General features: G+C 34.8%; 8 protein-coding genes, 1 long non-coding RNA gene and 1 pseudogene across 17 annotated transcripts; 6 read left to right on the top strand and 4 right to left on the bottom strand.

The window, feature by feature from the left end:
- Nucleotides 1-7388: 7388 nt before the first annotated feature.
- On the top strand, nucleotides 7389-35113 carry LOC149412154 (spliceosome-associated protein CWC27 homolog). Of its 2 annotated transcripts, XM_089646216.1 has the most exons (10): nucleotides 7389-7499; nucleotides 7671-7779; nucleotides 8959-9059; nucleotides 10703-10853; nucleotides 12761-12950; nucleotides 13680-13810; nucleotides 16731-16968; nucleotides 20647-20835; nucleotides 30776-30928; nucleotides 34873-35113. In XM_089646216.1, exons 1-10 carry the CDS (start codon nucleotides 7458-7460, stop codon nucleotides 35036-35038), a joined length of 1470 nt encoding a protein of 489 aa, XP_089502342.1. In that variant the 5' UTR covers nucleotides 7389-7457; the 3' UTR covers nucleotides 35039-35113. The 2 variants fall into 2 exon arrangements, with proteins under 2 accessions (XP_089502342.1, XP_089502341.1); XM_089646215.1 differs by lacking the exons at nucleotides 30776-30928; nucleotides 34873-35113 and adding an exon at nucleotides 21856-25419.
- A 23265-nt stretch (nucleotides 35114-58378) lies between these two features.
- Nucleotides 58379-152812, bottom strand: LOC149412152 (uncharacterized). Of its 6 annotated transcripts, none has more exons than XM_089646456.1 (15): nucleotides 152571-152812; nucleotides 140460-140955; nucleotides 91588-91753; nucleotides 89248-89335; nucleotides 79756-79937; nucleotides 71591-71763; nucleotides 71104-71228; nucleotides 70817-70982; nucleotides 69894-70072; nucleotides 66478-66660; nucleotides 65042-65195; nucleotides 64836-64960; nucleotides 62647-62873; nucleotides 61405-61585; nucleotides 58379-60238 (listed from the first exon to the last, which is right to left on the bottom strand). In XM_089646456.1, exons 2-15 carry the CDS (start codon nucleotides 140551-140553, stop codon nucleotides 60092-60094), a joined length of 2190 nt encoding a protein of 729 aa, XP_089502582.1. In that variant the 5' UTR covers nucleotides 140554-140955; nucleotides 152571-152812; the 3' UTR covers nucleotides 58379-60091. The 6 variants fall into 6 exon arrangements, with proteins under 6 accessions (XP_089502582.1, XP_089502581.1, XP_089502580.1 ...); XM_089646455.1 differs by lacking the exon at nucleotides 152571-152812 and adding an exon at nucleotides 145504-145878; XM_089646454.1 differs by lacking the exon at nucleotides 152571-152812 and adding an exon at nucleotides 145513-145878.
- On the top strand, nucleotides 114257-115116 carry LOC149412153 (proteasome subunit beta type-1 pseudogene; annotated as a pseudogene).
- Nucleotides 152813-157561: 4749 nt separating the features above from the next.
- LOC149412151 (uncharacterized) lies at nucleotides 157562-172901 on the top strand. 2 transcript variants are annotated; one of them, XM_089646373.1, is made up of 4 exons: nucleotides 157562-157595; nucleotides 170679-170878; nucleotides 171635-171792; nucleotides 171882-172901. In XM_089646373.1, the coding sequence occupies exons 2-4, from the start codon at nucleotides 170720-170722 to the stop codon at nucleotides 172615-172617; spliced, it is 1053 nt and encodes a 350-aa protein (XP_089502499.1). In that variant the 5' UTR covers nucleotides 157562-157595; nucleotides 170679-170719; the 3' UTR covers nucleotides 172618-172901. The 2 variants fall into 2 exon arrangements, with proteins under 2 accessions (XP_089502499.1, XP_089502498.1); XM_089646372.1 differs by lacking the exon at nucleotides 157562-157595 and adding an exon at nucleotides 160347-160485 and having other exon boundaries at nucleotides 171882-172898.
- A 2488-nt stretch (nucleotides 172902-175389) lies between these two features.
- Nucleotides 175390-188731, bottom strand: LOC149412150 (putative methyltransferase-like protein 25). Its single transcript, XM_089646317.1, has 10 exons — nucleotides 188413-188731; nucleotides 185587-185816; nucleotides 185019-185055; nucleotides 184445-184717; nucleotides 182280-182464; nucleotides 179864-180052; nucleotides 178794-179139; nucleotides 177814-178008; nucleotides 176690-176799; nucleotides 175390-176504 (listed from the first exon to the last, which is right to left on the bottom strand). Exons 1-10 carry the CDS (start codon nucleotides 188582-188584, stop codon nucleotides 176106-176108), a joined length of 2136 nt encoding a protein of 711 aa, XP_089502443.1. The 5' UTR covers nucleotides 188585-188731; the 3' UTR covers nucleotides 175390-176105.
- Nucleotides 188732-192582: 3851 nt separating this feature from the next.
- LOC149412149 (E3 ubiquitin-protein ligase UHRF1-like) lies at nucleotides 192583-228444 on the bottom strand. 2 transcript variants are annotated; one of them, XM_089646367.1, is made up of 17 exons: nucleotides 228188-228444; nucleotides 225467-225626; nucleotides 223297-223990; nucleotides 219043-219186; nucleotides 218432-218631; nucleotides 216291-216473; nucleotides 212780-212880; nucleotides 211574-211775; nucleotides 208850-208938; nucleotides 206735-206819; nucleotides 205006-205132; nucleotides 204449-204598; nucleotides 203239-203377; nucleotides 201030-201360; nucleotides 198853-199055; nucleotides 197657-197755; nucleotides 192583-196984 (listed from the first exon to the last, which is right to left on the bottom strand). In XM_089646367.1, the coding sequence occupies exons 1-17, from the start codon at nucleotides 228335-228337 to the stop codon at nucleotides 196835-196837; spliced, it is 3207 nt and encodes a 1068-aa protein (XP_089502493.1). In that variant the 5' UTR covers nucleotides 228338-228444; the 3' UTR covers nucleotides 192583-196834. The 2 variants fall into 2 exon arrangements, with proteins under 2 accessions (XP_089502493.1, XP_089502494.1); XM_089646368.1 differs by lacking the exon at nucleotides 216291-216473.
- Nucleotides 228445-229924: 1480 nt separating this feature from the next.
- Nucleotides 229925-240369, top strand: LOC149412148 (WD repeat-containing protein 48 homolog). The gene is made up of 3 exons (XM_089646460.1): nucleotides 229925-231772; nucleotides 235025-235318; nucleotides 239873-240369. Exons 1-3 carry the CDS (start codon nucleotides 230075-230077, stop codon nucleotides 239963-239965), a joined length of 2085 nt encoding a protein of 694 aa, XP_089502586.1. The 5' UTR covers nucleotides 229925-230074; the 3' UTR covers nucleotides 239966-240369.
- A 21785-nt stretch (nucleotides 240370-262154) lies between these two features.
- Nucleotides 262155-264972, top strand: LOC149412147 (beta-1,3-galactosyltransferase 5-like). The gene is made up of 2 exons (XM_089646530.1): nucleotides 262155-262278; nucleotides 263739-264972. The coding sequence occupies exon 2, from the start codon at nucleotides 263763-263765 to the stop codon at nucleotides 264969-264971; it is 1209 nt and encodes a 402-aa protein (XP_089502656.1). The 5' UTR covers nucleotides 262155-262278; nucleotides 263739-263762; the 3' UTR covers nucleotide 264972.
- An 11142-nt stretch (nucleotides 264973-276114) lies between these two features.
- Nucleotides 276115-283486, bottom strand: LOC149412146 (beta-1,3-galactosyltransferase 5-like). The gene is made up of 4 exons (XM_089646316.1): nucleotides 283369-283486; nucleotides 281968-282145; nucleotides 278824-278989; nucleotides 276115-276132 (listed from the first exon to the last, which is right to left on the bottom strand). The coding sequence occupies exons 1-4, from the start codon at nucleotides 283484-283486 to the stop codon at nucleotides 276115-276117; spliced, it is 480 nt and encodes a 159-aa protein (XP_089502442.1).
- Nucleotides 283487-283625: 139 nt separating this feature from the next.
- LOC149412145 (uncharacterized) lies at nucleotides 283626-287521 on the top strand. Its single transcript, XR_016304726.1, has 3 exons — nucleotides 283626-283706; nucleotides 284368-284547; nucleotides 286823-287521. It is a non-coding gene; the product is annotated as an uncharacterized LOC149412145 (long non-coding RNA).
- The last annotated feature ends 837 nt before the right edge of the window (nucleotides 287522-288358 follow it).

Raw genomic sequence — 288358 nt, 5'->3', positions numbered from 1 at the left:
TTCGTCGTGGGGAGAAATTAAACTTTGTTCCGTCGGAGTGAAAAAATCAATTATTTGTAAGCTATAGTTGTCAAGGGTATAATAAAATTTAAAAAAAAACTCTCGTGGTAGTGGGATTACAAAAAAAAATTTAAAATAATCAATAGCCCTGTTTAGCTCAACAAAATGTCGTTTTCAGGGGGAAGAGAACGAATAGTTTCTACAAAAATTCATTTGTCGCGTCCGACGGGGCAAATTACAAATTGTTTTTTTTTTTACTCGCTGCAGGTCAAAAAACATAAAAAAAAATATTTATTTAACTAGTTGCATTATCCGATAAATTTAGAAACGAAGAACCGTTTATTGGATAACCAACGCCTTTGCCATAGGTCGCCCCCAAGTGGTTTGTTACGTTTGATGACTTAGTAAGGATGCCTGGATTTATGCGTGAGGTTTCTCTAGGTGTTGGCGGCGGATGCGTTTGCCCACTTACTACGTTGCGTTCCGGATCGGGAGGGACTTGTTGAGGGAGACCATTTGACCTCTCCGGCAGGACTCTCTCGACCCATCGACTTGCACCGTAGTAGTAGTAGGGATGGATTCATACATCCGTTACTCCTGGACAAACACATATTATACCTTTTACCTTTCCTGGACTACCTCTCCCATCTTTCCTTAAAAATACCATTCACACAGCATCCCCAAAGATGTCACAGGCCCGGAGGAAATTATTTTATTTAGGGCCTCCTGTGTGGAACTAGTGTAAAAAAAATATCGAAACCCATTCACCGCAACTTTCCGTCGAGGAGAGGAAAATAACAAAAAATCATTGGTTTTACGGTAGTGGATTTTAACTAAACCCTAAAGAACAGTCCCTTTCCCGTCAGCTTTCAAAAAGATAAATTAATTTTCCACGGCAGTTGACATTTTAGCTAGAAAAATCATTGGTTTTACGGTAGTGGATTTTTACTAAACCCTAATGAAAAGTCCCTTTCCCGTCGGGTTTCAATAAAATAAATTCAGTTTCCACGGCAGTTGACATTTTAGCTGGAAAAATCATTGGTTTTACGGTAGTGTATTTTAACTAAACCCTAAAAGGCAGTCCCTTTCTCGTCGGATTTCAAATAGAAAAATTCATTTTCCACGGCAGTTGACATTTTAGCTGGAAAAATCATTGGTTTTACGGTAGTGTATTTTAACTAAACCCTAAAAGGCAGTCCCTTTCTCGTCGGATTTCAAAAAGAAAAATTCATTTTCCACGGCAGTTGACATTTTAGCCAGAAAAAGTTCCCGGTAACTTTCCACCTAAAAAAAGTTCTTAAATCCGATAATAACTTAAAAATGAGATCCCAAGAATTAAAATATTTTTCCTGTGTTTTATGCATTTACGATAATTATTTTATTTACTTGAATATATTCCTTCATTGTGTCGTCTTGAAATAAGAATAAAAAATGTATTACTTTGTAAATCGTCAGTAATACAATAATATTACAGCTAAATCATTTTAAAGAGACGCTTGCTTGTATAGTGGTGTACTGGTTGGAATTTTTTTTAAATTTAATATTAATTTTGTTTTTGCTAGAAAGCTCACAAATAAAACAAACGAAAACACAATAAAAGTCCGTGTTTGTTTTTACTGTGTTTTTCCCCCGTAGGGGAGACTTCCAAACAAGGAAACAAATTACACGAATACACGAAAACATTCAAATGTCTTCTCCTTAAAATGATTTGCCTGTACCTATGCTATGTTTTATCTACTATTAAAAACAGGAATAACTATACTTAATAAGTATTTAGGTACTTTAAAAACAGTCAAATCAATTCGATGTGAGCTTTTGGTACGACTCAGCAATCTCTTTTCAAAGAGTGATAATAATGGATTATATATATATATATGTTTTTTTTGTTAAAGTTAATGGTACTTGTGTGTTATATCTCCAGAAGGGCCACAGTTGTCGCAAGCTATAAGGATCAATTCATCTGTGAATTTATGAATAGGTGTCGGTAAGTACTTCGTGTGTAGCGAATTAAAACATCCAATTGCGGTTGTCGCTACAACAATATCGATTGGAAAACATAGCGATAGACTGGCTGCCAGCATTGGCGATGGTTGCAGTTTATCTATGGTTTCAGTTCACGACGGGGAGACGAATCAACATGGCGATGCTAGTAGATTACGTAACGAGCATTCATAATTAGTGATAACATCGTACTTGGTTTTATCATTAATTATTTTTTTTACTTTATCATTATGTTTAAATGATATGGCGCCCTGTAGAATAAATAGCTATTATTTGTGTATTTGATTTCAATCTGGCCGTATTGTTGCTTTTACAATTAAGTGCGTAAATTAACTGACAATCAAATTTTAATAAACAAATAGCGTCAATAATTGAATTCTACATTTAGAGTAAACTAGCTTTTGGGTTTGTTTAACATCGATTTTTCTTAATAAAGTTTGTCTTCCGAAGTAAACTAATTTATTATTACCTGTAGATTGATGGAACATTTTGACACTAATCGAGTTTTTCCCGGTACACGCTTTTACGCTAATACCGAGAAAATCTATCAATAAAATTTAATACACATTAAAAAATATTTCTAGTGTATTTATAAAAAAATTTAGTCAACTGTTCAAAATTGTCATATCTAAGCTGTCTCTGCCAAGCTTGTTACACACTATGAATATAATATGTGGTCGTGACCTATCTCACGTTATCACTCGCTACACTATAGATGGAGTCGTCATCGTCGAGTTATATAATATTAAATTTGTGACGGTTGCGTGGGTTTGTATGGCCACGCCCACAAATATGTAAATATGTTATCCCTCGTGTGTAACAAGCTTTAATGAAAAGTAGTTTTTCTCAACTATTCCTTAGTTTTTCATGAATAAACTAACTGAAATTTTGCGGTATGGGCGTGAAACTTAATATTAAACACGGAGTAAAAGTGAATTTCCACGTTTTCCAGAAACCGCACAGCTCGCGACAACTATAAACTATCTCTTCTCTGTGCATATAACACACAAGGACTAAATTAATAAATAATGTAAACTATTAATAAATGTAAATTATACAATTCAATACCGATAAAATGTATACAACTTTAAATTCCTACTTTTTTTAATAATATGTAGGATTCCGCAAAGACTTTGAAAAATATACGAAACTGTATACGAAATTTTAGAAAAGCTATTGGCTGTATACTTTTTTATTCCGTACTATTTAGTTTTGTAATTATTTAACTGGAATTCTTTGTCACTTATTTAAGTAGGTAGTAAAATAATCAATTCAGAAAAGATTTTTTGATATATCTATTTTTTAAACCAGCGGAATTCCGTAGTTATATTTTCATAAAATTATTTTTTATTCATATTTATTATTTTAAACATTGTTTATTTTTGGTAGGCTTGTTTCACCCTGCCCAGCTACGGGCATCTTCAGACTGGTACATTTTAAACAACACCTGATAAAGGTATAAATAACATTGACTTTAAAACGTAGATACAAAAATGAGTTTTGCTGATTTTTTAAAAATATTTTCATTTATTTGAAATCTTGTTAAAAACGGGATTGCAGGCCGTTTCCTGATAAACTTTTTGCAAGTTCATGCATTTGCCTCGATAATATCATGGGGTTTCTGCCAAAAGTTGGTAGCTACATTTTAAAAGTTAACGACGATTTTAATGTTTATATATTATAATCTATGTCTGAAATAAGTTTGGGTTTCCGCTTATGTCGTTAATTAGGTTTAAAGTTAGTAACTTCATTTTTTTATAGTTAATGGACAAGAAAAATATTCTAAAAGCACTTACAAAAAAGAGCATGTTTGTTTAAAAAACAATACTCCTTTTTACAAATTAACATTAACATTATTTCCCAAAACCCTGACTCAATATACAAAATAAAATTAGTTAAAATTGAGTTTACTACAATACATGTTTTTGTAAGTTATCAACTTTTGACAGTAAGTATCTTTTTTTATCTTACTAAAAACTTATCAGTAAACCTACCGATTCATTCGTTAAGGGCCTGCAATCCCGTTTTTAACCAGATTACGAATAATTTGAAGAGTTTCTTAATAAGTTAGCAATATTTTTTATCAGCAAGTTTTCTTCGTGTATCAGTGTTTTTTACCCTTGACTAGGTCCGATGTTTTAAAATTTATTAATTTAGCTTAAAAATTAACCTTTTTGAAGATAGCATGTGAAAAAATAAACCAACGTTTAAAAGGTATAAGTAACAAATACATTATTTTTGTTAATATTTAACGAAATATTACGCAAATATGTTAGATATTTTTTATTTTTTCAAATTTGATGTTTCGATAAAATATTTATTATGATTTCAATCTGATGTGTATGTAGATTATATTACTTACTTATATAATCAATAATAAATTTATAGATACCTACAAATTGTGTTAATAATGCAAAAACAATGTCTCTATATACTAAACAAATAAATTGATACAATTTCTCATTAGGTACCTTATATAATGTAATAATATTATAATGTAAAGCAATTTATGTGTACGTAATAATAAAAGAATGATGTTCAATTCTGTTTTATTTAGTTCCTGGAAACTAAAGTGACCATAGACACATGGACAGTAGATAGACCTATTCCCAATCTTAGAAACTCAGCGAGGACTATGGACAGAACCTTGGAGTAATACATTTCCTCAAAGACACTGTCATCTCAGGAGACACGTACATAGGGAATACTTAAAAACTGAATTCCTAAATGTGCAAAATAATTTTACTCTAATATTAAAACAAACACACTTACCACCCTCTAAAATTTATGAAAATGATGCTAAGAAAACGTAGAACTTCATTAATAACATACTGATAGACCAATCGAAAACTTAAATAAATGTTGAAACATGTTAATAATCAATAAGGAAATTATCTAAAATGAAGTTGACATCTGCAAACATTTCAACAACTACTTTTGTATCGATAGCATTGATTTACTATATCTTCAGCCCACCAAGGAGCTCACAACAAATTGAATTGTTAAGTCTCATAAAACCAAATGCAAGTGCTGGCTACGACATACTGAATCTAAATACAAGTACTGGCTACGATATACTAAATCCAAATACAAGTGCTGGCTACGACACACTAAATCCAAATACAAGTGCTGGCTATGACATACTAAATCCAAATACAAGTGCTGGCTACGACATACTAAATCCAAATACAAGTGCTGGCTATGACATACTAAATCCAAATACAAGTGCTGGCTACGACATAGGTACTAAAATTCAACCGAACTATTGGCTCCTTCAATATTATAATGAATTAACCATTGTAGGGAAACTTTTCAAGCTTTCTTTAAAATTTCGAAGGCAATACCAATTTGCGAATCTGGATCTAAAGGGGATAGGTACCTCAAATTACTGGCCCATCTCAATTTTACCAATTTTATTAAATAAGTTTGATTTTTTTTATTTGTGAAAGTCTGAACAAGTTTCTATTTAAAAAAATCACTTCTATATAATAAACAAAACGACTTCGTAAAATAATCGAATACCCTTTCGGCAACGAATGGCCAGATAAATAAACTAAGAACTAGCATAGACAATGGAAATTATTCTATAGCAATCCTCTTAGACCTCCGAAAAGCATTCGAGAATGTGAGTCTTGAGATAAAAAAATAGAAAAATAGGTGTAACTGGTCCTTCTCTAACTCATTAAATCATATCTTAACAATAGAATGCAATATGTCAGCTCAGAGGCGTATTTGCAGTCTTGGCCGCCCTAGGCCCCAGACCATGTAGCCGCCCCTTTCTCAGTACCCATCATATTGACCAGGAGTATCCAAACTTTTCAGTAAGTTCCTAGGGTCAAAACCGTTTTAATTTTCCTGCCATTCGTACGTATATCGCTATTTCGTACGTAGAATATTTAGGTACTTAGGAAATAATTTATTGTTATCATCTGTGACTTTTTTGTCACGATTGGCCGCCCCTAATATCTGGCCGCCCTAGGCCCGGGCCTATATAGGCCTAAGGGCAAATCCGCCTCTGTGTCAGCTTATATAACAAAAAACAGTCAACATAACAACATAAACTATGAAGTTCCTAAAGGATCCATACCATGGCCACTCTTATTTCAACTATTATATATAAATTTTATTTGCCAATCAAACCTAAATGGCGAAATCATCATATATGCAGACTGTACTGCTTTAGTTCACTTTAGCAAAAACTTCGAAAACTTACTAGAAGAATAACAACTGGATCTCAACATATTAAACCAGAGCTGGTTTATTAAATTCACAATTAATATTTTATTAAACTAGTTGCACGATCTTAAGCTCACCAAAAGAAAAATTTCGTATAAATTGAAGGAAAAACCTACAAAGTTCCGATATTGAAAAATACCTGGGACTTCATATCGATAAAAACTCGCCCCTTTACTAATAAGCTTGATTTAAATTTGACACAGCTGTTAAGCAACAAGTAGTGTTTATTAAACGTTTATTATTAACGCCCTTCACATTTAAGCATCACATATAAAATTAAAAAATATATCTCACTAGGTACCTAATTGGTGTATTTCGTAGAGTAGCTCATCGTCTACCAGCAAAATTAAATAGGGGATTATACTTTAATTTAATCCAATCTCATCTAAAATATCTAATAGAAATGTGAGGAAACGCACAAATCACGTATCTAAACGACGACACACAATACAGAATAAAGTTATTTTAATTATATCCAGAAACAGAAAACTATTCGAATATTACATATCTATAAAATTCAAAACATATTTATACAGACGAACATATAAGTATAATATATTGTTACTTGGGTAGTAATCAATAAAATATTCATGTGTACTCAAGTTAAAAGTGATAGAATTATATAGATATTGAATCAAGACCACACAGACAAAAACTTTGTCGAATAATTGTTACTAGTGACATCCAGCGACTGTTGGTAAAAGCTATTCTCTTGACACAATCGTATTCGGAAGTGGTGAGAAACTTTGGGCAACAAAAAATATTTTAAAGGTACAAATGGCAGTACAGTACCATAAATAATATTCATTTATATAAACGATAATTTTGTATCCAAAATATCTACGATATACCCAAAATGTGACAACGCCATGACAGCAAACAACTGTGTAGGTCTGTAAAATATTCTCGTGGGCTTGCAATCGATTGAATTATATGTTCATTCGATTGAGTTTTTAGTACTTACTTATTTCGAAAATTTTCAATAAATTAATCGTTTCTGTCGCATAAAATTATTTTATCCTATTTAGCCGAGGCCGTTAGATATTCCTTATAGCTGCAAACATATCTCGGTCCTCCTCGAGCGATTCAAAAGTTTCGCTCGTTTCTGAACACCACTTCGATATCTATGGCATCAATTGTGATTTTGTCTATGGCTATCCGTTCCAAATGTTTTGTGTTGTGTATCTGTCAAATAATGAAATAAATGGTAATTTGTAATAATGAGTAACATTTATATCCAAGAGCCACCGGCTTTAGGCAAGGTAATTCTTTACTTATTATTGGCATAAATCATTAATAATATTATTTAAATTTTAACCCTTTCCATACAAATTTTATGTCAAAAACCAATGACTAACCAAACTTTTTGTAATATCTGAAATAAATTCTTGCCTTCGAATTAATCTACATTTTATTTATTTTTAAATTCACAGGTCCTGCTGAAAACAACAGTGGGAGATATTGACTTGGAACTATGGACGAAAGAGGCCCCAAAAGCCTGCAGAAACTTCATACAACTTTGTATGGAGGGATATTACAATGGTAATTGTGTATTTTAAAAATGATTGGTAAACTTTTGGGATCGCTGGCCACGCTTAATACGAATATTTTTTACAAAAAACCTTAAGGTTCACCTTTAACTATTTGCATACGGGGCGATAATAATACTGTATTCAAAATTATAATTACGTAAAATGAAAATTTGCTTTCGTCGTATGGGATGATAGCCAATTACAATAATATTAATAATAAGTAATTGTAAAATTTTTCTGGAGGTGGAAAATATCCTATAATGTACCAGAATACGTTAGAAAGGAATTAACAGAGAAGGAGTGGATCGAGGTTGGAAAGAAAAAATTAATTTGACATCATTCTCGTGTAGTTCCTTGGATAATATGAATACATAAATGTTAAGAAGAAAAATATTACTATCTTCGTCACTAGAGTCACTTGACATCGCATTAATTCCGCGACTGCACTTGAAAAAATGATCAAGTTCTAATAATTCGGGTAGCGCCATGTACGGAAACCAGTTTTAAAGAGTAGCATTTCAATAGGCTTATTGTGGTTGCGTCACAGTCACGTAGCTTGTAAATATATATGTGTACGAAGAACCTATCACATTTCTTATACAAATACAACAACAAAAACTGTCTTACAACACTATATATTGTCGGTCGCTTGTTGATATTAGTATCATCATTTTTGTGGCTTTTTGTAGATCATCAATAACAGTTTGAGTACAGCCATCCCAAATGATAATGCCGCACGCTAACACATTTCGGCCGGGTATTTTTTGAACTGGCGCTACCCTGACTCCGGGCGAAAATAAAGGTCCTGCGCAAATTTCTTTGATTTGTTTTAAATTGCTATATCTTCGAAAATAATATACTATCCTTTTGTTAAAATACCGATGTAAACGAAAGGAACGTAAATAAAAATAAAAACAGACTTGCATTACGATTCGATAATTATGTACATTTAGTTGGGACCTTTATAAAGAGTTTGGTATATAATATTAATATAAAAACATTGAATAATTCCGTCTTTTCTGCCATTGAAATGAGGCCGGCGCAAAAGGTAGAACTACCCTTCCCCGCCTTAAGCGTCAATCGACCGAACGGGTAGAACTACCTTTCCTGGCCGAATTGTGCTAATAGGGATTGTCGGTTGGGACAAATCGTTTGAAATTAAATACCTACGTTATGTTTTGGTTTTCAGGGACCATTTTCCACCGAGTAGTTCCCGATTTCATAGTTCAAGGAGGAGATCCCAACGGAGACGGAACCGGAGGTGAATCGGTGTATGGAGCTACGTTTAAGGTAATTAATTTTGAAAACATTTAAGTATCTACTGCAATTCAATTCCTCTTACAAACATTTTCACGCATACATACATATGTACAGTGGTGTATTAAAACTCAAAGAGGTTCATTAACACTCCACACGTTTTTTCATTAAGATTCCACACGCAAAAAAAAATTATAAAACAAATGCAGCATCTAATTCGCCAATTAACCGAGCTGTTCATACTCTAAATGATATTTGTCCAAACTCAACATTGACATTTTTCAGATTCATTGCCCAAATTCAAATGTGGCATCATGTCAATAAAATAAACTGTTCAATGCACATACACACACACATATGTACTCCCACATACATTACACACACACATACATACATACTACACACATCACCTGGTAATTAAGGAATAAACATAACACTTACTAGACTGTACCTGACGGATTGTCGCATGCACACAGTCTTTAAAACTGGGGTAGTTACACGCCATAAATGACTCTGTGATATGTAAAATAATGACTTTCGTCCTGAAAGGACGTTTCAGTTACATATACGACTTTTGTGAAAAATGCCAAAATATGAAAGCTCGCCTTTAAAAAGGCAGTTAAATTTGTTTAGTGAGGGTCGCTGCAAGCCTCATGGTTCCCGCTGGCGAGTCAGTTCAGTCGGTCAGGTAGGGTAGCCAATAAAATTCTCAGAACTCGGCGGAAAGGGGCTGCAGCAGGGAGCTGGTGCCGAGATAGGTCCGAGGCGCAGGGAAACCCAGCGGAAGCCCCTTTGTGTTAAAATTGTGACTCTACCAAGCTACATAAAAAAATGTCAGCTAAGGTTCAGCGGCCCATTTCTGGCTTCTCATTGGTCGGATCTCCCTTACCGTCGTAACGTATGGACTTGCCTCGGTCTCACTTTGTACCCACCTCCTGCTGACCATTTATTTAATGTTTTCAGTAATGTGTCAATCTTATATCTAGGCACATAATGCAAGGTTCCGCGAATGTAGACAATCCCAAATAGTTTATTAATTTCACATCCGCATATTCACATAATATACAAAAACAATAAATTCATTCTTAAAATATAACAGACTTAGCGTCCGATATACAGACACTACAAGGAAACATCAGACCGGTCGGTGGCCAAGTTGACATCGCGCTTGGGTCTTACTACACAAAGCGTATCCACCTTTCAAAAACAGTCTCCAGTTTTCAGAAATATTTAATTTATTTGGATTTTATTGCAAAGTGGGAATACACACAAATTCTCCGACCTTCTGACAGCGTCCTTCAAAAATATAGCGGTCAATATGCGAGAGGTCTGAGGATTAATTAATTAACCTTTTAAATATCTACGTAAGCTACATTTGTGTGAAATTAGAGAGAAGTCCTTTTCCATAGCAAGACAGTTCTTCGGCAATCCGTAACAAGTATTGAAAAGGTTATATGTATACTGCTTATAAAAATTGTAGACATCACTTACATAGCATGATTTCCCTTGAGATTGTCTCCTAAAGAGATATTATTTTATGTGTTTGAAACCACTCAAGAAAATTGATTTATCCACTTTATTTTTATTAAATATATCAAACAAATCAAATCCAATCACTTTTGGTCCGAAAATTTGGTCGCCAAGAAATATAATGGCATTATTATTTGGTTTTCTAGGATGAGTTCCACTCTCGTCTTCGCTTCAACAGGCGAGGTCTCGTTGCCATGGCAAACGCCGGCAAAGACGATAATGGCTCCCAGTTCTTCTTCACTCTCAACGCCACACCAGAACTTCAAAATAAGCACACTATCTTCGCTAAAGTCACAGGTTTGGATATTTAACTTTTATGGATTAAATTTCATAGATTTTTCTTGCTGGATAACAACTTTCTAACAAGTTTTTTCCCAAAAACGAGCTGTTATTTTTAGTAAAAATAAGGGAGAGACAAAATGTACTGTTTTCACTCATATAAGTAGCATCAAACTTTGTTATACTGTCTGGAGCACAGACATATGAATATTAATAGACGAGAAGTTAAGGACGAGGGGTTAAAACAAGAGTTGCGGGACGCAGAGAGGAAAGCTGACTGTGATTCGTCAATAAATCAATCTGACAGTAAATAGGCATCTCGCATTTTAATATCACCATTAAGTTCTTAAAAGTAAAATCTCCTTTTGAATGAATAGACATTTTTACATGCGAGCGCAAATTACTCGCCACGTTATGAACAAATTTGCGAAGTCCAAATTCGGCAAAATAAATTTCTTCTATTTTCAGAGTCGAATATTTCGTTTATGTATTTAGTTAAGACACTTTTATAAATGTTCATAATTTACTTTCCAGCAACCAACCAGCTTTGTGTTTCGCGTCCAGACGTATCTCGATGTGATAGTATATGTTTCTACAACTGATCCATATTATACGATGTGAATATGCTTAAAATAAAGTAAAATAATACTTATATATGGAATGTAATACGACAATTGGGTTTATTCTCTTTTTCACATCTATTTTTACAAGTTTTCATAGCACAAGTCACCATTTTTTTTTTCGTAAAATGAACCGATGATGCCTCGACCATAGTTCGCACAAGAATGATGACGTCACGTTTTCTAAATTCACGGGAGGCCATACGCGAGCACAGCCGGCTCCAATGGAACCGGTATGGGGAGTGGGGAATAATACGCTTTTAATCACTTAGGGCAGGTCTACTAATATTCATATGTCTATGGTCTGGAGCCAGTGAAGCTATGGCATCCTCAATCGGAGTATGTTGTGAAGCTGAAGGGCGTGGGGAAGGGAATGAAATAGGTAGAGGAAGGTGGGGAATAACCTGCTATTCAGATCTGGTCACCAACCATGGCTAACACCATTTCAAGCAGCATTTCGATTCTCAATTGTGGTCTGTCACCAGAGTATTAGAACTATATTCCAGAATGCCGCAGACAAGTCGGCCGGCATAGTCCAGTGGTAACGCATTGGACTGCCATTCCGAAGGTCGCGGGTTCGAACCCGGCGTGCGCAAATAAATATTATTTGATTAATTTGTGTTATTTCACAATTAATTAATTAAAATAATATATAGTATGTTTGCGGCACGTTCCAGAGTGGAAGATACTACCAGTATCGCCCTGGTGTAAGACCACCATTCAGAATTGAAATGTTGCTCCAAATGGCTTTAGCCGTGTTTAGTGACTAGATCTGAATAGCCAGGTACTTCCCCACCTTCCTCTTTCCCTTCCCCACTTACCTTCAGCCTCACAACATCCCCCAATTGGGGATGCCATAGTCTCACTGGCTCCAGATGGGAGCAGTTGGGACTCTTGTGAGGTATTCGCTATAAAAAAAAAAAAAAAGTGCTTTATATTGATTGTTATCTGTATTACAATTCTGTTGGTAAGTGCTCTATTAATTTCTGATCTTCGATTGGTAAATTTATTATGTTTGTCAGTCTCGTTTCTTCTTTATTATGTCCTACTAAATATCTTTGTTCATTTATCTGTTAGCATTTTTATTTTATTTATTTATAGAGCGGAGACGGTTTACATATACTTCCCGTGAGCACTTAGCCATTGTGTTATCTCCCATTTTACCTCATTCCTTTAACAGTCACTCGGTCCCTTTTATAAAGTTCACCAGGGTTGTCATTGGATATGTGGCTATATCTTCTGGTTCCACAATGTGTGTTTCCAGATCTCGTTAAATGTAATTATTTTGTTTTCTTCATTTTTCAGGTGAAACGGTGTTCAACATGATGAAGCTATCAGAAGTATTGACCGACCAAGATGATAGACCTCTGTACCCGACGACGATAGTTGAAACGCAAGTGTTGGTCGACCCTTTCGGTGATATTGTTCCCAGGTGCAAACCTGTATCAGAAAAGACAGAGGAAAAGAAAAAGAAGAAAGATAGAACTGGCGTGAAGTAAGTAACATTTTTTATTATGCTGCTATTTTTTTTTTCTTAATATTAACCTCTAAAACCTCTGACATTTTACAAAGTACTTCTCATAAGTGAACAGATTAAGAAGTATCTGATTGCAAATTGTGAGGAATATATTTTTGCTTTACATTCGATTCCAGGTAAATTTGCTGTTTTTGAACTATTTCAAAACTAAATACTTGTGGCAGCAATGTGTGTGTGTGTGTATTTGTAATTTACGGTGGCTGTCCGAACCGTAAATTGTGTTCAGGAGATGGGAGATTAAAATGAGTGTCTGCAATATTAATTAAATTTATTCGTAAGGATGAATTTACAATTTTACAGAACGCGGAGACGGTGGAAGACAAAGTAGTGGAGAGTGGCGGTCAGATCGAACGTTGAAGAAGGAATTTAGATTTCTGTTCTCGTGCTCGCTTGCGTATAGCGGCGGATTAATTCGAGTTAGTGTTGCCACATGTGGGAGGAAATAAAGTAGACCCACATACTGTTTTTAAAGCAGACTGCGCCGCAAACCGTTACTTTACTTCAGCAAACTTTACTTTTCTGTGCCGGATCTGGTTAAACTGGTCTGATTATTTCAATATAACCGTCCTGGTGCCAAAAAGATGCCTCCAGCTCATAGAAATGATACCCAGATTAGAGTTAGGTCTTGTCCGTCTCTTTTGAAGTCAGTGGTGGCAATCTATTCTTGAATTTTTTTTTGATCACTAGGAATTTTGGACTCCTTTCATTCGGCGAAGAGGCAGAGGAAGAAGAAGATGAATCGACGGAGTTTCGAGGAAAACCAAAATCTACTCATGATCTCTTGGACGATCCTAAACTCAGCCGGCTTACTGCAAAAGGTACGTTCACCACTCAAATATCTGTAGATATCGTCGACTTACTGCCAGAAGTCATTAACTAACAAAATGTATACATATATACAAAATATACGCAAGCTACAACATAACTACTTTTGTATGTGTATTTAACTTTTGTGTTTTATTTACAATAATAGAAAAAAAAACTTCACATAGAGACTTTTTGCAAACATTATAAAGAGTGGTAATATTATTTGTCTCGCAAGAAGTCACCAAAATGGTTTGGTGATTTTCAGGTATAATTTTTATGCACCTTTTATGTACATTTCAGCCCGTTGTCGCACTTTCAAATGTCATTAAAATATATCAGTGATTTTGTAATAACAGTTATTGTTATTATATGCACTTATGTTACTATTAACACACTTTGATCGGGTTATTTTTTCGCCGGCTGACCGCTGAAAACGGGCGAAAATAAAGGTCCCGTGCGAATTTGTTTAATTTGTTTTAAATCGGATATCTTCGATCGCTATATCTTCGTAAATAATGGAAATATTTCAATAAAATTTTCTACATACTAACTCAGCATACCCAAGCTATATAATTTGTAGCTGAAAACCAAGTATTATTTCTAATGCAACATAATAAATCGAAAACAAAGTCATTGTTGAGTCATTGTCATTAGTGTTCAATTTTTTAAGTATAAACTAGGTTTCAATTTTATAAAATTACAAATTATTATATTTTCACCAAGCCCAAATCATTATAAAAACAAAAACAATTGCCACTTCTCAAGTATCGTCAGAGTAACACATTATTACTCATTGAAATACCACGTGTGCAATTGCCTCTCGCACGATACAGCGGACCAAAACCATCGGAACGTGCTAATAATATTGGTTATTTTTTTAAATGAAATTTAGAATAATCACTTAGCGTAGAATGCTTCTCGTATTGCTCACATAATATTGTTTATTTTTTTCACCATAAACTATTAGGTTTAAGTTTTTAATCACCTTTATATAATCAGTTACAGTTTACGTCTAAAAATTGTTCATCTAATATTTCCTTGTTCTTCCTCCATATAACTTTCTTCAGAATCACTGAACTGTAATGGCATCACTGACATTCTTTTCCTACAAGGAATTTCTTCACTTCCACTAGATTCTTCTCTTTCACTATGGAATTCAGGCAAATAATTACTAGAACAGGCAGATAAATTATCTGCGACGATTTCGTTATCACTTTCGTAATTTTCAGAATCCATTTTGAAAGGTTTGAAAAAGCAAATATAAATATTATCTCCTCGGAACACAACCGTAGGACAATTTGCTTTTTAAAAACTGGCACGCACTTGTAAATATTTATTATGGTCCGCCTAACTGTGTTTGCCGATACCTGCTGTTTTTAAATGCTCGACACTCTCCTCTCGCTCGCACCTAGAAGTTGAGTGGGTGCGGAACAGAGATAGAAAGATTTGTTTCGGGTTTCATGGTCATAAAAACCCTGGTTCCAGGAATTGAATTATTAGAATAACAGAATATGTTATCTAAATTACTTATTTCGTTGATCTTCAAACGCAATACCTATCAAGTGTCAGGTGTTCAATAATAATAGCCATTTTAGTTGAAATATCGATGTACACAAAAGACTCCAAGATAAATACAAAAAAAAGACTTGCATTGCAATTTGATAATTATGTACATATAGTTGGGACCTTTATAAAGAGATTGGTATATAATGTTCAGATAAAAACATCAGATAATTTCTTCTTTTCTGCCATTGAAATGAGGCGGGCGCAGAAGGTAGAACTACCCTTCCCGACGTTAAGCATCAATCGACCGAACGGGTAGAACTACTCTTCCCGATTAAAGTGTGTTAAGATGCTCAATTAACTATAAACAATTTAACATAATGACTTATTTTCTGTATAAATCATGACAAAATTCAGTACATTGTGACTTCTATCTCAGTTTTAACAAAAATTTCTTTTAATGACTTCTGGCAGTAAACCGACTACATATATACAGGGTTTTCCAATAAGAGGTGTTATTTTGATATTCAATCGTAAAAGATCAATGGTTTCGTTGCTTGTGTGGCACGTAACGCCGTCTTGTTGAAAGTAAACGTTGTCCAGATCAATACCATCCAATTCCGGCCATAAAAAATCATTAATCATCTCTCGATAGCGCAATCCATTCACCGTAACTGTTGCTCCAGCCTCATTTTCGAAAAAGTAAGGTCCAATGACTCTGCCGGACCATAAACAACCGCACCAAACAGTTACGCGTTGAGGATAGAGAGGCTTTTCAACAATAACTCTTGGGTTTTCCGAGCCCCAGATGCGACAATTTTGCTTGTTAACGAAGCCACCGAGGTGGAAATCGGCTTCATCACTCAAGATGATTTGCATTTGATTCACTCAAGTGAATTTTAATAATTTCAATGCATTGTTGAATCGTGTATCGTTCCATTTTTATTAATGACGTAGTTTCTACTTGTCAAATGTCAAAAAATGACAGCTTCAAAAGTAACATCTACCGAAATAGCGGGCTATTCAAAATAACACCTCCTATTGGAAAACCCTGTAGTTATTATCATTGCAACCACTTTTCAAACTGATTCCCGGATAATACGGAAATTCAAAACCTTTTAAGCCCTAAAACTTCTTATGTGGAAACCTTATTACAGAGTTTCACTGTACAATCTTTTTAAGCTTCTCCTTACCGTGCAAAAAAAATCTTATTTTTATATTCCCATGATGTAACGCAGAAGTTTTGGATCTTCTCTCGCATTTCGATGTAGAAATAATGTTCTGAAGTTTTTACAGATGTAAAATTAAGTGTTTGGGGTTACCTGAAATATTAAATAATGTATTTAATTGAATATTTAAAGAGCACGGTAGACAATGGTTACATGATGGATTTTGGAAGATTAATAATTTCTTGAATTATATTATCAGATATCAACCCCGAAGAATCAGCTTCTTCTTCAAAGGACGAACCCCCATCAGAGAGTACCAAAGCCGCAGTCAGCAGTATCAGAGATAAACTTCAGGCCAAGAAGTCTAGTAAAAAGGATACCAAACCAAGCAGTAGTAAAGAAAATGGAGTTCTAGAGAATGATGGCGCCAAGAGCGAAGAAGAAATAGAGGAATACTATCTGGGCAAAGATAGAATAGAAGCGAGAAAGAAACAAGCGTAAGTTATTTTATTAACCACTTGTGTGCCAACTAATCCACCGTGGATTTCCTAATCACCGCACTTGCCTCGATTTTATGGTATTTTGAACCTTAAAATATGTTCCTAGCGTACTGAAGTACTTATGCTTGGCAAGGCAATAATGTATCTTAATACATATCATTCTAGTTTTTCTTTTCGTCACTTGCTAATACAGGGTTTTCCAATAAGAGGTGTTATTTTGATATTCAAAGAAAAATGCTATTTTTTAATATAAATGATCGAATGTTTATTTCATTATAAAGAGGAAGGTATGCCGTTAATAGTGAAAAATAACATCAGTCAAATGACCACCACGACCACGCCTACAGGACCATATCCTTTTCATGAATTTTCCATACCCAAATCGCAAAGTGGCTGACTTGTGTCCTCGATAGCCTCACGAATTCCATCTCTGAGGTCTTGAATCGACGCTGGGCTGTTGGCGTAGACCTTCTCTTTCACGTGGCCCCAAAGGAAGAAGTCGCAAGGTGTTAAATCACAAGATCTCGGTGGCCAATAGTGATCACCTCTTCGAGAGATAACACGGTCCGGACATTTTTCCCGTAAAAGATCAATGGTTTCTTTGCTTGTGTGGCACGTAGCGCCGTCTTGTTGAAAGTAAACGTTGTCCAGATCAATACCATCCAATTCCGGCCATAAAATGTTTTTTTGAATTAAATCCACATAACACCTCTTGTTGGAAAACCCTATGGCTAGCGCCACACTTGACGGAAATTCCGTCGCGGATCTTCCGCTGGAGTCAATCCGTTACCATACGTTGCAGCCACACTGAATATTCAGTGGCGGATTATCAGTCGACTGCCAACGCTTATACAGCGTGGTCGTAATGGATCCGATAGAAGTGATAGCTATTTATGAGGCATTAGAAGAAGAAAGAAAAAGAAAGCGTAAATACTGGGTTCATCCCATAAATACTCTTCGACTAGAAATTGGGCAATTTCATACCTTGTATATGCAACTAAGACATTATCCAGATAAAGCATTCGATAATTATCGAATGTCCATACAATCATTTGATGTATTGCTGAATTTAACGAAGGACTATATTACCAAGCAAAATACAAAACTTAGAACGGCTATATCTCTCCCAAAGTCAAACTCTATTTTGCACTTCGATAATAAATCTTTCAGTGTCGAACATCCTGTGCGTTCGTCGTCGCCGCGTGTTATCCGCCGAATGTGGCGCGATGCATACAAATACTTGGAATGCGACTTTGCCGATCTTCCGCCGACGGAAGATCGGTGCGCGGAGGACGGAACAGACGCGAGTGTCGGCGGTCCGCCACGGAGCGACCGATCGTCCACGACGGAACGACCGATCTTCCGCGTAGTGTGCCCGCTATTTGTAATTTATATGCAATTACATGTATTGGCGTTCCGTCGCGGAAGTTACGCGACGGAATTTCCGTCAAGTGTGGCGCTAGCCTATATGTTTATTTTATCTCTGAAAAAGCACTTCACAAAATTTCAAGTCAAATGTCATAATTTAGATTGTCAAAAGTCATGGTACTGAATTTATTTACAGGAAATCCTCTTTAGACTTATGTTTGTTGTGAAGAACGCTTATTCAGGTGGAAAATATAATAAAACTCAAGAATATTTTCGTATTTATTTATTTTAAAAAGATACACTATATTATATGGAAGGAAGCTTTTGACTGTCCAACTAGGAAGGTTTCCCATTTTAGGACAGTGAAATTAACAGGTTTCAAATCATACATGTACACAATTACATAACAGTAACATTACATAATACATAATAGTAACACAATTACATAATATTAACACTGTCTTGTTGAATTATATGACAAGCAAATTGAGTAGGTAATACACTAATGGCGAATATAAGAAAAATAAAAAATTAGGTAAAAAATTTCAAATTTGAGAGAAGATAAGTTTGTAAAAGCGAAGATACAACTAGGCATTAAATATTTGATAAATAGGTGATAAATAATTATCAGATTACATTTTTTAGTAATATTTCGGAATCAATCCTGCCTAGATCTAATAACCATTATGTTATTTTTGGACCGAAGGATGACAATTCACACAGTTTCAGCTGTGAAGGGATTTTGTTATATATTTTAGGACCGAGATATGAGAATAGTTTTTGATAAGCCGCACTGTTGCTTGTTGGAACGGAAACGTCATTTCTTCCCTTACTTCCGGTTTGATGTTTGTGTTTGGCTGTTTTCATTTTGTTTTTATTTTTATGAACATAGATTACCATTTTTTTTATATAACACTGTCGGACATCTAGTACATTAAATTCCTCGAAGAGAGCGTCGCGCGAATATCTGAAAATGTTTCATCATAATAACACGTAAAATAGATTTCTGTGTCTTCAATAACAGGTTTAATGTTGTTCTTCCTGTACCTCCCCACCCAATGCAATCGTAGGTTATGATTGAGTTACACAGCCCGTAGTATATGTTTAAGTCTTGTTTTTTTTAAATTTCCCTCAATGAAATAAATATATGTGTGTCTTCATTATATTATATACTTTTTTATAACACTAGAGAGATTGAATTTCTTTGAATATAAGTAGCTATCCTGAGGAAACTACATTGGATAGATATATACAATTCTTATAAATATATAAACACGGTTCCATGATAACTCCTCAAAATGACAATTCAACACACCTTTAAAAGGTTATATAAAGTCATTAAAAGTGATGAAACAAAACTAGGTTAACCTCTCAGACAAAGACTTTTATCTACTATGCGTTCCTTTGAGAACTGTCAAAACGTGATAATTTTTGTGTTATTTACGAGTTTTGCTAAAAGCTTCATAACTCACGTTTTGGGAAACGTAGCCTCATTCTAAAAAATGTTTTGGAAAGATTATGAAATCCACTATCACATTGTGTTGTAATACGTAAATATTTGCGTTTCTAAATATACATTTTATGAAAACGTCAAAAATATTTAAAAATCGCTTACAATTATTTCAAAGCTTTGAAAAATGTACTTTTTTCTGAGTATCATAAAGAAATAACACTTTATATATTGAAGAAATATAATTAAAAACTATTAGTCACCTCAAAATATTAACCGTTCAAACTAAAATATTTTTAATAAATTATTTAGAAACGCAATAAATTATCAACGAACAAGATGACAGATTCAATCGGCTTAGATAATGCAACTCTACGTTCCATAGATATTCTTGAATACAGACGCGTAGCGTTATTCATTATCGATACTCTGTTTTTTAAATCATGTCAATCCGTATACTAGTGATGGAAATAAATCGATTTTTGTAAAATCTCGCGCGTTTACGTGAAAAGACGTTCTAATGTCTTGACCGCTATTATCATATTTACGTCTTTTGACGTTCTAATGTTCTGAGTGGTTAAATATTTATATATGTAACCTATTTAACCTAGTTTTTGTTTCATCACTTCTAACTTTATAACACTTTTTATAGGTGTGTTGAATAGTCATTTTGAGGAGTTATCATGGAACCGTGTTTATATATTTATAAGAATTGTATATATCTATCCAATGTAGTGGATAGATGGAGTTACCCAGTCACCTCCCATTGGTAGTGTATGGCGAGCGATATCCTGAAATAGATGATCATTGATCTTTGTACCACTGAAAGTTTATCTACATTTTGTCTCATTTTTCAGTGAAAGCATCCGTCAAGAGATAAGAGATTTGAAGCGAGAGATGTCGGGCAAGAAGAAGGAGGTCGTGGCAGATGAAGTTGAAGAACCTAAGAAGGAAGAGCCGGAGAATAATATGGTGAAGGATTATGAAGAAGAACAGGAAAAGTACAGGAAGAAGAAGGAGCAACTGCCAGGGAAAGGACAGTCAAGGTACGAGAAATAATACTTAACCCCTTATTATTATTGTGACGCAGCAATTCTTACTTTGATGAGTGCCATTATTGTCCTAACCTTGAGAGCTCCATTGTAACCTCTCTTTTTTATACATGCATCATTTATGAAATAGAATGTTAGGTTACAATGGAGCTATCATCGTATTCCTTTATCCAATATTGGATTTTTGATGATTCCTTATATTTGAGTTACGTGTACAAACTATTGGGTGGAAAAAATATGGTTCCATGCCAACTCAACACAGTGACTATTCAACACACTTTTAAAAAGTGATATAAAGTAATTAAAAACGATGAAAAAATTATTTTTTTTAACCTAACCTAACCTATTTAACCCAGTTAATAAAGTTTTTGTTTCTTTACTTTCTATGACTTTATATAGCTTTTTAAAGATGTGATGAAATATCATTTTGATGATTTATCCGGTCACCAAAAAATATATATCTTAGTTGCGCTTGCAAAAACGGTTATGTGCCAGAATTCAGCAAAAAGTTTTTTTACACCAATTTTTTTTTTTATTAAATAATGCTATCTTGACTATGTGCATAAGTTTAACCGTTATCGCACAAAACTCATTCAAACATTACTTTTTTGCCGCATCCGAATACAAAATTGGGAAGTTTTTTTGCTTCCCCTGTAAAATTTGGCAAAACTCACATGGCCGGTCTTGCAAGCGCGATGAAGAAATACATTTATATACGATAATATTTTTTCTGCAAGAGTAATAAATATTATTTTAGTGCATCTTGTGCATGTAAAAACACCCATACCTTTGTGGAAATAAAAGAGTTCCCAAAATGACAATAATTCGTCATGCTCCAGAAAAATAGCCAAATATTGAGGAAAAGTGACAAAAAGTGATCTTGATGAGTGTGACTATAAAACACAAATGCAAAAAAATCCACACAATATAAGATAATGAGACACAAAAGAATGATGTAAGAAAGCGAATGTAAAGTCAACACATCCAAAGCTAAGAAATCGCTCTCTTTTGCAGAGGACCTCACGGGACATCAGAGGAGAAAGGGCAGAAACCTTGGGGGAAAAATCTCTACGAAAACACCGGACATTATAAAGACAACTACACAGACGTAAAATTCCTGGAGCAAATGAGAAAAAACGTACATCCCCAGAATGTGACCTTCTTTGAAAGTTTCCTCGGTTCCTGCCGCGTCACACAGAAACTTTCAACCTGCGTTCTCTTCTGTGTACTATTCACGTATCTCTACAACGAATGGCTGTCTACTAAAATTGTGTTTGGTTCATCATGCGCAATCACTGCAACCGGATATATAATTTATTTAATAGCTCGATACGTGAACACTAGAAAAGTGGTATCAAACATTGAAAGCACGGTTGAAATCGCAACGGAATACAATTTACAGAGTGAAAAAGGATCGGGTGAAAAATACTCTTATATAAGCAGTGAAGAAGCATATGTCAATTCATTTCTAGAAAATTCTATCGAGAGTTATTTGCGGCGACAAGCGAAAAAAGATATAAAATCTAATTTAAAAAATAGTGAATTCGTGAAGAAGAAATTATTAACGTTTTCTGAGCAACAAGACTCGATAAGTTGCCATATTTTTAGCCATTTAAAGACAGTGTTAATATTCTTAGTGTTTGGTCTCATAGTGTCGCCTATTTTACACACGTTAACTGACACAGTTAGTACTGACACGATTTTTGCCACGACAGCCATCATGATGATTGTTCATTTGATATTTTCAGACTACGGCATTTCCGTAGCAGTCGTTTCAAATTCGCTTTCGATAAATGCGGCCATATTTGGTTCAATTTGTTTAGCATCAAGATTAGGCACTTCGTTTCACGCGTTTGTTTTAATAACACTAGCCGTTCAGTGCTTTGTTTTGTTTCCTATTTTGATAAACATGGTTTTAAATTCACGCTGTGCTATTTTTGTATTCACTTCGACGACTGTTTGCGCGTTTATTTCATTGTGGTTTGTCTCAAAGACTATGTTTTGTATTTTTCTCGTCTCTGTGGTGTTTTTGAATGTTTACTGTCCGGTTTTATTTGTACGCTGGCAGAAATATAAGGAAAATATCTATGGACCTTGGGACGAAGCCGTTGTCCATGATTCAGACGATATTGAAGACTGCGTTGGGATTTCGAAGAAGTCAAAATGACCTTATTTTTTATTTTTATCACATTCCGATTATTACTTAGACAAATAATTAATAATATACATAAATTATTTTTTTGTGTGATTAGTTTCAACTGCCCTAACTCACTGGCGAATTTGTGAAATGTTGTGAGACCGAAGAAAGTCAGCAAGGAGAACTGGAAGGTTCGAAAGTACGCACATCCTAAGCAATTTCTTCGTTATTTGCTAACATTAAATATTTTTAACTACATTTAATTAGTAATATTTTAACAAAATGCCATGTCATACAGGGTTTGACTGAGCAAATGCGACTAGGCTCATGTCTAAGATTTATATAATATTTTAAATAAATGTAATTTCATTGTGATCTCTAATAGATACATATTATGTATTTTACTTTCATTCCAAGCATATATAATATACCATGGAATAAAGAAAAACACAAAATACATTTGAATGGAAACAAATGTTCCATTTAGCCCAACAGCCCAGCGCTCCGTCTTACTTACAATCGCCTGACATCATAGATCTCTTTTCCATTCGAATATCGTGAACACAGTTTTGAATTGCAAATTTTAGCCTCATTTAGGAAAATATTTGGATCACGATATTCGCCCACAAGGCACTTCTTGCATTATTCTTTATTCTATGATGTGTTATTTATTTATAGAGCGGAGACGGTGAGCACTTAGGTCATAGGCCCATTGTGCTATATCCCATTTTACCTCATTCCTTTAACAGTCACCCATGTGTATTCCCAGGTCTCATCTCTCCTCTCCAATCCCCCTTGGTTCCCTAAAGGTCCCACGAGGGAAGAGGATCTCATCTCTCCTCTCCACTCCTCCTTGGTTCCCCGAAGGTCTCATGGGGGGAGAGTCCACTCCCCGTTGGTTCCCTGACGGCCCCACGGGGGAAGAGGCCTGCCTCTCTCCTCTCCACCATCCTTGGTTCCCTAAAGGCCCCACTATGGAAGAGGATTTTGTCTCTCCTCTCCACTCCTGCTTGGTTCCCCAAAGGCCTCACGATGGAAGAGAGTCTAAGATGTGTACATACTATGTATTTTATATAATAATGCCAAAATATTAACCTTATTACCTTTGTTGTCAGTGTTTTAATCCCAACAATAAATAATTTACATGTTGAGATGCTAGTATTTATGACTATGTATTTATTTTATCAATTGTGTTCAAGCAAACCTAGGTTTTAAAATTCACCTAACCTTAAGCTAAGTACCCACCTTTATTCATGCTCGACAGTTTTGCTCGACTTTGAACCATGCTCGTCATTGCGTCCACACATTCGAGCAGCTCGACACAAGACGCAATAGATATACCACTAATCGTGAATTTTTGTCAAACATTAAGCAAGAATCTTTTTCGCCTCGAGCCGTTTGCTCCATATCGAACTAAAAAGCATCAAGCGAGAAGGTACACACATCTTTAAACAGGTAAAGTTTAAAGCTGTGTGTAGTGCCATTTAGTGCATTAGTGCATTCCCCTTTTAGTGCCATTATTTTTCTACTCATGTATTGTTATGATGCAGGGCTAGACTCCTTTTGTTTTAATATTTTATTCATTAATTTGTTCTGCATCATCACATTTATCCTCGGTCGGTCTTTGGGGTAAGTCAAAATTATATAATTCTGTTAATCTGTTGAGCTAGGGCTCATCAGCATAATTTTAAATTTTGCGACCAGTTTTTAGCTATCTGTATCTAAACTACGGGTGCCGAACATCGCGTTTTCTAATGCCGAACACAGCTTTTCTTGATGGGAGAAGCGACGGAACGTCCCGCACACCCATTCGGCGGCTGACGTAACTCCGTAGAAGCGTGATCCGTCTTCTGGAAAGGTGGATATACTCCTCCTGGCCACATCCATAAACTCCAGCTATCTATAAGCGCGTAGCCGTTCCTGGGGATGCTGCAACCCATACATAGGGCTCTTTCTCGGCCCGTCGAACACGTGCGATGTCGGGATTCAAACTCCAAAAAATCAAAAAGAACGAAGTTCCCGCTTGACAGCCATGCATGGCACAAAATATAAATCGCGTATGATCCAATCCTACGCAGGATTGACCGTTACTTTACGGATTCCCGTTCAATCGTATAACGGCGGTCGCGTGGTCCGTCCGTAACAACTTCCGTCCAGCGAAATCACTATTACCCACTTCGGGAATGGTTATTTTTCGGTCACAAAAACGTTTACCGCCGTGCCCGTAAGCAAAATCGCACTCATCGGCGACACAAAAAAGGGAATTACATTCCATACAATTAATTATTCAAAAACGAAAAGCACTGCGACCATCGTCTGTACAGTCCACGAACCCACACGTTGACTGTCCAGCCAAGAAGTGATTTTCTGTTTCCGCCCGGTTCAGATGTTAAATTTTAAATTATGATTCGAAATTTTACCAAAACCAATACCAGCGACAATCGCCCAGTTCCTAACTAGGTTAGAGAATCGGCGAGGATAAATGTGATGATGCAGAACAAATTAATGAATAAAATATTAAAACAAAAGGAGTCTAGCCCTGCATCATAACATTATACTTAGAAATGCCAAAGGAATCTTTTGTTTTTGATGTCATTTACCCTTGTCTCGAAAAAAAACTGTATCTTTTCCAAAAAAATTTTTCAATTTTAATAATTTTTTCGGCATTTTCTTAATAAAAACTTGTACAAGGATAATAAAATACAAAGAAAATTATGGAAATATATATTGTTAACAAAAACTGGAATATAAAAGTTAGCATATGTGCTTTCCCGCACAGTCTCCATGGAACCGCTTCCTACAGCAGGCACAAATCAAGTTGCTCCTCTTCACAGCGCTGTAATCATTCATGATTTACGAAATATAAATAATGTTATATTTCGTAAATCTCTTAAAGAAGGTGTTTTTCCTGATCTTTGGAAAACAGCACGTATCACTCCTATCTTCAAATCTGGGAATAAAAGTGACATCTCTAATTATCGCCCAATAAGTATACTCTCATGTTTTGGGAAAATTTTCGAATCCTTAATCTATAAAAGCATTTTTACACATTTTAAACATATTTTAAGTTCTGTTCAGCATGGATTCGTATGCAAAAGATCCACTACCACAAACTTAATCGAATATGTAGATTTTTTATGTACCAATTTTGACAAAAGAACACAAGTAGATGCAGTCTATACTGATTTCCGAAAGGCTTTCGATAAAGTCAGTCATCCTCTTCTGATCCAAAAACTAAAAAGAACAGGTTTCCATGGCAACCTCCTGAGATGGATCATATCTTATATCTCTAACAGGAGTCAATATGTACAAGTTAATAGTTATGAGTCCTCTCCCAAACTTGTCACATCTGGTGTCCCTCAAGGATCCCATTTAGGACCACTACTCTTTATTATATTCATAAATGATCTAACGGCAAAACTTTTTTGTAAATGTTTACTATATGCGGATGACTTAAAAATTTTTCAACCCGTGAATTCACAAGAAGACTGCAAAACTTTGCAAAAAGACCTCCTCACATTGTCTCAATGGTGTATAGATAATAACATGGAATTAAATATTAGCAAATGTAATATCATCTCGTTCACGAGAAATGTCCGTAAAATTGATTTCCCTTACACGATCTGTGATGAAATCCTAAAACGAGTAGACTCCATTAGAGATCTGGGAATCTTACTTGACTCGAAGCTAACCTTCAGAAACCATTACCAAAACATTGTCAATCAGGCTAATAAAATGCTCGGTTTCATCACCAGAGTCACTAAATCATTTAAGAACACCAGTAGCTTCAGAATCTTGTACTACTCATATGTAAGAAGCATCTTAGAGTACGGCTCTGTGATTTGGTCACCACATTATGCAATTCATAGCAGGAAAGTGGAGTCCGTTCAAAAAAAATACCTCAGAATACTAGCTTACAAATCTGGAGTACATCGGAATCTCAGTAACTATGCTGAAAGACTTACTCACTTTAAAGAAGTCTCACTCGCCAAAAGAAGAAACATATCAGATATAATCTCTCTGTTTAAAATCATTAACAATGTATATGATTCATCTTTAATTAATCAAATTAACCTTAATATAAGACCGAAATCCACAAGAAACCCTGTAACCTTTTGGATAGATACTTGTCGTAGTAATACAAGTTTTTTCAAACCAACATCGAGAATGACTCGATTGTATAATAGATACTGCAATCTTCTAGATTTAGATATATTTTCAAACTCAATTAATACTTTCAGAAAGAACTTACACATACTTATATCTGATGATCTCCTCACTTAGAGCCATATTATTATTGCATTTTCTTTACCAATCACCTACTTATGCATTAGCTCCACTATATATGATTCGTGCGTGCATATGTGTATATATGTTTGCATACAATATGCGTACAGTGTACACACTTATGAGTGTGTTTGTATTTAAATGTGTATGTACGCATCTATGTATGTGTGTATATATGTATGTATGTGTATTTATATGTGTATTTAGATGTATGCATGTATGCGTATACATATATATGTATATATGTATAATATATTAATAAGTATGTAAGTTTCTTCCTAATAATTGATTTCGATCCTCCTTGTTTTTATATACACTCTTGTAATTAAATTTATTATTACTGTAACTAACCAATTATTATTACACAAATAATATTGAGATGAATGTTGTGCTCACCTATAATTAGAAACATCATTATAACCATGTATAAATGTAAATTACTGTTAAAATTATGTGATGTATTCTGTTGGCGAGCCAATAAATAAATAAATAAATCCTTGCTGTTGCACCGGTGTTACCGCACCACAATGTCACTCCCACTCTCACTTTCTTCACAACTTGAAGAACATTTATTTTCACTCGATTTTCATATTTCGACATTTTGGGTTAAAAATTGTCCTTTTCTAAATCCTTTTTATATTGTAATTACTAATAATATTATTCACATAGCACTCTCTTTAGGGTGAATTGCCTAATACAAAAAAAATAATAATATTATAATTTGAACTTAATGTAACACGTAGAAAGATAAAAAATTAGCGATGCGTGTGAGCAACCTCCCTTACTGCGCGCTAAACAGCAACTAATTTCGTGAGCGCTATAGCGCTCGTGGCAAATTTTATTAGTACGCGCGCGATGGCGCTCGTCGGCAAAATACTCTTGTGCTGTGAACTCTTTATTTACATGGAAAAATGACCTTTTTTTTTGCGTGATTTTATTTGGGTTATTATGCCGTGTAGTGTTTGCTTCTTCTTTAGCCAACGTTTCGGACAGCATTACAGTATCCATCATCAGGGCAGATGTAAAGCTGTCCATAACGTTGGCTAAAGAAGGAGGAAACGCAACACGGCATATTAACCCAAAAATAATCACAATAATACTTTTGCCCGTTAAAATCTAAAATCGTTTTTTTTTTTGTATCTTTGTCTGTAGTATTTTATACGTTAACAAAATGATGCATGAATCAGTTTTTTTTTATTATTTTTAAAGTGAAATAATGTACACAGTTCCCAGAATGGGCATTCAAATGTAAAAACTTTGGGGCTCCTAGCGCACCTTTGGATATAAATGTATTTATTTACGGTACGTAAAAGCACCTCTTTTTCAAATCTAAAATACATTATCTTGTTTTAATAATAAACTGTCCAATTTTCATCATATTGTTTTCATATTTATGCTTTAAAATTGAATGAGATTCCGTCTCTCCAAATAGTACATAAAACATAAAAATTGTCACAAAATCAAAAGCATTTTATGTTGGAAATGGGAAGGTTTTACTTCACTTAAAAATGCATACTTCTTCTAATCTATTTGAATTTCACTTTCGTTTTCTGTAATGAATAAATGCAAAACTTGTAAGTTAAAATTAACCCACTTCCATTTCGGATTTATCAACATCTCTGAAATCATATTACATTAAAGCAGTTAATATACAAAATAAATTTCAATCCTACTCAATCGTCATTTGGTAAGTTTGGTAGGCTTGTCGACTCCAGTTCCTGGGTAGGAAGGTTCATAAGTTTTAAGGCATTTTAAAAGAGATGTATTATAGTAAAAAAAAACTTTACTCATTGATTTTTTATTTCTATGAAAATGATATAAAAACTGAAATTGAAAGAATTCTAAATGTAAGGTTTGCTGAACATATTTATACATAATATATGGTGGACAACACCAAGACCGGCACTGAGTCAAACATCAGCTCCTTGGTTCCTTGGCCACTTGCATAGGGCTGACCCTCGACAACACTACATATAAGTTAAACTTACCAGAGTATAGCTCAGCAAAAGTTACAGGCCTTACTAATAAACGTGTTTTAAATTTTACAAAACTAAAATACAACCATTCAAGTAAGGTAAACGGTTGTTTATCAGTTGTGTAAAATTTAAAACAAGTTTATTTTAGTAAGCTGGTTGCGTGCTGCTACATTAAACATGTTGTTTAAAGTATGTACACCACACTTTATACTTTAAAAATGTCTTTTTATAAAAAAAAAGGGTATACATATATCCAGAATTACTGAATACGGTTAATATGCACAAATTATTTAAAAACACTTCGCATCATTTTAACAATCGTGAAAAACTACTGTCTCAGTCACTGGAAATGGAAAAAATTAGTTATTTCGTCAAAATTAAATTTGTTCTTCAGTTATATAGGTCGACCGGTTTCAGTTGCACTCAACCTTTTTCAGGACAATGGAAATACAAACTTTATCAGTTTATTTATTCATTGTCCTGAAGAAGGTTGAGTGCAACTGAAATCGGTCGACCTATATAACTCAAATAAAGTGGTTTAGAACTAAGTTTAAAAAAAACAAATTTATATAATGTCAAGCCACAAAGTTTCGATAATTTGTTCTTCATTTGGCAGCCATTGATGTTGATAGTTTTTTCTTATTTTATTTAATCCAAACTAAGAACCTAAAACCTATTTTCATGTCAAAACAGCCTGAACAAAGACATAAAATAATCCTTATTTTGAACAAAATTGCTAATAAAATACATTATTTTACATTTCCGGTTACTGAAATAATTGTTTCCCGTTGTTATCAAACAGATTTAACGTGTTCAGCATTTTTAATTTAACGTGTTCAGCATTATAAAACTGTACTCAAAAAATGTACTACTCAATAAAGAAAAATATGAGTACCTTGCTGAACAACACACCTACACTACAAGGACGAAATCCTCAAATCTACTAAACATTAGAAAATTAAATACATCTTTCGGCCAGAAAAACCACTATTTCCATGCTATAAAATTATATAATGCCCTTCCTATTGAAATTAAAAACACCATGGATATAGAAAAGTTTAAAAAAGACATCAAATTATGGCTAACTAAACATGAAGATGAGGAAATCATTAAATATATGAAGATTGTGGGAACCAACAAATTAGAAGATGAGGAAATCATGATCAACACAAATACAACAACCTACAATCCGCCTCGGAACAGGAATACCTAGTGAGGAGGACTGAGAACAAACTACATCACTTTATATCTTTATTTTACTTAATATTGTATCTTTTTTACTTTACTTTATATTGCCGTTAAATAAAAAATCAATAAAAAAAGATTAAGAGTGTTTTTAAAATGAAATGAGCATATTAACCATTTCCAGTAAATCTGCCAGAAACTGCACTTCAAAGTATGGTATACATAAATAATGAAAGGCATTTGAAAGCAAAGTTGTTAGGAGACATATTGTGTTGTAAAAAAGACAATTGCAGCCTCAAATTAGTTTCACCGGTGCTGGCTTTTAATTAATTTCTTCTTTATATTCTAGGGAAGCATTCACGTTGGCACTGTTGAGTAAATTCAAGGAGAAGCTATCTTCAGCCAAGACGAAGCACAATGAACCTGAGGAAAGTGAAGTTTCCACAACAACGAAAAAGGTTGTTCCGGTCGATGATATCGCTGTACTTAATAGTGATGAATGGTAACATTATTATTTATTTATGAGTATTATGCTAATATAAATGAATTTTCCACTTTTTCCAAACATGACATCATTTTTAACCTCTCAGACATAGAATTTTATTTATTATGTGTCCCTTTGAGAACTGTCAGAACGTGATAATTTTTGTGTTATTTACGAGTTTTGGGAAACGTAGCCTCATTCTAAAAAATGTTTTGGAAAGATTATGAAATTCACTATCGCATTGTGTTGTTATACGTAAATATTTGCGTTTCTAAATATACATTTTATGAAAACGTCAAAAATATGTAAAAATCGCTAGTAATATAAAGAAATAACACTTTATATATTGAAGAAATATATTTAAAAACTATTAGTCACCTCAAAATATTAACCGTCCAAACTAAAATATTTTTAATAAATTATTTAGTAACGCAACAAATTATTAACGAACATCTTGACAGTTTCAATCGGCTTAGATAATGCACCTCTACGTTCCATAGATGTTCTTGAATACAGACGCGTAGCGTTATTCATTATCGATACTCTGTTTTTTAAATCATGGGAATCTGTATGCTAGTGATGGAAATAAATCAATTTTTGTAAAATCTCGCGCGTTTATGTGAAAAGACGTTCTAATGTCTTGACCGCTATTATCATATTTACGTCTTTTGACGTTTTAATGTTCTGATTGGTTAACATCCAAATTGTTAGACCAGTCCATCAAGGAAAGGGGAACAAACCACTTGCGCGGAGCATCACTTGGGAGGGGGCGTGACCGTCTCCCTTCGTGTGATTTGTCAATTAATGCATCTGACAGCAAACAGGCAACTCGCATTGTTATATCACTATTTTTTCCTCGAGAATAAAATCTGCATAAGAATTACTAGTTATTTTTAAAATGGCGTACAAATTGCTGGCTGCGGAAAAACTTGCGAATCCCAAATCGGGTGAACAAAAGTTCATGCTTGTTTCCAAAATCGAATATGTATTTTGTTACACTATTTAGTTAGACATTTGTTATATTTTACTTACCTCATTCATTTTTGCATCCCTATGCAACATGATTTGTAAATGGTTCGGTTAAAAACGAATAGTCAGACCCTGTGCAGAAAAGTCCCACATTGGACTGTTCTGCAAACCGTTGCCTTACTTTAGTAAACTATGCTTTTCTGTGGGGGGGGGTGCGCGGACACCTGGCGGACATCGAGCAAGTGGCGTAGATTTGATTAATTAAATTTTGCACACTTGACCTGCAAACCAAGAGGAAGGTCACTGTCTTTACTAGATTTCGAAAAACTCTGCGTAAGGCCTGGGCAATGCCGGGTACTTCAGCTCGTCTGTCTGTCTGTTTATATAAAGGAGAGTGTCTGTGGCAGGCGGTGTGGATTTTATTTTTATACATATCTACAATTTTATTTCGAAATTGATGAAATTTACTTTATCTTCACCACAATAGTAAGGTCACTGTCTAAATGAGATTTCGAAAACCACCCCAATCCTCTTTTCCCATCTAAGCAGAATTTTATACTTTGCTATGTTATAAAGTTAAGAGATAGAGGGCCTCACAATAGGGCGCCAGTTGCTATGTTATAAAAGGCCCCATCATGGGTGACAGTTGCTATGTTATAACATGGGGGCCCTCAAGGGAAGGCACGTGCCTACTGGTATCGAACCAGGGGCACTTGTGTAGCTCGGTAACGGAGGCGATGAGATCCTTGTCTGCAGGGAGTGGGGGACTTCTTTGTTCTCCTCGAGCTCTCCAAGGTCAGTACAGATAAGGTTTCATATATCACAAGTCAGGGGTGCGGTAAAAAAAGGGGTTATTTAGATAGTTTACAACTGGGTGTACATCCTAGCCATAAAAACGGTATCAATCTCTCTCTTTCTCTCAACTGTGTGTATGGAACTACTGAAACTACTGAATTTACGAAGTGAACACAAAATAAGGGGGTTTTAGGTTGAAGATGGCTTACGAAATCGTCAAGTCATGATGCAGGCAGAGGCGCTTGCTGTCCACAGCCGGGAGTTGAGTCGGTACACACGCGGATTCATCACTACGTTGACTCTCAGGACCCGATTACGGTGGTCCTGGTCCATGGTCTGAGGAGACACCGGAAATATTATCGTTTCCAAACAATAGATATACGACGCGGATTTGACCGCGTTGTTTGTGGTTTCGGCGCGAATGCCACATGTTTGCTAGCGCGGTGTCTGGTTTCAACTGACGAAGCGGCCGCCTGCTTCCCAGTGTATAGGTATGCGGGGAACTTGTGAAGCTTTTAATATTTAGGGTGGCTTGAATTTGTATTGCGTTGATGTCTATTATAGTGAACCGTGTTTCGTAACAACTTCTCGATAAAATTTTGCATACTTCACATTCAAAATGAGAGGAAAACTAGTGTGTACAGTGTACATCAGTGATGGTTCTTCCCTTAGGTCAATTGGTGTTCGACCCCCAAAATTATAAGACAACAATGATAATAAATTGTGTGCATCAAAACAACTGGTCTTATTCTTAAATTATTTGAAATCTACCGCGAAACAGCAGAGCTGCGAGCGGCGGCGCCGAGTGACGAGCAGTGACATCTGTTGTCTCTAATAGAAGCTTTCATTCACAAGCCGAAGTAAAAATTAGGTATCGAAGAAAGCTTATGGACGCTTAGGTCATGACTGTGAGGGAGACAGCACGATAAATATTATATGTTTTGTCGTGGGTGGAACATTGGTTGTTTTCATATGCTTCGCACCCAGTATCTTTGGAAACTGCGGACGGGCATTTTAAACTCTTATTTTATTTACTTTAACGTTGTGCACAGCTATATTAAAATGTAATCTCTTATAAGTACGTGGATTGTGTAGTTATTTCCAATTAACTACAGGGTTTTCCAATAAGAGGTGTTATTTTGAATAGCCCGCTATTTCGGTAGATGTTACTTTTGAAGCTGCCATTTTATGACATTTGACAAGTAGAAACTACGCCATTAATAAAAATGGAACGATACACGCTTCAACAACGCATTGAAATTATTAAAATTCACTTGAGTGAATCAAATGCAAATCATCTTGAGTGATGAGGCCCATTTCCACCTCGGTGGCTTCGTAACAAGCAAAATTGTCGCATCTGGGGCTCGGAAAACCCAAGAGTTATTGTTGAAAAGCCTCTCTATCCTCAACTTGTGACTGTTTGGTGCGGTTTATGGTCCGGCGGAGTCATTGGACTTTACTTTTTCGAAAATGAGGCTGGAGCAACAGTTACGGTGAATGGATCGCTATCGAGAGATGATTAATGATTTTTTATGGCCGGAATTGGATGGTATTGATCTGGACAACGTTTACTTTCAACAAGACGGCGCTACGTGCCACACAAGCAACGAAACCATTGATCTTTTACGATTGAATATCAAAATAACACCTCTTATTGGAAAACCCTGTATTTTAACATAATATGTATTTAGAGTCGCGGACTTACAAATTGATATAGATAATAATGTATGGGCATTTTTTCACAATATCAAATAAAGATTAGTCACGCATTTTTTTCAAGTGACCTACCACGACTAGATCCCTATAGTCGCCTCTGATGTACATACATATGATTTCAAAAACACTGTGTAAAGACCGGGAATGCCGGGGACTTCAGCTGTTATTATAATTTAACTTATTGTGAAATATTAGATGTGAATTCATCAGCAGAATGCTGCCTGCTCATTATTAATAATTTATTATAAACCTAATCTATATTATCTTTTCGGCAATATGCATATAATTAAGTCGTGCAGGCATTACTTTAATTATTATTCGATAGACGGACAGACGGACGAACGGACTGTTCAATAACTATAAACTTGCCTTTGTCATTTTTAAATCTCTTTACTGCTGTACATATATTATTGGTCTTCAAGATAATTGACTCCCTTACTTTAAGTATTTCTAAACAAATCTATAATCAATGTTTTTTACAGGCTTGCCCACGAGCTGCATTTTGAAAACAAAGGTGCAGTTTTAGCCAAGGACGCGTCTACCAAAGGAGATGATTGGTTTGACATATATGACCCGAGAAACCCCATCAATAAACGCAAGCGGGAACAGAGTCAAGCCGTTTTAACCAGTAAAACACAAAAGAAATAACCACTTACATGTTATTACACATCTGATAATAATGAATTTTGTGGTTTTTTTATGCAATAAATGTTTTGAAGTATTTATCAATGTTTTATTTGAATTTTTACTTTGTTTCACAAGTTATCGAAGTCAACTTGTCAGAGACTAAAAAATTAACACTTGCTAAGAAACAAGACTGCTGTGGTTCTGAAGAGACAGTTTTAAGTAAAACTGCAAAGACACATCTGCCTTGTTTGTCAGAAGTTTCGTCGGCCACCACAACTACAGGCTGATCCTTTAGTTTTTGTTTCACTTCATCTTTCTCCGAAACACCGCACTGTGGTACGTACTTACGTCTCAAATTATCTCCAGAAGGCAGGTTACCCGAGCCAGGCACATATTTTTCCATGTAACTGCGAACAGCTGGATGATCTAGTTTATTCAACGGAATGTTTGCTTTCAAACACATTTTTACAGTGCCAAGCACAAATTCCTCTTTTTCCGTTTTGGCACGCTTTTGCACTTCAAAAGCACCAACTATTGTGGATTGCCTTTTTATTCCAGAGGACCCTGGTTGAGGATCAGGATCAGATTTCTTTCTAAAATGAGTAACAGAAGTCGTATGCTTCTTCAAAGTATCTAACTTCTCTCCTTCCAAACGCACGTTGCAGTATTTGCACGTTACAATGTAAGTATCGCTTAAATACAAGCCATCCTCTTTGAACTTTTTTACTCGTTCAGATAATTCTACTTTCGGGCGGCCCATATTGACGTTAGCAACACAACTATACCATACGCGCATGAGCGAGTGACTGCTTGAAAGACAAGAGATGGACGGACGCCAACATACACTACTTCTTAGCTAAGCAGCAAACCTGAACTCGAATTTTAAGTCGCAATTGCTCGCGCCTACCAAAACACGATCCTGCAATCTACACTACTTCTTAGCTAAGCCACAAACCAGAACTCGAATTTTCAGGCGCAACTGCTCGCGCCTAACAAAACACGATCCTGCAATCTACACTACTTCTTAGCTAAGCAACAAACCAGAACTCGAATTTTAAGTCGCAATTGCTCGCGCCTGCCAAAACACGATCCTGCAATCTACACTACTTCTTAGCTAAGCCACAAACCAGAACTCGAATTTTCAGGCGCAACTGCTCGCGCCTAACAAAACACGATCCTGCAATCTACACTACTTCTTAGCTAAGCAACAAACCAGAACTCGAATTTTAAGTCGCAATTGCTCGCGCCTGCCAAAACACGATCCTGCAATCTACACTACTTCTTAGCTAAGCCACAAACCAGAACTCGAATTTTCAGGCGCAACTGCTCGCGCCTAACAAAACACGATCCTGCAATCTACACTACTTCTTAGCTAAGCAACAAACCAGAACTCGAATTTTAAGTCGCAATTGCTCGCGCCTGCCAAAACACGATCCTGCAATCTACACTACTTCTTAGCTAAGCCACAAACCAGAACTCGAATTTTCAGGCGCAACTGCTCGCGCCTAACAAAACACGATCCTGCAATCTACACTACTTCTTAGCTAAGCAACAAACCAGAACTCGAATTTTAAGTCGCAATTGCTCGCGCCTGCCAAAACACGATCCTGCAATCTACACTACTTCTTAGCTAAGCCACAAACCAGAACTCGAATTTTCAGGCGCAACTGCTCGCGCCTAACAAAACACGATCCTGCAATCTACACTACTTCTTAGCTAAGCAACAAACCAGAACTCGAATTTTAAGTCGCAATTGCTCGCGCCTGCCAAAACACGATCCTGCAATCTACACTACTTCTTAGCTAAGCCACAAACCAGAACTCGAATTTTCAGGCGCAACTGCTCGCGCCTAACAAAACACGATCCTGCAATCTACACTACTTCTTAGCTAAGCAACAAACCAGAACTCGAATTTTAAGTCGCAATTGCTCGCGCCTGCCAAAACACGATCCTGCAATCTACACTACTTCTTAGCTAAGCCACAAACCAGAACTCGAATTTTCAGGCGCAACTGCTCGCGCCTAACAAAACACGATCCTGCAATCTACACTACTTCTTAGCTAAGCAACAAACCAGAACTCGAATTTTAAGTCGCAATTGCTCGCGCCTGCCAAAACACGATCCTGCAATCTACACTACTTCTTAGCTAAGCCACAAACCAGAACTCGAATTTTCAGGCGCAACTGCTCGCGCCTAACAAAACACGATCCTGCAATCTACACTACTTCTTAGCTAAGCAACAAACCAGAACTCGAATTTTAAGTCGCAATTGCTCGCGCCTGCCAAAACACGATCCTGCAATCTACACTACTTCTTAGCTAAGCCACAAACCAGAACTCGAATTTTCAGGCGCAACTGCTCGCGCCTAACAAAACACGATCCTGCAATCTACACTACTTCTTAGCTAAGCAACAAACCAGAACTCGAATTTTAAGTCGCAATTGCTCGCGCCTGCCAAAACACGATCCTGCAATCTACACTACTTCTTAGCTAAGCCACAAACCAGAACTCGAATTTTCAGGCGCAACTGCTCGCGCCTAACAAAACACGATCCTGCAATCTACACTACTTCTTAGCTAAGCAACAAACCAGAACTCGAATTTTAAGTCGCAATTGCTCGCGCCTGCCAAAACACGATCCTGCAATCTACACTACTTCTTAGCTAAGCCACAAACCAGAACTCGAATTTTCAGGCGCAATTGCTCGCGCCTAACAAAACACGATCCTGCAATCTACACTACTTCTTAGCTAAGCAACAAACCAGAACTCGAATTTTAAGTCGCAATTGCTCGCGCCTGCCAAAACACGATCCTGCAATCTACACTACTTCTTAGCTAAGCCACAAACCAGAACTCGAATTTTCAGGCGCAACTGCTCGCGCCTAACAAAACACGATCCTGCAATCTACACTACTTCTTAGCTAAGCAACAAACCAGAACTCGAATTTTAAGTCGCAATTGCTCGCGCCTGCCAAAACACGATCCTGCAATCTACACTACTTCTTAGCTAAGCCACAAACCAGAACTCGAATTTTCAGGCGCAATTGCTCGCGCCTAACAAAACACGATCCTGCAATCTACACTACTTCTTAGCTAAGCAACAAACCAGAACTCGAATTTTAAGTCGCAATTGCTCGCGCCTGCCAAAACACGATCCTGCAATCTACACTACTTCTTAGCTAAGCCACAAACCAGAACTCGAATTTTCAGGCGCAACTGCTCGCGCCTAACAAAACACGATCCTGCAATCTACACTACTTCTTAGCTAAGCAACAAACCAGAACTCGAATTTTAAGTCGCAATTGCTCGCGCCTGCCAAAACACGATCCTGCAATCTACACTACTTCTTAGCTAAGCCACAAACCAGAACTCGAATTTTCAGGCGCAATTGCTCGCGCCTAACAAAACACGATCCTGCAATCTACACTACTTCTTAGCTAAGCAACAAACCAGAACTCGAATTTTAAGTCGCAATTGCTCGCGCCTGCCAAAACACGATCCTGCAATCTACACTACTTCTAAGCTAAGCCACAAACCAGAACTCGAATTTTCAGGCGCAACTGCTCGCGCCTAACAAAACACGATCCTGCAATCTACACTACTTCTTAGCTAAGCAACAAACCAGAACTCGAATTTTAAGTCGCAATTGCTCGCGCCTGCCAAAACACGATCCTGCAATCTACACTACTTCTTAGCTAAGCCACAAACCAGAACTCGAATTTTCAGGCGCAATTGCTCGCGCCTAACAAAACACGATCCTGCAATCTACACTACTTCTTAGCTAAGCAACAAACCAGAACTCGAATTTTCAGGCGCAATTGCTCGCGCCTGCCAAAACACGATCCTGCAATCTACACTACTTCTTAGCTAAGCCACAAACCAGAACTCGAATTTTCAGGCGCAACTGCTCGCGCCTAACAAAACACGATCCTGCAATCTACACTACTTCTTAGCTAAGCAACAAACCAGAACTCGAATTTTAAGTCGCAATTGCTCGCGCCTGCCAAAACACGATCCTGCAATCTACACTACTTCTTAGCTAAGCCACAAACCAGAACTCGAATTTTCAGGCGCAATTGCTCGCGCCTAACAAAACACGATCCTGCAATCTACACTACTTCTTAGCTAAGCAACAAACCAGAACTCGAATTTTCAGGCGCAATTGCTCGCGCCTGCCAAAACACGATCCTGCAATCTACACTACTTCTTAGCTAAGCCACAAACCAGAACTCGAATTTTCAGGCGCAATTGCTCGCGCCTAACAAAACACGATCCTGCAATCTACACTACTTCTTAGCTAAGCAACAAACCAGAACTCGAATTTTCAGGCGCAATTGCTCGCGCCTGCCAAAACACGATCCTGAAATCTACACTACTTCTTAGCTAAGCCACAAACCAGAACTCGAATTTTCAGGCGCAATTGCTCGCGCCTGCCAAAACACGATCCTGCAATCTACACTACTTCTTAGCTAAGCCACAAACCAGAACTCGAATTTTCAGGCGCAATTGCTCGCGCCTAACAAAACACGATCCTGCAATCTACACTACTTCTTAGCTAAGCAACAAACCAGAACTCGAATTTTCAGGCGCAATTGCTCGCGCCCGCCAAAACACGATCCTGAAATCTACACTACTTCTTAGCTAAGCCACAAACCAGAACTCGAATTTTCAGGCGCAATTGCTCGCGCCTGCCAAAACACGATCCTGCAATCTACACTACTTCTTAGCTAAGCCACAAACCAGAACTCGAATTTTCAGGCGCAATTGCTCCCGCCTGCCAAAACACGAACCTTCAATCTACACTACTTCTTAGTTAAGCCACAAACCAGAACTCGAATTTTCAGGCGCAATTGCTCGCGCCTGCCAAAACATGATCCTGCAATCTACACTAGAGGTGGGTGAGTCCTGCATTTTTCCGGAGGCATCCGAGGACTGCTTCCTTTTAAAAGAACTCGAGTTCTTGGAGTGGGTCCCGGGTCCGAGTTCTTGGGTGCGGACTGGGTACTGGGCGACTACCGGGACGCACGGGTCCGGCCAAGGACTCGGCACTCGGACTCAGATAGAACCCGCGAAAGAACTCGGACCCGTAGCAGGACAAGGACCCGCACAAGAACTCGGACCCACACGAGAACACGGAGTCAATCCCGTCACCCATCGCACCCGAGTCGCGAGTTGTGCAGTTTACATTTTGGCGAAGTTCAACGAAATCCATTCGTGTCTTGTCGTGTTCCAGCTGATTGGGCTACGGCTAATGCGAGGCCGTAACGGATGTAGTATTAGGTTCCAAGTTCCAGATGATAATTTTAGCACACGCGTAAGCAGTAATAAATCAAATGTAGTAACATAAATTTCGGTTGTCGTTGAGAATTTGTCGTTTTCATAATCTCTGTCCATCGATATAGATAAAGGTACTTGGTCGAAGCCTCTATCAAATGAAACTCAGTAAAGGCGAGATGTTTTAAAAACAAAGTCAGGAAGTAGTTAGGTACAGCATTGAACTATTAAAATTTTAACAATTAACAACATGTTTTAATATCTATTTATTCCAGTCCATTTTTTTTTACTTTTACAATACATACACACTTTGTTCAATATATTATTGTAGGATTTGTGTATATTATATACTTGATTTGTATTTTTTTCCTTTTGGTTTCACAAATATATACATATATATGTCTCAGGATCATTAAAAATAAACATTTGCCAGAAATTTGCCTTTCAAATGAACACTATTACGACATAGCTAAAAAATTTTAACAAAAGATAGCCATTTTAAATAAACAATTATTGAATAAAATAATCTTGGTACCTAATTTATCGCTTGTCTGAATCTTTCCAATACCAGTTGACAATCAGTTCCAATTTTTAAAATCAAAGCAAATCCATATTCTAGAGTTCATTGAACCAGAGTTACGGATACACAGACAGACACCACTGAAATTTGTATTTTTAATAACACAAAAAATAAAAATAGTGAACGATAATTAAAATAAAACTTTAAAATAATGTCAGTCGATATTATTATTTAACTAATTAGCTCATCGGTTTAGAAAAGCAACTCATAACCCCAAATAACTCCAATAAGTACAAGATATTAAACAATAAACAAAACATCCACTTACTGTAAAGCAGGTAAACAGAAGATGTCTTCACCACCAGAACTTACCACTCACTGCAGGACTCGCGAGGCCGGTGGTGGAGGGAGGCATTCGGGTTCGAGACCCCGAGTCCGAGTTTTCTGGGAGTTGTTGATTAGAGGCATTCGGGTCCGAGTCCAAGTCCTTAGAGGCATTCTCGGGTCCGGGTTCTCTGGGAGTCGTTGATTGGAGGCATTCGGGTCCGAGTCCCAGAACGAGTTCTCTGGGAGTGGTTGATTACGAAAAGGAGTGGGAGTAGGACCCGCTTCCCGCAAAGGACTCGGGCTCAAGGACTCAATCCGGCTGAACCTACACATCGCTAATCTACACTACTTCTTAGCTAAGCCACAAACCAGAACTCGAATTTTCAGGCGCAATTGCTCGCGCCTGCCAAAACACGATCCTGCAATCTACACTACTTCTTAGCTAAGCCACAAACCAGAACTCGAATTTTCAGGCGCAACTGCTCGCGCCTAACAAAACACGATCCTGCAATCTATACTACTTCTTAGCTAAGCAACAAACCAGAACTCGAATTTTAAGTCGCAATTGCTCGCGCCTGCCAAAACACGATCTTGCAATCTACACTACTTTTTAGCTAAGCCACAAACCAGAACTCGAATTTTCAGGCGCAATTGCTCGCGCCTAACAAAACACGATCCTGCAATCTACACTACTTCTTAGCTAAGCAACAAACCACAACTAGAATTTTCAGGCGCAACTGCTCGCGCCTAACAAAACACGATCCTGCAATCTACACTACTTCTTAGCTAAGCAACAAACCAGAACTCGAATTTTCAGGCGCAATTGCTCGCGCCTGCCAAAACACGATCCTGCAATCCACACTACTTCTTAGCTAAGCCACAAACCAGAACTCGAATTTTCAGGCGCAATTGCTCGCGCCTGCCATAACACGATCCTGCAATCTACACTACTTCTTAGCTAAGACACAAAACCAGAACTCGAATTTTCAGGCGCAATTGCTCGCGCCTGCCAAAACACGATCCTGCAATCTACACTACTTCTTAGCTAAGCCACAAACCAGAACTCGAATTTTCAGGCGCAATTGCTCGCGCCTGCCAAAACACGATCCTGCAATCTACACTACTTCTTAGCTAAGCCACAAACCAGAACTCGAATTTTCAGGCGCAATTGTTCGCGCCTGCCAAAACACGATCCTGCAATCTACACTACTTCTTAGCTAAGCCACAAACCAGAACTCGAATTTTAAGTCGCAATTGCTCGCGCCTGCCAAAACACGATCCTGCAATCTACACTACTTCTTAGCTAAGCCACAAACCAGAACTCGAATTTTCAGGCGCAATTGCTCGCGCCTAACAAAACACGATCCTGCAATCTACACTACTTCTTAGCTAAGCAACAAACCAGAACTCGAATTTTAAGTCGCAATTGCTCGCGCCTGCCAAAACACGATCCTGCAATCTACACTACTTCTTAGCTAAGCCACAAACCAGAACTCGAATTTTCAGGCGCAACTGCTCGCGCCTAACAAAACACGATCCTGCAATCTACACTACTTCTTAGCTAAGCAACAAACCAGAACTCGAATTTTAAGTCGCAATTGCTCGCGCCTGCCAAAACACGATCCTGCAATCTACACTACTTCTTAGCTAAGCCACAAACCAGAACTCGAATTTTCAGGCGCAATTGCTCGCGCCTAACAAAACACGATCCTGCAATCTACACTACTTCTTAGCTAAGCAACAAACCAGAACTCGAATTTTAAGTCGCAATTGCTCGCGCCTGCCAAAACACGATCCTGCAATCTACACTACTTCTAAGCTAAGCCACAAACCAGAACTCGAATTTTCAGGCGCAACTGCTCGCGCCTAACAAAACACGATCCTGCAATCTACACTACTTCTTAGCTAAGCAACAAACCAGAACTCGAATTTTAAGTCGCAATTGCTCGCGCCTGCCAAAACACGATCCTGCAATCTACACTACTTCTTAGCTAAGCCACAAACCAGAACTCGAATTTTCAGGCGCAATTGCTCGCGCCTAACAAAACACGATCCTGCAATCTACACTACTTCTTAGCTAAGCAACAAACCAGAACTCGAATTTTCAGGCGCAATTGCTCGCGCCTGCCAAAACACGATCCTGCAATCTACACTACTTCTTAGCTAAGCCACAAACCAGAACTCGAATTTTCAGGCGCAACTGCTCGCGCCTAACAAAACACGATCCTGCAATCTACACTACTTCTTAGCTAAGCAACAAACCAGAACTCGAATTTTAAGTCGCAATTGCTCGCGCCTGCCAAAACACGATCCTGCAATCTACACTACTTCTTAGCTAAGCCACAAACCAGAACTCGAATTTTCAGGCGCAATTGCTCGCGCCTAACAAAACACGATCCTGCAATCTACACTACTTCTTAGCTAAGCAACAAACCAGAACTCGAATTTTCAGGCGCAATTGCTCGCGCCTGCCAAAACACGATCCTGCAATCTACACTACTTCTTAGCTAAGCCACAAACCAGAACTCGAATTTTCAGGCGCAATTGCTCGCGCCTAACAAAACATGATCCTGCAATCTACACTACTTCTTAGCTAAGCAACAAACCAGAACTCGAATTTTCAGGCGCAATTGCTCGCGCCTGCCAAAACACGATCCTGAAATCTACACTACTTCTTAGCTAAGCCACAAACCAGAACTCGAATTTTCAGGCGCAATTGCTCGCGCCTGCCAAAACACGATCCTGCAATCTACACTACTTCTTAGCTAAGCCACAAACCAGAACTCGAATTTTCAGGCGCAATTGCTCGCGCCTGCCAAAACACGATCCTGCAATCTACACTACTTCTTAGCTAAGCCACAAACCAGAACTCGAATTTTCAGGCGCAATTGCTCGCGCCTAACAAAACACGATCCTGCAATCTACACTACTTCTTAGCTAAGCAACAAACCAGAACTCGAATTTTCAGGCGCAATTGCTCGCGCCTGCCAAAACACGATCCTGCAATCTACACTACTTCTTAGCTAAGCCACAAACCAGAACTCGAATTTTCAGGCGCAATTGCTCGCGCCTAACAAAACACGATCCTGCAATCTACACTACTTCTTAGCTAAGCAACAAACCAGAACTCGAATTTTCAGGCGCAATTGCTCGCGCCTGCCAAAACACGATCCTGAAATCTACACTACTTCTTAGCTAAGCCACAAACCAGAACTCGAATTTTCAGGCGCAATTGCTCGCGCCTGCCAAAACACGATCCTGCAATCTACACTACTTCTTAGCTAAGCCACAAACCAGAACTCGAATTTTCAGGCGCAATTGTTCGCGCCTGCCAAAACACGATCCTGCAATCTACACTACTTCTTAGCTAAGCCACAAACCAGAACTCGAATTTTAAGTCGCAATTGCTCGCGCCTGCCAAAACACGATCCTGCAATCTACACTACTTCTTAGCTAAGCCACAAACCAGAACTCGAATTTTCAGGCGCAATTGCTCGCGCCTAACAAAACACGATCCTGCAATCTACACTACTTCTTAGCTAAGCAACAAACCAGAACTCGAATTTTAAGTCGCAATTGCTCGCGCCTGCCAAAACACGATCCTGCAATCTACACTACTTCTTAGCTAAGCCACAAACCAGAACTCGAATTTTCAGGCGCAACTGCTCGCGCCTAACAAAACACGATCCTGCAATCTACACTACTTCTTAGCTAAGCAACAAACCAGAACTCGAATTTTAAGTCGCAATTGCTCGCGCCTGCCAAAACACGATCCTGCAATCTACACTACTTCTTAGCTAAGCCACAAACCAGAACTCGAATTTTCAGGCGCAATTGCTCGCGCCTAACAAAACACGATCCTGCAATCTACACTACTTCTTAGCTAAGCAACAAACCAGAACTCGAATTTTAAGTCGCAATTGCTCGCGCCTGCCAAAACACGATCCTGCAATCTACACTACTTCTAAGCTAAGCCACAAACCAGAACTCGAATTTTCAGGCGCAACTGCTCGCGCCTAACAAAACACGATCCTGCAATCTACACTACTTCTTAGCTAAGCAACAAACCAGAACTCGAATTTTAAGTCGCAATTGCTCGCGCCTGCCAAAACACGATCCTGCAATCTACACTACTTCTTAGCTAAGCCACAAACCAGAACTCGAATTTTCAGGCGCAATTGCTCGCGCCTAACAAAACACGATCCTGCAATCTACACTACTTCTTAGCTAAGCAACAAACCAGAACTCGAATTTTCAGGCGCAATTGCTCGCGCCTGCCAAAACACGATCCTGCAATCTACACTACTTCTTAGCTAAGCCACAAACCAGAACTCGAATTTTCAGGCGCAACTGCTCGCGCCTAACAAAACACGATCCTGCAATCTACACTACTTCTTAGCTAAGCAACAAACCAGAACTCGAATTTTAAGTCGCAATTGCTCGCGCCTGCCAAAACACGATCCTGCAATCTACACTACTTCTTAGCTAAGCCACAAACCAGAACTCGAATTTTCAGGCGCAATTGCTCGCGCCTAACAAAACACGATCCTGCAATCTACACTACTTCTTAGCTAAGCAACAAACCAGAACTCGAATTTTCAGGCGCAATTGCTCGCGCCTGCCAAAACACGATCCTGCAATCTACACTACTTCTTAGCTAAGCCACAAACCAGAACTCGAATTTTCAGGCGCAATTGCTCGCGCCTAACAAAACATGATCCTGCAATCTACACTACTTCTTAGCTAAGCAACAAACCAGAACTCGAATTTTCAGGCGCAATTGCTCGCGCCTGCCAAAACACGATCCTGAAATCTACACTACTTCTTAGCTAAGCCACAAACCAGAACTCGAATTTTCAGGCGCAATTGCTCGCGCCTGCCAAAACACGATCCTGCAATCTACACTACTTCTTAGCTAAGCCACAAACCAGAACTCGAATTTTCAGGCGCAATTGCTCGCGCCTGCCAAAACACGATCCTGCAATCTACACTACTTCTTAGCTAAGCCACAAACCAGAACTCGAATTTTCAGGCGCAATTGCTCGCGCCTAACAAAACACGATCCTGCAATCTACACTACTTCTTAGCTAAGCAACAAACCAGAACTCGAATTTTCAGGCGCAATTGCTCGCGCCTGCCAAAACACGATCCTGCAATCTACACTACTTCTTAGCTAAGCCACAAACCAGAACTCGAATTTTCAGGCGCAATTGCTCGCGCCTAACAAAACACGATCCTGCAATCTACACTACTTCTTAGCTAAGCAACAAACCAGAACTCGAATTTTCAGGCGCAATTGCTCGCGCCTGCCAAAACACGATCCTGAAATCTACACTACTTCTTAGCTAAGCCACAAACCAGAACTCGAATTTTCAGGCGCAATTGCTCGCGCCTGCCAAAACACGATCCTGCAATCTACACTACTTCTTAGCTAAGCCACAAACCAGAACTCGAATTTTCAGGCGCAATTGCTCCCGCCTGCCAAAACACGAACCTTCAATCTACACTACTTCTTAGTTAAGCCACAAACCAGAACTCGAATTTTCAGGCGCAATTGCTCGCGCCTGCCAAAACATGATCCTGCAATCTACACTAGAGGTGGGTGAGTCCTGCATTTTTCCGGAGGCATCCGAGGACTGCTTCCTTTTAAAAGAACTCGAGTTCTTGGAGTGGGTCCCGGGTCCGAGTTCTTGGGTGCGGACTGGGTACTGGGCGACTACCGGGACGCACGGGTCCGGCCAAGGACTCGGCACTCGGACTCAGATAGAACCCGCGAAAGAACTCGGACCCGTAGCAGGACAAGGACCCGCACAAGAACTCGGACCCACACGAGAACACGGAGTCAATCCCGTCACCCATCGCACCCGAGTCGCGAGTTGTGCAGTTTACATTTTGGCGAAGTTCAACGAAATCCATTCGTGTCTTGTCGTGTTCCAGCTGATTGGGCTACGGCTAATGCGAGGCCGTAACGGATGTAGTATTAGGTTCCAAGTTCCAGATGATAATTTTAGCACACGCGTAAGCAGTAATAAATCAAATGTAGTAACATAAATTTCGGTTGTCGTTGAGAATTTGTCGTTTTCATAATCTCTGTCCATCGATATAGATAAAGGTACTTGGTCGAAGCCTCTATCAAATGAAACTCAGTAAAGGCGAGATGTTTTAAAAACAAAGTCAGGAAGTAGTTAGGTACAGCATTGAACTATTAAAATTTTAACAATTAACAACATGTTTTAATATCTATTTATTCCAGTCCATTTTTTTTTACTTTTACAATACATACACACTTTGTTCAATATATTATTGTAGGATTTGTGTATATTATATACTTGATTTGTATTTTTTTCCTTTTGGTTTCACAAATATATACATATATATGTCTCAGGATCATTAAAAATAAACATTTGCCAGAAATTTGCCTTTCAAATGAACACTATTACGACATAGCTAAAAAATTTTAACAAAAGATAGCCATTTTAAATAAACAATTATTGAATAAAATAATCTTGGTACCTAATTTATCGCTTGTCTGAATCTTTCCAATACCAGTTGACAATCAGTTCCAATTTTTAAAATCAAAGCAAATCCATATTCTAGAGTTCATTGAACCAGAGTTACGGATACACAGACAGACACCACTGAAATTTGTATTTTTAATAACACAAAAAATAAAAATAGTGAACGATAATTAAAATAAAACTTTAAAATAATGTCAGTCGATATTATTATTTAACTAATTAGCTCATCGGTTTAGAAAAGCAACTCATAACCCCAAATAACTCCAATAAGTACTAGATATTAAACAATAAACAAAACATCCACTTACTGTAAAGCAGGTAAACAGAAGATGTCTTCACCACCAGAACTTACCACTCACTGCAGGACTCGCGAGGCCGGTGGTGGAGGGAGGCATTCGGGTTCGAGACCCCGAGTCCGAGTTTTCTGGGAGTTGTTGATTAGAGGCATTCGGGTCCGAGTCCAAGTCCTTAGAGGCATTCTCGGGTCCGGGTTCTCTGGGAGTCGTTGATTGGAGGCATTCGGGTCCGAGTCCCAGAACGAGTTCTCTGGGAGTGGTTGATTACGAAAAGGAGTGGGAGTAGGACCCGCTTCCCGCAAAGGACTCGGGCTCAAGGACTCAATCCGGCTGAACCTACACATCGCTAATCTACACTACTTCTTAGCTAAGCCACAAACCAGAACTCGAATTTTCAGGCGCAATTGCTCGCGCCTGCCAAAACACGATCCTGCAATCTACACTACTTCTTAGCTAAGCCACAAACCAGAACTCGAATTTTCAGGCGCAACTGCTCGCGCCTAACAAAACACGATCCTGCAATCTATACTACTTCTTAGCTAAGCAACAAACCAGAACTCGAATTTTAAGTCGCAATTGCTCGCGCCTGCCAAAACACGATCTTGCAATCTACACTACTTTTTAGCTAAGCCACAAACCAGAACTCGAATTTTCAGGCGCAATTGCTCGCGCCTAACAAAACACGATCCTGCAATCTACACTACTTCTTAGCTAAGCAACAAACCACAACTAGAATTTTCAGGCGCAACTGCTCGCGCCTAACAAAACACGATCCTGCAATCTACACTACTTCTTAGCTAAGCAACAAACCAGAACTCGAATTTTCAGGCGCAATTGCTCGCGCCTGCCAAAACACGATCCTGCAATCCACACTACTTCTTAGCTAAGCCACAAACCAGAACTCGAATTTTCAGGCGCAATTGCTCGCGCCTGCCATAACACGATCCTGCAATCTACACTACTTCTTAGCTAAGACACAAAACCAGAACTCGAATTTTCAGGCGCAATTGCTCGCGCCTGCCAAAACACGATCCTGAAATCTACACTACTTCTTAGCTAAGCCACAAACCAGAACTCGAATTTTCAGGCGCAATTGCTCGCGCCTGCCAAAACACGATCCTGCAATCTACACTACTTCTTAGCTAAGCCACAAACCAGAACTCGAATTTTCAGGCGCAATTGCTCGCGCCTGCCAAAACACGATCCTGCAATCTACACTACTTCTTAGCTAAGCCACAAACCAGAACTCGAATTTTCAGGCGCAACTGCTCGCGCCTAACAAAACACGATCCTGCAATCTATACTACTTCTTAGCTAAGCAACAAACCAGAACTCGAATTTTAAGTCGCAATTGCTCGCGCCTGCCAAAACACGATCTTGCAATCTACACTACTTTTTAGCTAAGCCACAAACCAGAACTCGAATTTTCAGGCGCAATTGCTCGCGCCTGCCAAAACACGATCCTGCAATCTACACTACTTCTTAGCTAAGCCACAAACCAGAACTCGAATTTTCAGGCGCAATTGCTCGCGCCTGCCATAACACGATCCTGCAATCTACACTACTTCTTAGCTAAGACACAAAACCAGAACTCGAATTTTCAGGCGCAATTGCTCGCGCCTGCCAAAACACGATCCTGCAATCTACACTACTTCTTAGCTAAGCCACAAACCAGAACTCGAATTTTCAGGCGCAATTGCTCGCGCCTGCCAAAACACGATCCTGCAATCTACACTACTTCTTAGCTAAGCCACAAACCAGAACTCGAATTTTCAGGCGCAATTGTTCGCGCCTGCCAAAACACGATCCTGCAATCTACACTACTTCTTAGCTAAGCCACAAACCAGAACTCGAATTTTAAGTCGCAATTGCTCGCGCCTGCCAAAACACGATCTTGCAATCTACACTACTTCTTAGCTAAGCCACAAACCAGAACTCGAATTTTCAGGCGCAATTGCTCGCGCCTGCCAAAACACGATCCTGCAATCTACACTACTTCTTAGCTAAGCCAAAAACCAGAACTCGAATTTTCAGGCGCAATTGCTCGCGCCTGCCAAAACACGATCCTGCAATCTACACTACTTCTTAGCTTAGCCACAAACCAGAACTCGAATTTTCAGGCGCAATTGCTCGCGCCTGCCAAAACACGATCCTGCAATCTACACTACTTCTTAGCTAAGCCACAAACCAGAACTCGAATTTTCAGGCGCAACTGCTCGCGCCTAACAAAACACGATCCTGCAATCTACACTACTTCTTAGCTAAGCAACAAATCGCTCCTCATCTACGCAACAACTCGTGCCGTCTCTGTCTGTTTTTAACAGAGTTGTAATAATTGTTAGCGCGTCTGATCAACATTTGAAAGCACGTAACGTAAAAAGGTGAGAAAGTATTTTAATTTTCAAATTTCGCTTTTATCGCAAATAATGCAGATTTCGCTTTTATCGCATCTATTTTGTAAAAACAAAATTTACGTACCCCAAATTATATCTCATCAACAAGCCAAATAACTGATTTAAAAATCATTTCTTACGAATCATGACCCCCTACAACAGGTGTGGCCATTTAGATGTACGTAGTATCACCCGCGAGCAGCATGCGATCGGGTTCCTTCCAAAGGCGTCAGCAGATGAATCCGAAAGTGGAATATTATCGTTATGTTCTGAACACAAAACTGGTTTTAACTTAAAGCTACTCGTTACGCAAGTTCCCAACTTTGATTAAAACTAGACCCAGTGCACGAAAATAGCAATTTTTGCAGCGTATAATCTGCATCTAGAATTTTGTAACTGCACGTCAAATAATACAATGGTTTCCTTTGAATTATGTCTGCAGATAGATCCACAACTCTTATTTATTTTAAAATCATTTTTTAACTTTTTTGTAGTCAGCGAGCCACACAGAAAGTGCCAGGTTCCCCAACCCCATACCAACCCTGATGTAAAGGATAATAACCAACCTATAAACATCTATATCTCAAAACTTGTTTTTGTCAGTTTCATGTTAATATGGTAACAACTAGGTTTCCCAGATGGTCCAGAAGGGCCCCCCTTTTATTTGTTGTGGTAAAATTTATCGAAAATCAAAGGGTCCTTTGATAATAATAAAACCTTTTGATTTTGGCCAAAACAAACAGAGAAAATTACGGAAAACATCTCATGGTGAACACAATGAAACACACTTTGTTAAGCATAAAATCAACATATTTGGCACTAGATGCTACTGCTTCAAATAATCGCTTATTGCCTGAAATTGTTTCTGTAAATTCAGTGCAACTGACATTTAAATTAAAGAAAACACCTAATTCGCTTTTTACGGTATTCCCACCTAGTAGATTTCTTTCATCAGTCCACACATTACCCATTACATTAAAAACTCTTTCTACGAAGGCATTAGAGACGGAAACACTGCACACATATTGTACCATTTTCAACAGATTTGAGCAAGCCTTGCTACTACCCGCCAGAATCGCTCACGGCAGAATTGCTCTGTGAATTATCTCGTGAGTGAGGTATATATGCCGTGTATTTAAAAAAAACGGACATTCTATTGTCCGGTTTGTTCAAATTTTTTTAGACCGGACAGTCGTTCAAAAAACCGTACCGTCCGGTCCAAAACCGGACATCTGGTAACCCTATATACCACCCGAGTAGCTTTCCGATGTTCAATGTCAAATTTTATTTACAAGATACCTAACCGCAAAATAATAATTTTTATTGTTTAGCCTTTTTAGCTTTACGTAAAATAATAAAACTCAGGAATATTTTCGTATTTCTTTATTAAATTATTAATTTGGGAGGCGGGTATAGGTACAACCGCCCGGGAACCATTTATTGGATAACTCACACCTCTGCAATATGTTACCCCAAGTGGTTCGCTACGTTTGGTGGCTTAGCAGGGCTGCCCGGGTTAATGGATTGAGGTTTATCTGGGTTTTAGCGGCGGATGGGTCTGCCCACCAACTGCATGTCAGGCCAGACCTTTTGACCTCTCCAACAGGTATCTCTCGAGGGATGGATTCATACGTCTGTCACTCCTGGACTCACTGACCCCCATATTCCTACCCACAGGATCGGCCTCGAGCGAAACGTCGCGCGTCGCCTGGCGTTAGTATAATTTTGACACCCCTTGTCAAAACCAGTAAACGTCTGGGTAGGTGATCACTGTAATCAATAATATTCGGTTGATTTGAATTTTTGTGTAGCGCCGTTTTTTGTGAAAAAAAATCTCAAGGGTGGCGCGTTAGGACTGTTAGGTGTTAGGTATTATCAGCCCGAAGCGGGCTGCTCCAATTGCGCCCGCATAGGGCCGGCCCTGGCTACACGACCTTCGTACCTTTTTTCTTCTCAGGACTTTCCATCCTTCCTTTCTCAAAAAGACCCTCCACACAGCATATTCAAAGATGGCATAGGCCCTTAGGGGAATTATGTTTCTCAAGGCCTCCTCTGTGTGAATTCCAAATAACGTTCGAGAGAAAAAAACATCTCTTTCAATACGTGTACCTATAATCCCTCACATCGACCCTAACTGTCCAATACCTACTAATTTTCTATGTTTTTAGTTGGAAAAAAGACCTTTATGGCGATGCCATACGTAGTGATGCAAAATCATGTGTTTTTGGTTTGAAAATTTGGTCGCCTAGAAATGTTCCAGATGCTTTAATTAAATACTGCGAGTAGAATACATCTTGGCCTTTGAAAAAATCGAGTATTTTTTAGATAAGTTTTTTTATAAGCCCAGAAAAAAATAATGTAAAGGCCTATGAACCTACTGCTTTAAAGTTCAAAATCTCCTACTTACGAACCCATTTTTGGTTATGATTTTATTGTATAATGTGGCAAATTAAGTTATTTATAAAATAATCGAAAAAAAATTAAATATTTACGCCTGAACATCCACAAAAAAAAATAAAAGGCACTTTTTGGCCACGTTTTTTCTAGCATAAATCAAAACAGGCGGATGGTGTTAAGCGGGAATTTATACCTTATCGCCATCTACGAAAGTGTTGTTATTGATAGCGGCTCATTTTAAAATATTACACGACGTAGTGCATCGCCTTAAGTAAGTCGAGTACGTCCCGAACACCCTGTATAATTTAGATATTTATCATTAACAAAAATTACGCACTTTAAAAACCAGCTTTAAAATGAAAATGAAGGGAGAGAAATGTAGATTTTCTTTACAAAAGCGTTTATGAAAATATTACCAACAAAGAGAACACTTGAGAATACCAACTTTAATGAAAGTGCCATGTTCTACTGAGATTATTAATAAAAGTACCCAGAATAAATAAAAATCCTTCACTTCGTAGCAAACACATTCTATGGATTGATTTCCCTCCCGAGCATATATAAAGCAGATACAATATTCTGCTTTGACTGGGAGGGGGCTGCGAGAAGACGTTAAAGTTAGGGGTTGGGGGAGGATGTGGGGGTGTTAAGCCAACAGGCTGGTGTTATCAGCTAGCGCCACTCGTGTTGTATTACCTAACTACCTTAACACATTGGAGCCTTGTAGGTAGCTACAATATATTTTTCACAAAAAAATATCAATCTCGAAATAAATGGTTTTTGTTCATCAATGACTATACAAATTATTAAAATAAACACTATTCAATTACCTCCGCTCACCCAAATCATATCTCTCATATTCTTCTTTATTTTATGGTACAGTGTTGATTGAAAAATGGAAAAATTCTAATAAGAATGGATATTTTTTTTGTTTCTAAATTATTATAAGTAATAAAATTAGTCGCCTGAAATATCCATACAAATTAATAATTATCTCCCGAGTAAAAATATATGCCGCCGATGGGAATTGAACCCGCACCTTATGCTGTCCGGTCAGGTTCTCTGGACCACTGAGCTACGTCGGCTTATTCACAACACGCCAAATAATTCAATATGTACTAGTACTTACTAACAACACTTACTGCTTATCATATTTTTTCACTTGTAAACAACCAACTTTATTTTTGTAGAAAAGTCTTTGTTAGTGCTAAATTTTCCCACTAGATGGCGTCGAGACATATTATATCTACATTTGTTGGTGAAATATTTTGACTTGTAAAATATTATTATTTTTTAATGATAAACTAATGTTTAATTAGTAGAACTAATTATTGCTTATAATAATTTGTTATCCTTTGTGCTATGCATAAAAAACCTTGTCTTATAAACATTAGTTTATCGTTAAAAATTAACCGTTGTTTCTGTTGCTTCTCCAACTCCTAAACAAGCTTACGCGTACCTCCCTCGAACTCGTGCTGTGTGTTACCGCTAACTGCAAAGTTGGCGCAGTTATTCAGTTTTTGACCCACAAAAGGTGTTAAATCGATTGAAATTCATCGTCAATTAAAGGAAGAGTATGAATGTTTAAAAAACATGTGGTGTAGGGAGTTTGTAACTGGTCGTATTGAAATTCACGATGAAGAAAAAATCGGGAGACTATCATTTTCCGACGGGTCAGTTGCGAAGGTTGAGAAAACCATGCGTACAGATCGGCGGACCACTCTGGTTGAAAATCCAAAGTTCCTCCTGAGTTTTCTCTTGACAGCGTTCCTAAGATTTTGATGGAAAAGTTGCAATATTGTAAGGTTTGTGTAAGATTGGTCATTCGAATGCTTCAGTAACGACGGCAAGGTTAAATATAAGGTTCAACGCTTCCTCAATATCATAGCGGCGAGCTGGTATGACATGAGTTTACAAAAATTGCCAAAGCGCTTACAAAAATACTTCGAACGAAATGGCGATTATGTAAAAGAACAGATAAATGCTTTAAAAGATGTAAAACTTATTAAAAAATAAATGTTTCTTTGTATTTACAATCAAATTGAAGAATTTTACTTTTGGGATTCCCCTCGAATATAAAAAGACCATGTAAAACAGAATTTTTTACTCTTAACTCAAAATAAGTCTTAGGGTGGCTTGTTCGGAGAATTTGAACAATTCTTCAAATTTCAAAGTTAATTTTCAAGTTCTATTATTATTTCAGTTGTGTCAAGTAACTAGCCGATAATGATATAATAACAGAACTTGAATAAGACATTCACAGAACTCGCAAATGAACGTTGAAGTTTGATGAATTGTTCAAATTCTATGAAACAACCCATCCTTAGTCTTTATATTAGAGGGAATCCTCACTATCATTAATGTTAACGAATGTACTAATAATACGTAGTATATTTTTGCTTTATTTCGATAAATTAAATCGGTTTATTTTATTAATCTCGGTCTGAAAGAGTTCATTCCCCATGACAAACAATTTTACAAATACGCCCTGCTAGCTGCTAGCTAAATAGGCACTTACGCGAAACCCACAGCCAAACCCACCAGTTATATATCTTGTATGAGAGAATTTGCTGATATTTGGTTATGTAAATTATGAATTGTTTGAAAATCGATATTATTATTAGGTATGTATAATAAAATAATTGGCGAGCAAACCATGTTTTTTTCCAGTGAAATTCGTTCGTTTTTATGGATTACTTATAATCAAAAAGTATCGAAATATCATTCGCTAATATCTCTCGATTGGCAATCTTAGTATGATTAATATGTGTATTTCTCGATTAAATCAATAAAAATAATATATGATATGTTTGCAGCACGTTCCAGAGTGGAAGATTCTCTCAGTATCGCTCTGGTAAGACCACCAATGAGTATTGAAAAGTTCCTTGAAATGGCTTTAGTCGTGTTTGGTTTCCAGATCTGAATAGTCACGTACTTCCCCGTCTCCTTCCCCTCCCCACCCCCTTCCGCCTGACAACATACCCCAATTGGGGATGCTATAGTTTCATTGGCTCCAGACGGTTGAGAGCAGTTGACTCTTGTACGGTATTCACAAAAAAATATTTCGAAATCGAATGATCCGATTACCACGATTTTTCGATTATCATGGTGTTTCGCTTATCGCAATGTTTCGATTTTCAAGAATATTATCAATTTTTTTCGATTATCGTGATGTTTCGATAGAGAGATTTCGATTTTCAAGATTATTATCACATTTTTTCGATTATCGTGATGTTTTGTTGGAGAGTTTACTATCGTAACCTTGCGATTATCATAATTATTAGATTATCATGATGTTTAAAGTATCGTGAATTTTAGTTTAGGATGATTTTTCGATTATCATGATGTTTCGATTATCGTGATATTTCGTTTTTCGTAGCGTTTCGATTATCATGATGTTTCGATTATCGTGATATTTCGTTTTTCGTAGCGTTTCGATTATCATGATGTTTCGATTATCATGATATTTCGATTATCATGATGTTTCGATTACCATGATATTTCGATTATCATGATTTTTCGTTTATTTATCAAGACATTTCGATTTTCACGACGTTTAAATTAATCCCATCGCCAGCTTAAGTCTCACAAAAATTTCCGTGAGCCCCATTCCATTGAAATTAAAAAGTTTTAATAACCACGACCAATCGTCCAGGAGATTAATTTTTAATTAGTAGGAAATTAAGTAAGGGTTGATGTTTTTTTTCGCTGACAAAATCATCCCTTAAATCCTTTAAAGAACCGAAACATCGTGATAGCGATAGTCTCGGGAATCCTACATTTATTTTAACACAATATTAATCAAATTGTTAAGTTAATAGTTTTATATTCATTTCAACAAAAAATAAAATTCTTCTAATAAATTATACATACATTTCTGTGGAAATGTTTATTGGTGTGTAGGGGAGAGTGTCAATGAAACGGACATTTTCTTTATTAACTCGTATTTTATTTATTATTAGCGACAGATTAATTTATAGTATACCATTAGAAAGAGCATTATATCTGTTATAATTGTATTATAACAATAATTACAATAAATTATTTATACTTTTTACAGTGTTTTTGTATTTATTTTTGTCCGATTCATGACGCATGTGTATTTAAAATGTGCGTTTTGAAAAGGACACACATCAATAAAATAAAATACTTTTTGTTTTAAAACCACGAGTTTTTGATAAAATTTAAAACCGACCGGTTTCGATTTACTCAAGCATCTTCAGGGTACAAATTATTACTATACAAGAAGTACAAAGAGTGAGCTTATATATTTAAAAAAATTGAGGGAGACAATATGATATAAATATAACAAACACAGAGAAATCATACAATACATTTACACAAGTACAAAAGACATGGGAAAAACCGAAAGATAATTATGTAGACTAATGGATTATAATAATATGTATGGAGAAACAAAGCATCAACTGACATGGTGATAAGAAGAACTTGGACATTTAAAAAAAAGTATTCTATTTTATTAAATATGTCAAACCACAAAGTGATTGCTTTCTACAATAAAATAATAATAGGTTGGAGGGAAACCATTTGATTTGATTATTTGAAATCAAAACGCTTTATTTTGGTATCGGGTTTAAAATATGAAATCTGTAATGTGGTTTTCTAGGACAGTGAAATAATTTACAAACTTTTTTTTGAAAGAATAAATAATGATTAGTTACAATTGGCACACTGAAACTAATCAACGGTACTGGTATAGAAGTTCCAGAAAGATGCCGTACGTGACGTCATAATTCTAGTATCTACCGTATGACACCCTCGTATGTCGTATGGTAGATAACAAACGTCCGTTTCAATACACGTCCATTTCAATATACGTCCGTTTCATTGACACTCTTCCCTACCTACATCTTTTTTTTAAAATATGAACTACAATATAACAAGCAGAGATGTTTTTTTTTAATATTAATTTAATATTAACTTATTTTTTAATCTTCTATCTATTTCTACTCTTCCTTTCAATTTCTTTTCTTTTTTTATATATGTTGGATTCTCTGGCGCATTAATTTCACCAAATTAAAAGTAAGAGTAAAAGTAGATTTCACGGAATGGTTGAAAAGCTTACATGCTATTATTTTTTTTATATTTATATATACATATACTTTTTTCTATTTGCATATTTTTTAATTCCCTATTTGTATTTTTTGGCTTATTTTTATTATCTATTTTCTTCTAATCTCCTTTCTTTCTTTTATCTATTTTTGATTCTCTAGCTTATTAATTTCATCTAAATAAAAAGTAAAATTTCAATTTGATAAACTCACATGTCAATAATTTTTTACTATATTGCTATTTTTGAATTATCATATTTGAATATTCTTTTAGTCTATTCTCTACGTTTACATTATTTAAAATATATAGTTAGCAACTTCTTGTATCAACCAAGAAAACTTTTCAAATTTTTGTATAATGTGCAATAACTAAGTAAAAGTCAATACAATAGACTAAACAAGAATCGCATTTAATAAATCTGCCTATTTCTGACTGTCCTAAAACAGGGAATCTCCTAGTTAGACAGCTAAAGATCACTGGAATATGTCATGTTTTAAAAAAAAATAATTAAAAAATTACAATTTATTTGTTTTTAAATAGATTTTTGCAATAAGTAATAATTAATGCACATCTTGGAAGCGGAAATTAACCTACTTCCCGACATCTGATCGAGCTGAAATTCGGCAGAGAGACTCGTTGTCGATGACAATGAACATTCTAATTGATGGCAATCACGCACACAGGCGGACGTATACGCATTTCTCTAGAAATAGAAATAGACGTCAGTCCTACCCAATCGGCATTTGGCGAGGTTCGTCGAGTTGTCGACTCCAATTCCTGGGTAAGAAGGATCAATCGTCAGTCAAACCATTTTTTTTTAAGTTTTAAGAAAAATTTATTTAAAAAAACGTTTTTTACAAGTTAATTTTTTTAACAAATTTTCATAAAAAGTTACCAATTTTCTTAATAATAGATATTATGTACAAATTCATAAAATTATTTAACACTATAAATATTAAGAATTCTACATAATCACACTATAACTAATAACATCCATCTATTAAAAAAAATATATTGTTTTATTTACATTCATAGCTACATAGTAGATACATTTTTAATCACTCATAAAATAATAAATGGATACATAATGATAAATTAAGGTTTCCAGATTGTGCATCGGTAATCGAAAATCACACATAAAAAATGTATTAAACCCCTAGCCAATCAAGCTGTAATTTCATTATATTTTCAGACCAGCTGAAATATATATTTTAAATTTTAAACAATTCTCCATAGACAAATATTTTGAGGTAGTCTTAAATAATGTAATATCTATAATATTTTTTGAAAAATAACCTGCCATTTTCTTTTAGCGCACAATTATTTTTTCTTAAAATTAATTAATTAATGTTATACCTAATATTTACACTGGCTTCAATTAATGAAAATTAAATTTGTTTTTTTTTTCACTAAAGCTCGCAAACCGAACATTAGAGGAAGTTTCTTGGTCAACGCAACTATTTTTAGCCTACTTTTTCGTTTCTATCTCTAGATAATTAAAATGCTTTGAAGTTTCATTTGAAAATAACCACTAAATACTTTCAATAATAATTACCTACTATTGAATATCATTTACATTTTTAGGAATGAGATTAATTTTACATTTATTATTATTTATTTTTTTCAACTGTCGAAAAGAAAGTGACCTTACTGGAGTACCCCGTTCCAAGGTCACGTTGTACATGGTTATTTGTGTGGATTTTTGGTAAAGTTTTTTCAAAATATAACAAGGCAAAAGGGTTGATATTTAAACGGGGTTAAATATTACGAAGGTAAAATATTGATATTTCTTACAAAATTATTAAAAACACATCAAATGTTAAATGATACCTAACTGATAACAAAGTCCGGGCGAAGCCGGGTACGAAATCAAACTCACAACCAAATTTTGTATTTTTTCATTACGTAGCACAAACCGTATTAATATTAGAATATTACATAATAACAACTTGGTCAACAAAGCACCTGCGAAACATGATCAATTACAGGTATGAATGCTAATCTTTGAACAGATTTTCTTTGATAATTCACATTTATGTAGATAGCCTTTTAATTCAGTTTTATAATATAAAATTTTCTATCTAAATAGTCGCAGCTGTGTCAAATGATATAAAGGCCATACTTTCATCAAAGCTCGAAGCCACAATTTCACCAACAGCCACGTTTTCATCAAAATCATGTTTCCGTCAAAAGCCAAATTGCCTATCTATGATAAGTCACATTTCATCAGATCGGTGTAACTAGAAGAATTAAGATGGAATGACGTTTGTCTAAAAGTTAATGGAAAGCCATTATGACAATGAGCAATGGTACAGCAATGACGCAAACTATGTAAATAGCGGTTCTAGGTTCACATTCTGAGATCACCACGAATTCTTCATTCCAGAGGGAGTCGTTGTCACGTAACGGGACCTCAAACACAACCTAAAAATATAAAACAAGTCAATATTTGAAGCATTTAAGTTTTAGGTATGCACATTGCTAGTCAATCCAAGGGAGCCTGCTGTGCCTCAATACAAAGGACTATCCCATCAAAACCGTAATTTCAACAATACAATTTATCCAAACAAGAAATTTCCTAACTTATTCGAAGAGAATTGGACATGGTTTCGTTCCTTCTCACCTTTATAAAATTCTTGACTCCCAAGATTATACATTCTATTCTGCGGTCTAGAAGCGGGAACTTTAGATAATTTATTTTTTGGTTGTCAATCTTTAACACTACTCCAAATGTGTGAAGATTTTTCAAAAAATCATAACCTTGTATATAATACATTCATATCAATCGTTATGGTTTTCAAATGTAAAAAAGATTGGCTAGACGGAAGGAAAATGGATGTTAGTCATAGCGTCAAATACCTGGGACATATTATCACAGACGACCTGAAAGACATCGAGGATATGGAAAGGCAAAGAAGAGTGATATCCGTTAGAGCAGGTATGCTGTCAAGGCGTTTTTACTTTTGCAGTACAATCGTGAAAAAAATATTATTCAACGCATTCTGCACTTCGCTGTTCACGTCAGAACTGTGGGTGGATTTCACTGCAGTTGCTTATGCCATTGGGATGCAGTCTTATCGCAAATGCTTAACGCAAACCATTCCGCCTACCGAGATACTGCAGCGCTACGCAGACTACGCCAATTAAATAACACAATCATCACTGACATGGTTCCTGGGTGGAGTCTCCCCTCATGGCCTTCTGGAGATGGAAGATGTCTAAATACCCTCCATAAACGGCCGCTTACACTCATTTAAAAAATCTTTTTTCTCCTTTTGACTCCAATCTTTCATAATTTTGAAATTTACCCATTCAAACTAAATTGATATATAAATTCACCTTCCCTCTCTCCATAATTTGAAATCATGTCCTTGAACATCCTTGAAGGGTGAAAGCCAGAAACCTCACTCCACTCACTAACCTAAGATCTCTAAAACGTTCTATATAGAAACATAAGGAAGCTTAATTCTTTAAATGCAAAAATGTGTTGAATATCGAGTGACGACAAAATCAAAACCAATGAAGAATTTGTAACGAGGACGGGAGGAGAAGAAATATATTTAATGTTATTGAAGTTTTCGTATAAGTACCTTTTCACCGCTGAAGAAGGCCAATGGCATGGCGCACTTATCTGTTGAATTCTTACATTCCATTAGAGTTCCATTGAGATTATACTTGGTCTTCATCATGTCAAACTTCACTCGGATATAGTTGGTCTGCACCTCGTTCTCACTATTGAAGACGAAGAAGTAGTAGCCGTTTGTTGGGACCCTGAGGACAAGATGATAGAATGGTCATTGGTAAAGTGGAAGCCAGAAGACGCAGAGGAAGATCAACAATGCGTTGATGTGATCAAATATAACCTATTATAAGTTTCAATATAGTTTCACATTATTTAATAATTTACAGCTTGTAACGCACAGTAAATTTATTACGAATTTAATTAATACTCTTTACACCAAAATAGCTATATTAAGTCAGAGAATGAAAGCAATTCGAAATGATCGACAAATTGGTAACATTCATCAGGAAAACAGTAGATAATATACAAAAGATTTGCGCTATTAAGGAGTGCGAAGGACGAAAATTATAAATGAAGCCGAAGTGACTACTTATGCTAGAACACCAGGCTTCATCTTGTGGATATAGGGTAATTGTAACTGACGCAAAGGGAGGTTCTACTAAATAAACCTATCACCCTTCTGGCATACTCTTTCAGAAGGAGTATTTACACTTTGCAATAGTACCTAAATAATGGAATAATTATGAACATGTCATATAATTTTTAAATATTAAAATTTTTAATGTAAACATAAAAAGTTTTAAAAATGGCTAACCCTACGTTTTTTATAAACGTATTATAAACATTACCCACACCTTATTAATAAAAAAAATCACGAAATTTCATTAATTTTTTTCAACTTGTTTTCGAATCTTTGGTTTCACACAGGTGTACATTTTATCTCTACTGTAGTTAACTTCTAGATTTGAATATAAAGCATGGTGTTTTCTCTTTCTAATACCGTTTAGATCATATTTCTAACCACGACAGTAGAAAGACACAACAATTTTGGTAAGACCATATGAGCTGTTCCCAAAAGCAAATAAATTAGCACGAGGAGTTAAAAGATTTTTATAAATAAGTATTATTTAAAATTAAAACACTTTAGGTCCTTGAAGAAGAAGACAATACTATCAAATCTAACCGAAATATGAAACAGAACGGTAAAAATTAGGAATCGAACCGAGGATCTCTTGTACAGGAAATTTAGGTCGTTTCCTAATCTTCTCGATTAGGAAACGACCAAACAAAAATTTAATTGTCTTCTAACCTGTAAGTGACAGTATTAGCCCTTGAAGCCTCAGCATGATCGTCTATTCCAAAAGCTTCGCAGGATTTGTGTGGCGTCAGGGGAAGGTTGAGTATCAGTCCTTCGCACTCCAGAAGAGCCTCCTCACTCGAAGAGAAGGACGACCAGAACTCAGAGTGGGACATGTCGTTGGGGGTGGTTTCGTTTAGCCGGACGTGGTGATCTGCAATTCCGTCGGGCTCGAAACCCTGAAAAAGAGAACAAATGATTTTAGAAGTCCTTTTTTAACTCGACTGTTTTGAATTTTATCTGTCTGTAAATTTTTTGTGCGTTCTGTTTCTGTTTTCATCTGATGCATACACTTTATTATTCAAATAAGATTAACTTTGACTATGGTTCAGTGTGTTGACAAATGTTACTAAAAATGTTAAATGAAATACACGATTTATAATTAAGTAGGTACGTACTTACAAATCTTATGATTTAATAGAAAATTTATGGTTATGATTTATTAAATAAGAGAAAATTAGAAATATATATTTTTTGGAAACGGAGTCTACTGTTCATAGAACTACCAGTTATTAGGTATGATTGTCTAACCAACAGTATCAAGGCGCACACTACTTGTATTCTCTGCTACATGGGTTAACCATTCACAAAAAAAAATTTCATAACCACTCTTTCTAATTTCATAACTTTGGGCTTTTGCATTTAGACATTCACCAACAAATGTTTCTGCTTACAAAACATTGCACGTAAATTTGATGATTGTTAACAGAACTATGTACATTTTACATCTACCTTCAACATTAGGTTCCTGCATTTCCCCACCCAACCTATTACACATTTACCTGTCCCTGTAAGACAACGTGGAGTACCTACATACCTACGTCAGTGACCTTGTAACAATTGTATCAGTTCTTTAAGAAGCTGTTAACATCCTAAGTGTTCCCCAATAATATTGATCCTATTACGGAAGCTTTGGCAGCACTGACCACTATTTTATAAGCAATAATTATTAGCCTGAAACACTCATCCACATTGAAAAATCTCCTGATAAAAGATACATGATGCCAACGGGACTTGAACCCGTGTCTTTTCGATTTCCGGTCGACAGCTCTGACCACTGAGCTATGGCGGCTTATCTCTTATCCGCGAAATAATTCAATATATACTAGTGTTTCATTCTACTGCTTGTTACATTTTTTCACCTGAAAACAACCAACTTTATTTTATATGAGAAAGGCATTGTAAGTGCTAACTCTCTCACTAGATGGCGTCGAGACAAATTGTCTACATTTTTCGGTGAAGATACTAGAACTTGTCAAATATTAATTTTTTTTTTTTGATTTCTCCTGATAAAAGATACCGAAAAAAAAGATACGGAAATCGAAAGGACACGAGTTCAAGTCCCGTTGGCGTCATGCATCTTTTATCAGGAGATTTTTCAATGTGGATGAGTGTTTCAGGCTAATAATTATTGCTTATAAAATAATTGTTACCCTTTGTGCTATGCATAAAAAATCTTGTCTTAATCATTAGTTTACCAAAAAAATAATAGCACTGACCACAATTCGCAACAAAACGTTTACTAAAAGACCAGGGGTAAGTCAAATCTGGGAGACAGGAACCATGTATTGGATAAACAAAACCTCTTCCATAGGTCACCCCCAGTGGTTCGCTACGTTTGGGGACTAGGGGTGCTCGGGTTATCGGGTGAGATGTGTTCAGGATGCGCCTGACCACCACTTGCGTTGCGTGCCAGATCGAGAGAGGCTGGTTGAGGAGGCTTTTCGTCCTCTCCAACTGGTCTCTCTTGACCCATCGCCAACTCCTGGACACACTGATCCAGAGATTCTTACCCTTACCTTTCCCCTTACCAGAACTTCATCTCCTTCCTTTCCTTAAAAAATCACATCATTCGCAAAAATTACATACGTCCTGAAAGAATTTATTTTCTTCGGGGCCTCCTGTGTGTGGTTCATTTAAAAAAAAATTGTTCACCAGCTATTCCAATGACTGTGTCAAATATTGTTTACAGTCCACTTTACGAATAGAACCATAATTTTGATTTGCGGACAATATTTGCCCCTACATTATGTGTGGTCCTTCGAGCCGGATTCAAACCAGTGACATATATATTACCATAGAAATCTTAAATTGGGAAAACAGTTATTTATAAATTTTAAATATTTTTTTTCTTGGCGAACCTCTTCAACAGCTGCATTTCCTTTCTCGTCATGTTCATTAAGTTCCTGCCTCAAAGTCTGCTCAATCAGTAACTCTCTTTTCCTTTTCTTAACTGGTTCATCTTTCAGCTTTCTGGCTTTTCGTTCTGTAAAAAATAAATTCAGTTAAAATAACAAAATAATGTGTAAATAAAAAAATAATTCCAATTGTTTTGTATAACACAAACCTTTTCTGATCTTCTTTTGCTCCTCCATGATTTCCTGTATTAGTACTCGAAGAGTTTCTATTTTCTTGTCAGCCACATCTTCTTCGGATAACATTTCGGGTTCTTCATTCAAACTGATATCTTCACTTAAATTTACATGACTGTTTGTTGAATTCTGTCAGTGAAAATAAATAAAAAGAGATTTAAAACCCATATATTATTATATTCTGTGTGGTATTTTGAAATCTGTTTACCACACATTAAATTTAAATGTTTTATTAATTGTTTAATAATGACATGACTGCTATTTATTTAAATGCATTTTATTGTTTAGGTCTTGTGAAAATACTAATAAGTGGAGTATATAGTGGAGAAGAGGAAAAGTATTTTTACTTTGTAAATTAATAGTTTATATATTTGTTAGTTTAATGTAACATTAATAGAAAATCTATTATCACAAATACCTTCTCAATAAATCGGTTTAACCGGAAATAAATCATTTTAGACATCTTAAAAATTGAAAATGAAATAAAATCATATAAATAAACCGTCTTAACTTGGCCTAACCACAGTTTGAAAATGGCATTGAACGCCGAAACAGCTGTCACAATAATAAAAACTAAAAATGTTTCGTTTTTTTTAAAGATAGACAAACATTCTCGGGTTACGAATAACCAGGCAATATTTTAAAATCTCCTACACCTCCACAGTAAGCGGAAAATGTTGCTTGTGTTGTGATGGAGGACTTAGCCAGCCGAGGAATTGAAAGCACTACGCCTGGGTGGGACACAATCGCGTTGTCAACTCAGCCACCAACGGGTCTTCTTAAAAAATACTTGCAGAACTTAATAATAACATTTTTAAATTAGATTTACGTTAATTTTTTTATAAAAATTAAATGGAGTTCAGCGAATTTAACACAAAAACAATTAATAAGTTATTATTATACAAAATTGTGAACTGTGTTATTAATTCACCATATACGTTTGATTGAATCATTTATTCAGTATTACTAACACACTACGAGATGTAGACATTTTCATGAAATCAAACCGGCTGTCTACAAAGAATACGAGTATCTCCAAAATTCCCAAAGGGGTCTATAATTAACTTCATTGGTCTCTTTAACATTGTTACATGTGTTGACGTGTTCCTATTTAGTAAAATATCACTAGCTAGTTTATGATTCAGTGTCAAGTAAATTTAATATTGTTAACTTTGTTAACGTATTCTTATATCGTAAAATATAACTTGCTATTTTATGATTCAGTCTGTCAAGTGCATTTAACATTGTTACCTATGTTGACGTGTTCCTATTTGGTAAAATATCACTTGCTAGTTTATGATTCAGTGTCAAGTACATTTAATATTCTTAACTTTGTTAACGTATTCTCATATCGTAAAATATAACTTGCTAGTTTATGATTCAGTCTGTCAAGTGCATTTAATATTGTTACCTGTGTTGACGTGTTCCTATTTGGTAAAATATCACTTGCTAGTTTATGATTCAGTCTGTCAAGTACATTTTTTCCTCTCTCTCCGAGGCTATTCAGTTTGTTGAAGATGTCCTCAAATACTTCGCTGGACGATTGCTGGACCGCGTTTATTTCCACCACGTCTTCGTCAAACTCTCTTCTCAACTGAAAAAAAATCATTCTGAAAATTTAAAAGTGCTGCATGATTGGGAATATAAATGTTCTTCTAATCTCGCCGGTTTTTAAATAAATATATTTCGATTGTTTCCTTGGGTATTTTTGATACCAAGCAGGAAGACCAGTTGCACAGAGCACGGAACTACGGAACTTGAATTTGGGGAATGTTCCGAGGATGCAAAAAGCGAAGTAAGAGACAGAGAAGGAGAAATATCGGTGGGGAGTACAAAACTTTTTCAAATATTTAGTCCCTAACTTGACTTAACCCATTATAAGCAACATTACGATACTGAATAGAGTTATATTTTAGCGCGATGCTGAAAGAATCTACATTTCTAGATAGAGGCGCAAAACTTCGTACCTAACTCTAGAGTAAATATACAAAGGAATATAGACAAAGGTTTTTTACAGGTAAGGTTACTAAACACAATTGAAGTTATTTCAAGCAAGCTTTTGGTTCTGAATTGTATCTTTTATAATTTTTTTATCAACGTTCACATTCGAGCTAAAATAACCATGGTTAAATTAATTCTCCATGTTTGAAAATTTATAAACCCGCCAAAACGATCGCAATCTGAGCGGTAAGAAGAGGGAGGATGCGTGACGTCATCCGTACCCTGAACGTCCTGTGGTTATTGCATTTTGTATCAAGATTTTTTTCTTTAGTAAGGAGTTCCAATACATTTTTTTAACAATGTTTAACGTTTAACTAAATTAAGGCTATTTTTTAAATGTAAAAAATTCATACGAAAATCAATTTTAAACGTTATAATTTGTTATTCTCGCAAAAACTTCGTAGCGAAAGCAAGAACACTGAATTCTATTCGGTATTATCGATGTACGTGCGTAGTTTACGCCACGATATTACGGCGCACAGTGGGCTGAAAATCGCCTTCCATAGACATAGAGATTTGAATTTTCAAGGGTCTTTTTTGGCTAGAAATGGATTCTGTTGATTCATACGAAAATCAATTTTAAACGTTATAATTTGTTATTCTCGCAAAAACTTCGTAGCGAAAGCAAGAACACTAAATTCTATTCGGTATTATCGATGTACGTGCGTAGTTTACGCCACGATATTACGGCGCACAGTGGGCTGAAAATCGCCTTCCATAGACATAGAGATTTGAATTTTCAAGGGTCTTTTTTGGCTAGAAATGGATTCTGCTGATCATTTTTATGCTAAAAAATTTCGTATGAAGCAATTGCGTGTACAAATGAAGGAGTTTCGTTTATAGTGTCAATTAAATATTGTAAACTAGACAAAGCATACTCATATGTAAAGCATTTAAGAATTAAAATGAATCATCAACATAAAAAAAAGTATTTTCAACTTTGAGGATTTTAAAAAAAATCGCATGTTGCGCCACAATACGAAATATGTCAAAAAAATACAAATAAATAGTAGTATATCTGTGTGTAAGGATATAATGGCTAACCTTATGATTCCAGAGATAGCCTCATTTTTAATGTCAGTTCTATACATTTTTTTCTTAAAAAAATGATAACTCGTTCATTTGTACACGCAATTGCTTCATACGAAATTTTATAGCATAGTAATGATCAGCAAAATCTATTTCTAGCCAAAAAAAATACCCTTGAAAATTCAAGTCTCTATGTCTATGAAAGGCGATTTTCAGCCTACTGTGCGGCGGGTTCTCGCCACCGGGTTATTTTCGGTATGATTTTAGTCGCGGTCGCGCTAGTTGTTTGAGTTGCATTTTAATATGGAATGGCTTCAATTTTACAAAACCTCCTAAATTGTCAGGAAATACTGCGATTTAAGTTTAAAAAATCGATAAAACTAAAAAAAAACACCAAAAATCATCTCAAAAACTCAATCAATCAATCAACATACCTAACCACACAATACAAAACTGTATAGCCTCTCCCTCTTATTATCAAAGTACGGATGTAACAGAAAAGATGTTTAATTATTACGTTGTACAAACTTAACACGGAGTACATTCGACATCAGATTTCGTTCGACAAATCACAGAGCGTTTAACACAGTAAAGCTTTTAAATCATTTTTAAACAAAAATTTATTAATTCTGAGAGTAAAAATACAGACTGGATAAGTGTGTATACGTCCGCTTTTGTATAAGTGATTGCCACCAAAAGTTGATAGAATGCATCGTCACCGAGTTTCAGTTTGATCGGATGTCGGAAAGTGGGTTAGATTTGCATTCTTATAGTGATTTGTTTTTGGGGTGTTATGCCGTGTTGCGCTACCTCCTTCTTTAGCCAACGTTTCGAACAGCATTGCAGTGCCCATCATCAGGGTAGATGTGTAATCTGATTACACATGATGAAGAAGGAGGTAGCGCAACACGGCATAATAACCCAAAAATAAAACACTTTAATACTTTTGGCCGTGAAAATCTCAAATCATACTAGATTTGCATTCACTCATTCTCGAAAAAAAAAATACAAATCTTCAACTTGTTCTTCATTGTTATTATTTAAATTTAAATACGAATCTTTTGCGCGGTTTTATTTCGATTACTGTATAATAATGACTAGCCATTTAATAAATAAAAATTCCAAATTTTAAAATTTAAAATTCATATATCATACGGCCATCGATGTATTATACTAGTCTATGCATACGGCATATATTCTGGTCTAGTAATGTGTAATTTCTATCACCTAAAAAATTCTAAAAATATAGTACTATAGGTTTCATTTGTCTTCTACTGATTTATAAATGTGGAAATTCTAACTATACAATTGTAAATGTTCTCCAAAATGCCCTGGAAAGAATCTCAGACTTCTGATGTCTCGAAAGAAACCATTCATCTGTTGTGAATGCAATTACTAATATTAATCAAATTGACCCTGGTAATAAATTACATCTTTGCGATTCTTTCAAGGATAAAGAAACCATCCTGTCACTTCGAGTGCAATCAACAATGTTCTCAAAATTTGTTTTGACAGCATCGCCATTCCATTGTAAGAATATTATGTACTAAATACACAATTTGGCTGTCCTGAAACGGGAATCCTTCCCAGTTGGACATACAAAGGTTAATTTTGTTTTGTATTGTTTGTAATTTATATATATATAAATATCGATACAACAATATGTTCATTCTTTTAATTGACATCATCATTAATCAATTGAGACTTTACGTTAACTTAAATTGACCATGAACTAATAAGCACTTATTCTAATCAATATAATACCAATCCAATTAAAAATTGAAATCTCTATCTTACTTTATCAACTGAATCATCTGTGGCATTTAGTTGAATTTTGTCCTGAGTTCCAGAAACGTGTGTCTTTTTATCAATTTTCATAACGCTATCAGTTACTTTGACATTTTTCTTCAGTTGTGTAAGTGTGTCAGATTTATTTTGAGCCATTTTTTCTTCAATCGGAGTATTTTCTTCGAGATCTGCAAAAAAATCATCAAACCTTGAATTTCACATATTACTAACTCATATGCGAACAAATAAACATATGCTGATTACATCAAGATCTCTCGTGATTAGGTACAAAAAAAATTATTATTTAAATGATTAGTCAAGTTGAGTTGATTGATTGCCAAATTGGTGCAATACAAACTTGAGCTTAACAACAATATATCTGGTTTTATCAAGTTGTAAAATAATATGTAGACATATTGTAATTAATTTATCAATTAATGACAAAACATAGACAAAATAGTCACACTTTTAAAAATTCCACATCGATTCATATGCCATTTCGAGCGAGTTAGTAAGAAGTTTTAGCACTGGTACCTAGTTAGGTAAGTATTGTGTAAAAAATAATAATAAAGATTCATTCGCTACACCAAACTGTCAAAGTTAAAGAAATCCCTTTTTTCAGGAATTTAAAATTTCGAATTTCAGGAAATTTTCAGGCGACCAGAAATTGCATAAAAAGTAACATTGGCCAAATCCCATCTCAATATCAATAAAATCATGCAATTTTTGCAAACCCTAAATATGTTTTTTTATTTTTTTTTTATAATATTCATAACATTTTATGCTTTTGATTGTCCAACTAGGAAGGTTACCCTTTTTAGGACATTCAATATCTAATAATTTAATATTTGGTATTTAGAAGAAATCATAATAAACATTACCAAACAAACAAACTTTTGGCATAGACAATATACATATACAGTATTTCTAACCTTTAAAAGATAAAAAGGCTCCTTCTTCCTCATTGATGTTGGTATCCCTGTAACGGTGTACCAATTGTGGCACTGGAACAATGTAGCTTGGTCTTCCGTGGGGAACTTTCGCCTTCTTCTTCGTATCCTGCTTGAATCTCAACTGCCCAAGAATTTTCTTTAGAATCTATTGAACCAAACGTAACGTTACAAATACTTTTCTTTTTCATCATCTGTATGCAATATTATGTTTTCTGACTGATTGGTTAATGACATGGTGAATATAAATAGGTGATGGTGATTATTACCTGAGAGTCAGGGGTATCTTTCTCGTCACTGCGGCCCGTGTGAACTTCTTCAGTTCTGTTCAACTGTTCCGCTGGTGGTCGTGGTTCGTGAAATTGAACCCCGACAAGATGACGCGTCATATCCTCTGAAATAAAGTTAAAAATAATTAATAACCCTTTAACAAAAAAAATTCTAATGTTAAAAATTAACCGACTTCTACAAAGTCATTAAAATAGGTGAATTCAAGATAGTTGCCTCAGGATTATACCTTGGAACACCGGGTAAACGGATAACTCTTCGTAATAAATATTACATGAAAACGGAAAAGAAGTGGTTCTGGGATTGAACCTTGGGGCACGCCAAAAAAATGAAAACGCAGGGAAATAAATCTTTTGTGCGTTACTGTTGCAATCATTAATATGGGATTCTTTTTTTTATTATTTTAAAGCACTATCTTCTGTGAGAGTTATTAATGTTATATCTTCAATCAGTTTATTAAGTTCTCACCTGGTCTATTCGTAGGATTTTCTGGAAATAGCCTCTGTATTGTTGCGTTGTCCAGTTTCCCCCCGTTGGCTCTCAAAATCTCATCGAGTTCTTCTGAGGAGTCGTCGCCGATGTAGGCACACTCCTGCAGGTGCTTGTGGCCTCTAATCATAATTAGAGAAGCCCCTGGCCATCTGAAATGAAGACAATCCTTAGTCGGAATTTGAATAGAGGTTTGCTTAGCTAAGGACGGGTTGTTTCGGAGAATTTGAACAATCCATCAAATTTCAACGTTCATTTCCGGGTTCTGTGAAAGTTCTATTCAAGTTGTGTTATTATATCATTATAGGCTAGTTGCTTGACAGAACTGAAATAAAAACAGAACTTGAAAAAATCTTTCACAGAGCTTGAAAATGAACGTTGAAATTTGATGAATTCTTCAAATTCTCCGAAACAACCCGTCCTTAATCTTTTAATATAATACTGTCTGCAGTCACCAATGTTATCGTTTATATTAAATACTTTAGGGAAACGGATGCGCAGCTTTTTCATACAAATTTTAAATTCAAATTTAAATTTTGTATGAAAAAGCTGCGCATATATATATATGGTTTATATATATATATGGTTTGATCAAATATATTGCAAATATCCAGTACGGATGAACTACTTTATTTATTTATGTTTTAAATTATAAAATGCAGGCCATTAAAGAATTCAATGTTTCATCATTTTAGAGGCAACTTTGGCAATTATTTCCTAGTTAGTGATAATTATTTGAAAAATATTTTTTTTCTATATTTAATATAGTTGTACTCCGCCACGCATTGCTGTGGTTCAGTCTGTCTGTGCAGATAAATAACAATAACAAGTGTTGCTTTCACGTTCAATAGATGACATAATTTATTGAGATATTAAAAAAGATTTACAAATGCATATTCATGGGCGTTTATTTTAAAATACTGATTACCGATTTACATTGGAATAAAAAAAAAATCTTTTATAAATTTAAATTTCTACCCATATGATGTATACGTTTACGATGCATTATTTTTTTTCATTATATTAATACAGTAAATAAGGTAAGATTATTTTTTTATAATTTACAGTTAAATCACAAAAAAAATCCAACGTTACCTCTAGATGAAACAAAATTGAATTCTTTAATGGTCACTATATCACAACTTAAAAGACATATAAATAAATTAGCACATACCGGTACTGGATTTTTGCTGTAACTTTGGATTAAAAAAAATATTATTCATTTTCGTTGGGTATTTTGACATCAAAATCCAAATTTAAGTTTTGTATGAAAAAGGCCGCGCAGCCGTTCCTCTTAAGCGTAAAATAAAATATTTGGAAAACGAATTATTCTAAAACAATTTTAGTTTTCATATTTATTTTAAGGTTGAATGGTTCCTTATTTTTTTATGTGAACACCGAACCCAATTCCCCAAGTCTGGAGCCAGTGAGACTATGGCATCCCATATTGTAGTGTGTTGTGAGGCTAGGAGGGTAGTGGACGTGGGGAAGTAGATGGGAGAGAGGAAGGTGGAGGAGTTCCTGGCTAGTCAGGTCTGGTCAATAAACACGGCCAAAGCCATTTCAAGCAGCGTTTTAATTCTGAATGGTGTTCTTACAATATACACTATATTAAGATAAAATAATAATAAATAAATAAATAAGGCTATACTGAGAATATCTTCCACTCTGGAACGTGCCGTATAAATTATTTATATTATTTTAAATCAATAAATTGTGAAATAACACAAATTAATCAAATAAAATTTTCTTGCGCACGCCAGAATTTAAACCCGTGACCGTAATTTTTAATTCAGAAATGAAAATATTGTGTCCTTTTTGGCCACAGAAAATGCATTCTCTAGAAAATACACAAAATAAACATTCCATCCTTCTGTTTGTCACTATTACAGTTTACGGAGAGAACGCCTTCTGAATTGTAACATTTGCACCAGATAACCATATTTTTAGCTCTTTATCTAAAAATCTTCTTGAAATTTGGCGTGATGACTTCTTCACTTCCAAACCATTGCATTTATTCAATTCAGATTCGAAAAATTGCCCAAACGTAAAAAAATTAAGAGAATGTATTAAAATAATGTAAATTGAAATAATATTCAATGGCAATGCGCAAATATAGAAAAATCACAAAGCATAAAATATATCGGGGTAGTAATTGATGAAAATCTTCGACGGGACCTACATATCAAAGGTATCACGGAAAAACTTATATATTTATTTAAAAATCTACGTAAAATGGTAAATAAAAAGGACATGAAAAAAAATTACGCTATTATATCATTCTCGTATTGAATGTGGAATTATAGGATGGGGGTCTGCTGTATCTAAGTATTTCGATGTACCAAATGTACAACAAATATATGCTAAAAGGGTACTATTCAAAAATACTCAATCCTCTACAATACTGCGTATTTATCACAAGAGGTCAAATCATAATAAGATGAAAAATATTCCAGGTCATAAAACCACGCTCAGACAAAGAAATTACATTTATTTTCCGACGAAACTCCACAACATCCTCCCCCTGATATAAAGCGAATAGAAATTTTGAATTATTACAAATCAAGAATATAAATCTGGCTAAAAGAGATTAATGAAAAAAACATCAAAATACATAGAAAACTAATAAAACAGAAATTAATAACTTTAGTCCGCCTCGGCACATGTCACCCTAGTGAGGAGGTCAATATTCTCTATCATATTTTATATATACAATGTTTAAATAATCGTTATAATTAAAAAAAAATATGTATATATATATATATATATATATATATATATATTTTACTTTCAAATATGAATGTATGACGTGTTTTGTTGAATAACAAAACAGCTAGGTAATAAATCATTAATTTAGAAATTTGACAAATACTCAAAGATTTTAAATTAATTTATTTAACTGTCAATCAATCAATTCATAAAACTTTCGACTTAACAAGATGACACAAATCCTGTTATTTGTAGATTAAATAGAAACATTGGGGGCAATAAATTCATAATAATTTAAAGTTTTATCTTAAAGCGACGTTTGCTTAATCTTTTTAAGAGATAAGAAATAATCCTTTATTTATGTAATTTCTTGCTAGCAGTCCAAAACGGAGTGCTGGTACCTAACCTGATATACGGCAGTGAGGTATGGAACTGACAGAGGAAGGATTAAAGTAGAGTAAATGCTGTAGAAATGAAATCCCTTGGGTTTATGTGTGGTAAAACCATGTGTGAGAAATGAAATGATCCACCAAGAATGCTATTCTTACATTAGTTACACGTTTTTACCTGTCACAGGTGACATCTACATAGTGTCAACGTTATGTCGAAATTTCAAAGCAATCGTTGAAGAACTTTCGGAGATTTAAGATTTTGAACAAACGAACATTTTTATTTATTTAGATATATTAGTTAAATACCGAATAGAAATCATCGAAATGTGCTACTGGAGAAAAATGCCCAGGATGCCGTCTATCACAAGCCAAAAGGTGTACATTCTTAGTGTGCATTATATCTTTCACTATTTTGATTCATCTTTATAACAAATTGGTGTACATTATGAATACCACAAGATATGCTTTAGATAAATTGAAGGTTTTCCTATCGCTTTGCTTAATTAGAATACAAATAAATATATGAATTACTCAATAAAAAATATAAATGAAACAACTTAAAAATTTTTTTTTTCAATAGAACGTAAGTAAGAACGCATAAAGGAAACAACTTTTTTTAAAATACAGTATTATAGCTATGATTATCTGTGACAGTTTTACTTGATTAACTTTTTTGCTTTCTTATAAAATTATTTACAAAATAAATTAAAACCAGTTTTGTGCTTGAAATAGAACGTTTCTAGACTCCGTTTGTCAAGCGATTTTAATGCCTATTACCTACGATATAACGTATACTAAAAAAATACATATTTTTAGCTTGTAGCTTCCTCTTAAAAATTGCTTGGCAAATGGATTCTAAAAACGCACGATTTCAAAGGCAAAAAGGGTTTTTATTTATTTTGTGCAAAAATTTATGAGAAAGAAAGAAATTTAATTAAAGGAGACTCTCACAGATGGTTTTAGCCATGTTATAGAATTAATATTTGTTTATCCTTAAGGCGAATCTTAATGCTAAATCACTATTTTGATTAATCCTTATAACGAATTGGTGTACATTATGAACACCAAAAAATAGCCTTTAGATAAATTGAAGTTTTTCCTATCGTTTTACTTGAGTAGAATACAAGTAAAAAATAAATTACTATAAATTAATAAATATAAATGAAACAACTTTAAAATACAGTTTTATAGCTAAGATTATTTGTGACAGTTTCACTTGATTAACTTTTTTGCTTTCTTATAAAATTATTTACAAAATAAATAAAAACCAGTTTTGTGCTTGAAATCGAACGTTTCTAGACTTCATTTGTTAAGTAATTTTAATGCCTATTACCTACAATATAAGGTACACCAAGAATATACACATTTTTGGCTTGTAGCTTCCTCTTCACTAGTTATCTATTTAGTATTTACATAGAAAAAATAACAATGTTTTCACGACAGTGTTTTCGTTAATACTTCTTTCATCTGTTTTATTTTAGGTGAATACCGCACAAGAGTCCCAACTGCTCTCAACCGTCTTGAACCAGTGGGACTACGTCGTCCCCAATAGATTATTGGGAAGATGGAGATGAGGATCGGAAATTACCCGGCTAATCAGATCTAGTTACAAACATAGCTAAAGCCTTTTCAAGTAATGTTTCGTATCTGAATTCACCAGGGCGCTACTGAAAGTATCTGCCACTCTTCTTGACTATAATAGGTCATTTTAAATCAATTCTAAGGATAGTCGAAATTCTGCTGACCATGTCTAGTTTTTGGCGACTTTTGTCCAGATGGTTTTTCTGAAACCGGTTAGTCGTTAAAAAATGTTATCAAGACCTACCCAGATCACATATTATAATAATGAAGGTAATCTCAACGCAAGTGAAGCGAGATGAAAGAAAGTAGAATGATTGCTGTAAAAATGAGATCCCTGAGGCGTATGTACGTAAATCATGTGTGAGAAATTAAATGATCCGCCAAGAATGCAAGGCTTACATAAGCGTAATAAGGAGTGTAAGGAGAATATATGATGACGCAAGCGTGAATTGTAGAAGAATTCGGGGACGTCCGAGGAAGATGTGGCACGATCAAGCGAATCAGAACAATAAAAGAGTATGTATGGGACGATGTATGAATGTGAATGAGGCAAAGAGTGTGTGCTAATACCGAGTCGTTTGGCGGTCCGTCCTCTCTGATGGTGAGTTTACTATAATTTAAATTCAATTCTGTTTATTCATTTCAAAAACATTGTTGATTTCAATGCGTTTTTAAAATATTTTTGTAATAAGAATCCTTAGATTAATATTAACAGTGTGTATATCAATTATACCAGTGATAATAGAGCTTGCCTTTAAAGGAAACTTCATTGATGCTAAAAATGTCGATATCCGAATTGATTCTGTTCAACAGCAAGATTGCTCTCCCCACAGGCATGACCATTGGCAAGTTAGTTCTGCAGGCTGGGAGATAGAATAGTTTATGTTGTCGGTGACGTAGATAACCATCGGGAAAATAGAAATGAATGCTCTCCATGATGACAGAGTTTTCAAACCATCCACGAATCAGTCTAAAGAAATGTGTAGCAATGCGCACATCTCTCCTGACCCGTAGATAGTTCATTCCGAGCATACCCAAAAGAAAGTCAGTGGGATAGAGCCACGGGTAGAAGCCATACTCCCTCATGTAGAGAAATTTCAAGAATTTCTTCTGAACTCTCTCCAACATGAGAGAATACTTTACCTGGTGTGGACTCCAAATCACCGACCCACTTTCAAGTTTACTCCTTACTAAGGAACTAAATAAAACTATAATATCATATAATTACGTCACTTTTGTGGTTTATGAGTCAGATAATTACAGCAAATATCTTATAATATATAAATATGTATCATTCTGACAGACTATTATTGTGTTCTAGATTGAGATAATGATAAACACGTGTTTTAAGTGTAAGCGTGCAAACAAGTAGTTAGATACTTGATTATGTCAAAAGCCTTCCTGAAGAAAACTTCAGGTGAACAAGAGTAACTGTGTGTATTATAAGGCTGATATTTTTTTATAATATCAAAGAAGATATGTGTTAACTGCTCAGTCCTCTAGCATATTCTGTCAGAAGGTCAAGGAAATAGAATAATAAATAATTAAGGTAGTAACTATCTTTGAAAGGTAATTAAATAGGCTTTCAAATTTGATTTAAATATATTTTTTTAAATATCTTAACTTTGAAGGAAACATGCTTTCTTTTTTAAATGGCTTACTTCATGGTCGGAACCTTTGGTTTCATAGACAAAGGCTTACATTTTAATTCTTCCGTTATTAACTTCTAGATTTGAATATAAAGTTTTTTCTTTCTAGCACCGCTTAGATCATATTTCTCACTCTAACAGAGTGGCACAACGATTTCTGTGAGACCATATGAACTGTTCCCAAAAGTGAACAAATTATCCTTGAGGAGCATGTATGGGTTATACATAGGTATTTTACACTAGGCTTTTTTCATAACGATCCTAACGTGGAAACTGTTTCGGGACCAAGTGGACAATATCGTTTTACGTAATCATTAGTTGATCCCGACGTTACTCGGCTTTTCTCTACTTTCAATAAATATAATATCCATGTATTATATATATATAAACCTTCCGGAAGAAATTCTCTAAATGATAATAATATAATATAAGTGAAAATCCTATCAAACTCCGTTGCATAGTTAATAAGAACTAATCGCAAAAAACAGACAGACGCGGATGTATTGTCACGTTTACGAATCCACTAATTATCAGGAAACGGGATGTTCCCGCACGTTCCAGACTATTCCCGAACATTCCACACAAGCTCGTGGGATTGCACCACCCTCAAACAACCAACAAGAAAAAAAACCCAGATTGTTCCGGGATGTTTTGGAATGTTGTGGAAAGCTCTCGAATATTCTCGAATGTTCTGGACTGTTCTAGAATTTCTAGAGGGTGAAACTTCCAGCCCTTATATCTTAAAAAGCACGTCCTTTAGGTAAAAACGGGAACCTTCTTAATGGATGGGGGATAGAGGGCTACCACACCATATAACTCGCTTGATCGTATCGGGACTGGTTTCTGAATTTTAGCGCCACGAACAAGGTACACTTTCTTCTATAATATGTATTGATTACTGGCATTAAAAAAAAATAATAATATTTCGGGAAGGTGCTAAATAGCTTAAAAAAATAACAACACCTTGAAAATAACCTTAGATCACATAAAAACATGTCATTATTTGCCTTTACCGTTATTTTGTAGATTCTATTGAAATAACCAAAACAACAAAGGAAAAAAATACGTCTAGACGCTTTCATAGATAAGAATGCAAAAATAACTGCACACATTTTATAAACGTATTCAAAATGCACGAAAAACATGCGTGACATTATTTATCGCTTTTGCGTTTATTTTGCGGAATTCATCATTAAATTGAAGGTTTAGCGTTAACTATTTTTACTATCTAACATTGCTAATAAACATACCTTTCTTATATGTCTTTTCTGCGCCCTTGAGGTGTTTTTTCTGAATACGGCGCCATATAAATTATATTGCAGAAAAGCGATTTTTGCTAAGTAATTTTGGTCTGGTGATCTTCATGTCTTACACTTTTATTACGTTTGTTATGGCTAAAAATTTACATTTTCGAACTGTTCTCATTAGATTCCGCGCCGGAAGTGGACAGCTCCAATTGCGCCTGCACAGGGCATGCCGTGCTTCCGAGACAACTTAATACATATAAAATAATAAGGAAAGTAAAAAAGATCTGTGTGGTTTGTATGCAAGTTATTTGCGATGAATATTCAGTATCAAAGACAACATGAAGGGTAACAAGGATTTTTTTCGTAGTTCTGCAGGTCCTGTACACCTGAAGAGTACACCCAGCTTCTGTGAGGCTAACTTCGATGGTTCCTGAGCTGATCACTACACCAAGCATATCAGGCATGATTGGGTCTTTGAAATATTAAATTCTTCCGCTGGACAAGTTTTAATTTATTTGTGGTATTTGCTAGTTAGTTGAGATGTTGTTAGAAAGTTGAAGTATTACCTGACGCAAGTGGAGACCGTGACAGAAGACCCCTGCAGCAGGTAGAAGCCCCAGTATTCCTTCATATCGTCCTCCAGGCTCAGCTCGCGGGTCATGGACACCGGCACCAGTTCCGTGGCCAGTTCAGGCTGTGAAGCCATCAGGAATGCGTTAAAGGTGGCGTTGGAGTGAAGGAGTTGTCTCTGAAACAAAAAAACCATTGTTTTTTTATATTATTTTGACAGAAATTACTGTGATTGATGTTGGTTGTTGCCCCCATGACTACACATTGACAATGTGCGTTTAAGTGCGATATTGCTTTTTGACGTCTGCGAAAGTAGTGTTTAAAATGTGCGAATGCTGTGAATTACTTTCCATAGCTCTGGAAAACCGCGATTTAAGTAAAACAAATCTTTTTTCGCGATTTCGAAAGGGTTTGCTAAATAGAGCAATTTAACGAACGATTGTAAATCACACAGCAAAAGGATCATTCTGATGCTTCTACAGCGCTTGTGGAAACAGGACAATTCAACATACCTTTAAAAAGTCGTGAAAATTGATGAAACCAAAAACTAATTTAATAAGTTACGTAGGTTAGGTTTATAGGTTAGTTTATGTGATCGCTTTTAAAGACTTTATATCACATTTTTAAAGGTGTATTTATTTTTCGAAGAACATTTCTTGTGAAAGCTTATCACTTTGTGATGTCATTATTTATTATGTTAAAACACAAATAAATTTGTTTACATCACTTTAATATTTATAACCTTTACAGGAATATACTTGCTCCTGATGAGGTGAACTTTGTTCATGAAACATGTAGAGGTTATATATATTAAAGTGACGTAAACAAAGTTATTTGTGTTTTATTATGATAAGGTGTATTGAATTGGTAGTGTGTTGAGTAATCATGGAACCATCTAGAAAATATTAACAGGAAAGGCTTTTAATATGTAATGACTCTGAAGGTTTTGCCATTGTGTTTGCATACAATGAAATGAATACCTACCAAGCTAACCGAGTGCCTACGTCAATAAGTAACGTGCAACTTAAAAGAGAATAACAAAGTATCCGGGGAATTTAGACTATCAATTAATAAGGTGATAATTTTTAATATAACGACTAATCCCACAATAATCCTTCTGTCACTTAAACAACTAATTAATCTTTTGCTGTCAGTGAAAAAAATAATTAATCATCTATAGATCTATAGCGATAAACAAAGTAAAAATGTAAGTACCTTTGATGTGTGTTGTTGACCTTAGATCATTATTTATGTATTAATTTATTTCTTTACGCCATTTTGAAATTTTCATAAAACGTTACAGAGTGCAATCAAATTAACATAATATTAAAATCTATATTGGCAGTTACAATAGAATATATTTAAAAGGATAGGCACAAAATGAATCAACGTAATACAAGTACAACAAATACACAAATATACACAAGTACAACAAATACAAAGAAGAAAGAAAAAAGGTATAGATACCTACCTAGAGTAAATAGCAAAAATTAACATTAAAAGAAAATAAAAGGTATAATATATGGTAAATATTTAAGTACAAAGTCACATTACGGATTATATATAATAATGTTATCAAAACAAAATGTATAAAAATCTGATTACAATTTTGGTATGGAATAAATGAAAATATTAACAGAACTGAATTTATTTCCAAGCCTATTTAGCCTTTGTAATGAGAAATGAATAAAATTGTTGGTTTTAAAAGCGTAAACAAAGAACAACCCAGGAAGATACATTGTTTCGATATATAAATACTATATTATATTCGTAATATTTGTGAACTATTTGAAATTATGATAGACGGATTGTTTTTCAACCGAAAAGATCAAAGATCGGTCACATTTGTAAGCGTTCAGACTGGTTCGTACTAGATCGTACAGTCTATAACTCGAAGATGTATATTTTTTATTTATTGTTGAAGAAAAATCTTTTGTAACATAATTTCATTCAATTTTAGTACGGCATTAAAACAATATTTAGGTACAGATAAATCATTTTAACGTTTTCCTCTATCGTTTTAGGGTCATATATGACAGAGCGTCCATCTCTAAATACGGGATTTTCCAATAAGAGGTGTTATTTTGAATAGCCCGCTATTTTGGTAGATGTTACTTTTGACGCTGTCATATTTTGACATTTAACAAGAAGAAACTACGCCATTAATACAAATGGAACGATACACGCTTCAACAACTCATTGAAATTATTAAAATTCACTTGAGTGAATCAAATGCAAATCATCTTGAATGATGAGGCCCATTTCCACCTCGATGGCTTCGTCAACAAGCAAAATTGTCGCATCTGGGGCTCGGAAAACCCAGGAGTTATTGTTGAAAAGCCTCTTTATCTTCAACGTGTGACTGTTTTGTGTAGTTTATGGTCCGACGGAGTCATTGAACCTTACTTTTTCGAAAATGAGGCTGGAGCAACAGTTACGGTGAATGGATTGCGCTATCGAGAGATGATTAATGATTTTTTATGGCCAAAATTGGATGGTATCGATCTAACAACATACTTTCAACAAGACAGCGCTACGTGCCACACAAGCAACGAAACTATTGATCTTTTACGATTGAATATCAAAATAACACCTCTTATTTGAAAACCCTATAGTATTAAATACAGAAGCTATCCACGTGTGCACTTATTACTTAAGCTTATGCTTAAACTAAGCAACTGATTTTGATAGTGTTTTCACTATCATTTAAAGAATTTCTTCCGAAAGGTTTATATATATAAAACATGCATATTATATTTATAGAAAGTAGTAAAAAGTCTAGCAACGCCGGGTACACGTCAGTTAGCATTTTATAAAATATTTAAATCTTTTTTTCTATCATTCGGAAATACGTTTTTTTAACGTTAGAAAGATAAATAATAATTCTTTCTAGTCTGCCTCAAGTATGTATACTACAACCATAGACATATGAATATTAGTAGACCTGCCCTAAGTGATTAAAAGCGTATTATCCCCACTCCCCATACCGGTTCCATTGGAGCCGGCTGGGCTCGCGTATGGCCTCAAGTGAAACTTGAAAACGTGACGTCATCATTCTTGTGCGAACTATGGTCGAGGCATCATCGGTTCATTTTACGAAATAACACGGCAAAATGTTGACTTGTACTATGAAAACTTGTAAAAATATATGTGAAAAAGAGAATAAACCCAATTGTCGTATTACATTCCATATATAAGCATTATATTACTTTATTTTAAGCATATTCACATCGTATAATATGAATCAGTTGTTACTATCACATCGAGAAACGTCTGGACGCGAAACACAAAGCTGGTTGGTTGCTGGGAAGTAAATTATGAACATTTATAAAAGTGTCTTAACTAAATACTTAAAAGAAATATTCGACTCTGAAAATAAAACCGAATTTTTTTGCCGAATTTGGACTTCGAAAATTTGTTCATAACGTGGCGAGTAATTTGCGCTCCCATGTAAAAATGTCTATTCATTCAAAAGCAGATTTTACTTTTAAGAAGTAAATGGTGATATTATAATGCGAGATGCCTATTTACTGTCAGATTGATTTATTGACGAATCACAGTCAGCTTCACTCCCTTCGTTCTTCAACAGTTGATTTTACCCCTCGCCATTATCTTCTCGTCTATTAATTCCTATGTCTGTGGGAAATACGTATTTTTCTAACGTTGGAAAGATAAATAAAAATTCTTTCCAGTCTGCCTCAAGTATGTATACAGAATGTCATTAAAAAAATCCTAAACATAACCACAACGAATAATTCATATTTCGCGCCGCTAACGTAACAATCGGTTTAACTTTAAAAATTATTTTTTTAATTATATGAACGAGATAAAAATGAAGTAACAGTTTTCTTAAAAATTCCCCAAACAAAATGAATGTGCTTTCGAAATATCAAGATATCTCAATTTTTCTACGGTTGGAGTAAAAAATTAAATAAAAATGTGGTTAGCGTTATTGACAACATTTTTCACGTTTGATATTATATTTGTATTATTTGGAAATAATAATATTTATTTTAAATGCATGAACCGGAAAGATAAATTTATTTAATTTGTAAAACAGTATTTTTTTACGGATAATTTAAAAATAGCGCATTTGAAATACACAGAAAACATTGCAAATGAACAAAAGTGTTGGAAGTATTGAAGGGTTAAAAAAACTATTGCTTGTGTAACGGTAAACTGGATAGATAAAAAAATATTTTATTGTAACAATTATTTTTGTTTTTGTTGGGTTTCTGAAGAATGAATCAAAAAACATTAGTTCTAAAAACTTTATCGAAGTTTTCGTTACTATCGGTATACACAGATATACTCAAACTGTGTTCACTTTAAAATGATTTGTCAGAAACAACTAGGTACGGAATATTAATTTTGCGTACTTTTGTGAAAAATATAACATTATTTTCTAAGATTATTTGGAAGTGAAATTGATGTATCAACACTGTGAAAACGGAAATCACTCAGATCATAGATCACAGGAAGACCCGAACTTTTAAAAGTGTCCTAAGTTAATTGAAAACTAATTTAGGACAACTACATTAATACATTTATGTAGATAAGTAATACAAAACCTAGAAATCATTTTGGAAATAATATCGAAAATCGAACTTTGATTTTTGTGATACTCAGCGTAGAAAGTGCTGCAATTTCGTTAAATATCACTTAGTAGTTACAATTTGAGATAGTACGATGAAAGCAAACGCTTCTTATTTGTATTTGATAATAAAACAATGATTATTACATTGTATGAACCACAAATTAATAATGATGATATCTTAGAGCCGAGCAATGTCACTTTCGGATTAGTTCTTGTTTGAAGGAGCTTGTTATAATGACATGACTTATCTTAACAGAATAAAAATTGCACCTATTATTTTTTGATACTTGGTTAAGGCGATGCACTACGTCGTGTAATATTTTAAATTGAGCCTCTACCAATACCAGCCCTTACGTAGATGGCGATAAGGTTTAAATTCCCGCTTAACACCATCCGCCTGTTTTGATTTATGCAAGAAAAAAACATGGCCAAAAAGTTCCTTTTATTTTATTTTGTGGATGTTCAGGCATAAATATTAAAAAAAATTTCGATCATTTTATATATAACTTAATTTTCCACATTATAAAATAAAATCATAACCGAAAATGGATTCGTAAGTAGGAGATTTTGAACTTTAAAGCAGTTTTCATAGGCATTATACATTATTTTTTTCTGGGCTTATAAAAAGACTTATCTAAAAAATACTCGATTTTATCAAAGGCCAAAATGTATTCTACTCGCACTATTTCATTCAAGCATCTGAAACATTTCTAGGCGACCAAATTTTCAAACCAAAAACAAATGATTTTGCATTTCTACGTATGGCATCGCCTTAATTTTAAAGTCAACATTATTTGATATGCCCTGTGGCCTGTGAGTAGGCTACACATGTAGAAAGAACATAATAATAAAGATTCTGTGGGTGGGCTAGACATCTAGAAAGAACTTCATAACAGGATATGTTAACTGTTTTTTTTTTTATTTTATAAAAAAATTATGAACAAAAAATTGCGGTAGTTAAGGTATTTTTTTTACATGAACGAATACATTTTTTTAAACGATTTAAAATGTGCCATTTTCGTTTTGCCACCAAAAAGACATGTTCGTTTTTATTCAAGAATTCGGCGGCGACAGGTGAAAATAACTGTTGGTGACTGCCGTCTTATCGGACATTTGAGGTTTCTATGTCATATGACGTTGTACCCAGTTAGAACCGTTTCGGAATGTGTGGTTTTATATAGTTTTTAAAATCAACAATTATGAATGAAAATATTAAAATAACATATTTTTAATGCGATGATCATAATCAGAAAAATATACTTTAAACCTTGCACGAATTTTTACCGGAATTCAAAGTTTGTGAAATAGATTTCAATGGATTCTACCCAAAAGCAGAAAGGGGAAGAGTTGTATGGAATGTGTGGAAAATAATTTTAACAAGGGGTCTATCACAGTGAAATCAATAACTTTACAATGTCGGATCGTTAGGCGTAACTACCTACGATTTTATACTGATCCATAAAGCCCCATGTCAATACGAGAGTCGGTAGACAGAAGCTCCTGCTTTTAGCGAGGCCTGCAAGGTGTCAGATAAGCTTTCAATAAGCACAACTTTTTGGATAATGTCGTTCGTTATGCATAATACCTGGCAAATCAATTAATGGAGGTGAACCAACTAAGTTTTAGAGTTAAAAGAAATCGTATACGCGATCCATGGATGATCAATTAATTCCGTTCTAACTTGGAGGAAAAAACGCTATTGGTCACAAACTATTTAACTCCCTTTTTAGTGTCAAAAAGTACACGAGGAATTCCAATGCATATTAATGTTATTATTTCAATTCGACATTGTCAATTTATTAGTATTTTTAACTTTAAAGTAGTCGTCTGACGTTAATTCACACACACGTGCGCCATCATTGCCAGCGTACGTCGATTTGCTTTACCAATATTAGTCTTCGTATCAATAGCGCGCCTTGTCTCGGTAAATCGGTGTAAAATCGTCGGTAGTTCCGTCCTATCTATCGGATATTCTAAAGATGTTGATATACAGGGTGTATCGGCAAGTACCCGACAAACTTTAACCAGCTATTCCTCAGCACATTTGGAGTAAAAAATGTTATGGGCGCTTTGCTGTCCGGTTCCATTAAAAACAAAAAATAAATTAAAAATCCACACTCCGTCACTGTCATATGCATTGTTTCTCGCGTTCAACAGCTGTTATTAGCAATTGAGTCAAAAAGTGTCCCCGCTCTTTCACACACACTAAATAATAATAGTTAAAAATGAGACGAATAGTTCTGTGCCATTTCGTTGTGATTGTAAAAGCGCGCCAACGTAGGTACGTACGTACATTATTCAACGAAACTTGAACAAAATATTGCCAGATGGGTTTTCAAACTTTGACAAAGGATAAAACATTGGTGACATGTGGTGAAAATATGAATAGTAAATTTTTTATTAAAAATAAATGTTACCGGACAGCAAAGTGCCCTTTGTGTAAGTGTACATTTTTTACTTCAAATCTGCTAAGGAATAGCTGGTTAAAGTTTGTCGGGTACGTGCCGATACACCCTGTATACTGGCAAAGCTGGAGTTACGTAAAAACATTAATAAATTGCAAATGCTGAATTGAAATACTAAAATAAATACGCATTGGCATTCCGAATTTCCGGCATTAAAAAGGAAGTTAATTAGTTAGTGGGATCTTTATTCACAATTTGTTAGGTGAATAAATTCCATTTCTTCAAGCCTGAACAAATGTAGGGTCATTGGCCTGAACGGATTAAACTCGCCGCGTATACGATTTTTTACAATGTGTGAAATTTTTGCGAAATTAAATATTCTCCACGTCATTCCGTTCATTAATAAAAGAACGACATTATTGACAAACTTGCTTACATCAAGAATCAACCGAAATTCAACTGACAGCCAAGGAGCCGCGCTAGATTTGGTGGGATTTTTTTGTCTATCGTGTTCGCGAATATTGCTAACTAACCATAGGTCTTGGATTCAGGCAATATCGTATTGACGTAGGGCTTCATCTACCGTCCATGCTGGACCTCCAGGACGGGAAGGGCTGAGGACTAGAAGCGATGGCGAGGGACCGAAGAATTGAGAACATTTTCGAAGCAGGCCAAATTACCACCCAGCTATATAGCATCATGATGATGAGGCTATACAAAGCTACTTAATAATTTAAGGCCATAGATAAAGGTACCTTTAAAATACTAACCATTTTAGACAGATATTAACATAAACATTTAATTTAAGGAGGTCGCGAGCAATGCAAAGACAGAACTCGTAGGAAAACTGTAAAATTACTACCTATTCCTTTACTAACTTCAGTGTAGTATGCCATGGTACATTCACACCTATCCTATCTCTGTTGTATCTGGGGCTTTCCTCAAAGAAACTGGTAGCTGACCCGCAGGTGGTCCAAAACCGAGCTCTCATAAATTTTCTTTGTCTTCCATGGGACACATATGTATGTCAAGGACATTTATTCCGTTTCAATCACAATCCTTCCCAAACAAGAAATTACGAGCACCATCCTACAAATTAGCCAACAAACAACCCACACCAACATCAAGTCACTTTACAATCCAGAAATCCACAGCCACAATACTCGTAATAACCATAATAACAATAAAATCCGCTTTTCTCCAACCCATACTGCAAAATATGGGATGAAATCTCTTAACTATATTGTCTACACACTCTATAACTCTCTTCCAGATATGTATAAAAACAGCCAAAATATTTAAAAAATCAAAGTAATACTTTAAAAGAATACCTTTTTAAGTACATTCAAAACGAAATTACGTAATTTTCATGTCGTTTTTTTTTTATTTTGTCTTGTTTCTTTTTGCTCTACTTTTCTGTTTTTTAATCAAGCATAATTTATTTTTACCACTGTCTTAGTGGATACCTTTGTGTAAATTCCTACATTGGCTTTGTGCTTATGTTTAAGGTATATCCTTGTCTATTTCTTTTTTTGGTTTTTCTTGTTTGTTGTACTTAACCTCCTTTTTCTTATTTTTGAACTGTTTTTTTATGTGAGCTTTTAATTTTGATATTAAAATACCAATGTAAAATTGTACCTATTTACTCCTACATTTGTTTTGACAGTTCCTCCGGTCCTGAAATAAGTTCTGTAACTCATCAGGATTGCTATATCAAGAAAAAATATTTTTTTTAAATGAAATAAAAATAACGCAGAAACAAACCTACTGATAATAAATTATGTTTTATGTTGGGAAAAGACGTCAAGGAGAAGAGAAAGCATTTGCAAACAAAATACAGCAATCAAAGAACAATAAAATTTATGGAATTAATTTAATCATGTGTGTATATCAATATTGTCATTTCTGACACTAAATCGACACTTTTGATTTACAGCCTATCACAATTTTATCTTTGTTAAGTCTTAGATAACCTTTTGCAATTAATTGAAAATAACATATCAGAATCAATATTCAATCCAATCAAACCGTTGAATTAATTAACAATAAAAACGTAGGTCTTTTAAACAATAAAATTTACACTCAAGAGATATAAACAGTTAAATCTCATCATTTAAATTAATTTTAAGTATTTAATCATCAATAATCAATCAAAGAGAAGTTCCGCATAGAAGGGCTGAATGTGTCATATTATGGCTGTGGCGAAATCAAAGGGGTCACGCCTGATTTCAAATAGCCGTCAATCAATTTTCAGTCGCCTGCAAATGAACCTTTGAACTTAAAATTTACTGTTTTACTTACCGGGTTCTTCTTATTGTGCACTTAAAAAATAGCGCATTCTTTCCCATAAGAACTGCAAAATTTGATTTTGAACATAGCAGAGTTTTTTTACATTTTTACAATATGGCACCGTCTTTCAGTGTCTTCTGTATTAGAAAATGTAATATTTTTAGAGTTAGGTAATCGAAAATTTCATAGATACTTACTTGACACCATGTTGTGGATACTTTTCTATCAATGAGCCTCATATCGCTCATGCCAACTGGATATAGTTGTCCCGAGAATACATAATATCTGAAACAACAAAACGTTGTTAGAAATATCCGAAAATTACGCTTAATAATCTAACTTTAGTAAAGAAAAACAAAACTACATATTATAAAATTTATAAATTATCACAATTTCTATTGTCCGATTTTGGTAATTATTGTTGATACATAAATTTCGTCCGGCGCTGTACATTTTATTACTTCCCAGGCTCCAACTTTTTTTAATATTTACAAACATATTCAGAGAAACATACATATTGTTTACAAAGAGATACAGAATAACATACTTATTATTTACAAACAGATTCTGAGAAGCACGCTTGTTATTTACAAACACATTCAGAGAAACATATTATTATTTACAAACAGATTCAGAGAAACATACTTGTTATTTACAAACAGATTCAGAGAAACATACTTTTTTTATTTACAAACAGATTCAGAGAAACATACTTATTATTTACAAACAGATTCAGTGAAACATACTTATTATTTACAAACAGATTCAGTGAAACATACTTATTATTTACAAACAGATTCAGTGAAACATACTTATTATTTACAAACAGATTCAGAGAAACTACTTATTATTTACAAAAAGATTCAGAGAAACATACTTATTATTTAAAAACAGATGCAGAAAAACACACGTATTATTTACAAACAGATACAAAAAAACATCTTTACCTGACTGTTAAATTCAGATATTCACACTTTTATTAAAAAGCTTACGACTTAGCACTATAGTAAAAAGACTGGACATTGATTTTGAGTTTGCAGTTTTACCCTCCACTATTATTAAAATTACATTTATTAGAAGATTAGTGGCAACAGTATAGTTGATATTTATTTTAAAGACTAGAGAATTAAGGACTCTTTAGGACTGGAGAATTTTTATGAAATAACCATATAAAGCTTGCAAATTCTTAGTTTAGATTTTTTGCATATTTAGTTATTAACAATATCGCAGACTGTGAAAGTGAAGGGTTTCTGACTTTATGTATATGACTATCTATTATTAATTTAATATTTTCGGTATAAACCGATTTGCTTTAAAAATCAATGTGTGAGGCAACTGTTTTTCGCCCTTTAGTGATGGCAGGTTTGTCTTAATTGTTTTATAAAAACTCGAATATTTCGAAGTTTTGGATTATTAACTGGGAATCAAACTAAGTTGAGACCGTTATCTTTCTGTGTGTTGTTTTGTTTCATGTTTCGCTTAGATTTATTAGTATTATATTCTTCTTCAATAATTAAAAACTTTTTAATAAATCCCTGAATTAGTTAAAGGATATATAACTTTAGGTTTCTTGGAAATACTGGGTAGATTAGAATAGACAACTTTTTTGATAATTTATTTGGATTAAATTTTATAATTATTATTATATATAATAAATAAATAATCGTTGATAGCATTTTTTTGATAAATGTTTCTTTTTTATGTTCAACAATATAAATACTTTTGAAGGCATTATTAAACAATTTGATAATGCCTTCGAAACAGCTGTCACGCGTAATAATAATTGCACAGCAAAACTTGTTTATAAATAAACTTTTTTATTTTAAAATAAAACAATAACTTTTATTAAATTGGTGTTTACCAAGTGATTGTTTTATTTAAAATATAATGTCACATCACAAATAATCTGCTTTTATGAACAGATAAACATAATTATACTGTTTTTAGCTTATAAATTGAATAGTTAATTTATTTACATATAAAATAAAAATAGGGTTCCATAAACTGGTTAACAATAAATAATATTTATTTATTGTTTTTGTGTTTAATTGGTAGAACTCCATTTAATTTTTTAAAAATTTAATTAAATCAAATTTAATAATATAATTATAATATAACACATTTAAATAAATTAATAACTGCTACATCATTATAAAACAATTAAGATAACATTAATGTGGGGAAAACAGACTTCAAAATACCCCCACAGAATATGAAATCTATTGTCACAATTATTTTTATCAGTAAATTGGTTTAACCGGTAATAAATCATTTTAACTTGGGAGGGGGTCAAATAGAATCATATTAATAAGTCGTCAAAACGTGGCTTAACCACAGCTTGAAAATGGCCTTGAAAGCCGAAACAGCTGTAACAATAACAAAAACCAAAAATAATTGCAGAACTTAATAATTATATTATTAAATTTGATTTTAATTAAATTAAAAAAAATAAAAATAATATTCACTGCTAGCAATTCTGGCTTAGTCCGCCGTGTCTATGTTTTTCTAATGATAAATGAGGTCCGCGACTAACCCACCTTAGATACAGCGGCACGGCTATCAGCAGTGCTGGGAGGAGGGCCACTAGGATGACCAGCCTCATGGCCCTGAGGGGTCCTCGCCAGCTCGTGGAAGAGCTCTGCATTCCATTTTTTCTTGTCTGCCATGTCTCTCTTCGTTTCTCTTTCTCCACGTACTGACGGCCTGTAAAAAGATATGTATTAGCTATTGTTATAATTTTTTCTTGAAAGCCTGTTACTAACAAAGATAGATTATATAAAGATAGATAGAAAAGCGGAAAGGATAGATTGCTTCGCAAATTTTGGCATATACAAATATACATACTTTCACATGCCAACACTTGCGAGGCAATCTATCCTTTCCTTGAAACCTATTACTAACTAAGGTATGGCATATACTTTATACGGTAACTGGATAAATCATCACAATGATAATTCAACACATCTTTAAAAAGTTATATAAAGTCATGGAAAGTGATGAAACAAAAACTTTATTAACTGGGTTATGTAGGTAAATTTTGGTTAGGTTAAAAAAAGAAATTTTCATCGTTTCTAATGACTTTATATCACTTTTTAAAAGTGTGTTGAATTGTCACTGTGTTGAGTTATCATAGAACCACATTATACATACATTCCATTTTTTTTTTTTTTTTTTTTATTTGGTTCATTATTTTTTACAATTTATGTTTTCCAGTAATGTAGGCCTCACTTAGTGGCTTGCCCGTGCTTTAATTTGCTCTTGTGCACGGAAAAAAGAGTATTGCTTATTTATTAAAAATCTCTTCAAATTATTGGTAATTTTGTTAAAAACAAGATTTCAGGCCGTTTCTTGATAAACTTTTTGTAAATTCTTATCATGTCAGAACACGTGTTCATGCATCTGCATTTGTCTTGATAATATGCAAAGACAGATATTTAAAGGTTTCAGGTTTTTTATTTATTTCAGTTTATTAAGACGACACAAGACTCTAATTACAGGGGTTTGATACGCACGGATGTAAGTTAAAACAGTACCTTACTATTCAAATATTTTGTAATGTTTTTCAAGCACGAAATTGGCGGTAAGTACCAGATTTTTTTTTCTTGACAATGAATTGGTAACTTCAGAGGGATTCAACTAGAAAACTCTTTAACTTTAGTATGGATACGTTCACAACAGAATAAATTGAAAAAAAAACCGCATCAATTTTCTAGGTCTGTTATGGCAAATTCGACCGTAGAACGGTCCAATACGCCGAGCACACAATACACGTCTTCACTAATGTCGTTAAGATTAACAGATTATTTTCGAGTATTTGCCAAGGCAAATTCAACCATCCGTACGGCAGAGTTGTGCGTCTCATATATGTTTGTAGACGCCTTCTTCACTTAAGTCGTTAAGCCCCCGTATTCCCAATTTATAACTAAATTCTCGTTAACTCTTTAAGGCGATGCACTACGTCGTGCAATATTTTAAATTGAGCCGCTATCAATAACAACCCTTACGTAGATGGCGATAAGGTTTAAATTCCCGCTTAACACAATCCGCCTGTTTTGATTTATGCATGAAAAAAACATGGCCAAAAAGTGCCTTTTATTTTTTAACAGTTTTCATAGGCCTATACATTTTTTTTCTGGTCTTATAAATAGACTTATATAAAAAATACTCGATTATTGCAAAGGCCAAGATGTATTCTACTCGCAGTATTTAATTAAAGCATCTGAAACATTTCTAGGTGACCAAATATTCAAACCAAAAACACATCATTTTGCATTACTACGTATGGCATCGCCTTAAAGAGTTAACAAGAAATTAGTTATAAATCGGTAAAAATTCCGAATACGGGAAATTAACGACTTAAGTGAAGAAAGCGTTTACGAAAATATGCGACGCACGACCCTACCGTACGGATGGTCGAATTTGCCTTAGCAAATACTCGAAAATAATCTGTTAATCCCTCTGAAGTTACTAATTCATTTTCTAAAAAGTTTTGAAAAAAGTTATTTTTGAAGATATCTTCACATTTGTCATGCCAAAACGTTAATTATATGAAATTTCCTCGATAACAAAAAATCGCAAAATAAGCTCCGAAAATTATTAAAACCCCGTTTCGTTCTGTTATTTCATATGTTACAGTCTTGAAAAAATTCACAGTGTATCTTTAAATGAAACTAAAGTATTTTTTGAGAGATTTTTGCTCCGTTTCAAACGCTTCCTATAGGGCCTTAAGATTCCGACTTTATTTTATTGTCGATCTTATATTTCAAATTTAGAACTCACAATATCATCTTGCAACTATTTTTTCTTATATTTTGGGTAGCTATCTTTTGAAATGATCACAAATTCCTAATAAATTGTTTGGTAACCTAAATAGTGTCTTAATAATTAATAATTCGTCATAAGGCTAAACGTTTTATTAGCATAACTTTCAAAAGGTGTATTTTCATAAAATAATGAAACTAACGCCATCTATAAATTCATAGATCATAACGTAAGTTACGCTTGCCCTTAGAACAACAGATTCAAGAAATTTTGTAAATTTCTCGGGGCTTTCGCTAAATATGTCCGGAATCTTGATACTACCAGTGGATGTTATATTTGTGTAAGATTAATTAGGTTTGTAAAATGTATGTCAAATAATTTTAATTTTCTCTAATCTTAACAATTTTCGACACATAAAAGTTGATTTAAACATCTGACACATGAATTAATCATTATAACTAGCAGTTAAAAACCCGCTCCGCGGGTTTTTAACTGCTAGGCCAGGCGGCTAGGCGGCACTTCTTGCACGGCACTGATATTAACTGTCATGGTACCTAATATAATTTGCTCATAGGAGACTTGCAGTGCTTAAATATGTGTTACAACCGTCAATGTCTATAAGTTGAATCAATATCGTATAGTTTGTCACAACAATCAAAGATAGTTATAACAAAGTTGACTGAAATAATAGATTATTACATATTGATTAATTGTACCCGTGTTTATGGATAAAAGGAGGGTAATTGTGCGATGAGATTAACAGTCGGTTTAATTAAAAGGTGTAAATTTTACTCCAACTGGTGGTAATTCTTTACCTAAAACTGTTACTGTATCTAATAAAGTTTAAAGTTAGAATATATATACACCTTCATCAGGAGAGTAAAAATCTATATATAAAGGTAGATTATTACAATATAGCGCCCCTGAGGTGATATCTCACAAAAGCGGCGCTATGCAAATTGTCCAATTAATAAATAAATATAATGTTTACATTTTATTATGTACGTATGCATTGATATACAATGGAAATAGATAAAATAATGTTATCCTATTAAACTTTATTTTATTAAAAAACAAATAACTTTTTTAACATCACTTTATTATATACAACCAATACATGTTTCATGAACGAAGTATACACTGAAGTCAAAAATTAAATATAGATTACAATTGGAAAAAAGAAGTGGAAGGAGGGGGGAGGGGTAAGAGTAGGCTGGGTTTGTACGAATTAGGAATTACAATATGAAAGACCAGTTAAGTGGGAAAATATTTAAAAGAGAGTTTATAAAAAAAAATCTTGTTAATTATATCTACTTTTATAAACATGTTCTCTTATTTCTAAAATTTCGAAATTATTTATTTGTGATGCTTTATATCCCGTGTGAAGTATTTTAAGACCTGAAAAAAATTTTTGCATAAAACAATATATTCATAAGACAAATAACATTTAATAACGGTTATTCTAATAAATTGAAAGTTGAAATACTAAATAAAAAAATTAAACATATTCTCTTCAAACGGTATTTTTACCCTATTTCTTAAGATATAAATAAACAATCAGGATTAAAGCATCGCAAATAAATAATTTTTAAATTTTAGAAATTATAAAACATGTCAATATAAAATCAGATATAATTAATAAGCAAAAAAAATTATAAATAATAATGAAAAATGCCATTGCAAAGTTTAAATAAACTTCCAGAAGAAATCTTCTTATGAAACGCTTAATGGTCAAGTAATTTTGCATATTTAAATATTTGCGCCAGTTATTTGGTTAGTTTTTACACCGCCAGAGGTGCGCTCCGTGTCGGCCAGCTATTGCCGGCCATATTGAATGAACGCGTGCTTTTTTCGTCAAACGTAATCACGTAATTGTGGATAATTTTCACTGTAATTTAATTAATCCAATGGATTATAAACTTTCTAAAACATATTTTCTTCGATATTATCCAAAAATTATATGAGGAGAAACGATATTTTTGAAGAAATATCGTATTACATGTGGCGATTCTTTTTCAGTATGAAATCGTGTCTTAATTTTTAATGTCTTATTTTTTTTGTATCCAGTCGCCTGCAAACCGAAATGAACCTTACGGTTGCTTAAAATTGAGGGGCAGATTGGTATTTTTTGCCTGCAGACCCCCAATGCAGAATTTATCCGAATCACATAATATGAATTTGACCAATCAGAGGGCCTACATCGTCCAGACGCTGGGACAATAATACTATCAGATAATAGTATATACATAACTTGAATCTCTTCTCCTTATTTTTAATCAATTTTTATCTGTCTGTGAACAAAAGTGATAGGTTTTTTTTTCTATTTGAAGCTCTTAAATCTGTTATCTGTGAATTCCATTGTAATCGGTGATTGAACAAAATTCTGACCAATATCATACTGCGTAGTAAATGGTGACTCGTCTCTCAAATACAAGTAGTAATAAAAAACTCTTAAAGCAATTTTCATGAAAACTAACCATAAAATTAAAATGTTATTTAATATATGTTTGCATTGGTTTTGCCTTGCACGTACCTACATGTCTGCTAGGTTTTTACATTTGTTTATGTCTTCTTTGATAAATTGCACTACTACATCTTTTTGGATTTTTTTCGTGACCGGGTATATCATCAAAATGACAATTCAACACACCTACAAAAAATTATATAAAGTCACAGTGATGAATCAAAAACTAGGTTACTTAGGTAACTATTAAGCCCAGTTTTTGTTTCATCACTTTTAATGACTATATATAAGGTGTGTTGAATTTTTATTTTAATGAAATATCATTGAACCTTTTTTTATAGGTTGCAGCACCTTTGCAGTATTATAAGAAAATCACTTATGGACTTGTGTAAGTAAACCCTACTGATGTGGTTTGCTACGTTTGGTGACTTAGCAGGGGTGCCCGGGTTCGTGGGGTGAGGTTTATCTAGGACTTGGTGGCGAAGGCGTTTGCTCACCAGCTGCGTGGTGGGCCGGATCGGAAGAGACTTGAGAGAGAGTTGATGGAAACCGTTTGACCTATTTATCTGGATACCCACGACCCATCGCTATGCATCGCAATGGGGGGATAGATTCATACGTTTGTCACTCCTGGACACAGCAACCCCGAAGATGATATAGGCACTGAGGATTTCTTTCCTCAGGGCCTCCTGTATTGAGCTAACCAACTAACTAACTAACCATCACGCCGTTTCCCCACAGGGAACAAACAACTCGGTCTTGGCACACACTTCTTACCTCATTCATAAATCGAATCATACATACTCTTCTATTATTCTGACTCTTGACATGGCCCGACTCAAGTATCTGATTAACTTGATCGTCCCAAGTCTTCCTTGGGCGTCTCCGACTTCTGCATATATAAAATAATCTACTGTGCTCTTTCCAATAGGCTGTTTAAGAATAGATGGAAAAATTTTCAATAAAATACCTGATACTACATTAAATAAAATTAAATCTTTTTCCGTTTGTAAAATTAACAATCCTCTCTACATTAAAAACTTTTTCACACATTTTCTAACCTAACGCTCTCGTATATACAGGGTGTATCGGCAAGTACCCGACAAACTTTAACCAGCTATCCCTCAGCATATTTGGAGTAAAAAATGTTATGGGCGCTTTGCGGTCCGGTAACATTTTTTTCCATTAAAAACAAAAAATAAATAAAAAAATCCACACTCTGTCACTGTCATTTGCATTGTATCTCGTGTTCAGCAGTTGTTATTAGCAAGTGTGTCAAAAAGTGTCCTCGCTCTTTCGTATACACTAAATAATAATAGTTAAAAATGAGACGAATGGTGCCGTACCATTTCGTTGTGATTGTAAAAGCGCGCCAACGTAGGTACGTACGTACATTATTCAACGAAACTCGAACAAAATATTGCCAGATGGGTTTTCAAGCTTTGACAGAGGATAAAACATTGGTGAAAATATGAATAGTAAATTTTTTATTAAAAAAAAATGTTACCGGACAGCAAAGTGCCCATAACATTTTTTACTCCAAATGTGCTAAGGAATAGCTGGTAAAAGTTTGTCGGGTACGTGCCGATACACCCTGTATACAATAATACTCCCATATGTACTTAATCTAACAACCATTTTCTCACTAGGGGTGGTGAAGATACAACATTTCCCAAGCGACTTAAAATTGATTCTTCGTCCATTCAACCAAGCACGAACATTTATATTTTAATAACAGTCCGCGTTAGGGATTATCAAATACAATTTTTATATCAGCATCCCTTAGGGTTGGCCTACCAAACGAGATGAGCTTTATTCGGCCTGCAATCTGTCGAATCCACGTGGTGGTCACGTGTGCTCCACGTGGCAGACACGTTCGCGCATGATCACTAATAAAAAGCTCAAATCTCGCGGCTGCAATAAAGATACTTTAATTCTATTGGGTTCCTCTCAATGGCGGTCATATTATAACAAGCGCTTATAGTAGGGCAATATTTTTTACAGTTTTTTTATTGTGGATTTTTAGAATTATTTGTGTAAATGTGTTTTGGCTAATCTCTGACTTTATGTGCAAATATGTAGAAACTGGAATTCGCAGTGTTTGTTTTGGTTTTATTAGCGATATAATCTAAGCATAACGCAATCATATAAACTTTTAGACGTTAGGAGAAAAATTGCAATGGTATTAGTAGCACATGAGCTGCTCGATGGACGCATTTGGAATCCTGATTTTCTGGAAGGTATTACGCTTTATGTCCCCGATAACTTCACTAGAGCTAGGCAGTACTGGCTTATTGTTTTTCAAAGAGGCAGGACTAACCTGCCAATGATCTTTCATTTAGGGAAAATGACTACACTCCTAAACTACCTTTCTTCTGAGGTAGAAATTTTTGACTAGAAATGACTTCAAAATGGAAATAAATATATTTTTTACAAAAACTGCGTCTCAGCGGGTTGTCTTAATATAACGGTTATTTATGAAGTATTATGATGATTATCTGCAGATCTCTCCTGATGATGGATAACGCTTGCTAAATAAGAATGAAGCGCAACACGGCGTAATATCCCAAAAATAAATCACTACCTATTATACTTTCGGCAGTGAAAATCTTTAATCAAATCTATCTATTTACTACACTATGTGCAAATCACTTAAAATGATGGGGTTTATTAACAGAATAAGTAAACCTTCCAAAGACCCTCAATCAATTCTAACCTTTTACAGAGCCTTAGTAAGAAGTACACATAAATATTTAAGCACTATTTGAAATCCACATTACTGCAAATATGAAAATATTATGGTTCCGGTTAAAAAATAATTCTAGGACCGTTATCTTTCCAATATTTTTTTATTTAATTTTTTTTTAAGAAAGACTTACATTCCCGGGTTACGAATAACCTGACAATATTTGAAAATCTCCTACTACCACCACAGTAAGTGGAAAATGTTACTTGTGTTGTGATGGAGGACTTAGCCAGCCGAGGAATTGAACACACTACGCCTGGGTGGGGACCCCACCAACTCAGCCACCGACCTGTCTTCATGATCATCTTAGATCATACAACGTACGTCTTGAATAATTCAAGATTAAAAATTAGAACGCAATTGACTGACCTAATGTGTTTTCATAAAATAATGCATTGCCATTTTGATAATACATTATGTCAAACAATATTGAAATAAATATTCTCAATTCCCATTGCTTAAGACGCAATTGCATATTTTACCTGAATACATTCTAAATAATATCGCCTATTTTAGCCCTCTGACACAAATATGTGAACAATTTAATAAGGTAGAGTGTTATTTTTATAAGCAATAATTGTTCGCCTGAAACACTCATCCACATTGAAAAAATCTCCTGATAAAAAATACATGACGCCAACGGGACTCGAACCCGTGTCCATTCGATTTCCGGTCGAAAGCTCTGACCACTGAGCTATGGGGGCTTATTTCTTACCCGAGAAAATATTCAATATATGCTAGTGTTTCATTCAACAATTACTGCTTTTTACATCATTGGTCAGAGCTTTCGACCGGAAATAGAATGGACACGGGTTCGAGTCCCGTTGGCGTCATGTATTTTTTATCAGGAGATTTTTTCAATGTGGATGAGTGTTTCAGGCGAACAATTATTGCTTATAAAAATAATTGTTATCCTTTGTGCTATGCATAAATAAAATCTTGTCTTTAAAACATTAATTTATCAAAAAAATAATAAATAAGGTAGAGTGTGTTACTAAATAAATATAAAACATAATAAAAAACAGAAAAAATACAAGCAATTTTTTTATGCAGAGTTTGTTTAATTTTTTTCTTAATTGTTTCCTGTTGACCCTCTCAAAATCTAATCCAACCCAAACGATATTTTGACTTCCCCAAATAAGTATTTATCTATGGGAAAATAAATAAAGCCCTTGAATGGTTGCATCATAATATTATCTCTCAGGAATTAATCCGCAGCGAGTGTCGCAACAAATGGGCTTTAGTCACCCCTTACTTCCCCAAGTCCACCCTAATGAATATTAAACCAGCCCCTGTACAAATTCACGGCTGATAAGATTTTTAGGGGATGTTTTATATTGATATTTTGAGCAATATTAAATTAATAACTGGATACAAAACTTTTACTAAGGCGACTCATTTTTTTGTGGCAACAAAACTACTGGGACCATCGACCAACCTTAAAACATTATTTTTTTAATGATAAACTAATGTTTATAAGACAAGGTTTTTATGCATAGCACAAAGGATAATAAATTATTATAAGCAATAATTAGTCGGATGCAATATCAATACAAATTGAAAATATCTGTCGAGTAAAAATAAATGCCGCCGACGGGAATTGAACCTGCGCCTTCTGATGTGCGGTCAGACGAATAATTTATTATTCTTCATAAAAACATAACAATATTTCATAAGTCAAAATATTTAACCAACCAATGTAGATATAATATGTCTCGACGCCATGTAGTGATAAATTTTGCACTAACAAAGTATTTCCTACAAAAATAAAGTTGGTTGTTTACAGGAGGAAAAAATATGAAAAGCAGTAATTGTTGATTGAAGTACTAGTACATATTGAATTATTTGGCGGGTTGGAAATAAACCGACGTGGCTTAGTGGTCCAGAGCGTCTGACCGGACATCAGAAGGCGCGGGTTCAATTCCCGTCGATGGCATTTATTTTTACTCGGGAGATATTTTCAATTTGCATTGATATTTCAGGCGACTAATTATTGCTTATAATAATTTGTTAACCTTAAAATAGGTAATTTATTTTTCAAGGAAGCGTGTTTTAAAGATATTATATGCTTTCAAAACGAGGCGATTTCGATTCGGTACGGAGTTGGGTTTTGAAATTACTCTTGAGTTGAGTTTAATTTTTTTTGTTGAAAACTAACAGTTATAATATTTTATAAGTATAATTATTAAACCAATAAGAGGTTTTCACTGATGTATCGTATTTTTTTAGTCAATATAAAAGAGAAAAGAGTTACGCTAGCTTATGGGGATGGGGTGGTGTGATGAAGGAAAACTGGAAAATGGGATGAATCTAGTCTGTGTTGAGTAATAGGTATTCTATGAATAACAAATTCACTGTGTGAAAATGTATGAAGCGCGGTGAATGAATGTGTTTGGTTTTGAGTATTGCTTTGAGGGACGTTTATTGTGTTGTTTTATCTGGTTTACTTAATGGTCAATCTTAATTAAATTAGTTCCAATAATATGTTTCGCATGAATAATTAATTCACCGTATGAAATATTATAATGTATGAAGCGCGGTGAATGAATGTGTTTGGTTTTGAGTATTGCTTTGAGGGACGTTTATTATGTTGTTTTATCTGGTTTACTTAATGGTCAATCTTAATTAAATTAGTTCCAATAATATGTATTGCATGAATAATTAATTCACCGTATGAAATATTATAATGTATGAAGCGCGGTGAATGAATGTGTTTGGTTTTGAGTATTGCTTTGAGGGACGTTTATTATGTTGTTTTATCTGGTTTACTTAATGGTCAATCTTAATTAAATTAGTTCCAATAATATGTATTGCATGAATAATTAATTCACCGTATGAAATATTATAATGTATGAAGCGCGGTGAATGAATGTGTTTGGTTTTGAGTATTGCTTTGAAGGACGTTTATTGTGTTGTTTTGTTTGGTTTACTTAATGGTCACTCTTAATTAAACTGGTTCCAATAATATGTATTGCATGAATAATTGATTCACTGTATGAAATATTATAATGTATGAAGCGCGGTGAATGAATGTGTTTGGTTTTGAGTATTGCTTTGAAGGACGTTTATTGTGTTGTTTTGTTTGGTTTACTTAATGGTCACTCTTAATTAAACTGGTTCCAATAATATGTATTGCATGAATAATTGATTCACTGTATGAAATATTATAATGTATGAAGCGCGGTGAATGAATGTGTTTGGTTTTGAGTATTGCTTTGAAGGACGTTTATTGTGTTGTTTTGTTTGGTTTACTTAATGGTCACTCTTAATTAAACTGGTTCCAATAATATGTATTGCATGAATAATTGATTCACTGTATGAAATATTATAATGTATGAAGCGCGGTGAATGAATGTGTTTCGTTTTGAGTATTGCTTTGAAGGACGTTTATTGTGTTGTTTTGTTTGGTTTACTTAATGGTCACTCTTAATTAAACTGGTTCCAATAATATGTATTGCATGAATAATTGATTCACTGTATGAAATATTATAATGTATGAAGCGCGGTGAATGAATGTGTTTGGTTTTGAGTATTGCTTTGAAGGACGTTTATTGTGTTGTTTTGTTTGGTTTACTTAATGGTCACTCTTAATTAAACTGGTTCCAATAATATGTATTGCATGAATAATTGATTCACTGTATGAAATATTATAATGTATGAAGCGCGGTGAATGAATGTGTTTGGTTTTGAGTATTGCTTTGAAGGACGTTTATTGTGTTGTTTTGTTTGGTTTACTTAATGGTCACTCTTAATTAAACTGGTTCCAATAATATGTATTGCATGAATAATTGATTCACTGTATGAAATATTATAATGTATGAAGCGCGGTGAATGAATGTGTTTGGTTTTGAGTATTGCTTTGAAGGACGTTTATTGTGTTGTTTTGTTTGGTTTACTTAATGGTCACTCTTAATTAAACTGGTTCCAATAATATGTATTGCATGAATAATTGATTCACTGTATGAAATATTATAATGTATGAAGCGCGGTGAATGAATGTGTTTGGTTTTGAGTATTGCTTTGAAGGACGTTTATTGTGTTGTTTTGTTTGGTTTACTTAATGGTCACTCTTAATTAAACTGGTTCCAATAATATGTATTGCATGAATAATTGATTCACTGTATGAAATATTATAATGTATGAAGCGCGGTGAATGAATGTGTTTGGTTTTGAGTATTGCTTTGAAGGACGTTTATTGTGTTGTTTTGTTTGGTTTACTTAATGGTCACTCTTAATTAAACTGGTTCCAATAATATGTATTGCATGAATAATTAATTCACTGTATGAAATATTATAATGTATGAAGCGCGGTGAATGAATGAGTTTGGTTTTGTGTAAATATTGCTTTGAGGGACTTTTATTGTGTGGTTTTGTTTGGTTTACTTAATGGTCACTCTTAATTAAATTAGTTCCAATAATATGTATTGCATGAATAATTAATTCACTGTATGAAATATTATAATGTATGAAGCGCGGTGAATGAATGAGTTTGGTTTTGTGTAAGTATTGCTTTGAGGGACTTTTATTGTGTGGTTTTGTCTGGTTTACTTAATGGTCACTCTTAATTAAATTAGTTCCAATAATATGTATTGCATGAATAATTAATTCACTGTATGAAATATTATAATGTATGAAGCGCGGTGAATGAATGAGTTTGGTTTTGTGTAAATATTGCTTTGAGGGACTTTTATTGTGTGGTTTTGTCTGGTTTATTTGATGGGCACTCTTAATTGAATTCTTTGAACTAGTTCCGGGCATTCTATCATGGAGGTGGCTTTTAATTGTAATTATATACGAGAACAATTCTATAGTTGATATATCGAGATTGCGACCCCCTCGCTTTATTAGCACGGTTGTTCAAATGACATCTGTTTTTCCCCATTTGACTTTTTGCGTAATTTTTAATAACAAATTAACTAATAATAAACAATTTTCTGAATATTTTTTGGTGCTTCATAATAATAATAACATGTCATTTACATAGCGCAGTTTAGTGTCGCTTTCGCTTTAAGTGCGCTTAATTATACCGTTTCTATTTCAAGACGGTGGCCGTTTTAATTTTTTTATGAGAGTCCTAATTACTCCCAACCGTCTTTTTTTTAATATTAACTCCACACAGGAGGCCCTGAAGAAAATAATTTCCCTCAGGGCCTATGTCATCTTTGGGGATGCTGTGTGGAGGGTCTTTTTGTGGAGAGGAAAGAGGGAACATGGGTCTTGAAGAGTCCCATGTTGTAGGAGGGAGGAAACACAGAGGCCGGCAGTTCGTTCCACAGCCGAGCTGTTGAACTTAAGAACGAATCGTAGAAGCGACCCGTTCTCATGTGACAAATGTCAACCGTGTACAAATGTTGGGCGCGCGTTTGGCGTGTATCCCGACTACGCACCGGTGCCGAAGGAATCAATGACGCTAGTTCCTCAGAGCATCTTCCATTGTAATACCGATATAACAAGGACAGCATACCTACCTGACGCCTGTGCTCTAAAGGTTGCAGTCCATTTGTTAAGATTGGGGAATCTATCAAACGGACCGCCCGTTTTTGCACAGAGTCAAGGGTTTTTTTCAGGTATTTAGGGGCTCCGGACCAGAGATGGCTGCCAAATTCGACAGTAGGGCGCCCTTGCGATTTGTACAGGGTGAGCAGTTGTGTACTATTAAAGTATCTGCGGGCCCTGTACACTCTGTACAGTACGCCCAGCTTCTGAGAGGCCAACTTTACTCTGGCTTCGATGGAGCCCCCGTACCTGAGCTGGTCACTTATAGTTACACCAAGCATATCAATGGAAGGCCTGTTCGGAAGATTACTTCCGTTGAAGGAGACTAGATTATCATTTAGATCCCTTTTAGACGTAATCAGACAGGATTGGGTCTTTGAAACATTAAATTCGACGAGATTATTTTTACCCCAGGAGGAAATACTCTCGAGATAACCGTCCATTCTCTGCTTCAAAGCCCTCCGAGCCGTTGGAGTCTGAGCCAGTGAGACCATGGCATCGAGTTGGAGTATGTTGTAAGTCTAAATGTAGTGGGGAGGGGAAGGAGATGGGAAAAGGAAAGTGGGAAAGTACCTGTTTATTCAGATCTGGTCACTAAATACGGCTAAAGCCATTTCAAGCAACTTTTCAATCCTGAATGATGGTCTTATACCAGAGCGATACTGAGAGTATCTTCCACTCTGGAACGTGCCGCAAATACACTAGATATTACTTTTCATGAGTAATTTGTGAAATAACAAAAAATTAATAAAATAAAATTTACTTGCGCATGCTGTGATTTACTCGATCACGGAGGCCGTCAAAATGTAATATTTCTTTAAAGATTATTCTTCAAATGTCAAATATCGTGTTAGTAACATTAAATTAATATACAAGTCTCTGAATATTTTACCTGTCAGAGGATTATTGTTTTATAATATTGTAAGTCAACATGTTATATTGTCAGATTCATTGTATAGGGAAAGAGTTTGCCATCCACATAACACAAGATTCACTCAAAATGAAGGACTGGTAGTTCCGAAATGTACTAATAAATATGGTGAAAGAACTTTAAACTATATAGTACCCAAAATTTTTAACCTATTACCAATGACAATTAAAAATAATAACATGTATACTGCTAATGTTAAATATAATCTAAGGAAATGGTTATTGGATAATAATGATCTATACTGATGCCCCTGAAATGGAATTCATATTCTTGACTACCTACCTCTATTTATGAAACTATTGATGTACTTGTTGATAATACTAATTTGTTCATACATTTATTTTTACTTGCTTATTATATAAGGCTTTTATGCTGCTATTTAAACTTTTCTGCAATGTAACCAATTTATGTAATTATGTAACGTTCAAATTGTATCTTATGAGTGTATAAATGTTGTCTCTATGTCCCTGCTGACAAACTACATAAGTAGTTTAGCGGGTTTAAATGTGAATAAAAAATAAAAAAATAAATAAAAAAAAATTAAAAAAAAATGGACTTTCTTATTCGCATTTTTCTATATTATAGTTCCTACCTGCCTGATCACATTTTATTATAGTTCCTGCCTGCCTGATCACATTTTATTTTCATTGAGATAGATTCTATGAATAGTCCCTTATTCGAAATCTAATTGAATAGTTCCTTATTCGAAATTTCAAAAAATTATACACAAAATATTTGGTTTGTAATAAAGATTCCTACTTACGAAACTAATGGTCTCAGAAAAAAATGGTTTTTGATTTATTAAATATGAAATTTAGAAACATACTTTTTGGGTACGAGGAATACAAATTTAGTATTTTCAGCAAAAAAAAACTATTTTTAAAATTATCTCAAAATTTTGTGTCATTTATGGTTAGTAATAATTTAACTAAAAAAACAGAAATCTGTTTTCTGAAGTGCAAAAAACTCTCGAATGAAGCGGGCTGGTGTCATGAAATATGTACAACATGGCTGGTTTAATGAAATATCAGCGTTATTAGCTCGCGATTTTATTTCATTCATAGTGTTTAATTCATTATTGTTTACCATTGAACCGGACTCCGAATTTGATATTGTCTCATTGAAGGCAAAAGGGAACTACACCTCCTTCAAAATAGGTGTCCCGGAAGAAAAGAAAGATACATTCCTAGATGCCGCCAACTGGCCGGCAGGTATCGCTGTGTCTAAATTTAAATTCTTATCACCATCAAATAAAGAAGGTGGCACACAATCAGGTAAATCTTTACCTACCTAAAAATGGCAAAACTAGCGTTGAAATACCAAAATGTGCGTGGTCTAAATACGAAAATAGGTGAATTTTCGAACAACGTTATTTCACAAAATTCTGAAGTTATTGCTCTAACTGAAACATGGTTGCAAACCTCTGTATTCGACGCAGAACTGTTGTCCACCAGCCAGTACACAGTACATCGCCGGGACCGAGAGGGGCAACGAGGGGGAGGGGTACTGCTCGCAGTACGTAAACCGTTAAATTCAATAAGAGTAAGGGAGCTAGAAACAGATGGCGAACACATCTGGGTAAAAGTCTGTAAAGATAACTTCACTGTGTTTATATGTGTAGTGTACTTCTACTGCACAGATGACAGCGAAAATAGACGTATTTTCTATGAACATTTAGACAATAAAGCCAATATATTATTAAATAAGAACATAATAATTTTGGGTGATTTTAACTTAAATAATAAACCCGAAGACGTCTTAACTGATTTTTCGTATTTCACAAACTCGAATGGACTGACGCAGTACAATAAAGTGAAGAACAGTAGCGATAACATTCTCGATCTTATCCTTAGTAATATAAATGTGTGTGACGTGATGAGAAGCGAGGAACCACTGGTGAATGAAGACCAGCATCACCCGACGCTGGACATTTCCGCGCGCCTATCAAGAGCGGTTCGGTGCAGACGAAGACCCCGCCAAAACGATCGCCGCGCCCCCCGCGGGCCCCCGCCTTCGCTCCACAATTATAATTTCCACCAATTTAATTATAAGCGAGCAAACATAGAACTGTGCAATAATATTCTTTCGCATTTTGATTGGACATTTTTGTACACCATAAAATCTGTAGACGAAGCAGTGAAATATTTAAACAATGTACTGTTTAGTATTTTTGAATTATGTATACCAAATAACAAACCCAACATCACAAACGATGTATATCCGATATGGTTCAATAAGAGCATTATAGATAAACTGAAAAGAAAGGAATCGCTCAGAAAAAGATATCTATTGCACAAAAAGCAATCCGATTATCTGATATTTTCAGCGAGTAGATCCGAGCTAAAATCTGAAATAAAATTTGCTAAAAAACAATACATGGAAAATGTTCAGAATGGGATCAAAGACGACATAAAATTTTTCTGGAACTATATTAGGTCACAAAAAGTTAACCCAACCTCACCAACATGCTTGATTGAGGAAGGCGTAACTTTTACTAACCCTAACACAATTGTAAATAAGTTTGCTGACTATTTTCATTCCGTCTATAGTCAAGTAACCCCTAAACTTGAAACCAATTTCCCAACAGCATCACCCTGGAACGTTGGAGATATCTCACTCGGATTGACCAACATCCAGGAAATAGAAACTTGTATCCGGAATCTCCGACCTGATAAGGCTACTGGTCCGGACGGTATTCCTCCTTCAATAATTATAAAAATCTCTCCAAATATCTGTGTTCCCCTTGCGTACATATTTAATCTCTGCATCATGTCTTCCACATTTCCACAGTGTTGGAAACTAACGAGGGTCAGCCCCATTCACAAAGCTGATGAAAAGACTGACGTCAGAAATTATAGACCAGTTGCAGTACTGTCAACAATTCCAAAAATTTTTGAAATGATTATCTGTGATAAAATCAGTCCACAAATCACGCCTTTCTTAAGAGGTAATCAACATGGCTTCTTACCGAAGAAATCAACGGTAACCAACTTACTCTCTTTCTCTCGACGGGTAGCACAAAGCCTAGACTGTAGGCATCAGACGGACGTAATTTACACGGACTTCGCAAAGGCATTTGACCGAGTAGATCACGATATTCTAATAAAAAAGATGCATAAAATAGGTTTTAATCAACCCTTACTGACATTTTTTGCGTCATATTTAAAAGATAGAAGTCAGTATGTAAATATAAATGGATACGACTCCCATAAGTTCGCAGCTCTGTCAGGAATTCCTCAAGGATCGAATCTCGGTCCCATGTTATTCCTCATTCTGATTGATGACATTCAGGATTGCATACGTCACAGCTCATGTCTACTATTCGCAGATGACATGAAACTGATGAAGGAAATCGAATCAGATTATGATTATTCGAAACTGCAGGCCGACCTCGATTCAATCATGATATGGTCGGTAGAAAATAAACTTAACTTCAATATTAAAAAATGCGTTGTTATGACTTATAGTCGTTCACAAAATCCGGTATTCTGCCAGTATAGAATGAATGGTGAAGTACTTACACGCGTAAACATCATCAAGGACCTTGGGGTGATCTTTGATCCTAAGCTGACATTTTCAAACCACATAGTCCAGCTTACCTCGGCTTGCTCCAAAACTCTTGGTTTTGTAATTAGAACTTGCAAACAATTCAATAACAAAGAAGCAATGACCTCCATGTTCAACGGAGTGGTCAGAAGCAAGCTGGAGTACGCCAGTACTGTCTGGATACCTTATCAACTTAAATACATAAATATGATTGAACAAATTCAAAAAAAATTCCTAAGGTATGTTTACATGCGATCATACGGAATATATCCGAAATTCATGCATCACGTGGAACTGCTAAAGGAGACAAATTACCAAAGCCTGGAGACTAGGCGTAATGCCGGACTCATGGTATTTGAATTAAAGTTACTAAAAAACCTTATCGATTGCCCATATCTCCTGTCATGCTGTGGATTATTCGTTCCTGATAAATACTGTCGAAATCGTAGCCACGACCTATTCTGTATACCGCAGGGTCGGACAGATGTCATTGCCCGACATAGCATGACAAGAGGTATGACCTTACTAAATGCCCTACCAGCGGATATAGATGTGTTTAATATCACTATACCATGTTTTAAAAAATATATGTACATGTATTGTTAGTTTTTATAAAATTGTACCATAATTGGACTTACCTGTCTGTCGTACAATAATAAAAAAAATAAAAAAAATAAAAAAAATAAAAAATAAAAAAATAAAAAAAATAAAAATATCTGTTTCAAAAAACATTTTAATACTACATAAACAATAATTTAAATGTTTGTTCGTTCCAAATCTTAAAATTCCGAAAGTTCTTCAACTATTGTTTTGAAATGTTGACACAACTTTGCTTTCGAATACGCGTGTGTTTTTATGTACCTATTTTATACTGATTTCACCTGTGACAGGTAAAAACAGCGACTTAAAATCAAAACGCGCTATTGTTTCTCTATCTGCATAGACAGACTGAGCCACGGGAACGCGTGGTGGGGTACAGCTAGTTATAAATAAAGATTTCGAAAAGGGGGTATTGAAGTCTGGTAGATTTACGCTAAGGGCTGAACCCTCAAAATTTACTTCCAGATTGGGAATTGATTTACAATCCCATACAACGCGTGGCGTGGTGTGATAGCATACCAGCAGAAATTATCGTACCAAAATTAAACATTGGTCAATTCCATACTCGAAACAAAAACATAAATAAATATATAGTATAATTATTGAAGACAATATTAGCAATTCCTAAACGAATATTTGAAACAGAAAAATCATAAAATGATACGGTCACATCTAGGACTCGAAACCGGGACCCTTGCCTTGCCGGGGCACCGCTCTACCAACTGAGCTAATGGGACCCTATCTCCTTCGTTCATATTTAACTGTATCATACTTCGAATAAGAACTACCAACCTAAACATTATCTACATTTTTATTTGCTTCTATCTTTATGTATGATCGCAAGATTCAACCCGAACTAAATTTAATCTAGACAGTGTATTAGATAAATATACCTTATTTTTATTTTAATGCGCGACATCTATTGACTGTATCGGCAAGTCTAGGATGAATATATTTTTTTTTGGACATTCGACATTCAACTCGAATAAAGAGTAGGTCGAACCACTCGGGGTTCGAGTGGAATGACTTCGTCGAGAATCGAGGCCCAGTAGGCAAGAAGGAATCTTTGTGGGCCGCGGTTAGAATCCCATAGAATTTGTGTAAACTTCATACTAATTAGTATCGACGTATAGTATACACTACTACAGGGTTTTCCAATAAGAGGTGTTATTTTGATATTCAATCGTAAACGTTCAATGGTTTCGTTGCTTGTGTAGCGCCGTCTTGTTGAAAGTAAACGTTGTCTAAATCAATACCATCCAATTCCGGCCATAAAAAAACATTAATCATCTCTCGATAGCGCAATCCATTCACCGTAACTGTTGCTCCAGCCTCATTTTCGAAAAAGTAAGGTCCAATGACTCCGCTGGACCATAAACTGCACCAAACAGTCACACGTTGAGAATAGAGATGCTTTTCAACAATAACTCTTGGGTTTTCAGAGCCCCAGATGCGACAATTTTGCTTGTTGACGAAGCCACCAAGGTGGAAATGGGCCTCATCACTCAAGATGATTTGCATTTGATTCACTCAAGTGAATTTCAATCATTTTAATGCGTTTTTTGTTGTTTGTTTTTGGGGTGTTATGCCGTGTTGCGCTAACTCCTTCTTTAGCCGACGTTTCGGACAGCGTTGCAGTGTCCATCATCAGGGCAGATCCGGTAGATCCGAAGATGTATCACCCCAAAAACAAACAACAAAAATGCTTTTGGCCGTGAGAATCTAAAAACTTACCTGATTTTAATGCGTTGTTGAAGCGTGTATCGTTCCATTTTCATTAATGGCGTAGTTTTTACTTGTCAAATGTCAAAAAATGACAGCTTTAAAAGTAACATCTACCGAAATAGCGGGATATTCAAAATAACACCTCTCATTGGAAAACCCTGTATAACAGACATTATTATTTAAGTCTGATGAAACTTCACGCCCACTTCCATATCTAATCTATTAGATATTTATCTACATTTCTAGTAAGTAGCTGATTAGGTGAATTTAATCTGTCTATGGGTAAGTGGGCATCTGTGATGACTGTATTGTGTAATTATTACAGACTTTATCACACTCTTCCCAGTTGTAACTGTATTCTAATGACGATGATAAAAATAATTGTGATTTTTGTTTGAATGGAAGTTCTGGAGCCAGTTAGACTACGACATCCACAATCATTTGAGCATGTTTTGAGGCTGAAGGTAGTGGGATTAGAAGGAGATGAGTAAGAGCAAGGTGGGTAAGCACTTACTACTCTGCCATGACACATGACAATAAACTGGAAATCACGAATTAGTTATAGCAGAGCCATAGATAATTTATTACATACTGAGGCGATTTTTAACAAAAACGGCACTATAAAAATCAGCCAAATATTATTAGTGTCAAATGGTAATTTTTTCACAACGCTATTTTGAATGAATGGCTTTGAAATCAAATCTAGAGTGAAGGGAAATTGCCTTGCAGCCATCTTGAATGACTAACTTTTGAACTGATTTTTATAAAATTTTGAATGTGATGTTAATGCAGTTATAACGGCTAATGATTTTTGATCTATTTGATAAGACAAGGAATAGGACACATCATTAAAGATATTAAGTAAGTTACATACATCTTCCTCCTCACCCCGGGACTTCAAATTGTTCACGAATTGCTCCGTCCAGGCCTTTTAAAGTGCATGTAAAAAGTGCGTCGTCTTTAAAACATTTCAGAACTTCCTCGAATTCAAATATGGTCAAATCATTAGTAAACCGGGAATATTTTCATCTCTTTTGAGAAATTAGAAATTCGACAACATGGTCCAATTTTTCCTCTAGTATTTACTGGGTGTGTTAAGTTTCATGTATTTATTTTGTGTATTTTATATGTACAAAAATTTTATCAACTTATTCTTCAACCTTTGCTTCAGTTTAGAAATAATCACAATCTTGAGATTTCCAATACAAAAGTAATTTTTGCAAGAATTAAACAAAATTACATATTTTATTTCTATGGATTAAAAAACATTTTTTAAAAAAATCTGCCTGTGTTGCCAACGTATTATGATTTCTCATATTTTTCTTGTCAATTCGGTCCGGTTATCTACGGCGCAACCGTGTTCGGGATATTAATATAATTTTATGTTATCAATTTGATTCTGCTAGACCCCCAGAGAAGACATAATAACATTTGGATACATTTGATTAATATATTGTATACTAAATAGTATAAAACTAAGTCACCGTCCGCGTCTGTCTGTCTGTTCTTCTCATAGACATATGAATATTAGTAGACCTGCCCTAAGTGATTAAAAGCGTATTATCCCCACTCCCCATACCGGTTCCATTGGAGCCGGCTGTGCTCGCGTATGGCCTCAAGTGAAATTTGAAAACGTGACGTCATCATTCTTGTGCGAACTATGGTCGAGGCATCATCGGTTCATTTTACGAAATAACACGGCAAAATGTTGACTTGTGATATGAAAACTTGTAAAAATAGATGTGAAAAAGAGAATAAACCCAATTGTCGTATGACATTCCATAAGTAAGCATTATTTTACTTTATTTTAAGCTTATTCACACCGTATTATATGGATCAGTTTAAGAAACATATACTATCACATCACAATGTAGCGATTCTCAAGTGTGCTCATCGTTGTTTACTGGGGTAAGTAAATTATGAAACATTTGTAAAAGTGTCTTAACTAAATACTCTGAAACTAACTACGACTCTGCAAACAGAAGAAATTTACTTTGCCGAATTTGGACTTCGCAAATTAGTTCATAACGTGGCGAGTAATTTGCGCTCCCATGTAAAAATGTCTATTCATTCAAAAGCAGATTTTACTTTTAAGAAGTAAATGGTGATATTATAATGCGAGATGCCTATTTACTGTCAGATTGATTTATTGACGAATCACTGTCAGCTTAACCCCCTTCGTTCTTCAACAGTTGATTTTACCCCTCGCCATTATCTTCTCGTCTATTAATTCCTATGTCTGTGGTTCTTCTAAACTATGCAACGGAGTTTGATAGGGTTTTCACTATCATTTAGAATTTCTTCTGGAAGGTTTTATATAAAACATGGATATAATATTTATTGAAAGTAGAGAAAAGTCGAGCAACGCTGGGTACACTTCAGCTAGTATATATATATAGAAGAGTTCCACGGAAGATCGAAAGGGTATAGGACAGCATAAAGGACTTTTCGCCAAACTTCAAAAAGGAGATACCTGATCATAATGGCTGAAGACGAAATGCACTGAAAATACTTTAATACTTGTAATAGACCACCGATATTAATATATCTCTTATCATTTGACAACATTTCAGAGATAAACGACAGACATGATAAAAACGCCTCTTAGTTGCAATATTTACACCAGAAGTGTAGATATTATGACTACGAATAAAATTGTAAAAACACTACAAGATAAGCAGTTTTATTTTCATTACTAAACGTAATTGTGTGTACCTACTTATGAGTAATGAACGTTTCAACTAGTCAATAAGTTGATGTATTGTAAATTAAAACTAAGCAAGAACTGAACAGCAATTCGCATTACTCAGCTTATCCACAAATCCATAGTTAAAACACGTTTTTCTAAACAAATGAATGACAATCACAATATCGCTTGTCATACGTCAGAAAATTAGCATTTTATTTCACGTTAGTTTTCTAGAATAATCTGTGCTCGCCGCAATGGAATACTTGCCTGATTACTCTGTGCAGGGCTCAAAAGAAGCTGGGTTCAACGCTTACGCCGACAATGGTGGAAGTGTTGTGGCCATAGCGGGAGAAGACTACGTTGTTGTTGCTGCAGACACTCGCCTTAGCGCAGGCTTCTCCATTTACACAAGAAGTCAGAAGAAACTATTCAAGCTTTCGGAAACGACCGTCTTTGGTGCGACAGGATGTTGGTGCGACATACTGACTCTAACCAAGTTATTGCGAGCAGATGTACCTGCTTGATCATCGCAAACCCATGACCACGTGGCCCAAATGCCATCTAAAATGCTGTACTATAAAAGGTTCTTCCCATACTACATATCCAATGTGCTGGCAGGATTAGATAACGAGGGAAAGGGCTACGTGTACGGATACGATCCCATTGGCCATTTCGAGCGATTTAACTTCAAGGCTGGTGGCTCAGCAGTAGCTCTGTTGCAACCGTTTCTGGATAACCAAATTGATCTCAATAACCTTCCCTGCACAAACAATGAACCAATCAAGGAGAAGGCTATCAAGATTGAAAAAGACGCTTTCATTTCTGCTGCCGAGCGCGATATCTACACGGGAGACAGTATCTTAATCAACGTCATTACAAAGGAAGAAATTGAAGAAGAAACCTTTGATTTGAGGAAAGATTGATTTGATAATGATCAAGTCCTTACACTTTGTTTGTAATTCTTAAATAAATGAAAGTTTCATATACTTGTCGAATTCCGCTGCACGCTTAATACACAAAAATCATAAATAGCACTTTGCCTCAACTTGATTACTACATGAAATAACTCTTTATGTCGTGGGAGATGGTAAAGGATGCATTAAAGTTCAATTTTTTCTCAATCAAAGTTGGACAGTTAGGAAATACGCATAAATTATTAATATAACCCAAACCAACATATATAAATAACACGTTTACTTAATCCCCTGACTTAAATAGTTCTCTATTAGATATTTGAGTTGAAATCAAGCGTTGTTTTTTAAAAGAACCATGCAGCGGAATCCGACAAGTTTAACGGAAGTTTTTCTATTTTGCATTTAAATAATATATTTGTTTTTTATTATTATTTTCACTGTCCTAATTATTTGTGTTGTAAGCAATGACGTTACAATGTATATAGACTTGTTATCGTCTCATAAAATTAAGATAAAATGTCACGATTTTGAGATTTTGATTTAAGTGCTCACTCATTTTAGTCAGTCCCTGGAGAGAAAAGTTCAATTCTTATTCAAACCTAAATAAATCACATAATAATCTATTCTAAAAATATTAGAATAGATTATCCTAATTTATTAAAAAATCTCACAGATGAAATGAAATGCTTATAAAGGGTTTTCCAATAAGAGGTGTTATTTTGATATTCAATCGTAAAAGATCAATGGTTTCGTTGCTTGAGTGGCACGTAGCGCCGCCTTGTTGAAAGTAAACGTTGTCTAGATCAATACCATCCAATTCCAGCCATAAAAAATCATTAATCATCTCTCGATAGCGCAATTCATTCACCGTAACTGTTGCTCCAGCCTCATTTTCTAAAAAGTAAGGTACAATGACTCCGCTGGACCATGAACCGCACCAAACAGTCACACGTTGAGGATAGAAAGGCTTTTCAACAATAACTCTTGGGTTTTCCGAGCCTCAGATGCGACAATTTTGCTTGTTGACGAAGCCACCGAGGTGGAAATGGGCCTCATCACTCAAGATGATTTGCATTTGATTCACTCAATTGAATTTTAATAATTTCAATGCGTTGTTGAAGCGTGTATCGTTCAATTTTCTACTTGTCAAATGCTAAAAAATAACAGCTTCGAAAGTAACATCTATCGAAATAGCGGGCTATTCAAAATGACACCTCTTATTGGAAAACCCTGTAGAAAGATAACGTAAGTGATTATTGGGTTTCTAGGGAGGTATGTTTCCTTACTGATTACGCATGATTGATCTGGGCTGACCCATCGTTTATCTAGAACACATTATTCGGTTACTATCCAGACTTGAGGGTGTTCAGAAAATAATAATAACAATATATCCTTGCTCTATGGGACGGAAATCGATGAAGTTTACTAAGAACTTTGGTTTGAAGATTATCAAACATACGAATTTTGGTTGTCGGTGCGTGAAATTTGTAATATTTATGCATGAAATTTTTCACATTCAATGAACTCAAATTTGTTTTGAATTTTAGGGGTCATTTTAAAATTTTAACTGATTATGTGAATAACAAATCAGTCAACTGATAAAGAAGATATCTTTCCTACTTGTTTAATAATATTATAATACTTTTACTGTCTTTTTCAAATTTCGAATTATGACCTGCAATACAAAATTGGAATTATGACCTCCAATACAATTTTGGAATTATGACCTCCAATACAAATTTCGAATTATGACCTGCAATACAAAATTGGAATTATGACCTCCAATACAATTTTCGAATAAAAAATCAGCCCTTAAAAAAGTTTTTTACTATAATACTCGTACATCTATTTTAAAATATCTTTTACTACTTAAAAAAGAAATTAAACGTTTGGTTTGACTATTGAGTATTGAAACTTCCTATCCAGGAACTGAAGTCGACAAGTCTTACCAACTAAGCCAGATGCCGATTGGGTAGTATCGATGACCGATACCGATCGGGTAGGACCGTACATCAACTGCTGCAATGTCATCCGATTTCAGAGAAATGCGTATTTTTTTTATTTTTTTTTATTTTGTACAATATTTTTTACATTTCAAGTTTTCCAGCAATGTTGGCCTCACTGGGTGGCTTACCCGTGCTGAGGCCTTCATATTATAATATGAAAATATAATCTACATAATACTTTCCTCAATTTTAATTTCAAGTTTTACACTGTTGAAAGCTTTTATAACATGGTAGTGTCTTTGTCCAAAGCTTGAATTTATTGTCGGAGTTTTTATGTTTTCTTTGTACGCTAGTCTAATTGGTCTGTTAGTGTTATTTTGTGTATGTTGAAATTTATTTTTTTTGACAAAAATGTAGTTTAATAGTATTTTAACGTATAATTGGCGTATATCTAGTACATCACAGCTGTTGAATATTTGGTCTGTATCAGTCAGTCTATGTTTTTTAGTATTACCTTTAAGATCGTTTTCTGTGCGGTTTCTATGTAATTGATAGCCGAGTTTGTTGCTCCTCCCCAAGCAATAATTCCATATTCTATTATTGATTGGCAAAGTGCAAAATATTATATTGTTTTCAATTGTTTTATTTTATATATGTTTCTTATGTTTACACAAAAATGTGTATTGTATATATCCGCGTGTTTGCGCGTGATTGCCAGCAAAAATTGATAGAATGCATTATCATCAACAAGGAGTATATCTGCCCAGTTTCCGATCGATCGGATGTCGGGAAGTGGGTTAATTTCCGCATTTGAGGATTTGCATTAATTTATTCATTTCCGAAAACGAAAGTGAAATTCAAAAAAATGTATTTAAAAAATTAAAACCATTTACAACTAACTTTGGACTGCCGAGTCATTGAATATTGTTTTATAAACAGTATTTTTTTATTTTAATCATGTTTATCGCAATTACTTTAAAAAAGCCATAAGTGAATAAATGATTATAAGGTCAGGAAGGAAGTTGATAATAGAAGTAAAATTTAAATGGTTTATTTTTGTTTTGTTATCAGTAGGTATTATACGAGTACATCATTTATTATCTGAACGGTGTGCACATAATCCAAAACAAATATCACAAACAGAATTAGTATATACCGATATTATTTGGTAAACGGATAATAAACTTATTTTATATGTATACAACTTGTATACATGTATATATAAGTCGCATACCCGGTGTTGCTGGGAGACTTATAAATGGTTTGGGGCAAAGTTTTGAGGTTGTCAATTCTTGAGTACAGGAGACAACTGCGTGCATTTTAAAATTGAAATTTATTATTTTTTTTTTGTTATTTTTTTACCGTTTGTTACGCAATATTCAATGACTACTTGAATAAGTTAACTAATTTGGAAAGTTTCCCAACTATGCACCGGTGCCGAAGGATCATCTTCCATCGAAATACCGGTAGAACAAGGACATCATGACGTCTATGCTATAAAGTTTCCAATTTGTTATAGGGAAATATATTCAACGGGCCGCGCGTTTATGCACCGAGTCATGGATTTTTTTTTAAATGGGGTTCCAGTCCAGAGGTGGCTGCTAAAATCGACAGTGCGAATTGTACAGAGTCGGCAGTTGTAGGCAATTGATTTATACGCCTGTCAGGAACGCAGGAGTCTTAATATCTTAGGTATGTTAGTATATTTATTTATGTTTATTTTATGTAATAAATAAATAAATAAATTAAAGTATGTTATTTTGATTTTTCGTTCCGTGGCTAAGTTTTGGGCAAAAAAAGTTTAGAAAAAAAAACGAATATGACAATTATTAAAAAAAACTCATCTATAAACAGAAAGAAAGTAATGAAAATTGCGCAAATTGTAACCACGGTCTAAATTTTACAATTAAAAAATGGTTGCATCAATTTGTCTTAAACGTTTTTTTGTTGTTTTTTTAATGTCAAACCTCACAAAAGCGCCCACAGTATAGTGCGACATATATCTACCCAGGAGGAAAGGATTTATTGATGCGGGTTTTGAAGAGGCCCTGGTTATGTGAAGAAGGAAAAACAGACCAAAAAACAAACAGCGAAACAACCCGTTCTCATTAAGCCCACATCTGCTGTGTCCATCGAGTTTTTCCTTTTGCAGGCTTCTTTAAAATATCTGTAGAATAGACATGGCATGCCTACTTAGCTTCTGAGCAATAGAGATGCCAATTGGTCAGTTATATTTTTATATCGTATTTTTTGTCAGACGGACCACCCTTTTTTGCAAAGAATCAAGTAGGTTAATCAGGCATTTTGGTGCTCCAATCCAGAAGTAGCTGCGAAGTCGAAGCCTAGCAGTTGGTCACTTCTGAAGAATCTGCCAGCCCTATACAAATCGCCCAGTTTCTTTGAATTATTATATATGTTATTGTTTACTAATAAATTTCCTGATAGTGTACCATGTTTTTATACACGCCTCATTGCTCCATCAATTATCAATAGTATCTTAGAAAGTGACATATTTTATAAATACAGGGCATACTACTTAAGAGGGCAACATGGTTAAACCAGTAACAACAGACACCGGTATATGACAGATATATCAGTTTCCAACTTCGGAAATCGAATAAAAAATACGTTGATTTCCCAATTTTTTTATTTAAGTTTCGCTATTTTTATCATTTTTGTATTTTATTATTTAGATATTTTGTTGGAAACTCGTTTATGTGGATATTAGATGAAAATGCCGGGTCAAACCTAATTCGTCAAAAGAATTACCATGGTTCAGATGACGTCAATTGGTGTAATTATTTTATAACCAACAGGAAAATACTTTAATAAATTAAGGTCGGTATGTACCTAACTGCGTAGAATTATCACTAATCGCTCCTAAATCATGGCTTAAACATTATATAATTTTTTACGTATTGGTAGTAAATGGTTTGGGATTACCAGTTGTCAGTTGTCTTATTCAAGCAATGTTAAAATGTAGTTACTTTGAGTAGACGTATAACATACAGTTATAACTTTTAACCACTCTTGTAAATTATGAATGTTTCATGATATTAATAAAGCCTTTTTCATAATAAAACACATTAAAAATTGACAAATAATAATTTGTGGCCCAATGGCCAAGTGGTTGGCTAGTGGTTATTTTTCTGTGTCTTCTGTTTTTTTCTTCAATGATATTAACCACTTTCCGTCTAAATAATTAGATTCTTACACGCCCGTTCAACGTTGGCGTGGTAAAGCCTTGAGCCTGGTTATGACCGTTTTGACCAAAAAAATGCCATTTTTTTATTTTATTTTTAATATTAACTCCACACAGGAGGTTCTGAAGAAAATAATTTCCCTCAGGGCCTATGTCATCTTTGGGGATGCTGTGTGGAGGGTCTTTTTGTGGAGAGGAAGGAGTGAACATGGGTCTTGAAGAGTCCCATGTTGTAGGGGGGAGGAAACACAGAGGCCGGCAGTTCGTTCCACAGCCGAGCTGTTGAACTTAAGAACGAATCGTAGAAGCGACGCGTTCTCATGTGACAAGTGTCAACTGTGTACAAATGTTGGGCGCGCGTTTGGCGTGTATCCCGACTACGCACCGGTGCCGAAGGGATCAATGACGCTAGTTCCTCAGAGCATCTTTCATTGTAATACCGATAGAACAAGGACAGCATACCTACCTGACGCCTGTGCTCTAAAGATTGCAGTCCGTTTGTTAAGATTGGGGAATCTATCAAACGGACCGCCCGTTTTTGCACAGAGTCTAGGGTTTTTTTCAGGTATTTAGGGGCTCCGGACCAGAGATGGCTGCCAAATTCGACAGTAAGGCGCACTTGCGATTTGTACAGGGTCAGCAGTTGTGTACTATTAAAGTATCTGCGGGCCCTGTACAGTACGCCCAGCTTCTGAGAGGCCAACTTTACTCTTGCTTCGATGGAGCCCCCGTACCTGAGCTGGTCACTTATAGTTACACCAACCATATCAATGGAAGGCCTGTTCGGAAGATTGCTTCCGTTGAAGGAGACTAGATTATCATTTGGATCCCTTTTAGACGTAATCAGACAGGATTGGGTCTTTAAAACATTAAATTCGACCAGATTATTTTTACCCCAGGAGGAAATACTCTCGAGATAACCGTCCATTCTCTGCTTCAAAGCCCTCCGAGCCGTTGGAGTTTGTGGTTTAAGTCCATGGTAATAAGTCAAGTTTTTCACTGTTCCAACTTACGCGCCGCATAATTTTTACACCACGGTTTAGTAAGGCTGTTTGTATTCATTTAGATTCGAATGAATTTCTAAGACCGTCAGAAGACTAATGTCCGTTACCTTAATTATAATTTGGGTGGAGGCGGGTATGGGTACCGTCGCCCCTAGAACCATTTATTGAATAACCAACACCTCTGCCATAGGTGGATCCCCAAGTGGATCGCTACGTTTTGTGACTTGAGGAGTGAGGAGTGAGTGAGTGTTCATGGGGTGAGGGGTGTCTAGGTCTTCGCGGATGTCTAGTTCTTGGATGCATTTTCCCACCTATTGCGTAGCGGGCCGGATCGGGAGAGACTGGTTGAGACCTTTCGACCTCTCCAGCCGGACTCTCCCAACCCTTCATTTTGCACCGCAGCGGTAGGGAAGGATCCATACGTCCGTAACTCATCCAAAATCTCTCTCTTGGTAGAAACCTAACTGCTAGCTCGCCTCGCTTCTGAACTGGAGGGGCGAACCTATATATTAGAGACATCTCTTGGAGGATTATTTAAACTTTGTAAGCTACTGGCACTGAACCATCTATGCTGCGTAGCTCAAACTGTCACACAAACAATTTAATATGATGGCCTCCGTGGTCTAGTGGTAAGCGGTCGCGGCTTCAAATCCCGGCGTGTGCAAGTAAATTTTATTTGATTAATTTGTTACATTGCATGATTTACTCATTTAAAATAATATTATATACAGTTTATTTGTGGCAGGTTTCAGAGAGGAACATAATCAGTGTAGCCCTAGTGTAAGACTACCATTCAGAATTGAAACTTGCTTAAAATGGCTATGACCAGATCTGAATAGCCAGGTAAATAATTTTATTTTTTATTTTTTTATTGTTGATACATTTTTTTTACAATATTTCATATTTCAATTTAGTAATGTTGGCCTCACTGGGTTGTTTACCCGTGCTGAGGCCCCCATTTTATAATTTAAGAATTTATACATTTAAAAAAAAATAAAAGAAAAACAACATTAAAATAAAGATAAATTTAAAATAAAAAATAAAGATTAAAAATTAAAATATAATTATAACACTAAAAGAAAAGAGAATGTAAATCGGCATTTATAATGATATATGTGTTTGTGCGTGTTGCGTGTTTTATATATTTTTTTTTTGTGTTGCGTGTATATGTTTTATTCTTTTATGTTATAGTATTTTGGTAATATTGTCTTTTTGTTCTTTAATCCATTTTTTTTATTTTGTGTTTGAATTTATTTTTATTTTCCTCAATTTTTGTTTCAAGTGGAAGACTGTTGAATGCTTTAATAGCGTGGTATTTATGGTGTCTTTGTCCAAAGGTAGTGTTTACCGTCGGAGTTTTTATGTTTTCTTTGTACGCTTGTCTGACCGGTCTATTAGTGATATTTTGTGTTTGTTGGGGTTTGTTTTTTTGGTCGAAAATGTAGTTTAGTAGTGTTTTAACATATAATTGGCGTATATCAAGTACGTCACAGCTTTTAAATATTTGGTCTGTGTCGGTTAGTTTATGTTTTTTGAGTATTACTTTTAATATCGTTTTCTGTGCGATTTCTATTTGAGCGATAGCTGCGTTTGTTGCTCCTCCCCAAGCAATTATTCCATATTCTATTATTGATTGGCATAGTGCATAATATATTGTTTTCAATTGTTTTATTTTATATATGTTTCTTATGTTTAGGAAAATGTGTATTGTTCTGAGGAGTCTATTTGTGATTTGTTTGATGTGATGTGTCCATCTAAGATTATGGTCAATTAGGATTCCTAGATACTTTATTTGTTCTGTTTTTTCTAGAGGGGGGCAATCGCAGATGTTGGTGTTTATGCATTCGTGTATTTTTATGGTGTTTGTATTGTTTTTTGGCTGTCCTGTGTTAGTTATGCTGTACGTTGTGAATTTTGTTTTCGATATGTTTAGTGTGAGTGTATTTGAGTCCAACCATTTTTTCACTTGCGTGATTCCTAGATTCGCTATGTTATAAACCTTATTCCAATCCTTAGATTTAAATAATAAAACTGTGTCGTCTGCGTAACTAATTATTTCTCCATCTATTTCCATGCTGCAAAGTTCATTTATGTAAATTATGAAAAGAACGGGCCCTAGTATGCTTCCTTGTGGAACTCCGTGTGTAATCGGCAGTGGTATGCTAGTATAGTTATTAATTTTGACTCGTTGTGTTCTGTCGCTCATGTAGCTTTTTAATAGTTGTAGTTCTTTGTCTTTGATACCCATATTTTCTAATTTTTTAAAAAGTGTTTTGTGGCATATTGAATCAAAGGCTTTAGCCAAATCTAAATATATCGCTATGCATTTAAACCCTTGATCTAAGTTGCTATGTGTATAATCCATTGTACTTGCTAAAGCTTCTTTTGTGCTTCTTTTTTCTCTAAATCCATATTGTTTGTCCGAGATTAATTTGTTTTCTTCTAGGTATTTTATTATTTGGTTTTTTAATAGTCTTTCGAAAATCTTTGATAGAGAGTTTAACAAAGTAATTGGTCTATAGTTAGTTATTTCCATTTTATCTCCGGATTTATACATAGGGATTACCAGTCCTTTTTTAAGAGTATTAGGAAAGCAGGCATGTGTTATGCTAAGGTTGATTAGGTGTGTTATAGGTTTTAATATTTCATTTTTTATTATTTTAATGCAATCCGTTGTTATTTCATCTAATCCAGGAGCAATCTGGTTTTTTAATGTATTTATTATTTTGTTAATTTCCATTTCCGAACTTGTTTTTAATATAAATCTGTGTTGTGTTGGTTGGGTATCGATGTTTGATCTGTTTGTTTGTGTTAGTGTGTTTGTGCTGTGTTTTTTACGATTCGCTAAAACTTTCCCTATAGTTGCAAAAAAGTTATTTGCGTGGTTTGCCATCATTTCTATATTTGTTTTGGCATCTATTTTTTTCGAGTTAATATTTAGATGTTCGATAGTATTTTTTTGTTTGTATTTTTGTGTGTATGTAACTTCCTTTAATATTTTCCATATTTCCTTTGGGTAATTGTTTGCTTTTTTAAGTTTTTCTTTGCAGTACATCTCCTTAGCTACTCTAATAATTTTCGTGCATATGTTTCTATATCTTTTATAGTAATTAAGTTGTTCCATGTCATACGGTGTTTGTTTAATTTGTTTGTGAATTTTGTCTCGTTTACGAATACAGTTTAATATTCCTTGTGTTATCCATAGTTTAATTTTTTTTGCTTTGTGTGTAAGTTTTATATGTTTTATTGTAGTGTAATTATTTATTTCTTGCGTTAGCGTATTTGTAAATGTATTCCAGGCTTCCTCGACATTATCTATTTGGTATAATGTATTCCAGTTTATTTTTTGGAGTTTTTCTTTTAAGTTTGAGTAGTCAATTATTTTTTTTGTAAATATTTTATGTTGTTTCGAAGTAGTGTTTTCGGTGTCTATTGCTATCATATTCATGTAGTGATCAGTGATTGTGCTTTCAAGTACTACTGTTTTAGTTTTTAGTTTTGTCTTGATCATTATATGGTCTATGCAGCTTTTAGTGTTTTGTGTGACCCGTGTTGGGACCTTTATTATTGGCTCCAGTCCGTGTTGTGCTAGTATTGCTAGGTATTCTATGTTTTGTGGGTGTCCGTTTTGTAGAATGTTTATATTAAGATCTCCTATGATGATGATATTTTTGTATTTGTTGAGATCATTTAATGTATTGTTAAGATCAGATAAGAAATTTGTGATGTTGTTTTTGGATGGAGATCTGTACATAGCTAGGATACATGTTTCTTTTCTATATGTAATTTGTATGCAGTTGGAGTCAATTATGTTTATTTCTTGAATGGTTGTGTTATTTTTATCACTGACGTATATAACTATACCATCATTTTGGTTTTTGTGTATTTTTGTATGGTGTGTATTATAGTTTTTGATTGTTTTTGGTATGTAGTTGTCATTCAACCAGCATTCTGTCAGTACAATGACATCAAAATTATTTTCAAGCTGTTGGAGGTATATAAAAAATTCATCAAAATTTTTATTGATCGATCTAATGTTTTGGTGTAATATATTGATTCTATGTTTTTCTTTTGTGAATTTGGTCCAGAGGTTAATATCATTTGTACTTTCGCAGTAGTGTTGATTGTCCGAATCTATATATTCCATGTAATCTGCCATGTTGGTGTGTATTTGTGTAAGTATGTGATGTGAGGTTGTGTTAGATGTACAGTCGTGTTTATGTCAGTTTATTAGATAATGCTTGGATTATTTCTATAGCGCTGTTTTCGTGGTAATATCACTTCAAGGACTTCAGATTAAACAAGTTGTTTTAAATTGAACAAGAACTGGTTTAAATTGAAGCATTCCTTATGTCATGATGTATGATTCGCTTCTAGACTTGTGGATAAATTAATAATAAATTAAGAACACTTAGTTGTAAACAATTGTTTGTTGATTAGCATTCTGCAGTCGTGTTACGAAAACAAGTTACCGACAATATCGATAAAACCTTTGTCGATCGACCGTGTTAAATACTCTGGTGGCCATATTTGCATATTTAAAAATGTTGAGCATACCTTATGTCATGATTCTCGATTTCCTTCTAGACTAATAGATAGATTAAGAATAAATTAATAAACTAACAAATACTTTAAAAATTAATTGCGCACATTGAGATGTGATTCAGAGTTTTATTGTTTTCGATTCGATTCATTCAGATATTCTTAGAACGTTTTTAACAAAAGTCCAAAACATTTTTTTTTTAATTCATGTGACCTTATCAAATGTTTAATGGGACCAGTTTTTTTTAGATGATACATCTGTGCAAAATGTTTTTATTTTATTTCCTTATTGCGGACGATACCTAATACAAGTACAAGGATAAACGGGATTCCAGATTTTTCCTTACTATTAAATCTTTATGTGTCAATTTGCCCTGATGATGGATCATGAAAGACTACAAAAAGCTGATTCAAGAACAAGACCGAAACACGAGAAATTCAATGTGATTAAGAGGAAGCTACAAGCCAAAAATTTGTATTTTCTTGGTATTCCTTGTATTGTAGGTAATAGGCATTAAAATCGCTTGACAAACGGAGTTCAGAAACGTTCCATTTCAAGCACAAAACTGGTTATTATTTATTTTGTAAAAATTTTATAAAAAAGAAAAAAAGTTAATCAAGTAAAACTGTCACAGATAATCTTAGTTATAATACTGTATTTCCTTCATGCGTTTCACGCATTTATTTTTGTAGTTTACATTTATATTTTTTATTGAGTAATTTATTTTTTTATTTGTATTTGACTTGAGCGAAACGATAGGAAAACCTTCAGTTTATCTAAAGAATATTTTTTGGTAATCATAATGTATACCAATTCGTTATAAAGATCAAAATAGTGATTTAGCATTAAGCTTCGCCTTAATTGTGTCAAAAAATTCCAAATTTATTTGTAATTCGACAAATTGATACAGAAGCCGTTCACAGTTCAATGTTGACTTCAGGATCCGCATAAAAAAAGCCTTTCCTACAGCCCCTACATTAACTCGCCTCACAGTGCTGCCCAACAGCTGTGGTTAGCACCATAATTTATATGCGCAGCCGAATGACTAGGGCTTGCAATTCATGTAAGCAGTATAACAACAAATAGAATTTTTTAAATAAGCCACTCGAGCGATAATTCATTTACCATATTATTTAATTAATAGGATTCCTCAAAATATTAATATGGAAACATATGAAACTGATTTAAAGAATTCACCTAGATTTCTCCGTTTATCCTATATTTTTAGATTCTAAAAACTTGGCAAGCGATTGCTCAAACTTTTTTGCAAAATTTCAAAATATGCCAAAAATCGCTCGAGTCGGAACAAAATGAATCAATGTACGTACAAAACAAAACAAGAGAGAAAAGGTGAACCAATATCTGCCTACAGTAATAAACAATAATCAGTTTTAAAACAAGAAGTAAAGTATACATAATGTATATAATGTTAGCGAAACAAAATGTTAGAAATTTCAGATTTAAATTTTAGGACGGAATAAATGAAAATACAACGGAACTAAATTTATGTCCAAATGTACGCAGCTTTTAGACCGGGGAATTAATAAAATAGTTTTATTTAGATGAATAAACAAAGAACAACTAAGGAAATCTCATGTTACGATTTGGTACTCAGAATATATAAAGTATTACATTTTATAATATTATTATAAAATTTCGATTATTACTAACCCACCTTGAAATTCCTGGAATTTAGACTAGGTCAACCCGCCCCATACTCGATCTTGAAATCAGGTATTGAACCATTATAGATGGAAAATCAAATTATCAAGGCATACAACAACATTTCGCAGTAAAAAATATGCAATGAAGCATCAACGTAAAAATATAATTGATTAAGTAACTCTACTCGAATATAACCAGCACTTTCGTGTGGTGAAACTCGCACAACAATCTCACTTTCCGTGAGATTATCAATGTTAATATTTTGTTCAAGGCTGGTAATAAAAAAATATTTCTCAAACAGATTTCTGGAAATATATAGAGTGGCTCAATAAAAACGAACAAACCAAAACATATTTTACTATTTAAAAAAAAGGTTGTATATAAATATAATTTCATTCATTATGCGACCAACATGAGAGAGTAAACTTCTAGTAACCATGAGAGGTAAGCTTCTTGGCTCAGAACCCAGGTGTTTATCAACCACTCGAGCGATTTTTGGCATACTATTGCAAGTTTGCAAAAAATATTAAAATCGATCGCTGTTCATAATGTGCCAAATTTATAGAACTAAAAAATATGAGATAAACGGTGAAATCTAGCATGGTGGATTCATTGACTTTAAACCGCAGTAAGCAGTTCATATGTTTTCATATTAATATTTTGAGGAAAATAATATGGCGAATGTATATTTTATGTCCAAATACTTATATTATTACATCCGTGTATTGTCCAGGCTTTACGCAAAGTTTTTCGAAACCAGATGAAGACAGTAATTTACCTCTAATTTTGAGTCAAGTGTGTAAAATTTCATTAATGTCGGAGTTAAATAACTGTAGATTTGAATAAAAATGAAATCCTGTCCAAGAGATCCTCTTCTTTATATTTAATACCTCCGATTTATATGAATACCTCACTAGCCAGTGGGACTATTTCATCTATGTCATGCCCAATCTGTATGTTGTGAGGCTGAAGGTATTGGTGAAAGAAGGAAGCCGGGGTAGAGGAAGATCGGGAAGTACCTGACTATTCTGATCTGGTCACCAAATACGGCTGATGCCATTTCAAGGAACGTTTCGTTTCTGAATGATCACTAGGGCCACGCTGAAAGTGTCTACCGCCTTCGTGAGAGACCACCGTTCGGATTAGACGTATTTATTACCTCAACTACCTGCTTGAAATGACTTTTGAGAAGGCATACTCTTCTCAAACATCATCTACATCACCAGCTGAAAAAGAGAATATTTGTACTTTTCTAGAATTAATTTACGTACATCCATTGAATTTATTCAAAAACGAACAGATTTTTTTTCTTTATTATGTTCCGGTTCTGGGTACCAGTCGCTATGACACATCTTCTCCTTGATTATAATATCGGTGTAAATATTACGCGTCGGAATAGTAAAATATGACTAATCACAGTGCCGCGAAGTTACGGATACCCGTTTAACTATACCAACGCTGAACCGGGCGGCGCGTCAGAATATAATATATTAAATGGAATTTTTATAATTTTTGTATTCTCATAATCTTCCAAAATGTTAAAGTAAGACTTAAATATTAATATTTGTATTAAATATTTCTTATCTCTCCATCCTTTTTTTGTTTATATCTTGTTATTTCTGATTAATGTTTGCACGTCCACATATCGTAAACTCTGCAAGCTGTTAACATTTTTAAAAGGAAGATACATGCCAAAAATGTATATATTCTTGGTATACCTTATATCGCAGGTAATAGGCATTAATATCGCTTGACAAACGGAGTCTAGAAACGTTCGATTTCAAGCAAAAAACTGTTTTTTAATTTATTTTGTAAATAATTTTATAAGAAAGCAAAAAAGTTAATCAAGTGAAACTGTCACAGCTAATTTAAGCCATAATACTGTATTTTTTTAAAAGTTGTTTCCTTTACGCGTTCATACATTTCTATTGAAAAAAAAATGTAGTTTACATTTATATTTTTTATTGAGTATTTTTTTTTTTTTATTTGTAATCTAATCAAGCGAAAACCTTCAATTTATCTAAAACATATTTTTTGGTAATCATAATGTACAGTGTACACCAATTCGTTATAAAGATTAATCAAATAGTGATTTAGCACTAAGCTTTGCTTTAAGTGGATTATTAATATTTATATTTTTCACAATGTTAATCTTATGATTTTATCATATTAATAATCTGTAAATGTTCCAAAACTTAAAAATATTTTCTTCCAACAAAATTAAATGCGTGAGTGATACATGAAAATATGTTATTGATTTGGAATATTATTTATTCTGTAATTATGGTATTATTTGGAAAAATTAATAAAATAAACTGTTCAAATAAAATAAAAAATACATTATATCTATGTAGGTACTAAAATTGGATTAATAATCTATAGTTCAATAATTTTTAAAACATGTATATTTTTACTAATTTTTTTTTGTAATTTTAAGTGCCTGTTTTTCTTGGGCTCGCCTGTAAAAAAAGATGTTTATTAAATAAATCAGAGCTGGATAAAACCGCTTATAGTACTGAACTTGAATGCTAACAACGTTCTTAAGTGAAATATTGTACTTTATTAAATAATTACCGGAGTGATCGCAGCTCTTAGGTATGTAAAATGTAATATTATGTACACCATTTGAATAATATGATATACAGCCTCCGTGACCGAGCGGTAAACGTGCTCAGAGATCGCGGGATTAAAACCCGACGAAGGACAAATTAAAATGTTGAATAAAACGGGTTTTTGAGAAACGTGTACATTTAAATAAATTAGAAAAATACATTTGCCTTTGGTCAAGGATTGAACCGAGTACCGTCAAAATGACGAAATATAAAAAAAATATAAATAACAAATATTTTTTTATTAATCTATAACGCCGTGGTAATAAGTCAAGTTTTTCACCGTTCCGACCTTACCGTTAAGTGTTAAGAATTAGTTATTTAGGGAAGGAAGTATTTTAAAAGATTCCTCACGTCGTTAAATTAAGACAATTTACTTTTTTATTTAATTTTCAATCTAATTCTACTTCTGAAAAAATTATATTTCTAATACTACTACAGTTTAAAATAAGGTTTGATTAGGTTGGGTTAGGTAATTGAGAAACCATGGAAAAAAAACTTTGTAGAAAAACTTTAATTATGAAAAAAATTTTGATTGCCGAAAAATTCGCCTGCAGCTTGACTACTTCAAGCAGATTAACAAGAGCAACAGATAAACTGATATTTACAACAACAAAAATGAGACAAATTTAAAGAGAGAAAATTTTGTTTCTCGCACACAAAAATAAATAAAAACGCATATTGTCTAAATGAAGTATTTAGATACTTCGTTTCAGATAAACAAACAATTATACTTTATAGAAAAATAAAGAAAGAATAAATTAATGGTACGCAGAAATAGTTAATAATTGCAGTATCAAAGAATGCAAAGTAACTAGACAAGTAGGAACCAACGTTCTATGTCTCAACTCGTTTATTATCATTGAATTCCGTAAAAAACACGGATAAATGTCTTAATGTTTCGTGTACTTGAAAAATTACAACATCTACCCAATCATCTGTCAAACATTTAAACCAAACAAATACACATTTCAAATAAATAAGTGTTTATCAATAAAATTATTTCTACCATATCGCTTGCCTGATATGATTTAAATATCAGTTCCAATTTTGAAAATTAAAAGATCATTGAAAATTATTTAATTTACAACTTGCACAGACAGCCAAAATGATTAAATTTAACCTTGCACGGAGAGCCAAAATGATTAAATTTACCCTTGCACAGACAACCAAAATCAGTATGTTTAACTGTTCTCCTTCCCTTTCAAATTGTTTCCACCCATATTTTCCCTATTTAGCATTAGAGTGTCATAATCCCACTGAACTTTATAGTTTTCTGTGGTTTCACATCATAAAATCATATTATTTATTCATCTGGAAAATCTAGATTTTTTTAATATCTTTCTGTTCTTTCAACATTTTCAATTTGAAATGTTTTTCAAATCTGCTATAAACCTCTTATTTTTCAATTTTCCCTAAAAACCAACACTGTTTTAGAAACTACATAAAATCATATTTCAAGTGCACGTATTTAAAATAAATATTACAAAAAATGTTGTCTAAGACGCTTAACACATTTTTTAACCTTAAAAAAATTAAGAAAACTCCATATTTCTAAAACTCATTCCTTTTGCTATCATATATGACTAGTTTTATGATTCATGGCATATTTGATAAATATTGAAAGAATGAATATTTTTCTTTCTAATGTCGAAAAAATTACGTATTTCCGCGTGATTTAAAAAAAATATAAAATATGAACGCCCGGTCATAAGTGACCCTAAAATGCTGTAGGGGTTAAAATTATGTCAAAAAAACTCACTATCCGGTTCATTTCTCATCCAATAGCTCCAATTAAAAACTTTTGTTAAAATTATCATATTTATCACGTGAATATTTGAGTTAAACAAACTATAGTTAGGTTTCAAATATTACATTATATCACACACACTGTTATAATTTAAATAGTTTTAACAAAAAAACTTATTATTCTGTCTTTTTCACAACACAGCGTTTACCAGCTACTTAGCTTTACCTTTTAAAAAACAAACATAATTTTTTTTTCAAACTTCTAATAACTAAAAAATAAATTATTTAAATAGCAGTTTTATAAATTACTTTTGTATTTTTCCTTGTTTATAGCACAACAACATTTTCAACACAGGCCTCATGACCGAATCAAGTTCCGACTCCAACTACCAAAAACAAGAAATCACAAACCAGATTTCTCGGTCTGCATATACCAGGTAACCGTGTAATAATAATAACATATAAAAGGTTAAAACATACGTGCGGAAAATAATATATGCTCAACATACGTCAGACACGTTGATTGTATTCACAAAGAAAAAGGCGTCTTTCAGTCTCAACCTTGAAAAATAATGTGTTAGAAAATGGATATTGTATGAAAACAAAGGATTTTGGAAAATAATGATGATTGTATTTTTTTTTTTTTTTACTTTATTTATTTTCATTTCTTTACACATATTATACATATTAATAGATAGTATAAAATAACATAATATATAATACCAAATAGTTTACAAAAGAAATGAAAACCCACTAAGGCACTGACTGCCTGAGTGTGGGTAATATAAAACGATTACTATATTTCAAGTACCTAAAGTATAATATACATTAGTAGAAAAAGTTTTTTTTTTGTTTATAGTTATTATAAAAAGTAAAGAGAAAACATTATGTACAATAATTTATAAAGTTTCAGCAATTGAGTTGTAGAAAGGATAAATAAATTTATAGTAAAAGCGTTTCAATATCTGCGTCAATCAGCAATAATTTTACCTCTTTAATATATTCTATCTTTCTATTTATCATTTGAGTTTGTAGTGGTAGAAGGTTAAATGTACGAGGACCAATGAAACTGCTATGCGTCTGCATAAATTTAGTATTGGTTTGGGGGATGTAAAATATATTATTTGTTCTTTTGCTCATTCTGTTTTCATTTATTTTGAAATTGTTTTTGTTTTTAAATAGATATTTCATAGTTTGTATTGGAAACGGTTCCATGATAACTCTACACAGTGACAATTCAACACACTTTTAAAAAGTGATATAAAGTCATTAGAAACGATGAAAATTATTTTTTTAACCTAACCTACTTAACCCAGTTAGTAAAGTTTTTGTTTCATCACTTTCCATGACTTTATATAACTTTTTAAAGATGTGATGATTTATCCGGTCACCATTGGAACCATGTCATTTTTAATTCGTATAATATACATGTCTAAAACCAGCATAGTATTCACCATAGGTGCTGGAGGAACGTGTAAACGGAATTTAAAATCGTTAAAGTTCTTCCAGAATACGCGCTAAAATCATTGATTTATTATTATATTTAGATGAGACATAAAGCGAAAAAATAGGTTCGGCTTTTTTACCTCCAACTCTTCCAAAGCTCTAACTAAAACTATCGAATCCGGTCTACGCGCACCGCTTATCGCATTCTATTAGTGGAAAAAGTTTCGACGGGATATTGTTAAAATGCTTAATTTCTGTTTTCTCTACATTTTTTTAACCACTGAAAAGATATTATTAATAAATAAAAACGTAACAAAAAAGAAAAAAAAAGTAACGGTTGCAATCGGGATCGAACGCATGAGTGCTGTCTTACCGGGACAACACTCTAACCACTAAGCTACTGAAACTACCAAAACCCGAAATTCGTGCGTTCGTTATATTATAAACGTGCGTCACTGAACTGCACGATAGTAATATAATTTCTTATATCCGTAAATATCACATTAGCCTATCTAGAGATTATAATAGTCGATACGTGAACCATTTTCGATTTCCTTTGCTGTGCGTAATAAAAAATGCCTAGCAACTTGCAAGCGTAGTTTTCCAAAGCAAAGAAGAATGGGTAGAAGTAAAAAAATAGTAATTTATTATTTGTACCTACTTCAATTTACGACCAAATTAATAATTAAATATCCTCAATAGTAATTTACACAATATCCTTAATAGTAATATACAGTAAAGTACCATATATTTTTTTATTATTATTTAGTTGTTGCAGGGTTATGTGTGTATAGTAACGTATTTAGTTAAATGTGAGGTTAAGTGTGTGTAATACTATAATTAGTTGTGATAGGGTTATGTGTGTATAATAATTTATTTTTTGTTGTTATGGTGTAATGTTTACATTATAATATATTTAGTTGTTATAGGGGTTTTGTGTGTATGGTAATTTATTTAGTTATTATTAGAGTTATGTGTGCATAGTAATTTATTTAGTTATATTAGGGTTATCTATGTATGATAGTATATTGAGTTGTTATAGGGTTATGTGTGGATACTTATATATTTAATTCGTAGGGGGTTATTTGTAAATAAAAATATTTTAAGTTGATATGGGGTTATGTGTAAATAATTTATTTAGTTGTTATAAGGTCTACCTTACTATTTCAAGATCAGCGTCGAGGTGAAAACGTGATGCAATTATATCAAGTAAATCGATAGGTTGGTATTAAAAATGCATTTAATATGATGTTGACACACTTATTTAAATGCATTCGAGGTCCTTGCTACTAAACAAGTAGACATTTTATTTAAAAACAGTGCAGTTTCTCTGAACGTCCGTTTGTGCAGTGATCCCTCATTAAAAATATGATATTATGAGAAAAACTTGCACATTATAAACATTGTCCTAAAACGGGAAACTTTCCTAGTTGGACAGTCAAAAGCTTCTTGCATAAAATTTAATAAATATTATTAAAAAAAAACAGCGCGGCATTAAAATCCACGCGAACTAAAAGTACGGTCAAGCAGCAACCCGATAATCCCATGTTGTGGGTATAGAATCAGCACAAAATACTTCATACAAAACAACACAGTCCCCCTGACGTTGAAATCTTATAACATACGCCAAAACAAGACGATCTTTGTGCGCCGCGTGTTGGGGAATGTTTGTCACGTGTCCTCCAACACGTGTTTTTCAAAATAATAATATTATACTTTCGCGTCTTAATACTTTCGCGTCTCTTCCATTATATATTTACTTGGACAAGATCACCTGCGTTGAAACATTTATTTATTTATTTATTAACGCCCTTTTTGGGGCTTTTACATATGAATATTAAGAAATATACATTATTTATTCTACATAACTGAATTGATTCATTAACAACTTTGCTTAACCTTTCCCTTACTGTGCTAAAAAAATCCACGCATTCCTGTGCTGCGTAGTCAGTACACATCTCAAAATAAGCGATTTAATTTAGGAAAAATATGAAAAATCGCTATTTTTTATTATATTTTATATCAAAAGTGATAATAATTGTAATTTAATTGCTGAAAATATGAAAAAAAAACAAATCGGCAGATGCTAAAAAAACGTGCGAGGGGTCCACATCTAACGACGGTCCGCGACCAACTGGCTGGCGGCTAGCATCGATAACTAGTATCGATAGTCTAAATAAAAATAAAACTGCGGACGTGTGGATTTCTCATGTTCCCGCATAGCGAACTAAAGCGGGACATCAATAGCGTGTCATTTCCTCTCATACTCTTCGCGTAGCAGTGTCACACGGTTGATTGTATTGGTGTATTTGTTTCCGATTTTAATTTGAAAACTATGTAAAATTTTATTTTTTAATTCAGTGCATAAATGTATAACGGAGGATTACCTAAAATCTGAACCCAGAATTTATTATATTTATAGAGTTATTAGAAGCAATATGTAGTAAATACACACCACAGATAAGGAAAGGTTGAAGATAAATTGAAGATGTCCACTGACTTGGTATAATTGTTTCCCTCCATTAGTATTCTGGACAAAGAGGAATACATATGGTAGTTAGTCCCAGTATTTCTGCACTGAAATAAATCCTGACTTCTAGTATTACGTTGTGGAATATTTATTAATATTCTGAATGACTAATATTTTATTAGGAAATGGTCACGTAGTCACATTTTTATCAGTATCTTTATCAGTATTAATTTTTCTCCTTGCAGTTGCATTAATTGATTTGTCGGAGTTATTCTTGTTAGTTATACCTAATATTGTACAATGGCGAAATATAGTGTTTTTTACATTAAAAAAAATAGTGCGAGTTCGCATGAAAAGGTGCTTGAAATTAAAAATGAAGGAATTCAAATCGTAAAATTTAATGAAATATATGTACAAAATCAATATTTTCTCTAGATATTCTGAACCCCCAGTGAAAAAAAAAACACGATTCGTCATTGGTTAAGAATCAATCTAAGGAAATAAAATAAATAAATAAACTTATTTCTTTCGAAAGTTCCTCCTTTGGTCGCCTGCGCAGAACTTTGACAATCCGTAGGTATCTGTATTTAACAGTACCTACGACAGTACAAAGATAATAAATGTTTAAGTATTGAGGAAAAATATCAGTAGCATTAAGGGGGTGACAGATTACGCTATAAGTTCAAAGCGTTTCATATAACTCCATTTCGCTCGCCATACTATCCCATACAGAACACATAAAAATATGATGTGTTATAAGTGTGGGCGCGGCTACGATATGCGCCGTGATCTGCTAGCCAAAGTGATAAAAGAAAAAAGCCCATACGAAGAAATAACATTCCGCGGCAGTTCCCCAATTGATCTGACCCCCTCTCCCGAGGAAGATTATAACGTAGTGTGTCACCCCAACATATAATACTATATTCCACACCCAAATTATGCGCTCATAATATGGCGTACCTAATGTGTCTAAGGCTTTACGTTGCTTGATCAGATCTCCGAATTAGAGCCGCACTGTATTATTAAACGGAGAAAGTAAGCGCCGCAGGCAGATATTTTTCATGTATAAGGTAGTGCTTTACAAGGGCAAAGCATAAGCTGTACTAAGGCGATGCACTACGTCGTGTAATATTTTAAATTGAGCCGCTATCAATAACAACCCTTACCTAGATGGCGATAAGGTTTAAATTCCCGCTTAACACCATCCGCCTGTTTTGATTTATGCAAGAAAAAAATATGGCTAAAAAGTGCCTTTCATTTTATTTTGTGGATGTTCAGGCATAAATATTTTTTTTCCGATCATTTTATAAATAACTTAATTTTCCACATTATACAATAAAACAAGAACCGAAAATGGGTTCGTAAGTAGGAGATTTTGAACTTTAAAGCATTTTTCATAGAGCCTTTACATTATTTTTTTCTGGGCTTATAAAAAGACTTAAATAAAAAATACTCGATTATTTCAAAGGCCAAGATGTATTCTACTGGCACTATTTAATTAAAGCATCTGAAACATTTCTAGGCGATCAAATTTTCAAACCAAAAACACATGATTTTGCATTACTACGTATGGCATCGCCTAATCTATAAAATGTCTGGCACCACGTTAAAACATATTTCTTTAACGAAGGATTTAGGAATAACTCGCCTGACTTTTCGTTCTTATATCGATTCGGTGTGCAAAACTGCCATGCGAATGCTAGGTTTTGTATTCTGCAACGTAAAATCTTTTTCTAATACGGCAATCATAAAAATGCTTTTATTTTACTCTAGTTCATAGCATTCTCGAGAGTGGCTCGGTAATTTGGGGAACCGAAGATGTCATGCACACAAATGATAATGAAATGGTGCAAAAAAAGTTTTCGAGATATCTTTACATACGAAAATTTGGGTACTACCCTTCGTTATATCCCTCTTTTTCACTGGAATGATAGGACTAGACCGTCTAGAACAGAGGTTCCCAAAGTGGTCTACATGGACCCTCAGGGGTCGATATCGGCATGCTAGGGGTCTATGTCAGCGAGAAAAAAATTTGGGGGTCCACGAGATTCAAATTGGGGTACATACAAGCGGACCCCCATTTACCTCAAGTCAACATTTAGGAGTTCCGTAAATGACACAATAGACCTAACACAAATATAATAGACTGAGAAATGACTTATTTGATATTTGTATTTTTATATTTCGTAAAGTTGTTAATTGAGGTATATAAATAGGGTCTACGTTCCTTTTCTCGTCAGAATTAATATATTCAAGCAAAACATTGCACATTGGAAGCCGCGAATTTTCCTAGTTCCCCAACTTGTTTTTGAAATGCGTCCAGGGTAATAATGACGTTCAACATTTAAATGCACTTCACACAAACTTTAAAATTAAGTTTGAGAACATTTTGACTATGGAAATGCAACGTTGAAGAATTGGATATCATGTGACAAGAAGAACTGACCGGAATAAGCACTGACAAAGAACTTAAGGGGCAGTTCTGTTCGGCTAGCTACAGAAAGAAATTCCCGTTGCTTATGCTTCTTCATTTTCATTTGGTGTAATACCTCACAAGGGTGCCCCTGTCTGCACAATGTATAGACAGAGCAACTATACCGCCACCCGGTTGTTGGGCAGGCAAGGGAAGGGAATATTTTTACAAAAAAAATAAATGAATCACATGGGACGTTAATAGTTAGTTAGTATTAACAGGAAAATTCAATATTCGGCAGGCAGGGGGTCTACGGAAAAAAAAATTGGCAAGTGGTCTACGGGGCAAAAAATTTTGGGATCCCCTGGTCTAGAAGGTATTAGAAAAATTGCAATCTGGGCACATAAGCAGCTCAACAGACACATTTGCAGTTCTGATGTCTTGAAGCGTATTACGTTTTATGTCCCCGATAACTTTACCAGAGCTAGGCAGCACAGGCTTTTTATTTTTCCAAGAGGAGACTACGTTTTTTAACCAACTTCCTTCAGAGATAGACATGTTTCAGTCAAACCTCAATGAATTAAAATATTTTTTTAATACGATGATGCATCGCAACTGATTTAATAAATGTATACAATAGATCAAGTATTTGATTAATTGTAAATGTTGTGAAATGTTATTGGAATCACTGTTTTTCACAAAGAAACAATAAATAAACAATCTTTATCTACATGGTTGTGCAAGGATAAAAGACGAATAACTTTTTTTAAATTCTAACGTTTTAAGGTAGTTTTTAGATAAGAAAGTTGAAGTGTTCGTGTGGGAAAATAATTATTCTTTTATTGTTAATATTTTTATATTGGAAAATAAACATTGGAATTTCTAAAATAATTATTTATGTTTCTTACTTCTACCATCATATAATAATGATAATAATAATAAACTATTTATTCCGGTGTGTTGGGAGGTTAGTGCAGTCACACACATTCCATATAGAGATACAAAAAATATATGATCAAAAATAAAAAGATAGAACAGAAAAAAACAGAATAAATTGAAAATAAAATAGAATAAAATGATAAAATTAATAGAATAATAGAAAGTTGAAGCCTTTAGGGAGCCGTGACTATATTAGGCGCTAGTATTTTTCTCCAGTGTGCGATATGTGATATAGAATCACCTCTCGAAGTTAGCGTACTTTACCCCCTGACACCCTGTATATAACCCTATCGTAACCTAATCGACCATCATATAGAATCACATCTCGAAGTTAGCGTACTTTACCCCCTGACACCCTGTATATAACTATCTTAACCTAATCGACTTATTTTAATTAGTTAAGTAACCATGATTTCAATGTGCACAGACAAACCTAAATATTATGTTTCAAATAATTAAGTTTCATTGCTACTTATTTTGAAGACTTAAGCCATTCGTACACGGATATACTTACAAGCGACTATTATGCGCGTAGCATATGCGTCTCTCGTAAGTATCCACCGTGCTATTTTGCTAGTGTTCGTACACAACGCGACACGTCGACAACGGGTTTGAGGTCAGTTTCACGCTACTGACAGTGCTGGTAGCATGCTACGCTAGTTGCATGCGCATCTACTACTCGTTTGAAAGAAATAATGACGGAGCATAATAATATTTGGCTTATTTATATAGCGCCGTTTTATGTGAAAAATCACCTCAAGCGCGCTGAATCACCTCTAAAGCGCATGATTTGAATGTTAAATTTATTTTGGACGTGGGAAGTGTTTATGTTCATGAAACTATATTATTGGAATATAAAAGTCAATTTCACATCGTTGTCACGTTGTTCCTTTGCGGCGACGAATGTCCTACAAATTAATATTTATTCAATTGCGTAGGTGAACCCTAAATCATCTTTTTGATCGTTTTTTATGCTTATAATAAAGATAGGGAAGAACAGTGATGCCGTTATCGCTCGGGTCACTTGACATCGTATTAACTCCACGGCTGCCCATGAAAAAATGATCAAGTATTGAACTAAGTTCATAAGTATAATTTGGGTAGCGCCGTTAACGGAAACCACCTTAAAAGAGTAGCATATCAGTGGGGGACTTGTTTTTGCATCACAGTCGCGTAGCTTATAAGTATATCTGTGTATGAGGGGCCTAAGGATTTGTTGCTTAAAAATGATTGCATATTAATAAAATAATCATTAAAATTACATGACACTACGTATTATATTTACGCGCAATATATTCCATATTGACATATCATACAATTATTTATAAATAAATGAGATAGGAAGAAAATAAATCAACAAATAAAATTAAGAGTAGTGAGCCTGATATTTTTTCACTGCTGACAAAAACACAGCAAGTTATTCAAATGAATAGGTAATATATAAAAACACAGCAAATTGCTTATTAAATATGGGATGGTAAATTCTAAGGGAAAAGAATGCGCTCAAATGTAACTAAATCAAATTATGAAAAATGTAATTGTTGAACTCACCTTTCTCAAGAGGGGTGAGCTCGAATTGTTGAATATCCAGCACGGAATCAGATCCTCTGGATGAGCCCGGTGTTAAGAAAGATTTGCATTCCATCGGATAATATTTTTCATTACACGTCGACACTGAGTTTCACAGGAGTTAGACTTCACAGAGTTGCGCTGGGATAAGTCACAGAGTTTAAACTGACAAGAGTCAGCGATCACAGAGTTTCACCTGACAAGAGTCGGCGATCACAGAGTTTCACCTGACAAGAGTCGGCGATCACAGAGTTTCGCCTGCTAAGAGTCAGCGATCAAAAAGTTTTCCGTGACAAGAGTCAAAGAAGATCGCAGAATTTTACAGGAGTAAATCACAAAGTTTAAGCTAGAGTCTTAATGTAAAATATCACAATATTCAACCAAATGTCAGCAATCACAGAATTCCACTTGAATACATCACAGAGTTTAATCTGACAAGAGTCAGAGATCACAGAGTCTCACTCAACGAAATGTCGTACTGAAAAAATATCACAAAAATTAACAGTCAGGGATCAGAGAGTTTCATCAGAATATATCACAATGAACATCTGCAGTACATAATAACGAGTCAGCAGTTTTGCTAAAAGATAATACCTACAAAATTCATGAAGTCAGAAAAGTTTCACTAAAAAGTATAACCAAATTCAAGCAAGAGTCAGCAGCGAGAATCTCACCAGAAGTGATCAGTGATTACAAGGTTTCAATATTCGTATATTTTAATGATAAGAACTAAAATTTGCAGGCAGAGGTTGCCTAACCTAACCTAACAAGAGAAATGATAATGTTTTTACTAGGAATACGTTTAATGCATGTTCATTGTTGGTAAATATCCAATGGTCAAAATTCACAATTATATTTATTTTGCTATCGTTACGGCGTCAGTTTCTACTATCACAAATAGTTCATGTAAATTTTATTCATTTTAAAAAAACGGTGATGGGCAAATAACGTGGTGTGATTTAATTTTGTTTGCGAAGTTTAATGTTTATTGTGGAATAGCGGCCTGTTGGAATTTGTTAATTTTATGTTGTCAATCTCTTCAAATTCTTATTCATCCTGTTAAAAACGGGACTGTAAAGTAGCTTCCTCATAAAGTGCTGGTAAATTCGTAATAATGTGGAAACTCCTGCCTGCATCCACCTGTCTTAATAAATATATCAGGAAGAAATGTAAAAATGTTAGTACTTTTAAGAACACGACATCGTGACTAAACATTGGTATTTTAATTCCATCATAATATCATAAAATAATGGTATCATAATATCCCAAAAATATATCACTAAAATACTTTCGGCCGTGAAAATCTCAAATCATACCAAAATAATTATTGTTTTTCCATATATTTTTTTTTAATTCAACAGTATTCAAAACCCGTAAACACCAGTAAATGTTTCATATATTACTGCAGTGATTCCTCAACTCAAAAACGAAAATTGATTTCTCTACTGTGATGGGTAGTATCGTAAAATGTAAAAACAATTATGTAGCTTTTAAATAGCCAAAACCATTATGCATCCTCTTCAAATAAATTATAAATAAATATGTGTTTTTAGCGCTTCCCGTAAAACGCTTTTATAAACAATATTTAAATCCGATAAAGTTTGCCCCAACTAATAATCGCATTTAAATGAAATTATTCGTTTTTATTCGTATTTAATTGAAAATCGCATTAAAACCAGTTCATTTTTCACTAATTTTAACATTTAACAGCTTTAAAACACTGTAAATATGTTTTTCATAGTTAGATATAACTTACATATCAAAATACAAACCTCCTTACCACAATATTATTGCCAGACTCTAAAAGCACTTGTTTTGTTCTCAAACATATAAAAAAACAGGAGAAATTTACTGGTGAAGATTGCAGAGCTCCAGAGAAGTGTTGATACAAAATCACAAACGACAATGAACGAATCTTCGCAGAAAATGATTAATTAATGAGGCAGAGATAAAATCGGAGAGTTGTTGAGTCAAGTTATCAGTCTTCAGATAGTCAGATTAGCAAACAAATTACTTCGGGTAATTACAGAAGATTTATATAAGTACGAGCCTAAGGATGTGACCATCGACCAACAAAGTCTAGACAGGGCGTGTGGATGTTAAAAATGACACCGAAACCAAAATTGGGCTACGAAAACATTTATCGAAACTAAAGTGTCGCGGTCAAAACATGGATGGAAGCATTGATTTTTTATCTTTTGTTGGGGTGCAAGAACAAAATTTGAATCCCAAGTTTGGTGGGTAATTATTTGTTCGAATTTGAAAGACAAATTAGATCTAGAGTTGATATATCGATGGTTATGGCCGTAATTATGTGAATTTATTAGGAGTGCTATCATTTTATTTTGAAATTTTGTACCTCTTTTGTGATAAATAATTATAAATCAAATATTAAACAATATTATAGGCCCTGTATATCAGTCGATCCGGATCTTCGCTATTTGCGATTATTGATTTACTTTCAATCGTAATATATATTTTTTTGTCATTTCTTAAACCATAAAAAATAGATGCTTATTCTGACAACAAATAGATAGTAACACTACTTAAGTCACTTGTAATTTATTAATCTCAATAAATTGATAATAAAGGTTATTTATGGGTTTGTACAGATTGGCAAAGATGGAAAATAATTTATTATATTTCGTTAATTAATTATAAAATAATGTTCTTACCATTTGTTTTAATGTATATATTTTTTGTGCCGTATCATTTTAAATAAATAAATAAATTGCTCGCTTAAATTTAGCCCGACTTCCCACGGGTCGGTAAAAATATACATAAGCCGATACTGCAAGTGCCTGCGCAGAAAATTAAGTTCGTTATAGTAAGCGCAGTTGAGTGTTTATTTTTTTTTTCTACGCATAAACTTGCAGAATTCGGTTTATGTCGATTGCTTATCTACCCGTGGGACGACAGGCGTAATCGGACAAATTCGGCAGCTTAAGACTTGGTAACCTGCATAATATTTCCTGTTTTAGACGCCGAGGCGTTAGCAGTAAAAAATGTCAAATATGACATTTACGTAAGTAATCACATACTTCTATCTCACTGAAATTTACGTGAATCGCCTAATTTTATCAATATGGACAATAATATTCATCGAGCGATGAGGGATGTTGATAGACAGCACCATGCTGTTTGACGTGGGGAACTTTATCAAAAAATCAACTTGTAAATTAAGCCCTCCTAAAACATTTGACATTTTGAAAGATCCGCCATCTCGCGATGATATTAGACATAGCATAGATATACCACTCACGTATATAGTACTTTGGTTTTACAAAAATTAAAAAAAAAACACATTCCTCTAATAACATATGCAATATGTGTAATATTGCGGATATCCAAGACCTATATTACGACGGTTCCAAACCGCGCTAAGCTCGAAATTACCCGAGCTTAAAATCAACTGATATACCGGGCCATAGTGAATCATTTATTATTTGACGGCGCACCCTATCTAAAGTATTTCTTTATATTAATTATTCAATATTCTTAGGTGTGAATCAAAGATATTAGAAGAACGAGATGTGCTATGAGCAGTTCATACTGTGTGGAATGGTTTTGCCGAGTGTCGCCGGTTTTGTTCACCAATACTACTGCACACCTTCGCTTACGCTAAGGTATCCGCACATAAAATGATACATAGAACAGATTTCTGTGCGTACACGTCCCGATAGTATTCAAAGTACCCTAATTAGGTAGTACTCCGCCTACGGTCCGGCGGCCAACATAGCATATCTCGTTCTTCTAATATCTTTGGTTTGAATACTTCTGATGACCTGTCCAAGAAAACCTTTGTTTTCTTTATATCGGGAGATGAACCATTTAAGAAAATTTATTGATGACTAAAAAATTTTCAAAAATGATAAAGACTATAATCATGATTTTTTCGGAGAAATTATAAATATTTCGTTTCATCCTCCACTTTAAATCGATGTGTTTCACATCCGCCTTGTTGATGGAGACTGTAAGGCTATCCGTAAAGTTGGCTCAAGAAGTAAAAAGTGCAGTACTGTTATAGATATTACGAATCGAGATATGCCATAAAAAATACTAAAATTTTAAACACAAACACAGGTAAAGTCGCTTACCGTCTATGTAAACTTTTAAATGAAAATACAAAGCTTGGTGTTCTCTCTTTCCACCGCTATTTAAATCATATATCCAACCGTATAATAAGATAACATGTCTTTTATGAGTCCGTACCAGGATGGGAGAAATATCTCAAAAAGACATCAGAAATAAATATTACTATCTATATACTTGACTTATGTAATGTTTGCTTTCTTCTCATTAAGAAACGATCCACTTCAAACAACATTGATTGCAGAATTTACGAAACACAGTGACTGTCGCAAAACGACTGAACACTAACAACAAATAATAAATTCTGATAATAATTATAGTCAATACGGTATTAATTTATCCGTGAGAGTAATTAACTAATATTTTCCAGGGTTTTCCAATAAGAGGTGTTATTTTGAATAGCCCGCTATTTCGGTAGATGTTACTTTTGAAGCTGTCATTTTTTGATATTTGACAAGTAAAAACTACACCATTGATAAAAATGGAACGATACATGCTTCAACAATGCATTGAAATTATTAAAATTCACTTTAGTGAATCAAATGCAAATCATCTTGAGTAATGAGGCCCATGCATTTCCACCTTGTTGGCTTCGTCAACAAGAAAAATTGTCGCATCTAGGGCTCGGAAAACCCAAGAATTGTTGTTGAAAAGCCTTTCTATTCTCAACGTGTGACTGTTTGGTGCGGTTTATGGTCCGGCGGAGTCATGGGACCTTACTTTTTCGAAAATGCGGCTGGAGCAACAGTTACGGTGAATGGATCGCTATCGAGAGATGATTAATGATTTTTTATGGCCGGAATTGGATGGTATTGATCTGGACAACGTTTACTTTCAACAAAACGGCGCTACGTGCCACACAAGCAACGAAACCATTGATCTTTTACGATTGAATATCAAAATAACACCTCTTATTGGAAAACTCTGTACATACTTTACTTACTATGTGCTTTCCTTCCATCAAGAAACGATCCACTTCAAACAACACTGATTACAAAATTTACGAAAGACTGTCTCAAAACTACCGAACACAACTACAAACAATAAATTATGATAATAATAATTAATAATTATTTATCCGTGATAGTAATAACTTGGTAGATACTTGGCCACCAAAATTACATGGTTTCTTCTTAATATTGTAATAAGGTTTGAATTAATTTTAAACATTACTGACTGCAGTATTCACAAAGATGACAATTCCCGTCTCGAAACGACCGAACACTGTTACTGCGGCTACAAATTCAGATAAAAATAATGATCGTAATTATTGCTCTGTTTTTTAATACAATAATAACCCAGTTATAACCAATTACAACATCTTTCATATTTCAGGGCTGCAACTCGTTAATTCTACGATTACCTGAAATTTCAGACAGTTAAAAAGTTCATAATGATTTATAATGCGACCTTTCTAAGCTAAGCAAATGTGAATGGTATCAGAAGTCGGGGACGCCCGATCAAGTGAATCAGATACTTGAGTCGGGCCATGTTAAGAGTTAGAATAATAGAAAAGTATGTATGAGACGATGTATGAATGTGAATGAGGCAAGGAGTGAGTGCCAAGACCGAGTTGTTTGGCGGTTCGTCCTCTCTGCCTACCCCTGCGGAGAAACGGCGTGATGTGTTAGTTAGTTAGTTCTACGAGAAAATTTGTAGAGTAAAGTTTCTTACGTCAGAGAGAGTCGGAAGCACAGACATAGGAATTAATAGACGAGAAGATAATGGCGAGGGGTAAAATCAACTGTTGAAGAACGAAGGGAGTGAAGCTGACTGTGATTCGTCAATAAATCAATCTGACAGTAAATAGGCATCTCGCATTATAATATCACCATTTACTTCTTAAAAGTAAAATCTGCTTTTGAATGAATAGACATTTTTACATGGGAGCGCAAATTACTCGCCACGTTATGAACAAATTTGCGAAGTCCAAATTCGGCAAAAAAATTCGGTTCCATTTTCAGAGTCGAATATTTCGTTTAAGTATTTAGTTAAGACACTTTTATAAATGTTCATAATTTACTTCCCAGCAACCAACCAGCTTTGTGTTTCGCGTCCAGACGTTTCTCGATGTGATAGTAACAACTGATTCATATTATACGATGTGAATATGCTTAAAATAAAGTAAAATAATGCTTATATATGGAATGTAATACGACAATTGGGTTTATTCTCTTTTTCACATCTATTTTTACAAGTTTTCATAGTACAAGTCAACATTTTGCCGTGTTATTTCGTAAAATGAACCGATGATGCCTCGACCATAGTTCGCACAAGAATGATGACGTCACGTTTTCAAATTTCACTTGAGGCCATACGCGAGCACAGCCGGCTCCAATGGAACCGGTATGGGGAGTGGGGATAATACGCTTTTAATCACTTAGGGCAGGTCTACTAATATTCATATGTCTATGGTCGGAAGTGATTAATTGCTGTCAATATTACAATACTAGTAGTTCTAACAGTTCTAGGTCTAACAGTGTTATGAACCCGGCGTCCAAAATTTCTTTTTTTTAAATTTTCTTTTCAAAGAGTGCATGAATGATTTTTTCTCTGTTTAATAATAATAATAATATTTGAATGATTTTTATAACGCCGTTTTTGTGCAAAATCACCTCAGAAGGGTTTTTCCCATACGCGTTCCTATACCATTCTCCGATTTCGCTGAAAATTTTGTTGAAAGTTTGTTCTTATTAGTAAAAGGAGTGTTTAGAGAGTAGTTTGAATGGTATAAAAAGTCGGGGACGCTTGAGAAAGGCTTAATTCATTTCTCTGCACTAGAAAAGGTGGGTAATGCTCGAGGAAGACATGAATCGAATAATTATTTGTGGTAAAATGAGAGAACGAGTAAGAAAAATATATGACTTGAAAGCGAATGGTTGAAGAAACCAAGTTCTCCCGAAAAAAAAACATGGCACGATCAAGTGAAACAAGTACTTATTACAATTACTGCGCAAGCTAGCGTAGGAAAATATAACAAAATGTAACGAATGTAAGGAAATAAATGCAAATGCAAATGAAAAATTCAATAATATTGTTTCCACCTTCCAGATGTCATTCATTGAGAATTCACAACCCCAAAACCTTACCCCGAATAAAATAAAACAAAAATTTACTCAGAAATCGTAATATTTGTAAGTAGGTACTTAATTAAAAACCACATCCAAAAAGCGTGACTAGTTAATGACAATTCTTTTTTCAACATTCTCTTTGGCAGTTGGGTACCTACCCAAATCTTTAAAAAATGTGTATAAAGGGACTGGGACACGGGCAAGCGGCTTGATCGCAAGCACGTAGTTTTTTTTTCTATTGTTATCTATTGTTGTCTATTATTGTCTATGCTTAGCGGCTTGCCAGCCCGCATCAAGCCTCTCCGTCAAGCATGGCCACGCCTTCCTGTGATTTCGTGGTGGTCAAAATTTTATTGGTTTATTTATGCATCTATGTATATGTACTTCTATGCCTTCCTGTCATTTCGCGACTCGCGACTGTCAAAAGTGTCATTTTTTATGATACGTGATATTTATTTGTCTATTTTCGTTTGTCTATTCTCACAAAAATATAAATTCGCATCAAGCCCCGCCGCCAGCACGTAGTATTGCGCAATGCTTGCAAGCCAGCTTTGGTACACGGTCAAAATGCTTGTCACAAAGTGCCATAGACAAAAAACTACGTGCTTGCGATCAAGCCGCTTGCCCGTGTCCCAGTCTTAGAGTAATAAGTCCCAGTCCCAATAAGAAAGTCACAAAATAAACACAACGGTTCCACATTTGAAAAAATCTTAACTGAACCCTTTTGAACCGGACACGGAAAGTACAAAAAAATTTACAGACAAACGAAATTGCAAAAGTTGTAGTAAAAACAGGTCTTCGCAACGAGTCAATTATGCAATGTTGAGAAGCGAACATTAGGTACACAAAAAATTATAATAATCAATAATTAGTCGCCTGAAATATCCATACAAATTGAAAATATCTCCCGAGTAAAAATAAATGCCGCCGACGGGAATTGAACACGCACCTTCTGATGTCCGGCCAGGTGCTCTAAACCACTGAGCTACGCCGGCTTATTCCGAACCTGAAAAATAATTCAATATGTACTAGTACTTCAATCAACAATTGCTGCTTATTATTATTTTTTCACCTGTATACAACCAACTTTATTTTTCTAGGAAAGGCTTTGTTAGTGCCAAATTTCTCACTAGATGGCGTCGAGACATATTATATCTACAATTGTTGATGAGTTGGATAATTTGTTATCCTTTTCTTATAACAAAAAACCTTTTCTTATAAACATTAGTTTATTTATTTATTTATTTATTTATTTATTTATTTACGGACAAATAGTCCATTAACAAATATCATTAAAAAATAATAAATTAGGTACCTACTTGGGCAATCGGGAAAAAAGAGAAAGAGTGAAAATAGGAAGTACTTGGCTCTAATAATTTTCAATGTTATAAATCGGACGATAAGTCTTTATTCCATATTTTCTTCTGATTTACCATTGTGTAAATAAAATCAGTAAAAAAATCGGTAGCCTATCCGTATATTGGGTTTGAGAGAAAAATTATTTTAGAAAAAGCTCCAAATAGTGCTATTAAACATTTTAATTACAAGGCTCCCATTGGGCCTATTATTTGAGACATAATACATTTTCAGCAGCATTGACTCAATATTATAATGTAGGGGGATTTAAAAAATGTCTAAAAATACGCAATATACATTTCACGATCTATAAGATTTTCTATTTATCATTTATAAACTACATTCCGACACATTTAATAACAATTTTCTTACTATTTTAATAACAATAAACATCAATAAAAACAAAAATGTGGCGGAGATATAAAGATGTCCGAAAGCTTTTTCCTCACAGGGTGAAGGAATAGTTTACTGTGTGGATTTTATTTTATCCGTGTAGGTATGTAATATCATCGCAAATTAAATGTATCACGTTTAAATGTATTTTAATGTTCATCATTGTTGGCGGTAATGGCAATACATCACACTTAGGCTGTTCAGAAACTGGAAAGAATCTTTATTGACTTTCGGAAAACAAATTTTATATCGAATATAAAAATTCTGATCAAATATAATCAGACTATAACGTGTCAAAAGCAGAAACTAAGTATGCCAAATGTGGATTATTCAGACTATTCAGTGTTAACTTTACACTGTACAAAATATGTGCAACAGATGACTCGTTTGTATTAGTGTCCAAATAGGCAGAGCTTTTAAAAATACAAATTGGGACGAAAAGCAAATAAAACTATCAGTGCCATCTGTCGGTACCTCTATTAATTAATACACTTTTACAAACTAAATAGTGATAATATTATATTATGTTGGCTTCCTTTCAGAATGTTTATTGACTGTGTTTATTTAGTGGACTAGTTTTATGACTCCAAAAATAGAGCATCGATATAAAATCAAATAATGCTTTAACCCATTTTACTGTCCGTGTTCAACATTGGATATTTGAAAGGGGTTCCTACGTTTATTCTTGCTTTTCTAATGTCCAATGTTGAACACGGACAGTAAAATGGGATAAAGCATTATTTGATTTCATATCGATGCTCGATTTCTAGAGTCATAAAACTTTCCACTAACAATGTTAAAAAAATCATATTCTGTCATTCTTACTTTTCCAATTTATATTCAAGTCAATAAATTCAAATGTGACCATAAACACGTACTCTTCTAGATAGGTAGGTACCTACCATGATTAAACACACGTTAAAAATGTTATCTTATATATATAAAAAAAAGTGTAAAATAATGTCGCTTTTCTCGTCTGTCTGTTTGTGAGCTAGGTTCTATAGGTACTACCATAGACATATGAATATTAGTAGACCTGCCCTAAGTGATTAAAAGCGTATTATCCCCACTCCCCATACCGGTGCCATTGGAGCCGGCTGTGCTCGCGTATGGCCTCAAGTGAAATTTGAAAACGTGACGTCATCATTCTTGTGCGAACTATGGTCGAGGCATCATCGGTTCATTTTACGAAATAACACGGCAAAATGTTGACTTGTACTATGAAAACTTGTAAAAATAGATGTGAAAAAGAGAATAAACCCAATTGTCGTATTACATTCCATATATAATCATTATTTTACTTTATTTTAAGCATATTCACATCGTATAATATAGATCAGTTTTAGAAACATATACTATCACATCGAGAAACGTCTGGACGCGAAACACAAAGCTGGTTGGTTGCTGGGAAGTAAATTATGAACATTTATAAAAGTGTCTTAACTAAATACTTAAACGAAATATTCGACTCTGAAAATAGAACCGAATTTTTTTGCCGAATTTGGACTTCGCAAATTTTTTCATAACGTGGCGAGTAATTTGCGCTCCCATGTAAAAATGTCTATTCATTCAAAAGCAGGTTTTACTTTTAAGAAGTAAATGGTGATATTATAATGCGAGAAGCCTATTTACTGTCAGATTGATTTATTGACGAATCACAGTCAGCTTCACTCCCTTCGTTCTTCAACAGTTGATTTTACCCCTCGCCATTATCTTCTCGTCTATTAATTCCTATGTCTGTGGGTACTACACAACTGATTTTGATAAGATTACCTCTATAATTTGAAGAATTTCTTCCGGAAGGTTTATACACATAATACATGTATATTATATGTATAAAAAGTAGAGAAAAATCGATGTTTTGTAATAAAGTCCAAACAATTTTTTTTTCGGGAGTCCATTGCTAAAACTGGCCAAACCTTATGAGATATATGAAAACGATGTACTACGGAATTGAATATCTCAAAAAGACCTAAGGAAAAATGGTATATGTCTATCTCTTAAGAATAACCCCCAGCATACTTCAGCAAGTATAAAATAATTGGTGTAATTAAAAATGAAATTTAATCTCTAATATTTAGATTTAGATTTCTATTTTACTTCATTTATCTTTTATATCACTCAGTTGAATTTTTTTTATCTTTTGTTGTTTATATGTGTATTTTCTTCATTTAAATGTGTTTTACTATTGGTTTCAACCTTTTTTACACAGTAATACATAATACAGGTATGAGCCTAATACGGTAGTTGTGAAAATCACAAAACTTTATAATTTATAAAATTTATTATAAAATTTAAAAAAAAAAAACAAACTAAAAGGTTTGGCATATGAAATCTAACGTTAACAATGGTAAGTTTTTTTAAATTAATTAATTCGTTGTTTTCCCTTCTGCTTACCCTAATTCAAAACTCTGTGTAGGCCACTGCCTACACATACGCCGATACGGCTAATCGGATATATAGGTAGATACTTATTTATTATTTTTCTAATTGGGCAATGACTTGCTTCAATTCTTTCAATGTTACGTTTATAAAAACAATGAATAAATGATAAAGCTCGATGACTGTGATTTGTTTATGCATCACTTATTTATTGCTACAATTGTGTTAATATAAAAAAAATCATACGTGCCAAAAACTAATACAAAACCGAACAGTGTTAGCAAATAAATGTTCATATAATTACTATAAAAATATTAAAACAAAATCTTTTATTACGTTTCATTTCTTACATGAGATAAGAAAACACATTTCAAAGTGATGCACCATAAAAATAACACAAAATGCAAATATATCGTTATTATTTTCAGTGTTTGTATTCATGGGTAAGTATTTCAGACAAAAGTGGGTTTATTTCAATTATATTCCTTGTCTGTTTATAAACACGCAAAATAAACTCGAAACTGTGACAGATATAAACATATCAAGATAATTACTGTACAAATCAACTGCCGCAGCATGATTGCAAAATGTCTTTATCACAAGATTCAAAATAGATACAAAATGTATCAACTAAATTACCTACTATGTTCTGAGTGTAATAATATTGTGTATTTGCAGATCTCTACAAAACGGAACAAAGCATAATTTTAAGTTCTATTTTAAAACAATCAAATAGTAAACAAAGACATCACAATGTATTCAAACCGAATAGAATATGCGTTTCGTTCGAAGATCACACCTTTGAAATATTATACTGCGTGTTCTTCTTTCATTTGTTTTATCTATTTCCCGCGCTGTCAACTGTCACTTATTATTTTCCGAACAAATATGGCGCCGGTCCTACACGTGTTTCGTCGTAAACTGTTTGATTATTAATGTCGTTTTTGTTATTATCGGAGAGATAATGCTGTCTACATATAATGTGTATGACACCAGACGCGTCTTGCGAACTACTGGCGCTCTTATAGACGATGCGACGCGATTATCGGTCAGAAACAACAAAATTATAAATAGTATTTTTGATTTTTATCAGTGCTTGATATTTAACAGGAGTAAAACGGAACACCGTCCCGTTCGGAGAATATCATGAAAGCTACGGTTCCGCTTTTGAAAATAATAAAACAATACACCTACGGTAGGTGAAACTTTTCAACTAATATGTTATGCAGATTATTGGTTCATATTTTTGTACCCTTAATAATGCTTTGTAAAAAAAACCGAAATTTCTGTAAAAATAAGAAAAAACATGTTGAATTCCGCTGCATGCTGCAGACTCTTTGAAAAAACAACAATTGATTTTAACTTCAATATCTAATGGAGACAACGATTTAAGTCGGGGGTTTAAGTAAATATGCACAAAATAGGTTCTTAGTTTTTAGTTTATGTTATTTTAAAACCTAAATTTGATTACGATAAAATGGTACTTTAATGCATATTTTACCATCTCCCACTACATAAATTTTTATTTCATATAGCAATTAAGTTGAAACCAAGTGCTGTATATTAATTTTTTGCATTTTAAGCGTGCAGCGAAATTCAATACTGCTCACATGCCTCTATTTTAAATTATTTGCAATTTTTATCTGTGTTTGATTACACAAGAAAGGGACACTAGAGCAGTAATTTAAATGAGATTCTACTATACTATTATACACTTTTTTAATTGTATTAACATCTCATTTAAGAAAATGGCAAAAATTTACCATTTTTGCCATTTTCTTATCTAATAATAATTCAAAGTTAGAGTTAAATTTGAGTTGATTGTCTATTATAATGACTAATTATTTGATTTTATCCTCTTTCTCTATTTCTTCGTTGTCTATGATAATATTACTGAGTCCGTTTAATATTTTTACTTATTACCATGTATTTATTTTTTGTAACATTTAATTTAAATTTGTTTATTTTTAACCACATACATACTTGATCCAGGTCTTACCGTATATAATCTATCAGTATTAATATATTAGTATAATATTTTATTATTGTTTAAATCGGAAATCTTTAAAATATATAAGCTTATCCCGCTATTTGACGAGTGGAAAAATACCCTGGCGTCACAGGTTAATTGCACAAAAACGTTTTCCGCTTATATAAAAGTTAAATATTTTTATTCCAAGTTCATTGCCTGCAATGTGTTTCATTTTGGCCCGAAGCTGAGTCCCTCACTGTGTTTGGGGCGCTATGGAAAAATTGATGTATTATTTAGTGTATCTAGGTAGTGGAGAGGGGAAGGGAAAATGTGGAAGATTCTGGCCATTCAAAACTGAATTTTATTGTGACTATTCGACAGAAAGCTAAAATCTTACTAAGGTAATCTTTTCTCTTCGGGAAATCTCTCCGTGGTTGTAGATAAGTGCGTACTGTAGCATTTAGTATGTATTTATACAGGGTGTATCGGCAAGTACCCGACAAACTTTAACCAGCTATTCCTCAGCACATTTGGAGTAAAAAATGTTATGGGCGCTTTGCTGTCCGGTAACATTTTTATCCATTAAAAACAAAAAATAAATAAAAAAATCCACACTCCGTCACTGTCATTTGCATTGTTTCTCGCGTTCAACAGCTGTTATTAGCAAGTGTGTCAAAAAGTGTCCTCGCTCTTTCGTACACACTAAATAATAATAGTTAAAGATGAGACGAATGGTGCCGTGCCATTTCGTTGTGATTGTAAAAGCGCGCCAACGTAGGTACGTACGTACATTATTCAACGAAACTCGAACAAAATATTGCCGGATGGGTTTTCAAACTTTGACAAAGGATAAAACATTGGTGACATGTGGTGAAAATATGAATAGTAATTTTTTTATTAAAAAAAAATGTTACCGGACAGCAAAGTGCCCATAACATTTTTTACTCCAAATGTGCTAAGGAATAGCTGGTTAAAGTTTGTCGGGTACGTGCCGATACACCCTGTATGTTACCAACATCACCACCTATATATCTCGATTAGGATATGACGTAATTCCAAAATAATGGTACGGTTTAATAACCTATATTATCGGCGATATTAGGTCCCTACCGTCCTAATTAATTGGTAAGTCTATAAGTGTCTGTGTGTTATTTTAATCATAAATCACCACCTTTCACTATCATATCAGCTGCTAATCACCTGATTAGAACTTGATAACGATAAAATCATCTTTCAATTATCAAATATACCGCACTGTTTGTTAGATAGCTCCAATTTTCACTACTGATTACCTACTAGACTTGTCTAAAAATTCGTAGATGTTTAAATAGCAAATAGATGCATAATATACATATAATAAATATCTTATTAGTTATGTACTTACTTATTTTCTATATATTTTTTGTATAAAACATGTTTGTAAAAGCCTTAATGTTTTTTATGTTTTCTGTCCTACAAATAATCGTGTATTTATTATTTGTACTGATTTCGATAGAATAGATTAAACCATAATAAATAATTATCAGGGCCTCGATTCTCGACGAAGTTATTCCACTCGAACAACGAGTGGTACGATCCACTCGTTCGAGTGGAATGATTTTTGACGTTTGGCATATGTATTTGACGAGACTCAAGAATAAGAACGTCGACCAATGTATGTACTTTCGATGGCTATTGCGAGCGGCCTGGATTGGAGAATCAATACCCGGGACTGGATAAACCAATGAAAATAATGGTTTTTTGAGTACTTCAAAATCATGGTTTTTGAATCGTCTGAATTTAATTGTAGGTTCCTAGAATTTTTTTCAGATTTGTTCCTATATTCTTCAATAAAATACTGAAAACAACACATCTTAGCCAAAAATTTACGAAAAACTTTTGCATATACCTACGGATAAAAAAATAATATCAGGCCAATAAAAGGAGAAAAATGATTATTGCTGATTTTTTTTTATTCTGTTAAAAGCGGGTAATCATTCCGTTTCCCGATAATTTTAAAGATTATTTATATATGGGAATATGTGTTCATGCACCTGCGTTAGCCCTATGCAGGCGTACTTGGAGCAGTCCGCACCGAGCGCCGAATTGCCAAGGCGTCAGGACGCGGATTGAAAAAAATGAGTTAGCTAAAGTGTTAAGCTAATTGAAGTTGTGTAACCATCGCCTAAACTTCAGCTAGTAGTACCTAACTACTTTATGTGCAGATACCGTTGTAGTTTAGTAAAATGTGCTTGAGCTATTACAACCAAACTTTAATAATAGCATACTAAAAGCTTACTTACCTAAACAAAATAATCGGTTTGGTTAATTAAGCTAAAGTAATTTACTAAACCTATTTCACTTTAGTAACTCAAGTTTATGTGTTACTTCCCAAAGTATTTAGCTAAATTTAACTAAACATCTAGTTTGGTTAAATGTTTTGTTCAAATAGCAAAACTTAGGTTGGAATCTCTAAATTTGGTATTTTTACATAACAGTTAGTTGCTTTGCACAAACTTGAGCAAAGTGCAACAAAACTTTAGTTAAATCTCCCGAACTTTGGTAGATCTTATCGTCGTCGCTAGAGGTCCGATGACGCAGTTGTTTATTTATGACGCAGTTCTCAGTTCGCCATAGTTCGCACCATACGAGAATTGACGTTCGTTGAGAATTCATTTTTATGATAACAGCTGTTCCTAGTTCCTAGTGATAATGGCAGACAAAACCGTGGAGGATTATTTATTTTCCTGGAATCTGGAAGCTTACATAGAAACATTTAAAGGTGAGTTTTCTTTTTTCATTTTTTTTTATTGTTTTATAATTTAGATCATGGAACTATGATATATATTATGATAATATCCATTATTTTTGATTTAGAAACTGGCACTTTCATTATTCTATGACTCAAGTACGCAATAGATTTAGTAGATTTGTATTTATTATGTACCTAGTTTGAAGAGTGCGTGTGGACGCTACAACCAAGATTGTGTCAGGAGTCTTGACACAGGTTACAGAGAGTGGTATATAAAAAAATAATAATAATTGGATGACATGTATAGCGCCGTTTTTGATTGATTTTTTTTGGGAGGGATATGTTTTTTTAAATACAGGGTGACCACCCATTGTTTATGTTTACATTGGAAATCTTCACATAAATGAAATAATTTCATTATTAAAACTATTTTATCTCCGCTTGATTCCATGATACAGGGTGTTCAGTATCTGCTGTTGTATAAATTTTTTTTTTTTTAATGAATAATTTTCATTCATTTGAAAAATAAATTTTTATTTTCTTGTTTTGAAAATTTTTGTATTTTCTCGTCGTTTTTTTCTTTATTTCAGAACAAGCCATAGACTCGAAAACACTCCTGATAATATCTGAAGATGACATTAAAGAATTGATTCCGACTGTAGGGCACCGGGCATTGTTTACAGCACACATTAATGCGCTCAAGGATGTTATTAATCCACCTGTCATAAGTGTAAGTTTTTAAAAGCAGTAATGATGATATATTGTATACCTAGGCCTTTTTTGGCTCACCATTTGGAAATAGTTGTACCGGACGCGATTTTGATACAAAATAATAGTATTTAAAATAATAATTCCTGTAATTAATGAATAAATCGACTGCCGGTGGGGTCAAGCAATTCCAAAGGGATAAAAACAAAGTTTGACCCCTTCACCCCTTCTTTCCCCTTTGTGTACATACCTGCTTTTTGTTTCAGATTGAAGATATACCTTCAACTTCCAAACAAACAACGCCCATATATTATCAACACGATGACTTCGTTGAAAATGACATTTGCTTGTTGGAAAATATAAACAAATCACAAATAATAATGCAAGAAGCTTTTGAAGAGCAAATTTCGAATGTAAGTTAAATAAGTTACCTAAACTAAAAATTATATACCTAAACCATTTTGTAGTGTTCGGTTAGAAAAACTGAACTGTTTAGATGTTTAGATTACTGCTTTTAAAAACTTACACTTATGACAGGTGGATTAATAACATCCTTGAGCGCATTAATGTGTGCTGTAGGCAGTGCCCGGTGCCCTACAGTCGGAATCAATTCTTTAATATCATCTTGAGATATTATCAGTTTATTATATGTTTTCGAGTCTATGGCTTGAGTCTGAAATAAAGAAAAAAAACGACGAGATAATACAAAAAATTTCAAAACAAGAAAATAAAAATTTATTTTTCAAAGGAATGAAAATTATTCATTAAAAAAATGTATATTTATACAACAGCAGATACCGAACACCCTGCATCATGAATCAAGCGGAGATAAAATAGTTTTAATAATGAAATTATTTCATTTATATGAAAATTTCAAATGTAAACATTAACAATGGGTGGTCACCCTGTATTTAAAAAAAAATATCCCTCCCAAAAAAAAAACAACAGAATTCAATGTTCAAAATGTTATGTCCGAATTAATAATTTGCAATACACATTTATTAAAATATAATATATACGATTTCAAAGCTAGTTTGGTTGGTTCTAGTTTCTGGCTAGGGTTAAATTGTAACTTAGAAAATACTACAGTTTCAAACAACATTCGTTCAATACAAAATAATACTGGCGGAAACAAACAAAGAAATAAAGGCGCCCTTGAGGTGATTTTGCACAAAAACGGCGCTATACAAGTGATCCAATTATTATTTTTTTTATATACCACTCTCTGTAACTTGTGTCATGACTCCTGACACAATCTTGGTTGTAGCGTCAACACGCACTCTTCAAACTGGGTACATAATAAATACAAATCTTCTAAATCTATTGCGTAGGTACTTGAGTCATGGAATAATGAAGGTGCCAGTTTCTAAATCAAATAGAATGGATATTATCATAATATATAATATCATAGTTCCATGATCTAAATTCTAAATCAATAAAAAAATGAAAAAAGAAAACTCACCTTTAAATGTTTCTATGTAAGCCTCCAGATTCCAAGAAATTAATTAATAATCCTCCACGGTTTTGTCTGCCATTATCACTAGGAACTAGGAACAGCGGTTAACATAAATTCAATTCAATTCAAAAATAAATTCGCAACGCGCGCAACGAACGTCAATTCACGTATGGTGCGAACTGTGGCGATCTGATAACTGCGTTGTAAATGAACACCTGCGCGATAAACAGATCTACCAAAGTTCGGGAGATTTTAACTAAAGTTTTGTTGCACTTTGCCTAAGTGTGTGCAAAGCAACTAATTGTTATGTAAAAATACCAAATTTAGATATTCCAACCTCAGTTTTGCTATATGAACAAAACATTTAACCAAACTAGATGTTTAGTTAAATTTAGCTAAATACTTTGGGAAGTAACACATAAACTTAAGTTACTAAAGTGAAATAGGTTTAGTAAATTACTTTAGCTTGATTAACCAAACCGATTATTTTGTTTAGGTAAGTATGCTTTTAGTGTGCTATTATTAAAGTTTAGTTGTAATAGCTCAAGCACATTTTACTAAACAACGACGGTATCTGCACATAAAGTATTTTAGGTAAAGTAGCTGAACTTTAGGCGATGGTTACACAACTTCAATTAGCTTAACACTTTAGCTAACTCATTTTTTTCAGTGTGTCATAAATAAACTGCTGTTTAGCAAACAGTAGCTAAAAGTTCGGCAGTCACCACAGCAACTAAACTGTTTAGTAGATAATTACTGAAAATTTTGTAAATAGTACCTAAACATTTATTTCAGTGTACCTAACACCTAACAGCTTAACACATCACCGTTGAGATTATTTTTCATACGAATGGCGCTAAAATTGTACTTGCGCCAGGCGCCGTTTGGCTCAGAGCCGGCGTTGGTCTTGATAATACACAATGATGAAATGCGAATATATTATAAATTTTATGAACACGTGTTCCGACATCGCCATTCCACATTCGTGTTTCACTTTTAGTTTACTAGGAAACCTATCAAAGGCCTTCAATCCCGTTTTTTACCTGATTACGAATAATTAGAAGAAATTCTTGATCAATTATCAATATTTTATATCAGTAAGTTTTCTTCATGTAAAAATGCACCATCATCAGATTTACGACTCAATAACAGTTTTTTTCAGTATTTTTTGTTGTATAACATTGTCCGTCAAATTCTGAACCGAACAATATATTTAATTAAAAATAATATCAGTCTCCTTGTTTATATAAATATATATATGTATTGGTAATCGAAATGGCGTTTTCACTTGAGCTATAAGTCACCTAGCCAAACTCCTATCGACGAATTTACTTCCCGGTTAACCCGGGAATTGCTACCATAGTTCTAACTGCCACGGGCATTTAGAACTCCTGGGCGTTGTCACATAAAAGAAAAATAACTACTCACAATTCACAATAATAATACGTTTTTTTTCCAATGAGTAGGTACCTACCTACACTGAACCTAATACAAATTCACGATTTTCTTCAATTTTCTGTTCAAGCAGGAAATAAATCTTCAACTAAACAGGAATTGCACCAATCACATGGTAGAATTTTGTTATTTCATCACCTCCCCTTCTGTGATTGGCTGAAAAACACCCCTTATTGTAGGCTCCACCCACACTTAAGGGGAAGGAAGTTCGATATTCAAATGACATCAATTCCGTCAGTCAGTCTTTGTTCGACCTTTGTGACGTGATGTTGTGTGTTTGGTTAAGTAATGTTTTTTAATCCTTGTTTTGAGATTATCTTGTGTGGTGCTTTTTTTAAATTTTAATGTTTTATTGAACACACCAGTTATCAGAAGACGATTTCCATATAAAGGTACCTAAGTTCAATTAATTTTAAAAAAGGTTCAATGTTTTACGTCTTCATAAACTGAATAATATCATTTCGTACTGGACTTTTCAAATCTTAGCATATTATGCTACCGCAGATCCGTGACAAATCACGGGATATTAAAATTCCAATTTTGGAAAAGGTTTTCTGTCAAAATATTATTTTATGGGAAGAAAGGTATCGACTCTATTGATATCACATAATCAGTTCCAATGTTTAGTTCATTTATCCAGATTTCACGGGGACAGAAATAAAAGGAAGCCTACCTACAAAAATTAAACTTTATCGCAATTAATTTGGTATTGAAAATAATATCGGTAATTTTCAATTTTTACTATAATACATTAGTAATTAATTTATATTTTATTGGTTTGACTGATAATTGAACCTTTCTCCTCGGGGACCGAAATCAACCGCGCTTACGACTGAGCCAAATCCCGATTGGATAGGACCGGCATTTAATTCGTACGCTGTAATGTCACCCAATTTCAGATAAATGCATATATGTCCGCTTGTTTACGCGTGATTGCCACCAAAAGTTAATAGAATGTATTGTTATATACAACGAGTTTGTCTGCTGAGTTTCAGCTCGTTCGGATTCCGAGAAGTGGGTTAGTTTCCACTTCCAAGATTTGCATTCATTCAATCACTGACAACAAAATCTAAATTCAAATTAATAGATGAACATTCAACAAATTTAAAAATCACTGAAAAAAATCTCTATTTTATCCGGGAAAAAACATCTCATAGTATGACATGAGAATTATTAACTAATATTATTTTCAATTGTCTGCACATCTTTGTAATTAGAGTAAAAACCATGTTCGGGCATTGTTGGCGACAAAGTGGGTATTTGATTTTTAATTTTTAAGACACCATAAATACCACGCTATTAAAGCATTCAACAGTCTTCCACTTGAAACAAAAATTGAGGAAAATAAAAATAAATTCAAACACAAAATAAAAAATGGATTAAAGAACAAAAAGACAATATTACCGAAATTCTATAACATAAAAGAATAAAACATATACACGCAACACAAAAAAATATATAAAACACGCAACACGCACAAACACATAAATCATTATAAATGAGGATTTACATTCTCTTTTAATATTTTTCTTTTAGTGTGATAATTATATTTTAATTTTTAATCTTTATTTTTAGTTTAAATTTATCTTTATTTTAATGTTGTTTTTCTTTTTTTTTAAATGTATAAATTCTTATATTATAAATTGGGGGGCTCAGCACGGGTAAACAACCCAGTGAGGCCAACATTACTGAATTAGAATATGAAATATTGTAAAATAATGTATCAACAATAAAATTAAAAAAATTAAAAAAAATTATTACATATTAGGTAGTAGGTACTGAAAATATTACCAATTTCTATCAATTTATAACAAGTTTCTCGTTAACTCTTTAAGTTTTTAAGTTACAAAAAAAAATTATTTTTGAAGATAAATTAAATAAACGAAACGTTCATTATATGTAAGCTCCGAAAATTTTTAAAAACACGTTTTGTTCTGTTATATGTAATAGGTTAAACATGTTTTGTTTAACCTATTACTTTTAATTAAGTTTAATAGGATAAACATGTTTTGTTCTGTTATATGTTATATGTAATAGGCATGAAAAAATTCACAGTGTATCTTTAAATACAACTAAAGCATTTGTCGTGAGATTTTTGCTCAACTTCAAACGAGCCGTGTTTTATTAAATATTTTCACAATTTTTGCTTGATTGCTATCGTTTTTTTTAACATTAGAGAGCTCCCTCTTACAGTCCTATTTACAAAATCTACCTTTCAAACCATCTTTGAACGCTTACATTCGTAAAAATCACACAATATCACCCTTTCACTCTTTCCGCAGATGGTAATAAGTTTAAAATTTCCGAATTTTTTTATTTATGCTAAAAATCATCGTGAAGACGCATGTTGTCAGGCACAATGAAATTTACTACAATTTTATAAAACCTGTGTATCTATGTATTTATTAAATCTATTTCGGTATAGCTACGAAGCCTACGGTGAAATGTAAACCGGTTTCATTTATCGTCAAGAACCCACCCCGATTTTAGAATTTCTACTTGAAAAAAATTAAATTGAAAACTTTAAGATATTAATCTCCTAAAATATATTGAATTGAAGATAATCTCTACTATACTTGCCAAGCTGAAAAGGTAGTTAGTTACTTGTATGAAATTGCAAAATCGCAAAATATGCTACAAGAATTGTAAAATAACTTCAAATTTGTTCTGTTATACAGGAAACTTCCTGATTAAAACTTACTCATCAAATGATTCGTATTCCTGTTAAAAGCGGGATTGTAGGCCATTCAAGAATGAACTGATAGGTAACCTGATAAAATTTGAGTAAAATGCTAATGTTTTGTCACGATATTCGAACACCTTATGAGTCCTTACATGTTTGCATTTCGTCTTGATATATTATTAAGACAAACGCAGGTGGATGAACAATATGAACATGTGTTCGGAAATTATTACGAATTTATCAACACTTTATCAGGAAGCGGCTTATAGTTTTGGAGGATGACAGGATGACTAATAAATTGAAGAAATTTTAAAAAATAATTACAGCGCTTCTTTAAATGTTACATTTTCGAGAGATTTGTGCTCTATTTTAAAAAGTCATGGTTTATGAATATTTTTCGCTTACAGCGCGCGCGCTCATTCATTTTTACATATCGAGAAATGTTTTCGCTTACAGCGCGCTCATTCATATGTAGGTAAATATCATGAAATGTTTTCGCTTATAATGCGCTCATTTATATTAACATATCATGATTTTTTTTCGCTTACAGCGCGTTCATTCATAATTACATATCATGAAATGTTTTCGCTTACAGCGCGCTCATTAATATTTACATATCTCCCTTTCAAACATCTCCCGCTCATTCATTTTTACATATCGAGAAATGTTTTCGCTTACAGCGCGCTCATTCATATGTAGGTAAATATCATGAAATGTTTTCGCTTATAATGCGCTCATTTATATTAACATATCATGATTTTTTTTCGCTTACAGCGCGTTCATTCATAATTACATATCATGAAATGTTTTCGCTTACAGCGCGCTCATATTTACATATCTCCCTTTCAAACCACCTTATTCTTCTTTTTGAACGCTAACTACGTAGACTTAATGTTCATCTCAACTCTCAACAACAGGATTATTGACAGTAGCATAATTCATAATCATTTATAATAATCAGCCGACGGAAGTTAGTATCCGGACTGTGTTTTTGTTGCCCTTGTTTATTGATAAGGACGGAAATAGAATAGAAGGTTCGTGGACCATAACACCAAAAACAATCAAGCTATTGCAGAATTAAAACTGAATAAATTATTTTAGGGAATTTGAGAGTTCGCTGTCTCTATAAATCCGTGATCCAAAATCCATTGCATTGCATGCCAAAACATACCTTCTTTCCCATAAAGCTATCAAACTACCACAGGTATTTATTTATGAAGGTGAACTTGAGTAAATATATATAGGTATTTATATATTCTACGCCCATATGGGCTTTTACAAACATTTGAAATAATAACAATTTAGTGCAACAGTAATCAAGAAATAAAAGTTTGCCATTATTAGTTATATAGAAACGCAATGCAGAAGATTAGTATTATACTTAGCTTAGTTTTTATTATTATAGAGGTACGTTACTATAGTCTACTTGTAACTATATTCCGTGCAGTAGAACACATTTAAAATCTCTGCAAAATTATTGCCAACTGCATGTAATCTAGGTAGAAGTGAGTATCTATATTACTAATGTCCTAACAAATAATTTTAAGCTATAATATTAGTCGCCCGAAATATGAATACAAATTGAAAATATCTCCCGAGGAAAAATAACTGCCGCCGACATGATTGAACCCCTACCTTATGATGTCCGGTAAAGTTCTCTGGACCACTTAGCTACGTCGGCCTATCTCCAACATGCCAAATAATTCAATATGAACAATTGCTGCTTATTATATTTTTTTCACCTGTAACCACCAAATTTATTTTTGTTGGAAAGGCTTTGTTAATGATAATTTCCCACTAGATGGCGTCGAGACATATTATATCTACATTTGTTGGTTAAATATTTTGACTTGTCAAATATTATTATTTTTTTAACGATAAACTAATGTTTATAAGACAAGGTTTTTTATGCAGAGCACAAAGGATAACAAATTATTATAAGCAATAATTAGTCACCTGAAATATGAATACAAATTGAACATTTCTCAAAAAAAATAATAATTATGGCTTTTAATAATTTGTTATCCTTTGTGCTATGCATAAAAACCTTGTCTTATAAACATTACTTTATCATAAAAAATATTACTAATGTCCTGAATTGTAATTAAGAATAATTTTTGATCGAGTAGTTCTAGTTGGTATGTTGAAGGTGATTAGGCTCAATAAATCTATGGGGTTGCCTATAACTCCATTAACATTTTTCAAAATAAAAGTCAAGTCGGAAACGAGTCTTCTATCAAAGAGTTTTAATAATTTTAATACTTCCATCAAGTTCTATGGTGAAGTTATTAGCCCAAAAACATATTTTTTCACAGAGACGAAACATATCATTGTTGTATCGGAATTTAACAATATTACCGGTGCAGGCCTTATTATGGTACAAAATATTGATTCAACATATATCTGAGTCTGATTATAAAAGAAAAGTGGAACATGAATATAATACAAGGTTTACGAAGAATGAAGGAATGCTTGTTCCAAAATATAATAATAAATACGGACGGCGAACCCTAGAATTTAACTTGCCAAAAATGCTTAACATGTTACCCATTAATATAAAAAATTGCGATTCCACAAATAGATTAAGATATATACTGAAACAATGGTTACTAAATAGAGATAGTTTATATTAATTTATGTGTGTTAATTGTATAGTTATAGTAATAATATTATGTGTGTATGTATGTAATTGATCATTAACATCCTGTTGACAAACTGCTTTATTGAAGTTTAACGGGATTGTAACTTGAAAACCAATAAAAAAAAAAATAAAATAAAAAAAAAGTGGTTGTAATTTTAATGTAATGTTTAATTCAAGGGGTTTTGAAAATTGTGGATTTCAGAACATTTTCTATGATTTTATTCTGTCACCAGACGGACACGGAGAAAAGTGAATGATGATGATTTTTTGTAAATCTCATCAAATTATTAGTATCTCGTTAAAAACGGGACTGCAAGACACTTTCTGATAAAGTGTTGAAAAATTCGTAATAATATCGGAACAAGTGTTCATCCACCTGCGTTAGTCTGAATAATAACCATATATCAAGACGAAATGCAAAAATGTTAGGACTTTTATGAACACGTGTTCGGAACATCGTGACAAAACATTGGTATTTTACTTTGAGTTTATTAGGTTACCTATCAATGGCCTAACCTGGTTAGTAGCCTACAATCCCGATATTAACAGGAATACGAATAATGTAAATAGTTTTTATCAGGAAGTTTTCTCCATGTAGCACAACGCAGATGATCCTGACATTTTGTAATGTACGTCTCATATGAGAACTGTCGGAATGCAGACTGCGTGGAAAATATTTTCACATTCCATTCGATTTCAGATAAAAACTATTTTACACTAAAATATTATTGTTGAAAGCAGAGGAAAGACTGTTTTAAAATTTTAATATTAGATACAAACCGACGCATACAATTAAAAATAATAAAATGTTGAACGCAAATAAAGATAAAGTTTTTAAAGTCGCTTACCGATGGTTTTTTATCGTGCTCCTTTTTACACGAAATTAAAAAAAACGTATTTAATTATTCAAAGGAAGAGTTTTTGTAACTTCCTTTTTTCGTAAAAAAATGTTTTTTAGATAATTTGCAAGCCTTGACAAATATTTTTCATTAATTATTCGTGGAAACTGTAAGCGCGGTATTCTTTTTTTAACACTGTTAAAATCATATTTCTCACCGTAATACGAAATGAGATAGCATAACGTTTATGGGACCGTGTCAGGCTGGGATATAAGTATATCTCCCAAAAATACTCTACGGTTGTTCGTTGTCGGTGAAGAATATCTCCCAAAATTGCCCAGGGAGTTAATAAATACCTACTTAAACATTGATGGGAATCCCTGAATACATTATTGTAGTCACAGTTGATTTCATACACTTTGTTTTACAACCTCGATAATTCTGAGCGGCTCACGTTTGTGTGCAAGGCTCTCTTACATAAGCTGTGAGAGGACTTAGGCACACTCATGGCACACTGATTATGGGGCCTAGGAAGTGGCTAGAGAAATTTCTCCAGAATGTCGCCAAAGGCTCGTGCACCAAGTATGGGATCCTTTTTTGAAAGCCTAAAACAAAATAAAACTACAAAAGACAGTTCTGGGACTAGAGCCCCGCATGCTCGTATGGCTTATAGTAAAGTCAGAACTGGCGGTGTGCTGCCCGTCTGGAGGCAACTAGCATTTTGAAAATTGAACGCTTTTCCAATATTTAGTGGAAGTCCAGTTACAGTTTATAGACAAATAGATTTGTGTACCTATAACAAAGAAAATCGATTGGTCCAAAAACTTCAAAGCATATCAATGTCATATTTAGGTTGCCGTAGAGAAAAAAATATGATTTTCTAATGTATTAAGGCGATGCACTACGTCGTGTAATATTTTGAATCGAGCCGCTATCAATAACACACCTTACGTAGATGGCGATAAGGCTTAAATTCCCGCTTCACCTGTTTTATTTATGCAAGAAAAAAACATGGCCAAAAGTGCCTTTTATTTTATTTTGTGGATGTTCAGTTCAGGCATAAATATTTATATGTTTATCGATAATTTTATAAATAACTTAATTTGCCACATTATACAATAATACCATAACCAAAAATTGTTCGTAAGTAGGAGATTTTGAACTTTAAAGCAGTTTTCATAGGTCTTTACATTATTTTTTTCTGGGCTTATAAAAAGACTTATCTAAAAAATACTCGATTATTTCAAAGGCCAGGATGTATTCTACTCGCAGTATTTAATTAAAGCATCTGAAACATTTCTAGGCGACCAAATTTTCAAACCAAAACCACATGATTTTAAATTACTACGTAGTGCTCCCCTTTGCGGGCTCAAAATATTTGAGTATCGAAATTTTCCAGACATGCAAAGCTCTGAAAATTTCAATGTTTTTACTTTTTCAGTATCACATCAATTTTTTTACTTTTAATTATGCGTGATGGTTGGTTAATTAGTTAGAAAACAACAACGGGATATTTTTTGCAAATTTCACATGTTATATGCGTAATATTTACTATATTATTCATCGAAAGAACAACGAAGAGAGTAAATTATTGTGTTGCAGTTAAAAATAGATTGTAACTGTATTCGTAGTACCTGGTGTCTGAATTAGAAAGAAGTCAGGTCTGAGAAAATATTGGTTTATAGACTTGTAATTTATGTGTTGTGCTATTTGTTAGTTGTTGACAATGAAAAATCACGGGATGTTCAATGATGCTTTGAATTTAAAGACATTTTCAAAATATTAACTGTTCGAAGAATACAGACAAGCGATAGCGTATATACGAGGCGTATCCAGAAAGTAAGTGTACTGAGGCTCTCACGACCAAATGAATTTTATTTTCGACATGTTGGCTACACTTACATGTAGCCTGACTCTTCCCCTCCGCAACGAGACCGGTTCAAGGTCAGTACGTTGAGAAGTGTTGACGCGACAACACGTTTTGTGAAAAATGTCAATACAATCTCCCGCCAAGTGCGAAATACGCGGCGTCATCCGTTATCACGTTTGGAAGGGAAAACCTCCGTTTGAGGTTTATAATTTGGTGAAAACTGCATATGGTGATAGAACTATGAATTGTACGAGTATTTGCAAGTGGTATCACGAGTTTAAAAATGGTTCTCACCTCTTCACCCTCCGCCAAAAAGTTCAAAACCACAATTTCAGACAAGAAAATTATGGCATCCGTGTTTTGGGACTGTCAAGGCATAATTTTGATTGAATATCTGCCTTAAGGGGAGACCATCAACTCTGCAAGATACTGTGAGACCCTAAAAAAATTGCGGAAGGCGATTCAAAAGAAGAGGAGAGGCATGCTGACAAAGGGAGTCAGCATGCTGCACGACAATGCCAGACCACACACGGCCAACGCAACGAAGGAACTGCTTGCTTCATTTAAATGGGATGTCCTAAACCACCCCGCGCATTCCCCTGACCTAGCACCTTCAGATTTTTATCTCTTTACCTCCCTGAAGCTGTAAATGGGTGGAAAAAGGTTTTCAACAGACGAGGATGTAAAGGGGGAGGTGGAGAAGTGGACGAAGGGATTGGCGGGAAACTACTTCGAGGAAGGCATCAAAAAGTTGACACCCGCTTCACCACCTGCATTGAGAGGAATGGCGACTATGTCGAAAAATAGCTCACATATGTACTTCGGTAACCATGTAATTTTTATGTTTCAATAAAGAAAATTGTAACCTACAAAAATTCAGTACACTTACTTTCTGGATATGCCTCGTACATACAGTGTTATATATATTTAACAGAAAATTATTTTAATTTATATTCGAGAATTCAGACTAACATGCCAATTTCGGTTGTCTGTGATGAACGTTAGCTATTCCTGCGTAAAATCTGGTTCAATGAACTCATATTTGCTTTTTAATTAAGGGTCAGTTTCAAAATTGGAACTGATTATCGTTTGAAAAAAATCAGACAAGCGATAAAGTACCTAACTACCCGTGTAATAGAATATTTATAGCAAAAAAATACTTTTTGACATTTAAAAATGGAACTGATTTGTCGAGAATTCAAACTAACTGATGATTTTTCAAGGATGGGCGCCAGTACAGAATAAAATAAAATGATTCGTGTTAAATTTATATTACATACGAACTGCTTTATCGCTTGTCCTAACAAAATCTTGAAAACAATCTTTGAAATTGAGATTAATTTGATAATTTGCTTGACAAATCCATTATTTCCAAATTTTTAAATGTCATGTTCTTACAAAAGTAAACACTCATAAGGAAATTTATCAAAATCCAAGAAAATTTAGGGCAAAATCGAAAATCTCATGTTTTAGATTTTTTTCTTAGGGTTTGACAAAATAGATTAATCGCCACGGACCTGATTTGGCATATACTTACTCCTTGCTTTATTATTATTATATATATTGTTATGTGCACTTTTGATAAAACCCAGATAAATATATGTATTTTATTAATATCTCCGCATTCGTATTATCTATAAACATGGGGAGATATTACATAGATAAATTAAAAATTATTCTTCTTCATTTGTCTTGAATAATAATATAACGTGCTATTCATACATTTAATAATATTTGTCTAAACTCTAACATCGACATTTTTTTCGGACTCACTGCCAAAATTTAAAAGTGGCATCATGTCAATAATATAAACTGTTCGATATACATATACACACACACACACCTATACACTAAACACGTCGCATGTTAATTACTGAATATACATACCACATACAAGACGTTACAAAGAATCATATCATCGGTGATTAATGATTAATGATTAGTCATGGTTCAAATATTGTTACAATATACTGTCAAATTACCCATCTGGTAACACATCTAATACTCATTTGTTTCTTTAATTTTGAAATATTTTGTGTTTGTATGTAGAATTACTTTATGTTTGTGATACTCTTATGTTTGCTTCACTCAAATGTAAATTGTTAACCTCGATACAGGCTTAGTCCTAGTGAGGTTGAATTTATGTGAAAAAAAAGTGTTTTATGTATAATGAGATGCAACAAATAAATAGGTACTTAACATGAAATATTTAATATCTTTAAATTGTTTTACCACCGTAACCAATGTACTGTTTGTTTCAATAATTTCAAATAAATAAATAAATAGAAATAATTAGTGATTATAGTAATAATTATGAATCTCTTCTATGGTAAAATGATATACCTACTCGAATGTTCAACTATTCCTCGATTCTTGTTAGAATTTATCTAGCTCTTGCACTGCCCGACCCTCGAAGTCTCAATGATATGTTTTTTTTTTCTTATCCTCTGCTAATATCAAACACTCCAATAACAGCTATCGGTGTTTTCCACTGCTATTTGATGGCTATTTCTATTGACAATTAGTTTAATAAGTTATGATATTGGTTTCAGATTTTTAACTATTCACAAAAGCAGGATTTTATCACAAAGCTATGGAAATGGCGGGACACGGAAGCGATCAGGAGAGTGGAAGTTCATCTGGCGATGAAAACTGCAGCGAGATGCTGTCCGATGAATTCTCACTCCAGGACAGCGATGAAGATATGGACTCCAAAAACTCCAGAGGAGGGTCAATCATCAACGGGCATCAGGTAGATATATTCTACTAACGACTAATTAATAATAAATTTAATTTAAATTACACGGCTCCTTTCCAAATAACTTTTTATGGCTCCTTTTAAAATTAAAATAATAGGAAAAACCCTAATAAAACCTTCGCCATTTCATTTGCAAACTGCATTATTTGCAAACCGCGCGGTACCTAATCACAGTCAAATTAATTTCTATGGTGAACGGATAACTCATCAAAATAACAATTCAAAACTCCTTTAAAAAGTGATATAAAGTGATGAAATAAAACTAAGTTAGATAGGTTAAGTAGGTTAGGTTTATATTTTAGTTATTTTTCATTACATTTAATGACATAATATCACCTTTTAAAGGTGTATTGTCGCTGTGTGAGTTACGATTACACAACACGATTTTTTTTGATAAAATACAAATATCTACCTACTAACATTTTAGATTGTGAAATATGTGCAATATTACAAGATTTCATAACAATACACTCAACTTTGGTGGGTTGGGTTTCCCCTTGAAAATGACTAACCACAAAAATACGAAAAAATTAATATTAGGTACTTAGACAAATAATTTTTTTAACATTGATAGACTCTTCTATGTTTGTAAAGATACCTATAACAATATTTGCAATAGTTAGAATACAGACGTCAGGTGAGAATGCTATCCTTGTTCTACTGTATTGTTATATAAAGTATGGAGTTTAAAAAAATACTTTAAAAAACAATTTGTAGTGCTAATATTAATAAAATATTGTTTAATTCTAGACTTCAACAAGACCCAGTAGGAAGCTGTTTACAAACTGCAGAGAAAGATGGCGTCAGCAAAACGTCTCTGGAGCTTTTGCTGAATTGAGGAGGCTTGTTCCAACCCATCCCCCTGATAAAAAGCTCTCAAAGAATGAAATACTTCGCATGTCAATCAGGTAGATTACATACCTATTTTTGCAATTATTTTATAACCATAAACTTATTTTACGTAACCCTTTATTAATAATACATTGTTTATTTTCAGATACATCAAATTACTGTGCAATGTCTTGGAGTGGCAGAAAGCAAATGGTCAAACAGCTTCCAGAGCTGTAAAGAACGAGGATACAACCAATAATAACACTAGATTCTTTTCCGCAAACTCTCTTAGCTGTGGTCAAAGCCATCTCGGCAATTTAAAACACTCGCAATTTCGCTCACGGGCGAGAGTTCGCAGAAATAACATTGGAGTACACCGTGAAGATACTGAAAATAAAAATAAATTTCTCAGCAGCCATACAATTAAAAATATTATAATTCCATCACTTCGAAATGATCGGCCTTTCACAACTGGCAACATTGAAAAGATTACCGACAAAGATGACGACGTTTTTACCGGCCGAGCCATGAAACATCTGCAGCGATCTTCCGAAAACGTGTGCGCTCTAGAACAGAAATCTGTTTTACCGACTTCCCGATGTGTTTTAGATCAGAAATCTTCTTTACCGGCTCGCGCCAATTATCAAAAAATGGTGGATTCACGATTGAATGGCAATGCTGGATTGATTTTCGATCGTAATGGAAACAATTTGTTGATGATTGCTCCCCCCGGTGCCAGAAAAAGTGAGGTTAATGATTATAGGGGAAATTCGAGGATTGTAACTGGATTTCAAACAATTAAAAAAGAAATCAAGGGGATGAACCATATTAAAACGGAGGTTGAGGATATACCAGATTTCACTGCTGGAAAAGATTGTGAAAGAAATAAAAATATTCAATAAGGACATTAAAATTGCAATACTAAAAATAATGGCAATCTCCGTGACAGAGCGGTAAGCTCTTTGACTATATTTACTACTTTTGGTTGTTGGTTCTAAACCTGCAGTAAGTAAAAAAATTAGGTAGATTATTAGAGAGGTCAAATTAAAATATAATATATTTAAATCTCGTTCTAGAATGGAAGAAACTCAGTATCGCCCTGGTAAGGTAAGAGTCAGGTAATTTCCAACATCCCTCTTCCTCCTTCTTTATTACCACTTACTTCGACCTCATAAAAAAATGAAGATATTTAAATAATATGTATATTATCTCGGTCGGTGGCGAAATCGTTAACTAAAAATTTCAACTTACATTTTTATCATGTTTCAATATCTTTTAATACTGAAAAACCTTACTCAAAATTAGATAAGATTATTGGAACATTGTATGCAGGTAATCAATAATAGGGAATTCTCTTCACACCAAAAAATCACTTATTATTAATTATTCACATGTAGAAACACTTCAGACACAAGAATACATAGTTTTTATAATTTTCAAAAATCATTTATTAGAGTTATAATGACTTTAAAAACAGGCGCGAACGAAATATTTCAATGCAGCTAAAAACGCCCGGTGATTGATCAAGCGTTCAAGGGCGAACGATGACGTCATTGTTGACCAGCCTGAGTAGATCCTGCAAACCGATGGCGGCGGCGGCGGCAAAGGTGTGACGTAGCACTTGTGACGTAGCGGTCAAAATGGCGCATGACCGTTTTCAGAGCCGAAATAGCACGCAATTTTTAAAACAACTACAAAAAATTGAAAATGCATTTAAAAAAAAAAGAAAAAAAGGGCACATAATAAAATAATTATCTTTATTGAAATAAATTATTTACAAAATGCACGAGAATTCCCTATTAATAAATATTTCACAAAATCAAAAAAAACCGCTCAGTAACTACTCGTCAAGTAACTTTAATCACTGGTTAACATGGTGTTAAACCAATGACAGTTTCACCATAAAAAAAATTCAATACTTTCAATAATTGAGCCCTTGCCCGGAATAACGTATCCAACAATATGCTTATTTTGAGAAAAATGCAAAAAATTAAACCAGTTATGTTTATTTACATTTTATATTTTAAATAAGTACAATAAACATACAATTATTAAGAGTCTAAAAGTAAAGTGGTTGATTTAAAATATATAGTGAATAGTGGAAAAATGTTGTATCTAAAATCTCACACAGAACATTATTCCGCAAAATGGTTGTGCATATAGAAAGCAGCATGGTCATCTAACATGAATTAACACATGTCATTGAGGTGTTTGAGCTTAGTAGCCTTGAATGGCAGCAGATTGGAGTACATTGGAGTGATTCCCAGGCTCCATAACTGCATAAAATTCCTCTGTACGTTAGCCAATCTTCCCCGTCCTCCACGACGAGATGATGACTTTGTCCATTGTGATTCAGTAACCTGAATGCTGATTGAATATTTGTCTTGATATTAATCCTGAATTCAAACACTTTTTGGTACAAATGCGACCATGCAAAAAAGAACAAGAAAACAACAGTAATATATTTAAGTTACAATATAACGAACACTACAATACCGGCAATATTTTCAAGAAAAATCCAAACAGGTAACTTCTTCTTCTTCAATGGCGCTACAGCCCATTTCGAGCCTTGGCCTCCTTTAACATGAGCCTCCACCGCCCTCTGTCCTCGGCCGTCGTCTGCCAATCTGCAACATGGAGTAGTCCTCTGGCATCTTTCCTGACATCGTCCTCCCATCTCAGCCTAGGTCTGCCCGCCTTTCGTTTGCCTCCCGGGTGTCCTGTTAGAACCTTCTTTGGTACACGTGTGCTTGGCATTCGGTGCACATGTCCGGCCCATCTTAGTCTTTGGAGCCGTAAATGAGTAGAGTCTGGGAGCTTGGTAGATGTCATATAGCTCCTTATTGTGGCGGATTCTCCATGCCTCTCCCTCTCGCACCGCTCCTAAGATTCTTCGAAGTACCTTTCTTTCGAAGGTGTCCAGCCGTTCCGCAGACTTTGCTGTCAGTGTTCCCGCCTCACATCCATAGGCCAAGACCGTTCTAATAATTGTTTTATACAGGGTTATTTTGGTTTTCCTATGGACGTTTCGGGATTTGAACACTGGCAGCAACGCGAAGTAAGTGTTGTTAGCGGCTGTGATGCGCTTTCTTACTTCTACTGGGTCTTCGTTGTCCTGCGTTATGATGGAGCCCAGGTAGGCAAACTCTTCGACCATTTCAAAGTTATAGGAGTTTTTAAAATTCACTTTATCTTTTATTCTGCGGTGTGGGGTTCTGGTTTGCATCATGATTTTAGTTTTGTTCTCATTGATTTGCAAGCCCACCTCTCTTGCTGCAGTCTCCAAAGGGTCAAACACCTCTCTTACAGCCTGTAAGGATCTTCCGACAATGTTAAGGTCGTCTGCATATCCAACTATTTGATTGCTTTTGTAGCAAATGTTTGAGTCGGTAGCAATCATTGTCTTCCTCACGACGTGCTCCAGAACAATATTGAAAAGAGTGGGAGCTAAGCCATCACCTTGTTTCAGCCCCTGGAAGACGTTAAAATCCTCCGTTGTTTCACCTCCTATCCTTACTCGACATCGTGATCCAACCATCGTTGCTTTTGCAAGCTTGAATATTTTGGGCGGTATACCAAAATTTAGGAGTATTTCATATATTTTCTCCCTATCTATACTGTCATATGCCTGTTTGAAGTCAACAAATAGTTGATATATGTCCAAACAGGTAACAATATGGATAAATCAATTGAATGTGATCGATTTACGTTCTACATAAGATTGTGTAATATAATATAATTTATGGTCATGAGATCAACAGAACTGTTAAATCACATACAACGTTATTCCACAAACCTGTTTCGGGGAGTCATTTGTAGCCTTAATAATATTATTCTTGGACAAATACTCCTTTCCTGCATCTTTCAACTTCTTGGCTTTGATATCTTTCCAGTTTAAAACATTAGAGGTCCGTTTTCTCTCTTTATTAAATCAATTAAACCACGCTCTGTGATATTGGCTGACGGCGACCCCATTTTGATAGCAACATAGTCAACGTTCTTCCTCAAACCGATAACTTCAAAATGCTGCTAAAAGCCTAAATTTTTTCCTTGCCATAGTAATTACCGTAAACGATGCATAAAAACATAATTAACATTACCCCATCAATAACTAAATATTGATAATTATTTTGGATACAACATTATTCCGGGCAAGGGCTCAATTAGAATCTTATAATAGTTTAAACAGACATTTACTTGACGGGTTGCGTTACTCAGCGGAGGTGGAACAGATAAGTCGAAGGTTTACTTAGAGGTTATGTAATAATACCCCTTAAGATATTATAATTTATAAAATATTTAAACTTTCAAAGGTTGCTGTTATTCTGTTACTGTAATCACTGAAATAATTAAATAAAACCATTTAAATATTATACAGGTATAAAATCTTTTATTCTTTTGAAACATACTTTTTTCTATAGGCGACCAATGCGTGGCACCTTGGCGATACTACTGGATCAAACATCTTAACAAGATAAGCACCTCCTAACTTGGTAACAAAACCATTTTCCATTAGATACATTAACCTATCTAATAGAACAATACTCTCAATGACAGGAGCGAGGCACATTTTCAAAAGATAAAATAAATTCAATTTGTCTTTGTGAATATTATAGGCATCTTCAAACTGATTTAGTTCTTCATCCGTCAGATTTATTTTGTTTCGATCAATTTTTAGCTTTATAAATGCTAGTTTTTGATAGTCTGTAAAATCTGAACATTTTTCTGCAACTCCTTTTAATTTTCCTTCTGGCACAGGGTTGCCATCGTAGTTTTTCTTGAGGATAACCTAGAAAAAGGAATAACAATATATGTAGTACCTATTTAACACAGAATAAAGAAGAACACAAGAGTGATGTGGATGTGTTTCGTGATACAGAAGTCAAATTCGTTTCATCATCATTATGAAATTTATGAATTTAGGTCAAGGCAAAATATAAGAATAGTTATTAATGAATTAATATAGAAAATTACCTGAAGTAGAGCCCTATAAAAAAGCGATTCTGAAGGTAATTGTTGAGAATCAGAAAATCTCTCGATGGATTGGGAAGCCAACATCCTAGCATTGCGACCAATGGTAAAATCTGGAACAAAATACAATATATTGAAAACAATGCACTTTGATTAAAACATACTGCTCTGAGGAAGGGTACATAGGTACAAGGGAAATCAGTAAGCACCAATCAACTTTAAATTTAAGAGTTTACTCAACAATCACTATGGATCAACAAGTGATTCTAGCGAGTTTAAACTCGTACTGAAGGCGCATCAGATGTTGGCCTGCTTTCCAGAGGTGGTTCCGTGGTATATACATTTGTGCTTGTCGTTAGTCTTCACATAACTTACAATGACATCTGTGTCCCACTCTTCGATATACGAAAGTACGCTCCAGTCATAATTCCGCAAGGTCATTATTCTAGTTATCTCCCGCTCAAGCGCAAACGAGTTGTGCATATTCCGATATGTACAAAACTTTGTTTTACCATACTACAGAGACAGCATTGGGCGGTATTGAGACAGCTCAGCATCGGTATCGAAGCGCCTTGTAAGCAAGTCAATTTTGCACCACTTTGATCATGCGTAATCCAATACATCTGAAATGTATTCATTTAGGAATACATACTAATTTACAATGTTAGCGCTGCAACATTCACACATTGGTACACATGTGCAGTGAATTTAAACGCTTTTGTGATTTTTTCAGTGACGAATTGCGTGTCCTTTACTCTCGAGATGATTTTGCAAATGCTGACGTAGCGTATTATTATTAATAAATTATTTTACAAATGCAACTTAGCGGAGAGAATGAATTGCAGCAGGTACCCCCATTAATTAATTTGCTGCACTTGTATTACACACTAGGTACATTTTAAAAGTTCCTTTCCCCCCAACCCAAACAGGAGTCACCAGTTTTGCCAGATCGAAGGCTGTGTTACCAGTCTCATTCCATTATTTACATACCTTGTACATAGGTAAGGAAAATCAATAAGAGTCAATAAATTAGGCCAAAAATTTGAATGAACCGAGGCTGATGAAAAATGGAATACATACTATGAAATATTATTATTTTGAAAATATATGAAAAAATCGTTAGTTACCTCTCAAATGTTCAGACATTGGGAACCCTGTGTTTTGGTTTTGGGAACTCTCCTTAGTCTCTGACAAGGGGCTCTCAAATGTTTGTTCTGTTAACAGGTGATAGCAGCAAGGGACTGCACACAGTATTGAAGATTCAGAGGACCTGTTAAATAGCTTCACAGTTGTGGAACCCAAATCGCCGCATGTATGGAGTCCTAAAAAGAATTTGTTAAGACACAATTCAATTATGTAATTTCCAATTTAGTTGGCGTCAAATTTTGAAAAGCTATGACACTAAAACAAGGAATGTTATTGACGCACATATAAAAAGTAGACAGGTGGTCAATAGCACGGTGGGTAAAAGGCTTCGCTAGTAGTTGAAAGGATAGAGTTTCAGCAGATATTGACTTACTCCTTGTCCCTACATAAGTAATTGATTCACTTGATTGTTCTAATTCTTCCTGGGGCATACCCTATTTTCTTCCATCCATTCTCAGGTTCTCATCCTCCTGACATTCCGTTCTCAGTCAATCTGCTCTACATGTTGAAATCATCTGAGCATACCGTTTTAAAATTTCTTTCTTGATTGATACACACGAGGCATAATACATTGCCCCCGTGGTCAATCTGGTTTCATTTTAAAATACCTGTATACATGTTTATTTGCAGCACGTTCCAGAGTGTAAGATACTTTCAGTTGTTCAAAATGAAACGTTGCTTGGAAAGGTTATAACCGTTTTCCCCTCTCCACTACCTTCAGCCTCACAACGTACCCTATTTGTGGATGCCATAGTCTCACTGGCTCCAGACAGATTTTTCTTTTAAAAGGATCTTATTTCTACTACATTCAGTCAACTTTCATCCTACCTCTTCCAGTTCTTCACTGCTACATCAGGGTTAATATCAAATCTCCTTAATAGACTGTTTTGACAACTTTTGCACAATAATATCGGAATTTTTAGTTTTCTTTTAAGCTTTGATAAAATTAATGAAAACTCACCAGTTAAACATAAGTTTATATCAGTTGGATGGTCTTGAAAGTGACTCTTTACGTGCTTCAACAAATCTGTATCTAGAGATACAAAATCTGTTACATGTTTGTACAAATTATTTGTTTTGCTATCTTTACTTTGACTTTTAATGGATAAATCTGAAATTCTATCTAATGTTGTTTTTTCACCATCAACTTCTTTTGAAATCTGATTCTCAATTGAATTATTTTGTGAAATTTCTGTTTTGTGTACAGATTCTTCAATATCATTTGCTAAGTCATCTTTGTTTGTATTTTCTGGACTTCTTTCTGATTTATTGAATTCTGCTTTTTTTACAAGACCCGGCCATTTTTTCTGAAACAATTTAAAAAATGATACATTTAATGTACACCTAAACAAAAATTTCCGCAACAATGCTACTAACAATATTTTTAGATAATGTATATTTAAAAGCTCCATAGCTCATGATTGAAAATACTTTTCAAGCTGACAATAATGATTATTGTATTGATCACAATAATTATTGTTACAAATAATTTGAGCTGGTTAGATATTTTAAAGCTCCATAGCTCATGAAGGAAATGACTTTACAAGCTGCTAATAGTTGCGTCGACCTAAAAATTTTACACAGAAAAAGCATTGCCAATTTCATGATGCAAAAACATCTGCGAAATATAAGTATATTGATATCACAATTACAGACCCAAATTAAATATACCGGGTGTATCGCCACGTACCTGACAAACTTTAACCAGCTATTCCTTAGCACATTTGAGTAAAAAATGTTATGGGCACTTTGCTGTCTGGTAACATTTATTTTCAATTTACTACTTCAAGGAGGTAATTTTAGATAGTTAAGTCAATTATCATTTATCAACAAATACAGGATCTCCCCAGGAAGACATTACGCTATCAAGTGAATTAAATACACAAGTCAGGTCGTGCCAAGATTCAAAATAACAATAAAATATGTGTGAATTTGCCCCAAAACAGAGTTGTGTGGCTTTCCATTCTCTCTGCTTACCTCTACAGGCGAAATGAATTGATGGAAATTGATATACAATTTCATGGTACCTACCTTCATTTTTTTATTCCTTTTTTCAGCGCCCTTTGCATTACTTTCCGCGCAGTCAATGTTTAGAACTGACATATCATAGACCTTATTCAGCATGGTGGCTAGAAAACCCCTGCCGCCGCCTAATTCAATGGTATAATTCACCTTGGCTGAAGAAGCCAGCATTGCGACTATGCTGGACAACACTTCTACCTGAAAAAAACATGAAGTTCTATATTAACTCATTCAACGCTAGCCATATCACATGATGCACGAATAATTCATACCCATGCAGAGGCGGATTTGCCCTTAGGCCTATGTAGGCCCGGGCCTAGGGCGGTCGGATATTAGGGGCGGCCAATCGTGACAAAAAAGTCACAGATGATAACAAGAAATTAATTCCTAAGTACCTAAATATTCTACGTACGAAATAGCGATATGCAAGAGCGTGTTCACACACAGCACACAGCGCGCCCCCACGCCCCCCACGCAAAATTAAAACGGTTTTGACCCTAGGAACTTACTGAAAAGTTTGGATACTCCTGGTCAATATGATGGGTACTGAGAAAGGGGCGGCTACATGATCTGGGGCCTAGGGCGGCCAAGACTGCAAATCCGCCTCTGTACCCATGTGATGCATATAATTATTTTATTAGATTTTATAAAGTATAACATAGAGGTTACAACTGTCTAAGCCAGTTGGACCTAGACGTCTCCAAGACAAAACAGAAAATTCAATGAAAAGACAAAACAAACAGCAAACATAAACTAAACAATTTTTTTATCGTATTCTGTTCTGTCACTAATCTCAAAGTGAATTTGTGTAAAACTGGGTAAAACATGTGAAATGGTGTATCGTGACATTACACAAGACAGTACAATTCATAATTTGAATTCAATAGCGCTGCAGTACCGCCACATATGTACCAAGGTGATTTCACAAGGTTTTCGGTCAGCCGCAAATATCAAGATTTTGATATGGCTTTATATCTTTGGTATTTGATATTTATATTTTATAAAATTTAAAATGTAACGATAAACTCAATACTACTACTCTATTCACCAATTCCAAGAATTCATCACCTTACAAACAAACCAGGGAGGTATAACTCCGATCGAAAATTGGAACTGAAATATTGTTACGTCACATGATTGCCTAACTGTATCCACCAATGAAAAACTCTGAAAGTCTATGGTATAAACTTTCAGAATTTTTCATTGGTGTAAAGTATAATAAGTAGGATCCGAATTAGAATTTTTCTGTCTATATATTCGTATGTATATCTATGGTTTTTTAGGACCAATTTGTTTTATACAAAAAGCCCAAAGTTATTGATCTAGTGAGTGGTTTATTTATGAAACAAAAGCTGTGAACTTATTTATATATTTGGTGTTAATAATTTTGTGGGTTTCAAAAGCAACTAATTTCAGACCTATTTGCGCGTTGTTAACTTTTATCATTTGTAGGCTTTTTTTAAATCTCCTTTTTAGTTTTATTTTGTTTTTAACACGCATATTAACAACTGTATGGATGTACGAACATACTTGATTTATTTACTGTTATTTTTCATTGTTGTTTTAAAAATAAAAACTTCTGTTGGCATCATGTAAAAGCCTATCAGGGCGTTTAAATTAATAAATAAAAAGTTATGTCATCAGCATGCTCTAACTAATAATTATGATACATTTGTAAAAAACGTGATATTTTGTTGTATGAAATGATCTTATTGTGATTCCATATTGGAGTTATAGCAATAATACAGTAGATAATACCTCGATGTAGATTTGAGAGTTACATGGAAAGAATTATGAAAGTGTGGGAAGGAAAGGAGATGAATAAGAGGAAGGTTGCATAGCACCTGACATCATTGTGCAAAGGTATTGCAGCACCTTCTTTTATTCCCTCAAAAACTCTTCTGAATGAAAGGAAAGAGGCTCCTCCAATTACCTCTCATTCCAGAAGTTAGGAGGAAACTTGAGCGTCAATTGACCGACGTGGAAAATGCTTATTTCGTACACGATCCAACAGAGGCAGCGTGGATTCTCACTGCCTCGTAAACTCTGATCTGCCAAGGTCTTCCCACACCCGCTGTGCCCACATGATGCATAGGTGGGGCCTGAAGTGTCGGCGATGTTTTAATGCAGTGTGGTGCAGATCACCGATCATGTGGTCAATGAATGCCCACTCCTTTCATTCCTGGATTTATGATGTCGACAGGGTAATGCCAGAGGTCCTAGACTGGCTCACAGACCTAGATGTCCGCCTCTGACCCCCCCCCCACCATAAGAAAGAAGACGGAATTCAAAACTGGTTAACAAGCATAGTTGTTTATGGCTACATTCATTAAAAGCAAGGCTTCAATTCTAAGCGTTGGTTTTCCACCACGCTGATGAAGTCTATTCTAAAATGTACAAAAGATAAATGCAAATTAATTCTCACCTCATGGCTTTTTTTATTAGACATGAACTCTTCTATCTTCAAAGAGTCCACTTCAATAGCTCCCATTCCTTTAAATTTCTCTCTCAGTTGGTCTACTGTTAAACATAGTACTCCATCTGCCTTCAAACAATGTCTGTCTGCCTCTTCAATGAAGTTTACCAAGTTCTTAAAGTTACTTTGTCCACCTGGAAAAAAGGTGACATATTTATTTTATTGAAAAATAATAAATCAAGTGGCGAAATCAAGCAGAAAGTGGTGAAAATTGAGCAAATATGCATAAGACGGCAGCACTCGTTTTTTGTTGATATGAAAAGTACAAAGTCTTACTACCATCATAATAAGTAGAAAAAGTTGCTTATGCAATGGGCGATAGTTCCCATGTCTACATTGTACCGAACAGGGGACCTCTTGTGTTGATTAACATTATTATTATTTTTTTAATAATTTGAAAAAATAGAGGACTCAGCAGAAATTGAACCCAATATTATTTATAATAACTAGAATACGGCAAAGCTGGGGCAAAACCAGTGCCGTACTCTAGTGAAAAATAACTTAATTTAAAAATAAATAAAAAACGCATACCTTCCCCATTTTAGTATGCGAGGAGTCCAGGATGTTTGCAACAATAAAAGTTTAATGACTTATTATAAATGACATGCAAGTTTTTTCGGAGCAGTCAATATTTTATCTTGACGGTCTCCGTGGTCAAAGGGTAAGGCTCTCGACCAGCAATCCGAAGGTAGCAGGTCAAAATTCTGGCATGCGCAAGTAAATTTTATTTGATGAATGTGTGTTATTTCCAGAGATGTGCAAAATGGGTACCCAAAACCATTTGAAATGCAAAATGGAAATGGGTCAAAACTTTTCCATTTGAAAATGCAAAATGCATAATGGTTTTTAGAAAAGCATTTCAAATGCAAAATGCAAAATACCTATTTTCAAAATGCATTGAAAATGCAAAATGGTTTCTCAGGTCAAACAATTAAAATAATTATAGAATTTTTAAACAATTTTGTCATTTAATAATGGACATCAATGTATAACAAACATATTACATGATGGTAAATCCAAAAACACCACGACTACAGATTATGAAACCACGAAAAATTTGCGCGGGACTAATATTGCCAACGTAAAAACATAGAAACTGCTATTTAACATTTAATATTACAGCGTCATGGCCCCATGTTCAGTATTTGAATCAGTATTTTTTGTAATGGTATCACTCAATTGCCAGGGCTCCTACCAGGGAGCAACTTGACAAATGTAAATTATCTCTCATAGCGAGGTTGAGGACCGACTGATATTTGGGGCTTATGAAAAAAAGATGAGTGGAGATTGTAGGAAGAATGTTGCAAAAAAGCATTTAAAATGGAAAATGCATCGAGAAAAGCATTTAAAATGCAAAATGCAAAATGGTTTTTAGAAAAGCATTTAAAATGCAAAATGGAAAATACCCATTTTGCATTTCCATTTGAAATGGATTTATTTGAAATAAAGCACATCTCTGGTTATTTCACAATTTATTCATTAAACATAATATATAGTATACTTGCGGCATGTTCCAGAGTGCGAGATACTCTCAGTATCGCCCTGGTGTAAGACTACCATTCAGAATTGAAACAATGCTTGAAATGGCTTTAGCCGTGTGTGCGGATGACCAGACCTGAATAGCGAGATATCCCCCACCTCCATCTTCCCCATCTTCTTCACCTCCCCACTACCTTCAGCCTCACAACACACCCCAATGGGGGATGCCATAGTCTCACTGGATCAAGACGGTTACGATACTGAGAGTATCTTCCACTCTGGAACGTGCCGCAATATAATATAATATAATATATTATATATAATTGTTAAGAAAGCCAATTGATAAGGCAAAACATCTGTTTTATCTGTTAGCCCTAGTTTTACCTCTGACCGCTGGGTGCTAGGCCAGAACCTGTAAAGTAACTGGTGGTGAACTTTGCTAATGGTTCGTATATTTTTAACAATAATTTTTAATTAATAAAATGTGAAATAACACAAAATCATCAAATAAAATTTACATGCGCACGTCTGGATTTAAACCTGCGATCTTCGGCTTACTAGTCGAGAGCTTTACCCCTCGACCACGAAGGCCGAGTTAGTAGAGATATTTGACAGATTGGTTGAAAATTCCTTACCATTATGAGGAAGTCTCTGTATTGTAGTTGTTGGTAGATTTTTGAGAAGAATATTTCCCCTTACATTCCAAAATGCATTGATTGCATCTTTTGTGCCAAATTTATCAACTTCTCGAACAATTGCAGTCGGAAGAAAATTTTCCCAGCAACTTTCAGTTATAAATTCAACCATGTGGCAGTTGGCAAAGGGTAAAAAGGGTGATATAAACCTAAGGGTGTTATCTATTTGATTTTTAAGTTGTTTAATCTTCATGTCGTCCATTTTAAAAATATCTTAGATTCTATTATTGATTTAGCTCAATGGAACCTGAAAAAATATTTATTCAAAAGATTAATTTAACAAAAAGGCTTGCAGTGAAGTGCTTGAAAAAATAACAGTAATTTTAAACGTGACAAACTCTGTGGATACATATCTGTAAGATACACATCTTTTGGCCCAGGGGTCAAGGATCCAAGAAACAAAAAGAATAAAATAAAATACATTTATATCACTTGGTATATTTGTACTTCATGAGAATGGGTCGTTTCTTCGACTTGTTTTTGTGTAAGTCGGCTCATACATGGAAAGAGTTACCGGCATCTATTTTTCCTCGTTCGTTGAATGCGGGCCTCTTTAAGACCAGCACTAATAAAACCCTTTCTACATCCCCTACCTTAACCCGCCTCACAACGCTGCCCAACCAGGTGGCAACATAGTTCGCTTATCTTTAAAATGTACAGACAGAGGCGCTTTTGTGAGGTGTTAAATTTTTTTTGATCTACTTATATATTTTTTTAAACTTATGTATTTTTGCTTTATATACCTACTTCATTTTGCTTTATGTGTATATAAGCGAATACATATTGTTAAATGTATTCTTTCTTACTAGAAGTATGAAAAAAAAATCATAAATAACCCAAACTAACAACATAATAAACTATTTTTATTTAAATAACCCAAACTAACAACGTGATAAACTATTTTTGAATGTTTTCCCATTTCCCTGGCTTAAATAGTTATTTCCAGTATGTAGTAATGAAGTTGAAATCAAATGATATTCATAAAAAAATTGAATGCATGCAATGGAATTTTGCAAATTTAACAATGTATTTAAAAAATATATTGCAAAACTTACCAAATGTTATTTTTAAAAAGAAATAGCTGTTGTGCTAGCGTACTCATTTTCAGTTTTGAGTAAAGAGCAAATCCTTCGGAAGTTCCCACGGATTTGTTCCAATACGGCGTGGATGTCAATATCTTCACTGTTATCTCTAGGAAAGTCTTTTATAGAGTCCCTCAGTTTGTGAAGTTGCTTGACAACCTTATCAGTGTACAACGAAGAGTCCTTTTCAAAGGCTGATAAGTGCGCACAAGTTGTGGCGAAGTAATAACCTACAATAAATAATAAAAAATCAGTACCAGAAAACCCAATGCAAAACAATTGAAAACAGAACTCCGTGGCTGTACAATCATACCGTGCGTGACTAACGTGGCCTAATTTTTTTGGCTCTGCGATATAACTAATACTTAAGACAATCTTTTAGATTCCATTTGATGACGAGTGAGTCTGCTATAAAATGGGACATTTCTGCATCTCGGCACTTTCCTTTGGGACAACGGGACAGGATCCAGGTGACAGTAAACAGGACGGTCCCGTTCAAAACAGGACATATTTTTTTTTTTTTAAAAGAAAGACAAAAATTCCCGGGTTATGAATGACCTGACAATATTTCAAAATCTCCTACTACCACCACAGTAAGCGGAAAATATTGCTTGTGTTGTGATGTAGGCCAGCCGAGGAGTTGAACGTGCGATGCCTGGGTGGGACCCAAACGCGATGCCAACTCAGGTACTGACCGGTCGTATTATCACGCAATGTATGCCTCTTTTCACCTAACCTAACCCAATATTAGAAACTTGCCGTCTAGCAGTGCCCTCACTGTTTTTGCGCTAAAATTGTCAAATTAAGCCAAATCTCGACGGTATGAGAAGTAATTATGAACTTACCTTGGGGCAAACGTATTTTGCTTCATTTTAGTTGAAATAATAAAGGAAAAACATGGAAAAAAACAGAAAATAGCTTGAGATAGACATTTATTAACAAATTATAAGCGGCCATGTTGATTTCTAATGATGTAATTATTTTTACAAGTTTGCCAACATTAAAACAGAAAAAACACTAATAAAACGCGGTGAATTTAAAACTATTCAGAACTGGAATGTTCACTTGCGTCGACATTTTCAACATCAGAAAAATTGACTTTGCTTACTGCTTCGAAAAATGATGTGAATGAGCACTTATTTTGCAGCGCACAATGCTTCAAGAACATATAATGAGATAAATATTTGTTGTAATCTCCTTTCCTCCTGTGGTAGTGAGGTAGGAATCGCTTGGTATGCCGCCAGGTGGACTCGATGGTGTGCGCACCTGTCGTGGGATCAACGTAGTTGATGGAATGATTTACAGTCATATGAATATAACCTTCACAATTCAAAGTGTCATATGCTTTCCAGCAATCTGGAACAAAACCCCCGCAAATGTGTAAGAAAATGGCGAAAAATGAAAAAGAAAACCGAAAAAGAAAAACAGCTTAAAGGGGGTACGAGGGTGCTACCCCCAGCCACGCATAGGGAACAACACAACACATCACACAACATGGCCGGTGCACGCACCGTCCGCAGCTTAAAGGGGATACGAGAATGCTACTAGAGACCTCACCCACCTGAAATAATAGTAGTACCCGGTAATATCCATTGCTTGATCACCGCCAGTAATGTATTACGGTCTCGTGTTTCAACGGGAACTAGAAACACCCTTCATGTTTCTCGTTCGATGCCGCCAAACACCCATTGGCTCTCCACGCGATGTCCACGGTGATACTTTCGTTTTCCAAATTTGGATTCGTCTATTTTGACTGTTCTTCCTGGACCCCCCACTGGTTCCATGTCAGTCATGGCCCACTCCTCCATAACTTGCCAAACAAACTTCATCCATAAGCCGACCGTGTTACGGTCCAGAGTTAGCTCATGAGCGATGTCTTGGAGATCCTCTTTGCAACGTACAAGCATGTACGTAAGCTTTATCATTGTACCTATTGGCATCTTTGTGTTGTCAAACCAGGTGTTTTGGCGCATTGTGATACGAGTGTCACACACTTCAGATGCTTTTTTCATTTTTTTCACCATCTTCCGACATCGCCAATGAAAGAGCTGGTTTTGGTCCACTCCAACACCTTGTCTTTTCTGTAGAACCATTTCGGCCCCACATGAAGGACACAATTTAGTTTTCGGAAGGACATTTAACTGTTGCAAATACCTAATGGTTTCCCATTCACCTTTAACAAACTCGTGAATTAATAAAAGTGACGGAAAAGGCCGCAATGTAGTAATTGACATTCTCAGATATGTCAGATCTGTCTTGATTGACTACACGTGAGAAACCACAGAGTAGGGATATAGCAGAGAAACGTTTTTTGAAAACGCGCTTGTGAAAACGCGCATGCGCAGACTGCACAGAGCAGCCTAGCACCGAGCGCAAACATCTTGGGTTTATTGTGGAGAGGTTGGTAGTTGGCAGCGATCAAGTTCCCGGCAAAAAGTACGATGTAAAATGGCCGCGAAGTGGGATATTTTGATAAATATGTCATATTTATTTTGAGTGTAAAAATGAAACGAAGTGAAATTTGTTCTAAGTGAAAGCTTTGCACCTGAGAACAATACCACGGGCACAGTTTGAGATCATCAGGAATTAGTAATTATGTCGGGAAAGTGGTAAATTTTATTGGGCACTCGTAGTCAGCGTATACCTTTAAATTAGATAACAAAGAGAAACAACTATCTCAGTAACCGAAAAAAAAATATGTCGCTCCCGACATGAATAGTTGTTCCTACTAGTAATTGAGTTGGAACAAGGTGTAATTTCCATAATCTTTGCCCATTAAAAGTGCAGCAGTTAGGTAAATAATCATCATATTTTATTGAAGTTTACCTAATTCTGCGCCGATTTCAGCCCCTCTGTGATATCCCAAGTGATATCCTTCCACGTTACCTTCAGCTTTCCCAGCTTCTACTCCTTCCTCATAACCCTGTTGCACGAATTTCTCCTCGCTCAGCAGCAAATCGTCGAAAACGTCGTTAATATCCTTTTCAGTGGTGGTCATTGCAATAGTTAGAATTATTAATGATTGAGAATGTTGTAAAAACAATAAATAACATACTAAAGAAACACGAAGAATGTAATACTGAAAGTTCTTTGAATTTCGTGAGATAAGTCAGTCAGTATTCTAACCACAAAATGTCACATTGACAGTTAGGTACTTTGAAATAGAGATGTTGATATTCCTGTCCCGATTACAAGGAACGAACCAGTTCCTTTGCTGTCGCTGGAACCGGCTATTTTTGGAACCGATTTCTTTTGGAATATTTATCAAAAATATTAAAAATGCTAGTGGTTCTGTGAACAGTAAACCTTGCGTCCTAAAAATGCTTATTTGAATAATAAAGTAGATGCAGCAGATTTTCGAAAATGGAAACGGAACGCACAAACAAATTTATACACAGCTGAAATGCAATTTCCTTTCTCAAATTACCTACCAAGAATTTCTGAACACTTATGTTATTGAAAAATGCACTAGGACCTTTTTTTATTTTAAAGTTGCACGCTTTTTTTTTGAACCGTCCTGGTGTGCTATTTAAACTTTAAGGCGATGCACCTCGGCATGTAACATTTAGTTGGGCGCAATCACGCACTCGGGGTCCAGATGGTGTTAATGTTGAAATTCCAGCAAAAAACTTGCTGCCTTCTTTGATTTAAGCAAAAAAAACATAGCCAAAATGTGCAATTATCTTAATGTCTTTCGATCATAATCTGAAGAACCTAATTAGCCACAATACAAAACCAGATCCTAATAAAGGTTCATAGGTAGGAGATTTTGAATAAGGCCTGTAGCAAAGGCCAAGATGTGATCAAATTTTCCAACCAAAAACTACTGCCTACTTTGCCTACACTTTATTGACAAACTGCCTGAACAGTGGCGGCCGGTGGTCAAAATATGTGGGGGTTCACCGGACTACAACAGTCATAAAATAAATTAAATATAGGTACATACCTATTTATAAAGAAGTTCTATTCTCTGCTCCTTTTGTTTAGCGAAGACCTCTATCAATGCTTAACACTGATAGTGCGTTCAGTATGTCCTGGCTCAACGTGTTTAAAAAAGATTTTATTCTTTTTAACGTTGAGAAACATCTTTAGCTTTCAACTGAGGTCATTCCAAAGGTCATGAATGGTGCACAAAAGTTTTAGTAATATCACACTCTCGGGAAAGTCTTCTAATAAACAAGTACTATAAAAAAGTTGTAAAATTGAAAAATCGTCGCGGACGTAAATTGCACAGAGTTCACCTTTTACTGAACTTTATTTAGGAAGTCATACGTAAGCGTCACATTGAAATCATGTTCTGGGAAATTTGACCTGTATCGATTTTTATTAAATAGCTCATTATGGTGTTTAACTTAGGCACGGTAGCCTGAATCCAACTGCATTCTGATGTCAACTTTTCCTAAAACCTTTAAGCTCAAAACTTTTTGTAAATGTAAATGACAAGAATTATGTTTTTTGATTTTTTCAGAAAGGTGAGTTACATCAGTAACACCGTTGATTGTCCAAACTGAATCAATATCGTAAATTAAACACGGAAAACAAAATAAACTATTCAATTGATCACATGCACAGAGCTACGAAGCTTTGTTATACATTGTTTTGTTAAATGATCGAGTAAACTTCTTCGATCCAGATTTGCACTCTTGTTTTATTATCAGTTCAGGTTTTAGGTGGACCGGCATTTTTTATTATCACTTTGTTTTCATAACTCGACCTATTGTTCTTAATGTATTCCACATTCAAACTCATTCTTAATTTATACGTTGAACAAACACAAAAGTAATCATAAATCAGTACAACCTGCAATTGATATGCCTTATTAATAATTGATACACAAGATCGATATAACCTGCAATTAAACTTCAAAACTTTCGCAGAGTAAGAAAAGTTTTAAATTCAACAGACAATGGGCGAGTAAACGAGGCAACCCGGCAACGGCGAGTACTGACTAAACTGATAATAAGTAATCTGACCATCACTCATCTCTTAATGACATATTTTATCCTGTATGCTTGTATCGAAGAAGCGGAACACTCGCTGAAAAATAGCAGATGGAAAATTGAAACCACGATATTGACAATAATATCAAACATACGCGTTTTAGTTTAACTTTCTACTGAATAAACCGTACCTTCTGATGTGGTGGTAAAACCCCGAACGCCGTCCTTGATAAGGTATTATTTGCAAAGAATAGCATGAACTGGTATGTACCCACGCTTCCGACTGTTCCACAGAATATGCGACAAAGCAGTTAAATTTTGGATCGCAATCGAAAACGAACTGCTACGAACATAGGCACAAGTCAAAGTCGGTCTGCAAGTTAAGCGCGCTTAATAAGTAGGTACCTTTTGTATGAGATATTATAACCGAACCGAGTTTCGTATTGTGATTAGCCATGTCGGAAATCTTGTTGGTTGTTCGGCGCTCGGGAGCACATATTAGCTGGCCGCCACTGTGCCTGAATGAATACAAATATAATTTTTAACTAACTATGATATGTGTGGTTGCTTCCACCAGCACTACTTACCTTTAAAATTGTGCAGTTGGCGCTTTTCGATTAGGCTGACAATTTCAACTATGTACCTACCACTGAAAATGCATAGTGCAATTTCAGAGGGAAAGTGTCCAGTTGGTCGTCCCAGGCAAAGTTGGGGAAAGCGACTCCAGAGGCTGTGCGAGGAGAGGTTGGGCCTATGGAAAGAGGTCGCTAAAGTAGCGTAGTTGCAATTAATCTGTTCAAGCTTGGAGAAACGGAATTCAGAAAGTTGTTAAAAAATCACAAGTTACTAATTAACTCCATTTTTAGTGTCAAAAAGTACATGTGGACCAAATGTATTTGTAAGTGAGTATTTTAATTCAAATACTCACTTACATCGTCAATTTATTCATATTTTGACATAGCCATTTGACCGTAAATAAACCAGTAACTAGATCGATATCTTCAGACTTTTTGTATGAAACAAATTTGACCTAAAAAACCATAGATATGCCAATATATAGACAATAAAAATCTCTTTCTGAGCCTACTTAATATACTATACACCAATGAAAAACTCTGAAAGTTTATTCCATAGAGTTTTTCATTGATGGAAAATTCTGCTAAAAAATATTCTAAATTCGCTGAAGTTGAACTTGCGACGAGGAAGGAACGCCAGATGTTTTCAACGGAATTCTCGGAAACTCTGAAGGCCCTAACAAGTGTTTCGTTAAGCCCAGGGTAATTTATTATCCTGACTATCGCCTTTTATTGTGGGCACAATACACCACTAATACAATAACCAGGAACGAGATTACATGGAGATGAATGATGGACTTGCCGAACGTCACAGCGGTGCTGTCAAGGTTTGTTATCTATGTGAGGATACTGTGTCAGCTCTTTATTAGCAGTAAACAAATACCTGGACGGATGACGAACCTCTTGCTGGCACTGTTGGTGGACGCGGTGCACTCTTTCGCTGCAGCAGCTGGTCCAGTTTCCTCACAACCTAGGATTCTTGCTGCAGTCTCCATTTATATTTATATTTATATAATATTTATGTAATATTTATATTTTTTTTAATACCTGCATCAACTGTAAAGCCCCTGAGGAGATATCTCACAAAAGCGGCACTATACAAATTTTCTTCAATCATATGACGTCACAATTTTTCTTTTCCAATTTTCAGAGTCAATCAGAGTCCCTGCATTTGACATTTAGGAATTTTAGGAACACAGACAATGTTGCCATCATAAAACGATTTCTTATTTATTACCTTGTCAACATCGGCTTAGCTATCGACATACCTGACAAGCGCAATCGTGTTCGAGACAATGAATATAAAATTGTGGTCAGTTAAGCCCACTGATCCAATATTTTAAAGGTATTGATTTGTCGGTGCCAGGGCCCTGGAAGCACCTGATCGAGGTGATGGGTCCCCAATCAGAATAGAACAAAGGGGAAAAAATGCAATGGGAATAAATAAAAAATAAGACATTTTAAAAGGAATCAATGGCACATAATATTATATTTAAAAATCAACAAATACTAAAGAAAGTACAATGAGCTAAATTCATAAAACTAAAACACCTCCCGACAAGTTTACATGGCAAACTAGTGACATCATCTACATCTACAAATAATAATGTTGTGAGTATTTTAAAATATGACAATCACCGTGCAAATAGTCGCTTGTCAAGAAAATGTAGAAATGGCATTAATAAGATGGTTCAAAGGAAAAGAATGTAAAGTTAAAAAATCACTTCACATTAATTCATGTCAACATCAAAATGTGTTCTTGTGTATATTCTAACCATAACCTCACATTTGAATCTTCTATAATTTGTAAAATCAGAGTTGCCATATAAAGAAATACGGTAGTTTAATTTCATTAAATTTCTACCTTTTCTTGACAAGATAACATGATAATAGAATTAATACAAACTGCAATTGCTGCTTCATCAATAACAAATAAACTAACTTATTATTGAATAAATATCACTGTTGAACAATGAAGAGATAAATCGAAAGAAGTGTGTTGCAAAGTAAGGTCAATTTTTCCTTACTTTTGGTGAAATTATTTCTTGAACAGTTAGGTAATCAATTTCATTGGCCTGTCTGAGGCCTACAAATTAAAGGGAAAACCGTTTTTTTTTCAAATCGGAATAGATCACACTTCTACGGATTATCAGTTCACTGCTGTTTAACATAATGAGGAATGTATTGTGCAGATAAGAATATATATTAAGAAAAAAAAAGTCTTTGTGTATGCACAACTTTATTTTATAAAGTGGCACATACACAACAATATTTTAAATAATGTTCCACCACGACTTTTTGAACAATTTTTTTTTTTTTCAAAATATGATATTACGAAGATTTTATAATGAGGATCAAAATTTTATTTGTAGATATAAAAATAAAACTAATTAATTATTAGGTAGGTACTTAAGTTTATATTAAAAATACTCCACACCTTTAAAAAGTAATCAAATTCCATTTTAAACTGAGGTGTTCAGTATATTTATATGGAATTCTCTTGCGTTTTAGTTATTTGTTTTTATCACCATAAGTATAGACTGATATCCAAAAATATCCAAACCAAATAAAACAATATTCGGAATATTGGTTTCCAAAAGTATATCTAGAAATCCAAATATTGGTTTCCAAACATATGTCTAGATATCCAAAAATTGATTTCCAAATATGGGTTTCCATAAACAAAGATATCCAAATATTGATTTCCAAACATATGTCTAGATATCCAAAAATTGATTTCCAAAGATGGGTTTCCATAAACAAAGATATCCAAATATTGATTTCCGAAACTACACATCCAACTTAAATTCAATCAATTATTATGTGAGAGATCGTACAGCTATCATGGCCACTGTCAAATGAACATTTTTCAGCAATCAAAAAAAGATTTTTATATTTTAAATGTTATTTTAGAAACGTTTTAGTCGTTTGGATCATGTGATATCTGAAAAAAAAAAAAAACAACTTAATTCTTGCAAAGTTATATACAGTTTAACACGGCTATCTTCGCAGGCAGCCAGAGGAAAAATTAAAGAAAGAACAGACTATTTTCAAAAGAAAAGATTTTTTTAATACACAACGAACACCACTGGCTCCTAAGGTAATATAATTTACACTGGCCTGCAGTTTTTTAAAAGGTACAAGTGAATGAATCATTTAAATAATTCATAAAAATTTCATTAAGTTTATAGAATCACAAAATTTCGAAAACCAATATAATTTACAACCTTTATGTCAATGTGCATAAAAAATCATTTTGTACATTTCACTGAAAACTCGGAGTCTCCATCATGAAATTTACAAGACAAAGGAATTTCTAGAACACGTGATATTTTCGGCTTGTAATGTCATCTCCATCATGAGCTGTGGAGCTTCGAAATATCCAATTAAATGTCTTAAAATAAGAGAAGACGCCATATTGTTTGTTCTACATTTTTCAAGATATTCTAAAAAATGTTGTTATATTTTTTGATACATGTTTTCCAAAATACAATAACAAAAAAGGATAGTTGAAACTCAGGTAATAATGAGTAACATAATTTTGAAAAAATATTTTCAATTTAAAAAAACAGGAGAATTTAGAAAAAGGGTAATTAATAAAATATTTTTTTACATAAAAGCCTCTGCACAATCTTCTTCTTAAAACTTGTCTAAGTCACTTAATTTATTTTGAGCTTTATCTTCGAAATACAAGATTATCTTTTTCGACAACAAAATCAAAAATTGTTTTTGTAAAAAATTCTATGGAAAATTCTGGCTACAATTCCATAAAGTGATGATCTTAAACATAACTACAGATTTAATACAAAATTACCCTGAATCTAAAATTAACATGAATTAAAACATAACAATCATTTAATCATGACATAATCTTAGGCTAAACTATATAGTCATTAATATTAACTTCAGATCTAGTCAGTAAAATACTAAAATAACAATTAATAATAATAATTTAAGAAATAAGGCACATTGTTTGAATTATTTTTAAAACTAGAATATAATGAACACATTAATAATACATAATACACTCGGGGGAGATTTCACCATCTCTGAGTAAACTATCGATTAACTACTCATCAAATTAGCTTTAGGGGGTATTTCACTATGTCGGGCTAAATATCTGACTAGCTATCCGTTGGCTGGCTTTAAAGATCAGAATAACTTCGTTATTCAACGGCGACCGTTTCACCATTGTTGCCGAGCTTCCGGATAGATAACACTCGAAATAGTCTGGCAACATCGCAAAATGTTTGCAGTTACTCCATCTACTGCCACGGCTGTCATGCGTCACAGTCCGCACACCGCAAAGTGTGCATTTTTTTGGTTATGTTATGTTGATTATCAGGTCATTTTAGATAGATTCGTGTCGAATTAATACATTGTTTCTTATTTTGAACACAATCAAATAATTCAGGATGGATCATACAAGCATTCAAATTCATTCAACAAAATTCGACTCACTTCTCCGCTGTCAAACTCGGAATGTTTTGACGCCATCTTTGATTCGAGGAATAGCGCCTAACGTGAAGTTCGAGCACTGATTAGTCAAATCCAACTTTAACCCGAGCGTTAGCGTTATTCAGATATAGTGAAAACGAAAAAATGACTAATCCGCGGATTAGTGCTTAGTCAGAACATAATCAGAGATAGTGAAATACCCCCTTAATCTTAGGATTAACGCTGAGGCAAAAACAGTCGCACTTACTTGACAGATAGCATTACTCAGCAGTTGCGAAACAGATATACTCTTCACTGTATGTAGTATTAATCGACAGTATAATCAGAGGTGGTGAAATACCCCCCCCATTAAGTTTCTTGCTTTCAAAACAAACAAAGGTAGAATAACAACAACAGCTAAAATACCACATTAATTTATCTTCCGGTTTGGAAACTCTCAAAAATAATACATGGCTGTTTTCTCCAAATTTTGTCCTTACTGTATATGTAGTGGTAATCTTTCCAAAAACACAACATAATTAATAAGATGAAACATAGAATTTACGCAAGATAACATTTTTAAAACGAAAATGGCTTCTCAAAACCAACATATAAGTATATATAATTTTGCAGTGCTATGGGAATTGAATTTGCAATCTCCGGAAGACTTGAAATGAAGAGCGCTCACAAATATACTTTGGAGAATGTGATTTATCAATCAACCCCTAAGAAAAATAATATTTGTATAATTTTAAAATTGTGTTTATTGGTGCATATATATATATTTCCGAGAGCAATATCCTTGTGAAATAACCTTTTGACTTTGCCTATAATTACCAAAAAGTGATGATCATCAAATATACTAAAGTTTTACAGTTCCTAGTTATTCGAAAATTATTATAGTGTGTTGTACTATTTATTATTTAAAAAAAAAAAAAAAAAAACTTTCTATTTCACTGCAATTTTATTTTAAGTCGAATAATAAGTTTGAATCACGTCATATGTAAGCAATGCATTTGTTTGAGTACAGAATTCAACTCTGGTTGTGATATTTATAATACAAAACAGTGGTTATTAACCTTAACAATGCTGGTCTTTTCAACGCAATGAAATCCCATAACGAGCCATGCTTGGCAATAAGGTTTTTGTGAAACTTCATGGGATTGTATATGCGGCATCTGCTTATCAGGTTATCCGCGGATCGATCACATAAGCCACGACCACATAGATAAGGTTAATCATTATTCCCACTAGAATATAAACAAAGATAATGATAATATGTTTGACAAATGGTGTTTATTTTTTGCGCGTGTCATATCCCGGCATGATAGTCAGTAGAACTGTTTTCAGCAGTTCGTTGTGCGTGATTTCTTCCTTGGATAGATCGTTCCGGCATGCGGGGCAGATGTTGGCTTCGTTACTCTTGAAGGCAAGTTTTAGACAGGACTGAAAGAGAAATAAAAAGGTTATTAATAAATTAAAAACATTGAAATGGGTTTTAGCTACTTCTGGTGACAAGATCTGAATAGCCAGATATTTATTCGCCTACTTCCTTCAGCCTCTTAAGATAAAACTCTTAGGAAAAATCAGGTAGCTAATCTAAAGCAGTAAAATTCTGGAATGGTAAGCTCGGCATAGTGAACTTTGAACAGCTCTGAAATTTGTAGGTCATTTAATATCCATTTAAATGTCATAGAATAAAACAAGACCCCATATTGTTTATTACATATTTTCATAATAATATTTGAACAGCTTTTTTATGTCTGTCTTGATTCCCATCATGAGTTATAGGACTTGCTGATATACTGATATCCATATTAACTGTCATAAAATAGAAAGACAATACGCCATATTTTGAACCATCTTCATGCTTTGACTTATTATTATCTCCCATTCTTACTTTTATATTATTATTGTCATTATTATTGTCTTCGCTCCTCATTTATATATGCTCTCTTTTCACTGTCATCTCTGTTTATAAAACTTATTCGTGTAATTAATATGTTGTTAATGGACTATTTATCCGTAAATAAATAAATAAATAAATAAATAAATAAATAAATATTGTTTGTTCTACATTTTTCAACATTTTGGCAGGAAATAAAAAATACTATTTACCATGCAGAAATTGTGACAGCAACTCGTGGTGACAGGATTGGCGGGCACATCCTGGCAGATGATGCAGAGGAATACTTCAGTCACCTTATCCACCAGACCCTACAAAGGTCAAAGGAAGGTTATATCAATACACTATTCAATATTGCTATAATCCAGGTCTCTTCCAAAGGTTGTAACTTTGATGACGATCATCAAGATAATTGACTGAAAACTGGCACAATTCATTTCAAACAGGAGCGAGTCGTTCCAGCCAGAATGAGTCTAATGAATCTGATTCGGTAGGGGTTTGACTCACTCCGAGTTTGAAAAAAAAATGGAACGATTCCGTATTCCCTCTCACTGGTTCCAAACTCAAATTTAACCACCAACCAAAAATGGCAAAAATATCTGGATGGGGAGTGTAGAGTGGATCTTAACATTGAAGCTGGAACCAAACATAATATGTGTAGCGATGCTACAAGATTCATCTAGAATGTCTCGCCTATACAAAAAGCATTGTAACCAGAACACTCCAGACATAATGCGAAGCGTTCCTATCTTGCTACCGAGCGAACTACCTACGTCAACACGTTGCGAGTTGGACTAGCACATTACGCGCATTCGCTTGAAGGTTCTAGCCTATTGCCTAGAATCGACGCAGCGAGTATTCAGTATTCAGTCAACTACCTCGTAACTTTGACCCAGATTTCGCTTGCATTCCACGCCAAAATAATATAGTGCCTACTCGTATTTATCCCGTAAAATAAACGCATTGTTGTGTGTAGTAATTGCTATTTGTGCATTCTTAAATAAACACTCCAACTGAATAAATCGAGACTTTTATTTTAATACACCAAGAAAACCACATATTATGTATTAGTTTATTATTATTTTTAACTTCCGCATTACAATGGACAGCATTTATATTTAAGTCAAGACTAAAAAATAACAATCAACAGTAAAAAAACAAAACTCTTGTAACTTTTATCATTCGGCAAGTGTGGCAGAAGAAGTTTAATTCCAGCATATTTGGCGAGTCCGTCAGAATGCAGATAATGAGTTTCATTCCACGAGATTTGGCGAGTCTGGCAGAACGAATCTGAAGAATCGAGTTCATTTGGTTGAACTCGGAATCGGTCTCGAGTTAATAAAATAAGTGGAATGACACAACTCCATTTTCAAGTAGATTGTATGAGAAATAAAAAAAACCTGGTTACCTTTTTGCCATCCTTCTCTAGCGCATTCAAACACTGTTCCCACAGCTTTTTGTTAGCGCTGTCTTCCTCTATAGTCTTCCTGTCTTCCGGAGATAGCAAGATTTCAACTTTGGCATTCTCATCATTGGCTGGTTTGGTCTTTTTATTTGCGGCTAGGGTGAAGGGATTCACTGTCGAGGGACTGGAGATTTTCTCCGTCTTAACTGGAAACACATATAAGCATTCATTTGGGTATGCTATCAAGGAGATTCTACAGATGGATCAGCCCTGTGAAGAAAATGCTAATCAATGTATGCTGTACAAATCTCTACACGGCAGACATATGCCTCTACAAGGAGAATGGAATACGGCAAGAGTTCAATATAACAACACTTGCCGTCTTGAAAGTCTCGCAGCCAGCGGTTTACATCAGGTAGAGTAAATTGTTTTTATGCCACAATGACATAAAGTGGCCAACTCCTAAAGTCTCTAAAAAACTCCAAGCTAAAAATATAATTATTCATTATTACGTAAAAATTTTGACATTTCTTACGAAGTTAATTTTCATCACTTTTCTTGGGTGAAATATTATAAAAATTACATCAAAATAATGTAGATAAAACTATCTTTCTGATGATACCTCAAATCTATTATTTCCACAATCAATTTATATCAAAAATAATGAAAGAAGACGCTTTGACACTAAAAACGCGGCAAATATTTCGTTGGCATTCCACAGAAAAATTCTTTGTAAAAATCTGAAAAGCTAGAAGTCACTCCGGTATTTGCTGCGTAAAGAACGAGAATAGCCCAAGCGATTGAGACCTTGTTCTTCATACAAATTCCTTATACATAAGGGTCAAAATCGCACATGATTTTTTTTTTTTTTTTTAAATTCGTAGATAATGTGCTGCACTCACATATGCGGTTCCGGGATACAACGGGTTAAACACACCACTACAAAAAAAAATGATGCATCAAAACTTCCATAAGAGAAATGTTGTAACAATGTTTACCCAAAGAATTTTAACCGGCGCCCCTGAACATATTTGGAGTAAAAAATGTATTGTATTGTATGATATTTTGTTGTTATTTTGTCCATCACTCGGCGCCACTGGGTAGTTGGGTACAGCTAAGAGGGTCGTGTGATATACACTCCGTCTCATTACAGCAGCACGGTAACAGACGAGACAGAGCGCATATCACATGAGTACTAATTAATGTACTTATGTATACTTTTCTTTTATCTATTTTATTTCTTTGATGGGCGGACATAACAGTATAACTGCATTTTTGACCATTTAACGATTTATATGAGAAAATGTGTCTTGTGTATGCCGGCATCAATGGTATTAACAGTATAGTTACACCAGTACTCAAAACATATTATGTTTTGAGTACTGGTGTAACATATTATGTTTTGAGTACTGGTGTAACTATACTGTTAATACCATTGATGCCGGCATACACAAGACACATTTTCTCATATACATAGTTAAATGGTCAAAAATGCAGTTATACTGTTATGTCCGCCCATCAAAGATTTATTTCTTATATTTTAATATTTTTTGTATGCTAGTTAAATATGGATTACATTGCATTGTACAACCTCCACATATAGCCCGGAATTATTATTAGTATTTACATTAAAACATCTTGTGTAGTATTTTTACTGGATAAACGAAGCTCCATAGAAGCCAGTCAAGTTAGCCTTTCAGTGGCCAGAGCCCGCAGATGGTACACAACTGCTGTCCCTACACAAATCGCAATTGCACCCAACTGTTGAATTTGGCTGCTGCCTCTGGTCTGGAGCACGAAAATCCCTAAAAAAAAAAACCCTCCACCGTGTGGAGAAATGGGCGGTCCTTTTGATAAATTCCCCTATATTCAGAGCACAGGCATCAGGTAGGTATGCTGTCCTTATTCTACCGGTATTACAATGGAAGATGCTCTGAGGAACTAGTGTCATTGATCCATTCGCCACGTTACTACGACTCGTTCTTGAGTTCAACAGCTCGGTTTTCAACAATTTTCCGGCCTCTGTGTTTCCTCCCTCCTACAACATAGGCCTCTTCAAGACCCGTGTCCACTCCTTCCTCTCCTTAAAAAGATCCTCATCATTTCCAAAGATGACATAGGCCCTGAAGGAAAAAAATATGAATCAAAGAGAAAATATGAGAATGCATTCCATAACATACCTAACTTCTTCCTTTTAGGCGTAGTCGTGGCACTCTTTGTACTGGCCTTTGGGGTCTTAACTACCGGCTTTTCTTCCTTAACTTCTGCAATGGAAGACCTCGTCTTCATCTTCTTCTTGGGCGGGGAAATATCATCTTTGTCTTTAGCGCCTTTAACCTTCCGTTTCTTGGTCTTGTCAATTTCTTCATCCTCACTTTCCACGGCCCCATTGCTTTCTCTCAACGGACGCTTCTGTGCCTTTTTAGCGACGGGCGTCTTGCCACTTTTCACTCTGTCCCTTTCTTTCTGCGCCTGCTTTTCAGCTTCAGCTTCTAGGTAACCGTCGGGGTACTGGAATGACAAAAGATAATATTATGAAATTAAAAAAAAAATTTACATGAAGTGAAATTTGGAAAAAGGGACTCACTGAGGAAAATAATTTCCCTTTAATCTTTGAGGATGCTGTGTGGAGGGTCTTGTTAAGAAATGGAACGAGAGAACCTGTGGTAGAAGGTAGACTGGCTTCCCATGCTATGTTGTGAGGCTGAAGGCAGTGGGAGTAAATAGGAAGAGGAATGTGAGGAAGTAGGTATCTGGCTATTCAGATATGGTCACTAAAGTCAGATATTGTTAATAAATACTAACGGTGTTAGAAAGAGAAAACACTACACTTTATATTGAAATGTGGAAGTGAGCTACAGAAGAATTAAAATGTGTACATCTATGAAACTGAGGTTTCCGACCGCAATTTTATGAAACTTTTTTGAATTTTTTATAAATTATTTTTATATGAAACGACAAAAAAGTGAGTAACTCATCGTTAATTTTGTTTTAAAAACCAATAAATATGTTTATGAAGGTACCTAGTTATGAGTACTTACAACCCTGCATGGGGTAAATTTATGACAGTGATGCACAACTTTTTCAGCAAACAGGTTTCTCTGCCTGTTTTTCAAACAGGCCGCAACCTACAAGCGGATTTTTTTTTCTTTCGTTGAAGGGGAGGGGGTTGAGAGCGAAAGTCACAAGTTAAGGTTTCTGTTGATTTTTTTTAATTAAGTGTTAAGCAAACCGGATCTTCAAATTTGGTTCCATTTAGGAAATTCAGCATAAATTAACCAAAACTCTATAAAAAAAAGTTCTCAGTCAGGGTTTTCAAGAATTACCCAAAATATTTAGATTTTTCTCTAAAGCCAAGTGGGCCGTATGAAATTGACATGCGGGCTGCAAGAATAGGGCCGTGGGTTGTGCATCACTGGTTTGTGACAAGTAACATTTTACAGCCGTAAACAAAACAATCCCGCTAGCTAGTTATTTATGACGAGTGCGATTTTACAAGCGGTAGGTACAGTACGCACAAGCTTGTGATAATAAGTTAGACAATTTAGTGTTATTTTTTTGGAAGCCTTGAACCAGGTGATGATAGTTATTGTGTTGATTATTTTGAAGAGGAAATTAAGAAGCATGAAAGCAATCAATCTTTAAAACAATCATTGATAATAAATTTGAGTAATAAAAGTACAGTAGAACCTCGTTACTTCAAAATCTACGGGACATCAAAAATCAAATTTCGAATTAACGAATTCCCACGTAAATTGAAATATTATGATTTTTTTTTTTTTTAAAGACGCCAAATATCGAGTTTGTCGGCCGCCCCCTCAAATCCGGGTAGTATCTGAGGAATAAATTCGTATTAATACGAATTATTCCTTTATTTTCGCGACCGATTACCGTCGCGGCTGGCCCTTTAAATTCAGATAATCTAAATAAATTTGTAAAAATGCGATATATTTACGCGTAAATCGAGATTTTGCGGCCGATTTCGGTCGCGGCCTACTCTTCAAATTGAGATATTCGTAAATACACAATATGTTTCCACGTAAATCGAATTTTGGCGGATAATTTCGAAATAAGCGTTTTTCGAATTTTCGGGGTTCTACTGTAATACATACTTGTATTTTGAAAATATACTGCACTTTTGCGAATATATTGATAGTATAGTGAGGTAGGTAGATACGGCTTTTAAAAAACCTGTTTTGTATATAACGATTAACGGCTATAAGGAGCAAATTTGGTTGGTTCCCTCGTGCTTGTTATAACCAAGTTTGACTGTATATATATGTATATAATAAATAACAAGAGAAAAGCAAATAAATAAATTGAAAAAAATAAAATAAAAATCTAATGGTCAATATGCCAGAGGATTGAGGGTTCAACACCAAGACTTACAATAATAGGAAACATTTTGCCTTTTTCTTCCCAGGGAGCGGGAGTGGGATCGTCCCTCCTGAGCAGATATTTCCAAACTCTGAAACCAGACTTTCCCTTCTCTGGATAGTACTTCACCACCTTGTAGATACCGTCATATCTATAACAACAAACATGACAGATGATTTATATCCATGGAAATATAAAAACTGTTTTCGTTCATACAAAAACTAATAGAATGACGACTTGTACGATTTGAGATTTTCATGGCCAAAGGTATTATCGCGATAAATTTTTGGTTTATTATGCCATGTTGCGCTTCCTCCTTCTTTAGCCAAAGTTTGGGGCAGCATTACAGTGGAACACTAACCGAAACTTTGGCTAAAGAACGGGGAAGTGCAGCACAGCATAATAACCCAAAAATTAATCACAATTGAATTTGAGGAAGGATGAAAGTAATCTGACGTAAACAGGTTAAAAGATTAAGGCAGTAGAAAGGTGGGTAGAGGAACGAACAGTGCATAGAGGAACGAACGGTACATAGAGGAACAAACGGGGCATAGAGGAACAAACGGTGCATAGAGGAACGAACAGTGCATACAGGAACAAACGGTGCATAGAGGAACAAACGGTGCATAGAGGAACGAACGGTGCATAGAAGAACAAACGGTGCATAGAGGAACAAACGGTGTATAGAGGAACGAAAGGTGCATAGAGGAACGAAAGGTGCATAGAGGAATGAACGGTGCATAGAGGAACAAACAGTGCATAGAGGAACAAACAGTGCATAGAGGAACAAACGGTGCATAGAGGAACAAACGGTGCATAGAGGAACAAACGGTGCATAGAGGAACAAACGGTGCATAGAGGAACAAACGGTGCATAGAGGAACAAACGGTGCATAGAGGAACAAACGGTGCATAGAGGAACAAACGGTGCATAGAGGAACAAACGGTGCATAGAGGAACAAACGGTGCATAGAGGAACAAACGGTGCATAGAGGAACAAACGGTGCATAGAGGAACAAACGGTGCATAGAAGAACAAACGGTGCATAGAGGAACAAACGGTGCATAGAGGAACAAACGGTGCATAGAGGAACAAACGGTGCATAGAGGAACAAACGATGCGATTAATTGTACCGGAATAAATTCAACGACACATACGGGAAAACGATTATTAGAGGAACAATCAAATGAGATTGATAGTAAATAAAAAGTCCATGGTCTTACCTTATCCCTTCCTTAGGAGCGTACTCCGGAAAGTGCTTGATCATCTTGTAGGAGCGCACCACCCTCACTGGTCTTCCGTCTCGCCACTTCTCCTGGCTATCCCCACCTTCCTCTTTCACTTCTTTCACGGCACAGTTCCTGGCCAAGGCCCTGGTAACGATAATAGACAATAATGAATTCTTTTGTAATTTTAAATGTGAACACCGCACAAGAGTCCCGCAACCGCCTCCAGTGAGACTATGGCATCCCCAATTGGGGTATCTTGTTAGGCTGATGTTAGAGGGGAGGAAGAAGGGGAACTAGGTGACTTTTCAGATGGTCATCAAACATGACTATTTCAAGCTACACTTCGTTTCTGGATGTCTTTCACCACAGCCAAAATGAAATAATCTACCACAACTACATGACATAGACCCTGAGAACCTCCTGTGTGATAATTTGTTTTAAATCTGAGAATGGATAATAACCAAATGAAGTAATATGTATGTTATTAAGACCATCCCTAAAAAGACAAAAGTAAGTGTTAGGAAATTACGTAAAATGAATAATACACTCACTTGTTTTCTCTTGTAAGGGTTTGATCACTGGACTGGTCAGCTGTTCTCTTATTTCCCGATAAATCCCTTCCCCCACTTCCAGTGTAGGTGAACTCAAACCCATGGTCCACATCGTCCTCATAGCCACCTGCAAATACAAAGGGAGAATGTTTACTAAAGTTGTAGCCATAATAACCCTTAAAGGGAATTTGTTCGCTTTTAGGAACAACTCGTATGATCTCACAGAAATCATTTCACCCTTACTGTTGAGGTGAGAAATATGATCTAAATGGTGTTAGAAAGAGAAAACACCACGCTTTATATTCAAATCTACAAGTTAACCACAGTAGAATTAAAATAAGCATCTTTATGAAACCAGAGAGAAAAAAAAAATATTATTTTTATACAAAATGTCAAAAAAGCCAGGTTTTTCAAAAACATGTTTATTTCTAATAATAAAATTTTAATGCGAATTTCATGACCTTTCAAAAACAGTTTTTCTGTTTTTGGATACATTCAGAAATATTCCATTTATTTTGATTTATTTGCAAAGCGGAAATACTCCGACCTTCTGACAGAATAGGCCTGAGGAGATAAATTGCCACCATTCTCTTGATATAGACTTTCTCTTTTCTTTCTATGCCATAGAAGGCCCAATAGAAAAAGAAACCCAACGTTGAATCAACTTCAACTTACATTCTATTCTGTATAGAAACGACCATAGAATAAATAGAGTAAGTAAAGGATCTGCCAAATAACTTTTTTTTTTTTGAAAATGCTATAAAAACATCGAGTGTAGCTTCGGCTGTGTGGCACGTAGCGCCGTCCTGTTGAAACCAAATGTTGCCAATATCCTCCTCTTCAATTTTTGTGAACAAAAATTCGGTCAATTGTTGAGAACGACGGTGAATTGATGTTGATTGCGCTTCACGCACACTTTCTGCCACACCAGCAATATTCTCGGGTGTACGCACTGTTTTTGGCTTTTCAGGGCTTTGGTTTATCGATGAGGATGCCAGTTTCTTTCACTTTTTTCACAAGATAACGAACATACGGAGCTGACGGTGCTTCTCTTCTTCCAAAATCCGTACGCAATTTTCGCACACATTCTGCAACATTACCATGATTTTCAAAGTAATGTCGCAATATTTCCCAGCGTTGTTCAAGCGTATACACAACGTTCAGCGGAAGGATAACACTAATTATCTGTCAAATCAGACATGAGCTAAGTGTTACCATTCACGAAATAAGCACTAGTTGAAAAAAAACGTTAGATGGCAGACCCTTTATAAATGGGAAATCATTACTTGGGTGATGTTGACATATTCAATACCAACTTGGCAAGTTTTGTGGATCATTTAAAACATTTATTTCAACAATACTCCTAAACACATCATGTAAACCAACAAATAGCTGTAATTTTCTGTTTTTGTTTCTTGTGTTTGTATAACTTGTTACATAGCTTTTATCAAATGTAATTTTATTCTTATTTTTTATGTTTGAAAGTATTTGTCAAATTAAAATTATACTACCAACCATGTAAAAGCCCTCTGGGCGTTAAATAAATAAATAAATAAATAAAAAAAAATAAAAAAATAAAAAGGATAGAATAGAGTAAATGTGAACATGCAACAATTCTTTTCTACGACTCGTTCGTTCTATGAATCAATTTCAAATATAACATAAGCATACTCTCATATTATCACCTCATCTTCTTTATAATGTATTTTACAAAATTTAATTATCATACCTGAAAGGACAATACTGTACGCTCCTTCAACATCTCTCCCGTGAATCCCAGAGACAGGAGGTCTATGGACTCCTGACTCTGACAGCTGTGGGAAAGAAAAATATTATTGTACATCATTTATTAAAATGATTCAAAGAAAGGCTTCATCAGTTTCAGTTAACAGATGTCAGAAACTCACACTAACCTTCCTCTACCCCATCTCCTTACCTACCCGACATCTTCAGCTTCACAACATACTCAAAATTGGGGATACAATAGTTTCACCGGCTCTTAACACATTTCAGCCGGGAAAGGTAGTTCTACCCGTTCGGTCGATTGATGCTTAACAGCGGGAAGGGTATTTCTACCTTTTGCGCTGGCCTCATTCCAATGGCAGAAAAGACGGAATTATTGAAGGTTTTTATATGAATATTATTTACCTGACCTGACCAGTGCTTACGTACGCAGCCGAGACGTGGGTTCTAACTGAGAAGAATGAGCGAGCACTGGATGTTTTTGAAAGGAAAATTTTGAGGCGCATCTTCGGACCGGTTCTAGAAAATGGATTTTGGCGCAGACGTTATAACAATGAGCTCTATACTCTGTTTAAGGAGCTAAACGTCACAAAGTTCATAAAACTGGGAAGACTTCGGTGGCTAGGTCATGTGGAGAGAATGACCGAGCATCAAGAACCAAAGTCCCTGCTGAGCTCAAGACCGATAGGGAGAAGGAGCCTGGGAAGGCCAAGGTTAAGATGGAGCGACAACGTCCTCAAAGATTTGTCTGCCTTGGAGCTTCGAAACTGGAGAGAGCTGGCGCGGGACCGAGATGAGTGGAGGAAGACTCTTGAGGAGGCCAAGACCCACCAGGAGTTGTAGAGCCAAAAGTGATGATGATGATGATTATTTACCTATCTCTTTGTAAAGGTCCCAACTATATGTACATAATTATAGAATCGTAATGCAAGTCTTCTTTTTATATTTATCTTATTGTAAGACCACCATTCAGAATTGAAACGTTGCTCCAAATGGCTTCAGCCGTGTTTAGTGACTAGATCTGAATAGCCAGGTACTTCCCCACCTTCCTCTTTCCCTTCCCCACTTACCTTCAGCCTCACAACATCCCCCAATTGGGGATGCCATAGTCTCACTGGCTCCAGACGGGAGCAGTTGGGACTCTTGTGAGGTATTCACTATAAAAAAAAAAAAAAATCTTAGTGCCTTTCGTTTACATCGGTATTTCAACAAAAGGATAGTATATTATTTGTTATTGTAATAATTCAATTCCTGGAATGAGGGTTTTTATGACCGCGAAACCCGATTGGAATCTCTATCTCTGTTCCGCCTCACTCAACTCCTATGTGCAAGCGAGTGAGAGATGGCAGGCGTATTTAAAGAAAGCAGGTATGGGCTAATACCGATAGGCGGACCGTAATAAACATATTATAAGGTTAATTGAGTTGCATTTCAAATAATATTCGATAATCGTTTTGTACTTTCATAGCTTGGGTATGAGTTACTATGTAGAAATTTGGTTGGGATTTTGGTGCAGTGTTCACAAAACAAAAACCTACATTTATTATTATGCATTCGGGTCTTATTTCAACATGACGTGCAGCTCTGTCTCTGAAGTAGTTCCAGAGAGAGTTTGTATATACGTCATCGATGATCATCCTATTCCTTCTCGTCTTGCATGAAAACGAAAAGACAGAAGATACTAGAACGTACGACCTCCCTCTAGGACTACTATAGTACTCAATTTTATATGCACTAACAATAACATATTATTAGAGACATGAAAATTTCACAATTGCGATAATGCGTCACTCTTTCATTTTCATGAGAATAACTAATAAATGAGAAAATAATATTATAATTTCTAAAAGGTTTTGAAAAACTTCAGTAGCCATAAAATGGAACGCATCTTACTCCGTGTAATGTTATTAATTTTTCAATTTTGAAAAAAAAAACAGCTATCTTAACTACCAAAAAATTAACATAACATCACTTTTGTTGCAAAGTTCCACAAAAAATAATGCAAATTTCGCTAAAAATAAAGCAAAATTTTTAGGTCTCTATGTATCATGTATGAAACCTTATAATTGTGTAGATAGTTATTAATTTAAATGGCTTTTACCTGAATTCTAAATCTCCAAGCCATTCCCACTTCGATTCCAGGAATGGGTCCAAAATGATTAGCGGGCATAGCGCAAGTTGTCGTTTTGCCTGGAAAATAAAATATACATCAAGTTAGTATGAGTGAGAAGGAAGAGGACAAACGTCGATGATGTCCGGGCTAGCTCTGGCTGGGACTAGTTAAATTAGAATAAGAAATAACGCCCACAAAAAATTAAATATCAGGACTGTAAAAATTGATTTGGAGTGCAAAATCTCCTACTGACAAAACCCTTTTCGTTTATGGTTTTATTGTAATAATGTAACAGATTAACTCTTCATACTAATTGTTCGGTTTTGGGAACAAACATATATTACCCTTGGTTCGCTTTTCGAAACTGCTCATACGGTCTCATAGAAATTGCATTACGTTCCCTGTTCCGTCATATTTAGAGAAATTAAGGTGTTAGAAAGAAAAAACTTCAAGCTTTATTTTCAAATATAGAAGAAAAATAATTAAAAAGGTACACCTCAATACCAAAGGTTCCGACCGTAATTTTTGTCTGTGCATTTAGAGAAACAATGGCGTGTGTTGCTTTTACGTCCAATAGATGGCGCTGTTTTAAAAAATAAAACATGTTTTTACCTGTCACAGGTGAAATCTATACAGGGTGTATCGGCACGTACCCGACAAACTTTAACCAGCTATTCCTTAGCATATTTGGAGTAAAAAATCTTATGTGCACTTTGCTGTCCGGTAACGGTTTTTTTTTAATAAAAAATTTACTATTCATATTTTCACCACATGTCACCACTGTTTTATCCTTTGTCAAAGTTTGAAAACCCATCTGGCAATATTTTATTCAAATTCCGTTGAATAATGCACGTGTGTACATACTATATTGGCGCACTTTTACAATCACAACGAAATGGCACGGCACCATTCGTCTCATTTTTAACTATTATTATTTAGTGTGTGCGAAAGAGCGAAGACGCTTTTCGACATACTTGCTTATAACAGCTGTTGAACACGAAAAGCAATGCCAATGACAGTGATGTAGTGTGAAAATTTTGGATTTTTTTGTTTTTAATTTTTAAAAAAATGCTACCGGACAGCAAAGTGCCCATAACATTTTTTACTCCAAATGTGCTAAGGAATAGCTGGTTAAAGTTTGTCGGGTTAGTGCCGATACACCCTGTATAATGTGGGTATATAAAAACACATGCGTATTCGATTGCAAAGTTGTGCCAAAATTTCAAAGCAATCCGTGAAGAACTTTTGGAGATTTTAGATTTTGAACAAATGAACATTTACATATTTATTTATGTATATAGATTTTTATATGAATAAGTGAGGTGGCAGTATTGTTTATAATATACTAGGCAAAAAAGGTGAGCTATTTTTAACACTTTCATGTTTGATTTAACCGTTAGAATGCTAAGCGTCGCAAAAGCGCTGCAATCGTTTGTATCGAAAATTGCGGAGCAGCGCAGAAGCGCAGCGAGTTTCAGTGTGTTTTTGGTGCTCCGCGGGAGTGGACGTACGCTAACCTCGCGCGTAATTTGTAACGAGAGTGCATTCTTATACATTAAAAAATAACTTTCTTCCTTTTTTTTATATTTTTTAAAAAAATTGCTATGTCACGTGCAAGTGAGGTGGTCACGAAACATATAACATTACCCACCACAGTGTCACCTACTCAAACCTACCTCACACCCAGCATAAAACAGTTTTAAATTTATGTATTATATGCAAATGTAAATATTTGGTAGACACTGATATGTATAGAAATAAATAAATTATTTCGAACGTTGATTCGATTCCTAGTGATTCTACGGGAGGTGAAACAACAGATACAAATAGTGACGATAGCAGTATTATAACGCACCGAAGAAAAAGATTGAGGATTGAAAGTGAGCCTTCTATCTCCTCTTCATCTTCAGAAACAGAAGAAACACCAAATTTTGCCAAAATTCCTCCGACAAAAGTGTTTTCTAAATCAAAAAATGATCAATTTCAATTTAAAAAAAAATGAAATTGATATTTTATGCTTATTTTTTCATATTCATATCAATAAACATTTTTTCTTTATAATGCAAAAAGAATTAATAAAATTGATTGATATTTGTCTAAGGACCGGTTGTTTCGGAGAATTTGAATAATTCATCAAATTTCAACGCTCATTTTCAAGTTCTGTGAAAGATTTTTTAAGTTCTGTTTTTATTTCAGTTTTGTCAAGCAACTAGCCTACAATGATATAGTAACAGAACTTGAATAGGACTTTCACAGAACCCGAAAATGAACGTTGAAATTTGATGAATTGTTCAAATTCTCCGAAACAACCCGTCCTAAATTAGAGTGTTTTATTTGACATCATTATTTTTTCCTCTAAATTTATCAAAATGTGTACAGCAATTTACATTTATTTTTGCAAAAATTGATCAGCACTAAAACGGTTAAAAAAACTTTTTATATCAAAAATAATTATGTTCTTTTCTAATAACAAGATTTGAAAGCGTATTTTATCAGCTATCAAAAACAGTTTTTAGCTTTCGGTTCAGAAATTTGCTTCCCCAAACTGAAATAATCCTGAAAATCAACAGAAACAACCTCAATGTTGTATTTTTCAATCTCACTCTAGATCACGGACCGCCACTGCCATACACCCAAGAATTTTGTTTTCCTGTTCTTTTGAAGAAAACCTTACAAGAGAGTTTCACATTTAATTTATCTTATTTAGGTCACCTTGGCAAGCCATCCCCCTGCCCCAGTCACGGGCCTTGTGCTGGTTGGGCTTCCTTTTCTGGACTTTGCCCCCCGGAGCCACCACGGAGTCGGGGTCCCTCTTGCAGTCTGTGCAGTACCAGTCCTCCGTGGGCAGGTCGGTGAGCGCCGGCGTCAAGCATGTCATGTGGTAGCCCTGGTTGCACTCGTCGCAGAGGATTATCTATAATAATAATGATTGGATTATTTATATAGCGCCATTTTCATGAGATCACCTCAAGGGTGCAATATTATTAACAAAATATAATTGAGGTTAAGTTCGCAGCTGATTACCGGGAATGTCAAATTCAAATATTAGATTGGTCCAAAGTAAATTTGTAATAATATTACATATTCCCTTGTAAACCCAATTATATATTTTTTTTCAAAACTTAATTGTTTTCAAATTACACAGACAAATTTTCGTGTGAGGGTAATTTCGAATAATTAATAAAAAAAACATTCTGGGGACGTTTTTGGCAAAATTTTCTAATTACGCATTTTTTCAAATTACAGTGAATTTCTCCTTAAGGCGATGCCATATGTAGTAATGCAAAATCATGTGTTTTTGGTTTGAAAATTTGGTCGCCTAGAAATGTTTCAGATGCTTTAATTGAATACTGCGAGTAGAATACATCTTGGCCTTTGAAATAATCAAGTATTTTTTAGATAAGTCTTTTTATAAGCTCAGAAAAAAATAATGTATAAGGCCTATGAAAACTGCTTTAAAGTTCTAAATCTCCTACTTACAAACCCATTTTCGGTTATGATTTTATTGTATAATGTGGCAAATTAAGTTATTTATAAAATGATCGAAAAAAAATGTAATATTTATGCCTGAACATCCACAAAATAAAATAAAAGGCACTTTTTGGCCATGTTTTTTTCTTGCATAAATCAAAACAGGCGGATGGTGTTTAGCAGGAATTTAAACCTTATCTCCATCTACGTAAGGGTTATTATTGATAGCGGCTCAATTTAAAATATTACACGACGTAGTGCATCGCCTTAAAGAAGCTTTGTCATTTCATTCCCTGAAATGATGAAGTTGAAAAATTAGCCAATTTATCCCACATAATACAATTTATCCCATGTAAGAAAAAAATAGATCCAGTCCCTTGGAAAACTTTATAATGAGAGAGTTTCATTGTATCGGGGTTTGAATTTAATTGGTGTAATTTGACTTACAGTTTCAGGTTGGTTTTTGCCAGAGCAGATATTGCATCCACATTCTTTGCAAGATACTCCGGGAGCGTCTCTGCATTTTGTGCAAACCAATGGTCCAGATCCTAAAAACAACACAAATATTTTATTAGTAACAAAAATAAAACATGTTAATAATAATAATAATAATAATAATAATATTGGACAATTTGTATAGCGCCGCTTTTGTGAGATATCACCTCAGGGGCGCTTTACAGTTGATGCAGGTATTACAAAAAATATAAATGTTACAAAAATAATGTGAAGTTAACCACTCGGAACATTAGAACATCAAAAGACGTAAATATGATAATAGCGGTCAAGACATTAGTACGTCTTTTCACGTAAACGCGCGAGATTTTACAAAAATCGATTTATTTCCATCACTAGTATACGGATTGCCATGATTTAAAAAACAGAGTATCGATAATGAATAACGCTACGCGTCTGCATTCAAGAGTATCTATGGAATGTAGAGGTGCATTATCTGAGTCGATTGAATCTGTCATCTTGTTCGTTCATAATTTATTGCGTTTTTAAATAATTTATTAAAAATATTTTAGTTTGGACGGTTAATATTTTGAGGTGACTAATAGTTTTTAATTATATTTCTTCAATATATAAAGTGTTATTTCTTTATGATACTCAGAAAAAAGTACATTTTTCACAGCTTTGAAATAATGGTCAGCGATTTTTACATATTTTTGACGTTTTCAGAAAATGTATATTTAGACACGCAAATATTTACGTGTAACAAAACAATACGATAGTGAATTTCATAATCTTTCCAAAACATTTTTTAGAATGAGGCTACGTTTCCCAAAACGTGAGTTATGAAGCTTTTAACAAAACTCGTGAATAACACAAAAATTTTCGTGTTTTGACAGTTCGCAAAGGAACACAAAGTAAATAAAGGTCCTTTTCTGAGAGGTTAAGTAAAATGAAGAACAGGTGAGAATAGGTGAGACTCTGCAGCAAGAATCCTAGGACAATCAGAGATATGATCGCATCAGCAGAATGTCGACGGCTCAGTAAAAAATAATAAAGAAACCAACGTTTGGAATAAATCCGTTAACAGCCCTCAATAGTTGGTTTGCTTTTCGCTGGAGCCAGCCAGGTGCGGCGAGCGTTTCGTACGACAATTGCTTTAGCTTCCATGCATGGTGAATTAATTAATTTCTACATTCCTAATATAAATTAATTTAAATCAATCGATATTTTTATTTTTAGCTTATCAAACAAAATACACGGTCCTACATATTTATAAAATCTAACCTTAAGCCTGCATACAAACTTAATGGAACACCTCTAAAAGCAGTAACGTTACCATAAAACAATGCGCGTGGTTTCACTGAACTGCGTCCAGTGGACGAACTTGTGATTTACTGCGTTTAATATCGCACATAAGTCTGTCGATCAGACAACTGTTACCAGCTGCCATAGACACGTCGCTCTTCTTTGTGAAAAAAATGCCTTCCGTGTTTTTGAGATGTGCTCAAATCATTCTCAAGCACAAACCAAATCTGAAGGAATTTCTTTCCATTCGCATGTACTCACTTATAATCTCAATTAATACAACTATTCACAATGCTTTTTGCTACCCGAAAACGTTAAACGTCATATAAAATAAAGTGCGACAGAGAATGCAGAAAAACATAAGTAAATGAAGGACAACCTAGTGACAGTGTGTACGTCGTATTCTACTACTCTGCTCGCTCGTTTGTTCGTCGAGAAGTAGAAGAAAAGCGGCCCACTGACAGGTGAGGATGTCCGCGGTGAGGATGTCCGCGGTGAGTAGTCTGAGCATGATGTCGCGCGATTTTCCGGCGGACATCCATACAAAAATGCTCATCGCTTGCCTGTAAAGTCATGCTTGCAGCGGACGTGCTCGCCCGTCAGTGGGCTCATAACTGGTGTCACGAGGAACGCATATAAAAACGAGGGGCATTCATAATAATATAGCTGTTTCACCTGTACACATATTCTTTAAATGGCTATCTCTTTCTTATGCGTTCCGTTCCATTTAGTTAAGAATGATGTTATTTGTAGCCAAGAGCTTTAAAAGACCAGCAATATGAAGATAGAATCAAGGAATTAAAATTAAAAGAAATAAGAGAAAGGGGGACTTGATTGAGATATTCAAAATTTTATCTGGACATTTAGTTGCCCTAGTATTCAAGAAATCTTCACCACAAACGGGAATATGACACTAAAAAGAAGAACAAAAACCTTTTGCGTCCCATCCTAGGATGGATAAGCATAGAACAAACTTCCACAACATGTCATCGATGCTACAAATAGAAATCCATTGGATTCTCATTTGCAGAGCAGAAAGGATAGACTTACTGTGATATTAGATAAGAGCACTTCAGCAGAATGCTGCGTTAATTTGCTCCGTTTTATCTATACCCGTACGCGGTACATATTTTCAAATACCTATGCACGCAATTAAATGTCAAATTATAGCATTCTAGCATGATTTATTGGACTATATAGACAGAACAGATTATTCTCCACAATATGATAACAAATCCTCGTATGTCAACACTCTTAGATGTTTATAAAAACAAAAACTTAAAATTTCATACAAAGACGTACCGTATCTTTTGAATGTGGTCCCGCCATTCACTCGGCGTGTGTGTACTTAGGCCACTGCGTTGATAGACACAAGTGGGACACCATGATCACTTATCATTTTTAGTTATGAAAAGTTGTGAATGACATACTAGTACTAACGCCATCCGTTGACAAAAATGTAAACTAAAGGACTAAAAGGCGCGAAGAGGCGCACTTGATTATCGATCTTTTTTTATGAAATACAATTTTATTTTTGAGAAATTCTTGTATATGTCAGCATCGTGATAGTTCTATGAATATCCAAGTGAGCAAGAAATATATTTATGACGAAAGAGCGCTGGAATATCAGCCGTCAAAGTTTCCGTATCAACTGTTGATACAGCCGCGTGTGAGTATAGACTTTTTGCCGTAACAACAGTTGATACGGCCGCGTGCAAAGAGTTAACTAATAATATCCAAAAATTATTAGTGCAGCTTGAAATGAAGTATTGCGTGAAGACTGAAACATTGCACAATGACTTTTCAAATTGTAAACAAATTTGACAGATTGTCCGGGAGGAACAGCCATCCAAGCACTTCTCCAAAGACTTGCTCAATTTCGATGGCTTGTATTGGGGGCCATTAAAGATTTATAGGTGTGAACGCTAACCATTTAAATACAAATAAAATGCAGTTGTGCTGCAGTGTTTGATTGCTACAAATTATTTTTAAAACAAATAATGTGTACAACAGAATAAATTGAAAACACAATAATTTATTGCCAGAAAAAACGTGTTATTTCAAAACCGCATTTGCAAAAGAATAACTACTGTCAATCTAATCTCATTATAAGAACCTACGAACTATTTTCACATTCACAGGTAAGTCTCACAGAGATTTTTCAAAAACTGTTTCACCCGCTCTACAAGACCATGGATACCTCTTTTATTGAAAGATACATCTTCTTCACTTTCAGAGTCTTCACCGGATGTTGGATCAAAATTGGGATCGTCATAACTATCATTATCCGAAAAATCTCCTTCGAAATTGTCTGAGGAAACCCAACTTTCCTCAGAACAGGAATCGCCCTGGTCTTCTTGAGTATTTTTTTTCTCTTTCGGACCTAAAATAAGTTAAAATTATAAGCGAAACTTATACAAGACAGCGGGTGGAATACAATTCAATACCTAATTCTTTTCCATCACTTCTACTACGGTTTTGTGATAACATGTTTTTACTGGCAATTTTACAAATATTTAAGGCAGTCGATATATCAGGGCGAGTCAAAGTTATCTACACTCGTCATAACACACCATCAAGATTGTCATAGTGTCTTCTGCGCATGTGTGCATAGAGATGGAACGACTGCGGTCACGTGTGCGACATTCGATCCCGATCGCATAATATGCATCCTGGCTATTAAAGTGTAAACATATCTGCCCAATCTAAGTGTGAGCAGAACCATGAATTATGGGAAACAAACAAACCAACCGCAACCGAATTTCAAAATAATACTGATTAAGAGCGAGGTAATAAGCTGATGTATCGTCACGGGGCGTTGGGCATTACCGAGTGCCCAAGTGCTCTGAAATATCCCGAATGGATGACGCGTCGGGTATTTACAAACACGCAAGCAGGACATCCATCAACTTTCACTATGGACAGAGACAAGATTAAGCAAGCTCAAAAGATGATTCTAACGGATAGGAGAATTACTATCGGTGAGGGAGCATCTTCTTTGAACATCAGCCGTGTAGCAATCGATACTGCTAGAATGTTCCAGAAAGCCGACCGGTTTAGAATGCATGGGCTACGAAATTTCGAGACATTTGAGAGGCACAATTAATTAAGGTAAACAATACCTGCTGCCGGCTGTGTACACACTACCCACTCACGACGTCTGAGCGAACTACCTACGTCAATATATTGCGAGTTTGACTAGGTACATTTCGCGCATTGCCTAGGCGTAGTCCCAGCACAATCGAAGGATCGAGATTGAACTAGCAACCTCCAGTTTACCAGCTGTCTCGCGAAGTTACTACCGCCGCCGGCTTGGCTATATAAATAGGCCCGACGCAGCGAGTATTCAGTATTCAGACAACTCGCTCGCGCACTCGTAACCTTGATCCAGATAATCGCTCGCATTCCGCGCTAAAATATTATAGTGCTTTCTCGTATTATCCTGTAAAATAAACGCGCTATTGTGTTTCCTTCAATAAACGTTCTAATTAAAATAAACTGAGACTTTTATTGGTACACCAAGATAACCACAGCCGTGTCTCTGCCCATCAAATGACCGACAAGTTAATTTTGAAGTACAGGAACGCACTGGGCTGCTGACCAATCGAAAACCTTCTCCTCGGAAGGAATTCACAAGCTTGTGAATCGCTGAACCAAGTGCAGGTGTTGAGTGCTGTGTAAATAAATTGTAGAACGAAAAGTGTTGATAAGTTTTGACTTGCCCTTATACATAAGACATATTTTCTAATCTGAATTTCCAAAACATAATGTTAATAACAAGATTACATTGTTATGAAAGGCTGATATGATTTAAGATTTTCATGCATAAAAGTATTATAGTGATATATTTTTGGTGTATTACGCATTACCTCTTTCTTAAGCCAACGTTTCGCACAGCATTAGTGTCCGTCATCGGGACAGATGTGTAATCACATCATACACATCTGCCCTGAAGATGGACACTGTAATGCTGTCCAAAATGTTGGCTAAAGAAGGAGGTAGCACAACATGGCATAATACCCCAAAAATAAATCACTATGACTCAACTCCTAGATGGTTTGGACATGCGGGGCGGATGAATGAAGAAACGAGTGTAAGGAGAATATATGAGGGGAAAGTGAAAGGTAGATAGTCAGGGATGCCCGAGGAAAAAATGGCATGATCAAGAATGTATGAGACGACGTATGGATGTAAAGCAAAGAGTATGAGCCAACGCAAGAGTCGTATGAAGATCCATCCTTTTTGAATCAACGCTTTGAACAGACTTGCAGTGTCCATCATCAGGGCACATGTAGAGTACAAAATAAATAAAGAGTGATTTTTGTAAAAATTGAAACTTACTTTTTTCTGTAGGTGTGATCATGGATTTTTCATATTCTGCACTTCTTTTGGCCAAGGGTATGACGGTTTCGATAGCGTAGACTTTGTCTTGCAGTTTAACCTTGACGTTGTGTAAAGGAACGTCTTTTCCGTGGAACAGAGTGCCGATTAGTTCCGTGTTCTTGCGTAATTTCTTAACTTCGTGCACCGTGAAATCGTACCTGATTATGAAAGATTAAAAATGAGGTTATGCCAGTTGTACAAATGGATGCTGGGAATCTATTACATTACAAATTGAGGCAGTTATGCCTGGTGGCTGATTAAACAACGAAACAAGCAGAGAATCGGCAGTTTATGACGATATCAAATTTGACTGGGGTTCAAAGAACTACACCTAAGGTGTCTATATTATGTTAATTATCAATACATTACATTATTTTCATAAATGTTTGGACTAAAATCTATGCAAAATATGAAGTAAAATAATACACTTCGAACTCTGTACAAGGAACAAACCTGATAAATTTATCTAAAGCTACAACAAAAAATATTGAAATTGAACAAGTAAAAAATACAATTGTATCAAAAAGTTCATATTATCACATAAAGACACAAAATAAAATCAAACTTACCAAAAGCCCTTTTCATGAGGTTCTTCAATGTTATAGTTGAGCAGTACCGTTTGATTAGTTTTCAAATCTTCTACATCGATTTCTTTCTTTGCTCGCGGTCTAATTTCCGACAGCTTGCAGTACTGTAAAGAACTCTCTTCCTCTCTAAAAGAGTATTGTTACAAAATATTAATTGATTAAAGATTAGCACACCAGAGTCCCAACTGGCAGGAGCCAGTGAAACTATAGAAGGTTGGAAAAGTATCCAGCAACGAGAGGAGTGTATAGGTACAGTAGAACCTCGTTAATTCGAAATCCAGCGGACATCAAAAATCAAATTTCGAATTAACGAATTCCCACGTAATTCGAAATTTTATGAAAAAAAAAAAAAAAAAATACGCTGAAAATCGATTTTCTTGGCCGCCTCTTCAAATCCGGGTGGTATTTTAGTTGTAAATTCGTATTAATACCAATTATTTCTTTATTTTCGCGGTCGATTATCGTAGCCCTTTAAATTCAGATATTCGCAATAAATTCGTAAAAATGCTATATATTTACGCGTAAATCGAGATTTTGCTGCCGATTTCGGTCGCGGCCTACCCTTTAAATTGAGATATTCGTAAAAATACGATATATTTCCGCTTAAATCGAGATTTCGCGGTAATTTTCCGTCGCGGCCGGCCCTTTATTTCAAATATCTGAATTTGAAATCGTAAAAATACGATATATTTCCGCGTAAAACGAGGATTCGCAGCCGTATTCCGTCGCGGCCGGCTCTTCAAATTCAGATATTCGAAATAAATTCATAAAAATGCTATATATTTACGCGTAAATCGAGATTTCACTGCCGATTTCGGTCGCGGCCTACCCTTTAAATTGAGATATTCGTAAAAATACGATATATTTCCGCGTAAATCTAGAGTTCGCGGTAATTTTCTGTCGCGGCCGGCCCTTTATTTCAAATATCTGAATTTGAATTCGTAAAAATACGATATATTTCCGCCTAAATCGAGAATTCGCGGCCGTATTCCGTCGCGGCCGGCTCTTCAAATTCAGATATTCGAAATAAATTCGTAAAAATATGATATATTTCCGCGTAAATCGAATTTTGTCGGCAGTTTTTCTTTGCGGCCGGCCTTTTAAGTTCAGATATTTGAAGTAAATTCGTAAAAATATATCATATTTCGGCATGGATCGAAATTTTTCGGCCGATTTCCGTCGCGCCGTATTTTTTCAACTCGGATATTCGAAGTAAAGTTAGTAAAAATACGATATATTTCCGCGTAAATTGAAATTTTAGTCCGATTTCCGTCGCGGTGATGAAATACGATATATTTACGCGTAAATCGAAATTACGCGGCCGAGTTTCATCGCGGCCGACCCTTTAAATGCAGATATTTGGCGTAAACTCGTAAAACTACGACATATATCCGCGTAAAATGTATTTTCTCGGCCCTTTAAACTCGGATATTCGAAATAAATTTGAAAAAAACGACATTCCAGCGTAAATCGATTCAGATTTACAAAATAATAATACTAATTAGGACGATGTATAACCACGTAAAAATACATTTTTCGGCGTTTTACCGCGACGGCTGACTTTTAGATTCAGATTTACGAAATATTATGATTTATTTTCACAAAAATCAATTTTTTTCGAATTACACGAACAAATTTTCGTGCGCGGACAAAAATAAATTTCGAATTACGAATTAACGAATTTCGAATTAAAAAAAAAATTGTATGAAAAAATTTTTCAGCGGAAATTTTTTTTGCGAAAATTTCGAATTACGCGTTTTTTCGAATTATCGGGGTTCGAATTAACGGGGTTCTACTGTATCACAATTAGATTTAATGTGAACAAAACACACGCTGCGAAAAGTTACTGAGAAATAGTTTATTTCATGTTCGCCATAAAACGGTTAAACTCCAATATATTATGGAAAAAGTTATTCGTGACTCAGGCATTGAGAAAAGAGGAACGATATTTGACAACTCTGTGCAACTATTGGCTTACGCTGATGATATCGACATAATTGCGAAAAATCCCGATGATTTACAAGACGCCTTCATAAATCTTGAAAGTTCTGCCAAAAATATGGGTCTTGTAGTAAACCAGCAGAAGACCAAATACATGGCCGTAGGATGTACCCAACAAACCTCATCTCTCGTATGTGGAAGCCAAAATTTTGAAACGGTACCAAGATTCACATACCTGGGCTCCCTGATAACAAACAATAACAACACTACAGAGGAGATCCAGAAGCGCATCGTGAATGCAAACCGCTGCTATTTCCGCCTACAAAAACAAATAAAATCCAGACTGCTTTCCAGAACCACCAAGGTATTAGTGTACAAAACACTAATTAGACCAGTGCTTACGTACGCAGCCGAGACGTGGGTTCTAACTAAGAAGAATGAGCGAGCACTGGACGTTTTTGAAAGGAAAATTTTGAGGCGCATCTTTGGACCGGTTCTAGAAAATGGATTTTGGCGCAGACGTTATAACAATGAGCTCTATACTCTGTTTAAGGAGCTAAACGTCACAAAATTCATAAAACTGGGAAGACTTCGCTGGCTGGGTCTAAGTTATGATGCATTTGAAAAGGCTTTCAACACCTGATATCAAACCCATAGTGATTTTTTTTTTTTCAATATGTCCGAAAAAATTCTAATTTAGGAATAGATTTACTCTAAAAAATTTTAATACAAAATCGACTCCAAATGTGATGTAGATCTACCAGTTTCCAAGACAAAGTGTATAATATATACCTGCATATTAAATTTGATGAATAGGCAGTGCTTTTTATTCATTATTTAAAATCCAAAGATTTCTGGTTCTATGCCTGTTGAACTCCAATTTTTTAAAGTTTTTAATCAACCCTCCCAAAACAGCGTGACAGCTGTCGGTGTGGATACAAAGATTAAAGATATCTAAACATCTGTTGTAACAAAAACTTTTTTTATCATAATGGTGTTACGGTTTATTTTTTTTTTTTCAAAATACTGCAGCTGCTCTGATAAGATTACTGTCCTTATCTAAACTTGAAGTGAAATTCAATGAAAATTGCTACTAGGGATATGTGTTATTATTTACTATCAATGTTTTCAATTCTGTCACAAATTATTCATAAGAAGTATAACATCGCCTTTAATCGCATAGAAATCTGGCATATTGACCATTATATTTCTTAACCTTTCCCTTACTGTGCTAAAAAAATCCACGCGTTCCGGTGCTGTGTAGTCAATACACATCTCAAAATAAGCGATTTAATATCGGAAAAATATGAATATTCATAGCTAATCGCTTATTTTTATTATATTTTATATCAAAAGTGAAAATAATTGTAATTTAATTGCTGAAAACATGAAAAAACCATCGGCAGATGCTAAAAAAAAGTGCGAGGGGTCCACATCTAACTACAATCCGCGTCCGAATGGCTGACGCATGGGCTGGCGGCTGGCATACACACAGCTGTGCGGTCGTAGGTATCAATGGTCTAAATCAAAATACAACTGCGGACGTGTGGATTTCTCATGTTCCCGCGTAGCGAACTAAAGCGGGACATCAATAGCGTGTCATTTCTTCACACATTCTTCGAGTAGCAGTATCACACGGTTGATTGTATTGGTGTATTTGTTTCCGATTATTAACAAAAATCTCTGATTTTTAATTGAATTTGAAAACTATGTAAAATTAATAAATGTGTAACGGAGGAATACCTAAAATCTGAACCCAGAATTTATTATATTTATAGAGTTATTCAAGTTATTAGAAGCAATGTGTAGTAAATACACACCACAGATAAGGAAAGGTTAAAGACGCTGCCGTCAGGAGATCAAAGATTTCGTTTTACCCAATTTTCAAAATGTAACTATTCTCAGCACACCACGTCATTTCCGGATGACCGATCTTTGAAATACACATTATTAATGTGAAATATTAATAAGTCACGATGCCATAGTGCGGGTACCACATGCCAAGTAAAAAGGGTTTGATTTGAGATTTTCACGGTCAAAAGTATTGTCTGCTGGATTTCGAATTAACAAGGTTCTACTGTAGTAATTTATTTATGGGGTATTATGCCAGACAACATTACATCTGCTGCTGTTCGAAATGTTGGCTAAAGGAGGAAGTGCAACACTGCGTAATACCTCAAAAATTCATCACAACAAAAAAAGGTTGTTTACATCTCGGAGTAAGTTGAGTAATATCTATGTAACAGTAGAAAATAATTGTTTTTTAAGTTTCTGCAAGATTTTTTAATTACTTACTCGTCAAAATGAGCCTTGTAAAGTAGTCCGACTTCTTCATCACTATCATTGTGAACATTCTCCTGATCGCTCTTAACTTCATCACCTGCAACATTAGTTTCATCGTACTTTCCATTAACCGCAATCTTTTCATCATCTTCAGTGTTCTTCACTACATCATTAGAATGTCCGTTTTCCTTACTTTCTTCTTTACTTGAACCATTAGTAGTTGGCTGTGTTACCTTTCCTTTCGAAAAATAGTCAGTTATACCCCTTTTGGGAGATTTGTTTTTAGGAGACGGACTGGATTTCGCACTCGACGAATTTAGATCAATTTTATCAACGCCATTTTCTTTTTTTCCAGAATTGGATGACTTATTAAGTCCGTTTTCTTTTCTGCTGGAATTAGATGGTGTATTAAGTTCATTTTCTTTTTTACTTGAATTAGAGAGTCCGTTTTCTTTTTTGTCAGAAGTTTTAGCTTTTCGTTCTGGTGTTTTTTTAACTGGTGAACTTTTAGCTGTGTCATTTTTGTTTAGTGAATTTCTGGTAGATTTATTGGGAGTTCCGTTGCATTTGCTGGTTTGCGGTTTGGATTTTGAGATATATTCTGGGTCTTTGACGATTTGAATAATCTTTCCTTCGAACCAGGCATTGTGAACTCTTTCTCTTACATCTACCAAGTCACCAACTCTGTACAGCTTGCTAGGAGCATCTAAAAAATAAACAAAATTTAAAATAAACTTTCACTTGAAGCAATCACTTTGTCATTAGACTTAAATAAGAATACTTTTAAAACCACTTTATTGAATACGGTGAAACCCATAGACATATGAATATTAGTAGACCTGCCCTAAGTGATTAAAAGCGTATTATCCCCACTCTCCATACCGGTTCCATTGGAGCCGGCTGTGCTCGCGTATGGCCTCAAGTGAAATTTGAAAACGTGACGTCATCATTCTTGTGCGAACTATGGTCGAGGCATCATCGGTTCATTTTACGAAATAACACGGCAAAATGTTGACTTGTGATATGAAAACTTGTAAAAATAGACGTGAAAAGAGAATAAACCCAATTGTCGTATTACATTCCATAAGTAAGCATTATTTTACTTTATTTTAAGCTTATTCACACCGTATTATATGGATCAGTTTTAGAAACATATACTATCACATCACAATGTAGCGATTCTCAAGTGTGCTCATCGTTGTTTACTGGGGTAAGTAAATTATGAAACATTTGTAAAAGTGTCTTAACTAAATACTCTGAAACTAACTACGACTCTGCAAACAGAAGAAATTTACTTTGCCGAATTTGGACTTCGCAAATTAGTTCATAACGTGGCGAGTAATTTGCGCTCCCATGTAAAAATGTCTATTCATTCAAAAGCAGATTTTACTTTTAAGAACTAAATGGTGATATTATAATGCGAGATGCCTATTTACTGTCAGATTGATTTATTGACGAATCACAGTCAGCTTAACCCCCTTCGTTCTTCAACAGTTGATTTTACCCCTCGCCATTATCTTCTCGTCTATTAATTCCTATGTCTGTGGGAAAATCAATGGATGCAGGAATACAGGAAAAGCTGCATTCTTATGTTAAATGTTTTATATAAAAAGATACATATTTCGAATACAAAACTAATGTATTTATATAAAAATGTTGAGTTTCAAAAACTCTTGGCTATATCAACGCGTTTTCCTATTCAGCAGAATTTTATTATTTTTCATTGACCATTATTAATCTTTCTTGAAGAGTACACACTTATTCCAGCGGACAGTTCATTTTTAAGGTTAAACTAAGGAATCCACAATAGAAAGAGATGCTATTCCGTGGTAAAACCATTACTGATTACAAGTAACATTAACTAAGGAATAAGCAATAGAAAGAAATGCTATTCTGTGGTAAAACCATTACTGGGTACAAGAAACATTAACAAAGGAATCCACAGTAGAAAGAGACGCATAGCGTGGTAAAACCATTACTGGGTACAAGTAACATTAACAAAGGAATCCACAGTAGAGACGCATAGCGTGGTAAAACCATTATTACAAACAAGTAACATTAACAAAGGAATCCACAACAGAAAGAGATAATATGCCTTGGCAAAATCATTATTGGGCACAAGAAACATAAACTAAGGAATCCACAATACAAAGTAAGTTGCATGTAATAAAATACTCCTTACCAATATATCTAATTGGTTTCGCTTCAGCCTTCTCTTCGGCTTCAGATTTAGAATCTTCATCACTTTTCTCCGATTCCGGAGGAGGGGCGATTTTCTTCATCAGCTGGATCACATCGTTCATCTTTATGTTATAGTCATGGAAGGAGAAGCCATCATCGAGCTGGGTGAAAAACAAACGAAAATTTTAAAAATTATTTTTGGGGCAAGGGAGACGGTTATGGGTACCGCTGCCCCAGGAAACATTCATTAGATAATCACCCCAATTAGTTCATTTGATGACTTAGCAGAGGTGACCAGGTTCACGCGGTGAGACTTGCCTAGCTCTTAGCAGCAGATGGGTTTGCTCACCTACTGTGTGGTGAGTCGAATCGAGAGAGACTGGTTGAGGGAGATTGTTTTTCCTCTCTCGACCCATCTCCTTGCACCGCAGAGGGAGGGACGAATTCATCCGTCCATCACTCCTGGACTCATTGATCCCAAGATTTATAGCCACCCCTCACACCTTTTCCACAAAGCATCCCCAAAGATGACATAGGCCCTGAGGGATTTTTTTTCCTCAGGGCCTCCTGTGTGGTGCTAATGTAAAAAAAAAATAAGAAAGGAGAATACTCATTTGTGGCCATTAAATTAAGTCGTTTTTTAGTCATTCTTTGTGACATGCTTTATTTAAAAATCAGAAACTCGGGGCAATATCTAAGTGTGTCCGGGAGTACCTATTAATAATAAAGACTGTTTGCAGAAACTCGGGGCAATATCTAAGTGTGCCCGGGAGTACCTTGTAATAATAAAGACTGTTTGCAGAAACACAGGGCAATATCTAAGTGTGTCCGGGAGTACCTATTAATAATAAAGACTGTTTGCAGAAACTCGGGGCAATATCTAAGTGTGCCCGGGAGTACCTTGTAATAATAAAGACTGTTTGCAGAAACACAGGGCAATATCTAAGTGTGTCCGGGAGTACCTATTAATAATAAAGACTGTTTGCAGAAACTCGGGGCAATATCTAAGTGTGCCCGGGAGTACCTTGTAATAATAAAGACTGTTTGCAGAAACACAGGGCAATATCTAAGTGTGTCCGGGAGTACCTATTAATAATAAAGACTGTTTGCAGAAACACAGGGTAATATCTAAGTGTGTCCGGGAGTACCTATTAATAATAAAGACTGTTTGCAGAAACTCGGGGCAATATCTAAGTGAGTCCGGGAGTACCTATTAATAATAAAGACTGTTTGCAGAAACTTGGGGCAAAAATTATTTTTGGGGCTAAACTTTACGAGATACATGAAAATAAGGTACTATGGAATTGTATACCTTAAAAAGGCCTCATAACCTCAAAACTTTACCCCAAACTGTTTACAAGTTCCCGAGCAACCCGGGGTACACGTCATCTAGTCATTGATAAAATCGATATCATTAAAAAAAATAAGACGAATAATGCTACAATAAACATTCATGAAATGAACTTAAATAATAATTTTTGGGCAAGTTTGTTTTCATGGCATGTCTTTGTTATTTTACTAACTTCAACACAATACAATAATCATTAACTAATTGAAACTGTTATCTGGCAAGATAATGTTGCAATGATAATAATTAGAGCATGTTGGAGCAATATCGTTCAGGATATCCGCTGTAAACGCAATTGAAAGGCAAAGTAAAATTATGATTACCTTTCAGAGAATTTACTTTTAAAACTAACGCTAGAACATAACAATTGAATAATAATAGGCAAAATGTTAAAACAAATGTTGAAAACATGACAGTTTGGTTTATCAAATGGAGAATATAAAATGGCGTCACAGATGAAAATTCGTACATGATAAACATGTTGTTTACACATTTTTAGAAGAGAGAAATAGATTTGTGTAGATTTTGGCCTCTTTACAAATTAAGATATGCGTACACACAATTTTAAAATTGAGCTTTCTGGATGGTATTGGTTGTAGCCATCAGTATAATTACCGCTTAGGTCTATTATAGAAAAACGAACAGGCTTGTATAGTTGTATGGAAATGGTCATTTGTATTGTTGAAGAAAGATTCTCCGGTTATGAATAATTTGATAATATTTGTATTTCTCCCATTTCAATTGTGATAGTGGAAAACGTTTCTTGCGCAATGATGGAGGACTTGGAGAGGGGAGAATTGAACCCGCAACGCCTTGCTGAGAGCCCAATGCATTTTTACATTTCGTCCATGGTTTCATTGGTTCTCTAAAAATATTAACTAATGTAGATTTTTGAATAATATGACGATGGCGGTTTGTTGATTACAGAATAGGTTAGGCATTAGAGCAATTCATTTGGGGTCTTATTATTGGCGTTCTATACTTTGATGTTCGAAAGTACCACTTGTTCATTGTCTGATTTATGAGATCCATATATACCTAAGTGATTCGAACACTAAAGAGATAACAAAGAAATTTTTAGATGTCATTAGCAAAAGATTTTGAAAACATCGTTATAAATTTCAAGTATTATTACAATTATTAGATATATTTCCGTCAAAGATCGTTCGGACCGGTTTTTTGCAAGCATTATTTCCTGGCACTGATTTTCGCGTACAGACAAAAATACACGTGCGGAATGTTAATCGACGTTCCATTGTGAGCATTACAAATTTGAAATACATAATAACCTAAGAAGAGATGCCGACATGTTTCGAGAAAACAAATCGTTCGTTAGTAATGTTTAGAAAGATAAAGTAAATTAATGTTACTTACCAGTTTCCCCCCGTACAAAAGTCGTTGTAAACTTGGTTCAAGACCAAATTTTTCATCTAACAGTTTTCTGAAGGCTTCGATTTTTGTCAGTTTCGAAGGCACTACGACGATAACTTCGGGCTTACCGCACAACCTCACCCGGACGTGCATTTTACAATCACAAACAGCAGATATTGATAGTAATTTCAAAGTAAAACGTCAACGAAATGAGCTCTGCAGTATGGAGTGTTGACAACGGCAGAGATTATTGGCGCGAAAGCCGAAGATTCCGACGAATCAGACAAATCAAATCGAAGACAACGAAGTTTTGTTCCCATTTTATTCCTTTACTTATTTGGCTGTAGAATTTCATTTTTTGAAGTGTGTATGAAATAATAGCTTTAGTACTTGGATAATTTACATGACGCCATTTTTATCAAATGTCACCAAGGATAAAAAATAATTAAAACCGAAATGTAAAATTATTTTGTTAGGTTAAAAACTCCACTTAGATAACGTATAAAATAGCGATAGTTACTTACATCAGAATATTTTTATTTTTGATATCATGGACTGAAAAGTTTTGCATTTTGGTTACATACTTAATAATTCAATATGGGGAATATCGTGTTTAAAAAAATGTGATCTGATTAGTTGTGGAACCAAATAATAGTATTATGTGTTGCGCAAATATTTTATTTTTATTTTATGGTGTAGTCCAATGATTTGAGTAAATTTTTTTTAAGAAATCGTTTTATCAATTGAAAAGTGTCCTCCGTCGATAAAGCGCTGAATTCGTACAATATTTAGATTTTTTGAAAACGTCATAAATATAAATTTTGTTTATTTAGTTTTGCACCGGACTGAAAAACTAACATTTAACACCAACATTTACTTCGGGAGGTCATTCTACATGGTGGTAGAAGTAAAAGAAAAATTACTTTTTCGAAATTTCAACTTTTGTTCCTATACTAAAATATTTTTCCATATAAGAATATTTATTTTCCCATACAAACTATTAGAATTTTTAAACCTAAAAACTACCTTATAACGTTGGAATATCGAAAAAAGTTATTTATGTTTTCTACTTCTAAACTCATCTATAATCACCCCTCGAAACTAATGCACTTTACCCTCGAACATTCTGTGTAATTGACATTTTTTTCCATTCCGTCCACTGTGCGACGTTGGTGGTTTATTTATGGACATAACATCGACGTTATATCGAGGGTATATTTATGACATCGACCAACAAAGTTGATACATCGATACATTTAATCAATATTATGATGCATAAAGTAAACATAAGAATGAAAAAAAAAAGCGAAAACATATTAGTAATAACATTATTCTGTCATTCTACAAAATTATTTTCATTTCGACGGAAACCTTTTTAAAATTTTTATGTGCTTTTCATAGCACGACAAAAAATTGGGGCCAACAAATCCCATAGATCTTTAAAAAATTAGACGATAAATTTCGACGACAGACAATAAGCACACATGCACACCAATTTACTGAAAATATATCAACGTATTGATAATAAAATAACAACATTTTTAAAACGTTTAGAATAAAACCAAAATCCACAAAAAAGCATTTTCAAATTGCAGAAATTTACAATTGATAATTCGGTACATATTTGTTACAAGAGTTGGGAGTTTGGACTAAAAATAAAAAAGGAAATGGAATAGTATTCAGGAATAGGGATTTCGGCGTTTTAATTTGACAGTTTTTACGTGTAATCTATTCCATGGTGAGAATAATATCGAAAAATACGATCGAAATGGGTGTTTGCGCGAATAACTATGTTGTTTAAACTTCAGTGCCGTCAAAGTGAAAGAGTGCACGATAATAGATAAATCGCGGGTCCAAAACGGTCCGAATAGACCGACGGAATTGTAAGTCATGGCCAATCACAAAACCGGCCAACCAATGAGGAAGAAGACCCAGGTTTCTTTCGTGATTCGGGATGAGGAGGAGAGGCGGCACAAAGCCGGAGTCAGCGCCTTACAACTAGATCCTGTCCAAGGAAGGTTATATTCTGCCGGCCGGGATAGCATCATTAGAGTATGGCACACATCGACCAACGCTCAGGACCGCTATATCCAGAGTATGGAACATCACACGGACTGGGTAAACGACATAGTTTTGTGCTGTGGCGGTAAAAACCTGATCAGTGCCTCCAGCGACACCACCGTCAAGGTCTGGAACGCCCACAAAGGGTTCTGCATGTCCACGTTACGGACCCACAAAGATTATGTGAGAACATTAGCGTACGCAAAAGATAAAGAACAAGTAGCGAGTGCGGGCTTAGATCGAGCGATCTTTCTCTGGGATGTGAACACACTGACCGCTCTTACGGCCAGTAATAACACAGTCACAACCTCTAGTTTAAGTGGTAGTATGGAGTCTATTTACAGTTTGGCGATGAACCCGCCGGGAACAGTGCTAGTGAGTGGTTCCACAGAAAAGATCCTTCGGGTGTGGGATCCCAGGACGTGCACCAAGCTGATGCAGCTCAAAGGACATGCGGACAATGTTAAAGCTTTAGTAGTAAGTCAGGATGGAACGCAGTGTGTTTCAGGGAGTTCTGACGGAACTATAAAACTCTGGTCGCTCGGCCAGCAGAGGTTAATACAGACAATTAGAGTGCACGAAGAAGCGGTGTGGGCCTTGTTGGCCACAGACAATTTCATGCATATCATATCCGGAGGGCGAGATAAACGAGTCATCATGACGGAGTTACGCAACCCCGATAATAATGTCGTTGTTTGTGAGGAATCGGCTCCTATTTTAAAACTGTGTTTCACGGCCGACCATCAAGGAGTGTGGGTAGCTACTTCAGACTCTGACATAAGATGTTGGAGACTGCCTCCGGTAAATTCTCTGAACCCCGAAGTGGCCGGCTTCCCGCAGTACCATGTGAATCACCCCAACGGACCCTTATTTCAAATTCCAGGCGGGGCCGCAATTAGACATTACACCGTTCTGAACGACAAGCGACACATCCTCACTAAAGACACAGACAATAAAGTAGCGCTCTACGACGTGTTAAAAGCTGTCAAAATCGAAGATCTGGGAGAAGTTGATTACGAGGAAGAGATAAAAAACAAATTCAAAATGATCTATGTACCAAATTGGTTTAATGTCGATTTAAAAACAGGGATGCTGACGATTCACTTAGGTCAAGACGAAGTAGATTGTCTAGGGGCGTGGGTAAGTGCAAAGGAAGCGGGGTTGACGCTGGACCGCGATCAGAAAGTTAACTACGGAAATCTATTACTTCAAGCATTGCTAGAGCATTGGAATCATCCTCAAAGAGTTACTACGAACCCTGAGACCGGAGCTAAGATGGTTGGGAATAACTATTTCTCCGTTCCTATCCACACTCCGCTGATATTCAGTGAAGTGGGGGGCAGAACTTTGTATAGGTTGTCTGTGGGAGACGCCAGCGGTGACACTGAGTGTGTTTTGTTGAACGAGACCGTGCCGCAATGGGTGGTTGACGTAGCAATCGAAATGGCCACCCCAAAACTAGTTAAATTACCATTCTATTTATTACCGCATGCAAGCTGTCAGACGAAACAGGATAGACAAAAAAAGGTAAATAATATTATTAAAATGTTTCAATCTCAAAATTATTTGTATAATTTTAAATTCATTCATTCCAACACACCTGCATAATGACAGGCAAATGAGGATTTATTTAATTTATCAATTTAACGATCTACTATTAATGTACTGTGTACAGGGCCGGCCCTATGCAGGTGCAATTGGAGCAGTCCGCTCTGAGCGCCGACTTTCCAAGGGGCCAAGGTGCTAATAATACCTAACACAGCGCCCTTGAATTTTTTATTTTAATTATTTTTTAAGAATATTTTATTTATTTATAAAATTTAACATTTTATATCTAGTGTACTTCTATTCTGCGACTATTATAAAAATATCCTATTACCTACGTACTAAGAGAGACATAACCCACGAAAAACTGTAAGACTTTTTTTTTTGCCAGGCGCTGCTTGATTCAGGGCCGTCACTGACTACGTACGCCTTTATCTAAAAATCAATGCTTTATTGTTTTTGCGATTTTCTGAATAAGAGTTATCTTTTTATAGTGTACGTAATTCAGAAGACATAAATTAAATAAAAGAAAAAATAAATTAAAATTTCATAAATAATTCCTGAGAATTGACTAGTATTATCACACCTAGAAACCAATTATTAATATACTAGCTGAAGGTCGCCACGCATTGCTGTGGCTTAGTCTGTCTGTGCAGATAGAGAAATAATAGCGCGTGTTGCTTTTACATCCAACAGATTTTGCTGTTTTTAAAAAAAGCATGTTTTACCTGTCATAGGTGATTGGTATATAAAAACACGCGTATTCGAATGTAATGTTGTGTCAAAATTTCAAAGCAATTGATGAAGAACTTTTGGAGATATAAGATTTTGAACAAACAATCATTTTCATAGATTGAATAAATTAATAATTTTTATAAGTAAAAATGACATTTTATAATTATAAGATAGAACATCACAGGAAATCGTTTAACCCTTCAGGCCTCTGGCATATTGACCGTTACATTTCTTCAAGATGATGTCAGAAAGATTCTTCTGCTTCTTAATAAAATTCAAATAAATTTGATATTTCTGAACATGTATGAAAACTAATAACCATTTTTGAAAGGTGATGAAATACGCCTTCAAATTTTATTATTAAAAAATAAACATAATTTTTTAAAATATTTAAGTTTTGAAATCAAAAATAAAAAGTAAAAAAAATGGCTCGCTTTACGTTTTTCGTCTAAACACTGAACTAAAATTAAATAACGAAAAAAAAACACCTGTTTTATTATATAAATGTATTATAAACATTACTGCCACCTCACTTTTTTGTCTTTTCATATAAAAATATGTAATTAAAAAGTATCATAATTTTTTTTCAAATTTCGTTCTAAAACTTTGGTTTCATAGAGGTGTACATTTTAATTATTCTATGGTTAACTTCTATATTTGAATGTTGATTTCTATGAGATCATTATGAGCTGTTCCGAAAAGCTAAAAAATTGACTCTAAGGATGTTTGTTAAAAAAACTGAACAAATTAGCCCGAAGAGTTAAACTGACTAAAACCATATTAAAAGTCAATTATTCTTCGTCTTAAAATAAATTAGTTTCATAGCATTTTATCAGGACCAAAATATTGCTTTGTGTAGGGGTATTTTTTTTGTACATGTTTTTATCATTTTTACTTTCCATTTTGTTACTTTTACGTTTTATTTGTAATTTTCCACCAATACCAGTTTAGTAGAAGTGGGGATTTTTTTTTCAGTATAGAAATTCTGGGACTAACTACCATAATATAGTGTACTCCTCATTGCCCAGAATACTAGTGTAGGGTAATATACAGTGGATTCTTCAGTTAACATTGTCAATTTATCACTTAATAAATACAAAAGTTTTTTCAGGTAAGTATGTGTAACACCCAGACTGAGCGAGTTGTCTCCATTTTACCAGCGGTCTCGCGTACTTACTAGTCGTTCGAGATGAATCTCGTAGCATCGCTACAATTTAATATAAATAAATCTGGTCACGCAATGGAACTAACAGATTGTTTATCAGAAATATTAAACTTAATTTTTGTCAATGTTGGTCCAAATTTATGTAAAAATAGTTAAAAAAAATATACTATGCTAGCTATTTAAGACAACACAAAATTAATCTTACATAGGTACCTAAAGTTAAGTATGAAATCAGACTTAGTTTGATTGAATATTAGAAATGGGACATGGTTAAAAACCCACTTTCTTTTGATCTAAATAATTGATTAAAAATATAGGTATACAGATTCAATTTGATTTTATTTACTTAAAAAAAGTCTTAGAAAAAAGTACAAACTTCGTATTGTACGATTTCTAAATGTATGATATGAATTTTTGTTTATTTTGAAATTTTCTGAAGAGTAAGAATTAACTAACCAACCTTCATACGGTTTCTTTAGAAGGATAGGTAGAGAGGATAGACTGTCACACAATTCTGTCGTGGCACACATTAATTCACATTCATGCTTCATGCCTGCTCTTCTTTTTGATTCGCTTGTTTGCGTCATGTCTTCTTGGCGCTTAACCCGACATTTCTACTGTTAACATCCACTTCATATTGTATTCTCCTTACACTACTTTCTTTGATCATCTGCTCCAAATGTTCAATCCTTTAAGCGTCCTTTTCTTAATTTTGTTTACTACGCTTTCTTCGGCCTTAATTCTTTCCAGATATCTGCATTTGTAACTAGGTCAAACATGGTATGGTATATAATTCTTATGGCATATATGTAATGCCTTAAGAATCTCGTTGCTACAGTTTTCTAAAATAATAAAAAACTCAAAAACTGTCTAATATCAATTAACACTGTAAGGTAGCAATAATTTCCTTGAACAGCCTGGTCGCCTGATTGTCATGACTTCATCCGATGCCGCAATGTTCTTATAATTAAATTATACATAAGTAAATGAAATCCTCAGCACGGGAGATCCCAGTGAGGATATCATTATATCTATTTGTTAAACAAAAAAAAGATAATAAAACACTTATTATTATTATTATTATTAATGTCTTATGTGTGTACATTTATGTATGCATCAATATGTACAATCAGAAGTACATATTTGTTGTTCGCATAAACTCTAATATTTGCACAACCTATAACAATCAGCCATTTACATTCAACTGATAGCAGATGTGACTGTATTACATTATTCGAAATCTATCATTTCCAGATGCGACCGTATTACATTACTCCAAATATCTGATTTCCAGATGTGACTGTATTTCATTATTCCAAATCTCTCGTTTTCAGGATCGTCTGATAGCCAACGACTTCATCCAATGCCGCAAGGTGTCGGAGCATGTGTCCGAGAAAATCCTTGGTGGATCTGATGCCAACACCAACGCCAGTAGTGGCGGCAGTGGCAGTGCCAATGCCGGCGGTAACAACAGTGCCGCCCCTGCCGGCGGACAGGCGGCGGCAGTGGGATCAGGTCAGAGCGGCGGGGCCACGACCCAGACGCCTACGTCGGCGAATGCCGCCAAGACGGGGAACGGAGAAGCCGACGCTCCGGAAGATAAAATTGAGTTGCTATGCTGTGAACAGGTTTGTTATTATAATTTATTATTGATGTACAGTTCACAGTGCTCCATGACAAAAAGGAACATTGAAGAAAAGTACAAGAATGAACAATACATCTAATCCAACTAAAGCTAAACTAAACTAACCACAGAGTAAGGAATAGACAGAGCTGCCCATAAGAGTGAAGGGAACAAACCAAGTCGTGCGGAGCATGGGGAGTGGCGTAGGCTTGTCCCTGTCAGTCAGTAAATGATTCTGACAGAATACTAATTCTGCCCCTCGCATTGCCCCTCGATTTTCAAAGACCTAATCATGTCTGATTACGTCTAAAATGGATTGAAATGACAATCTAGTCTCTTCCACGGAAGCAATCTTGACCAGCTCAAGCACGGAGGCTCCATCGAAGCCAGAGTCAAGTTATCCTCACAGAAGCTGGGTGTACTGTACAGGGCCTGCAGATACTTAAATAGTACACAACTGCTGACCCTGTACAAATCGCAAGTGCACCCCACTGTTGAACTTGGCAGCCATCTCTGGTCCGGAGCCCCTAAATACCTGAAAAAATCATCGACTCTGTGTAGATACGGGCGGAATGTTTGATAGATTCCCCTATCTTAACAGGCAAATTGCAATCTTTAGAGCACAGGCGTCAGTTAGGTGTGGTGTCCTTGTTTTACCGGTATTACAATGGAAGCTGCTCCGAGGAACTAGCGTCATTGATCGCTTCGGCACCGGTGCATAAACACGCCAAACGCGAGCCCAACATTTCTACACAGTTGACATTTGTCACATGAGAACGGGTCGCTTCTACGACTCGTTCTTGAGTTCAACAGCTCAGCGAACGATTTGCGGGCCTCTGTGTTTCCTCCCTACTACAACATGTTTACTCCTTTACTCTCCTCAAAAAGACCCTCCACACAGCATCCCCAGAGATGACATAGGCCTCAAGGGAAATAATTTTCCTGAGAGCCTCCTGTGTGGAGTATATGTAAAAAGAATCACCATTTAGTATGCGAAAATAAAATCTGCTAATGAATTATTGTTTCTTCTTACATTGGTATGAAAATTGCTGACTGCGTAAAAAACTTAACTCGGTCAGTGGTTGAGTGGGCATAGCGCTTGGGTCTCACCCGAGCGTCGCGTGTTCGATTCCTCGGCTGGCTAAGTCCTCCATCACAACACAAGCAACATTTTCGGCTTTCTGTGGTGGTAGTAGGAGATTTTCAAACATTGTTTGGTTATTCGTAACCCGAGAATGTTTGTCTTTCTTTAAAAAAAAAAAAAAAAAAAAAATATCCCAACTCGGTTAAATAAAAGTTCGGGCTTGTTTGCAAAATTTAATGTTTTGTTAAACTATTTAGTTAGACACTTTTACAAATGTGTTATAATTTACCCACCTCACTCAATTTCAGCGTCGTTAGTCCAGGCGATTCGTTTAAGAAGAAACATTCAGATCCTGCGTAGAAAAGTCTTACAATGGACGCTTTTCGTCATTCAACGTCTTGTGCCAACTCATGGTGCCAAAAATATGGTCACATGGTTTGTCTCATGTGGCCATATTTCTCATCTCTTCTGACGTCAGTGAACATAACCTATATTGGTGATATTTTTAAAAGTTTGCATACTGTTCGAAAATGACCCATAAAATTGTAAAAGTGAAATTCGCATGGTAAAATTTTTTTTAAATTGACAAAAATCAATTGAATTGACATCATAGAATTTTAGAGAAACTCAAAAAGATAATGGAACATGCTTACAGACTAATCTTCGTAAATCAGTGGAATCTCCTAACTGCATTCAGCCCATACGAATCTCTCCTTGCGAGATACAAGTTAAATTGATCGAGCTAAGATAGTGGCAGCTAGTTGAATCATTGCGGTAGGGTTACTCGGTTTCAAACAATACTGCGCGTTGTAGAGTTTAGTTCGCAATCACAAATTAAAATAAATCAAATTAAAAAATATTTTATTATTGTCCACAACAAAGTTTAATGTGTACAAACTAATTAGTGGTGTTGTGGCCATGGTGATTGATAGGTGACTGGTTATGTGATGTACGCTCATTGTATTTTACCAATGTGGCAGGTGGAAGTCATTTCCTCTTAGAACAATGTGCAATTCTATTTTGCTGACTGAGCACTCGGCGATGCTCACTTGTTGAAAACTGCTAATGAGGGTGGTTTAGCAAAATCACAATTTACCGAGCTGCGTTGAAAAGATTGTACGATGCGATGATTTTATATTTTTTTGGTGTCGATACCTAGTAAAATTATAAATTAATTGTGGTTAGAAGGTTGTAGCAAAATGAATAGCGTTCGCTGATTGGTCGATGGATTAGTGTTGGTATGGCGCCACACAAAATCAGCCAACCACTGCAAGCGTTATCTCCCGCCTGATCCCGAATCTTACTAACCACAGTTAGTAAAATTAAATTTTTACTGCGAGGAAGCAGTAAAATTGGGAGAAATCATTGCATCTTACAATCTTTTTTACGCAATTCAAATAAATTATTCGCAAATCGTCAATCTGTCAGACATAACTCTTGCCGTGGAGTCAGGTAAGTTAGCACATATCTCACTTCTAGGCATGAGTGCAGCGTTTGACACAGTTGATCACGACTTCCTCATTAGAAGATTAGAGGAAACATTTAGTTTCAATTCTCACATCAAAAATTGACTGGCATCCTATCTATCCAATCGCTTACAAGCCGTGAGGGTTGGAAATAAACTGCCTTAACTTTGCATCACTTTCTTCAGGAGTACCCCAGAGATTCGTTTTGGGTCCACTTCTCTTCATCCTTTTTACAAATGATGTTGCCAAAATAATCGAGTCATTTGGTCTCTTGTCTCACTGCTATGCTGATGATTATCAAGTTTATTTATACCGCGCTCCAAACGAAACCAATAGTCTCAAGATCCGTACAGCTGAATGTCTAGAAGTAATAACTCGTTGGATGTCTCCAAATAAGCTGAATCCATCTAAGAGTAAGTTCACCTCTCCCTCAGACACCTCAATTTTCAATGTGTAAATCTGTCAGTATTTTGTATCAAAGATTAGTTTTTAATATTCTCCCGATGAAGGAAGGGTTATTCCAAAACCGGTAGAGTGTAAATAAAATAAAATTGGTTACTGTACGTTCTATCTAAATCCTGCTCTAACTCAATTCAAAGTACGGATACGTCTTAAAATTTTTCTTTGTGGCAGTCCACAGTTATTACTTCAAAACCATGTAAAAAGAATTCTCTTTTATACAAATTTATAGGCTGTATATCAGTGATTCCCAACGGAGGTGGTACCGCACCGGGGTCGGTGGTGGCCTCGAGGGCAAATGGAGGGTGGTAAAAAGCTCCAAGGGGGCGCCGAAGGTCTGAAAAGGGGGTCAGAAAAATAAAAAAAAAATTAATCAAGTTGTAGGTACATCATGGCATGGAATCTTTCAGATCAATAGTTCAATTACTGATTAGATTAAAAGTATTTTGAAAATATTTTTTCTACCTAGAGAAAAGATTTTTTAGCATTCCCGGGTTACAAATAATTTCAGAATATTCAAAATTCACCCACTTTCATTCATCGAGGGTCGAACCCGCAAGGCTCGGGTTAAAAACAATGGCTTTAAAATTTAAAGAAATCTACCACGTTACTAACCGGTTGGCTGTGAAATTCCAAAGCACCCCTTCCCCTTGCAAACATGTAAGCCCTTCGTCCCATGGGTCGGTAAGCAATCGACATAAACCAAAAGATGCAACACCCTGCGCAGAAAAGTTCCACACTGAACTGTGCGCTGCAGACATAGACATATGAATATTAGTAGACCTGCCCTAAGTGATTAAAAGCGTATTATCCCCACTCCCCATACCGGTTCCATTGGAGCCGGCTGGGCTCGCGTATGGCCTCAAGTGAAATTTGAAAACGTGACGTCATCATTCTTGTGCGAACTATGGTCGAGGCATCATCGGTTCATTTTACGAAATAACACGGCAAAATGTTGACTTGTACTATGAAAACTTGTAAAAATAGATGTGAAAAAGAGAATAAACCCAATCGTCGTATTACATTCCATATATAAGCATTATTTTACTTTATTTTAAGCATATTCACATCGTATAATATGAATCAGTTGTTACTATCACATCGAGAAACGTCTGGACGCGAAACACAAAGCTGGTTGGTTGCTGGGAAGTAAATTATGAACATTTATAAAAGTGTCTTAACTAAATACTTAAACGAAATATTCGACTCTGAAAATAGAAACGAATTTTTTTGCCGAATTTGGACTTCGCAAATTAGTTCATAACGTGGCGAGTAATTTGCGCTCCCATGTAAAAATGTCTATTCATTCAAAAGCAGATTTTACTTTTAAGAAGTAAATGGTGATATTATAATGCGAGATGCCTATTTACTGTCAGATTGATTTATTGACGAATCACAGTCAGCCTTACGCCCTTCGTTCTTCAACAGTTGATTTTACCCCTCGCCATTATCTTCTCGTCTATTAATTCCTATGTCTGTGGCTAACATACATTTTACTTGGTAAATTAATTGTAATTTTTTAGTAATGAGAAATGTTTTTGTTTTCCAGGTATTGGAACCCAGTATGGATTTGAGGACAGTTCGGCACTTTATCTGGAAATCCAACGCAGATGTCGTGCTTCACTACCGAACCCTGAAGTAGTATTTGGTTTAATTGCCGACACGGCGGCATCCGTTACATTCGTCGTGCTGGTGATTACAGACACACAAAACGTACTTGCAAAGGAAAAAAATGTGATCATAGTGGAATGAAGCTGGCCAAAGTGGGATGAAGATGTTAAAGTGGAATGAAGCTGGTCAAAGTGGGATGAAGATGTTAAAGTGGAATGAAGCTGGTCAAAGTGGGATGAAGATGTTAAAGTGGAATTGAAGTAGGTCAAAGTGGAATTGTAGTAAGTCAAAGTGGAATGAAGTTGGTGGAAGTGGAATTGAAATTGGTCAAAGTGGAATTGAATTGTTGGAAAAAGTGTAAGAAGGAATGAAAGCTGTAAAACAGGATATTTTTTCTTCATGTTCGAAGTTTGGTTTCACGAAAAGCTATGTATTGTGGTTTTTTTATTCATCACAAAAAAGGATATCAGATTTAAATAAAAAAAAAGGTTAGGTTATGCTAACGTTTGCATTGTCCGTGCCTCGCGTAATCTAGCCTAACCCATAATAAAGCGTATGTGGGGATCCAAATGGGGCTACAAAGAGGAGGAACTTTATTTTTTTTATGGGAATGCCGCTCAAGAGTCCCAACTTTGCAGAGCCAGTGGGACTACGTCATCCCCAATTGGAGCATGATGTAACATTAAAGGAAGCGGGGAAGGGAAAAAGAGTGTGAATAGAAAGGTTGGGAAGTACCTGAGTATTTAGATCTTGTTACCAAATACAACGATTCGATTTTTAATACTTGTTTTTCACTCACCACGGCGATACTGAGAGTATCTGCTACTTTGGAACGTATTTGGTTAGGTTAGGTTAAGAAAGTGATTAGTGAAAGTGTAAGCATGTTCTCTCTTACAATTTAGAGATGATTCGTTTACGACTTTATGATTTGTTTACACAGTAAGGACTGGTTTTTTCACAGAAATTCAAACATAGCATTGTCATCAACTAGCCATTTTGTTTTTTTGATTATTGAAAGGTCCCCTTAAATGCCGATTCTAAGTCCGTTCCTCCTTTGAAGATGACTAACCGGGTGTTTGAAAAATAATCTCACTTTAGTTAGTGGTTTAGGTAATGATAACCATCATCAGCTTCAGCTAGCCGCTTAGCCATTCATAGCGAAAACTTGCTTGCTGTCTTTCCTACTGCCTACCAAGATTAGAAACTCTGTGCACGACACTGCGTGCAGTTCGGTCGCAGCTCAGCGACAGTCAGCACGTTTCCATGGCATATACTAACAACTATACTTAATCCACCTATGTTGAAAGAGCTTAACTTATATGTGCCTACTAAGTATAATCTTGGAAGATCCCACGCACTTTTTATGCTTAGCGAGAACCTCTGCCTATCAGAACGCGCCAATCAACAGAGCGACTCAACTGCTGAACGATTCTGCTTTGACCATCGACATTTTCAATGTCACTTACAGACAGTTCAGGAACTATCTTTATACAAAGTCACAAAATAATAAAACTACCCCCCGACCTTTTTATACTTACATGAACCTCAAATTTGTAATCTTCTCCGAGTATATTGGCCTATAACCGTTTTACAGAGAACATGAAGAAACAAATAAATACAGGGTGCGGCAGAGATGACGGACGGTTTTAAAAAAATCATTAACAAATTTATTGATGGAATCAGGTTCGCGAGGAAATAGCATTTGAGACAGTCAAGTGTGGAAAATGTGGTAGCCGAAATCGTTGATGCAGTGCTGGAGGCGTTCTTGGAAGTTCGCGTAGACTCTCTCCAACATCGCTCTCCCAACTTGGGCGACTTCCACTCGAATCGTCCTCAGCTCCTCTTGGTCTTCTGTTGATCAGTTCACCACGCCTGCGAAGTGATTCAACCCAACGAAGGATGGATGGTGTTTCGAGAGGGAACAGCTCTATTCCGATGAATGTTGAAGTGGCGACGAAACTCACGCTGTACGACGGTGACTGACTCATTATTTCGGACGAAACAATCATAGGCGAAAACGCGGTGCTCCACCGTCCACGGCTCCATGACGACAACTGGTAAAACAATGCCAGGAACTAACGAGTCGAGCGGCACCCCCCCACCTCTCTCGTAGACGGAGGGGGAGAGTACTACCCATCTCAAAAACGTCCGTCCTCTCTGCCACACCCTGTATATCCCCAGATAATTTGTTCACATAAATGCCGTACTACTAACCCTCCATCAGATGTTGTGTGCATGTAGTATTATTATTTTTTGTGAACCATTTGTACCAACCTTTTGTAAATATATTATTGTATTTGAAATAATAATTGCTATTGTGATCTCCAAATGCGATAAAGGTACACAATAACTGAAAATTCTTATAGAAAATGGTACCTAATAAATTCATAATATTGTAAATACGTATTGATTTTAGAAATATGTTTTTGAAATGTTCAATGCTTTATTAGAATTCTTTGCCAGTTATTTGTATTAAATTTAATAATATCAGAATGTGTATACATGTGGTTAATACAAGTTTTCAATGGTATTTACACAGTGTCCAGAAATTTGTATATTTTATTTTATTCTTGAAAGTGACCCAATTAAAATGCATCACCTTTGAAATGTTATTATTATTTGTGGATACATTTAGGTATGTATGATTTTTTTAAACCTTTCTTTTCCCTCTTATTATTTTCGCATCACAAAATTCCCCAATATTGTGGGTGTCATAGTTCCAATGGCTCTGAACATTTGAGATTGAATAGTCATCACAAAACAAAAACAATATTATATCAACAAAAATAAATGTAATGGCGAAAATCTAAGATTTTCAATGATAACACCATAATGAATAAACCTTTTTTTATATTGGTTATGGAATTTAGCATCTGTTTTATTGATTTTCCTTTGCCTTGTTTCAAAAGCGTTGGAATCTGTTATATCTACTGAATAGATAAACCAATAGGAGTGTGTTGTGGGTATGTCTCTATTCTCGAAGTGAGGTCAATTTTTTCTTACTTATGAAATTGATCACTTTGTCAAATATTGAAATTCATAAATTGACCACAACTTTTTTCTTGAAAATCGGTATGGGGCACACTTCTAGAAATGATATGTTGAGTGGTTATTTTAATAAAGCTTATAATAAAGTATATTTATATAATCGCCTATACATTGAAATCTAAATTGCATGTCGCAGTGTTGGAAAGTATACTGTGTTATTACATAGCAATTGTGTATATTTTCTAAGAAGATACGCCTTGATCCGTAAAATATACTACACCAGTACTATCGCGGACTAATCGTGTACACTCTCCAACACTCTTTTTGTAGTTTTTCAAGAAGGTTACAGATTTTAATGTTTATTTCTAAATAAACTTTATTTCCACAAGGACTCATTTAATACAGCCAAGTGATTGTATAATATCTAGTTAAAGTGTTGAAAAAGAACCCAACCAAAAAACCTAATTTATATTTAATACAAAATAGGTTCTTAGTTTGGTTTTTTAAATTTATATAATAATGCATTAAGAGTGAGACAGTAATACGGTTTTATTAATCACATTCGGAAAGTATACAGTGTCAGAATGCAGAGTGTATATTTTCTAAAGAATTTAATTCTTAATACTTCTAAAATCATACAGCGATAATACACTATGTGTGCGTTTTGGCCTTGCCTACAGTAAAAATACGGGTTTACTAATAAAGGGTAGAAAGTATATGTCATTAGTACCGAAAAATCGTGTATACTTTCTACAGAATTTATTTCTTTATATTTCTGAAACCGTACAGTGCTAGTACACTATGGATGCATTTTGGCTGTGTATACTTTCAAAATATGCTCCCACAGGTACATATTTAAAATGTACGCCAAGCACATAGTTTTGTGACAATAATACAGTGGAAATTGTTCAACATGAAACGTAATATATATAATGTACAAGAAATTAATAAAAAAATATTATTATTATAAACACAATCTTTAATCTATTAAATGAATTTTCACCATGGACCTTGCAAACTGAAAATAGTTGTTTTGGCTTAGAAATTCCAGACAGAAAAAGTTCTGCATATTTCACTATGCCAGAGCTCACAGCTGTTTTTAATGCTTCATACATACAGATTTTCTACCTTATCACACTAGGAGCCCTTTTTAAATATATCTTAATTATTATTTTTACATTAAAAAAAAAAAAAATGCTTTAATATCGATGGTTAATCCCAATGAGATTATAAAAATACAAGACATGTTATATTCATACTAATCGAACAAAAAATGTAGCACCGTTTATGAAAAGGAAAAAAAAAATATATTTCATAAGTTCTGCGAGTATTTTTATTTTTTATTATTGTGACAGCTGTTTCGACGTTCAAGGCCATTTTATAACTGTGGTTAGGCCACGTTGAGATGACTTATTTATATAATTCTATTTCAATTTCAATTTTTATGTCTCATCGAAACAGCTGTCACAAGAATACTCGCAGAATATATTAAATTTGATTTTCATTGAATTATAAAAAAAATATAAAACAAATGAAATAGGACATTACAAATAGCTATATTAACGACCCGCTAAAGTATGTCCACTGGACCTACTTCGATGAAACCACAAGCATTCGAGAGGCTCGCGTATGTCAATTCCATCAATCTGGTTGTAAAACTTCATGGAGATCCTTTCTTTCGACCTTTTATTTTTAAGTTTTTGAGGATTTCGGCACAGTAAAAAGATGTCGAGTCCGCACCGCTGTGTTTGAATGTCTAATGTCAACTAATGACTCAGAATTTTTAAATGTGACTCTCGTTGTTTACGTGTACTGTTTATCGAAGCCAGGCATTTAGCTATAGCTATTTAAAAAAAACGATACATCCACTAAAATATGTTGTGCAAAAACTGCATGCTTTGAAACTTTAAACAATTAATGCGGTAAAATGATGCACAGAAGAACGATCGATACATTGTATTTTTACCAGAGATGTGCTTTATTTCAAATAAATCCATTTCAAATGGAAATGCAAAATGCATATTTTCCATTTTGCATTTTAAATGCTTTTCTAAAAACCATTTTGCATTTTGCATTTTACATGCTTTTCTCAATGCATTTTCCATTTTAAATGCTTTTTTGCAACATTCTTCCTACTATCTCCACCCATTTTTTTTTATAAGCCCCAAATATCAGTCGGTCCTCAACCTCGCTATGAGAGATAATTTACATTTGTCAAGTTGCTCCCTGGTAGGAGCCCTGGCAATTGAGTGATACCATTACAAAAAATACTGATTCAAATACTGAACATGGGGCCATGACGCTGTAATATTAAATGTTAGATAGCAGTTTCTATGTTTTTACGTTGGCAACATTAGTCCCGCGCAAATTTTTTGTGTTTTCATAATCTGTAGTCGTGGTGTTTTTGGATTTACCATCATGTAATATGTTTGTTCTACATTGATGTCCATTATTAAATGACAAAATTGTTTAAAAATTCTATAATTATTTTAATTGTTTGACCTGAGAAACCATTTTGCATTTTCAATGCATTTTGAAAATAGGTATTTTGCATTTTGCATTTGAAATGCTTTTCTAAAAACCATTATGCATTTTGCATTTTCAAATGGAAAAGTTTTGACCCATTTCCATTTTGCATTTCAAATGGTTTTGGGTATCCATTTTGCACATCTCTGATTTTTACGAGTTTTATATGAAATTAATTCAGGACTGGAAGTAATAAACATCAAATTCGGGATAACAATTATTCAAGGATTGATCGATCGATGTTTTACATTCCGTTAGGACATTCGGTGTCTGTGTAACATCAAATACTTACAAAGATGAATATTTTAAATTATGGCCCAGTAAATCAGTTGATTTAAACCTAGGCTTGGTTGGTTTGAATATCTTCGCTTATCTGAGCTTAGCGCGGCTTGGAACATAATCTGTGTATAGGTCGTAAGCCTAGATATCAGCAATATTACACTTTTTGTCTATAATTTTAATATAGGAACGTGTTTCTTTTTTCTTTTTAAAACCAAACTATGCTCTCTCTCTAATGTCAGAGCGAGATCGCGAATCAAACTGCAAACGGCAGTGTTTTTTTTATCAGTTGTAATTTACGAGTTGATTTTTGATAAAGTTCCCCACTCAAATCAGCATGGTGCTAAATGCGAGGATACTATTTTTAAATAGGATTTGTTTTGTTGGAGTCAGAGCACTCTTCATGAAATTATAACAAACTCACCACTGAAAACACTCCTAATAAAAGATCTATTTCAGAATCTAATTCCAGACTATTTTAGATTGATTATTAATTAATAACATTCCGCAATGAATATACGAGGGGTACCCAAAAAAAACCGAACTGGTGTTGCGGGGGGCTCAGTTTTTGTAGTACCGATTTCTGCCGCTAGGACCGTGCACAGCTACCTTCCTCCAGTCAGTATGCCAAGCGCTGCGCTGGAGAAGTCGTCCTTTCGGTTGGTACGAATTTTTTGGTGATTGAATTAGTTGTTTTGTGTGCTCGTCGTTTTTGCGATAACTGATTTTCGTGAACAGTACCCCCTCGTAAATCTAATAATATTTATAATAAAATTAGGCAATTTACGTAAATTTCTGCCAGCGCCTTGGCGTCTAAAAAAGGAACTATTCTGCGGCTTATCAAGGCAAAAGCAGCCGATTTAGCCCGCTTAAATTTGAGCGAGGAATGTCATACATAACAAGGATACGGACTAACTGATATTCCGGTCCTATATAACTCAAATTAACCTGAAAGGTGTGTTTTAACCATCAACATGTAAAAAATATATTTTTGCCAGTTTTATCACTACCTACAAAATTGTTCAAATATTTATTGGTTCGTATAACTGCTAATGTTTATCAAACTGATCTTCATCTATTTTTTATTTTACCCCACATTCAATTGATTCAATTTGTGGTATAACAAAAGCTGTTTTGCCATAACTTATTTTTAACGTTTAAGTACTCCAGTTTTTCATTGGTATGATTTTTAATTGGTATGATATCATAAACAGATTTGATTTTAACACATTTTTCATACTGTTGCACTGCTCATATACAGCATGTTTCAAAACTTAATACTGTGAAATTACATGGAAAATTTAAAAAGAGTTAATTTTTTAAATACCTTATGATAAAAACGCGCTGTAAAACTTTAAAATTTACTGCAATAGCAATTTGAATATGTATTCAAATTCGATGAATGTTATTCACTTGTCGTCTCTTGGCAAGGACCACTGTCAGAAGTGTATACGTTTATACCAATATATATAATTTAATTACATGGGTGAGGTGTTGTGCCTGTCTCACTAAGAACTCCTGTGTTGAGAGCAGGCTCAGTTTATAACATAAGTTATAATATCATAGAAGAAGAAGAAGTTAATAATAATAAATCTAAAGGAAACATTAAACATTACAAGACAAAAAATTAACAATAAAGATAATGATCACAACTAAGAATCAAACCCAGGATCTCTTGCCTTACCGGGACAGACGTCTTAACCAACTTGACCATTGGGATCTACTTATTAACAATATCATCTTGCAACTAATTTTTCCTGAATTTTTGGATATATTAGATACCGTTTTAAGGCGATGCACTACTTCGTGTAATATTTTAAATTAAGCCGCCATCAATAACAACCCTTACGTAGATGGCGATAAGGTTTATGCCAGAAAAAAACATGGCCAAAAATTGCCTTTTATTTTATTTTGTGGATGTTCAGGCATAAATATTTAATTTTTTTTCGATCATTTTATAAATAACTTAATTTGCCACATTATACAATAAAATCATAACCGAAAATGGGTTCGTAAGTAGGAGATTTTAAACTTTAAAGCAGTTTTCATAGGTCTTTATATTTTTTTTCTGGGTTTATAAAAATACTTATCTAAAAAATACTCGATTATTTAAAAGGCCAAGATGTATTCTACTCGCAGTATTTAATTAAAGCATCTGAAAAATTTCTAGGCGACCAAATTTTCAAACCAAAAACACATGATTTTGCATTACTACGTATGGCATCGCCTTAAATGGAAACAAAGTTTCTAATGAAATTGGTTTGTAACCTAGATAGTGTCTCGGATAAACATATCCGATTTCTATTTATATGGGATACTTTGACTTTTTAAAAGCCTAAATGAATATTCATGAACAACTTTTCCATAAACAATTTTATAATAGTTTACAGTAGTTTATAACAATACGTTTAAATCAAAAAACAATCAGTATCATACAATTGGAAATGCATACTTATAAATTGGTTTAAATACAATCTTTGATATTTGTTGTATCTGTCTTTGTTGGTGATCCAAGCTTTGATATGTATTATCCAAGTTTGTGTTGCTTGCTTCAACTCTAATTGCCCTGCCTATAAAACATGCATTTTTTCACACTGCAACATGTCGCAATAGATCACTTGATACGCGCTCTGTCTCATCTGTATGGTGCTGCCAGAACAAGACCGAGTGCATATCACGTGATAAAGTTCCATTGGCAATACCTGTTGGAAAAATATATTTTTTGTTGATAATTGAAAAAAAAATGTTATCGGACAGTAAAATGATGTCAACATTTTTAACTACAAATATGCTCAGGAATCAGTGGTTAAAGTTTTTCAGGTATGTTGCTGATACGACCCGCATAAAGTCATTTTTGTTAAATATCATCCCATGGCGCTTACATTGAACAATTTCCCCTTGTAATAATGAAGTCATTTATTTTATAAAATAAATCTCTCATATTTCATTCTTACATATTCCATTGTATATACAAGTTTCATCACTAAGTATGTAGGAAATGATTTTTATACAAAATAAAAAAAAATTGTTATTCTTTAAGTTTAATATGAATTGTGAATAATTCACTACATTGTTTTGTTACAATTTTATTTATATAATAAATTTAACTTAACTTATAAATACTTGTATTTTATTTTAATTAAAAAAAATATAAAAATTTAGGTATCAAGTTATCCCCAGTTGGAAGCCACTTTTGGTCTGGAGCCCCAAAATACCCGAAAAAACCATTGACCATAAATAAATGGACCATCTGTTTGATAGGTTCTCCTATCTTAATGAGCAGATTGCAATCTTTAGAGTATAGGCATCGAGTGGGAACGCTCCTTGTTCTACCGGTATTTCAATGGAAGATGCTCTGAGGAAGTAGGGTCATAGATTTCGCACCTATGTACAGTTGGGAAACACGCCAAACTCATGCTTGACATTTGTTCACAGTTGACATTATTTGTCACATGATAATGGGTCGTTTCCACAACTCGTTCATGAGTTCAATAGCCCGGTTCTGGAATGTTTTGTTGGCTGCTGTGTTTCTTCCCTCCTACAACATGGGTCCCTTCAAGACCCAGCTTCACCCCTTCCTCTTCCTAAAAAGTTCCTTCACACAGTATATCCGAAGATAACATAGATAATTAAGATAACATAGAGTAATTAAGAGATTATTTCCTACATGGCCTCCTGTGCGGAAGGTGGGGTGTTATGCCGTGCTGCGCTAACTTCTTCTTTAGCCAACGTTTCACATCTGCCCTGATGATGGACACTGTGACGTTTTCCGAAACGTTGGCAAAAGAAGGAGTTAGCGCAGCACGGCATAACACCCCAAAAACAAATAAAAATATTTTAAAAAGTTTTAGTTTTTCACCTGAAGAGAGACAAAGGAACTTACTTTGAACATACCAAACGCCCACAAAACACACCTATATTATTATTATTGCAGTATGTACCTACTAATTCAGAGACAAATCAAAAAATAAATAAAAACCCAGTTGGGTGTAAATAATGATAAAAATAAATTAATAATACAGTTACAAATTATAAGTAACATTCAACAGTTGCAGCTTTTTAAAATTTTTACAATATTTATATTTACAGTTGACCCAAACACACAGGGCCGGCCCTTAGCCAAATGGCGCCCGGAGCTAGTAAAAACCTCAAGGGCGCTGTACATATTAGGTGTTAGGTATTATCAGCGCCTTAGCTCCTTGGCAAGTAGGTGTCCGGAGCGGACTGCTCCAATTGCACCTGCATATGGCCGGCCCCACAAACACAAACATAGGATTGGGCGTATTGGTGCATGTTATGCCACATATAAACTGCACAAAATTTCCGTGAGCCGAGGCGCCAATTATTGAAAAAGAACGAAGCAAACGCAAACAACACGAAACGTCACTTGCAATTGCTTTGTTCCTTTCCTGTAATTTGTGGCTCGTCTTGCGGACATTTAGTTCAGTTTATACGCACACTTGCGGTTGCTTTGTTCCTTTCCTGTAATTTGTGGCTCGTCTTGCGGACATTTAGTTCAGTTTATACGCACACTTGCGGTTGCTTTGTTCCTTTCCTGTAATTTGTGGCTCGTCTTGCGGACATTTAGTTCAGTTTATACGCACACTTGCGGTTGCTTTGTTCCTTTCCTGTAATTTGTGGCTCGTCTTGCGGACATTTAGTTCAGTTTATACGCACACTTGCGGTTGCTTCGTTCCTTTCCTGTAATTTGTGGCTCGTCTTGCGGACATTTAGTTCAGTTTATACGCACACTTGCGGTTGCTTCGTTCCTTTCCTGTAATTTGTGGCTCGTCTTGCGGACATTTAGTTCAGTTTATACGCACACTTGCGGTTGCTTCGTTCCTTTCCTGTAATTTGTGACTCGTCTTGCGGACATTTAGTTCAGTTTATTCGCAAACTTGCGGTTGTTTTGTTCCTTTCCTGTAATTCGTGGCTCGTCTTGCGGACATTTAGTTCAGTTTAAACGCACACTTGCGGTTGCTTCGTTCCTTTCCTGTAATTTGTGACTCGTCTTGCGGACATTTAGTTCAGTTTATTCGCAAACTTGCGGTTGTTTTGTTCCTTTCCTGTAATTCGTGGCTCGTCTTGCGGACATTTAGTTCAGTTTAAACGCACACTTGCGGTTGCTTCGTTCCTTTCCTGTAATTTGTGACTCGTCTTGCGGACATTTAGTTCAGTTTATTCGCAAACTTGCGGTTGTTTTGTTCCTTTCCTGTAATTCGTGGCCCGTCTTGCGGACATTTAGTTCAGTTTATACGCACACTTGCGGTTGCTTCGTTCCTTTCCTGTAATTTGTGACTCGTCTTGCGGACATTTAGTTCAGTTTATTCGCAAACTTGCGGTTGTTTTGTTCCTTTCCTGTAATTCGTGGCTCGTCTTGCGGACATTTAGTTCAGTTTAAACGCACCCTTATGATGTAACTTCTAGGTGAACCTGTGTCTACATAGATTAGCATTATTATCGCACATCGCCAAATCTGCAATCTGTCTTTGATTTTTTGCAAATATTAAACAGGGCTGTCTATTTTTGTTACAATAAATGTGTAATCTGATGTTCTCCCAAAACTCATTTTTGACAATAAAAAAATAACGTGATACAGATCGATATACTAAACTGTACAGTCGTACAGATATTAAATATTTAATTAAATATTTTCCCACTAAACTGGTCTTTTCCGTCTAACAATATTGTTATTCCCAATTCTGAAAAACTCCGCCCACTCTTACCCCTCCCCACTTCTTCCACTGTTCAATTGTAATCTATATTTATTTTTTGACTTTAGTATATACTTGCTCTTGATGAGGTGAACATTGTTCATGAAACATGTAGGTAGAGGTTATATATATTAAAGTGATGTAAACAAATTTATTTTAGTTTTTAGTTTTCGGATACGTTCAGAAATATTCTATTTATTTGGATTTTATTGCAAAGCGGAATAGGCACAACATTCTAACAGATAATGCCAGAGGTATGAGGGTTCAATAATAACTATTATTATTTCATTTAAAAAAAAGTTTATTTATGACCAAAAAGTTCTGAATTTATGCCGTCGGGCGTAGGTGTCAAATCCTGTTATATTTTACGTGTTGATGGATGGCGTTTATTAATTTATTTTGTTGAAATACGCCTTTTCCAAGGTATTGCTTTACAATATTAATACAAATTATTTGTTCGCGCCCGTACTTACGCAACACGAATATGAATAAATGTGACGCAATATGCCCGAGGCCTGAAGGGTTAAGAAATATCACGCAATATGCCCGAGGCCTGAAGGGTTAAGAAATATCACGCAATATGCCCGAAACCTGAAGGGTTAAGAAATATCACGCAATATGCCCGAAACCTGAAGGGTTAAGAAATATCACGCAATATGCCCGAGGCTTGAAGGGTTAAGAAATATCACGCAATATGCCCGAAGCCTGAAGGGTTAAGAAATATCACGCAATATGCCCGAGGCCTGAAGGGTTAAGAAATATCGCACAATATGCTCGAGGCCTGAAGGGTTAAGAAATATCACGCAATATGCTCGAGGCCTGGAGGTTTGAGAAATGTGACGCAATATGACCGAAGCCTAAAGGGTTAAGTTTAATTTTTTTCATAGCTCGAAATTTCCCGTGTTTTACACAATGTTTTATCTTATTATTATGGTGACGTTTGATGGAAGGTTTCGCTTCAATCTATTTACGTATAAATTATTTAAATAACCCAAACTAATAACCTGTTAATCTGTTCTGTGTATGTTTTTTTCCATCTCCCCCGACGTAAATAGTTGTTTCTTTTACTAATTAAGTTGAAACGAGTGTTATTTCATATTTGTAATAAGCATTAACGTTGTGGCTCGTCATAATTTGTCAATAAAAATATATAAATTTGTTTTAGACCACTTTAATTTTAATTGCACTCTACCGGTTTCGGAACACCCTTCCTTCGTCAGGAGAATATTAAAACTAACCTATGATACAACATATTGACAGTGTTATTTCATTTTATTTTTTTATTTATTAAATTGAATATAATTACATTTAATACAATATAAGATATGGGTAATCCCACAAAGCTGTGACAATCAGCTTGTCTGTAGGTTCTACCATTTAATGTTATAACATAATACATATTAGCTTAAGTTTAAATATTAATACCAAATATAATGTTTAGGATTTCGTCACTTTAGTAAATCGTTTTTTTATTACATATATGTCAAACAATAATAAGTTATAGTGATTTGTTTTTGGGGTATGTATTCGTGTTACGCTACCTTTTCTTTAGCCAACGTGTAATTTCATGGGACACACATCTGCCCTCGTGATGGACACTGCAATGGGACTTTTCTGTAGTCCCTTTTAAGATATGCAATTCCGTGATACATTATTTTGATGTAGCGCATAAGGTTTAGCCAGCGTTAGGAATGTAGTACCCGAATATATAATTTTTCGACTTTATTATAAAACATCGACGTTTCTCTACTTTCTATTAATATAAGATGCGTGTATCATACATGTAAACCTTCGGTAAGAAATTCTCTAAATGACAGATGCGGATAGCGATAGAGATAATAAAATAAGATATACATGTAGGTTAGGGTGTCCCAGGACATAAGGAAGAATTTTTTTTTCTCTTATTTTATTTCATTTGATTCCAATAACTCGTATAATAAATATTATTTTGATTAAACACCGGCAACTCGTGCCGACTTGATGCCAAACACATGGTACAAAAAATTGTACAGAGTTAATATGGAAGGATTTTAAATTTTCATTTTTGTCGGAAAAATGAAATTTATGCACAAATGTTCAATTATGTAGTATTTTATATTTAAAAATGGTTTATTGATTAAGATTTCTCTTCAAAGTTTGTTTTTTTACAGTCAGGATAAATCTTCCGGTGTTCCTGAACGCATCGTAACAAAAATTGTTTTTGTTCCTCTTCGACCGTGATTAAGCCATGAAAATCTTGCATTAACTTAACAGCTCACTACCCTCAGCGACAGCACCTTCTTTCTGGCTTCTTGATACGAAGCATTATTTGACCACATCGTAGAGCATTCGTTAAGAAAACTGGCATCTATTTTCAGACGATCAAACAAAGACTTGCTTTTGACTGAAATGAAGTCGTAAATATATATATATTTTTTGATATTTTCATACATTTTTATTTTAGTTGTTTGATCCACAGCGTCGTCAAACAGCGATAAAATAGATACTTCAACGGTGAAATACCATAAATGCTTACTGAACTTCTGTAAAGCTGCCTTTGAGATTTTTTCATCAATTTTTGGTAAGTCTTCATCGATTTCAAAAAGCACAAGTCCTGGTAAGGTGCTTTTACTGCTATAATACATTGTAGCCATGACTTGACATAGGATGTTACTATGAACAGGCATTTTCAACGAATAAAGCGCCTTTGCCATTCATCGAGCACATGATGGTCAAGCAAATCATCGATTTCGGAAGCGGTTAGGTGCAATGTGAGATTTTCTCCGTAGCACTGAATTTTATCGGGATCAAAATTTTTCCAGTTATCTCGAAACTTTTTGAATACCAACTAATACACATGATGGCTGCAAGCAAAAATAACGATTTCTCTATTAAGTTTTTTTTCAAGAAGCATACTAGCACCATTGAAGCGACCTGTATTTGAAGCTGTAGTATCACAACACAGAATTTGCACTTTATCTTCCAGATTCCAGTCTACTGTTTTCGTGTTGTTTGAGTTTTCTGTAGCGGTTTTAGAAAATCTTCTAAATTTGTGTCTTCGTTCGAGTCAGAAGATGAGTCGTTTTTTAACGGTTCGTAAGACAATGTTGAAGGAGTTGGCGCAGATAAAAAATTAGTACGCCGCTTTTCTTCCTGCAAGGCGCGCTCTCTCCTCTTTATCTGTCAGTTTTTTGTCAGCCCCCCCAAAGTAGCCAGGACGACCTGGCTCTCTTTGCCAGATTATTAGTTTTTAACAAACTCTTGACGACGACGTTTGTCAAATATGACTTGAGTTTTCTGCCCATTTTTTTGCAAGTCCTTTCAAACTTGATATAGTTTACAAGTTTTTTCACACAAGTAGGTAAAAATTTGGTTGGTATACGCGCCTTTTTTCAATAGATAACACACTCGCGAATAGTGAGATTAGCACTTTGATTGACAGTTAAATTCACTTCCGGGATATTGTAGAACAAAACTTCAACAACTTGTCCATTAGATGGCAGTTTAGAACCCGATATTTGATGTTTTACGACTCCGACTTAAAAATATACTTTCTATAATCTTTTTAGAAGTGCATAAATCTAACGACATCTTGCCTGAATGAGTTATATTCGTTTACTATCAAAAAAGTAACTTACTACAAGCTCATCAACACGTTTGCTTGCGGGCGTCTTAATGTACAAGTACTAAAAAGTTTCGATGCAAGTCGGTACGGGTTGCAGTGGTCCCAAGTAAACGAAATTTTATTTATAAGTGTTTTGTCATTCTTCTTCTTCTTCGATGGCGCTACAGCCCATATCGAGCTTTGGCCTCCTGCAACAGTCGCCTCCAACTCCTCCTGTCCTCAGCGGCTGACTTCCAGTTTGTCACCTGGAGAAGCTGTGCTGCATCCCCTCTTACCTCATCTTCCCACCTCAGTCTGGGTCAGAATTCTTTTTGGGACGCGTGTATCTGGCATTCTCTGTACATGCCCAGCCCATCTCAGCCTGAGGAGTCTCATGTGTGCAGAGATGCTAGGGGCCTTATATATATGTTATATATTGTGTTTTGTCATTATTGAAACAAAATTAGAGGGTATGCGTTGAAAAATAACAACTTTCATTTTTTTGGGACACCCTAGGTTGAAAAATAAAGATTGTCAAGTGTTTATTACGTATTATTTACATATTTGGTTTAACAAGAAATAACAAAATTAGTCCTACATACTGATATTGTAGGAGGAAGAATATTTGACATAAAAAAATCTATGTTATATGGCGATACATACATATTTTGTATATAAAAGAACACAAAAGGGGGGGAGAAGAGAAAGAATAAAATAAAATAATTAATTAGATACTAAAGATAACTGCCGTTTGTTCAGCATACTTACGAAAATAATAGGAAGGTACATATATTTAATACTAAAGGATTTAAACATAAGGGTAGGTATTTGTTTTTTTGTTGTTGTTATTTTGTTTTTGTTTGTGTTATAACAAGAAAATGGTTTTCTTGTCTTAATATTCTGAACACAAAACTGGTTTTTATTTAAGAGTGAATCATTGTGCGAGTTCCAAACTTTAATTAAAACTATACACAGAACACGAAAATGGTTTCTTTCAGTTATTGCAGCACGTTGTCTGAAACTTGAATTTTAGAACAACACGAGAATGGTTTCCTTCTTAAATGAGTGTGCTGATAAATCCATAACTGTCATTTTATCTCTAAGCTACTCCCAGTTTAATAATCACTACACTCATAATTTCTTATTAAACATTCAATTTCTTAAAAGTAAAATAATAAGAATATAAATTTGATTAAAAATGTTGATCGCCTATTTATTTGTATGTAAACTGCTTTCTAGTAACGTTGGTGCGTACGTAAGTACACATCAGCTATGTCGTTATAGTTCGTGTTCTTGAATATTAATAAATTACGACTCAATTTGGTTGGAATGGTTTATAATGCATCTAAAAATAAACGTAGAAACACAAGAAGAACGTTTTACAAAGGAAAGTTCGAAATATAATTTCACTCGCGTAACGTAGGCAATTAACTCGGTATCGGTGTCAAGGTTGCTGGTACTGTACTGTGTACTGGCTTTAAATAACTCGGCTGACGACTATGGAAGGTTCGCGAGACTACCGGTAAATTGACGAACCCTCGCATAATCCAAATTATTCGGTGGCGCTGTAATAATGCCTAAGCGATAGACTAGATCCTTCTGGTGAACGCCGCCGAATCCAAACACATGCAAAGAAAATGCAAAGTACTAGCGTAGGTACTTCGGCGAGCGCCGCTGTAAGCAGGTAGGTACTATCCGACACATTTTTATGCATTGGGCACCACATATATACGTGCCTATTGATATGGAATTAGCGATCGCCACAGCTATATTAATCCTTTCTCTGGGTTTTGTAATAATGTCTTAAAAATGTATCTGAAAAACCCTGAAAAAAAAGTTCTTGCTTTCTGAAAGTTTTTTTTGTGGTCAGCAGGTCGCACCAAAAGGGCTCGCGGGACGCAGGTTCCACACCCCTGGTTTAGAAGAGTGGTTTGGATGGTAGAAGAGGAAGCTACAAGCAAAAAATGTGCATATTCTTGGTATACCTTTTAGCGTAGGAAATAGGGATTAAAATCACTTGACAAACGAAGTCCAGAAACGTTCGATTTTAAGCACAAAACTGGTTTTTATTTATTTTGTAAATAATTTTATAACAAAGCAAAAAAGTTTATCAAGTGAAACTGTCAGAGATAATCTTAGCTATATTACTGCATTTTTTAAAAGTTGTTTCATTTATGCGTTCATTTCATTGAAAAAAATTTTTTTTAGTAGTTTATTTGTATTTTTTTAATTTGCACTCTACTCAAGCGAAACGATAGGAAAACCTTCAATTTATCTAAAGCATATTTTTTGGTATTCATAATGTACACCAATTCGTTATAAAGATTAATCAAAATAATGATTTGGCATTAAGCTTTGCCATAAAGCATTATATCTGCACTAGCATGAGATACGGAGTAAAATAAAAGATGGTATAATGTAGTTTTTTTGACAGAAAAAAATGTGGTATCCAGTAGTGAGGGACATGGCATGATCAAGTGAAACAAAAACTAATAAAATTTTGACTTCTTAAGTTATTTAAAATAACATTATTTTCACCTTCAAAATAGATCTAGTTATCAGGTACAATAGAATTCACAACTTCAAAAATTCAGACAAAACTTCAAACCATTAATAACCCCGAGCATCACCGGGTACAAGTCAGCTAATAATGTTATAAGAAAAGGTGCATTTAATTTTATTACAAGTATACCTGAAAAAACATTTTAGATATTTAAAGAAACATGCATTGTTCATTTATATCCCCAGCTTGGAGTTGTGCCTGTTAGTACGATCATCTCCAGAAATGTTCCCACAAAAAAACTCAACACATAAACACGCTACAAGGTTCACAAAAAGCAGACAAAACTATTTTTCAAAAAGGACCACACTACATGGCCATTAAAGTATATAACAACCTTCCACGTAGCATCAAACAAATAACCGACACACTTAAATTTAAATCAACACTAAAAACATTTTTTTAAGCAAATGTCACTACACTTTATGAATACCTTACATAAATTAAATACCTCTGTTTTTTATATTTTATTTACATGCATTTGTTAACATGTAATTGTTGGGTTATGTAATATAATGTGTATTTGTTGGGTTAGCTGGAAGAAATAGGATGTAACGTAAAAGCCATACCCTTTGTACTCTTTTTGTGCAAAAAATATTTTTTTGAATTTAGTCTTTTAGCGGAGGTATGTCATTAAGAGCAAGCTACAAGCCAAAAATGTGTAAATTCTTTGTATACCTTATATTGTAGATAATACGCATTAAAATGACTTGACAAACGGAGTCTAGAAACGTTCGATTTCAAGCACAAAACTGGTTTTTATTTATTTTGTAAATAATTTTATAAGAATGCAAAAAAGTTAATCAAGTGAAACTGTCACAGACAATCTAACCTACTGTATTTTTTTAAGTTGTTTCCTTTACGCGTTCATACATTTCTATTGAAAAAAAATATTTTTTAGAAGTTTACATTTACATTTTTATTTGTATTCTACTCAAGCGAAACGATAGGAAAGCCTTCAATTTATCTAAAGCATATTTTTTGGTATTCATAATGTAAACCAATTCGTTATAAAGATTAATCAAAATAGTTATTTAGAATTAAGTTTCGCCTTAACCAAGGTTGTGTCCTTAGTTAAAAAAACATGTAGTTCGATTAAAATATTATCTCAATCATTATTGCAAAAACAAATAATTTTCTCATTCTTCATCAATTTTTTGTTATTTCTGTCAACCCTGGTAGTTGGATGTTTTTGGAAATTTCTTAATATGATTAATGTTATCAATGCACCGTAGATATTCGCAATATTTTTATCAGTAGGTAATCTGAAATTACACTATATTTTTTGCATTTCTATTCAAATCCACGATAACCCAAATCAGTCTACGCATGGAGGTTTACCATAAACTGTACGGAAAATTTTCGATTAGCAATATTTTTTGTATAATCTATATATATATTTATATTATATATCAATAATACATATTCCATTTTAGAGTATTGTAAATCTGTCGGAAAGGTTTTACGTGTAAGTTGTGACATAAAAGTGTTATTTGTGGGTGTAGCGACATACGCCAATAATCATTGGCCTGCAAATATATGCACATAAGGTACAAACTTTTTTTGAATACTTTTATGTTAATACCACAAGAGTCTCAACTGCTCCCAATTGGGGAATGTTGTGAGACTGAAGGTAGGAGGAGGGGAAGGAGATGAGGAAAAGGAAGGAGGCGAGTTCATGGCTTTATAAATCTGGTCACCAAACATTGCTAAAGCGTTTCAATTCTGAATGGTTGTCTTACACCAGGGTGATACTGAGAGTATCTTCCACTCTGGAACGTGCCGCAAGCATACTATATATTTTTTAAATTAATAAAATTGTGAAATAACACTCAACAAATAAATTTACTTGCGCACGCCGGGATTTAACCCGCCACACCCGTGTCATGGTTCGTGTGTCCGAAGTAAGCGAAATTTTACCTAATTTTTGTAGAAATTGGTAAAAAATATTAAAAATCTTATTTTTATTCGAGCTGTTAAACATTTTGATTTTTATTATTTTTTAATTTATTATTATGTTGATTACATTTGATTTTCGATATTGTTTTCTTGAATAAATGGTTTAAATGGTATTTTTTAAGTGGAAATTACCCCACTTCCCAACATCAGATCGACCTGAAACTTGGCAGATAGATTAGTTGTCGATGACAATGCATTCTATCAAAATTTGGTGGCAATCAATCATACAAACGCGCGCACACTCGCATTTTTATGAATTTTGATGATTACATTATAATTATAATATTAATTTTTCACTTGTAGCAAACACTTTGTGGGTATACATAATTATAATAATTAAAATAAAATAACTTTGTTTAAATACCACTTTATTGTATATATTTATAACCAACCGGTTTCAGTTCAGCCCGAACCTTCATCAGGGTTAATAAAAACATATTAAATTAATTACAGAGGTGTATGGGTACTTATAGTTAAGCTGGAAGAGGGAGAGAGAACATCAACTTTGGTGGGGGTGGAAGACTTAGGTAGGAGAGAGGGGGTAAACATAGGTGCAGGAAATGGAAATATATTTAAAATGGGGCTGTTTGTTAAATCTAATTGTTTATTTAGTAAATTGATTTTATTGACTTTAAGGGATTTTTTTATCTCGAGTGCTTCTAAATTGTTGGGGCGTAGACCTATCCCGTTTCTATGTAATACTTCTACACCTGAAGGCTTATCAAATGAGTGATCTTTATCTATTAAATGTGTTGCAAATTCCGAAAAACCTATGTTGTTTAAGCATCTCAAGTGCTCAACTACCCGCGTTTGAACATTTCTTGCAGTTTTACCAATGTAAAATGCTTCGCAGTCGTTACATTTAAGTTTAGTTTTGTTTTTATTAACCCTGATGAAGGTTCGGGCTGAACTGAAACCGGTTGGTTATAAATATATACAATAAAGTGGTATTTAAACAAAGTTATTTTATTTTAATTATTATAATTATAATATTGTAATTTATATTTAGCGTAATGTGTGTTCTGGTAGCGTTTCCGCAAAATGAATTAACAAGTAAAAGATTATTCCTAAATTTTAATCTAGTGTTGCAAACAGTTAGGACATTTTCAAATAGATTGATAGTGTATTATTGGCGTAAAGTTTAATAATATCCAAAACACTGATTCTCTTAAAATCGTTGGTTTTAGAATAATCTTTAACTAGTTTACTTTCGCAATTTTGTGAAATGTTTTTCACAGATAACAAACACCCATAGAGTATTGTGGACAGGTATATCTCCCAGCCTGTCGGGGACTCATAAAACTTATGCTATCTCATTATGCATTAGTGTGATATATACAAAAAATATTTATCAAGCTTTGCAAATCTATATATATAAAGCTTGCGTCCGTGAAAGACTTAACGTATTACTCTGAACTGGCATGAGATACGGAGTAGAATAAAAGTTGATATATTGTAGTTTTTTAATAGTTACAGTGATATACAGTAGTGAATGGTGGAAGTCGGGGACGCCCAAGGAAGACGTGGCACCATCAAGTGAAACAAAAAATTCAAAAAAAGAAACTTTTCAATTCTTTGGAAAAATATTGTTTCCACCTTAGAAATATTGAATAAAAAAAGTTTTCAGGTACACTTGAATTAACAACCTCAACAATTTACTCCAAACCATTCGCAACCCCGACCAAAGCCGGGTACACCTCAGCTAGTTTTTAATAAATATTTTTTTGTAAAACGAAAAAAAGTAAAGTGATTGTAACTTTTATAATACCTTTGTCGAAATAAGTATGTTTTTTAGTTTGTTGTAAAGTGGTTATTACAGTAAACTGTGAAGTGGTAATTACAGTTTACTGTAAAGTGATAACCACAGTTTGCTGTAAAAAAATGTAGAAGGCATTTTGGTCTCAAATTTTTCAGGTAAGTTTCTTAACACCACATCAAGTAGGTACCGTAATAACAACATAAATTTTTAATTTTTGAAGTTGAACGAATTTAGTTTACTGTAAAGTGGTAATCACAGTTTGCTGTAAAAAAATGTAGAAGGCATTTTGGTCTCAAATTTTTCAGGTACGTTTCTTAACACCACATCAAGTAGGTACCGTAATAACAACATAAATTTTTATTTTTTGAAGTTGAACGAATTTAGTTTACTGTAAAGTGGTAATCACAGTTTTCTGTAAAAAATGTAGAAGGCATTTTGGACTCAAATTTTTCAGTTACGTTTCTTAACACCCCATCAAGTAGGTACCGTAATAACAAGATAAATTTTTAATTTTTGAAATTGAACGAATTTAGTTTACTGTAAAGTGGTAATCACAGTTTGCTGTAAAAAAATGCAGAAGGAATTTTGGTCTCAAATTTTTCAGTTACGTTTCTTAACACCCCATCAAGTAGGTACCGTAATAGCAACATACATTTTTAATTTTTGAAGTTGAAAGAATTTAGCAGTGAAAAGGGTTGGAGAAGAGGATAATTGGAAAGTAGGTAGTACCTGGCTATTCACACCTGGTTAAAAAACCTAAAGATATTTTGATAAGCGGTCTTCTCCTCTGTTATATTTTGAGGCTCATTTTTTTTAACTAGCTAACTAATTAACCACCGTTCCGTTTCTCGCAGGGGTAGACAGGGATGATGGACCGCCAAACAACTCAGTCCTGGCACACACTCCTTGCCTCATTCACAACGCTACCTAACCGGATGGCGACATAGCCTTACACTGTACAGACAGAGACGCTCTTGTGAGGTTTTACATAAAAAAATATTCATACATCGTCTCATACATCCTTTTCTATTAATTGAATTGAAAATCTCTTGACATGGTCTAACTCAAGTACTCGTATTTGGTTCGCTTGATCGATTCCATTTCTTCATAGGGCATCCCCGACTTGTTCTACCATTCACATACGCGTCGTAATATATTGTCCTTACACTCCTTTTTCCTTCATTCGATCTACAAACCCAAACCATCTAATCTTCACTTTCTCCACAATTTCACACTATCATACATGGTTTTACCGCGCATACGCCTCAGGGATCTCTTTTTCACAGCATTCAGTCTAATTTCATCCTTCCTCTGCCAGTTGCATGGTTATCTGCAATATATAAGGGTAGGTACCAACACTACATCGGGGACTGACTAGATTTGGTACTTTTTTACAGTTTTTTTGACCTGAAGTTTCTGCTAAAGAAGAAAGAATGATGGAAATATATAACTGATATAATATTTAATTGTAGTATTTGAATGATAACATACAGTGCGTTAAAATATTTAAATATTGACGATCTTTTCAGATATATATCTGTAGAAAAAATATAAATGAAATTTTGGTCTCCGGTGACTTTTATTAGTTTTTTTTTTAAATTTTTGATTTTTATTTTGAAAAACATTAAAACTAACTTCCACATGTAGTCACTAGTCACTTAGCCAAGTAACCGCTCAACCCCTCACATATATCTTAACTGTCTTTGTTGATCTTCTATATTTTAGGTTGAAAAAAAAAAACACGAAAAATTTCACTGGAGAGCAAAATTCAATTTTTACTCCAAATAATGTCAAGAATCACTGGTTAAAGTATGTCAAATACGTCCCGTATAATGTACAAGGTTTTCCAATAAGAGGTGTTATTTTGAATAGCCCGCTATTTCGGTAGATGTTACTTTAAAACCTTTAATTTTTGACATTTGACAAGGATAAACTACGCCATTAATAAAAATGGAACGATACACGCTTCAACAATGCATTGAAATTATTAAAATTCACTTGAGTGAATCAAATACAAATCATCTTGAGTGATGAGGCCCATTTCCACCTCGGTGGTTTCGTCAACAAGAAAAATTGTCGCATCTAGGGCTCGGAAAACCCAAGAGTTATTGTTGAGAAGCCTCTTTATCCTCAACGTGTGACTGTTTGATGCGGTTTATGGTTTGGCGAAGTCATTGGACCTTACTTTTTCAAAAAATGAGGCTGGAGCAACAGTTACGGTGAATGGATTGCGCTATCAAGAGATGAAAAATGATTTTTTACTGCCGGAATTGGATGGTATTGATCTGAACAACGTTTAATTTTAAAAAGACGGCGCTACGTGCCACACAAGCAACGAAACCATTGATATTTTACGATTGAATATCAAAATAACACCTCTTATTGGAAAACCCGTATATCTATGTACTTACAAGTATAAATCTTTTTCTTTTTCAGATTCGATCCATTCAAACTTTCAAAATGAACTATTCTACAAAAAGTTTGCGTAATAAGCCAGTATTTATTTTTCTAACTGCATTGGGAGGAATATTAATCATCACCATCATGATTTATTATACTTTCGTCAGCCGCGATTTTTATTCATGGTATAAATATAATATTTCGATACAACCCGCTAACCAAACAGAGAATAACGGCACTGAGAGTTTAATCATTAAAAATACCAGCTTATCCTCCGATAAATTGCAGCACCCTTTGATGAATCACAAGATACAAGATGATGATAATCATGTTGCAGGAGAATATTTTGAATCAGGATTTTTAGAACCCCGTCGAAAAACATGCAAAAGTTTTGGAGAAGACCTGAAAATCATTGCCCTCGTTATATCTGCCCCAGAAAATCATTCAGCACGAATGGGAATCAGACTAACTTGGGGACATTTTACGAACAGGAAAGACGTATCCATTGCCTTCTTACTAGGCAAGACAAATAAGACAGACGTAAACGAAGAGTTGGTGCAAGAAAGTGCTGTATATTCAGATATTATATTTGCCAACTTTCACGAGAATTACGACAATCTGACATATAAAACAATGGCCATGTTGCAATGGGTGTCAGAATACTGTCCAAAGGCTAAATACTTGCTTAAGGTTGATGATGATATGTTTATCAATATGCCAAAACTTCTGGACTTTGTAAATGAACACATTGAAGACGCGAATACAATATTTGGAAATTTGGCGAAAGGCTGGCTTCCCGTGAGAAACAGAGAATCTAAATATTTCTTATCAGAAATGAACTATCCTCCTAAAGTTTTTCCGAATTTTGTAACTGGTCCATCGTATCTGCTGCCAACTTCGCTCGCTCCATCTTTGTACGAGGCATCGTTGAAGCAACCGTTCCTAAAGTTGGAAGATGTTTTCTTAACTGGACTGGTTGCGGAATCTCTCAACATCAATAGAGTTCACGTACCTGATTTTACCAACAACGTTTTGTCGAGAAAACAAGATGTGTGTTTCATTCGACATATAATCAGTTTACATGAGGTGCGGTTCCATGAGCAATTTGATTACTGGATGAAATTAATGAATGGGCAAGTTACTTGCGATAAACAAAATAGAGTACCTAGATCTTCTGCTAATGGAGTTTGGTCGACATCTGGTAAAGCTGAATGTTGGATTATACAACTAGGAATAATTGTACTTTTTCTAATTTCAAACTCCTGTTGAATTATTAGTCAAAAACTTGAATTTACGAACACAAATTTCTGTAATAAAAATACTGCCTACTTATTATTTTGTCTACATACTTTCTATACAATTTATTACACACCGACTGTTTCGTAAATCTGTATTGTTTTTTTGTAGTGGCGCCACTTTGTTTCAATCCCAACCTGTATTTTCTACTTACGGCTTATAATTACTGTCACATCGGCCGCTTGGTTTCAACTGGAACAACAACAAGGTCAGAGGTGGATCAGAACAATGTCAAACAAACGCTTGGACAAATCTCGAGTTTGATAAAATCAGTTCAATTTAGGAGACGCGTGTGGTTGCAGCACCGCCGTTCCGGGAACCATTAATTTCACCACTAGTGGCTCGCTTTGTAGCCGGGTTCATGGGGCGAGGTTTGTCCATGTCATGGCGGCAGATGCATCTGCCTATCAGAGGCCGGTTTAGGCAGACCCTTCGACCTCTCTAGCCGGACTCTTCTGATCCACAGCAGTGTCCTGGATCTCAGATTCCTACCTACCCCTCACACCCTTTTCCTTCCCAGAACTTTCTCTTCTTCCGGGTTATCTACGACTCGTTCTTGAGATCAACGGCTCAGCATTTATGTTTCCTCCCAGTAGGGACATGGAGAAAATGAGTATTGCGAATCTTTTCCTAATATTGGTAATCCAGTTAAAAACGAAATTATAGGCCGAACTTGCAATAGCACTTTAGTAAATTCCAAATATATCGGAACACGTGTTTATGCACGTCCATTTGCCAACGTATAATTTGAAGAGATTCTTAATAAATTAGTAATACTCATTTCCGTCTCTTCCACCACCCACTCCTTAATCTCCTCAAAAAAACACACAGCATCCACAAGGATGACACAGGCCCTGATGAAAAATACTGTGTACCGGTTGATTAAACTCCAACCTCCTTCCAATCCTCATACCACGACTTCAAGTGTCTCCGTCTTCTAATAAATCAGTGCCCCCTTGTGTACCGGCCACACCGGGACAGGAGTACTCCTGGCTGGGGGGGTACAATCGTATTGTAAAAGCTTTTTTATTACGTAGAAATTCATATTTTGTTATAATTTATAATTTTGACTCATTTTTAAATAATGTTGGTTTTTCACAAATTTATCGAGTTCGCTTATTAATGATCATGTATAAAGAAAGGTTTGTAATATTGAAAAAGCATTTAAGGATTATCATTAAATGTTAACCTTAAATGGATTGATTATTAACTTAAAACAAAAATAAGTTTTTGTGGGTATTTCTCTTTGTGAAAGCGCTTGTCGAACACTACGTGGACTAATTTTAATCCTTCCTTAACCTTTCATACCCCTATACCTTCTATGGTGGTACCAAAAAACATTTTTACAGCCCACCTACCATAAGAATAACCATTTTTATGGCTGTGTTATAGTATAAAAATTATTGTCAACATAATTAGGTAAGTACCTACTAAACGGTTCCATGATAATTCAACACACCTTTAAAAAGTGATATAAAGTCATTAGAAACGATGAAATTTTTTTTTTTTTAAACCCAACCTAACCTAACCTACTTAATCCAGTTAATAAAGTTTTTGTTTCATCAATTTCCATGAGTTATCATTTTGATGATTCATCACATCTTTAAAAAGTTACATAAAGTCATGGAAAGTGATGAAACAAAAACTTTATTAACTGGGTTAAGTAGGTTAGATTAGGTAAGGTTACATTTTGTTTTTCATCGTTTCTAATGACTTTATATCACTTTTTAAAAGTGTGTTGAATTGTCACTGTGTTGAGTTATCATAGAACCGAACTTACTTTTATTTGTTTATTGTGGTTACATACTAAGAAAATGACAATGGAACAATGCTGCTTAAAAGAACAATGTAATGGCTAAACACGGAAACTTAAAATACAGTATTCTGCCAGGAAAACCTCGTAAATACTCTATTTAGCCATTACAACAAGGTTGCCGCGTTTCAGACAGGGTGTTTGAGTTACAACGTATTGGCTTCATGTGATGTGTCTGATGATGCTGTATCTCCTCAAAACTAATTTAAGATGAATGACTTATTTTTTAAGGCATTTTGTTATTTTCTTCGCAAAATACAAGTAGGAAAAATTTAAACTTTCGCGATAGGTATTATGGATAATTAATTAGAAATACTTAAAAGAAAAAAAATATTAATTTAAAAACACTTTTCATGAAGGTTTAATCCAACCTTTCACTAAATTTGAAATTTACGAGGAATGTAACAAAACTCGCTTTTGGAGGGTGACCAGGTATCTCACCAAAATGAAAGTTAATGACAATCAAACACACCTACAAAAAGTGATGTAAAGTCATGAATAGTGATGAAACCAAAACTAGGTTAAATAGGTTACATAGGTAACTATTAAACCTAGTTTTTATCACACTTTTTATCACTCTACATCACTTTTTAAAGGTCGCAACCAGTCACTCGCAACTCCGCCTGCGCGTTTTCAGTTGCCAGTTACCCATAGATATGTCAGTTTTCAAGAAATTTGCTATTTGTCTATGCCTCAAGGGCTGTCAGATAACGACACGTTCGAGCAGGAAAACATAAAATTGTTCCCGAGGTTGAAAAATTCCCGTTTATTTACGACTACAGGCTTCCTGATAATGCAAGAAAAAAAATAATGGCGGCTGCATCATCACTTTATTCGGCATATATATTTTAACGCAAAATGATAGTGACAGATACCAGCTGAAGTGTTGTTCTTTATTCTATTTTTAAACAAGCTTAGATAATTTGCGAACTCGTAAAATTGATTTCTTTTCGAGAGTCCACTTTGTTTCGAAGAGAGATGTTTCCGTTCAGTTAAGTATCTACCCCTTATTTTTATGCTCACATTTTTACCTATGATATTCCATCTAGAACATGTGTAAAAAAATAATAAATATATATAAAAATAATACAATTTACAAATTTTTATTTACATTTTTACAGAATTTTAGGATTTTTTTCCAGTATTTTAACCACAATTTCAAAAAATTGTTTTTTTTGTGCTACAATAATCTCAAACGTTCATAAAAAATATGAAAAACCTATAAAATACTTTTTTTATTAATAATACACTAAAATAGCACAAGTTCTGTGTTTCATTCAATTTTCATGAACAAAATAAAACAGTTTTCTCATAAACAGACAATGTCCACAAAAACACCTTTTCGCGACGCCGTGCGTCGCGTCGCCTCAAGTGCGCACGTATATTTACAACGCAAACTGTTGCCTGCAACTAAAGTTACTCGTGTAAAAACAAAACAGTAAATGGTTTTGGAGCACATATATTATTGTATATGTATATACGACCAAATCCCATTCAAATTCTAAATTTCCCCAAGCAGACAATCATTTCTTATTTTAAATATAAATTCATGTGTTTTAATTCACATTTTGTCTGTATTGGCTTTCCCAGAAGTTTTTATAATTAATAAATAAATTATTAAATTTAATGCATTTATTCATAAAAATACATGTTATGTAAGTAAGTTAGTAAGTTTTAAGTTGGAAACTACTTGACCAAATGCAATTTTAATGGGAACCGAAAAGAACTGAAATATATAAATAAATGTTGTATTGTGAAATACAAATAAAGGCAAGGAGAAATAAAAAGAATAAAAAGAGGTTGTTTGGCTTTTGGGGTTGTCTGTGTTACTCTTCCTCGTAAAATCAACCTTAGGTACCCCTTTAGTACCCGTCACCAGGGCAGACAATGAACACTGAAAGCCCGTTTAAAACCCTGCTGCACAGTAACTATCCAAAAGACAATTAACTTAAGACGATTGGCAGTGATATCTATGATCACATCGTAATATCCCTTAAATCAACATTTCGAACAGTCCTTCATTGTTCATCATCAGGAAAGATGGTGGACACTGGAAGTCTGTTCAAAAAATTAGCTCAAGAAAGATAAGGAAACATGGCACGGTTCAATCGACTAAAAGGCAAATAACGTAACACGGCCAATGGCCTTGAGAAATCATGTCTCACTAATAATTATATTATTCCCGAAGCTTGAATCCTCCATTTGTTATCACAAATCGATAGTTGTTTAACGAACCTTTCCACGTCACTAGAGACGATCCAATAAACAGAACAGGGTCCCCCCTTTCCGAAAGGTTTCAAGTTTGAGAACGCGGGGGCATTAATTCTACTGGTGTTGAGAGATTCAGCCACCAAGCCCGTCATGAAAACATCCTCAATCCACAGAAACAAGTTGTCTAGGGATGCGTTGTAGAAAATTGGAGCAAGATACGCAGGCAAAACGTAAGACAGACCTAATATATAGTCTGGGTAAAAAGTCCATTCATATTCTTGTTTGGAAACGTAATATTGGAAGTTGCGATAGCGCACAGGCTTCACTAACTCCACAAGCTCACCGTATATTGCGTTTTCATCTTCGTCTATATTATTCAAGAAGTGAAATAACCTCGGTATGTTGATATACATATGGTCATCGACTTTTAGCAGAAACTTAACCTTCGTGCAGTACTCAGCGACCCATTGCATCATTGCTATTGCTATAAACGTCTGGTTTTTAAAACCATCTTTGAAATTCGTTATAATAATGTCAGAAAAGGAGGCGCTTTCACTAATCACAGACTGGTTTATGTGTTTGTTGTCGGTGTGACCCATTAAAAAGCCGATTGCGAAATCATTTTTGTTTTCTCCCCAAGTCTTTCTTATTCTGTTCCGTTCTTTTTGGTGATTTGGAGGGGATGTAACTATAATCAAGAGTCGAAAATTAGATCCAAAATCAGCACAGATTTGGGGACTCGGTTGGGAGAACCCAGCAACGTAATACTCCTTAGCTTGTTCATTTCGAAATACTTGGAAATGTTCATGTTTTTTTTGCCCTTGATAATGCTTGTACACGTCTTTGAAAACAAAGTGGCCATTAAAGTATCTGTGGCAGATTATATTGACGATTAAGAAAAAAGCTCCAAATTTGATAATCTTTTGAATCAGTTGCACGCTCATGCTTGTTCCCTTTCGGTCTGCAAAGACCTTGTGCTAAAAATCAAGCAAGTATCTGAAACAAAATCATTCATAAATATACATGCAGGTAACTATGTTTTTTTTCTATGATGAAATTTCGCACACAGATTTTGAAAAACCTTCACGTCTCCCTTTTCACCCCCTAAAGGCAGAATTTTGTTACTTCTTGATGAATTTTGCACGCTAGATGTTCAAAATAAGGTAAATAACTTTCTACATCTGAATTCGAAAAACTCAAAAAATTAGTAAAGTACTTCAGCTTGAAAACAGATTTATCTCGTTTACTTGCTAACCAATATAATAATTAATAAAAAAACTATATTTAGTTATAAAGACAATCCTCAAAAACCCGATAGATCTATTTTGGTGTTTGTTGCAAAACAGTAAGGTAGTAATATTTCATATGTGAATAGGCGCTAGGTCAAGCTAAATCCTATCAAGTAATATTTGTGCAGCACCTTTGGGGTGATTTTTCACAAAAAAACTGCGATGTGCAAAAAATTGAGATATTCGAGAATATTATCTAATCCAATTATTATAATATTTTGTCTCAAATGTTCTACATTAAAATAGATAGACTTAAAAGTATAGACAACAGTAAATTGTTACTACCTTTTCAGATCACTGTACCCAAAAAATAAACTGAAATAAATAGTAAATGTCATATTTTAATAAACACCCGAATACATTTGATCAAATGTGCTTCAGAACAACCTACTAAATTAAAATTTTTATAATAATTCATTTTTTGAAAAAAATAAAACAAAGGTTGTACGCATTAAGTACCACATAATAGTACTTTTCTAATAGTTATGGTAAAGTTTCCGTTTACTTTCAAACTGTAAAAAAAGACAAGACTTAACAGAGTTCCCTTACGTTTTAAGCAAAGCCTGCGAGACGCCTGGTAGTACTGATCCCGTAGTTAGAGTTGACCTGATCAACATCAACATTTCAGACAGCAATGTCCTATAGTAGGAAATAAATATATTTTTCCTCCAAGGAGAAATCCTTACAATGAATCACTTCTTCTTCTTCTTTCGTATGGTGGGGGGTCAGAGGGGGACATCTAGGTCTGCGAGCCAGTCTAGGGCCTCAAGCGTCGCCATGTGGACCTCATTAATCCCGCTGGGGAATGAATGCAGAGGGCATTCGTTGACCACGTGTTCGATGGTCTGCTTACTTCACTGCAGCCCTTTCCTTTCCTTGGAAATCTTCGGATACTTTTGATTCTCTTCGTGACGACTTCGCGCCGCACGCCGCCCGTCCAGAGGCAATTTTTTCGATACATTTTGTGTACTATGACGGTTTAGCGATCTGTGCAAGGAGCTTCATACAAAATGACCATTCCAAAGCGGGGCGTTTAACCATATCGTCCAGAATGGTACGTACAGGGGCATTTAACTAAGCTTTGGCCTTGAAACCCATTTGAAACCGCCACGCCCACCTCAAAATTCTTATAGAAAACGAATAATATGCATAGACATATGAATATTAGTAGACCTGCCCTAAGTGATTAAAAGCGTATTATCCCCACTCCCCATACCGGTTCCATTGGAACCGGCTGGGCTGGCGTATGACCTCAAGTGAAATTTGAAAACGTGACGTCATCATTCTTGTGCGAACTATGGTCGAGGCATCATCGGTTCATTTTACGAAATCACACGGCAAAATGTTGACTTGTACTATGAAAACTTGTAAAAATAGATGTGAAAAAGAGAATAAACCCAATTGTCGTATTACATTCCATATATAAGCATTATTTTACTTTATTTTAAGCATATTCACATCGTATAATATAGATCAGTTTTAGAAACATATTATACTATTATCATATCGAGAAACGTCTGGACGCGAAACACAAAGCTGGTTGGTTGCTGGGAAGTAAATTATGAACATTTATAAGAGTGTCTTAACTAAATACGTAAACGAAATAATCGACTCTGAAAATACAACCGAATTTTTTTGCCGAATTTGGAGTTCGCAAATTTGTTCATAACGTGGCGAGTAATTTGCGCTCCCATGTAAAAATGTCTATTCATTCCAAAGCAGATTTTACTTTTAAGAAGTAAATGGTGATATTATAATGCGAGATGCCTATTTACTGTCAGATTGATTTATTGACGAATCACAGTCAGCCTTACGCCCTTCGTTCTTCAACAGTTGATTTTACCCCTCGCCATTATCTTCTCGTCTATTAATTCCTATGTCTGTGATAATATGGCTAAAAGCTCAGATCTCATTGGTTAGAGCAGAAGGATTGGTTTGATATCTCGCTCTCTACCATCATGACTCGTGTAACAGAAAGAGATGACGGAATTTTGCCGTGAGTGGTTTATTTATACACGCGGGTTGTCATTTGCTGCCGAAATACTATCATTTCCGTCGAAAATATTGATGGTTAAAGTTGTTCGTGATAAAAATACAATATAAGCCAGTATAGTGTTAGCGAGTTACAAACATATATTCAACCTACCTACGTAAGTTCAAGTTTAAAGTGAATTGACTGTTTTTAGGTTATTCGTTCGGTTTTTTGAATAATGCTTCATACTTGGCATATGTCTTCCTCCACAACGTATAAATGTTATTTATTATATCGATAAACTTATTCATGTTATTGATTAGTGTTATCCTGTATTATCTTATTGTTTTGGTGAAATTAAAGATTTTTAAACATAATATATGTAACCACGAGTTCATGAGGCTAAAAAATGTCGGAATTCTTCGTCGTACTATCGGACAATCATGTTTTGGAAATTTTCTTCAGTGTTTTTGCAAATTTCTTGTCATTTTGGGTTTCTTCTTCTCAGATTAACAAGTTTCATCTTAAGGAAATGCACTGTAAAAGTTTATTTTCTTAGTCAGATGAACCTTGCCCTTGGAAAATATTTCGACATTTTTCTGCTTCAAGGACATTTTTATTTTTAAAATATTTTTTTGGGCTAGTGAATGAATGGAGTAGGCCGAGAACAATTATATTGTCTATGGTTGCATCTTATTTTTAGATGACCTTGAGTTTTTTCTATCTTGTCTACTGCTCTTTTCCGCACGGTAGGTACTGCTTGTATATCTGTGGTTAAGTACTGTATAATTCTGTTCGATACAAAAAGCCCGAAGATATCGATCTAGAGAGTGGTATATTAATTTATGGGTACGTACCTCGGTTCGAAGCCGTCACAACTCGCGTGGGGATGCAAAGCTTGTTCCGCAATAAATATTATTCACAACCAGATTAATGTGTTTAGTTAGATTTCATTTTTATTTTTAACATTTAAGTGTGCAATTTTATGGTGACCGGATAAATCATCAAAATGATAATTCATCACATCTTTAAAAAGTTACGTTATGGAAAGTGATGAAACAAAAACTTTATTAACTGGGTTAAGTAGGTTAATTTAGGTTAGGTTAAGTTTAAAATTGTTTTTCATCGTTTCTAATGACTATATCACGTTTTAAAAGTGTGTTGAATTGTCACTGTGATATCATGGAACCCAATTTTATAATTCAAAATATTATGTAGGAATACGATAAGCTGTAAAATGTTGTTCAATTTTGTTTTTCATTAAATCAAAGACAATCTCTTTATGCATTATTTTGGTTGGAGACTGACGTACAGCTTGACAAGCTTAACTTTACAGGCGGCCGCAAGAGAAACTAGCGAATGAAAGTAGATTAATTTTTATTTTATTTTGTGTTTAGAAAATCTATACTAAGTAGATAACAAAGTCTATATTAATTATTTTAGTATTTAACTAATCATAATCACGTTGTCTATATTGTACTACACACATACATTAAGCATAGATTCTGTACCAAACAGATTTTGAAAATATTCAAAATATATTTTTCGAAGTAGGCCAATATTTTTCAGTATTGTCACATAGTTTGACCCGGAGTGACGTGTATTTTGTGCACGGCTGCTCAAGTTTTACCACATTATGGACGTACTAAAATTAATCGAAAACATAAAAAGTGACCTAAAAAATATAACTACCGTAAAAGACTCGAAAGTGCGAAATAATCTCGAATTAACCATAAACCTATTAGAAGAAACATGGAAACAAGAGAGAAACAATTTCCAGGAACAAATAATAGATCTTCAAAAAGAAGTTATCACCAAACTCGAAAAAAATAATGAACCAAAATCGTACGCAATGGTACTAAAAGAACGAACGGTACAAATCGAAGAACCCAAATATGCCGTTATGATTGCTGCAGAAGGCAAAGAAACATCTGAGGACATAAAGAAAATTATTACTAAAACAATCAAAGCACCTAACCTAGGAATTGGTATAAATGGGATCAAAAAAGCATCAAACAATAAAATAATTATGACTTGCTCGAAAAAAGAAGATGCAGACAAACTAAAAACGGAAATAAATAAAAATAAAAACGGAATATCTGCTACAGAATTAAAAAAAGAAGAGACCGTGCATGGTCATTAAAGGTGTGGGAGGGGAGTATAATGAAGATAATTTTCTTAACGACCTTTTGCTGCAAAACAATGAACTAAGTGATGCCCCAAATGATTCAATTAAGTAACTAAAATATTGAAAAACAAGAAAAGTGACCAACTGCGCAATGTAATAATAGAAACAACAGGCCAAATCCGAAAGATATTACTTGATAAACAAAGGGTCAATATTGGTTTTGTCCGAGCGCACATAGAAGATTGCAATCCCTTAATGCAATGTTACCACTGCCTTGGTTTCGGACATACATCACTAAGGTGCCTGAACACAATGAATAAGCCTAGATGCATACACTGTGCAAAAAACCACAAATTTAGTGAATGCGAAAAAACGAAAGATATAGTCAAATGCTACAACTGCGACAAAAACAACAATTTATTCGGAACAAAAAACAATACTGAACACAGTGCTAATAGCGAAAAATGTACTTACCGAAAACGAATGGTTATCATAGCACAACAGAGAATCGATTATGAATAAGTGATGGATGATTTTCTAGGCGAGGAAATTGACAAATTACCAGATGTTTCACAGCACATTTGCGAAGATTCACAACATTGTAGAGATCTGCTAAAAAAAGTCCCCAGTGCTTTCATTGTTCTTCACCAAAACATCCGAAGTTTAAAAAAAAACCTAGATGAGTTTGTAGTAACACTAAACCTTCTTGAAACATTACCGGACCTCATTGTTTTAACAGAAGCGCACTTAAATATAAATAACGCTGACACACTGTACAGTATTCCGAATTACACATATTTTTCATCAACTACCTATATTAATAAAACCAGTGGTATCGCGGTGTTCATTCTAAATAAATATAACAATGTGACTGTCACAGATATTAAAATGCAATTAGCAAACTGTTTACAGCTGAGTGTAAAAGTGAACGAAATTATGTACCATATTATTGCCATCTACCGGACGCACGGATCGAATCCCACAAATTTCATTATAGAAATCGAAAAATTATTACTGAGTCAAAAAAGTACCTTTAATATTATTGTTGGTGACATTAACATTAATATCGGACACTGGGTACAAAGCAAAACGAAAGATGATTATATAAATGTAATGGCATCGCTAAACTATAAATCATATATAAATAATGCAACACGAAATATCAGCGGACAAATCCCTTCCTGTATCGATCACATATGGTGCAACTCAAATAACACTGAAAAAAACATGTCGATATTATGGAAAACCAGCATAACTGACCACTACACCTGCATATTCGTTAACAACATAGACAAAAAAAGTACCAACCCCAACAAAACTTACAAAAAAAAACAAGAAAAAAAAAATTTAAATATGAAAACTTTAGAAACAAATCTTAAAATGGAAACCTGGGCATCAATAATTGAATCGGAAAATCCAAATACTTGTGCAGAGAATTTCGAAACTGTTTTCCTAAATCACATAAAACTTTCTACGCAAATACTTAATTCTAAAACAAAATCTAAACACAGATTAATAAAGCCATGGATAACCCATGGATTAGTGATTTCAATCAGAAATAAGGAAAAATACTATCACCAGTCTAAAAAATTCCCTAACGACGAAAAAATCGCTACTTTCTACAAAAAATACAGAAACAAACTTACGCTTTTAATTAGACTGACTAAAGAAAAATATTTTCGTGATAAATTAAAAAATGCTGGTCAAGACAGCAAAGAGTTCTGGAAAATTATCAAAACAATAATCAACAAAAGCACAAAACAAAAATTTCCCAAAGAAATTACTCATCAAGGAATCAATACTGACACAGAAAAAAACCCAAAACTTTGTGGTGACATCTTTAACAATTATTTTGTTAATGTCGGCGCTAATCTTGCTAGTAATATTATCCTAGACAAAGAACAAACTCAACAACCAGAGCTAAACCCAACTTTTGAAGAAGGTTTCCACACATTTGCTTCAGTAACTGATAAAGAAGTTGAAAACGCTATAATAAGTTTACGAGGATCAGCAAGCCCTGGCTACGACAACATAACTGTAAAAACATTAAAAACTGTACGTGAGATAATCAGCAAACCAATTGCTCATATAATAAATGTAAGTCTGAAGAAGGGCATATTCCCGAACAACTATAAGAAGACTATTGTGACCCCTGTTTTTAAATCTGGTGACGAAAAAAACACTTCTAACTATCGTCCGATAGCACTCACATCAAATATAGCAAAAATCTATGAAAAAATTGTTAAAAAACAACTCAACAACTACTTAAAAGATAAGATGATAATGAGCCCAAACCAGTTTGGATTTAGGGACAATCTCAGCACACAGGATGCGATTGCTAAATTGACATCAACAATAATGCAAAAATTAGATAATGGAGAAAAGTGTCTTGGAATCTTCATTGATCTCCGCAAAGCATTCGATAGCATATCACACTCAAAACTCACTGAGAAACTAAAACAAATTGGATTGGACGGAATAGTGCTATCATGGTTCCAAAGTTACCTTAAAGAGAGATTTCAATATGTCAAAATCAATAATACCCTTAGTGAATCCAAAACCTCATCTTTTGGCATACCGCAAGGAACTGTCATCGGTCCAATCCTTTTTATTATATATGTAAATCAAATGTTCACTCTTCCCATTGTTGGAAATATCATATCTTACGCAGACGACACTGTAGTTATCACTAAAGGAAAATCGTGGGAGGAAACAATGAGGATAGCCAATATCAATATAAACATACTCAAAACATGGTTCGACCTAAATTGTCTCTCACTAAATACCGAGAAAACATATTTCATCCCATTCTCTTTGCAGGAAAAAAATTTCGAAAACAATATAACAATTAAAATCCATTCATCACAGTGTGAAAATAAAAAAGAATGCAGCAATGTAAATTGTTTACCAATAACATGCAAAAATAGTATAAAATATCTGGGTATCATAGTAGATAGACACTTAAAATGGAACGAACAAGTCCAAAATACGGCAACCAGAGTAAGAAAACTTATTTACTTATTCATTAGATTGAGAAACATCCTATCATATAATATGATTAAAACTATTTATTTCTCTCTTGCCCAATCTATTCTCCAATATAGTATAATTGGGTGGGGGGGACTTTCAAAACTAACCTCTTACCCGCAGAAAAGGCACAGAGGTTGATTCTAAAAGTCATCCTACGTAAACCATCTATATTTCCAACAACACAGTTATTCAACTCTTTTAGGGTTCTCAGTCTAAATAATATATTCAAAAAGAACTCATTGTTACAAACTCATAAAGATCATTTCAATCCTACAATAACATTTCCAAAAATAAGTAACCGATCAAGATCACGTGGCAATTTAGAAATCCCTAAATTTAAAATGAGCGCTTCTCAACACCATTATTCTTACCAAGGTATAAAATTTTTTAATGCACTCCCATATAAAATCAAATCTGAAAAAAATTATAAAGCCTTTAAATTACAAATAAAACAACTTCTTGATCAACCAAATAATAATTATAAATTTTAATTTGATTTTTTACATATCTACTGATAACAGGTACATATTAGTAGTAATTGATCAAATTCAAATTTTAATCGTACCTACATACTCAGTATATCATTAACTATTTCATAAAATTTATTAACTAAAAAAAATATATTTTTCGTCTTTTACCATATCCTCTAATATTATATCAGCATTCGAGCCACCAACAGATTATTGTCGCAACTTATTATGTACCTCCGCTTGCAATACTATCAGCTCTGTTTACTCCAAATGAATAAAATAACTACATGTACTTATACCACCTACTACCTACTTATTAATCGAAATGTAATAATATTATTTTATTTTATTTTATTTTTATTCTTAAATTAATGTTCAATGTAAATAAATATATTCTTATATTTATTTACATTTACTATCTATCTAATTTAGTAACATCTATTGTAGTCTATTTTAATTATCTATACTTTTATTATCAAGCTTTATACATTTTGTTTATTTCTTACTTTGTAAATAAAAACTTTCTTTCTTTTCTTTACCCAATATAATATATTGTAATGGCACTACTCCCCAAATCAAACACGAGAAACGTTTTTCTCTCTTGAATTGGGTAGTTACGTTAAAAAGAAAACATTTTTATTGTAATTAGTTTTTTGTTGTAATTTAACATATTTATGTTTTTGTATAAAAGAAATATATTTTTAAATAAAAAAAAAATAAAAAAAATTTCTGGTTAATAAGTAATTACAAGAAAATAATATAAATAATTCAATAGCATTATTGAAACCATTCCATACAAGCCTTGTAATATTTGCAAAAATTGCGCTTAGAAATAGAGATGATTTTAAATACAGAACAAAAATGATTAAATTCATCAAATTGGTAATCATGCAGGAATCCGGGAGTAGTGACTCTTTTGATTTTGAATGAATTAGCGACCAAGCCTGTAATGAATACGTCTTCCATTGTAAGGAATGGCTGCTTAAGCGATGCGTGATAAATAGGTAATGCTAAAGAAGCAGGCATTAGGTACGACGGTCCCAACAAATAGTCAGGGTAAACCAGGGCCGTATTTGTACTTTTCACAAGTATAGGCCACTTCGTTTGCGCCGCCCCCTACCCCCTTCTTGAAAATTGCCACCGATAATATCTATCATAAAAAATAAAAATAAAATAAAAAATAAAAATTTAAAAAAAATAAAAAACATAATCACTCACTTTTAGGCTGCCATTAGGTGACACACAATTTTCAAAATAAATATTCAAATGTAGGAAGTAGGTATTCAAAAATAAAATAAACAAACGAATTATTACAATTTAATTTAATTAGTAAAATTTAATAACAAGAATTACAATTTTTTTCGGGTTTTTTATTGAAAAAATCATCTATAATATCTTCATAGCTTATAGTATTCATTAAGTCTGCTTCAATGCTCAGAAGAGCCAAAGAGTTAAGTTTTTCTTGCGACAGTGAAGATCTTTGGTAATTTTTCACACGCTTTAAACAGGAAAAACTCCTTTCTCCAGAACAATTTGTGGCCGGGGTGCAAAGTGCAATGCGGAGAGCTATATCCAAGTTTGGATAAACATTACACAGAGATTGTTTCCTCAAAAACTTAAAAAGATTCAGTAATGATGTCGATTCAGGTTTCTCTGCCGTCTTATTAGAGGAAATGTGACTACAAAAATGTACACATTCCTGAACTAAATCGTCTTCTAAATCATTACAGTAATATTGCATAAGAGACTGAGCTTTTTCTGAGACTCTTTGTGTTGAAAGTTCACTCATTCTTGTTAAAAATGAAATTTTTTCTTTAAAGATTATATATGCACCATGTCTTTTCTCTAATTCAGCTCTCAGTCTGTCCAGAATTACCAAAAAGATGTTGACTCTGAAAGAGTCTCTGGAGGTTGTTTCAATTTCCTCATTTGATGCTTCGTCTATGAAGTTTTTTCTCTTAGGGTTCCTCTTACTCTTAATTTCGCCCTGATATTGCTTAAGTGCGCTCATTTCAATTGTACTTTTTTCGAAAAAATCAAAGTTTTCTCGCTCTGATTCGAGAAGAGATCCATAAAGATCAGATACCGTCAGTACATCAACAGATGAGTTCTGAATCTGAGCACTCACTTGATTTAATCGGTACAAAATAGCATTCCAAAATACGATCATAAATGCCGTTTCCAGTTTTTCCAATTTAAGGCGAATTCCCTTTGCTTCAATTTGTGGGATGGGTTTCTGTGTAGCGTCATTTTCAATCATTTTTAAAACCGTAAGTACTTCATCCCATGTATCTCTTACACTTTGACAGGCATCTGCTCTTGCTGACCAACTTGTGAGGTTTACTCTCTTCAGCGTCTTTCGTTTTCTTATTTCATTAGCCAATTTTTTCCAACGATCGGTTGACTTCACAAACAAAGTATTTACCTCTTCCAGCAACATGAAGAAGTGACAGGCTTCTGTACAAGACTCAGCGGCCGAGGTTCCCACCAAATTTAATGAATGAGCTGCACAAGGGACGAACATGGCAAGTGGTGCTTGTTCTTGAATTTTGGCTTGTAAACCATTATAAATTCCTGACATGTTCGAGGCATTATCATATGACTGACCACGGCAGTCTTCTAGATTTATGTTCAACTTTTCTAGCTCTAAAGTAATGGCATCAAACATATCTTGAGCCTTGTGTTCTACAGAAGGTAAGAATTTAAGAAATCTCTCACATGGCTCTCCATTATTTAAAACATATCTAATCACAAGTGTCAGTTGATCTACGTGTGCTGCATCCGGTGTAGAGTCTACAATTAAAGAAAAGTATTTCGTTTTTTTTATCTCATCACTAATGCATTTCAGTACTTTCTCAGCCATTAAGCAAATGAACTCGTCCCAGACAGTTTTTGATAGGTAGCTTCAGATAGTAATTCCAGATCCTTGGTTTGCATGTCTTTCAATATCCTTGCCTAAAAATGGATCAAACTCTGCTATTAATTCAAGTAGCATTATGTAATTCCCACTGTGCGGGTCACCAAATTTTTCATTACTTCTTCTGAAAACGAGACCTCTTGATGCCAATCCTTTCATTACAGCAACGACCCTCTTTAAAATGTTCTTCCAATAGTTGGGCAGTTAGTGAAGATTAAATACAACCGTGAATCAAACCTCTAGATCTTAAAGCGAGAATACAAGACTTATGATTTGGAGAGTTTTCGTGTTGAGCTGGCCGAACGAATTTTTATCTAAATTCTGACATCGATTTCATTCGTGTGGCCGATGAGATATTTTGCCGCATCTGGAGGATACCTACAATGTCATTTGTTAGGTACTTCTCCCCACACAAAAGTTGGCCGAACGATTTTTTTTTTCATAACAAATTTGCAATCAACTTTTGCCGTTAGTTTTGGTAATGTGGCACGTCGGATATTTTCATCTTAAAAATGACACCGGGAGTCGTCGCTTTCCAGGACTCCTCCCGGGCCGAAATCTGGATGAATGCGTTTTTTTAACTAATCTTATTTGGGGTTAAAGCCCAGTACTAATTTGGTTCATGTGGCCTATGGGATGGGATTTTTACGGTCATCGCTTGGACTACACACGAAACTGCCGCTTTGCACTGCCGGCCGGCCCGGCGCGCGCGTGATACGGTATATTATGTGTTCGTACGGACTGTTCATCACATCACCCGCCCCCGATCCGCCGCCCGCCACCTTGCCGTACGGGCAGTGGCATCAATATAACGAACTATCTAACTAAAGTACTAGGAATTAGCGCCTTTCAAAAATGATATTTATCGTCTAATAGTCATAAAACTATGTCTATCCACAGGGACTTTTTTTGTTTATAATCGCATACACGGCTTACCAAAGCGAGCGAGTGCCGCCCCCTGAACTCTGCCGCCCCTAGGCCGCGGCCTATAAGGCCTATTGACAAATCCAGGACTGGGGTAAACATCTTCGGGATACTCTTCCAGTGAAACAAAATAAGGAGAGTCTTGTTTGCGAAATGGTTTTCCCCAGCGAATCAAGTCCCCGTACAGGACTTTTCGTTCCACGTTTAGTTCATACAGGACTTCTAACAATACAGGCATATTGATGTACATGTCATCATCGACTTTTAGCAGAAAATGGGCATCGGGGCAGTACTCGGAAACCCATTGCATCATGGACAATGATTTTAGCGTCAGATTTCGGTAATCTTCTTTGAAGCGAGCAAATACCATATCACCGCATTCAAGTCTTTCGGCTGGTCCAAAGATGTTTGTATGCTTTTTTTGCCAGTTGTTCCCATTAGAAGGCTGCAGCTACATCGCTCCTGATTTGTCCCTACGTTCTTCTGATTTTCATCCGTGTTGCGTAATGATTTGGGCTAGATATGACTACTAGAAAAACTTTGAGTTTCTTTCCCAAGTTGGGACATATTTGTGGATTTGGGTAGGTAAACCCTGCTACATATATTTCTCCAGCTTTAGTCATTTTAAATATTGGAGTTATCGTCAAGTTGCGCGAAGAAAAGTTTATCATATTTCTAATGAAAATAAAACTACCACTGAATATCTATTTATTTTATTTATTTATTAATCTTAAGTTAGCTCACATCTTCGTGTGTGCTAATAGTTTTATAAACATATAAACATGTACATTGTTTGGCAAACATAATCTTTCTTTAAATATTTCAATAAAGTCACAAAAAAAGAAACATTAATAATTGAGATAGACATATTTTCTTAATTCATTTTTGAACTTATTAATATTTTATATCACAGCAATTTCCTTCGGAATTTTGTTATAGAGTTGAACGGCCTGGTACATCAGAGATTTTTGGGTGCTTGTTTTTTTTCTTGTTGGCAATCTAATTTGCTTAGAATTTCTCGTCCCGTGTCCGTGTATCTCGTTATTGTAATTTATTTTTCTTTTCAGTTCCTTAGACATCATCCCTAAGTTAATTTTATGTATAAAAATAAGTACATTCAAATACACAGTTTGCTTCACCGTCAAAATATTCGGTAATTATTCGGAATCGCTGGAAAAGGGTTATATGAAATATTTATACATAATGTTGCGTGTCGTATCTTGTGATTGTCCTTTTTTATTTAACTTTATTCAAGCCTAAACTCTTTCACTTTTTCATTTTATAATCTCGATGTGTAGAGCCTTTTACATTATCTTTTTCTGTCTGTGCCACCTTTTATATTAAATCTTTTTGTCTATGGCACGTCATAGTGTAATATTGTCATTAATTTCGCATCTATAATATCTTGTGTCTGTATTCACGTCAAATATTAGTGTTTTGTTTTATATAGTTTGTTGTGATCGAGATCTTTTGTTTTATTCTTATTAGCATTCAATTTTACATAACCAGTATCATCCAACTCTCGCTTCTCTCTCTCGGTTTAATGTCTACCCTCTTCTGTGTAATATATTAAACATATTAACCAAAAACACAAGTGTTTTTAATGAGAAGCGAACCTCCATCTATCTCAACGGCAAGCCAATCCTTGTCGTGATACGAAAGAAGCCTACACAACCCGATCAGCCTTACAAACTGACTGGAGGCTTCTGGACTCCACACGAGGACGCTGCTCATGGTCCTTCGAGCCGGATTGCACCAGCAATCATCACCCAAGCCACCACAGGAGAAATCAGCAATCATCACACCAAGCACCAAATTAAGTCAATCCTTTCAACTTTCCCTCCTTACTGTGTTAATACTTTTGCTGTTTCTCGAACAAACATCTCAGGAATGCAACTTCAACAAACCGCTTTCGGCTGGGTAATTACACACACCGACACACCAGCTGACGAAGGTATTTCTTTATTTTCCATTAAAGACAACAATGCCCTTCATGATCTCATGACTAAATTCTGGCATATGGAAGAAAACCTTTCTCATCCACCTCAGTCCTTGGAAGAAAAGGCTGTCGAATCACACTTCATTGACACACATTACAGAAATGAAGATGGTAGATTCATCGTGGAGCTTCCGCTCAAGGGAAACCCACAAGACTTGGGTTCTTCGCTAAACACAGCTACAAAACGATGGCTCTCCGTTGAACGGAAACTCTCACCTCCACTACAATTGCAATACTCTGAATTCATGAATGAATATATTCACCTAAACCATATGTCTGAAATATCTATTAAGGACAACACTTCATCCTCTAACCATCATTTCTACTTACCTCACCATTCTATTCTACGTGAATCCAGCGAAACCACCAAACTGAGGGTCGTGTTTGATGGATCTGCGAAAACCTCCTCAGGGCTCTCTCTAAATGACATCCTCATGGTTGGACCGACCGTTCAAGATGATCTCCTTTCAATAATCCTACGTTTCAGAACCTACAGATATGTAATATCTGCGGACATAGAAAAAATGTACCGTCAGATCTTAATAACTCCCAAACATCGTGATTTACAAAGAATTGTTTGGTCAAACCCATCTTCAAACAAATTGTCTCATTTCAGACTCAACACAGTTACGTACGGTACGGCATCAGCTCCGTATTTAGCGACAAGATGTCTACGGCAACTAGCACTGGATTCACAAGAATCGTCGCCAGACGCAAGTCAGCGCATCCTACATGACTTTTACGTCGACGATCTCCTTACAGGAAGTAATGATTTTGAGACAACGCTAAAACTCAAGTATAGTATAAATTCTATATTAAGTTCTGCCTGTATGAATCTACGAAAATGGAAATCCAATGACGACAATCTCATCGCAGACGAAAAATCCCTCAATCAGTCTGTCGATTCGACATTACTGGGAAAATCTGAAACCTCCAAAACACTCGGTCTGAGTTGAAATTCTACTCTGGATAAACTTAGATATCAACCTACTACATCATCTGTAAATTCATCTATAACTAAAAGAAATCTTTTGTCACAAATCGCAAAACTATTCGACCCTCTCGGTCTAATTGCTCCAATAAATATCACTGCAAAATTTTTCATCCAGGATTTATGGCAATTAAAAATTGACTGGGATTCAGACGTTCCAAGTCATATTCAAACTTCATGGCTCAACTTTCAACATCAGTTGAAAGACATTAATCTAATATCTATACCTAGACATGTACCTACAATTAAGGAATATTTTGAATTACACGGATTCTGCGATTCATCAGAACGCGCATATGGAGCATGTATTTACATACGGACATTCGAAAACGGCATCTGGATCTGCAGATTGCTATGCGCTCGCTCAAGAGTGGCGCCTCTGAAAAAAATCTCCTTGCCTAGATTAGAACTATCAGGAGCTCTTTTATTATCTCAACTCATGAAGAAGGTAACAGACTCATTAACATTTCAAGGATCCACCTCTTACTGGTGCGATTCTACGATAACTCTCGCGTGGATCGCCGCATCGCCCGCACGATGGAAAACCTTTGTCGCCAATCGTGTATCGGAGATTCAAGACACAACCTCTCATGGACAATGGAGACATGTTTCAACCAAACTAAACCCTGCTGATCTCATATCTAGAGGCGTTTCTCCAATGGATCTTGCATCTTGCAACCTCTGGTGGAATGGTCTTCTATGGCTATCTCAAAATGAGACACATTGGCCAACTACCGTCATCCCAGATTCACCAGAACTTCCGGAACAGAAAACCACTACTCAAGCATTCATAACACAAATACATAACACTGACATCTTTGATCGTTATTCTACTTTACATAAATTGCAAAGAGTAGTAGCTTATTGTATTCGTTTCAAAACTAATGCTCTCCGCAAGTTTGAATCTCAAACAACAACACTAACTGTACTTGAACTAACTACTGCAATGACAACGCTTGTTAAAATAGTTCAAAGGCAATGCTTTGCATCAGATATAAAGGCATTACAGTCAAAATCAAAATGTCTTTTGTCAAATAGTAAACTTCTCTCATTGAACCCATTTTTAGACTCGGAGAACGTACTGCGCGTTGGCGGACGTCTATCAAATGCAAACCTCACCTATAATCAAAAACATCCTGTAGTTTTACCTTCCAATCACCAGTTTACTAACCTAATCATAAATCATTTCCATCGTCAATTGTTACATGCTGGACCGCAAGCGTTACTCGCATCCATTCGTTTACAATTTTGGCCACTCTGTGGAAGACGCACCATACGCAGTGTTCTTCGTAAATGTATAGTTTGTTTCAGGTCAAAACCTACAACAATTCAACCATTAATGGGGAACCAACCGCAGTCTAGACTGCAACCAACACGCCCGTTTCTTACGTGTGGTGTTGATTACGCAGGACCTTATTACATTAAATCTGGAAATATTCGTAGTAAAACAACTCTCAAGGTTTATTTGTGTATCTTTGTGTGCTTTTCTACCAAGGCAGTTCATCTTGAGCTTGCTACTGATTTATCTACTACGGGTTTCCTCAAATGTTTCAATCGCTTTATCGCACGACGTGGAAAATGTGCTCATATCTACTCAGACAATGCTGGGAATTTTGCAGGAGCTTCAAATGATCTCAAGCCCTTAACCTCTTTTTTGCAGAACTCTTCGACTCAGAATGAATTTTCGGATTTTTTTGGTTCTCATTCTATTCAATGGCACTTTATTCCAGCTAGATCTCCCCATTTTGGCGGATTATGGGAAAGCGCAGTGAAGTCAGCCAAGCATCATTTGACTAGAGTTCTCCGTAACTTGTCATTGACTTTTGAGGAGCTGTATACTGTCTTAACGCAGGTCGAGGCATGCCTCAATTCTCGTCCGCTCACCCCCCTTTCCACCGATCCATCTGACCTCACTCCTCTCACCCCGGGTCACTTCCTTATTGGCGAATCTTTGGTTGCTGCACCTCAACTGGACCTGACCGCTACGAATTCTGGAAGGCTCTCCAGATTTGAACGAACCACTCAGCTCGTTCAACATTTTTGGCAAAGGTGGTCTAAGGAGTATCTCACTCTCTTGCAGGAACGAGCTAAATGGAGGACCAAAACCCCAGACGTGCTGCAACCAGGCTCCTTGGTACTGCTCTTTGAGGATAACTTACCTCCTACCAAGTGGGCTCTTGGTCGCATTCTGACACTACACCCTGGCACTGATGGCATCACACGAGCAGCTACTGTCGCTACCTCTAAATCGACAGTAACAAGGGCTGTCAACCGGCTCTGTCTACTACCCGTTGACCAGACAACATCATCATCGTCATCAGCATCATCATCATCTCTGTCACCTTAGTGACTTTCCTACAACTTTCTCCAGTGAAATTTATGCAATGACTCTCCAGTGACATTCTCCATAGTGAAACCCAGTGAACTTTACTTTCATCGACTTCATCATGATTTTGTTAACAAACTTAGTTTGTCAAAGCCGGGAGTATGTTGCGTGTCGTATCTTGTGATTGTCCTTTTTTATTTAACTTTATTCAAGCCTAAACTCTTTCACTTTTTCATTTTATAATCTCGATGTGTAGAGCCTTTTACATTATCTTTTTCTGTCTGTGCCACCTTTTATATTAAATCTTTTTGTCTATGGCACGTCATAGTGTAATATTGTCATTAATTTCGCATCTATAATATCTTGTGTCTGTATTCACGTCAAATATTAGTGTTTTGTTTTATATAGTTTGTTGTGATCGAGATCTTTTGTTTTATTCTTATTAGCATTCAATTTTACATAACCAGTATCATCCAACTCTCGCTTCTCTCTCTCGGTTTAATGTCTACCCTCTTCTGTGTAATATATTAAACATATTAACCAAAAACACAAGTGTTTTTAATGAGAAGCGAACCTCCATCTATCTCAACGGCAAGCCAATCCTTGTCGTGATACGAAAGAAGCCTACACAACCCGATCAGCCTTACAAACTGACTGGAGGCTTCTGGACTCCACACGAGGACGCTGCTCATATAAAACCTTCTGATTTACATTAATTTACTATAAAAGGAATCTGACTGCATTTGGGATATTTTCAATTTTAGCATTTTAATTTTTAATTACGTAAATCGAAAATTCACTCTCGTTGTATGGGATGACAGCTGGAATGGTTTCTGTTGATAAAATTTTCTTTTGTTTGTATTCCTGATACGAGTGGCTATATTTTTTACCATGTGCAAATACTAGGTAGGTACTATTTTAGCCAAACTCGAAAAATAAAATAAAGATATTTAGGTATGTTTTATAAAATAGAAAAATTAAAAAAGGTGATGTTATTATAGGTTAGGTTGGATAATTTTAGGTTAGGTTGGTTTATTATTAGGATTTAGGTTAGGATAGATTGGATATTATAGGTAAGGTTGGATTATTATAGGTTAGGTACGATTATTATTAGGATATAGGTTAGGTTGGATTATTATAGGTTAGGTTAGAATATTGTAGGTTAGGTTCGATTATTATAGGTTAGGTTGGATTATTATTAGGATATAGGTTAGGTTAGGTTAGGTTGGATTAGGTAGAATGCAATTACAAACCAGTCTATACAAACCTAGCGTAGCCCACAAACTACTT

This window comes from Hesperophylax consimilis, chromosome 24, assembly GCF_061612785.1.
Source record: "Hesperophylax consimilis isolate HC1 chromosome 24, BYU_Hcon_1.0, whole genome shotgun sequence".
Taxonomy (NCBI): domain Eukaryota; kingdom Metazoa; phylum Arthropoda; class Insecta; order Trichoptera; family Limnephilidae; genus Hesperophylax; species Hesperophylax consimilis.
This window is presented reverse-complemented; position numbering and strand designations above follow the sequence as displayed.

Coding starts and splice junctions, on each gene's coding strand:
- LOC149412151 (XM_089646373.1), top strand. CDS start 170,720: ATGGAAATGGCGGGACACGGAAGCGATCAGGAGAGTGGAAGTTCATCT. Junction 170,879..171,634: donor CAATCATCAACGGGCATCAG/GTAGATATATTC, acceptor GTTTAATTCTAG/ACTTCAACAAGACCCAGTAG. Junction 171,793..171,881: donor ATACTTCGCATGTCAATCAG/GTAGATTACATA, acceptor GTTTATTTTCAG/ATACATCAAATTACTGTGCA.
- LOC149412148 (XM_089646460.1), top strand. CDS start 230,075: ATGGCCAATCACAAAACCGGCCAACCAATGAGGAAGAAGACCCAGGTT. Junction 231,773..235,024: donor AACAGGATAGACAAAAAAAG/GTAAATAATATT, acceptor TCTCGTTTTCAG/GATCGTCTGATAGCCAACGA. Junction 235,319..239,872: donor AGTTGCTATGCTGTGAACAG/GTTTGTTATTAT, acceptor TTTGTTTTCCAG/GTATTGGAACCCAGTATGGA.
- LOC149412154 (XM_089646215.1), top strand. CDS start 7,458: ATGAGTAACATTTATATCCAAGAGCCACCGGCTTTAGGCAAG. Junction 9,060..10,702: donor TGTATGGAGCTACGTTTAAG/GTAATTAATTTT, acceptor TTGGTTTTCTAG/GATGAGTTCCACTCTCGTCT. Junction 12,951..13,679: donor AAAGATAGAACTGGCGTGAA/GTAAGTAACATT, acceptor TTTGATCACTAG/GAATTTTGGACTCCTTTCAT.
- LOC149412150 (XM_089646317.1), bottom strand. CDS start 188,584: ATGACCACCACTGAAAAGGATATTAACGACGTTTTCGACGATTTGCTG. Junction 185,056..185,586: donor ATGAGTACGCTAGCACAACA/GCTATTTCTTTT, acceptor CTGGTCTTAAAG/AGGCCCGCATTCAACGAACG. Junction 182,465..184,444: donor ACAGAGACTTCCTCATAATG/GTAAGGAATTTT, acceptor CCTTTTTTCCAG/GTGGACAAAGTAACTTTAAG.
- LOC149412146 (XM_089646316.1), bottom strand. CDS start 283,486: ATGAGCAGCGTCCTCGTGTGGAGTCCAGAAGCCTCCAGTCAGTTTGTA. Junction 282,146..283,368: donor TGCCGTTGAGATAGATGGAG/GTTCGCTTCTCA, acceptor TCTTTGGACCAG/CCGAAAGACTTGAATGCGGT. Junction 278,990..281,967: donor CCTGTATTGTTAGAAGTCCT/GTATGAACTAAA, acceptor ACTTGTGAAAAG/TACAAATACGGCCCTGGTTT.
- LOC149412147 (XM_089646530.1), top strand. CDS start 263,763: ATGAACTATTCTACAAAAAGTTTGCGTAATAAGCCAGTATTTATTTTT.
- LOC149412152 (XM_089646456.1), bottom strand. CDS start 140,553: ATGGAATGCAAATCTTTCTTAACACCGGGCTCATCCAGAGGATCTGAT. Junction 89,336..91,587: donor GCCGTGCCGCTGTATCTAAG/GTGGGTTAGTCG, acceptor TTGTTGTTTCAG/ATATTATGTATTCTCGGGAC. Junction 70,983..71,103: donor AAGATACCCCTGACTCTCAG/GTAATAATCACC, acceptor TTGGTTCAATAG/ATTCTAAAGAAAATTCTTGG.
- LOC149412149 (XM_089646367.1), bottom strand. CDS start 228,337: ATGCACGTCCGGGTGAGGTTGTGCGGTAAGCCCGAAGTTATCGTCGTA. Junction 199,056..201,029: donor GCCTAAAAGGAAGAAGTTAG/GTATGTTATGGA, acceptor ATGTGTTTCCAG/TTAAGACGGAGAAAATCTCC. Junction 196,985..197,656: donor GCTGTCACAATTTCTGCATG/GTAAATAGTATT, acceptor TTTCTCTTTCAG/TCCTGTCTAAAACTTGCCTT.